General features: G+C 46.7%; 7 protein-coding genes across 23 annotated transcripts; 2 read left to right on the forward strand and 5 right to left on the reverse strand.

The window, feature by feature from the left end:
• Window positions 1-2739: 2739 nt before the first annotated feature.
• On the reverse strand, window positions 2740-21087 carry LOC116981388 (kinesin family binding protein). The gene is made up of 7 exons (XM_033034423.1): window positions 20719-21087; window positions 17297-17395; window positions 13833-13912; window positions 12105-12288; window positions 6707-6800; window positions 5753-5865; window positions 2740-4034 (listed from the first exon to the last, which is right to left on the reverse strand). The coding sequence occupies exons 1-7, from the start codon at window positions 21067-21069 to the stop codon at window positions 3153-3155; spliced, it is 1803 nt and encodes a 600-aa protein (XP_032890314.1). The 5' UTR covers window positions 21070-21087; the 3' UTR covers window positions 2740-3152.
• A 4477-nt stretch (window positions 21088-25564) lies between these two features.
• ddx21 (DExD-box helicase 21) lies at window positions 25565-51321 on the reverse strand. Its single transcript, XM_033034424.1, has 15 exons — window positions 51103-51321; window positions 48079-48366; window positions 46080-46155; window positions 44496-44674; window positions 43911-44028; window positions 42474-42659; window positions 41831-41976; window positions 40059-40208; window positions 37814-37975; window positions 36084-36203; window positions 34581-34654; window positions 32007-32166; window positions 28964-29098; window positions 27281-27325; window positions 25565-25947 (listed from the first exon to the last, which is right to left on the reverse strand). Exons 1-15 carry the CDS (start codon window positions 51190-51192, stop codon window positions 25780-25782), a joined length of 2097 nt encoding a protein of 698 aa, XP_032890315.1. The 5' UTR covers window positions 51193-51321; the 3' UTR covers window positions 25565-25779.
• A 7576-nt stretch (window positions 51322-58897) lies between these two features.
• Window positions 58898-93784, reverse strand: stox1 (storkhead box 1). Of its 4 annotated transcripts, none has more exons than XM_033034425.1 (4): window positions 93259-93781; window positions 69771-69923; window positions 65911-68047; window positions 58898-59321 (listed from the first exon to the last, which is right to left on the reverse strand). In XM_033034425.1, the coding sequence occupies exons 1-4, from the start codon at window positions 93623-93625 to the stop codon at window positions 59165-59167; spliced, it is 2814 nt and encodes a 937-aa protein (XP_032890316.1). In that variant the 5' UTR covers window positions 93626-93781; the 3' UTR covers window positions 58898-59164. The 4 variants fall into 4 exon arrangements, with proteins under 4 accessions (XP_032890316.1, XP_032890320.1, XP_032890318.1 ...); XM_033034429.1 differs by lacking the exon at window positions 93259-93781 and adding an exon at window positions 87622-87794; XM_033034427.1 differs by lacking the exon at window positions 93259-93781 and adding an exon at window positions 75536-75682.
• Window positions 93785-96388: 2604 nt separating this feature from the next.
• On the reverse strand, window positions 96389-134369 carry ccar1 (cell division cycle and apoptosis regulator 1). Of its 7 annotated transcripts, none has more exons than XM_033034431.1 (26): window positions 134235-134369; window positions 132871-132989; window positions 128549-128718; window positions 124892-124936; window positions 123395-123457; window positions 123222-123254; window positions 121944-122131; window positions 120910-121024; window positions 119959-120127; window positions 118942-119071; window positions 116991-117143; window positions 115035-115260; window positions 114022-114135; window positions 112292-112458; window positions 111264-111474; window positions 110148-110231; window positions 109170-109358; window positions 108457-108648; window positions 105777-106031; window positions 104897-105035; window positions 103382-103464; window positions 102568-102708; window positions 101202-101328; window positions 99534-99719; window positions 97732-97937; window positions 96389-96755 (listed from the first exon to the last, which is right to left on the reverse strand). In XM_033034431.1, exons 2-26 carry the CDS (start codon window positions 132938-132940, stop codon window positions 96696-96698), a joined length of 3516 nt encoding a protein of 1171 aa, XP_032890322.1. In that variant the 5' UTR covers window positions 132941-132989; window positions 134235-134369; the 3' UTR covers window positions 96389-96695. The 7 variants fall into 7 exon arrangements, with proteins under 7 accessions (XP_032890322.1, XP_032890323.1, XP_032890321.1 ...); XM_033034432.1 differs by having other exon boundaries at window positions 109173-109358; window positions 116991-117146; XM_033034430.1 differs by having other exon boundaries at window positions 116991-117146.
• A 6674-nt stretch (window positions 134370-141043) lies between these two features.
• On the reverse strand, window positions 141044-196318 carry LOC116981393. Of its 3 annotated transcripts, XM_033034437.1 has the most exons (8): window positions 195460-196317; window positions 181306-182063; window positions 167892-168053; window positions 162322-162475; window positions 152815-152954; window positions 148482-148600; window positions 147161-147274; window positions 141669-141804 (listed from the first exon to the last, which is right to left on the reverse strand). In XM_033034437.1, exons 1-7 carry the CDS (start codon window positions 195509-195511, stop codon window positions 147178-147180), a joined length of 1482 nt encoding a protein of 493 aa, XP_032890328.1. In that variant the 5' UTR covers window positions 195512-196317; the 3' UTR covers window positions 141669-141804; window positions 147161-147177. The 3 variants fall into 3 exon arrangements, with proteins under 3 accessions (XP_032890331.1, XP_032890328.1, XP_032890330.1); XM_033034440.1 differs by lacking the exon at window positions 147161-147274 and having other exon boundaries at window positions 141044-141804; window positions 195460-196318; XM_033034439.1 differs by lacking the exons at window positions 141669-141804; window positions 147161-147274 and adding an exon at window positions 147934-148016 and having other exon boundaries at window positions 195460-196318.
• Window positions 196319-223436: 27118 nt separating this feature from the next.
• On the forward strand, window positions 223437-268643 carry hells (helicase, lymphoid specific). 5 transcript variants are annotated; one of them, XM_033034444.1, is made up of 22 exons: window positions 223437-223551; window positions 226680-226947; window positions 228167-228289; window positions 229654-229698; window positions 232715-232754; window positions 235645-235712; window positions 237505-237543; window positions 239074-239313; window positions 242383-242565; window positions 244079-244222; window positions 244372-244568; window positions 247608-247704; window positions 248027-248185; window positions 249186-249331; window positions 250601-250739; window positions 256599-256682; window positions 257635-257754; window positions 259401-259517; window positions 262035-262194; window positions 264661-264757; window positions 266643-266719; window positions 267063-268643. In XM_033034444.1, exons 2-22 carry the CDS (start codon window positions 226690-226692, stop codon window positions 267167-267169), a joined length of 2640 nt encoding a protein of 879 aa, XP_032890335.1. In that variant the 5' UTR covers window positions 223437-223551; window positions 226680-226689; the 3' UTR covers window positions 267170-268643. The 5 variants fall into 5 exon arrangements, with proteins under 5 accessions (XP_032890335.1, XP_032890332.1, XP_032890336.1 ...); XM_033034441.1 differs by lacking the exon at window positions 223437-223551 and adding an exon at window positions 223633-223972; XM_033034445.1 differs by lacking the exon at window positions 223437-223551 and adding an exon at window positions 223633-223972 and having other exon boundaries at window positions 239080-239313.
• Window positions 268644-270393: 1750 nt separating this feature from the next.
• Window positions 270394-273335, forward strand: LOC116981395 (neuropeptide Y receptor type 4-2-like). 2 transcript variants are annotated; one of them, XM_033034447.1, is made up of 2 exons: window positions 270394-270515; window positions 271704-273335. In XM_033034447.1, exon 2 carries the CDS (start codon window positions 271824-271826, stop codon window positions 272940-272942), a length of 1119 nt encoding a protein of 372 aa, XP_032890338.1. In that variant the 5' UTR covers window positions 270394-270515; window positions 271704-271823; the 3' UTR covers window positions 272943-273335. The 2 variants fall into 2 exon arrangements, with proteins under 2 accessions (XP_032890338.1, XP_032890337.1); XM_033034446.1 differs by lacking the exon at window positions 270394-270515 and adding an exon at window positions 270712-270762.
• Window positions 273336-288358: the final 15023 nt, after the last annotated feature.

A 288358-nucleotide genomic window follows, 5' to 3' on the forward strand; every position in this document is an offset into this window, starting at 1 on the left:
ATCGAGCCCCTTCTTCACACCGGCCTGAAACGTCACCCTTCCTTTTCGTCCAGAGATGCTGCCTGACCCGCTGAGTTACTCCAGCACTTTGTGCCCATTTTCGGTGTAAACATGCATTTCTGCAGTTCATTTCTACACACTGGTTGTACTGATAGAGTTTCACAATGATCAATAGGTTGCACCATTGTGCTCCAATTTACATTGGTAAGGAAGGAAATTGGTGCCGTGCGAATCAAGGCACTATTTGGCACGTGGTTAATACTGGAAAATCATGGGTGGATGCGCTAGTGGCTGGTTGAATTTTCCAATGATTGGGTCTCATGTGGAAACGGTTATTCATGAGGCTTAAACCAAGATAGAAGTTTTACTGTTGGGCAACTTTTAGGCTCAGAATTTTCAAAAAGCCTATGTGAAGGAAGTGAACACATATAGGCTGTGGGGTGGGCGGTGAGGAGATCGTGGTTAGGAGGAAGCTGCTGTTAGTAACTGTGTGAAAAACAACTGCGGACGCTGGTATGTAGTGAAGATGGACACAAAGCGCTGGAGTAACTCAGCGGGTCAGGCAGCGTCTCTCAAGAGATCGACCTAATTTACCTAACAACCTAATTCATGACTCATACTCGCAGCATGGCTGTCACAAGGTTCGTAGGTCATAGCAGGCTATGATGCTAGTCGTAGGTACTTGTGGCATCAAGTAGGTCGGGGGGGTTTTCTAGCATGAGGAAAAATGTCCATGAGTAAAAAAGGTTGTGAATTAGGTCGTGAAAGTGGAACAGATGAGCAGGTAAGGGTGGATTATTGGCTAAGGAAGAGGTGACAATGATGAGGTACAAGGATGCGAACAGTGGAACTAGTAGTGTGACTAGGGTGGGTGGGGGGAGATGTAACTACTCTGATGAGGCCCATTCCACCTTCTCCTCCCCCGAGCAGTTCCACTGAAGGTGACAAAGTAGCCAAGCCCCAGCTATTTCCCTATGTGGGCCTGGGTGCCGCCCAAAAGCATGGCCCTTCCCACACCTTCCAGCAGTAGTGTGGAAGCAGGTGAAAGAAAGTACATGCGATGTTATTAAAGCTGCCATCAGGATAGAGTTCCACAAGACGGAACCAGGAACTTCAGCCCAATTCATCCGCGCCAACCTCGGCGCCTACCTGGGGTCGTCCCATTTGTTGTTCGGTTTAGTTTAGAGATACAGCCGGGAAACATGCCCTTCGGCCCACTGAGTCCACGCCGACCAATAATCACCCTGAATACTAGCACTATCCTACACACTAGGCAATTAACAATTTTTACCAAAGTCTATCAACCTGTGCGTCTTCGGAGGAAACCGGAGCAGAGGGCGGCGAAGGCCGGTTCTCTGAATACTTTCGAGAGCTAGATAGGGCTCTTAAAGATAGTGGAATCCAGGGATATGGGGAGAAGGCAGGAACGGGGTACTGATTGTGGATGATCAGCCATGATCACATTGAATGGCGGTGTTGGCTCGAACGGCTGAATGGCCTACTCCTGCACCTATTGTCTATTGAATAGTAGAATTAGGCCATTCGGCCCATCAAGTTTACTCCGCCATTCAATCATGGCTGATCTATCTTTCCCTATTCTTCTAACTCAATTCTCCTGCCTTCTCCCCATAACTTCTGACACCTGTACTAATCAAGAATCTCTCTATCTCTGCCTTAAAAATATTCACTGACTTGCCCTCCACAGCTTTCTGTGGCAATGAATTCCATAGATTCACCGCCCTGACTAAAGAAAGGTGAATTCGGGAAGAACGGACAAACTCCGTACGGACAGCACCCGTAGTCATGATTGAACCCTGGCCCCTGGCACTGAGGGCCAGTAATCGGGCACTGCGTCGCCGTACTGCCCCAGTTGTTTAGCCCGTATCTCAAAATCAAAGTCAAGTTTAGCTTGGAGATACAGCGTGGAAACAGGCACTTCAGCCCACCGCGTCCATGCCGACCGGCAATCACCCGTTCACACTAGTTCAATTCTATCCCACTTCCTACACACGAGGGGCGATTTTACAGAGGCCAATTAACCAAGAAACCCGCACGTCTTTGGGATGTGGGAGGAAGCTGGAATGCCCCACCTCTTTTCCATTTTCTGCCCCCTGCTGATGGATGTTGCTGTCACTTTGGCAAAAACAAGAGTGACTAAAATTCTTCGGGATTTCCCATGACGTCAGGAGGAAGATGGGGGGAGGGGGGTTGTGAAGGGAAAGGATGACAGAAGACCAAAACACTTTTGCTGAGCTCACTGGATATGTTTATTACACAAGAACGTACATCTATCCAATTCTTTGGGGAACCGGGTCGCTTGACGTCAGGTCATCAGAGGCCATCTCCCCTGGGTCACTGGATGCTTCAGGTCACTGGGACCCCTGCCCCCACAGCTCATGAAGAAGCCACCCCCCCCCTCCCCCCCATCTCATTGGGACACATCCACCACGCTCACGGGGAACCCCATCCCCCCCCAACGAACCTTATCGGGACCCCCACAAGCTCAACGGCTCCGGTCTCCCAGCGCACGGGACATCCCCCAGACTGGGTCCTCCAATCTCACAGGAAACCCCCTCCAGCTCACCGGAACGTCACACCAGCCTCACTGGGACCCCGCCCAGCTCACCAGGACACCCCTTCCCTGCCCCAATGGACCTCTGAGCATCACCAGAACCCATGTTCACCAGGATCTCCCCCTTCCCCCCCCAAACTGACTGATTCCCCCCCCCCCCCCCCCCCCCCCCGCGGCTCTCTGGGACCCCTCTGCCCCCAAACTCGCTGGGTCCCCAACCCCTGGCCCAATGGGCCGAGTCTCGCCGGGACCACCCAGTTTACCAGGACCCCTTCAGCCTCACTGGGACCCCCCCCCCCCCCCCCCCCGGCTCATTGGGGTCCCCCTGCCCCCAGCTACCCAGCTCACAGGGACTCCTCTCAGGCTCATTGGAAACTCCACCTGCAGACTCACTGCAACCCCTACCCTCAGGCTCACTGCGACCCCCCACCCCCAGACTCACTGTGACCGTCACACTCAGCTCACTGCGACCCTCACCCCCAGACTCACTGCGACCCCCACCCCCAGACTCACCGGGTCCCCTTCGCCCCCAGTTTCACGGGGACTCCCCCCTTTCCCTGAGGCTGCGGGGGGCGGAGCATCACTCGTTGAAGGCGACCATCTTGGTACGCATCGCCTTCATCCTGGTGGGCAGGAGGGCGGCCATCTCCACGCACAGCTCCAGCTCGGGCTCCATGGCGGTGGCTGCCTCGGGGTGTCCGGCGCAGTAGTCGGCCACGAAGCTGTAGCAGTCCTGGGAGAGCTGCAGGTTGTCCAGCTGCTGCTGGGGGTCCGAGGTGATCACCTTGCCGTGCAGCCACCCCACGCGGAACTTGGCCACCAGCGCCGGCCTCAGCACGTCGCTCTCCAGCGTGGCGGGGAACTTCCTCTCCGAGTCCCGCAGCGAGTCGAGGAACAGGGTGTAGTGGGCGATCGCCGCCTGGGCCAGGAGGTTGATTTTCTTCACGTTGTGGCTGTCCAGCTCGTCCAGCTGGTTGGCGATGGAGACCTTCAGCTCCATCATCTCGTAGAACGTGTCCCCCATCTCAAACTGAAGCTGCCTGCAGACCAGCAGGTAGTACTGAGGGTTCAGCTCCGTGTAGACGGCGCTCAGCATGTCCACCCGTCGCTTGTGCATCTTGCAGCGCCTCTCCAAGTTCTCCTCAAAGAAGGCCAGGGCCTTGAAGAGCGAGCTGTGGTCCTGCACCACCTCGATGTGGTCCGTCACGTGGTCGTCCAGCTGGAAGAACTCCTTGGCGTCTTGCACGTAGCCCTGCCCGACCAGGAACACGGCGCGCGCTCTGGTGAAGTCCGCCGCGTACGTGCAGCTCACCTTCTCCTCGACCGACTGGATCAGGTCGAAGGTGTCGCTAGATCCGAACAGCACCGCGCTCTTCCTCCCCTGCTCCTTCTCCTCCTCCTCCTTCTTCAGCTGGCTTTTCAACTCTTCCTGCCGGTCCCAGTCTAGTTCGCCTATGTCGTTCTGCGGGAGGACAATGGGCACGGCAGGCAGAGGTCAGTTTTAGTTTTGGAGCTGGAGCGCGGAAACAGGCCCTTCGGCCGGCCGACCGGCGAATTGCATTTACACCAAGCCAATTAATCTCCAAATCTGTACACCTTTAGAGTGTGGGAGGGAACAGAAGAAGAGCTTGGAGAAAGCCCACGCAGGTCTCGGGGAGAACATGCAAACTCCTTACAGACAGCACCCGTAGTCAGGATGGAACCAAGGTCTCTGCGGCCGTAAGGCAGTAGCTCTACCGCTGCGCCACCGTGTCACCCGAGAGTGCTCGTAAGGTCATTAAGTCTTAGGAGCAGAATTGGGCCATTCAGCCCATCGAGTGCCAGGGCGGCAAGGTGGCGCAGTTGTAGAGTTGCAGCCTTACAGCGCCAGAGACATGGGTTCAATCCGGACTACGGGTGCTGTATGTACGGAGTTTGTACGTTCTCCCCGTTACATACGTGGGTTTTCTCCAGGTGCTCCAGTTTCCTCCCACACTCCAAAGACGTACCGGTTTGCAGATAAATAGGCTGCGGTAAAAAATGTAAATTATCCCTAGTATGTAGGGTAGTGCTAGTGTATGGGATCGCTAGCTGGAGCGGACTCGGTGGGCCGAAGGGCCTGTTTCAAATGGTATCTCTAAACTAAACTAAGTCTACTCGCCATTCAATCATGGCTGATCTATCTTTCCCTCTCAACCCCATTCTCCTGCCTTCTCCCCATAACTCCTAACACCCTTATTAATCAAGAATTTGTCAATAAATGTAAAGAAATTCCTTTTCATCGCCTTTCTTAAGGTGCGTCCTTTTATTCTGAGGCTATGGCCTCTGGTCACTAGACTCTCCCACTAGTGCAAACATCCCCTCCACATCCACTTTATCCCGCAGGCCTTTCACTAATCGGTAAGTTTCAATGAGGTACCCCCTCATCCTTCAAAACTCCAGCGAGTACAGGCCCAGTGCCGTCAAACGCTCATCTTATGTTAACCCAACCATTCTCGTAAACCTCCTCCAGACCACCTGTCAGCCTCAGTCTGAAGGGTTTTGGCCTGAAACGTTGCCTATTTCCTTCCGTCCATAGATGCTGCCGCACCCGCTGAGTTTCTCCAGCGATTTTGTCTACCTTCGATTCTCCAGCATCTGCAGTTCCTTCTTGAACACTACTAACTTCCACCCCCTGACTCTCTCGAATTTCAGGCACGTTGCTGGTGTTTTCCACTGTGAAGACTTGATGCAAAAAATGTATTCAATTCCTCTGCTTTGTCTTTATTCCCCATTAGCACATCTCCAGTATAATTTACCAGCGGTCCAATGTCCACTCTTGCCTCTTTCTTTCTCTCAAGTCATAGTCATCGAGTGATACAGTGTGGAAACTTGCCCTCACCGGCCAACATGTCCCAGCTACACTCGACCCACCACTGGTCCATATCCCTCCAAACCTGCCCTATCCATGTACCTGTCTGTTTCTTAAATGTTGGGATAGTCCCTGCCTCAACTACCACCTCCTCTGGCAGCTCGTTACATACACCCACCACCCTTTGTGTGAAGGGTGTGACGGTCTCTTTGTATAGCTGAAGAAACTTTTGCTATCTGCTTTTATATTATTGGCCAGCTTACTTTCATATTTCATCTTTTCTCCCAGTATTGCCTTTTTAGTTACCTTACGCGCAGGGTATCAAACAAGCCCAAATCCACTTCAGGTACCTCAAGCAGCTTGCGTGAGTCCTGCAGCAGGTTGAGACAGTACTTTATCCAACACCGTGCTATTTCTGCCTTCTTCTGCTGGAGCTGGTCGCGGCGATCCCTCTCCTCTTCGCCTGCGTTGAAGAAAAGTTACTGGGTGGGAGCTTCCAATTAAACGCAACGCAAGCAGCATCATCAAGGTTGGGTCGCACACTGGCCACTCCCCCTTCTCCCCTCTCCCATCAAGCAAAAGGTACAGAAGTGTGAAAACGCACACCACCAGATTCAGGGCCGGTTCCTTCCAAGCTGTTATCAGGCGACTGAATCATCCTACCACAACCTGAGAGCAGTGCTCTCAACCAGGTTCAGGAATAGCTACTTCCCCACAGCCATCAGGCTATTAAACCTGGCTCGGCCAAAACTCTGATTATTAATAATCAATTATCTGTTATTTGCACTTGATCATTTTATTTATTCATGTGTGTATATATTTATATTATGGTATATGGACACATTAATCTGTTTTGTAGTAAATGCTTACTATGTTCTGTGTGCTGAAGCAAAGCAAGAATTTCATTGTACTATCAGGGACACATGACAATAAACTCACTTGAACTTGAACTTGCTAAACTACTCTCTACATCTTTGGTGACCCTCGGACTATCCTTGATCGGACTTTGCGGGCTTTACCTTGCACTAAACGTTATTCCCTTATCACGTATCTATACACTGTAAGCGGCCAAATTGTAACCATGTATTGTCTTTCCGCTGACTGGACAACAGGCAGCAAAAGCTTTTCACTGAACCTCGGTACACGTGACAATAAACTAAACTGTAAACTGTAGAATAACTAACTCCCTTATTCCAGGAAACAGTGCCGCACCAGCTCCGAGTTCAATCTAACAAGGCTCTCAATATACAAACACACAATGCGACTGAGCGACACTGTAAAAGATACAAGACAGTCACACTTACTTTCCTCTGCTGCAGATTCTGATGACACTGCTCCCGCCTGGTTGAAGATCACGTTGGAAGCAGCAAGACATAGGCGTCCCTCCATGTAACGCTTCTGCTCGAGAGACAACAAATTATTGGTTTGGGGAGAGGCCGAGTTCAGTTTTAGCCATGAAGATAAGACACAAAATGTCGGGTCAGGCAGCATCTCTGGAGAAAAGGAATAGGTGACGTTTCGGGCTGAGACCCTTCGTCAGACTGAGAGTCAGGGGCGAGGGAAACTAGAGGTATGAATCAAATTCAGAGTCGGCACCAATGACCAAGGAAAGGTGGAACCCACAATGGTCCATTGTTGGCTGCGGAGATGATAATGAGGGGATACAAACAGTGAAACTGGCAGGGTGACTAGAGAAATCAATATTAATACCTCTGGGTTGTAAGCTGCCCAAGTGAAATATGAGGTATTGGACCTTCACTTTGTGTGTGGCCTCACTGACAATGGAGGAGTCCCAGGACACAAAGGTGAGTGTGGGAAAGGGAAAGGGAGTTAAAACGTTTGGCTTCTGGGAGATTGCATGGGCCAAGGCAGACCGAGCGGAGGTGTTCAGCGAAAAGATCGCCCAGTCTGCGCTTGGTCTCGCTGATATACAGGAGTCCACACCGAGAACTACGGAGAGAATAGATGAGATTGGAGGAGGTGCAAGAGAATGTCGGACTCAGCTGAACGAACAGTCAGAGTCAGTCCCTGAATGGAGTCGAGGGAAGGAGATATAATTATTACCCCTGGAATTTTCTGTGGAATTCTCTGCCACAGAAGGCAGTGGAGGCCAACTCACTGGATGTTTTCAAGAGAGAGTTACATTTTGCTCTTAGGGCTAACGGAATCAAGGGATATGGGACCAATGTCTGGGATTCTGACTCGTACCGTAAGTGTAACTTGCACGCAGCCTGTCTTATCCATTGAAGACCAGAGACCAGTGTACACACAGTGTGTCAAATCTTCATGCAGTGTAGGAAGGAACTGCAGATGCTGGTTTACACCAAAGATAGACACAGTATGCTGAAGCGACTCAGTGGAACAGGCAGCATCTCTGGATAGAAGGAATGGTGATGTTTCGGGTCAGGTCTGAAGAAGGGTCTCGACCCGAAACTTCATCCATTCCTTCTATCCAGAGATGCTGCCTCACCTGCTGAGTTACTCCAGCATTTTGTGTCTACCTTCAGTCCACATTCAGTGCTGTGAGTGTGGTGTCGTATCTTGCTGTTATGTGGCTCTGCTGCCCCCTCCTGGTGGCCAAGAGCCCGACCTGCAGGCTTCTTGCACCCTGACCAGTCCAGCCTTTCTTCCAGTCAGAGCCTTGGCTGGATCGGATTATCAATTCCTAAAGCACAGGAAATAACCATGGCAGACTTTCACAAGGGCGAAGACCATAAACTCATTACAGACCAAGGGGGGTCATCCTGCCTGGGTGCTTTTGTATCAGGAATAAAATTGTTGCATTTAATTGTCACCACTGCCTATCAAAGAAAGGTCGGCACAGTGGGAGCAGCTTCCTCTCATCGCCAGAGGTCCAGGTTCGATCCTGACCTCGGATGTGGAGTTTGCACGTTCTCCCTGTGACCTGGCAGGTTTCCTCTGCTTGCTCCGGTTTCTTCCTACACGCCAAAGACGTGCGAGTTAATTGACCCCTTCAAATTGCCTGCTAGTGTGTCGGGAGTGGATGAGGAAGTTGGATAACGCAGGACTAGTTTGAACGGGGGATCGATGGTCGGCGTGGAGTCAGTGGGCTGAAGGGGCATTTCCATGTTGTATCTCTCAACTCGGGCGAGACCTTTCTTCAGAAAAGGAATAGGTGACGTTTCCGGTCGAAACCTTTCTTCAGAAAAGAGGCTCGACCCAAAACGTCACCTATTCCTTTTCACCAGAGATGTTGCCTGTTCCACTGAGTTACTCCAGATTATTGTGTCTATCTTCGGTGTAAACCAGCGTCTGCAGTTTCATAGAACTACGGCTGCGGATCACCACACACAGACGGATCGCCGACTGCAACGCCATGGTCTTCACCGAAACATGGCTCAACGACAACATCCCGGACAACGGCATCGAGCTGGAGGGGCGCACTGTCTTCAGGGCCGACAGAACAGCGGAGGACTCCGGTAAGACCAAGGGCGGCGGACTGTGCATTTATGTGAACAACTTATGGTGTACGGACGTTGTTAGGATTGGTAGTCACTGCTCTGCTGACCTGGAATACCTGATGATAAAGTGCAGGCCCTTCTATCTGCCCAGAGAATTCACATCGACTGTTATCACTGCAGTCTATGTACCCCCGGACGCTAATGCCAGGCTAGCAATGGAAGAGCTGCAAGCTGCTATCAGCAAACAACTAACTGCACACCCAGAGGGGGCATTTATTGTTGCGGGTGATTTTAACCACTCCAACCATAAAACTGTACTCCCCAGATTCCACCAGCATGTCTCCTGCCCAACCAGAGGAAACAATATTCTGGACTTAGTATATACTAATATTACTGAAGCCTACAAAGCCCTCCCCCTCCCCCACCTTGGACAGTCTGACCACCTCTCTTTGTTCCTGCTCCCCAAATACACACCTCTGATCAGACGTGTGAAACCTACCGTGAGGACAGTGAAGGTTTGGCCTGAGGGGGCTGTCTCTGTTTTACAGGAACAGTTTCAGCAAACAGACTGGAGTCTGTTTGCCACCCAGGCCACCTTTAACTCCCAAGTGGACATCAACTCATACACCTCAGAAGGTACACAAAATTGCTGGGGGAACTCAGCGGGTGCAGCAGCATCTATGGAGCGAAGGAAATAGGCGACGTTTCGGGCCGAAACCCTTCTTCAGTCTGAAGAAGGGTTTCGGCCCGAAACGTCGCCTATTTCCTTCGCTCCATAGATGCTGCTGCACCCGCTGAGTTCCCCCAGCAATTTTGTGTACCTTCGATATTCCAGCATCTGCAGTTCCCGTTTGAACAACTCATACACCTCAACAGTTTTGGACTATATAAAATACTGCACTGACAACGTCACTACCCACAAAGAGATAAAGACCTTCCCTAACCAGAAGCCGTGGATGAGCAGGGAGGTCAGACTCCTGCTGAAGGCTCGCGATGCCGCTTTCAGATCTGGCAACGCTGAGGGATACAGCTCATCCAGGGCCAATCTGAAAAAGGGAATTAGGAATGCTAAACTCAATCACAAACGGCAGATTGAGGAGCATTTCCAAAAGAACTCCGACCCCAGGCGCATGTGGCAAGGAATCAAATCCATTGCCGATTACCATAAAGTTAACACCCCCCCCCCCCCCCAGACGACGCCTCCCTTCCTGACGAGCTAAACCATTTCTATGCTCGCTTTGACCGGGACAACAAAACTCCTGCCATCAAAGTTGCTCCACCCCCGAATGAACAACCCCTCAGTTTCTCCACCTCTGCTGTACAAGATGCACTGAGCAAGGTGAATGAGCATAAAGCTGCCGGCCCCGATGGCATCCCCGGGCGGCTGCTCAGGGCATGTGCTGGACAACTATCCCTGGTCTTCACTGACATTTTCAATCTGTCACTGGCCCACTTGCCTCAAGACATCAACCATTGTGCCAGTGCCCAAACAATCAGCTACAGGGAGTCTCAACGATTTCCGCCCAGTGGCACTCACCCCTGTCATTGCAGAGTGCTTTGAGCGGCTGATCTTGGCTCACCTCAAAGCCAGCCTCCCCCCCACACTGGACCCCCATCAGTTTGCCTACCGGACCAACAGGTCTACAGAGGACGCCATATCGGCGGCCCTACACTCTGCCCTGACCCACCTGGACAGCAATAACACCTACATCAGGTTGCTGTTCATTGATTTCAGCTCTGCCTTTAACACTGTCATCCCCGCTAGCTTGATCACCAAACTCAGCGGACTTGGCATCTCCACCTCCCTCTGCAATTGGACACTGGATTTCCTCACCAACAGACCACAGTCTGTTAGGGTCAACAACCTCACCTCCTCCACTATAACACTGAACACCGGCGTGCCACAGGGCTGTGTGCTCAGCCCTCTCCTCTACTCCCTCTTCACCCATGACTGCATCCCTAAGAATGGCTCCAACGCCATCATTAAATTTGCCGACGACACCACGGTGGTAGGACTGATCAGTGACAACGACGAGTCAGCCTACAGGGAGGAGGTCCCGCACCTGACAACCTGGTGTGCCAACAATAACCTCGTCCTCAACTCCAAGAAGACGAAGGAAATTATTGTTGACTTCAGGAAGAACAGAGGGGGCAGACATACCCCCATCCATATAAACGGGACTGAGGTGGACGCGTCTCCAACCACAAATTCCTTGGGGTACATATCTCGGAGGATCTGTCCTGGTCCCTCAACACCTCCAAGCTAATCAAAAAGGCGCAGCAGCGCCTTTACTTCCTGAGGAGGCTCAAGAAAGCTCACCTGTCCCCCCAGATCCTGACCAACTTTTACCGCTGTACCATCGAAAGCATCCTGACCACCTGCTTCACGGTATGGTACAGCAGTTGCACCGTAGCGGACAGGAAGGCACTACAACGGGTGGTGAAAACCGCTCAGTACATCATCAGTGACCCGCTCCCTGCCATGGATGCACTCCACCGAAAACGGTGTCTGAGACGGGCCGGGAAGATCATCAAAGACCCCTCCCACCCTAACCATGGACTGTTTGCCCTCCTCCCATCAGGGAGGCGGTACAGGAGCCTCAGGTCTCGTACTAGTAGGATGAGGAACAGCTTCTACAACAACACTATCACATTGCTGAACTCGGAGTCCCGCCGATAGATTTCTCCAGTCTCTCCGTCCACATTGTTTGCTTATTCTGTATTTTTATTTCTATATTGCACTATTACTACGGACTGATGCTAAACTGCATTTCGTTGTCCCCATACTTGTATCTGTGCAATGACAATAAAGTTGAATTGAATTGAGTAGAAACATAGAAAATAGGTGCAAGAGTGAGCCATTCGGCCCTTCGAGCCTGCACCGCCATTCAATATGATCATGGCTGATCATCCAACTCAGTATCCTGTACCTGCCTTCTCTCCATACCCCCTGATCCCTTTAGCCACAAGGGCCACATCTAACTCCCTCTTAAATATAGCCAATGAACTGGCCTCAACTACCATCTGTGGCAGAGAATTCCAGAGATTCACCACTCTCTGTGTGAAAGTACTACACAGTACTACATCACCACTCTCTGTTTCGTCCTACAACATACGATACGATAGAACTTTATTCATCCCAGGGGGGAATTTGATCAAATTCCATCTATACTACCCATGACAAACAGTGCAAAGCTCAGATGCCCAGGGGAAAGCTTCCCATTGAAGGATGACAGATTTGAATGACCAGTGCCGACACACAGGGGGCGGGGAGGCTTACCTCGGTGATGTAATACTGTGACAGGGTGGCAGCGTTGATCGCCCACTCCACGGGGTTGTAGTGGGTGAACTGCAGCTGGCGTTGCAGGGTGGTGTGACAGTACCAGGCCGCCTTCTCAATCATATCCAAGTGTTTGTAGACTTGTGCCAGATAATACAAAGTGTGAGTGTACACCTTCTCAAACCTGCCCAATCCAAACAGATAGAGCAGCATTAAAAAAAACAGTCACAACCGGGGTTGGGCAGCACCGTGGCGCAGCGTAGAATTGCTGCCATCCAGCGCCAGAGACCCGCGTTCGATCCTGACTACGGGAGCTTGTCTGTACGTTCTCCCCAAGACCTGTGTGGGTTTTCTCCGGGATCACCAGTTTCCTCCCACGCTCCACAGACGTACAAGTGTGTAGGTTAATTAGCTTGGTATAATTGTGTGTACAGATAGCGTTAGTGTGGGGACTGTTGGTCGGCGTGGACTCAGTGGGCCTGTTAACGCGCTGTCTCTCTAAATTAAACAAAAATAGCGATTGATCAGTAATACACGTTATTTTATCATTCATTTACAGGAGGAGGGTGGCAGAGTTTACTGCGAAGCATGGTTACCTGTCCAAAGATTTGTTCTTGACATGTTCAGGATAATGGGGGTTGGAGGGAAGATAGATCATCCATGATTGAATGGTGTAGACTTGATGGGCCAAACGGCCTAATTCTGCTTCTGAACGCCTTCTGCAATGCAGAAGGGCACAGCAGTGGAACTGCTGCCGAACAGCTCCAAAAACCTGGGTGCCATCCTGACTATGGGTGCTGTCTATGCGGAGTTCTCCCAGTGACTGGGTTTTTGTCTGGGTTTTCCACTTTCCTCCCACTTTCCCAAGATGTGCGGGTTTATAGGGAGTGGATGCGGAATTGGGATAAGATGGAACTAATGTGAATGGGTAATCGTTGGTTGCCGTGGGCCGAAGGGCCTGTTGCCACGCTGTATCTCTAAACTGAACTAAAGAAAATGGTGGAAGAGGTGAACTATGTATCATGGAATTCCCAACTTCCCTGACCTCGAGTTTAGCTGATTGTCACGTGGTACAGTGAAAAGCTTTTGTTGCATGCTAACCAGTCAGCGTAACAACAATACTTGATTATAATCGAGCCATCCACAGTGCACAGATAAGATACATAATAAAGGGAACAAAGTGAATAACGTTTAGTGCAAGATAAAGTCGGTACGTCCCATCAAAGGGTCAGAGGGTCTCCAATGAGGTAGATAGCTGTCCAGGAATGTTCTCTAGTTGTTGGTAGGATGGCTCAGTTGCCTGATAACAGCTGGGAAGAAACTGTCCCAGAATATGGAGGCGTGCGTTTTCACATCTGTGACGTTTGGTCGATGGGAGAGGGGGGGAAGATGGGGTGGGCTGGGTGCGACTCAGGGTCCTAATCTTTAACCCATAGTGTAAGCGTGGGAGAAGGCAGGAGAATGGGGTTGTGAGGGAAGATAAATCGGCCATGATTGAATGGTGGAGTAGATTCGATAGGCCGAACGGCCTAATTTTGCTTCTATGGACGTACGGTCCCGATTCGAAATGTCACCTATCCATGTTCCCCAGGGATGTTACTCCAGCACTTGGCGTCTTTTTTTTGTAAACCAGCATCTGTAGTTCCTTGTTTCTACATTCTGACCTATCCAAACTGTCTTACACATCAGGTAAATGTCACGATATTTGCAGGTTTAGAACCACATTACCTTTTCTGCCTCTCCTGTTCACTTAGTCTATCCTCTTCTGCCAAGAAGTGTTCGTGAGTATCCCATGGTGGTGTTCCGATCTAAACAACAAGTAGCACAAGGGTTTTACATTTAACTAAAATACTTAATTCATCAATTAATGTCCAGTGTCCCTTCTTTTATTCCGATCCCATTCCTACACTGAAAGCACAAAGTACGAGGATGTTGCCAGGGCCTGAGGGTCTGAGCTAAAGGGAGAGGTTGGGCAGTCTAGGACTTTACTCGCAGGAGGCTGAGGGGTGATCTTATAAAATTATGTGCGGAATAGATAGAGTAGGTTTAGGGTAGATACAGAGTCTTTTACCAAGACTAGAAGAATGAAGAACCAGAGGACATAGGTTTAAGGTGAGAGGGGAAAGAATTAATGGGAGCCTGAGAGGGGCCGGAGGAGGTAGTTGAGGCAGATACTGTAAAAACATTTAAAAGACATTTGGACAGGTACATGGATAGTGAAGGTTTAGAGGAATATGGGGCAAACGCAGGTAGGTGGGACTAATTTCCTCTGGTTGCACATAGAATGGTAAAGGTGAAGGTATGTGGAAGTATAGATGGGTCACCTTGGTCGGCATGGGCAAGTTGGGCAGAAGGGCCTGTTTCCGTGCTGTATGACTCGATGGCAAATATCCAAGTCAGTGTCACCTGCGATGTACCCTTGTGCCTATTTTGTCAGGCACTGGCATAACCATCCACATGGACAGAATTTCACAGCTCGCCTTCCTTCCCCACCCATTTATCGTCGTACACACAGCAGGCTTTCCCCACCCCCCATCAGTCTGAAGAAGGGTTTCGGCCCGAAACGTCGCCTATTTCCTTCGCTCCATAGATGCTGCTGCACCCGCTGAGTTTCCCCAGCAATTGTGTGTACCAGCAGGCATTTTAGTTTAGGTTGGTTTAAAGATGCAGCGCAGAAACAAGCCCTTCGGCCCGAGTCCACGCTGACCAGCTGACGATCCCCGTACACCACCACCATCCTGTACACGAGGGACAATTTATAATTGTTACCAAAGCCATTCAACCTACAAACCTGCGCATTTTTGGAGTGTGGGAGGAAACTGGAGCACCCGAAGAAAACCCGAAGCGGTCACGGGGAGAACGTACAAACTGTGTACAGACAGCATCCATATTCTGGATCGAACCTGGGTCTCTGGCGCTGTAAGGTAGCAACTCTACTGCTGCACCATCGTGCCGCCTTAAACGATAGGATTCAAAATTGGCATGGAAGAGAGTGTAATGGTGGTGGGGTGGTTCGCTGACTGGAATTGTGTGACCAATGGTGTTCAGCAAGGATTGAGACCTCTGATGTTTGCTGTTTGTACAAATAATAGGATTTTGACATAAATACATAAGTGTTGGCGGGCTTATTGGTAAGTTTTCAAACGAGTGGTGGATAGTGAAGAAGGTTACCAGAGGATACAGTGGAGTATGGAATTGGAAGAGTTTGCAGATACGGGTAGACAAATAGCAGATGGAGTTTAATCCAGACCAGTGTGAGGTGTTGCACTTTGAGAACGTCAAATGTAAGGGGGGAGGTTTACAGTAAATGGCAAGATCTTAAGGAGCACTGTAGAGGGATCTAGGTTGCAAGTCCACAACTCCCCTGAATGTGACAACATAAGCAGAGCAGGTGGTAAAGAAGGCATTCAAAATACTTGCTTTCATCTATCAAGGCAATGGGCATAATTGTCAGGAAGTCATGTTGCAGTGTATAAAACTTTGGTTTGGCCACATTTGGAGAGTGGTGTGCCATCCTGGTCACCGTGTCAGTTTTGGAGAGGGTGCAGAGGAGCTTCAACAGGATGTGCTGTGATTAGAGAGGAGAGCTTGGACAAACTTGAAGATAGACACAAAATGCTGGAGTAACTCAGCGGGACAGGCAGCATCTCTGGATAGTAGGAATGGGCGACGTTTCGGGTCAAGACCCTGCTTCAGTCTCTTGGAATAGGGAGTGATGTGCAGGGCTAATGTTTTTGGTAAACTTCAGGGAGTGGTAGATGCCTGGAATGCGCTGCGAGGAGTGCAACATTTATGAGGCATTTGGACAGCCACATGAAGGGGTCAAGGAAAGAGCGTTCACGTCGCAGCCCTGTTTCCAAGAATCTTTCCACCACCACGCACAAGAAGCGACAAAAACATCAGCTCTGGCTGAACAACTTCTAATCTTGTGTGTGGACTCGATAAGAAGCCACATGAACAGGCAGAAAATGGAGGGATACTGACCAAGTGCAAGCAAATGTGCAGTTTCAATTGGCTACATGGACGTCGTTAAGATGATGGGCCAAACAGCTCGTTCCTGTGCTGTACTGTTCTATGAAACATAAAATAGGAAGTATGAAATTATCACGTCAGATTTCTCTGAACTACATCGACTTGGGGGCATTGGCTTTGTCTTTTTGCACTATTATTGTTTATTTTTTGTCTGTGTGCGCGTGTGCGCGCATGTATACACACACACACATAAATATATTTAAATATGTGTGTGTGTATATATATATATATACACACACACACACACACACATACATACATACATACATACATATATACACACACACACACACACACATATGTGTGTGTGTGTCTATATACGTGTGTGTTTACTTGGTAAAAAAATCCATTAAATAAAAATTCAGTGTGTATGTGTATATATATTATTTTTCTCGTTTATTATGTTGTTTCCAGAGCACTATGTCCATATATTCTGTTGTGTTGCTGCAAGTAAGAATTTCCTTGTTCTGTTTGGCACATTTGACAATAAAACACTCTTGTCTAAGCAAAACAAAATTCTGAAGGCACGATAAAGTATCCAAAGCATGGGAGTTAAGAAGATCTTCTCGCCGAAGAATCAGACATCGAGGAACCGTCGAGGAAAGAGTTCAAAGTCATATTGAATGTGAAAATTCTTTAGACATGATGGATACCAAGGATTATGCGTGAGGCGAGTAAGATAAAAGGAGAAAGGGTCATAAGTGAAAGGAGCAGAATTAGCCCATTCAGCCCATCAAGTAAACTCTGGCATTCATTTATGGCTGATCTATATCTCCCTCCCAACCCTATTCTCCTGCCATCTCCCCATAACCCTTGACATCCGTCAAGAATCTATCTATCTCTGCCTTAAAAATATCCACTGACTTGGCCTCAATAGCCCTCTGTCACAAAAAATTCCAGATTCACTACCCTCTGACTAAAGAAACTCCTTCCTAAAGGAACGTCCTTTAATTCTGAGGCTATGACCTCTAGTCCTAGATTCTCCCACTAGTGGAAACATCCTCTCCACATCCACTCTATCCAATCCGTGCACTATTCTGTACGTTTCAATGAAGCCCCCCTCATTCTTCTAAACTCCAGCAAGTACAGGCCCAGTGCTGTCAAACGGTGGATCAGAGAAGGATACAGCAAATGTTCCTGTTCAATTGGCTCTACTTTACCTCTTTTGTGTACTGGTTGTAAAGTGCTTCAGCATCTTCGAGATAGGTCTTGGCCTTTTCCATTTCTTCCAGTCCTGCCCACAGAATGCCCAACTGATTCTGAAAGCAACAGAGCACAGAACGCTTTAGTTGCTCTTGAAAGTTATTTGGTAATATGACATTTTAATGGGATGGCAAACAGTTAGCGTCAGATTGGCCAAGGTTGATGATACAAACACTTCTTCACCTTCTTCAGCCTGAAACATAAACATTGAAACATGGAAAATAGGTGCAGGAGTAGGCCATTCGGCCCTTCGAGCCAGCACCACCATTCAATATGATCATGGTTGATCATCCAAAATAAGTACCCCGTTCCTGTTTTCTCCTTGATTCCATTCGCCCTAAGAGCTATATCTAACTATCTCTTGAATACATCTTGGCCCTTGAGGGGCCCAGTTCCGAAATGTCACCTAAACATGTTCTCCAGAGATGCTGCATGACCCGCTAAGTTACTCCAGCACTTTGTGTAAAACAGCATCTGCAGTTCCTTATTTCTTCACCCACGTGCACGCCAATATCTTCCCCCGTCATTCCTTTCCTCCCCTTCATACATTCATCTCCTATCCCCGTTTCTCATTGCCCTTTTGCTCTCCCCCCCCCCCCCCCCCCCCCCCCCTCTGTTCCACCTATATCCCTCCTTCAGGCTTTACATTTCACTCATACTCTCCCCATACATTACAGCATTTTGTCTCCTATGATACACACAAAATGCTGGAGTAACTCAGCGGGGACAGGCAGCATCTCTCGATAGAAGGTCCCTTGCAGTCAGAAACAGGCGAATTGATCATGGGGAACAAGGACATGGCAGACCAATTGAATAACTACGTTGGTTCTGTCTTCACTAAGGAAGACATAAACAATCTGCCGGAAATAGCAAGGGACCGGGGGTTAAATGAGATGGAGGAACTGAGTGAAATCCAGGTTAGCCGGGAAGTAGTGTTAGGTAAATTGAATGGATTCAAGGCCGATAAATCCCCAGGGCCAGATAAGTTGCATCCCAGAGTACTTAAGGAAGTAGCCGCAGAAATAGTGGATGCATTAGTGACAATTTTTCAAAACTTTTTAGATTCTGGAGTAGTTCCTGAGGACTGGAGGGTAGCTAATGTAACCCCACTTTTTAAAAAGGGAGGGAGAGAGAAAACGGGGAATTACAGACCAGTTAGTCTAACATCGGTGGTGGGGAAAATTCTGGAGTCAGTTATTAAAGATGGGATAGCAGCACATTTGGAAAGTGGTGAATTCATTGGACAAAGTCAGCATGGATTTATGAAACGTAAATCATGTCTGACGAACCTTATAATTTTTCGAGGATGTAACTAGTAGAGTGGATAAGGGAGAACCAGTGGATGTGTTATATCTGGACTTTCAGAAGGCTTTCGACAAGGTCCCACATAAGAGATTAGTATACAAACTTAAAGCACATGGTATTGGGGGTTCAGTATTGATGTGGATAGAGAACTGGCTGGCAGACAGGAAGCAAAGAGTGGGAGTAAACGGGTCCTTTTCAGAATGGCAGGCAGTGACTAGTGGGGTACCGCAGGCTCAGTGCTGGGACCCCAGCTATTTACAATATATATTAATGATCTGGATGAGGGAATTGAGTTCAACATCTCCAAGTTTGCGGATGACACGAAGCTGGGGGGCAGTGTTAGCTGTGAGGAGGATGCTAGGAGGCTGCAAGGTGACTTGGATAGGTTGGGTGAGTGGGCAAATGCATGGCAGATGCAGTATAATGTGGATAAATGTGAGGTTATCCACTTTGGTGGCAAAAACAGGAAAGTAGACTATTATCTGAATGGTGGCCGATTAGGAAAAGGGGAGATGCAACAAGACCTGGGTGTCATGGTACAGCAGTCATTGAAAGTAGGAATGCAGGTGCAGCAGGCAGTGAAGAAAGCAAATGGTGTGTTACCATTCGTAGCAAAAGGATTTGAGTATAAGAGCAGGGAGGTTCTACTGCAGTTGTACAGGGTCTTGGTGAGACCACACCTGGAGTATTGCGTACAGTTTTGGTCTCCTAATCTGAGGAAAGACATTCTTGCCATAGAGGGAGTACAGAGAAGGTTCACCAGACTGATTCCTGGGATGGCAGGACTTTCATATGAAGAAAGACTGGATAGACTCGGCTTGTACACGCTGGAATTCAGAAGATTGAGGGGGGATCTTATAGAAACTCACAAAATTCTTAAGGGGTTGGACAGGCTAGATGCAGGAAGATTATTCCCGATGTTGGAGAAGTCCAGAACTAGGGGTCACAGTTTAAGGATAAGAGGGAAGTCTTTTAGGACCGAGATGAGAAAATCATTTTTTACACAGAGAGTGGTGAATCTGTGGAATTCTCTGCCACAGAAGGTAGCTGAGGCCAGTTCATTGGCTATATTTAAGAGGGAGTTAGATGTGGCCCTTGTGGCTAAAGGGATCAGGGGGTATGGAGAGAAGGCAGGGATGGGATACAGAGTTGGATGATCAGCCATGATCATATCGAAAGGCAGTGCAGGCTCGAAGGGCCGAATGGCCTACTCCTGCACCTATTTTCTATGTTTCTATAGAAGAAATGGGTGACGTTTCAGGTCTCGACCCGGTCCGAAGAAGGGTCTCCACCCGAAACATCACCCATTCCTTCTATCCAGAGATGCTGCCTGTCCTGCTGAGCGACTCCATCCAGCATTTTGTGTCTGTCTTCGGAGTAAACCATCATCTGCAGTTCCTTCCTGTACCTTTTTGTCTCCTTTTCACTTCCAGCCTTTGACTTACTCCATCCATCTGCCAACCCAACTGTAATCAACTATCCCTTGCCAGGCTTTGTCCTGCCCCCAGATCTCTTTTCCAGCTTTCGCCACTCGTCATGTCTCTGATCAGTCTGAACAAGGGTCCCGACTCGAAACGTCACCAACCCCCCTCATACCCCCCCATCCATCCCACCCCTCCCCTACCCTCAAACCTCCACTCCATCCCAACTTCTCCACCCCACCCTCCAGCCCCCACACCCCCTCCATCCCATCCAAGCCCTCCGAACCTCCACCCCCACCCCACACCACCCTCCCCTCCATCCCATCCTAACTAACAACTTCTCCACCGCACCCTCCAACCCCCTCCATCCCAACCTCCACCCGCACCCTCCATCCCACCCCATCCTCCCCTCCATCCCATCCTGACTCTCCCAACTTCTCCGCCCCACCCTCCAACCCCCTCCATCCCATCCAAGCCCTCCCAACCTCCAACCCACCCCACCCCTCCACCCCACCCCACCCCTCCACCCCCACCCCACCTCACCCCTCCATCCCACCCCACCCTCCAACCCCCACCCCACTCCAGCCCATCCAAGCCCTCCCAACCTCCACCCCCACCCCTCCATCCCACACCCCGGCCGCCAGTGCCGCTACCTCGGCCTGAATGAAGACGGACACGGTCTCGGGGCAGAGTTTGAAGGCCTCCAGGAGCCGCACGCACTTGGCCAGGTGCTCCTCGCCGGCCGACAGCTCCTCGGTCTCGGCGTGGTTGAGGCCGAGCTGCAGCTCCAACACCCCGAGCCTCTGCAGCCAGAGGCCGTCGGCGCCGCACTCCTCGTCGGCCGGCGCCCGCTGCCCCGCCTTCATCTCCTTCAGCAGCTCCCGGGCCGCGTACTTGGAGCGGTAGGGCTCGTTCTCCGGGTCGCGCTTGGACTCCACCTCGGACAGGTTGACGGCCAGCGAGTACTTGAGCCGCAGCTCCGCCCCGTCCTCCAGCTCCGCCATCTTGCTCCGCACTGGCCCGGCCGGGGACGGACAGACAGACAGACAGCGCCGCCTGGCGCAAGGAGGAGGTACTGCAGCGATCCTGCCCGCCACCGACACCTGGTGGTGGGGAGGAAACATAGAAAAATAGGTGCAGGAGTAGGCCATTCAGCCCTTCGAGCTAGCAGATTCAGATTCAACTTTAATTGTCATTGTCAGTGTACAGTACAGAGACAACGAAATGCAGTTAGCATCTCCCTGGAAGAGCGACATAGAATATCATTTCAATAAATAAAACTATTTACATGCATACAGTCATAGTGTTTTTCCTGTGGGAGGAGTGTCCAGGGGGGGGGGGGGGGAGATTGGCAGTCACCGAGATACATTGTTGAATAGTGTGACAGCCGCAGGGAAGAAGCTGTTCCTGGACCTGCTGGAGACCTGTAGCGCCTCCCGGATGGTAGGAGGGTAAACAATCCATGGTTGGGGTGAGAGCAGTCCTTGGCTTGGTGAATAGCAACGCCATTCAATACGATCATCTAAAATCAGTACCCCGTTCCTGCTTTTCCCACATATCTCTTGATTTCTTTAGCCCTAAGAAGAGCTAAAGCCAACTCTCTCTTGAAAACATCCAGTGGCAGAGAATTCCACAGGTCCACAGCTCTCTGGGTGAATTTTGTTTTCCTCATCTCAGTCCTAAATGGCCTACCCCTTATTCTTAAACTGTGACACCTGGTTCTGGACTCCCCCAACATCGGGAACATTTTTCCTGCATCTAGCCTGTGCAATCCTTTTAAGAATTGCATATGTTTCTATAAGATTCCTTCTCATCCTTCTAAATTCCTGTGAATACAAGCCCAGTCGACCTATTCTTTCATTATGTCAGTCCCGCCATCCCAGGAATAAACCTGGTGAAACTATGCTGCACTCCCTCAATAGCAATAATGTCCTTCCTCAAATTAGGACACCAAATTTGTACACAATACTCCAGTTGGTCTCACCAGGGCCCTGTACAACTTCCTTGCTCCTAAACTCAAATCCTCTCGCAATGAAGGCCAACATGCCATTAGGTTTCTTCACTGCCTGCTGTACCTGCGTGCTTACTTTCAGTGACTGATGTACAAGCACACCCAGTTCTCGTTGCACCTCCCCTTTTCCTAATCTGACACCATTCTGATAATCTGCCTTCCTGTTCTTGCCACCAAAGTGGATAACCTCACATTTATCCACATTATACTGCATCTGCCCACTCACCCAACCTATCCAAGTCACCCTGCAGCCTCATTGCAGCTCACTTTGCCACCCAGCTTTGTGTCATCTGCAAACTTGGAGATGACACATTTAATTCCCTCGTCTAAATCGTTAATATTTTGTAAATAACTGGAGTCCCAGCACCGAGCTTTGCGGCACCCCACTTATAATAATAATAATAATAATAAATTTTATTTATGGGCGCCTTTCAAGAGTCTCAAGGACACCTTACAAAAATTTAGCAGGTTGAGGAAAAACATGTAAGGGGAATGAAATAAATAGTAGAGACATGACTAGTACACAAAGTAAAGACAGAATTCAATACAAAACACAATATGAGGCAATTAATGCACAGATGAAAAGGGAGGGGGACGTGGGGCTAAGGATAGGCAGAGGTGAAGAGATGGGTCTTGAGGCGGGACTGGAAGATGGTGAGGGACACGGAATTGCGGATCAGTTGGGGGAGGGAGTTCCAGAGCCTGGGAGCTGCCCTGGAGAAGGCTCTGTCCCCAAAACTGCGGAGGTTGGACTTGTGCATGGAGAGGAGACCGGCTGATGTGGATCTGAGGGACCGTGAGGGTTGGTAGGGGGAGAGGAAGTCAGTGAGATATGGGGGGGCCAGATGGTGGAGGGCTTTGTAGGTGAGGATCAGGATTTTGTAGTTGATCCGGTGGGAGATGGGAAGCCAGTGAAGTTGTTTGAGGACTGGAGTGATGTGATGCCAGGATTTGGTGTGGGTGATGAGTCGGGTGGCTGCGTTCTGGACCAGTTGGAGTCGGTTGATGTAGGTGGAGCTGATGCCAAGGAGAAGTGAGTTGCAGTAGTCCAGTCGGGAGGAGATGAAGGCATGGATGAGTCTTTCAGCAGCGGGAGGTGTGAGAGAGGGTCTGAGTTTGGCGATGTTGCGGAGATGAAAGAAGGAGGTTTTAATGACATGGCGGATGTGAGGCTCAAGGGAGAGGGTGGAATCAAAGATCACGCCAAGGTTGCGGGCCTGGGGAGATGGGGAGACAGTGGTGCCGTCGATGGTGAGAGTGGGGTTATTGATTTTGCTGAGTGTGGCTTTGGAGCCTATGAGGAGGAATTCTGTCTTATCGCTGTTGAGTTTGAGGAAATTATGTTGCATCCAGGTTTTTATAGCTGACAAACAGGAGTTGAAATGGGAGAGGGGGGGGGGGGTTGTGGGGGGATTTGGTGCCGAGGTAGATCTGGGTGTCATCAGCGCAACAGTGGAAGTCCAGGTTGAAGTGGCGGAGTATCTGATCAAGGGGGAGGATGTAGATGATGAAGAGGAGGGGGCCGAGTACGGAGCCTTGGGGAATGCCTTGAGCGACTGTGGCTGTAGCAGAGGTGTGGTTGTGGAGAGAGATGAAGTGGGATCTGTTGGAAAGGTAATAATGGAGCCAGCTGAGTGCAGAGCCTTCAATGCCGAGGTCTTTGAGTCTGGTGAGCAGGATGTTATGGTTCACTGTATCGAAGGCTGCGCTCAGGTCGAGGAGGATGAGGATGTTGAGGGAACCAGTGTCAGCAGAGGTGAGGAGGTTGTTGAGGACTTTGAGGAGAGCAGTTTCTGTGCTATGGAGGGGGCGAAAGCCAGATTGGAGGGGTTCAAGTAGGTTATACGAAAGGAGGTGGGAATGAAGTTGTGACGCAACGATACGCTCCAGGGTTTTTGAAAGAAAGGGGAGGTTTGAGATTGGGCGGTAGTTAATGAGAGAGGAGGGATCAAGACCAGGTTTCTTTAAGATTGATGTAACAGCAGCAGTTTTGAAAGCGGAGGGGACAATTCCTTGGGACAATGAGGAGTTGAAGAGATTAGTGAGGTAGGGGCAGAGAACGGGGAGGCAGGACTTCAGCTGGGGAGTGGGGAGAGGGTCGAGGGAGCAGTTAGTGGGTTTGGAAGAGCTGATGAGTTTGGAGATTTCAATAGGGGTGACCAGGTCAAACTGGGATAGGAAGCAGTGTGGAGGAGGGGTAAGGAGGTCAGTGGAGCTGTTGAAAGGAGGAGCCTTGGTAGGTGGTGGAGTAGATGCTGGGGAGCCGGGTACAGGGGATAAAGATTGATAGATGGTGCTGATTTTATCAGCGAAAAAGTGGAGGAATGAGTTGCAGAGATCGGTAGGGAGAGTGTTGGCTCGAGGCTTGAGGAGGTTGCCCACTGTGGAGAAGAGGCACTTGTCACTGCCTGCCACTCTGAAAAGGACCCGAAAAGGATCTCCATTATCCATTCTACTCGTTACATCCTCAAAAAATTCCCGATTAGTCAAGCATGATTTCCCCTTCATAAATTTATGCTGACTTTGACCAATGCTGTCACTGTTTTCCAGATGCACTGGAGCTCCAGGAGCCACTGCAGGGACACCCGTCACTGATCGGCAGGAAGAAATTATTGAATTGTATGCAAAAATGTCACATTCCCTATGTATACATGACAACAGGGGTACCACTGAATCATCTTCAATCTTGCAAAATATAAATTTAAGACCAATATCAGGTGGTTAAAATACTGAATTAATTCATTCATGAGGCAGGATTTAAAAGCAATGAGGATATTTTTCAGTGTGCGTGGGATGGAGCAAACCGTGTTTGGTTGAATATCCAAGTAAAAATAATATTTAGGGAAAAGTTGGTTGTGGAACCTCCAAAGAAAATAACTAGAACAGCACGGCACTGCAACTGGCCCTTCGGCCCACAATATCTGTGCTGAACATAATGCCAAAGTGAACTAATCTCGTCTGCCTGCACATGATCCATATCCCTCCATGCCCATGTGTTTATCAAAAAGCTTATTAAATGCCACTATTGTTTCTGCCTCCTCCACCATCTTCCTACAGGCAGCGTGTTCCAGGCACCCGTCTATGTAAAAAAAACATGCTCCAGGTGTTTCGAGGGGAAGGTGTGAGTCCAGGCAGGACACAGGGGAGGGGGATAGAAAATGGCAGTGTTAGGGGGAGAAAGGGGTGGGAAGAAATAGGTGCAAGTCCAGATGGGTCACAGGGGAGGGAGAGGGAGGGATGCGTGTGGGAGAAATGGGAGGGAGAAGTGGTAGTTAACAAAATTGAAGAAATCAATGTTCATACTGTTGGGTCAAAAGCTGCCCAAGCAGAATATGAGCTCCAGTGCACCCCGGCTCTCCCGTGGCGAGTACAGACACGATGCTGGAGAAATTATCCTTCAGCGATAATTTCCAGGGGTGCAGACATCAGACGCGAGGGCAATCCTTAGCTGCTGCTGCTGCTTTAATGAAGACACACAACTTCCAAAGTTAAAGGAACACTTTTTAATATCTTTATAACCTAGCATCCCGGTAATTGACCCTCATATCTACCACATAGCTGTTATCCAACAATTTCTGCCAATGTCCCGTGAATTCAAAGGTCCTTGGGCCCAGCAGAGCTCGGCACGGCACGATGCATCCAAGGTGTCGTTGCAAGGAGTTATTTAAAAGCATTCGGTCTGGGACTAGGCGCCTGGCCTCCATCACCACGCCCTGTATGTGTTGTTGTAACTCTTCTTCATGCCTCTGCCGTTTTGACTCCAATTGGCGTGCCTCCTGAAGTTGCCTTCCTGCTCCCTCCGGTCATTCTCCAGCTCGGGCAGCTCGTCCGCCACGCTGAGCGTCCATCGGCGGCTGTCCTGCCAGCTTCCCTGCAGGAGAGAGGTTTCAATGTCGTCAGTGCGGAGTAGACTCACCTTGCAGGAGACTATGACGCAGAGCAGATCCAGGCCATCAAAAGACACCAGAGCAGAATTAGGCCATTCGGCCCATCGAGTCTGCTCTGCCATTCGACCATGGCTGATCTATTTCTCCCTCAACCCCATTCTCCTGCCTTCTCCCCGTAAACTGACTCCCTTACAAAGCGTGTCGGCAAAGTGGCACAGCGGTAGTAAAGCAAAAACTCTATAGTAATCCTTGGTTCTTGGGTCCTCCAAAATATTCAAACTGGAATTTAAACTGGAGGTGGTGAAGGGAGGGATTAAGCCAGAAATGGTATAAAGAACACACACTATAGAATTTAACATAAAACATCCCCACACAGCAGAATCAAAGTTTCCCACTGGGGGCAGCAAAGTTGCTGCCTTACAGCACTAGAGACCCGTGTTTGATCCTGAACACAGGTGCCGCCTGTAGAGTGTTTGTACATCCACCTTGGGACCGTGTGGGTTTTCTCCGGGTGCTCCGGTTTCCTCCAATACTCTAAAGATGTGCAGGTTTGTAGGTTAATTGGCTGCAAATTGTTCATAGAATGCACGGGGTGATCGCTGGTTGGTTAGGGCACGGTGGGCACAAAGGCCTGTTTCCACGCTGTATCTCTAAAGTCTAAAGGAGACCCCAGCACAGAGAATGAGGCCCATCAGCCCACCGACCACTCGTTCACTCTAGTTCTGTGTTATCCCACTACACACCAGGGGCAATTTGCAGAGGCCAATTAACCTACAAACCCGCACATCTTTGGAATGAGGCAGGAAACTAGAGCACCCAGAGGAATCCCACGTGGGCACAGAGAGAACGTGCAAATTCCACACACAGACAGCACCCGAGGTCAGGATCGAACCCGGGTCTCTGGCGTTGAGACAGCTCTACCAGCAGTGCCACAGTGCCGCTGTTTCAGAATTCCAGCGTGTGCATCATCTTCCTTTTAGTTAAAGTTCAGCAGGGTTCAGTTCTGAATAGATATCTATTTTCTATGGTACACAAAAAAGCTGGAGAAACTCAGCGGGTGCAGCAGCATCTATAGAGCGAAAGAAATAGGCAACGTTTCGGCCCGAAACGTTGCCTATTTCGCTCCATAGATGCTGCTGCACCTGCTGAGTTTCTCCAGCTTTTTTGTGTACCTTCGATTTTCCAGCATCTGCAGTTCCTTCTTGAAAACTCTATTTTCTATACTTAGGTTTGAAAGGAAATATTTTTCATTGAAGTGCTTTAAACGATGAACTCTTTCATCTGATCAAGCTCTACAAACGGAACAGCAAAATGTACCTTCAAAGATTCCACAGCATCTTCAGGGACATCAAAGCACACTCCCTAAAATAAAAAAGTAATGTAGTGTTAGTCAAATACATCTGCTCCTTATGGATGACATTCCACCAAGGAACGACAAAGACATTATAAACCACTGTTTCTGGTAATGATCCACATCAGCAGTGCTTATATTTATGAAATGTGGTTTATTTTAACAAACAAGTATAGAAGTTGGGAGGTCATGTTGCAGTTACATAAAACGTGGGTGAGGCCGCATTTAGAGTCTTGTGTGTTCAGTTCTGGGCACCATGTTTTATAGCAAATATGTTATCAAGCTAGAAAGGGTGCAGAGATATACGAGGATGTTGCCAGGATTTGAGGGTCTGAGCAATAGGGAGAGGTTGAGTAGACTACCTTGGAGCGCAGGAGGACGAGGAGTGATCTTATAGACGTGTATAAAATCATGAGAGGAATAGATTGGGTAGAATTGCCCAGAGTAGGGGAATTGAGGACCACGGGAGATAGGTTTTAAGGTGAAGGGGAAAAGATTTAATAGGAACCTGAGAGGTATCTTTTTCACATAAAGGGTGGTGGGGGTTTGTAACAAGCTGCTAGAGGAGGTAGATGAGGCAGGGACTATCCCAACGTTTAAGAAACAGTTAGAAGGGTACATGGACAGGATAGGTTTGGAGGGAAACGGGCCGAACGTGGGCAGGTGGGACTCGTGTAGCTGGGACATATTGGCCGGTGTGGGCAAGTTTGAAGGGCCTGTTTCCCCTACTGTATGACTCAATGACCCCCTCTATGACTCAAAAGTAAAGTTACATTAAGGAGATGCACATTTTTAAAAAAAATTAAAAATTCCTAATTTACTACAAAAAAACGACCTGCTTTGAAGATGTGTTTTCAGTCTGTCTTTATATTATTTTAAAAATGGAGGTTGATGGGTAATTGAATAGTAACGGTGTCAAAGGTCACAGGAGGAAGGCAGGAGAATGGGGTTGAGAGGGAAATATAGATCAGCCATGACCGAATGGCGGAGCACACGATGGGCCGTATGGCCTAGTTCTGCTCCTATGTCTTAGTCTTATCAATGGCATGCTGATGGCTCGCGAGCAGGAAGGACAGGCTGGATTGACTATTATGCACCATAGTCCCAGACCTCTGAATGCGATCTATCAATGCAGTAGAACTAATCCACAAATCCCCAGATATCCTCTCAAATGGATGACTAGTGAATCATTGAAAAAAGAACCGTACGGCTTTCAGCAATGTTTGCAGAATCCCGAGCTGATTACAATAAGCTTAAAGCTATTAGTTTGGGCAAGGCCAGAATGATTTGTAAGATTAAAAGGCGTGCGGCACGGTGGCGTAGCGGTAGAGTTGCTGCCTTTACAGCGCCAGAGATCCGGGTTTGATCCCGACCACAGGTGCGGATTGTACAGAGTTTGTACGTTCTTCCCGTGACCTGCGTGGGTTTCCTCCGGGTTTCCTGCCACACTCCAAAGGCGTACAGGTTTGTAGGCTAACTGGCTTGGCGATATTGCAAGTTGTCCCCAGTGTGTGTAGGATTGTGTTAGGGTGCGGGGGTCGCTGATCGGCAGGTGGGCCGAAGGACCGTTTCCGTGCCGCATCTCTAAACTAAACAATGTAGCTTCAAAAGTATAACGCTGTCAATGTGACAGAACATTGCCAATGTACCATTTTGCCCTTCAGGAACTGCATCCTCTTCACTTGATTTTCCACTGTCTCTCCCAGCTGCTCCTTCAGTCCTCTCCATGCAAAGCCAATGTTGTGCATCTCTATTGAACACACCAGCATCATGGTTGTAAACCCCTGAGACAAGAACATACGTTACTATTCAATTCACTGAAGCCACACAAACAGACAGACATTCAATGAGCACAATTTTACTTATTCGTTATGAAAAATATATTTGACGCAGGAAATGTTATCCAAGTTATTCATCCTGGAAACAAAGAACTGCAGATGCTGGTTAATACATAAAAGGACATAAAGTGCTGGAGTAACTCAGCAGGGCAGACTGCATCTCTGGAGGACGCGGATAGATGATGTTTCGAGTTGAGACAAAGTGCTGTAATTACTCAGCGGGTCAGGCAACATCTCTGGAGTACACAGATAAATTATGTTTCAGGTCGGACCCGTCCAACACAACGTGCTGGAATAACTCAGCAGGTCAAGCAGCATCTCTGGAGAACATGGATAGGTGACGTTTTGGGTCAAGAGCCCGTCTTACACCAAGTGCTGGAGTAACTCAGCAACAGAAGCTGCATCGTGGAGAACATGGAAAGGTGGCGTTTCGGGTCGGGACCCATCTTACACAAAGTGCTGGAGTAACTCTGCAGGACTTTTAATGAAAGAACTTGACTAGGTGCCGTGTACAAGGCACAATTAAGAAGAACATGAGAGTCAGGTAATATGTAACGGGCAGGGCCGATAAACTGACCGAAACACAGAATAAAAGTAACTCAAACTGTGGAGGGTGATCAGTGAAGTTCCTGAAAAGTAGATGCTGTATCAGCCAACAAGATTCAGCATCACTAATTGACAATCTGAAGATTTTGGGAATATTTAAAACAAAATGAGGCCATATGTGAACTTGCAAAATCAATGTAATAGCAAATTAACAGCAATATGGTCAATGATAAAATGGTGCGCTTTGACAGGCAAACTGCAAACAGAATTTATAAAATATACAAGACGATAGACACAAAGTGATGAAGCAACTCAATGGGTCAGGCGGCATCGCCGGAGAAGGGGGACAAGTGACTGAAGAAGGGTTCTGATCCCAAACGTCACCTGTTCCTTTTCTCCACAGATGCTGCCTGACCCGCTGAGTTACTCCAGCATTCGGTGTCTGTTTTCAGTATAAACCAGCATCTGCAGTTGCTTCCTACACTTGTTAAATAAACAATCTTGGTTAGATTCTGGAAAGACTGGAAAATATATCAAAAATGGAGCCCCTTTGTTCAAAACAAAAGAGGGATTTAAGAAACTGGAAAATGCAGACCACTCAAAATTTATCATCGATAAATTAACATCATTAAACAATTTAACATAGTTTCTGGGCAAATTGTTGGAAAATGTTGTTAAAGATATCATTGAGCACCTAGAAAAATCAGACAAATTCAACATAGTTGAACATGGAACAGTTCAGCACAGGAACAGGCCCTTCGGCCCACAACCTCTGTGCCAAACATGACAACAAGTTAAAAGAATCTCCTCTGCCTGCATGTTATACATACCGCTCCTTTCTTTGTATATCCATGTGCTGGTCTAAAAGCCTCTTAAATGCAACTATCATATTGTGGCAGGAAAATAATGTTGGATTAATTTACAGAAGTTCCTTCAAGCAGTAACATGTGCTGTGGATGAAGAGGAACCAGTGGATGGATCCTGAATGCATTTGATAAGGTGCCATATCGAAAATCATTGTGGAAAATGAAAGCACATGACATAATAGGGAACATGTTATCATGAGTAGAAGATTGGCTGGTTGACTGTAAACACCAGACATAAATAGGCCCTTATCTCCTCAGCCAGATGCAACCAAGGGTGTGTCAAGGACATAAAAATATCTTGAACAAAGACACCGAAGGTACAATTTCCAACTTTGCTGAAGACACAAAGATCGGCATCAAGCAAACTGTGAAGCGGCCATTTGAAGGTACACACAAAATGTTGGAGTAACTCAGTGGGCCAGGCAGCATCTCTGTGGGTTCCACCTTTCATGGGTGGCGGCTCTAATCTGTTCAGTCCTTTCCCACTCTATGTACCAGAGTTCCACTCTCCCAGACTCAGTCTGAAGAAGGGTCTCGACCTGAAACGCCACCTTTTATCCAGATACTGCCTGATCCGCTGAGGTACTCCAGCATTTTGTGTATTTTTCTTCAGTGTAAACCAGCACCTGCAGTTCCTTCCTACAAAAGCGGCCATTTGAGGTCCACCGAGGGATGTCGATGATTGAATGAGATCTCAGCAATCTGACAAATGTAATGAAATGTGCAAAAATGTGCAATTGTCCAGTTTGAAAGGAATAAGAATTTAAAAGAATATTTGGTTAATGTCAATCTGTGGAACTAGTGCATGATTTACAAAAGGCTGGTAGCCAAGGACAGCATATAATTAGTAAAGGTCATCCAGCCAAGTACAGCATGTAATTACAAACAAAACATTGTGGCTTCTTGCAAGGGGAAATCAAATACATGAGTAGAGAAGTCGTGCCTCAATAATAAAGTGCATTGATTTGGGCCAATTTTAAGAACTAGGTAAAGTATTGGTATCCTTATTTAAGGAAAGGTTAACGTTCAAGCAGTTCAGAGATGTTTTAAACTAATAGCTGGAATGGGCGGCTTATTTCCGCAAGCTTTTATATAAAAATGAGCTGGGGATTGAAACATACAAGATCCATGGAGAGACACATATTCCTGGAATAACTCAGTGAGTCAAGCAGCATCTCTGCGGGACATGGATAGGTGATGTTTCTGGTTTGCGCCTTTCTTCAGACGTCTGTTCTCTTCTGAGCGCGAGGGTTTCCTCTGGATTCTACAGTTTCCTCCCCCATCCCAAAGACATGTGGGTTTGTAGGTTAAAGGCAGATAAGTGGGCCTAGTGCAGCTGGGACACGTTGGTTGCTGTGGGCAAATTGGGCCGAAGGGTCTGTTTCCACACTGCATCACTAACCGATTCACAAAGAACTTTGTGAAGATGCAGCAATACTTACTTTTTCAGAGTTAAGGAGAGAACGTTGATCGAGACTCTTTGCTCCTGAAATGTGCGCCAGAGCAGCAGCCAAGGCCTCCAGCGCTCCTCGCTTCTCGATCAGGGTTTCAGCCGCGGCGTGGAAATGTTCGCTCACGGACGCTGGAACGGAATCCAAGGACCTTTCAACCCCAAAGCGTGAAAAGAAGTCAGGCACCAGAATGAAGGTTTTCTCCCACTCGACTTGCCATTCGCTTACTAGATCTCCCACACCGGCACAAGGGCGGCACGCCAGAGACCCGGGTTCCATCCTGACCTCGGGTGCTGTCAGTGTGGCGTTTGCACGTTCACTCTGTGAGCGTGTGGGTCTCTTCCAACATCCCAAAGATGATTGTCAGTTAATTGGGCTCTGTAAATTGCCCCGAGTGTGTAGGGAGTGGATGCGAAAGTAAGATAATGTAGAAACAGGGTGAGTGGGTGATCACAAAACCATGACAAAAGAGAGGAATTAGGCCATTCAACCCATCGAGTCTATTCCACACAGCTGATCTATTTTTCCCTCTCCACCCCATCTCCTTACCGCTTGGCATGGATTCGGTGGGCCAAAGGGCCAACTTCCATGCTGTATCTTTTAAATCAACCAACCAATCCTATACGGCATTCCAATAATGCATGGTTGAACATGCATCGGTGCAAATGTTGCAAGCTGAATCTTAACATTAAGCTGGAAAAGGGTGCAGGAAAGATTTACGAGGACGCTGCCAGGACTTGAGCTATAGGGAATGGTTATCCCAGGAGAGTTAAGATTTAATAGGAAGATCAACACAAAATGCTGGAGTAACTCAGGGGGTCAGGCAGCATCTATGGAGAAAAGGAATAGGTGCCATTTCGGATCGGAACACTTTAGCAGACTCTTTTAATAGAAGGCTTAATAGGAACTTGAGGGGCAGCTTTCTCACCTATAGGGTGGAGGGTATGTGGAACGTGCTGCCAGAGGAAGCAGTTGAGGTAGGTAGAGTATCAGTATTTAAGACACTTGAACAGGTACATGGATAGGAAATGTTTAGGGGGATGTGGATAAAAGTCCCATTTGTCTGTGGGATCTTGGTTTGATGGGGAATCTTGGTCATGGACTCCTTGGGATGAAGGGCCTGTTTCAGTGCTATATGACTGCGATTCTATTCAGACCTGGAGGCTAATAGACCATCATTGTCAACCCTGTTCTCAGTTAAGGATAGAGGGCCATCACACCAAATGTGTATAAATCTATAAATCTAGTCAAACGTATATAAATCTAGTCAAACATGCACGTATGCCACGCTTCATTACTCTCCTGGCTGGTGTGTCATGGAGACTTGGTTCTCTCTGCGAACCTGAAATTCTCTTCAACCGTACGTGGGTTGGATGGGTATGTGTGACGTTGTTTCATGTAGCGTGTTGGTGCGGTCAAAATGCAGGCTGTTCAGCCCAGCTATCATAGAATCACACAGCTTGGAAACAGGCCCTTCGACCCAACTTGCCAATGCCGACCAAGATGCCCCATCTACGCTAGTCCCACCTGCCTGTATTTGGCCCATATCCCACTAAAACTTTCCATATCTATGTATATGTTCAAATGTCATTGTCAGGACCGCACGGTGGCGCAACAGTAGAGTTGCTGCCTTACGGCGCCAGAGACCCGGGTTCGACCCTGACTATTGTGCTCTGTACGGAGTTTGTACATTTTCCCCGCGACCGCATGGGTTTTCCCCGAGTGTTCCGGTTTCCTCCCACACTCCAGACGTACAGCTTGCAGGTTAATTTGGCTTGGGTAAAAATTGTAGTGTCCCAGTGTGTAGGATAGTGCTAGTGTATGGGGATCGCTGGTCGGCGCGGACACGATGGGCCTCTATTTTATGCTGTATCTTTAAACTAAAGCTAAAATGTTGTTATAGAACCTGCCTGAACAACCCCCTCTGGCAGCTCGTTTATAAACCCACCACCCTCTCTTCTCAAGGAACTGCAGATGCTGGTTTATACCAAAGACAGACACAAAATAGTAGCTCAGCAGGTCAGGCAGCATCTCTGGAGAGAACGGTGAAGTGTCGGGGTCGGGACTTCATTCTTTCCACTCCAACCTCTAATGCTCAAACCCTCCAGTACTTGGATCTATTCACCTTGTTGGGCCCCAGTGCTTTTTTCCAACACAAACATTCAATGCAAGTATCTTTCCCATCCCAAAGGTTTGCCGCCTTCAATCCTTCCCGTCAGTTCCCATCATCAGCGGCACAGAGTTGCTGCCTTAAAGCGGCGGAGACCTGGGTTCGATCCCGACTACGGGTGCTGTCTGTACGGAGTTTGTACGTTCTCCCCGTGGGTTTTTTCCGAGATCTTCAGTTTCCTCCCACACTCCAAAGACATACAGGCATGCAGGTAAATTGGCTTGGTATGAATGTAAATTGTTCCTAGTTTGTGCAGGGTAGTGTTAGTGTGCGGGGGATCGCTGGTCGGTGCGGACTCGGTCCAAGTCATCTAAAAATTGCCAGTTCTATGCCGGTGTTGGCAGCCACGATTCAGGAAATCTTCAAATATCAATTAATCCGAAAGTTTAGCTCACCTGATGGCATCTTTGCAGGAAGCTTTGATGATGTCGGAGGTCGTTGGAACTCCCACACGCTTGAACTTCAAACCCTTTGGGACAGAGCAGAGATCAGAGAAGTCTGTGAAACGGCAAACTCAAGTGCTGCACTTTCCTTTGCTGAATTAAGACTCCTCCACCACCCCCCCCCCCCCCCCATGCCAGATCCCCTTCCCCACCAAAGCCACGAATTACTAAGGAGAAGGTACGTGGGTATAGAGGAAGGTCACTGGAATGCTGCCTGGATTTGAAGGTTTCAGCTAGAGAGAGGTTGGATAAACCTGGGATTGTTTTCTCTGGAACATTCGGAGGTTGAGACTTGATAGAAGTATGTAAAATGAGAGGCATAGATAGGGTAGATAGTCAGAACCTCCCCCCACCCTCCAAGTGAAAATGTCCAACACTAGAGAGCATGGCTATAAGGTGGGAGGGTTACATTTTAATGGCGGTGTATGGGGCAAGTTTTTATTTTTTAATATAAACACAGAGTGGTGGGGGTGCCTGGAATGCACTGCCTGGGGTGGTAGATATGATAGTGGCGTTAAAGGGTCCTGTAGATATGCGCATGGAAGGGCAGGGAATGGAGGGAGATGGATCGTGTGCAGGCAGATGAGATCATGTTGGGTGCAAACATTGTGGGCTGAAGGGCCCGTTTCTGTGGAGCACGGTTCTAAGTTCTTAAGTAGGTTTGAAGCAATCTTGGTTTCTTAAATATTTGAGAGGAGGGATGAGTGGGTGGGTTAGACGGCAGAAAAAGGTAGAGGGGACGTGGGGTAGACACCACCCTCTCGAACATGATGACCAAGCTTAATTTAGGCCGGCTTCATCCAGTGACGAGTTGTTCTGCAGGCTGTGGGTGCGGCACAGGATGACTAGATCATCCTAACCTGGCTCTTGCATGGCGTTGCACAGAACTGCCCTGATTCAACAAAATATAGCGATGGTATTGAGCAGAGGGGAAGCAGGCGGACTGGAAGGGTAGGGGGTTGAGGTGAACCAGGGCCGCTGAAGCCAACCACAGACCATAACTCTCAGCAGCGGCAGCTTGACGATTTCTGCAAGATCAGCGATCGACTTGAGATATGCAAGAAAGAGAGATTCAGATATCACAGGGTCAAGCGCTGGGAGACAAAATCAAGCACAGAAGCTCCATAACATAAATAAGAGCTTTGATGCCATGTTAAAAATAACCGCTTTGGAGACACAGCAGATACTGGAATCTTGAACAGGGCACAAAGTGGTGGAGTAACCCAGCGGGCCAGGCAGCGTCTCTGGAGAAAAAGGATGGATGACGTTGCGGGTCGATGGATGACGTTACCCCTCTTCAGAATTTGTTCCGACGAGCCTGAAGAAGGTCCCGAACCGAAAGGCCATCCATCCTTTTTCTCCAGAGATGCAGCTTGACTCGCTGAGTTGCTTCACTACTTTGTGTCTATACTTTCCTATGTCCTTCATACAATACACTTGACATTAAACACTTACAGCTTTCACCTCTACGGTTCTCAGAGAGGTCTCCTCCTTGCGCTGATACAGGCAGATGCAGACCCCAGTTCGCCCGGCCCTACCAGTACGCCCGGAACGATGAATGTACGAGTCCACGTCCTTAATCAGGGGATGGAAAAGTTTTGTTTTAGTTTAGAGATATACATCTATACCAAGCCAATGAACATACGAGCCTGTACGTCTTTGGAGTGTGGGAGGAAATCGAAGAACTCGTAGAAAACCCACAGGGTCACGGGGAGAAGGTGCAAACTCCGTACAGACAAGCACCCGTAATCAGAATCGAACCAGGGTCTCTGGCGCTGTAAGGCAGCAACTCTATCGCTGCGCTACCCAGTTAGAAGAAAGAAAATCTCCATCCAAAAAAAATGATACAAAGGAACTGAATCACCTCAAAAACATTGTTGCAGAAGTCAACTGAGGAAATGCTCAACACTCGTGGGCAGCACGGTGGAGCAGCGGTAGAGTTGCTGCCTTCCAGCGCCAGAGCTCCGGGTTCAATCCTGACAATGGGTGCTGTCTGTACAGTGCTTGTACGTTCCCCTCGTGACCGCATGGGCTTTCTTCGGGTGCTCCGGTTTCCTTCCACACTCCACAGACGTGTAGGTTTGAATGTTAATTTGCATAGGTAAAATTGTAAATAGTCCTGAGTGTGTAGGATGGCGCCAGTGTCGGGGTGATCGCTGGTCTGTGCAGGTACAGTGGGCCGAAGGGCCTGTTTCGGCGCTGTATCTCTAAACTTCACTCATGAAACCAAAATGGTCCTAGCTTAATTAACCCAGCCACTCATGTGTGCTATATCAGGATTCAAACTTGTTACAGAAACATAAATCATTATGTTCCCCGCTTAAGTCCAAGTGGACCACAGCCTGAATGGTAGATACTGGGGCCAGTGCGTCGATCAATCAAATGGATCAACACTAATTGAGAATAGCAATATTTCGTGAATTGGGAATTAATAAGGAAAATAAACAAGGCAAAATGTGAACTTGTGACATTTATGCAGTTGGAAATTAACACCAATTCGGTCAACTTGAGACACAAGGAACTGCAGATGCTGGAATCTTGAGCAAAACACGATGTGTTGGAGGATTGCAGCAGATCAGGCAGCATCTGTGCAGGGAATGGATAGGCAATATTTTGATTGGAGACCTTTTTTCAGATTGGTCGTAGTAGGTGGGGGAAGAGAAGGCTGGAGAAGAGATGAGGGTGGGACAAAGCTTGGCGAGATGAAAAGGAGCCAAAGAGGGTGTCAGATTGGGGAAAGAAATGGAGTGAAACATAAAGTCAGAGGAGAGAATATAGGTGGAAAGAGATGGGGTCAGGGGCGATCGCCAGGAATGACATTCAATAATGCTTGCAGAAATCAAAATAATTCGTAATCTAATATTTCACCAGCAGAAGTGAATGAATTATTTAGAATGTAGAAATACAGCATGGAAACGGGCTCTTCAGCCCACAGACCTGAGGCGACCATCAGTCACCCGCTCACACTGCATTTGTCTCACGTTCTCATCCACTCCCTGGGGGGAATTTTACAAAGACCCAAATAACCTACAAACCCTCATGTCTTTGGGATGTGGTCACAGAGAGAAGGTGTAAACTCCACACGGACGGTACCCGAGGTCGGAATCGAACCCAGGTCTCTGGCACTGAGGCAGCAGCTCTACCCGCTGGGCCACCCTTTCTCCCCGATCAGCTGCGCCACTCACCTTCGGCGGGCAGTTCTGGATGACCAGATCGACTTCAGGAATGTCCAGGCCACGGGCGGCCACGTTGGTGGCGAACAGGACCTCGAAGCTGCCGTCCCGGAACCCCTTCAACGTGATCTCCCTCTGCTTCTGTGGAATGTCCCCGTGCAGGCACTGAGCTTCCTGGAGAAAACAGCACAAGCGTGGTTGGAGGGGGAGGAAGAAAGGTGAGGTTGTAACATGCTGAGTAGCGACTGCTTGGATGGAGAGTTCGAGTTTAGTTTATTGTCACGTGCACCGAGGTGCAGAGAAAAGATTTTGTTGCCTGCTGACAAGTCCACAGTGTGCAGATACATGATGTAGGGAATAATGTTCAGTGCAAGTTAAAGCCAGTAAAGTCCGATTACTGCTCTCCTCTGGTGGTTGGTAGGATGGTTCAGTTTCCCCGACCGCGGGAGAAAAGGAGGGAAGATAATACGTTATTGCCTTCCATCACAGTGCGCTGTGGTGGATGTTTATATTAATTTTTATGTAGTTGTGTGGCTTGGTGCTTTTTTGGTATGACTGTATGGCAAATCAAATTCCTTGCATGTTTTTACATACTTGGTTAATAAATTAATTGCAATGAATTACAATTACAATAACAGCTGGGAAGCTAAAGGGATAGCATAGGAAATAGAGGGCAGCTAGAGAACGGCCACGGAACTACAGTTTAATTACCCAGAAGGACGGGGAGCATTCGATGGTAACTTTGAGTGAATATCCTGTAGCAAAGTGGTGTAATTGCATTTTGCTATGACGTGATGTAATTGTTAACTGTGAAATGAGGCAGATCAGGAAGGGGAGGCATGGCCCTTGTGCGGCTGAACTCAAGACCCGGAGCGGCGGATTGCAGCTTCAGGGGGAGCTGCTTCGTCAGCTCGATGGACCCTGGACGGGGGAGCCCGCAGAACCTGCCCCAACGCATCCCCCCCCAAAAGACCAGAAGGAGGGAGTCAATGACGATGGAGGAGGAGCGATGCCGGTGGGGAGAGGAGACGGAACGGTGGTCTGGCCTACCACACCCTCAAGGTCGGCTGCGGGAGGCACCCCCAGGGAACAAAGGTGGACGTACGAGGAGAGGGACACACCGTCCAAAGATGGTGGCTGGACAGCCACAACAGCCTGGGATTTTCCTGGAACACGCACCACTCGTAAGAACTGGACTTTTAAAAATGCACAAAAGCATGTCGTCTCTTGCGTGCGGGTTCAGTGGACTATTTCTGCACACTTGCTAATTGACGATTAGGTAATGGCAATACACTACTGGACGGTTTGTCAGAAAAGGAATTCCACTCCACTGGTGTACGCACTTCGTACGCGTGACAATAAAAGCACCATTGATGCATTGAACTTAGCCCTCGGATCACTCGGTCGTTGGGATTTGGCCCTCGGACTGGGTCGTGACCGGTGCCGAGAGTAAACCGCCAGCTGGGCTGTGGTCGGAGCCGCCTGCCACACTGAGTGGGGGTCTATCGGGTGTTGTTAACTACAAGCTGCTTATAGATGCTGTCTCCACAATAAAGCCTGCATCGATTAACACCTTGTTTGAGTGGTTCCCCAATACCAAATATTCACAGTCAAAACGCCGAGAGCAAGTGGTGCTTGTTGCTCTACATTGCACCAACTGCTGTGTGAGCACAAGCAGCAGGGGAACTGCCAAGCTTCAAGCTGGAATAAGAATCGGACAATTTCTCACTAGTTTTTCCTCCACTCCTGCAGTCGGCAAGTTCCACATATCGCCATGGAAAGGCCATTCTGCCCAGTGCGTCTATTCCAGCTCTACGTGCAAGAAATTCCCCTCCAGGGTCGTGTGAACAACAGTGGAGTTTTTTGCTACGCAACACTGCAATATAGATCTGTAGACCTTCGTGGAAGCAGGCCCTCCGGCCCACTGATCAGCCCTACACCACTTCTGTCCTACACACTGGGGACAATTTACAGGAGCCAATTAACCTACAAACCCGGGGGTGGGGGGAGATTTGCTCGATGTAGAACAAGCACCACGTGCTCTCAGTGTTTTCACTGTGAATATTTGGTTTCGGTATTGGAGACCACTCAAACAAGATGTTAATCAATGCAGGCTTTATTGTGGAGAAAGCATCTATACACAACGTGCACTCTTGTAGTTTTGTCCAGATTAAAGGAGGTGCCGGATCACCAGTTGCTGGAAAATCGCTGGTGGCCCTGCATAACGCCCTGCCTCAGTGAGGATAATATATGGTACCTGCTTTATACAGTTGTTTATCGCCAGCTCGTTTACTTCCTTCTTTGTCTCACAGAAGACAATAGTCCGCCCGTGACTGCCGCTGTACACCTGGATGACGTCACCGATGACCGATGGCCGCTGTGACCAATGGCATGTAATGGCCAGATGCTAGCAGGGAGAGACAAGTGGGGATTTGAGGCAAGGCTAATGATAAACAGACAAAACGTCACTCCGTATCACAGAGCAGTAAGCACGGCACACACAAGCAGGTGCGGATGTACCTGTAGAAACGAGGAGCTGCAGATGCCGGTTTACACAAAAGGGCAGAGTGCTGGGGTAACTCAGCAGGTCAGGTAGCGTCTCTGGAGAACATGGAAGGGTGAGGATTAAGATGCGGACTCTTCTTCACACTCTCGATCTGAAGAAGGGTCAGTGCAAAGAAGTGTCCTGATCTGAAACCTCATCTATCCATGTTCTCCAGAGATGCTGCCTTATCCACTGAGTTACTCCAGGACTGTGTCTTTTTTTGTTTTTTAAAACAATACCTCTTGGGTTTCAGTACCATGTTGAAGTTCTTCCAATGAAAAGTAGAATTTTACAGGTTGCATATAATTCAACTTTAAAAGCTTACTTAAAAAAAAAATAATCATGTTCTCCAAAGATATTGCATGACCGACTGAGTTCCTCCAGCATTTTGTATCTTTTTTTTGCCTTTCATAGTCCCTGCAATATAGGTGAATGAATGGAAGAATTCTAAGCGCTTGGACAAAGGGTTTGCTTGAAGATCTCGAGTTGTTCCTCAATGGAAGTTTATTAACGTTGTATAAATTAGCTAAATATCTACCTGATCATGGGTGCTTTCTGTTGAATTTTAAAGAGAAGTGGAATACTATAAATTGCATTGCACTATCTCTATGGTAACTTCCAAAAATATCTGAATATTTTTGCACGATTATTCAAAAATATATGAATAATCATGCAGCAAATATCCGAACTTTAAAAAGTACTTCAGCAACTAAATGTTCATGTATTTTTCTTTCAAATTATCTGTTAAGAGGTGTATTATTTTGTTAAACCCTTACTATCATCTGCGCAACCAGTTCAGCCTGAAAGCAAGGAATGCTTAAGCCTCCCAGCCATGTTGGATGTAGAGGTTACATATTTGTAGAGGAGAACAGGCCGCAATTGGAATATTGCCAGCAATTTGGGGCACCATATCTGAGGATGTGCTGGCTCTGGAGAGGATCCAGAGCAGGTTTACAAGAATGATCCCAGGAATGAGCAGGATAACCTATGATGAGCGTTTGTCGGCACCGATACTCGCTGGAATTTAGAAGAATGAGGGGGAGGGGGGGATCCTCGTTGAAACACACAGAATAGTGAAAGGCTTGGTTAGAGTGGATGTGGAGGATGTTCCCACTAGCGGGAGTTTAAGACTAGAGGTCATAGCCTCAGAATGAAAGGACGTTCCATTAGGAAGGAGATGAGGCAAAATTTCTTTAGTCAGAGGAAGTTGAATATGTGGAATTACGGGGGTCAGAGGTTATGGGGAGAAGGCAGGAGAATGTGGTTAGGAGGGAGAGATAGATCAGCCATGATTTAATGGCGGAGTAGACTTGATGCGCCTAATGGCCTAATTATACCCCTATCACTAATCGCCTTCTGAACAAATTGTGCAGTTATTCCAGAGATGAGAATACAGATTTGAAAACCACCGAAATTCATCACAAATCATCCCATAACTACAAACAGCTTGGTTGCTAAGGTTCACTTATTAGGTTGAAACTTACTTCTACGGTTGTCGCTGCCCTTTGAGTCCGTTTGCCAATAAGGTCGACCTGTTTGAAATGACTGTTCATGTACTTCTTTGCAACTTCATAAACCCAGGAAGGACAGGTCGCAGAGAAGAGGAGTGTTTGAGGATTGTCTTTGGAATCTTATTGAAAGGGAAAAAAAAAAATCAAACATTTCATTTCATTAGGGAATCTTACATGTCACATACAAAGGAAGAAAAGTATTTGGAAGTGATAAAATAATTACAGGCAGAATGCTGATAAAAACAATGTTTCTATTTTCATCCACCAGAATAGGAATCAGATTCCGGAGGCCACAGTGGCGCATCGGGGGATATGCTGTCTTACAGCGCCAGAGACCCCGGTTCAATTCTGACTGTGGGTGCTGTCTGTATGGAGTTTTGCAAGTTCTCCCTGTGACTGCGTGGGTTTCATCCCACACTCCATAGACGTACAGGTTTGTAGGTTAACTGGCTTCCGTAAAATTGTAAAGTGTCCCTAGTGTGTAGGATAGTGCTAGCGTACGGGGCGATCGCTGGTTGGCGCGGACACGGTGGGCCGTAAGGCCAGTTTCAGCACTGCATCTCGTAAGTCTAAAGATCAGAGGGAAGTGTGGCTTGTGGAACGTGCAGAGACCCACCTTTCTTGTATGCGGTGCCCAAAATGTCCTCCACCTGCTCGGAAAAACCCATGTCAAGCATTTGGTCCACTTCGTCCAGAACCACGTGCTTTAGTTTGGATAAGTCGATCTTCATGTTTTGTAAATGGTCCCTGATCCGGCCAGGTGTCCCCACCAGAATGTCGATGCCGTTGCGAATGCTGTCCACTGAAAACGTAAAACTCAATCTGAGCTCGGCCTAGACACCCCTTTCTCATCCAGGGAGGCAGGAACAGGACGATGCAAACGGCAACTTCAAATTCCACCCACCACATGCCAGGCTTTGTCCTGCCCCCACATCTCCTTTCCAGCTTTCTCCTCCCCTCCTACAATCATGTCTGAAAAAGGGTCCCAACCCGAAACTTCGCCTGTCCATTCCCTCGACTGATGCTGCCTGACCAGCTGAGTGACTCCAAGCACCGTTTCCCCCTCAAATTCAATGACCTGTGATTTGTGAACTGATCTGTGACCAGCACAGTGCTTTACAACAACCACCATTCGCCTCCTTACAGATAAACAATTGAGTCCCATTATAATGAAGCAATTTTGAAATGTTCACCCCAACACAAACACATCATCTAGAAATTTGGTGTTGTATAACCTCCAAAGACGCTGGTATAACAGTTAACAACACTAGCAATTAAATTATCCATATACAAGCTACGGGCAGCGCAGTGGCTTTGCTGCTGCAGATGCTCCTCCTAGCACCAGAGACCTGTGTTTGATCCTGACCTCGGGTGCTGTCTGTGCGGAGTTTGCACATTCTCATTGCAACCGTGTGGGTTTCCAAAAAGACACAAAGTACTGAAGTAATTCAGTGGGTCAGGCAGTATCACTGGAGAACATGGATAGGTGATGTTTTGGGACGGGAACTTCTTCAGACTGATCATTATGGAAGAGGGGGGTGTGGGGGGAGGGAGGAAGCAGGAAGAGTGGAGGGGCAGGAAAAATGTAGAAACAAGGAATTGCAGATGCTGCTTAATACACAAAAGGACACAAAGTGCTGGAGTAACTCAGGAGGTCAGGCAGGATCACTAGAAAACATGGACAGGAGACGTTTCAGGTCAGGACCATCTTCAGACTGAATATAAGGGGGGGGAAAGGGGATGAGAGAAAATAAATATAAAAGACTCGTTCCTTCCCATCACGTCCAATTTATGATCCCAGTTGGAATGACAGCGGCAAGGAGAATCTCAGGAAGTTTGGATATTCCCCATTCGCAGGAGTTGCAGTCAGAAATAAAACCAGGATTGCAATCCAGGCCCTTCCCACAAAACGCAGTGCACTACCACTGTAAGAGATACTGTCAGGACCTCGGTACCCCAAACGACTGGCAAGGTTAGACCAGAGACACGCACCTCATTATCTGCTTAGACAAGAGAACAAGCACTGTCAGTATGTTGAATTGCGAGCACTCACTTTGGCCATTGTACGCTGTTCCACCGTAAAAGCAAGGGACAGAAAGTTTTCTGGTGATATCCTTGATATCTCTCGCCACCTGAATCGCCAGCTCTCTTGTCGGGGTAAGTATTAGAACCTGGGAAGAAAAACAGAAAGAGAAAAGAATCAGCAAAATCTCTACAGAAATCAGTGGGGGCGGCACAGTGGTAAAGCTGCGCCTTACAGCGCCAGAGACCAGAGTTCAATCCCGACTACGGGTGCTGACTGTACGGAGTTGGTACGTTCTCCATGTGACTCCGGGAGCTCGGGTGTCCTCCCACACTCCAAAGATGTACAAGTTTGCACGTAAATTTTGGCTTCGACAAAATTGTCCCCAGTGTGTGTAGGATAGTGTTAGTGTGTGGAGATTGCTGGTCGGCACGGAACCGGTGCGCCGATGGCCCCGTTTCCAGCTCTGTATCTCGAAACTAAACCAAACGGGAAAATCCGAACCCAGTGTGTTCCCATGCCACGCTCAGCACGTTACCAGACAGAGAATGTTTTCCCTGGGCAAATTATTAAAAAGACAATCTTTTATAACAGGTGCAAGTTGTTTACGTTTACCTTTGGAGGCCGTCCCCTCTTTTGGTCGGTCATCTCCAGCTGCAGCTTTTCTACCAATGGGATGGCGAAGGAAAAGGTTTTGCCCGTGCCTGTTCTGGCCTGTGCCACGCAGTCACTCCCGTCATAGATATGGTTGAAGGTCTGGGATTGTATCGGAAATAGGTGGGTCACCCCTCGGCCTGTGGGAATTGCAAAGAAGACATGCGACGGGTTAAAAAAAATATCTTCGGCTAAACGCACACTTTAAAAAAAATCTATATAAACTTTATTCAGAATAATAAATATATACAAAACAAGAAATGTGGAAAATTCCTCCATCATTCACCACGTCTATACATACATTAGTGTTAGATTTGGTAGTGTTCCCAAAAAACATAATTATACCCAGTACCCTTGACTCTCATGCGACCCCTTGGGGTGATATCCCTTCCCTTGTTTTAGGGACATCTCCAACACACCCATTCCCCAATGTGCAGCAGCAGATGGACCCTAGACTGTAGTTGCCCCCACCCCCACAGCCTTGGCGTTGACTGCATCAAGCTTCAGTGCGTCCCTCAGCACGTACGCCTGCAGCCTGAGCAGGGAATGTTTCAAGTTAAAAGCTAGGAGCAACTTAGTTAACAAAGAACACTGGAAGCAACTCAACAGCAATATAGGTCAATGATGGTCCGGTGCCTCTTTTAATCCACACAAATTATGAGAGCGCACTTGAAACCCCGCCTGGAAGTTTCCCCGGGAAAAAAAGAGGCCAGGTGATGCAGCCAATCTCTTCCTCAGCGGGACTTCCATGGCTGGACTTTCAATTGGCAGGTTGAATTTACTACCTGTGGCTGGGCTCTGGATATCCGGCCCAAATGCAGACAAATGGGACTAACGTAGACGGGGCACCTTGGTCGGCCTGGATGAGTTGGGCCGAAGGTCCCATTTCCATGCTGTATGACTGTATATATTGTATATGTGGATAGAAGGGGTTTAGAAGGATATGGGCCAAATGCAGGCAAATGGGACTAGCCAATAATGCCAACTTGGAGGTTATCACAAGTTGGATCGAAGCCACTGTAGCCTTGCAGCATAGCTTTTAGACTTTAGACATACAGCGCGGAAACAGACCCTTCGGCTCACCGAATCCAGGCTGACCAGCAATCACCCTGCACATTAACACTATCCTACACACTAGGGACAATTTACTGAAGCTAATTAACATACAAACCTGTACATATTTGGAGTGTGGGAAGAAACCGGAGCACCCGGGGACAACCCATGCAGTAACAGGGAGAATGTACAAACTCCGTACAGACAGCATCTGTAGTCAGGATCGAACCCCGAACTCTGGCGCTGTGAGACAGCAACTCTACCGCAGCGCCACCGCGCCGCCCTAGTTCTGTGACAAGCTGCTTTTCTGATTTCAATCATCGCACGGAAACACTGCTCTCACCACATTCTTTCGCAAAGAGCAAAGTAAAAGCACGAGATGCACGATATCCATTGTTTAACAGAGGTGGAATTGAAAATCATACATGGAACTGAGATCACAGTGGCACTCCGCAAGTGAAAGAAAGCAATTGTACAAAGTGAAACACATACCCTTGAGCAGTTTAATAGTCTCTGGAGAAATTCTGAAGTTTGAGAAGGCTCCTTCCCTCTGTTCAGGTGTAAGCTCCTGAAAAAATAGATGTTGTAAATGGCTCACAAATGTCATCGCAAGCAACATATAACAAGGAATTGCAGATGCTGGTTCATGCCAAAGAAAGACATGCAGTGATGCAGTAACTCAGCGGTTCAGGCAGTATCTTTGGAGAATATATAACACGGGCAAATGTAAAACAAACCGCTTGATCCAAAATCGGATGATTGCTGTTGACAGTCCATAAACCAGAAGTTACAACAGTGGTCACGAACAACTAAGACACTCCCTGTTCGTCCACACAGTTATTTCACCCCTGCCATCGGGAAGAAGAAATAGGAGCCTGAAAACCGGGGCACCCGAGTTCAGGAACAGCGTCTTCCCTACAGCCATAAGGATAGTAAACTCCAAATAAGCTTTGAACTACATAGACGTGGGAGTGTGTGTGTAAACTCTCAACTACATGGACATGTGTGTGTGTGTGTATGTATGGGAGGGCAGAGGGGTGGGGGACAAATGGGAAATATATAGAGATGGGAAATGAGAGTACAGAGGAGGAGAAAGGAACAAGGTGACTAAGGTGATGGGAGATGAAGCGAGAAATAGCAAGGCACAGTAAGGGAAGTACTAATAAATTTAGTTTTGTTTAGTTTAAAGACACAGCATGGAAACAGGCTCTTTGGCCCACCGAGTACGCACCGACCAGCGATCCCAGCACATTAACACTACCCTACACACACTCGGGACAATTTTATACCAAGCCAATCAACCTACAAACCTGTACCGTCTTTGGAATGAGATCACGGGGAGAACGTACAAACTCTATTCAGACGAGCATCCCTAGTCGGGATCGAACCAGGGTCTCTGGCGCTGTAAACACTGCAAGGCCTCAACTCTACCGCTGCGCCACCGTGCCATTTATCCCGAGTATACTTGATGGGCAGCTTAGACTCGTGGGGGGACACAAAATGCTGGTGTAATTCATCGGGTCAGACAGCATCTCTGGAGAACATGGACAGCTGGCGCTTCTGGTCGGGACCCTTCTTCAGGGACTCCTGGGGGAACCTGTTTTAGTGCAAAATGATTCATTGAGGACATTGTGCGGTGTTGCATTTTGGGATGTCTAACCTAGGCAGAACCTACACAGTGAATGGTAGGGCTCTGGGGAGTGTTGTAGAAGGGGTATCTAGGAGTGCAGGTGCATGATTCCTAGAAAGTGGCGTCACAGGTAGTTAGAGTGGTCAAAAAGGCCTTCATCAGTCAGAGTATTGAAGTTGGGAGATCATGTTGCAGTTATATAAGATGTTGGTGAGGCCGCATTTATAGTATTGTGTTCAGTTCTGGCCACCGTGTTATAGGAAAGATGTTGTCAAGTTGGAAAGGGTACAGAGAAGTTTTACAAGGATGTTGCCAAGACTAGAGCGTCTGAGCTATAGGGAGAGGTTGAGCAGGCTGGGTCTCTATTCCTTGGAGCGCAGGAGGATGAGGGGTGATCTTATGGAGGTGTACAAAATCATGAGAGGAATAGATCGGGTAGATGCTCAGAGTCTCTTGCCAGGAGTCGGTGAATCGAGGACCAGAGGATATGGGTTTAAGGTGAAGGGGAAAAGATTTAATAGGAATCTGAGGAGTAACTTTTTTCACACAAAGGGTGGTGGGTGTATGGAACAAGCTGCCAGAGGAGGTAGTTGAGGCTGGGGCTATCACAATTTTTTTTGAAACAGTTAGACATGAATAGGACAGGTTTGGGGGGGGGATATGGACCAAACGCAAGCAGGTGGGATTAATGTAGCTGGGACATGTTGGCTGGCGTGGGTAGGTTGGGACGAAGGGCCTGTTTCCACACTGTATCACTCTATGAGGGACCAGTTTGGGAATGAAAAGTATTAAAATACTGAAGCTTAGCTCAGGTTTAGTTCCGAGTTTAATTTCCTACAAGAAATAGACCGGGGTGCTCACCTCCTCAATTTCACCCTCTGAACACTGTCTGGAGTCATCACTGGAACTTGGAACGGCTTCAGATTTTAATTCTATTACAAGCCCATTTTTTTCTTCCCGTTTGCGTTTTCTTTCAGCTTTTCCGTCTTTGTCATCCTTGGCTAACTTGTGTTTTTTTGCTTTGGGGGGCTTCAGGTCACTTTCATCTGATGACTGCCGCTGCTCATCGAGCACGCCATTTTCTTTGTGCTTAGACCTTTTTTCAGAAATGATGTTCTCTTCCAAGTGTTTTCTCTTCTCTTTATCTTTCTGTAATGAACAGAGTCATGGTTAAAGTGTCAGCAATTCACACACCTTTGTAGAAGTGGTTCTGCTATAACTCATGCTTACGTATCGCAAATTTAATATTGAGACACAAAATGCTGGAGTAACATAGAAACATAGAAAATAGGTGCAGGAGTAGGCCATTCGGCCCTTCGAGCCTGCACCGCCATTCAATATGATCATGGCTGATCATCCAACTTAGTATCCTGTACCTGCCTTCTCTCCATACCCCCCCCCCCCCCCCCGATCCCTTTAGCCACAAGGGCCACATCTAACTCCCTCTTAAATGTAGCCAATGAACTGGCCTCAACTAATCTCTGTGGCAGAGAATTCCACAGATTCACCACTCTCTGTGTGAAAAAAATGTTTCTCATCTTGGTCCTAAAAGACTTCCCCCTTATCCTTAAACTGTGACCCCTTGTTCTGGACTTCCCCAACATCGGGAACAATCTTCCTGCATCTAGCCTGTCCAACCCCTTAAGAATTTTGTACGTTTCTATAAGATTCCCCCTCAATCTTCTAAGCGGATCAGGCAGGGTCTCTGGAGAAAAGGAATAGGTGATGTTTGGGGTACTTGACCCGCTGAGTTACTCCAGCATTTTGTCGCGGTCTTCGTTGTAAACCAGCATCTGCAATTCCTTCCTACGTGAATTGAATATTGTTATATTCAACCGACAAATTTGGGAATACTATTTGTAGTAGGTAGGCTGAACCCAGCACACTGATGCAATTATAAAGAAAGCCCATCAACACCTCTACTTCCTGATAAGATTACGGAGATTCTGTATAGGGTGATTTCACGAAAGGTCACTGGATCATAGAGCCTCACCCACGTGACCGCAAAATTTAACTGGGGTACAAACGTCACTTCCAGTACATGTTATTGATGCTAGAAACGCGAACTTTCACACCCGTTAAAAACCGCGAAAACGGCCCGTTTTTGAGCTGTAAATAACTGTGCCAGTCGGGGTGACCGTGAGACACAACTATCTTACTTTAGAGTCCAGAAGATAAAGAAAAACGAAGGTAAAGACAAGAGAGCGCTGAAGGGAAAATAACAGCGGAAGTTGTTGGCTGTGCAGATATAAAGATCGAAAATATCGTGAATTATCGCGTTTGCTCACTGCATTTCATCAAAACTAAGGCATTATTGATGTTTTGATGAAATGCAGTGAGCAAACGCGATAAAATCCCGATATTTTCGATCTTTATAACTGCACGGCCAACAACTTCTGCTGTTATTTTCCCTTCAGCGCTCTCTTGTCTTTACCTTCGTTTTTCTTTATCTTCTGGACTCTAAAGTAGGATAGCTGTGTCTCACGGTCACCCCGACTGGCACAGTTATTTACAGCTCAAAAACGGGCCGTTTTCGCGGTTTTTAACAGGTTTGAAAGTTCGCGTTTCTAGCATCAAGAAACATGTACAGGAAGTGACGTTTGTACCCCAGTTAAATTTTGCGGTCACGTGGGTGAGGATCTATGATCCTGTGACCTTTCCTGAAATCACCCTATACCAGAGAAGATTATCTTGAACTTCTATAGGTGTACAGTAGAGAGCATATTGACTGGTTGCATCACGGCCTGGTTTGGCAAATTGAATGCCCAGGAGCGAAGAAGACTACAAAAAGTTGTAAACACTGCCCAGTCCATTACGGTTTCTGACTTCCCCACCAGTGAAGGGATTTACCGGATTCACTGCCTCAAAAAGGCAGCCAGCATCATCAGACACCTACACCATCCTGCCCACACACTCATTTCACCCGTCATCCGGAATGTTTTTGTTCTATCTGGGACATATGACAACAAAACACCCGTGACTCGGTTTTAATGAGAATTTTGATTGAGAACTAAAGAACCACTTAAAAATTAGGTTGAAAATTGACAAGTAGACAAAAAAAGCTCTTAGGAAATAACCTCCCCACAGCAATCACACATCATCGTCCTTTATGAACATAGACTGTCAGTTTCACTACAACGAGCAAGAAATTGCTTCTATTGACACCTTGTGGAATGATTCTCTATTCATGCAAGTACAGATGGCAGTAACAAAAATAAACTCGTAGCCACTAAAAAGTCATAAAAGACCACTGACCCCCTTTTCTCCATTGACGTTTTATAACACAATGTTCCACAACGCGAGGATTCATAAAACATAACACAATTGTCGTGTTATGACATGATCTCAGCCTCAGCCCACTCCTACTTTAAGCTCTGTAATACTTCCTCTCCACACTCGAAACCCTTATGTTTCCCCATGTCGCACTCTAAATGTTCTCTCTCCTTTTAAATCCCTCGCCTCCACCTTCAGTCTCCCTCACCAGTGTCTCCAGTTCCCTGCAACTCCTCGCATACTTTCTCATCCACCTCTTACACACATTAGGGGCAATTAACCTACAAACACGAACATTTTGTGGGTGGGGGAAGGAAACAGGAGCACTCTGAGGAAACGCACGCGGTCCACGGGGAGAACATGCAAACTCCACACAGACAGCCGTTTCTCTGGCGATGAAAGGGCTGCGAGTCTACAAGCCGGATATGTTCACCGGGGCTTTCCCTTCGCTCCCAATGCCACGTTACACAGACGACGTGTCCCCTCGCCGCTGGTGAACGGGCCGGCCCGGCCCCGGTGTGCGACAAGTTGCTGGGACCGCCGCTCACCCCAGTCCCCGGCTTCCGCCTCCACACCGGGCCTCCGCCCCCTCCCCTCCCCAGCCGCCCTCACCTTGCTCTTCTTGTGCATCTTCGGGTTCACGGGCTCCGCCTCCATAGCGGGCTGCGGCTCCTCGGGCTGGCAGCTGAGTCTCGCCGGCATTTCTCGACAATGCCACGGGGACACGAGGCTCAACGCGGCCGAGAAGCGCTGGGGCCGGGCGGAAAGAGGCAGCGGCCCGGTCCGCTCGCCCGCCGGCGACCCCGCCGCCCGCCCAGCCCCGGCCGGCGCCGGTACTGCAGATCAGTCCCGTCGGGTAACTCCCCATCGCTCCCTAACATTGGACCTGCTGGGACACAAGGAACTGCAGATGCTGGAGTTGGTTCAAAAGAGATAGGAGCAGAATTAGGCCATTCGTCGCAATGAGTCCATTCGATTATGGCTGATCTATCTTTCTCTCTCAACCCCATTCTCCTGCCTTTTCCCCGTAATAATAATCAAGAATCTACCAATCTCCACATCTACCAAAATACACAATGACTTTTCCTCCACCCACGCGTCTTTGACAATGAATTCCACAGGTTCTCCACCCTCTGGCAAAAGAAATTCTGATATATTCCCATTCTCAAGATACACCCTTTTATTCTGAGGCTTTTACAATAAAAGTGCTGGAGTAATTCAGCGGGTCATGCAGCATCTCTGGAGGACAGATGAAAGTATATCAAACAGGGCATAGACAGGGTAGACAGTCAACACCAGAGTGCATAGCTGTAAGGTGAGAAGGGAAATGTTTAATGGAGATGTGCGGGACAAAGTTTATTTACACAGAGGGTGGTGGGGGCTTGCAACGCATTGCCAAGGGTAGTGGCGGAGGCAGATACGATAGTAGCGTTTAAGAGGGTTTTAGGTAGGCACATGGATATACAGGGAATCGAGGGATATGGATGAAGTACAAGCAGATAAAGGTTGGTCTTGGCATTGTGGGCCAAGGGACCCGTTCCTGTGTTGTACCAATCCATGTTCTACATTCCCACAGCGTCATACACCGGGGTTCAATCCTGATGCTGCCTATGTGGAGTTTGCTCGTTCTCCCTGTGACCGCATGTGTTTCCTCCGGCTGCTCTGGTTTCCACCCATATCCCAAAGACGCACTTGTCTGTCTGTTAATTGGCCTCTGTAAAACTGCCCCGAGTGTGTAGGGAGCGGATGCGAAAGTGGGGTAACAGAAAACTAGTGTGAATGGGTAATCGATGGGCAGCGTGAACTCTGTGGGCAGAAGGTCCACGCTGTATTTTTCAATCAAGCAAATCACTGGTGTTATGCTCAACGTCTTTGCTTGTGGAGAAGCCCGAACTGATCATGGTTGCATTTCTGTCCTCGGAAAACATCAGTCCACTCATGAGGAACCATTGTCTTCTGCAAGAACACAGGCAATGAATTTCACTTTGCATCTTGCAATCAATCAATCTGTGGATGGGAAAGAACGGTCTACGTTTCAGGTCGAAACCCTGCAGTCAGACTGATGCTGGTTCTGATGCGGGGGATTTGACCCGAAATGTGTACCCTCCCTCCCCTCCACCCCCAGAAGCTGCCTGATCTGCCGAATTATGTCATAAGATCATAAGTGATAGGAGCAGAATTAGGGCATTCGTCCCATAAAGTCTACTCCGCCATTTAATAAATGCTGTTCTATCTCTCCCTCCCAACCCCATTCTCCTGCTTTCTCGCCATAACCCCTGACACTCGTACTGATTAAGAATGTATCTATCTCTGCCTTAAAAACATCCATTGACTTGGCCTCCACAGCCTTCTGTGGCAGTTAATTCCACAGATTCACCACCCTCTAACTATAGAAATTCCTCCTCATCTTCCTAAAGGAACATCCTTTAATTCTGAGGCTATGACCTCTAGTCCTAGACTATCCCACCAGTGGAAACACCCTTTCCACATCCACTCTATCCAAGCCTTTCACTGTTTGAATTCCTCCAGCATTTTGTTTGTAGCTCCAGATTCCATCATCTGTGATCTCTTGTGGCTCCCCGTGGGAGCAGTGTTTGGGAGTCACAGGACACCAAGCTGTTTCTGCAGTTCACTCCCGGGAATTCCAGCTGTGCCAAATATTCCCAAGACATCTCTCAGCGTCTTATTTCCATCCTTCTCTTTCTCCTTCTTGCCCCTCTCACTCATTATCCCTTCAACATTTCACCCACACCGCAACTCCATCCACTCCTCGACTCCTTCCCCTCCACACAGGGCCACCAAGTCCAATCAACCCCCCCTCTCCCCACATTCCCTTCACTGACACCCATCATCTGTCACACCCCCTTCTGTCCACTGGCACAACATCTGTCAAAGCCCCTCCCCTCCACTGGCAGCTAACATCTGTCAAGTATCCTCCCCACCACTGGCACTCAACATCTGTCAAATCCCCTGCCATCCTCTGGCACCCAACATCTATCGAGTACTAACGGAATCAAGGGATATGGGGAGAAAGCAGGAACGGGGTACTGATTCTGGATGATCAGCCATGATCATATTGAATGGCGGTGCTGGCTCGAAGGGCCGAATGGCCTACTCTTGCACCTATTTTCTATGTTTCTGCATTCCCCTCCACTGGCACAGCATCTGTAAAATCCAGACCCAGTTCACTTCAGCCTCTGTCTGGACCACAGCCACTGACTGCATTCATTTATGGTATATCTAATCGGCTTGGATAGTATGCAAATCAAAAGCTTTCACGGTACCTCGGTACATATGACAACAATAAAGCAAAGCCTAAAGAGTTTAGGTTCCTCTTCCCAACAACCATCAGGCACTAACACTGCACAACACAGCCCCCGTGCAATGAACTTCGATGGAGTGTGTTTAGTTGTACTAATGACTTTGTTTTTGTTTTGCACTCGTTTTGTCAAGAGTGTTAAGAGTTAAGAGTCAAGTGTGTTTAATTGTCATATCTACCGAAACGGAACAATTAAATTATTTATTGTAGCTTCACAACAGCTTTGTAAACACGTTTTAACAGGGTCATTAATTTATTGACTTTGTTTTCCATATTGCATTTGTTTTGTCAAGAGTGTTAAGAATTACGTGAGTGTTTAATTGTCATATCAAGCAAAATGGAACAATGAAATTCTTACTTGCAGTGGCACAACAGGTTTTAATTTTAATTAATTTTAGTTTCAATAGACAATAAGTGCAGGAGTAGGCCATTCGGCCCATCGAGCCAGCACCGCCATTCAATGTGATCATGGCTGATCATCCCCAATCAGTACCCAGTTCCTGCCTTCTCCCCATATCCCCTGATTTCAATTCAAATTATAACTAAAAGTTTTAATTATTGTCTTTGTGTTTGTTATCTATTATCTAACGTATTGTGTTTGCAGCCAGTGTTTAGCAAGAAAGAATTTCATAGTCGGTATACACAACAATTAAACACCCTTGTGTAGGAAGGAAGTGCGGATGCTGGTTTAAATCGAAGATAGGCACAAAATGCTGGAGTAACTCAGGCAGCGGGACAGGCAGCGTCTCTGGAGAAAAGGAATGAGTGACGTATCAAGACCCTTCTTCAGACATGTCAGGGGAGTGGTAGGTACATAGATAAGGAAGTGTATAGATAAGGAAGTGTAAGGTGTGAAAACAGGACGAGGGAACGTGGATCAAGGAAATGTAGAATAGATGATTGTTAGTTGGGAGAAGGTAACAACAAAGCAAACAGAGATAAAATGTAGTCAGAGACAGTAGGAATGGTCGGAGAACTGGGAAGGGGAGGGGTTGGAGAGCAAGGGAAAGCAAGAGTTACTTGAAGTTGGAGGTCAATGTTCATACCGCTGGAGTGTAAGCTGCCCAAGTGAAATATGAGGTGCTGTTCCTCCAATTTGCGATAGGACTCACTCTGACAATGGAGGAGGCCCAGAACAGACAGGTCAGTGTGGGAATGGGAAGTTAAAGTGTTTAGCAACTGGGAGATCAGGTATGTTTAGGCGGATTGAGTGGAGGTGTTCAGCAAAACGATCACCGAGCCTGCGCTTGGTGTCGCCAATATAAAGGAGTCCACACCTGGAACAGCCGATGCATTGGATGAGGTTGGAGGAGGGGCAAGGGAACCTCTACCTTACTTGAAAAGACTGTCGGGGTTCTTGGACGGAGTCGAGGTGGAACACCCTTGGCCGTCAAATCCACGCCGACCAGACATCACCCCTGTACACTAGCACTATCCTACACACTGGAGACAATTTACAATTTACAGAAGCCAATTAACCTACATTCCTGTAGGTTTTTGAAGTGTGGAGGGAAACTGGAGCACCCGGAAAAAACACTTGGTAGAACGGACAAACTCCGTGCAGACAGCACCTGTAGTAAGGATCGAACGTGGGTCACTGGTGCTGTAAGGCAGAAACTCTACCGCTGCGCTACCCCAGTTACTGATTACATTCATGTATGGTATAGGGTGATTTCACAAAAGGTCACTGGAGCGTAAATCCCCACTCACGTGACCGAAATTTTAAACTGGGGGACAAGCGTCACTTCCGGTACATGTTAGTGAATGGGAAAACACGCACTTTCACACCCGTTAAAAACATCGAAAACGGCCAGGTTTTGAGCTGCAATTAACTGTACCAGTCGGGGTGACCGTGAGGAACAGCTACCTAAATTTACAGTCCAAAAAAAAGATAGAAACTAAGGTAAATACAAGAGGGAGCTGAAGGGGCCGAAAAGGCGGAAGTTGATAGCGGACATTTTTCGTGGAGATTTAAAGAGCCAAAATATCGGGAATTATCGCGTTTGCTCGCTGCATTTCATCAAAAGTGGCATTATTGGCTTTGTTATCTTTATTCATTTGTTAGATGAAAAGTATTAAAAGTTAAAAATCCTTCAGTAAAATTGCAAAATGGTTCTCAGGTGGGTTTTAACATGCAAAATGAAAACGCTTCTGAAGCTCCATTTACCATTTAAATAATCGTAAACTCTCAATGCGTTTTGAAATAAATTTTACTCAGATGTTAAATGAGTAAAATTGATTTCCAAACGCATTGAGAGTTTACTCTTTCTTACAGTTTGGCTTTCTTCCCAACCAATTGTTCAAGCGCTTTGATTGCAACATGCGCCTTAATTTAGTTCAACAAAGAAACTGACAAGTTACTAAAGAACTACGATGTTTAATTGTCAGATGTACCGAAACGAAACAATGACATTTGTTCTTGCAGTGGCACAACAGGTTTGTAACAGGGTCATTAATTAATTGGATATGTGTTTATGATCTGTGTAGGAAAGAACTGCAGATAGACATAAAATGCTGGAGTACATACATAAAATGCTGGAGTAACTCAGCAGGACAGGCAGCATCTCTTTGGAGAGAAGTCTGAAGATGGGCCTCGACCCGAAACGTCACCTATTCCATCTCTCCAGAGATGTTGCCCAAAGATCAGAGAGCAGAGCTATGATTTTTTGATGCTGCCTGACCCGCTGAGTTACCCCACCCAGCATTCTGTGTCTATCTTGTGTTTATTATCTAATGTGTGTTGTGTTTGCAGCCTGATAATCCCTTGCAAGAAAGAATTTCATGGTCGGTGCATACGACAATCCAAAACTCTCTTGAGTGGATAAATGGTGACAGGGTCTGAGACCCAGAATGTGAAGCTTGCATCTCCCTCCACAGATGCTGCCCGACCTGCTGCGTATCTGCCCGGACCACGGACATTAATGGACCGGTGCCGGGGATATCCTCTCCTTCCCTCCCCAGTCCAGCCGCACTCACCTTGCTCTTCTTGTGCATCTTCGGGTTCACGGGCTCCGCCTCCATAGCGGGCTGCGGCTCCTCGGGCTGGCAGCTGAGTCTCGCCGGCATTTCTCGACAACGCCACGGGGACACGAGGATCAACGCAGCCGAGAAGCGCTGGGGCCGGGCGGAAAGAGGCAGCGGCCCGGTCCGCACCGCCCGCCGGCGACCCCGCCGCCCGCCCAGCCCCGGCCGGCGCCGGTACTGCAGCTCAGTCCGCGAGTCGTCGTCGTCGCCCCCCCCCCCCCCCCCATCGCTGCGCCGCCCCGGGTCAGCGCCGGTACTGCAGCTCGGAGGTACACAAAAAAGCTGGAGAAACTCAGCGGGTGCAGCAGCATCTATGGAGCGAAGGAAATAGGCAACGTTTCGAGCCGAAACCCTTCTTCAGACTACCAGCCGACAAGGGAGGTGCCGTGGTAGTCTGGCACGTCGATCTCGACAAAGCTGAGGCCACGCGCCAACTCTCGGACACCTCCTCCTACTTACCCCTGGACCATGACCCCACTGACGGGCACCAGGCCACCATCTCGAGCACCATCACCGACTTCATCAACGCCCTGCCCGACCGAGCCTCCAACCTCATCGTTCCCCAGCCCCGCATTTACCTTCTCCCCAAAATCCACAAACCTGACTGTCCCGGCAGACCCATTGCCCCACCAAACTTATCTCCACATACCTTGACTCCATCCTATCCCCCTTGGTTAAATCCCTTCCCACCTATGTTCAAGACACCTCAGATACTCTCCGCCGCCTCCGCGCATTACCCCCCTGCCCTGCAGCTCGGTCCGCCTGTCTTGTCCATTCCTGTAATAGACACAAAATGCTGGAGTAACTCAGTGGGACAGGCAGCATCTCTGCATAGAAGGAATGTGTGGCCTTTCGGGTCGAGACCCTTCTTCATACTGAAACTAAAGAAGGGTCTCGACCTGAAACATCACCCATTCCTTCTACCCAGTGACGCTGCTTGTGAGTTACTCCAGCATTTTGTGCCTAACTTCGGTGTAAACCGGAATCTGCAGTTCCTTCCTACACATTTCGTACTTGTATATATTGGCGAGACCAAGCGCAGGCTCGGCGATTGTTTCGCTGACCACCTTCGTTCGGTCTGCCTTGGCCTACGCGTTCTCCCGGTTGCCAAATACTTTTAACTCCCCCTCCCATTCCCACACTGACCTTTCTGTCCTGGGCCTCATCCATTGTCAGAGTGAGGCCCAATGCAAATTGGAGGAACAGCACCTCATATTTTGCTTGGGCAGCTTACACCCCAGCGGTATGAATATTGATTTCTCTAATTTCAAGTAACCCTTGCTTTCCCTCTCTCCGTCCCTCCCACACCCTAGTTCTCCGACTAGTTTCACTGTCCTCCCGATTCATTTTACTGATATTTTACTGGTTGTATGCCTCGTATCACCTTTCCCTCAGCTAACAATGTACAATTCTACTCTTAATCATCGTCTGCTTTGATCTGTCGTTTTTACACCTTATACTCCATATCTCTAGTCCTTCCCTCCGCTGATGCAGAGGGTGTCTGCAATACACTGCCAGGGGTGGTGGTGGTGGAGGCAGATACGTCAGTGCCTTTTAAGAGACTTTCAGATAGATGCATGAAGGAATGGAGGGCAATGGATCATGTGCAGATTAGTTGATATTGGCAGCATGTTCAGCACGATCATTGTGGGCAAGGGGCCTGTTACTACATACATACACAGATTCAGCGTGGAAATAGGCTCGTTGGCCCATGCCGACCATCGATCACTTACACACTACTTTCCCATCCTACGCACTAGGGGAAATTTCCAGGAGCCAATTAACCTGCAAAGCTGCACGTCTCTGGCATGTGGGCGGAAACTGGAGCACTCAGGGAAAATCCACGCGGTCACAGGGAGAACGTACAAATTCCACACAGACAGCACCTGCAGTCGGGATCAAACCTGGGTCTCCTGGCGCTGTGAGGCAGCAGCTCTACCACTACGCCACTGTACTGTACTTTCCCATGAGTGTTTCTATCTCAGTTAAGAACCTTTCAATCTCTCATCCAGACTGAAAAGTCCAAATTTGCACGACCAATTTAAAAAAAATGATTGGTGCGAATTATTTTTTGTTTGAAGGAAAGTATTTATTCTGAACTACTTTAGAAGTACCTTTGTGCAAACATTTCATCTTATAACTTGTAAAAATACACAGTAGTTTTTGTCTGCCGTTACTCAAACGGAAATGTTTTTAAGGCCACTCGTGTTGAATTCTAGAAGTTGTGTAAAGCTGAAGGGATTCCCCAGCAAGCAGAGCTTAAGGCACAGGTCGGGGCCCGAGGTTTATCTTGTACTTTATGCGCGTTGACTGGGGAAGCGGGTCTGTGGATCACACGTTCATCACCGGCGTGAGTTGGAGCAAGGGGTGCGGAGACAAGACACCACTTCGTCCACCGCTGCTCAGCGGCCCGTAGCTCTGCATCAGGCTCTGCCTCTTCAGGCTGCCCAAGACAATGGAGTTGTTTGATGCCAGACTTGCCCTGGTCCTGGAAAAAAGAAACTCAAATAAAACGAGCGATCGTTTCTACAGCATGCAACTAAAGGAAGGTCTGGTCATAATTGATAAGAGCAGAATCATAAGATCACAAGTGATTGGAGTAGAATTAGGCCATTCAGCCCATCAAGTCTGCTCCGCCATCCAATCATGGCTGATCCATCTCTCCCTCCCAACACCATTCTCCTGCCTTCTCCCCATAACCTGACATCCGTACTAATCGAGAATCTATCTATCTCTGCCTTAAATACATCCACTGACTTTGCCTCCACAGCCTTCTGTGGCAAAGAATTCCAGACTCACCACCCTCTGACTAAAGAAATGTTTCCTCATCTCCTTCCTAAATCAACGTCCTTTAATTCTGAGGCTATAACCTCTAGACCTAACCTCTCCCACTAGCGGAAACATCCTCTCCACATCCACTCTATCCAAGCCTTTCACTATTCTGTACACTTCAATGAGGTACTCCCTCATTCTTCTAAACCCCAACGAGTACAGGCCCAGTGCCATCAAACGCAAAATTAGGCCATTCGGTCCAACTAGTTTACTCCGCCATTAAATCATGGCTGATCTATATCTCCCTTTAGGTCATTAGATCGAACAAGTTTACTTTGTCTGATAAAACTATTTTAAATGTTTCCCAAACTCTTGCTCTATACCTGGCTCCGTTAAAAAAAAAGTTACGTTTCAGGTATCCACCTGGATGCACATACTATTGACCGACATCTACTACAAACCTACTGACTCCCACAGCTACCTAGACTACACTTCTTCCCACCCTGCTTCCGGTAAAGACTCTATCCCGTACTCCAAATTCCTCCGTCTACGCCGCCAGGATAAGGTGTTCCATATCAGGGCATCGGAGATGTCCTCATTCTTTAGGAAATGGGGGTTCCCCTCATCCATTATAGATGAGGCTCCCACTACTGGCCATATCTTCCCATCTCCACCCCGTTCTGCTTTCTACAGAGACCTTTCCCTCCGTAACTCCCTGGTCAACTCGTCCCTTCCCACCCGAATCATCCCCTCCCCAGGTACTTTCCACTGCAACCGCAGGATATACAACACCTGCCCCTTTGCCTCCCCCTTCTACTGCATCCAAGGACCCAAACAGTCTTTCCATGTGAGGCAGAGTTTCACTTGCACCTCCACCAACCTCATCTACTGCATCCGTTGTTCCAGGTGTCAACTTCTCTACATCGGCGAGACCAAGCGCAGGCTCGGCGATCATTTCGCTGAACACCTCCGCTCAGTCCGTCTTAACTTACCTGATTCCCCTCCCATTCCCAATCTGGCCTTTCTGTCCTGGGCCTCCTCCATTGTCAGAGTGAGGCCCAGGGCAAATTGGAGGAACAGCACCTCATATTTCGCATTGGCAGTTTACACCCCAGTGGTATGAACATTGACTTCTCTAATTTAAAATAGCCCTTGCTATCCCTCTCTCTTCTTCTCCTCCCCCTTCCCAGTTCTCCCACTAGTCTTACTGTCTCCGACTACATTCTATCTTTGTCCCGCCCACTCCCGACATCAGGCTGCAGAAGGATCTCGGCCCAAAACGTCACCCATTCCTTCTCTCCAGAGATGCTGCCTGTCCCGCTGAATTACTCCAGCATTTTGTGTTTGCTTTCGATGTAAACCTGCATCTGCAGGTCTTTCTTACACATAGATATTTTAGATACTTTACTTTAGAGATACAGCATGGAAACAGGCCCTTTGGTCCTCTGGGTCCGCGCCGGCAAGCGATCACTCAGTACACTATCCTACAAATACTAGGGACAATTTTACAACTTGCTGAATTAATCTGCAAGCCTGTACATCATTTGGAGTGTCGGAGGAAACCTAATGCACTTGGAGAAAACGCATGAGGTCACAGGGAGAACGTACATACTCTGTACAGACAGCATCCCGTTGTCAGGATCGAACCCGGGTCTGTGACGCTGTAAGGCTGCAACTCTGCCGCTGTGTCACCATTCTGCCACACATTTTGATATAGAACAGTAAACATAGAACAGTGCAGCACCTCGGCCCACAATGTCTATGCCGAATATGATGCCAAGATAAGTAATTACCTCTGCCTGCCCATGATCCATACCCACAAACCCGCATGCCTGTGTCATCGATAACCCATTCACACTAGTTCTGTGTTATCCCAGTTCCTCCTCCTCTCCCAACACATTGGGGGCAATGTTGCAGAGGCCAATTAACCTGCAAATCCGCATGTCTTTGGGATGTGGGAGGAAACCCGCGTGGTCACAGGGAGAACTTGCAGACTCCACACTGACAGCACCAGAGGTCAGGATCAAATGCAGGTCGCTGGAGCTGTGAGATAGCAGCACTACCAGCTGCTTCACTAGGCTGCCCTAATGTTGGTCCAGAACGCCTTTTGACCCAAGGTTTCCTTCTCACAAAGACTTGCATCTATATAGCACATTTCATAAATTAGGATGTCCCTTTACGGACATTGCAGCGATTTTGAAGTGTGGTTACTATAGAAATATCGAAAAACAGTTACTGTTAACCAGAAGATGCTATGATTTTTCCTTGAAAGTGGTGTTACAGAAAGTGGTGTTACAGGGGGTCAAGAAGGCTCATTGCCACAGAAGACTGGAGGCCAAGTCAATGGATATTTTTAAAGGCAGAGATAGACAAATTCTTGATTAGAACGGTGTCAAGGCTTACGGAGAGAATGAAAATTGGGACTAGGAGGCAGAGATCAGCCATGAATGGCAGACTGGGCACGATGGGCCAAATGGCCTAATTCTACTCCTATAACTTGCGACTAGTGTAGATGGGACATGTTGGGCAGCGTGGGGAAGTTGGGCCGCAGGGCCTGTTTCTATACTGGAACTGGATCTTGTATAATTTGGGCAGGAAACGCACTCGCCACAAGGGTTCAGTGTGTGTTCACGAATTCCACCCAGTCTTTGCTCAATCCACATTTTCCTATTCCATTAGAATGATTTAATGTCCCTGATATTATAAAAGTTGTCGTATCTTTCAGCAATTGGATTGCAACATTGCTCTGAAGAAGGGTCCCGACCTGAAACATCACCTGTCCATGTTCAACAGAAACGTTGCCTAACGCGCCAAATTACCCCAGCCATTTGCGTCTTTTTTCGTAAACCAGCATCTGCAGTTCTTTGCTTCTCTGGATAGGTGGCGTTCCAGGTCGAGATCCTTCTTCAGAGTCTGATGATGGGTCCTGACCCAAACTACACCTCCAGAGAGGCTGCCTCACCTGCTGAGTTACTCCAGCACTTTATGTGCTTTTGAGGGATTTTTTTGATAGCTAGATGTTTGGACAAAGGCCAGTGATGAAAAGTCAGAAGGTGTGAGATGAAAGGATTCAAGGGTTTTGAATAGTGAAGCCAGAGGAAGGAATGTGGGTGGAGGGGAGAAATAGGCGCCAGAGACTGGGGTTTGATCCTGACCTCGATGTTGTCTGTGGGGAAATTGTATGTTCTCCCTGTTGACCGTGTGGGTTTCCTCCATGTGTTCCAGCTTCCTCCCACACCCCAAAGATATACAGGTTTGTAGGTTGATTGCCTCTGTAAAATTGCCCCTCATGTGTAGAGAGTGAATGAGAAAGTGGGGTCATGTGGATCTTGTGTGAAAGGGTCATCAATGGTCCATTGGCTCAGTGAACGGTTTCCATGCTGTATCTCTAAATTAAACATCAGACCCCTGGGCAGATCTCTCCAACTTTCACCCTTTAATGGTGTCAAGTTGGGAAAAGGGGAAGTACAACGGGATCTGGGGGTCCTTATTCATCAGTCACTGAAAGTAAGCATGCAGGTACAGCAGACAGTGAAGAAAGCGAATGGCAGGTTGGCCTTCATAACAAGAGGAGTTGAGTACAGGAGCCAAGAGGTCCTCCTGCAGTTGTACAGGGCCCTAGTGAGACCACACCTGGAGTATTGTGTGCAGTTTTGGTCTCCAAACTTGAGGAAGGTCATTCTTGCTATTGAGGGAATGCAGCGTAGGTTCATGAGGTTAATTCCCGGGATGGCGGGACTGTCATATGTTGATAGATTGGAGCGGCTGTGCTTGTATAATCTGGAATTTAGAAGGATGAGAGGATATCTTAATGAAACATATAAGATTATTATGGGTTTGGACATGCTAGAGGCAGGAAACGTTCCCAATGTTGGGGGAGTCCAGAACCAGGGGCCATAGTTTAAGAATAAGTGGTAAGCCATTTAGAACGGAGATGAGAAAAAACATTTTCACACAGAGAGTTGTGAGTGTGTGGAATTCTCTGCCTCAGAGGCTGGTTCTCTGGATGCTTCAAAGAGAGAGTTAGATAGAGCTCTTAGAGATATCGGAGTTAAGAGATATGGAGAGAAGGCAGGAACGGGGTACTGATTGTAGATGATCAGCCATGATCACATAGAATGGCGGTGCTGGCTCGAAGGGCAGAATGGCCTACTCCTGTGCCTATTGTCTATTGTTTATAGTAGGACCTTTCATAACGTGAGTAACTCCTCCGAGCCCAAGCCCAGTGAACACACACACACACAATGAATTGCAGATGCAGGAATCCTAAGCAAAACACAAAGTGCTGGAGGAACTCAGCGGGTCATGCAGCACTTGTAGAGGGAAATGGACAGATGGCATTTTGGACTGGGACCCATCTTCAGGTGATCGGTCAATCTGTTTTGGGTCGGGACCCATCGGTCAGAAGATGGTCCAATTCCCTCCCCAAATGCTGCCTGACCTGCTGAGTAAGAGTGGTAAAGGCGGCGTATGGTGCGCATGCATTCGTTGCTCAGGACATGGAGCAGAAGTGTCAGGAAGTCATGATGCAGCTACACAAGACTTTGGTTAGGCTGCATTTTGAGTATTGTGTACATTTCTGGCACTCATTTCCCTTCCATGAAGGATGAGGAGGCTTTGGGGAGAGTACAGAAGAGGTTTACCAAAATGATGCCTGGATTAGAGAAGAGGTTGAACAAACTTGAATTGTTTTCTCTGGAACACTGGAGGTTGAGGGGAGACCTGTTAGATGTGTATAACATTTTGAGAGGCATAGTTGCATATGAGTGGACTAAACATGCAGGAAGAAACTGCAGAAACAAAATGCTGGAGTAACTCAGCGGGTCAGGCAGCATCTCTGGAGAAAGGAACAGGTTAACTTTCAGGTCAGACCCCTTTTTTAAACCGAAAGATAAAGAAGGCCAGAACAAAATAGGACCAGCAACAGATGACCCCAGGAAGGGTGGAGTCCATAATGGCCCATTGTTGACTGAGGAAGATGTAACAACGACAGGGTTACAAGGATACTTACAGTGGAACTAGTAGGATGGGGGGGCTGCATAAGTTACTTGAAATTAGGAAATCATCGTTCATACCGCTGGGTTATTAACTGCCCAAGAATACAACCCAGTGGAATGAACATTGATTTCTCTAATCTCAATTATCTCACCATTCCTCTCCCCTCAAACCATATAACAATTACAGCACGGAAACAGGCCATCTTGGCCGAACACTTACTCTCACCTAGTCCCATCTACCTGCACTCAGACCATAACCCTCCATTCCTTTCCCGTCCATATACCTATCCAATTTATTTTTAAATTATAAAATTGAACCTGCCTCCACCACCTTAACACCCTTTGTATCGTTGATTGACACTATCCTACACACACCGGGGACATTTTTTACATTTACCAAGCCAATTAACTTACAAACCTGTACGGCTTTGGAGAGTGGGAGGATACCAAATCGGAGAAACCCCACGTAGGTCACCGAGAGAAGGTACAAATTTATAACCATATAACCATATAACAATTACAGCACGGAAACAGGCCATCTCGACCCTTCTAGTCCGTGCCGAACACGTATTCTCCCCTAGTCCCATATACCTGCGCTCAGACCATAACCCTCCATTCCTTTCCCGTCCATATAACTATCCAATTTATTTTTAAATGATAAAAACGAACCTGCCTCCACCACCTTCACTGGAAGCTCATTCCACACAGCTACCACTCTCTGAGTAAAGAAGTTCCCCCTCATGTTACCCCCAAAACATTTGTCCCTTAATTCTCAAATCATGTCTTGTTTGAATCTTCCCTACTCTCAATGGAAAAAGCCTATCCATGTGAACTCTGTCTATCCCCCTCATAATTTTAAAGACCTCTATCAGGTTCCCCCCCCCCCCCCCTTAACCTTCTGCGCTCCAAAGAAGCCTAGACATCCTAGTTCCACTGTTCGGATCCTTGTATCCCTGTCGTGAGCACATGTTCCGCAGCCAACAAAGGGCCATTATGAATTCCACCCCGTTAGTGGGAGTTTAAGAGGCTTTTAGATTGTCTGAAGAATGGTTTCGGCCCGAAACGTTGCCTTTTTCCTTCGTTCCATAGATGCTGCTGCACCCGCTGAGTTTCTCCAGCTTTTTTGTGGACCTTTTAGATTGGCATATGGATATGCGGGGAATGGAGGGGTATCAAGTGTAGGCAGAGGAGATTAGTTTAATTTGGCATGTTCGGCACGGACATGGCGGGCTGAATGGCATGTACTTATGCATGTTCCTGCAGCATTTGTTGGATTTTTTGCCCACTGAGGACTCCTTGGATACTGACCGAGGTGAATCGATGCCACTGTCGCCGGTGATGCTGTGGTTCTCCAGCTGACTGTGCTCCTCCTGACTGGTCTGTGACAAGCCGCCGTCGTGCGAGTGGCGACCAAATGGCAGCTCAGTGCCCAGCTGAGCCTTCGTCCCCCGGTGAACCGCCCGGAGCTTGCGGCCGGCCGCCGGCCCTCTGTACCCGTCGTCTTTCGGCTGCTCTTCGGAGTCCGTGGCGGCGGCGGCGCCTGCGATGTGGCGGCAAGTGAAGGCCTTGTCTGTCGCTTCTCTGCAGCCGGCCGGCCGCTCCTCTCCCTCGGGGTGGGGGTAGGGGTAGCCCGGCCGCGGCGATGCTGCTGCTGCTGCTGCCGCCGCCGCCACCCGCTGGGGCTCGTTGTCCGACCACGCCTCGGACGGGGCCAGACTCTCGCTGTCCGCCCCTTGCTCCTCCATTATGAGGACGCTGCCCAGGGCCCAGTTCTCGCTGCACGACCCCGTCTCCAACCCCCCCTCGAAGCCGGTGCGCTGCCAGTCGGTGTGAGCCGCCAGGCCTGGGGCCGAGGGCAACGCCATGTCGGCGTCGTCGAGGTAAAGGGAGCTGCAGGCGTCGTCTTCCTCCAGCTCTCTCTGGTACAGAGTCTCGTCGCCTTCGCTCCTCTCCCCCTCCTCCTCCTCCTCCTCGTCCCCTTCGCCGCCTTGCCCTCGGCACACCGACGGCGTGCTGGAGCGGCCGGGATGGGTCAGGAGCCTCTCCAGGCTCCCCGGAGGAGGCAGGTCGACGGTCGGGTCCTGTTCCCCGTGCCGCCATCTTAGTAAGCGGTCATCTTGCGGCCCACTCGCCTCCTTCTTATGCTCGCTCTCCGGGTGGGCTGACCCCGCATGGTGGGCCGAATGGCGGCGGAGGTCCCCCGGGCGACCAGGGGTAAGGAGGCCGGCCTGCCCGCGTCCCGTCCCCCCAGCGCCGCTCTCCGGGCGGCCTGGCGCCTGGTTGTCTTCGGCCGATGGAAGATGGTGGCCGCCGAGTCTGATGATGGTCTCCTCCACACCCTCCCCCGCCAAGTGGGGACCTTGTGCGGCCACCGGGGACTCAGGGCACCGAGCTGCCCGGCCACGCCGCTCGGCCCTGGCCTTCTCCGGCCTGGTGGTCTGAGAGCCGCGGCGTCTGCCCGAAGGCAGCTCCCCGGCAGGCAGCTTGGAGAAAGGGTTGGCGATCCTCCTCTTGTGGACTTGGGTGGGCGGAGTGCCATTGCCCAGGTATTGGGCCATTCGGGCCTCGGGCTGCTCTCCCTCGCCCCTTCTGCCCTTGCCCTCCCTGGGGCCTCCCTCAGGCCTGGCCCCTGCCTCCAGGGAGTGGGCCTGCAGCGAGCCCCCGCGCCTCGGTTTCTCCCTGGCCGCCCGCGTCCTGTGCTGGCGCCGGGCCCTGGGTGGCCCCTTCTGCGGGCTGCCTCTGGGCCGGTGCCTCGGCTTGCCGATTGGCAGCTCCTGGGCTCCTCCGCCGTTCTCCAGGGCCAGCTTCTTCATCAGCAGGGTGTGCCTGACCAGGTTGTCCACCGTCAGGCCGGGATTGACCCGCCGGATGATCTGCAGCTCCACCTCCCGAGGAATGTCCCCTGGGCCTGACTCGTTGAGGAAGGGCCACTCCTCCGGAGGGAACTGGGCCGAGAAGGTCCCGTACTGCCGCTTGGGGCCCTCCTTCTTGGCACCGCGCCGGAACAGGCCCAGCCGGAACTTGCGGACATGGTTCTCCTTCTCCTTGGCCCTGCCAGGCTCAGTATCCTGTTGGCCCGTCGCTGTAGAGGTGGCCCGGTGCTGAACCGAGGGCCTGGGCTCTTTGGAGCCGCCCTTGCCTTGGAGGCCTGGCTCCTGCTGGTCGAAGCAGCAGCAGGATTTGCAGTGCGCCATCCCAGGGCTGCCCTTATCTCTCGGCGTGTCCTCACCGCTCTCCACGCTCACCAGATAGGTAACAGGAGGCAGCGACGCATCCCGCTCTTCACCCAACACCCATGAGCGGCCCTGCTTCCCTGCGTTTCCAGTAATGAAGTAGGTGTGCGAGGTGACGATGAAATAGCCTTCTTCGGTGTGGTAAACCTTCCTGCCCCGGATCAGAGTGCTCAGGGCATTATGCAGGATCTCTTGAGAAGGTGATGCTATCCCTGCAACAAGAAGAATGAATTTATACATTGTTTGTGGTACATCGGGAGTGTTGAATTGTTATATGTACCGACAATGGAACAATGAAATTCCTACTTGTAGTGGCATAACAGACCCGTAAACGCAACAACACACAGATAATATATACAGTAACAAACAAAAAATCCAAGTGCACATAACACCAAAGTTCGTAGTGGAACCAAAACAGTCCACAGAAGTACGTGGCAAAAACAGCAAACACGCATCAAGTGCTGGTGTTACTCTCCAGAGGGTCAGGCAGCATCCCTGGAGGACATGCCCAGTCTGAGGGACTGTCCCGACCCAAAATGTCACTTAATGATGTCCTCCAGAGATGCTGGCTGATCTGCAGAGTTACGCCAGTACTTTTTTTTTGCAAATTTGCAAACCAGCATCTGCAATCCCTTGTTTCTCCATAGAAGTTCATTGCTGCTGAAATTAGTGGTGTGTAATGTCGAAGCCTTTGATTGTTTGGGGGAAAAAACTTTTTGAAATTGGAGGTCATGGTTTTCAAACTCCTATACCTTCTTCCTGATGGGAGAAATGAGAGCCTGGCCTGGGTCTTTGATGTTACTGGGCCGCCTTTTATGAGGCAGAGCCTCCTGCCGATTCTTTCGATGGTGGGGAGGTCAGTACCTGTGATGGACAACAGCTGAGGGGAGGCAGACTGGTGGGCAAGGAGGAGCGGTGAGGATCTGTAAGGTGAAGAAGTGGAACAAAGGAGGATCTAAAAAAGCAGGAGAAGGGACGCCAAGGGAGGGGAGGGGGGTGGGAGGCTCCAGTTTCCTCCCACATTCCAAAGTTTTGCAGGTTTGTCAGTTAATTGACCTGTAAATTTCCCTAGTGTGTGGGATGCAAAAGTGGGATGACATAGAATGAATGTGAACGTGTGATCAATGGTAGGCGTGGACTCGGTGGGGTGAAGATAACCCGTTTCCACGATGTTATCTCTGAAACTAAAAGGCAAGTCACCCCTCAGATAGAACAGCGGGGTTGAGGTTTGAAAGAAGAGGTAGAACTTCAGATTAGAAGGTGAAAGATTAATCATGTCATGTGGGCAAGAGCGACTGATATCATCTGCTGATGCAATTTGAGATTGTGTTGCATAACAGGGATATTATGCTGAGGCTTTATAAGGCACTAGTCAGATTGCATTTGGAGTATTGTGAGCGGTTTTGGGTCCCATATCTGAGGAAGGATGTGCTGGCATTGGAGTTCAGAGGAGGTTTACAAAAATGATCCCAGGAATGCCTGGGTTAATATATCATGAATGTTTGACAGCACTGGACCTGTACTCGCTGGAGTTTAGAATGATGAGGGGCGACCTTATTGAAGCTTATCGAATAGTAAAAGGCCTGGATGGAGTGGATGTGGAGAGGATGTTTCCACTAGTGGGAGAGTCTGGGACCAGAGGTCACAGCCTCAGAATAAAAGGATGTACCATTTGAAAAGAAATGAGGAGCAATTTATTTAGTCAGAGGTTGGTGAATCTCTGGAATCCATTGCCACAGAAGGCAGCAGAGGCCAAGTCAATGGACATTTTTGAGGCAGAGATTGACAGATTATTGATTAGTAAGAGTGTCAGGGGTTATGGGGAGAAGGCAGGAGAATAGTTGAGAGAGATAGATCAGTCATGAATGAATGGCGGAGTAGATGATGGGCTGAATGGCCTAATTATGCTCCTATCATTTATGAACAACAAATTACCTGGATAGCATTTGACCAAATAATCCATCAGGGCTTCCTGGGTGACTGTAATGTGACTGTCGTTCATCTCAGAGATGACACAGCAAAGAACTTCAGTCAGTGGAACAAACGGAGACTGGGCAATCGGCATCATTGCTATTGGAGACACGTCACCTGCAACACAAGGTTAGAGTTCAAACCAGTTTATTTCCATTTATTCAAAGGCAGGATTTTCCTTCCTGGCCCGAAGGCTGCGATACAATGGAATCATAGCAAATGTAACCACATCATAGGAGGTTGCTTGGTCCGTTGTGGTTGGTCTCTAATGTCAGCAGTGGGGAAAGGTTCACGGAAAACATTCCACGGGGCAGGATTAATTCATACTTTGAAAAGCAGGGATTCATCGGAATGGCCTAATTCTGCTCCTATGTCCTATGATGAAGACAAGGACTTTAGTTAGGCTTTCAACAAGGTATGACATGGAAGGTTGATCCTCAAATATTGGACATTTAGCATGGATTAATGGTCATGATCATGACGAGTGTTTTTTTAAAGTAACAAAATATATGAAAGGCCGAGATAGAAGGGATGTGGAGAGGATGTTTCCAGCAGTGGGAGGGTATAGGAGTAAAGGGCACAGCCTCAAAATAAAAGGACATACCTGTAGAATGGAGATGAGCAGAAATTTCTTTAGCGAGAGGGTGGTGTATCAGTGGAATTCATTGCCACAGACGGCTGTGGAGGCCAAGTCATTCAAGCAGAGAGTAGTGATAGATTCTTGATTAGTAAGAGCATCAGCGGGCATGAGAATGGGGTTGAGAGGGAAAAATTGATCGCCCATGATCGAATGACGGAGCAGACTCGATGGGCGGAATAACTTAATTCTACTCGTATGTCTTTTGATCTTGATGTGGACCACACGGACCTCTGTTAGGCTTTTAACAAGGTATGACATGAAAAATTGGTCCGAAAAGGTTGTAGGCCAATGGGGTCCAATGCAAATTTGGATGGTGGCGCAGCGGTAGAGTTGCTGCCTTGCAGCGCCAGAGACCCAGGTTCAATTCCGACTACGGGTGCTGTCTATACAGAGTTTGTAAGTTCTCCCTGTGATCTGCGTGGTCCCTGTGATTCTCGGACATCTTCGGTTTCCTCCGACACTCCAAAGATGTACAGGTTTGTAAGTTAATTGGCATAATAAGTGTAAATTGTCCCTAGTGTGTTTAGGGTAGTGTTAATGTGCGAGGATCACTGGTCGGCGCGGACTCGGTGGGCCGACGGGCCTGTTTCCGCACTGTATCTCTAAATGAAACTAAAATAAATTGGATTCAAAGTTGATGTAGCAATAAAACTCGGAGAGTGATGGCGGAGTGCTGTTTTGGGGATTTCAAGCCTATGACCAACGGGGTGTCACAAGGTAGGCACCAAATGCTGGAGTAACTCAGCGGGACAGGCAGCATCTCAGGAGAGAAAGGATGACTGCCTGTCCCGCTGAGTTACTCCAGCATTTTGTGTCTATCTTCGATTTAAACCAGCGTCTGCGTTTCCTTCCTACATGGTGCTGATACTCTTGCTCTTTGCCACGTGCATTAATGATTTGGATATGAATTCGGGAGATATGATTAATATATTTGCATATAACATTTATGGCATTGGTGATGGTGAGGAAGAGAGTCTTGTGTTACAGAACAACATCGATCAGCTGGTAAATTGGGCGGGGCAATAGCAGATTAATTTAATTCAGGTAGGTCTGAGGTGATGCATTTTGAGAGGTCTAATAAGACCATGGTATACACAAAGAATTGTCGTCCCTATTGTTGAGGAACAGGGGGAACTTGGTTAGGAATGTCAAGGTGACAGCACAGATGGATAAGGTGGTGAAGAAGACACACTGCTTCATTTAATGTAGGAGCACCCAATTAAAATGGCTTCTTACATAGAGTGACATTATTTAGCAGTTTAGACACAAATATATTTTTTTATTTGGTGTTCATACCTTAAGATTAGGATTTACTAAACTAAATCCCAAAGCAGAATGCAAAAATAGCAAATTAAAAGAAAGGCCACACACTATCTTCCAGGAAGTTTACTGTTCGAAAACTATTGATTTCTCGGTTTCCAGACCAGTGCTTCAGTCGAAGCAGATGAAATCTGAGAACCACTTACTCAGTTCCTCCTTTCAAAGCTGCAGTGTGGGAAAAGCAGACTTTCAGACTGGTCCCGGTGCTGGCATTGTTTGCAATCAATAGTCACCTGTCTCCTAGAAGTGAAATGAGCTCAGAAGCCGTGTTTGAAAAGAAAGGAGTGGTTGGGCTTAATAAACAATTCAGAAAGATTCTCCCGTCCAAATTCCAAGCCTATTGTTCCTGTGGCTTTCTAAGCTTTTCCAATGAAGCTATGGGTTCCTGACAACAGGCAACTTAAATCTAGCCCTTTCAAGGAGTCGGGTTAGCAGATTGGTAGAGTTGCTGCCTTACAGTGCCGTGGACCCGACGATCCTGATACGGGTGCTGTCTGTGCGGAGTTTGTACGTTTTCCTTGTGCCGTGCAGATTTTCTCCTGGTGCTCCGGTTTCCTCCCACACTCCAAGAGGTAAAGGGTTTGTAGGTCCAATTGGCTCAGTAAAAAAAAAAAAATTGTCCCTAGTGTGTAGGATAGTGCTAGTGTACGGGGTGCTCGCTCATCGGCATGGACTCGGTGGGCCGAAGGGCCTGTTTCTGCGCTGTATCTTTAAAGTCCAAACAATATTACCCTTGCATGCCACATTAGTATTGGAGCACTTTCATGTTACACATGGAATCAGGAAATAAACAGAATGGATGAATTGCAATCTGTCCAGCATGTTTTTGTTGTATAGATAGGATTACAATGTTCTTTAGCTGTTGAGGAAGTTCTCCTGCATTGCGTGTCCTTTTATCTTTATTGTTATGATATTTTGCATAACATTACTGCAAAATCGAATCATTCTTTCATTTCAGAGAAAGGCAACAAATTGATCTCACAGTGAAAATCTCACTTGTATCATCAAGGACCAGCAGAGTAAAGGAATGCAGGATTAACTCTGAAATACTGAAGTGCTGCAAGTGTCTGCATCTGGCTTGTGTTAGATAATAATCCCAGTTGCCCTTTTGACTTTGTTTTAATGGCTGCTTGCAGTCTCCAGTGCTGCTGCAATGAGCACCTTTTGCAAGTACTCCATTCCAGTCTCTGCTCAAATGGCTCCTTTAAGCTGAGAAATATAAGAATTGCAAGTCTCTTTAGGGCTGCACGGTGGCGCAGCGGTAGAGCTACTGCCTTACGGGTTCGATCCTGACTACGGGTGCTCTTCTGTACCCTGAATGGGTTTTAATGCTCAAAGTGTCCATCGTCTGACTCTCATCAGTCAGAGTATTGAATGAGGAGGTTGGGAGGTCATGTTGCGGTGAAATATAAGACTTTGGTGAGGTCCTTTATTAGAGTATTATGTTCAGTGCTGGGCACCAGGTTATAGGACAGATGTTGTCAAGCTGGAAAGGGTGCAGAGAAGCTTTACGAGGATGTTGCGGAGATTTACGAGGATGAATTGTTAGAGGAATAGATGGGCTGGACAGAGTCTCTTGCCCAGAGTAGGGGAATCGAGAAGCAGAGGACATAGGTGTAAGGTGAGGGGGAAAAGATTTAATAGGTGCTTGAGGGGTCTTTTTCACACGCGGTGGTGGGTGTATGGAACAAGCTGCCTGAGGAGGTAGTTGAGGCAGGTACTATCGTAACGTGTAAGAAACAGACAGGTACATGGATAGGACAGGTTAAGAGGGATATGGGCCAAGGCAGGCAGGTGAGATTAGCAGATGGGTCATGTTGGGCGGTGTGGGCAATTTGGGCTGAAGGTCTGTATACTTTCCACGCTGTATGACTATGATTGCGTGGATATAATAGACGTGCCTGTGATTGCCAGCACTGTGCCCTCTACAACAGGTCTCTTAAAAGCCTCGCGGCCACGTCTCTGGTATTCCTTCCTTCAGTGCTGGAAATAATCTAAAGCAGACAGTATAGTTCAGTGCATTAGCCCACTAGGAGTGGAACTGAAAGCTAACCCCCCCCCCCCAACCCCCAACCCCCTTCCCTGCTGGTGCCAACATTTTACAAACCTCACAATAATGAGAGGAAACAGTAAACGGTCCCCAAGCATTTCACTCTTAGCCAGTGGACTGTGAGAAGTATAATTGTGACTGGATAATACGCAATGGTGATTTATGGGTGGCACGGTGGCATAGTTGCTGCCGTACAGCGGCAGAGACCCGGGTTCGATCCTGACTACGGGTGCTGACAGTACAGTTTGTACATTCTCCCCGTGACCTGTGTGGGTTTTCTCCGAGATCTTCGGTTTCCTCCCACACTCCAAAGGCGTACAGGTTTGCAGGTTAATTGGCTTGGTGTAAAATGTAAAATTGTTCCTAGTGTGTGTAAGACAGTGTTAATATGTGGGGATCGCTCGTCGGTGCGGACTCGGTGGGCCGAAGGGCCCGTTTCCGCGCTGAATCTCTAAACTAAACAATGCTCATCTCCGACAGCAGCGTTTACAGCAGTGACAGAGGAGATAGAGCTGCCTCTTAAAGCGGAAAAAAACCCCAAAGTGCTGGAGGAACTCTGTGGAAATAGAACCCTATGGAAATAGACAGACAACGTTTTGGTTTGGGACCCTTCTTCAGTCTGATGGAGATGGGGGGGGGGGGGGAAGAAAGCTGGAAAAGAAAGGTGGGATTAGAGAAAAACCTGGCATGTGATCGGTGGATACAGGGGAGGGTGGGATAGTGACAGAGGGCTGAGGTTAGTGACAAAGGCCAGAGGTGAAAAGGCAAAAGGCACCTAACACCTGTCAGGCTTTATTTTAGTTTAGAGATTTAGTTTAGAGATACAGCACAGAAACAGGCCCTTCGGCCCACCAAGTCCGTGTCGACCAGCTATCCCTGCACCGTAACACTATCCTGCACACACTAGGGACACATTACAATGTGACCAAGCCAATTAACCTTCAAACCTATGTGTTCAAAAGGGAACTGCAGATGCTGGAATATCGAAGGTACACAAAATTGCTGGGGAAACTCAGCGGGTGCAGCAGCATCTATGGAGCGAAGGAAATAGGCGACGTTTCAGGCCGAAACCCTTCTTCAGACTCCCTTCAAACCTAATCTTGCAGCCTCCCACATTCCAAAGACATGCAGGTTTGTACATTCATCGGCTTCTGTAAATTGTCCCTGGTCTCTAGAGTTTAGAGATACAGCTTGGAAACATGCCCTTCCGCTCACCATTCCGAGCCGACCAGCGATCATCTCGTACACTGGTACTATCCTACACTGGGTAACATTTACAATTTTACAGAAGCCAATTAACCTACAAACCTGCACGTCTTTGGAATGTGGGGGGAAACCGGAGCACCAAACCAAGTGACAATGTGAGTGGTAACTCTTCCATTCCTTAGGTGTTACCAAATCTTCGCAAAGTCCAGGGAAATACATGTTATGAGCTGTTATCAAAAGCTAGCGAAGAGACATGACGAAGGGTCGTGACCCGAAACGTCACCTGTCCATGTTCTCAAGAGACGCTGCCTGACCCGCTGGGTTATTCCAGCACTTTGTTTCCCTTTGTGTATTGCAGCACCTGCAGTTCCTTGTTTCTACGAACAGACCTGCCCTTATCCTCAGCGATGAAAACTCAAGTCTCTCGCTCACAGCCATTTATTTAAAACAAGACGTGACGTCAGTTTAAGCGTTTAATGTTTTACCCGCTTCCCGTGGAAAATAAAGAGTTACCTTTGTGATGAGAGGTCAGCAATAAAAGCAGCACCATGGCAACCATGAGCAAACTCTTCGTGCCGACCAGGAGCTCCATTCAAATGCAAGGAGCACTGGGCAGGAAATCCTGCGTCTCTGGCATTGTAAGTGTGCAATCAACCTCCGCAGCCTGCTAGACAGGTTTACGGGAGCCCAGAGGTCCCCCTGTATAAGACTGGAATCTATTGCTTTGAGTTCTCAGAAGAGCTAATGGAATCGCGGTTTCAGACTCACATGTGTTCCCCATTTCCCCGCAGCCAGGGTTGAGCAGGAAGAGGGAGCCGTTTACTGAATGCTACTTGTTCACAGTAAATTCCATCAAAGTGCATGAATGCAGCAAAGGGATGGCCCCTGCAGAGATTACCACTGACTTTATCATGTATCTGTACACTGTGGACGGCTCGATTGTAATCATGTATTGTCTTTCCGCTGACTGGTTATCACACAACAAAAGCTTTTCACTGTACCTCGGTACACGTGACAATAAACTGAAGGGTACTGAAGATAACTTCCTCATCCTTTTGACTCTCAACCAAATAACATCAAGGGCAATGTAAAGCACACATTCGTTTCCAAATTAAAGGCACCAAAATACTTTGGAAATGTCATCACGGTGAAGCAACGGTAGAGTTGCCGCCTCACAGCGCCAGAGACCCAAGTTCAATCCTGACTACGGGTGCTGTCTGTACGGAGTTTGTACGTTTTCCATGTGACTGCACGAGTTGACTCCTGTTGCTCCGGTTTCCTCCCACACTCCAAAGACGTACAGGTTTGTAGGTTAATTGGCTTCAGTTTTTAAAAAAAAGTAAAATGTCCCAAGTGTGCACGATAGTGCTCGTGGCTGGTCGGCGTGGACTCGGTGGGCCGAAGGGTCTGTTTCCGCGCTGTATATCTCTATAAAGTCTAAAATCCAAAAGCTGCTGCCTCGCAGTGTCAGAGACCCTGGTTCGAGTCTAATCCCGGGTGCTGTCTGTGTCGAGTTTGCACACTCGCTCCGTAATTGCGTGGGTTTCCTCCGGGAGGCTCCGGGTTTCCTCCCACATTCCAAAGACGTGCGGGTTTGTAGGTTAATAGACAATAGGTGCAGGAGTAGGCCATTCTGCCCTTCGAGCCAGCAGCGCCATTCAATGTGATCATGGCTGATCATCCCCCAATCAGTACCCCGTTCCTGCCTTTTCCCCATATCCCCTGACTCAGCTATCTTTAAGAGCCCTATCAAGCTCTCTCTTGAAAGTATCCAGAGAACCGGCCTCCACCGCCCTCTGAGACAGAGAATGCCACAGACTCACAACTCTCTATGTGAATAAAGTCAGTGCAACTAGTCTCTGTAAATTTCCCCCAGTGGATGAGAAGGAGGAATAGAATAGAATTTGTGTGAATGGGTGATCATTGGGTGGAGGATGAAAGGCTTGTTTCCATGCTGTATCTCTAAACTAAAACTGAACTGTGCATATTGATCACCTCCCAACGCTGTCTGCCTATCCAGTTGGGCGGAGGGAAAGAAAACACAGGCAGCGGATGGAAATCTGGGAATTCAAGCCGACTGGGATCAAATTGTTATTTCTGGAAAAATGCAGGCAGTCTTGGAAAGGCAGCTGCCAATGCTCTAAAACAAAAAGGCTGGCCACTTCCAGTACAGGGCTCAGCATCCCAGCAACTGAACACATATCCTCAGGAGAGAAGATAGACGCAGAATGCTGGAGTAACTCAGCGGGTCAGGCAGCACATCTGTGCGAGGACATGGATGAGTTCTCCTCCGACGACGACAACGATCGTTCTGCTCCCTCGCTGCTCACATCATCCTCTATATCTTTAAGAAGGAACTGCAGATGCTGGAAAAATCGAAGGTAGATAAAAATGCTGGAGAAACTCAGCGGGTGAGGCAGCATCTATGGAGCGATGGAATAGGTGACGTTTCGGGTCGAGACTCTTCTTCAGACTATATCTATTTCGTCTATATCTCTCGTTTTCCTCATCCCTAACCAGTCTGAAGAAGGGTCTCGACCTGAAATGTCACCCATTCCTTCTCTCCAGAGATACTGCCTGACCCGCTGAATTACTCCAGCTTTTTGTGTCTATCTTCGGTTTAAACCAGCATCTGCAGTTGCTTCTTACACGTGGATAGGTGACGTTTCTGGTCAGGACCCTTCTTCAGACAGATTGTGGGGGAAGGGGAGGGTAAAGAAAGCTTAGAGGGAGAGGAGGGGCAGGACAGAGCAGGGCCAGTAACAGGAGAACACAGGGCAAGGGGGTTAATGGATGGACAAAAGCCAGAGATGAAAAGACAGGTGTGAGCCCAAAAGGATAGGGAGTTGCGAACCGGGAAACCCGTGGGTTTAAAGGTTGTGGATTTAGTTTCCATTGTAAACGGAACAAGAGGAGTTGGGTGGGGGCGAGAGAGGGGAGAAACTAATACATGGTCAGCCAGCTTTCAGGCAGGGGTGGTAGGGGGAGAGGGGAGGTGCAGCAAGTGAGGGGTTCTGGGGAAGGAAGGAGTGGGGGAAGGAGGATGTAGTGGGTTAGTTGCTTAAAACTGCAAGGACCACAAAGCGAGCGGGCAAGATCATCTCTGACCCCTCTCACCCTGGCCACAAACTATTTGAATCACTTCCCTCTGGAAGGCGACTCCGGACTGTCAAAGCTGCCACAGCCAGACATAAAAACAGTTTTTTACCCACGAGTAGTTGCTCTACTCAACAGCCAAAAATCTGTAGCCTCCCTTTGATCTGGTATTTTGTAGGTTCACATGCTTGATCAATGGTGTTTTATCATTAATGTTTTATTATTATGAATGTTTAGTGTTTTCTGAGTCATTCGTAACTGTCACTGTATGTCATGTTGTCACTTGTGGGTGGAGCACCAAGGCAAATTCCTTGTATGTGAATACTTGGCCATAAACGTACTTACTTAAAATGGGAAAATTCAATGCTCATACCGTTGGGTTGTAAGCTACCCAAGCGGAATATGAGTTACTCATACGGAATACGAGTATCATAGGGCCATACAGCGTGGAAGCTGGCCCTTTGGCCCAACTTGCCCATGCCAATCAAGTCGCTACTCTACACTATCTACATTAGTCTACACTATCTACACTAGTCTACACTATCTACACTAGTCCCACCTGCCTGGGTTTGGCCCATATCTCTCTGAACCCACCAAATCTGTGTACCTGTCTAAATGTTTCTTAGAAGTTGTGATAGTACCTGCCTCAACTACCTCCTCCGGCAGCTTGTATTCCATACGCCCATCACCCTTTGTAGAAAAAAAAGTCGCCCCTCTCTAGGTCCTATCAAATCTTTCTCCCCTCACTTTAAACCTATGTCCTCTGGTTCTCGATTCCCCTAGTCTGGGCAGGAGACTCTGTGCGTTTACCCGATCTATTCCTCAAATGGATCGGGTCAAATTGTCGGATCTAGTGTCGGAAGGAACTGCAGATGCTGGTTTACACTGAGGACAGACACAAAATGCTGGAGTAACTCAGCGGAACAGGCAGCATCTCTGGATGGAAGGAATGGGTGACGTTTCGGGTCAGAAGAAGGGTCTCGACCCAAAACGCCACCCATTGATCAATCCAGAGATGGTGCCTGTTCCACTGGGTATAAAATCTATTTGGTTATTCTGCCGTGGTTATTACGTTTATCATAGAAACATAGAAAATAGATGCAGTAGCAGGCCATAAGGCCCTTCGAGCCAGCACCATCATTCAATATGATCATGGATGATCATCCAAAATCAGTACCCCGTTCCTGCTTTTTCCCCCATATCCCTTGATTCCGTTAGCCCAAAGAGCTAAATCTATATCTTTCTTGAAAACATCCAGTGAATTGGCCTCCACTGCCTTCTGTGATAGAGAATTTCACAGATTCACAACTCTCTGGGTGAAAAGGTTTTTCCTCATCTCAGTCCTAAATGGCCTACCCCTTATTCTTAAACTGTGACCCCTGGTTCTGGACTCCCCCAACATGGGGAACATTTTTCCTGCATCTAGCCTGTCCAATCCTTTAAGAATTGTATATGTTTCCTTCCATTCCTTCTAAATTCCAGTGAATACAAGCCCAGTCGACCCATTCTTTCATCGTATATCAGTCCCGCCTGGATGTCAATGAACCTACGCTGCACACCCTCAATAGCAATATCCTTTGGAAATACCTGACCCTACCTGGCTGACACAAAGACAAAATGCTCCGTGTTAAATAACCCTCATAATACACTCGGAGGGAGAAAAAACCCTTCTAATTCAATGAAAGGCACCAGGCCTCCAAGAGAAACATCACTAATAGTGACCCTGAAGGCGGGTCACTAATTGATACAAAGCAGAGGTCCCTCTCGTAACTGCTATTAAAAAGCGTATCCTGCCAGGGTGCTGCTTTAAAGTGTGCGGCTTGTGTCTTAAGTAAGGGAGTGATTGAAGTTAATGGCCAAAACGGCAATAAAAAAAGGGCCCTGAGGCCTCTGGTGTAGCAGGAGCAGTGACATAATGAGCCAGAATTTCCAGCAGATCAACTTCAACCTTGATCTGGACTGGATCACAAGTGATTTGTTTGTCAGTCACCGTGATAGATTTGGTGGGCTGTCTTCACACCTTCCATTTCAGGCCCCAGGGTCAGATGCGGAGCAGATCCAACATCCAGCAATACACATTCTCGCTCAGATTAACTGTTTGCCTCAGTTCCAAAGCTGCTGACTCTTGGTGGGTACATTCTGCGAGTTTCTGATACTTGGCCTCATGGCGGGTGTCTTACCTGCTAGGCTTTGTCCTTCTCTATTCCAGCTTCCTTCACACCCCCCTCCCCCCCACCCCTACGATCAGTCTAAAGAAGGATTCTGACCCAAAAGATCGTCTAGCCATGGTCTCTTTAGATTTTAGAGATACAGTGCGGAAACAGGCCCTTCGGCCCTCCGAGTCCGCGCCGATCCCGTACACTAGCACTATCCTGCACAGGAGAGATGGTTTACAAATGCTTTAAACCAAAGCAAATTCACCTACAAACCTGTACCACTTTGTAGTGAGGGAGGAGACCGGAGCTGCACCACTTGTACTGCCTCACCACTGTACACTGTGCTAGCTGCACCACTATACTGTTGCATCACTGTATACTGCACCACTGTGCCAGCTGCACCCAATGCACTACTGCATCAGCTGCACCACTGTACTGTGCCAGCTGCACCACTGTACTGTTGCACCACTGTATACTGCACCACTGTGCCAGCTGCACCCGATGCACCACTGTACACTGCCAGCTGCATCACTATACTGTTGCACCTCTGTATACTGCACCACTGTGCCTGCTGCACCCGATGCACCAGCTGCACTACTGTACACTGCCAGCTGCACCAATGTACTGTTGCACCACTGTAAGCTGCACTAGCTACACCACTGTACTGTTGCGCCGCAGTATGCTGCACCCGCTGCGCCACTGCCAGCTGCAGCAGTGAATCCGATACGCCACTGCACCAGCTGCCCCGTTGCACCCGCTGCTTTAGGACTCCGGGTAAACTCCATTGCTTAAAAAAAACACCCAGTCTGAACATGAAGATACAAAAAGAAAAAGAAACTCACTTTGCCCATCCCTGCTACTACACAGTCCATGGATAATCCGTGCAGCTATTTCCTCTCGCAGTGAATTAACGTACAAAAGGTAACAGGCTCGCCATTGTCCTCATCCTGCAGCTTTCTGGACTGTCTGTCACAGATGACATTCTCTGCTGTACCAAGACAGGAAGCATTGTTTCCAATACCTTGTCCCTGCCATTACGAGAATCTGATCTGAAAAACTAGCTTCACCTTTTGTGTGCGAGAACCTTCTTTTCAAATTTCTAATCCAAAGGCAATAGCTGATGATGAGAGCGGATATCTCTCCAGCTCCAGTTTCCTCCCATCTCTTTTGTGTGCAGATCACACAGCGAGGCAAGACATTTGGCCCTGCAGTTCACAGGTCAATCTTCTCTGCTGGAAGCTTAATGGGTCAAGTTTCACTTTGGAGACCCCCCCGCAGAAATCTATCACCACATTGCAGTACAATATTGAGGAAAGACCGATGTTGATCAGATCAAATGTTATCTTCTCTTGGATGATATGAAGATGCCATAACCTTATTCGAAGAGTAAGGCTCCTCCCTGTTATTCAGGCCAACATTTACCCATCAACTATATCTGAGCTACGGGGAGAGGTTGAGTAGACTGGGCCTCTATTCCTTGGAGCACAGGAGGATGAAGGATCATCTTATTGAGGTGTATGAATTCATGAGTGGAATAGATCAGATAGATGAATAGAATCTCTTGGCCAGAGAAGGGGAATCGAGGACCAGAGGATCAAGGTGAAGGGGAAAAGATTTAAAAGGAAACTGAGGGGTAACTTTTGCACACAAAGGGCGGTGGGTGTATGGAACGAGCTGCCAGAGGAGGTAGTTGAGGCTGGGACAATCCCAAAGTTTAAGAAACAGTTAGACAGGCACATACATGCATAGGACAGGTTTGGAGGGATATGGACGAAATGCAGGCAAGTGGGATTAGTGTAGCTGGGACATGTTGGCCGGTGTGGGCAAGTTGGGTCGAAGGGCCTGTTTCCACACTGTATCACTCCATGACTCTAACTAAACTGACCATCATGTTTAGGGTAACTTGCTGTGTGGAACATAAAAGAGTACGGCCCATGAATAGGTATTTCAGACCACAGTGGGGCAGCGGTAGAGTTGCTGCCCCACAGCGCCAGAGACCCAGGTTCAATCCTGACTACGGGTGCTGTCTGTACGGAGTTTGTACCTTCTCCGTTTTGACCATGTGGGTCTTTCCCAGACGCTCCGCTTTCCTCCCACACTATAAAGACGGTCAGGTTTGTAGGTTAATTTGGCTTCTGTAAATTGTCCCTAGTGTGTAGGATAGTGCAAGTGTACGGGGATTGCAGGTGGGCTGAAGGGCCTGTTTCTGCACTGTATCTCTAAACTAAACATTTTCAACGTGACAAAAAACTAAACTAAATGTAGAAACAAGGAACTGCAGGTGTGTAGGATGGAACTGCGGGTGCCGGTTTACACCGAAGATAGACACAAAATGCTGGAGTAAGTCAGCGGGTCAGGAGAGCATGGAGAGGTGACGTTTCATGGTGTGTATGCTCAGTAGTTGGTCACCATGGTGAGAAACCAAAAAATGTACCAGCTGTCCCAGAATTATCAGCCGACAGTGGCTTCAGAAAACAAGCGTGGCAGAGGATGAAAGGAGCCCTCAGTGGTTAACAGCATTGGTTTGGATGGAAAGGACTGCCAAAGACTAACAAAATAAACAACCAGAACAGCTCGAACACACGAGAATTGTGTCAGCCAACGTCAGTGCATTCAGTTGCTCAGCAGGGGTGAAGAGAGAGCTGGATTCAGATGGAAGTTACTGCTTTGAAACATAGAAAATAGGGCCATTTGGCCCTGCGAGCCAGCACCGCCATTCAATATGATCGTGGCTGAACCCCGTTCTTACTTTCTCCTCATATCCCTTGATTCCGTTAGCCCCAAGAGCTGTTATATCTAACTTGGGGTTGCTGAACATCCCGCGGTCTAGGCATAAGCTCAGGGGCGACCGCGCCTTTGTGGTTGCAGCTCCTAGTCTGTGGAACAGCATCCCTCTTCCCATCAGAACTGCCCCCTCCATCGACTCCTTTAAGTCGAGACTTAAAACTCATCTCTACTCCTAAGCCTTTCTTGACGTCCTCTGAGCAAGGGCTACGTGTATGTAGTGATGTATGTACTTAATCTATGAACCACTGTTGTTTGTTATACTATTCTTATACCAATGTAAAGCACTTTGGCCAACGAGAGTTGTTTTTTAAATGTGCTATATAAATAAAAGTGACTTGACTTGACTTGAACTCTCTCTTGAACATATCCAGTGAAATGGCCTCCACTGTCTTCTGTGTCAGAGAATTCCACTTGAGACGGGGGGGGGGTCCGACATATTCCATCCCGACAGCTCTGCGATGGGCAGCAACAGAGCTGAAGAATCTGTGGAAGTCACAGCCACAGACGGCCGTGGAGGCCAAGACTATGGACCTTTTTATGGTGGAGATTGTCAGATTCTTGATGAGTAAGAGTTCATTGGTTCATTATTCTCACCTATGCACTGCACAGTGAAATTCTTACACCGTATTTTGCCGCCATTTACAAAAGAAAAGGAGAAATGAAAAGAGTGCGGCACAGTGGCGCAGCGGTAGAGTTGCTGCCTTACAGCGCCAGAGACCCAGGTTCGATCCTGACTCAGGGTGCCATCTGTACAGGGTTTGTACATCTCCCCGTGACTTGCATGGGTTTTTCCCGGGATCACTGGTTTCCTCCCACACTCCAAAGACGTACAGGTTTGTAGGTTAATTGGCTTGGTATCATTGTAAATTGTCCCTGGTGTGTGTGGATCGCGTCAGTGTGCGGGGATCGCTGGTCGGCGCCCTCTCAGTGGGCCGAAGGGCCTGTTTCCGCGCTGTATCTCTAAACTAAACTGAAACCAAACTAATCTGAAGTGCAAAGTCTGGAGAGGCCCCCTGATCCAGGTGATCCCCATGCTCCAGCAGGACCTCCTCCATCGCTATCGACCGGCTCGGCCCATGAAACGACGTCCCCCTCCTCACCCGGACGCCTCCGTGTCCGGGTTGGGGGGGACGGGGACAACTCCTGTGGCCGTCCTTGAAGATCCTATTCTGCCGGCCCGCTCCTTTCGCCCGTTGTCGTCAGGGGCTTCCTCCTCAATTCTCCAGTCTTCGGGCCGGGTGTCAGGGGTTATGGGGAGAAGGCAGGAGAACAGTGTTGAGAGGGAAAGATAGATCAGCCATGATTGAATGGCGGAGTAGACTTAATAATAATAATAATAATAAATTTTATTTATGGGCGCCTTTCAAGAGTCTCAAGGACACCTTACAAAAATTTAGCAGGTAGAGGAAAAACATGTAAGGGGAATGAAATAAATAGTAGAGACATGACTAGTACACAAATTAAAGACAGAATTCAATTCAAAACACAATATGAGGCAATTAATGCACAGATGAAAAGGGAGGGGGACATGGGGCTAAGGATAGGCAGAGGTGAAGAGATGGGTCTTGAGGCGGGACTGGAAGATGGTGAGGGACACGGAATTGCGGATCAGTTGGGGGAGGGAGTTCCAGAGCCTGGGAGCTGCCCTGGAGAAGGCTCTGTCCCCAAAACTGCGGAGGTTGGACTTGTGGATGGAGAGGAGACCGGCTGATGTGGATCTGAGGGACCGTGAGGGTTGGTAGGGGGAGAGGAGGTCAGTGAGATATGGGGGCGGGGGCAGATGGTGGAGGGCTTTGTAGGTGAGGATCAGGATTTTGTAGGTGATCCGGTGGGAGATGGGAAGCCAGTGAAGTTGTTTGAGGACTGGAGTGATGTGATGCCAGGATTTGGTGTGGGTGATGAGTCGGGCGGCTGTGTTCTGGACCAGTTGGAGTCGGTTGATGTAGGTGGAGCTGATGCCAAGGAGAAGTGAGTTGCAATAGTCCAGTCGGGAGGAGATGAAGGCCTGGATGAGTCTTTCAGCAGCGGGAGGTGTGAGAGAGGGTCTGAGTTTGGCGATGTTGCGGAGATGAAAGAAGGAGGTTGCGCCAAGGTTGCGGGCCTGGGGAGATGGGGAGACAGTGGTGCCGTCGATGGTGAGAGTGGGGTTATTGATTTTGCTGAGTGTGGCTTTGGAGCCTATGAGGAGGAATTCTGTCTTATCGCTGTTGAGTTTGAGGAAGTTATGTTGCATCCAGGTTTTTATAGCTGACAAACAGGAGTTGATATGGGAGAGGGGGGGGGGGGTTGTGGGGGGATTTGGTGCCGAGGTAGATCTGGGTGTCATCGGCGTAACAGTGGAAGTCCAGGTTGAAGTGGCGGAGTATCTGACCAAGGGGGAGGATGTAGATGATGAAGAGGAGGGGGCCGAATACGGAGCCTTGGGGAACGCCTTGAGTGACTGTGGCTGTAGCCGAGGTGTGGTTGTGGAGAGAGATGAAGTGGGATCTGTTGGAAAGGTAGGAACGGAGCCAGCTGAGTGCAGAGCCTTCAATGCCGAGGTCTTTGAGTCTGGTGAGCAAGATGTTATGGTTCACTGTATCGAAGGCTGCGCTCAGGCAGAGGAGGATGAGGATGTTGAGGGAACCAGTGTCAGCAGAGGTGAGGAGGTCGTTGAGGACTTTGAGGCGAGCAGTTTCTGTGCTATGGAGGGGGCGAAAGCCAGATTGGAGGGGTTCAAGTAGGTTATACGCAAGGAGGTGGGAATGAAGTTGCGACGCAACGATACGCTCCAGGGTTTTTGAAAGAAAGGGGAGGTTTGAGATTGAGCGGTAGTTAATGAGAGAGGAGGGATCAAGACCAGATTTCTTTAAGATTGGTGTGACAGCAGCAGTTTTGAAAGTGGAGGGGACAATTCCTTGGGACAATGAGGAGTTGAAGAGATTAGTGAGGTAGGGGCAGAGAACGGGGAGGCAGGACTTCAGCAGGGGAGTGGGGAGAGGGTCGAGGGAGCAGGTAGTGGGTTAATGGGCCAAATGGCCTAATTCTTCTCCTAGAACTTATGACACGGGGAAATCTCTTTCAGCAAGGTTTTGAGGTGTCTATAGTCATATACAGTCATACAACGTGGAAACAGGCCCTTGCCCACACCGACCACATGTCCCAGCTACACTAGTCCCATCTGCCTGCATTTGGTCCATATCCCTCCAAACCTATCCTATCCATGTACCTGTCTAACTGTTTCTTAGACGGTTCGATAGTCCCAGCCTCAACCCCCTCCTCTAGCAGTTTGTTCCATACCTCCACCACCCTTTGTGTGAAGAAGTTACCCCTCAGATTCCTATAAAATGTCTCCCCCCCCCTAAACCCATGTCCTCTGGTTCTCGATTCCCCTACTCTGGGCAAGAGACTCCGTGCGTCTACCCGATCCATTCCTCGTATGATTTTATACATTATGTATAAGGAATGGATGCAGAGCTGCCACAATAAAACACTTTTTTTTTTTTAAAGCAGGCTCCACAGTTAATGCACGATCCCTGAGGGAGAGGAGGGAGGAAGGAGATGTTTTTACAAGCAAAACTGCCTCCTGGTGTGCTTGTCAAAAAGGTGGGAGCAGAGAAATGACAGAACATTTGGTTCTCACATAATTTGCTAACCCTTAATTTAGAGTTTCATCAGATCTTTTTTCAGACTTGCTGGAAGGAAAATAGAGAAAATCGGCTTAGTGCTGCGCTAGCTCTGCCTCAGCGCACCAGAGACCCGCATTCAATCCTGACTATGAGTGTGTCTGCGTGGGGTTTGTATGTCCTCCCCGTAACCTGCGTGGGTTTTCTCCAGGAGCTCCGGTTTCGTCCCACACTCCAAAGACGTACAAGTTTGCAGGTTGATTGGACCAATGTTCAGCTTGGTCGAGATAGAAACATACAAAATAGGTGCAGGAGTAGGCCATTCGGCCCTTCAATATGATCATGGCTGATCATCCAACTCAGTATCCTGTACCTGCCTTCTCTCCATACCCCCTGATCCCTTTAGCCACAAGGGCCACATCTAACTCCCTCTTAAATATAGCCAATGAACTGGCCTCAACTACCTTCTGTGGCAAAGAATTCCAGAGATTCACCACTCTGTGTGAAAAAGGTTTTTCTCATCTCGGTCCTAAAAGATTTCCCCCTTATCCTTAAACGGTGACCCCTTGTTCTGGACTTCCCCAACATCGGGAACAATCTTCCTGCATCTAGCCTGTCCGACCCCTTAAGAATTTTGTACGTTTCTATAAGATCCCCCCTCCATCTTCTAAATTCTAGCGAGTACAAGCCGAGTCTATCCAGTCTTTCTTCATATGAAAGTCCTGACATCCCAGGAATCAGTCTGGTGAACCTTCTCTGTACTCCGAAAGATGCTTTTCTTCAACCATTTGCAAGCAGCCTGATTAAAATCTAACTGCAGGCAGTCTCGAAAAAACTTAAGTCAGCAGAAACATTTTAACTTTTAGCAGATTCTCTACGAGTGTGAGGAGGAACAGGACGGTTTTACACACACGCTCGCACACGCACACACACAATCGGTTCTTTGTTCACTTACACATCTGGCAGGCGGCTACCTCCATTGTGGCCGACAACTGTACATATCCAGGAAACTTTGGTCACGGTTCTGGGGAATATTTATGCGGTCGCTGTTACTGTGGTCGGTTTGGAATTTGGAGAAGATACAGCAACATTTTATGCATTTACAGGGGAAATAGCCCAAAGCCAAGCCAGGGAGGTGGCATAGAAAAAAATCCGACACAGAGCTGGAGATTTAAAAAAAGATAAGTTGATAAATGATAGGAGCAGAATTAGGCCATTCGGCCCATTCAATCGTGGTTGATCTATCTTTCCCGCGTTGGGCGTCAAGGTGGCGCGGGGGTAAAGTTGCCGTCTTACAGCACTTGCAACGCCGGAGGCCCGGGTTCGATCCCGACTACGGGTGTCTGTTCGGAGTTTGTACGTTCTCCCCGTGACCCATCTTATCCGAGATCTTCAGTTTCCTCCCACACGCCAAAGACGAACAGGTTTGTAGGTTAATTGGCTTGGTGTATGTGTAAAACTGTCCCTAGTGTGTGCAGGATAGTGTTAATGTGCGGGGTGATCGCTGGTCGTTGCAGATGGGCCGAAGGGCCTGTTTCCTCGCTGCATCTCGAAACTAAACTAAACCCCATTCTCCTGCCTTCGCCCCCCTATAAGTGATTATAAGCTGGTTTAAACCGAAGCATCTCTGAAGAAGGGTCTCGACCCAAAACGTCAGCCATTCCTTCTCTCCAGAGATGCTGCCTGTCCCGGTGAGTTGCTACAGCTTTTTGTGTCTATTTTTTCTATCTGTGAAGACAGCTACCAATTGCATCATTATCTGAACTCCCCAAATATTGGTGCATTTCATTCTCATAGCAGCTGTAAATTTGACTTCTCAGACCAGAGGCAATAGTGGGTCAGGTTTTCCCCAAATGATTTCAAAACAAGCTGGTCAAATTTCAAAAGGTGTTTTTTTGAGTGGAAACCTGGCCAAGGGGAAATAAATAGCATACATACAAGTTAATAAAGGAACACATGTTTCCCTTTCTTTGAACAATCTTTGTTTGCTTTAAGGTTTGTTCCAGCAATTACACTATTTTTAAAGATCCAGCAGGCACGATTTATTATGCACCTGCCAGTAATCAGAAACCATAGCTAATTTGGGACAGAAATTTTAATTACCTTTTTCTAGACTCTTTTGTTAAAGAGTGCACTGGACCTGAATACCAGCCCTCTCCTCATGCTTTTACTGCTACATGCTCCCTCACTCTCTGCAAAAACTTGCCAGTCCTGCTTGTTAAAATATTAAGTAAACCGTACAGCAATGCAGACACCAGCAGTTCTCAAGTATTGTGTGGCTGTGGAACTGTATCCGCTGACTCAGCATCGACAGTCCAGGTGGGGATGAAGTAGGGAGTTTAATGTTCTGTAATTAAAATAATATGCAGCAAACAAATGAAAAGGGTGTTATGGTGGCGCAGCGGGAAGATTTGCTGCCTTACAGCGCCAGAGACCCGGGTTTAATCCAGACTACGGGTGCTGTCTGTACCGAACTTGCGCATTCTCCCTGTGACCCTCGTGGGTTTTCTCCGGGTGCTCCGGTCTCCTCCCACATTCCAAAGATGCGTAGGTTAGTAGAAACAAAGGAACTGCAGATGCTGCTTATACCCAAGTTGGACGCAAAGTGCTGGAGTAACTCAGCGGGTCAGGCAGCATCTCTGGGGAAAACAGATGGGCGACGTTTCGGGTTGGGAAGAAGGGTCCCGTGGGATAGGAAACTAGGCAGATAAACTACTTGCCACTTACTTCATTTGTTTTAGTTTTTGGGGAGAGAGCGTAGAAACAGGCCCTTCGACCGACCAGCAATCAGGGAAGAAGGGTCCCAACCCAAAACGTCACCCATCCTTTTTCTCCAGAGATGCTGCCTGACCTGCTGAGTTGCTCCAGCATTTTGTGTCTAGTTTTGGACGTTAATTGGCCTCTGTAAATTGTCCTTGTGTGTAGGGATAGAACTAGTGTATGGGAGATTGCTGTTCGCCGCAGACTCTGTGGGCCGAAGGGCCTGTTTCCATACTGTATCTCTAATTCAAAAACAAATAAGGTAAGAGGCAAGTAGTTCATCTGCATAGTTTCCTATCCCACGCCAAATACAGTCAGATGAAATCCTTTCACAAGTCACATTGCTGAGCTATCCTTACAATATTCCACTGTGTGGAACACTGGCCACACTATCAGCATGGCAAAAATGGGTCACTCGTAACTGATATCAAGGAAATGCATTCAAGGATTGTTGGTACAATAGCCGATCCTACCCACAATATCTCTATTCGCCAAATCACGTACACAAGTTGGTGATTCCTAAATTGCAAGCGCTATAAATTATTCTGCCATCTTTACTTCAGACAAACGACGCAGAAACAGGCCCCTCGGCCCAGTGAGTCTGCACCGGCCAGGGCGGTGAATCTGTGGAATTCATTGTTACAGAAGGCTGGATGGATATTTTTAAGGCAGAGATAGATAGATTCTTGATTAGTACGGGTGCCAGGGTTATGCAGAGAAGGCAGGAGAATGGGGTCAGGAGGGAGAGATAGATCAGCCATAATAGAAAACATAGAAACATAGAAAATAGGTGCAGGAGTAGGCCATTCGGCCCTTCGTGCCTGCACCGCCATTCAATATGATCATGGCTGATCATCCAACTCAGTATCCTGAACCTGCCTTCTCTCCATACCCCCTGATCCCTTTAGCCACAAGGGCCACATCTAACTCCCTCTTAAATATAGCCAATAAACTGGCCTCAACTACCTTCTGTGGCAGAGAATTCCAGAGATTCACCACTCTCTGTGTGAAAAATGTTTTCCTCATCTTGGACCTAAAAGATTTCCCCTTTATCCTTAAACTGTGACCCTTTGTTCTGGACTTCCCCAATATCGGGAACAATCTTCCTGCATCTAGCCTGTCCAACCCCTTAAGAATTTTGTAAGTTTCTATAAGATCTTCTGACAGAGTAGACCTGATGGGCCGAATGGCCTAATTTCTGCTCCTGTTACTTTGTTCTGACCAGCGATCACCCCGCCCACTAGCTCTATCCCAGTGCCAGGGGCCATTTACAATTTTACTGAAGCTCATTAATCTGCAACGTCTTTGGAGCGTGGGCGGAAACAGGAGCACCCGGAGAAAACCCACGGGGTCACAGGATGGACGTACAAACTCTGTACAGACAGCACTCGTTGTCAGGATCGAACCCGGAGCTCTGATGCTGTAATGCAGCAGCTCTACCGCTGCGCCACCGTGTCGCCCTTTCTACGGAGGCAATGTTCTACAAGTACTGCGGCACACACTGAAATAACACAGAAGTTGCTTTCACATGATAAATAGCCCAAGGACTCAACTCGTTTTCTCTCTGACCAGCCCTGAGGTTGACGAAATTGAGAGTAACCAACCCATAACCTGTGCGATGGAGTAGAGTTGGAATGGGACAACTGAGAGAGAGAGAGCTATTTGTTCTGTTTCTAACCTGGTGTCATTTTACATCGTGTCTGATGGGTTATTATCATTAGAGGCACTATTATTCCGCCACGATTCGATGAAGTTTCAAAGAATACTGAGCCCTATTGTGCATCGCAGGGTTCAGAATCACAGTCTGCCTGGAATATCACGAGCCTGACCGTTCACAGAAGAAACATAGAAACATAGACAATAGGTGCAGGAGTAGGCCATTCGGCCCTTCGAGGCAGCACCATCATTCAATATGATCATAGCTGATCAGAAAAATCAGTACCCCATTCCTGCTTTTCCCCCCATATCCCTTGAATCCGTTAGCCCCAAGAGCTAAATCTAACCCTATTATTCCTGGTTTCACAAATTCACAAGTTATCGGAGTAGAATTAGGCCATTCGGCCCATCGAGTCGACCCCGACATTCAATCATGGCTGATCTCTGACACCTAATCCCATTGGCCTGCCTTCTCCCCTCAACACCCGATCTAAACAAGAACTTCCCTATCTCTGCCTTAAAAACATCCAGTGGATTGGCCTCCACTGCCTTCTGTGGCAGAGAATTCCACAGATGCACAACTCTCCGGGTGCAAACCAGAAGCTCGGCCAGATCAAGAATTAAGGGGTCTTCGGGAAAATGGAGGCACAAGAAATTGCATATGCTGATATATTGGGTAGAACACAACGTGCTGGAGTAACTCGTTTGGTCAGGCGGCATTTCCGGAGGACTCGCTGAGTTACTCCAGCACTTTGTGTTCTAATTCAGGAGGCTTAGATACTGATTGCAATCAAAGTGAAACCAGTACTAAATGCTAATCACTGAGAACGCTATTCGTGTTATCCCCCTTCCTTGCACTAAACATTATTCACGTTATTCCCCGTTTGCACTAAACGGTCACGGTTCCGACCCGGAAGGTCGCCTGTCCATGTCCTCCACAGATGCTGCCTGACCTGCTGAGTTGCGCCAGCACTTTGTGCTTTGCCCAAGATTCCAGCCTTGTACGTTCCTCCTGTGACCCCGGGGGGGTTTTCCGGGTGCTCCTGTTTCCGTCCACACGCCAAAGATGTTGCAGGTTGTAGGTTAATTGGCTTCGGTAAAATTGTAAATTTCCCCTGTCAGTAGGATAGAGCTAGTGGACTGGTCGGCGCGGACTCGGCGGGCCGAAGGGCCTGTTTCCGCGCTGTATCTATGTCGTCTAAACTGTCACTATGAGGGTCTCAATCCAAAACGCCACCAATCCGTGTTCTCGACCGACCCGCTGAGTGACTCCAGCACTCCTTTTGTGTATTGACCAGGATTTGCAGTTCCTTGTTTCTACATTCATTGCAAACACCTCACGGCTTGAAAGCCCCAGTCACGTTTACTCTGCAACTTAGTAATTACGTACAGAGTGATGCGCTCAATGTATCCACATTTGCACCCACCTCTCCTGTCAGAAACATCCTCTGAAGATACCCCACTGTTGATTCTGCACAGACACAATTTCTACAACCAATTTCTCCTGTGGTTTTAATTATAATATACATTCTAATAAACTACCCCCTGTACATTCTCTTCCCCCTTCCACAACTATCCTTACCTAAACTACCCCCTCTCCCCTTCTACCCCATCTCACCTTCTCCCACTTCACCGTCCCCTAGTCCCTCTCCTCTTCCTTCTGCCATCTCAACCCACCCTTACCCCTTCTACCATCTCAACTACCCCTCTACTCTCCTTCCCCGACTATCCTCTGCTCCCCCCCAACGACCCCCTAATCCCTATGCTCCTCCAACCACCCCCTATTATCCATCCCCTTCTCCCACCCCCTATCCCCTCTCCCCCTTCACCCACCCTCACTATCCCCTCCCCTCTCCCTTCTCCCACTTCAACTATCCCCCAGCTACCCCTAATCTCATCCTTCTCCGCTTCCAACTATCCCCCAGCTACCCCTGATCACATCTCCCATTCCCCCAGCCAACTATCTCCTCTCATCCCCCTGTTCCCACCCCAACTATTCCCTATCTCTTCTCCTCCCCTTTCTCCCACCACCACGGCCCCCTCTCCCATGCCCACTATCATCTCTCAGCCTCCCCCCAGCCCCATTTACGCTCCACCACTCTTCTCCAACCCGCACCTTTACCCTCTATCTCCACCCCCCCCCCCCCCCCCCCCCCCCCCCCCCCCCGACACCCACCTACTGCTCTGATGCGGAGTCCGGGTGGAGGTCTGAGCGCTCTCCGGATCCAGGCTTCCCTCAGCACCTCCAGGTGCGAGGCTCGGCCGCCCAGCAGCAGCACCTCGCCGCCGCCGCCGCCTCCTCCACCGCCCAGGCAGCCGAGCAGCCGAAGCTGCGACACGGCTTGCACCAGGCGCCCGTTCCACACGCTGCGCCCGTTCTCCGCCTTCAGCTCGGCCAGAAGCTGCCGCCCGTCCCGGGACTTCTCCGGCTCCGGCTTCGGCTTCGGCTTCGGCTCCGGGTCTGGGTGTGGGTCGGGCACCGTCTTCGAGGCCCCGGCGCCCAGCACCAGCGCCAGCGAGCAGCGGCTCAGCTCCACCAACATGGTGCTCGCCCAGTCGCCTCCCTCGCCCTCTCTGCATGCAGCCCGCCGACGCTGCTGCCAGGCAACCAGCCCCGGGGCCCCGTCACTCACACAGCCACTGGGCGGGAAGGCCGCCGTCCATCCACTGCACCGACCTGTGCAAGATCACTCCTTTTCCTTATCCGCGTCTCATTGAAACATAGAACATAGGTGCAGGAGGAGGCCATTTGGCCCTTCGAGCCTGCACCGCCATTCATTGTGATCATGGCTGATCAACCACATTCAGTAACCCGTGCCTGCCTTCTCCCCAAATCCCTTGATTCCGCTAGCCCCTAGAGCTCTATCTATCTAACTCTCTTTTAAATTCATCCAGAGAATTGGCCTCCACTGGCAGAAAATTCCACAAATTCACAACTTTTAAGTGCGATGCTCCGGTATTCCCTGGGAAACGTCTTCTCATTTTGCACTGTACTGTTGCTTTGCAAGATGACAATAAAGGTTGATTGATTGAACTCTCTGGGTGAAAAAGTTTTTCTAATCTCATTTTTAAATGGCCTCCCCATTATTCTTAGACTGTAGCCTCTGGTTCTGGACTCCCCTAACGTTGGGATTTTTTTTCCTGCACTAGCATGTCCAGTCCTTTTATAATTTTATACGTTTCTACAAGATATCCTCTCATCCTTCTAAATTCCAATGAATACAAGCCCAGTCTTTCCAATCTTTCCTCGTAGGACAGTCTTGCCATCCCGGGGATTAATCCCGTGAACCTACACTGCACTAACTCAATAGCAAGGATGTCCTTCCTCAATTAGGAGACCAAAACTGTACACAATACTCCAGGTGTGGTCTCACCAGGGCCCTGTACAACTGCAGAAGGGCCTCTTTACTCCAACACTCAAATCCTCTCGTTATGAAGGTCAACATGCCAATAGGTTTTTTCACTGCCTGCTGTACCTGCATGCTTACTTTCATACATACAATTATACCAAGCTAAATAACCTACAAACCTGTTTGTTTTGGAGTGTGGGAGGAAATCGAAGATCCCGGAGAAAACCCACGCAGGTGAGAACGGGGAGAACGTAGACTCCATAGAGCACCCGTAGTCGGGATCAAACCCGGGTCTCAGGCTCTGTAAGGCTGCACCGCTGTGGTATCAACAAACACAAGGAACTGTTGGTGCTGGGAACCTGAACAAAAGGCAAAGTGCTGGAGGAACTCAGCGGGCCAGGCAGCATTGGTGGAGGAAATGGACAGACGTTTGGGGTCGGGATCTTCAGGTTGATCAGACAGTATTGTGTGCAGTTTTGGTCCCTTAATTTGAGGAAGGACATTCTTGCTATTCTATGGATGTTTTCAAGAGTGTCAGATAGAGCTGAAGAAGGGTTTTGGCCCGAAACGTCGCCTATTTCCTTCGCTCCATAGATGCTGCTGCACCCGCTGAGTTTCCCCGGCAATTTTGTGTACCTCAGAGCTATCCATTGTTGCTCATATATCGAATAACACAAGACCTCACTCAGCAGCATGGCTGGCGACATCAATAATGCATCTCCAATCTGCCTAATTGGGTTGTTGTGATAAGCGAATGTCATGTTTTAATACGTACAAGTGTTTTGTTACAGGAAGAGACCCCCCACCGCCCATGTCCACAGCGACCAACCAACGCAGTTATTTCCAACCAATACTTTCAGTGTTATTTACCTTCAAAACCATTCATAGTGATACAGGTCCAGCACCGATGATCCGGCAGCCTTGGTTCCACAGCCTTTCTGGATTATATGGCTTTGCCGGACAAACAGAGGCCATGGCCTCCGAGAGGAGTCCAAAGGTACCAGAACGGTCCGCCTCGGAACAAGATACCAGGCTGCAAAGTCGACCTCAGAAATCAGCCATGAGACGGATCTCATTTGCTTTCGAAAGCCATTTGCTTTCTTCACTGCCTGCTGAACCTGCATGCTTACTTTCATTGACTGATGAACAAGGACCCCAGATCCCGTTGTACTTCCCCTTTTCCCAACTTGACACCATTTAGATAATAATCTGCCTTCCTGTTTTTGCTACCAAAGTGGATAACCTCACATTTATCCACATTAAACTGCATCTGTCCACTCACCCAACCTGTCCAAGTCACACCTGCATTCTCATAGCATCCTCCTCACAGTTCACACTGCCACCCAGCTTTGTGTCATCTGCAAATTTGCTAATGTTACTTTGAATCCCTTCATCTAAACCATTGTAAATAGCTGCGGTCCCAGCACCGAGCCTTGCGGTACCCCACTCGTCACTGCCTGCATTTCTATAAGGGACCCGTTAATCCCTATTCTTTGTTTCCTGTCTGCCAACCAATTTTCTGTCCATGTCAGCACTCTACCTCCAATACCATATGCCCTAATTTTGCCCTCTAATCTTCTATGTGGGACCTTATCAAATGCTGTCTGAAAGTCCAGGTACACTACATCCACTGGCTCTCCCTTGTCCATTTTCCTAGTTACATCCTCAAAAGAATTCCAGAAGATTAGTCAAGCATGATTTCCCCTTCGTAAATCCATGCTGACAAGGACCAATCCTGTTACTGATATCCAAATGTGCCGCTATTTCATCTATTGAGGGGGTAACTTTTTCACACAAATAGTGCCGGGTGTATGGAGACCCCTCTATGACTCTCTCTCTGTGACTCTAAAATAATTTGTTTTAAATCATTTAATCATTTAAATGATTAGGTATTTAGCAATGGAGACCAGTAACCCTCACCATTCAGCTTGGAACACAATGTGACCGACTAAATTGTCTGGTTTCTTGTACTTTATTAACATAAAAAGTTAATGTTCTTCTAAAAACACTGAGCAATGCAAGGGTACCTTCAGTTGAGTAACTAGCAAATCTCTGAAGCAGTTAGGAACGCCACCTTTTGCAAAGATTGTTTTGTTTTTAATAGATCACGGTTATTCAGAACTTTGTACATCTTTTTTTTTCTACAAACACACCCTGAAACTACAAAAAATCCATTACACATGCAGCGCTTCAGCCAACTGCAACTTAATAAAATCATTTTTATAACAACATGTTCGACTACCCAGGGACCCACACCACCACTTCATGCAGGAGCTCCGTTTTCTTTTGACTTTTGACTTTTGTCTTCATCGGAATTTTCTCCCTGTTTTGAAACAAAGTTAAGAGAAGACAATCAATTGACCAGGAAATCAATTGAACCAGATATTCAGAGACACCTAAAGCAAAGGATGCTGCTGTATACATTTAAGCACGCATGATTCAGGTTCAAAACTGCCCACTGTACGGAGTTTGTACATTCTCCCTGTGAACGCCTGGGTTTTCTTAGGGCGCTTCGGCTTAATAAGATCAGAAGTAATAGGAGCAGAATTGGGTAATTTGGCCCATCAAGTCTATTCCGCCATTCAATCATGGCTGATCTATCTCTCCCTCCTAACCCCATTCTCCTGCCTTTCCCCCCATAACCCCTGACACTCACACTAATCAAGAATCTATCTATCTCTGCCTCAAAGATATCCGTTACCGGCCTCCACAGCTTTCTGTGGCAAAGAATTCCGCTGATTCACCACCCTCTGACTGAAGAAACTCCTCCTCATCTCCTTTCTAAAGGAACGTCCTGTAATACTGAGGCTATGACTCTCCCACTAGTGGAAACATCCTTTCCACATCCACTCTATCCAAACCTTTCACTATTCGGTAAATTTCAATGAGGGTGTCCCCCCCCCCCCCCCCCCCCCCCCCCCCCAATCCCTCTAAACTCCAGCGAATACAGGCCCAGTGCCTTCAAACAATCATCATATGTTAACCCATTCATTCCTGGGATCATTTTTCTAAACCTCCTCCGGACCCTCTTCAGAGCATGCACATCCTTCCTCAGATTTGGTGCCCAAAATTGCTCACAGTTCTCCAAATGCGGCCTAACCAGCACTGTATAGAGACTCAGTTTCCTCCCACACTCCAAGGACGTACAGATTTGTAGGTTGATTGACTTCATAAATTACCCCTGTAGAACAGCCAATGTACGATCGCTGGTCGGAGCAGTATTGATAGGCCGAAGGGCCTATTCCCACACTGTAGCTCTGAGGTCTAACAGTAACATGGGGGCAAAACGCCATATTTACCTTCTTAAGGACACTGTGAATTTCCTCCATAACTGACGTGAGTTTCTTGTTGGTGTTAATCAGCTGTTGTTCAAAACGCAGCTTTGCTTCCTCAAACACTTTCATATTTTCCTCAGCTCTGGCGAGATATTTCTTGTTCTCTTTCAATTCTGTAGACATGGTTTTGGTTGCATTTTCCATAGTAGATATATGCTTTTTCCCTTCCTCTGTACAAAGTAAGATTGAAATTATCGTTTCATTTAATAAAATCATTTTTTAAAATCACAATTATGCCTGGGTTGGAGGCTATTAGCTAGAAAGAGTAGTTAGACAAATGTGGATTGTTTTCTTTGGAGCGAGGGAGGTGATGCTTCTTCAGAGGGAAGGCAGGAGAATGAGGTTAGGGAAGATAGATTAGCCATGATTGAATGGCGGAGTAGACTTGATGGGCCGAATGGTCTAATTCTACTATTCCTTTTGACTGTGTAACTGATTGTAGTGAAGGGGGGGAAGGTACAAATAGAGGTGGAGCAGGACAGAGTATGGCAAGTAATAGAGAAACACTGCGAATCGAACAGCATTTTATTATAAAGGGCTACATAGTGGTGCAGCTGGTAGAGGAGATTTACCAGAATCATGCCAGGATTACAGAGCATTAGCTGCAGGGAGAGGCGGGACAGACTTGGATTGTTTTCTCTGGAACGCTGGAAGTTGTGGGGAGAACTAACAGAAGTATATAAAATGATCAGGGGCATAGATGGGGTAGACAGTCAGCAACCTTTCCCCAGGATGGAAAAATCAAATCAAATACTCGAGGGCTTAGCTTTAAGGTGAGAGGGGCAAAGTTTAAAGGAGATGTGTGCACAGCAAATTTAAAAAAATATAAACAGTGAGTGGCGAGTGCCTGGAACGTGCTGCTGGGTTGAGGCAGATATGATAGTAAATTGGAGATAGACACAAAAAGCTGGAGTAACTCAGCGAGGCAGGCAGCATCTCTGGAGAGATGGAGTGGGTGACGTTTCGGGTCGAGCCCCTTTCTTCAGACGTGATAGTGGATATGATAGTAGACAAAAATGCTGGAGAAACTCAGCGGGTGAGGCAGCATCTATGGTGCGAAGGAAATAGGCAACGTTATGATAGTGCCTGTTGGATGGGCAAATTGATATGCAGGGAATGGAGGATATGAATTAATAGCAGGCAGTCAAGAGTTGGCCTTGGTATCATGTTCGGCATAGACATTGTGGGCCAAAAGGCCTGTTCTTATGATGTACTATTCTATATTCTATCTACAAAGCACCCACATGAATCGTTGAACAGGCATAACCTGAAAGATAGTGGACCAAGAACCGGCAAGTTAGCATTTTGGGTCAGATTAAAAGATATTCATCCAAACACCAACACCACTCCACAGATGCTGCATGACATTTTCTGTTTTATAAGTAGTTACAATGCGCATTAACATGATGCTCCTTGGATACAATGCGACTGATGAATTGGGGGAACACTACTTGGAATTACACAGGCCGAACTAGTTGTAACACAATTTCCATGGAGAACACGAGAAGCAAAGATTATAGCATTCCGTCTCTATCTTTGGTATAAACCAGCATCTGCAGTCCCTTTTTATTGCAAAGTTCAGACCACTGGGTTGGAAGCTACCCGAGAGAAACACGAGGTGCTGTTCCTTCAATTTGGGTGTGGCCTCACTCAGCCAATTGAGGCGGCCCAGGACAAGAAGTGTCAGTGTGGGTTTGGGAGGAGCAAGATGGGGGGGGGGAGGGGGGGAAGGTGGGAGTTAAAATGGTTAGCAACCACTTTCTTACCAATCTTGATCTCCAGAGTCTGCGCCTTCAGCTCCATTTCCGCCCGAGCCTTTTCACTTTTTTGTAATTTTTGCAGCAAGTTACCCACATCCACCATGGTTCCATTATACACGATCAGATTGTTGCTCTCAGACTTCACGTTGGCTTCCGCCTTCACTATTGAATGAGGCAACAACAGTTTGTTTCCTGAAATGAAGACGAAAGAGACGTCATTCTCCAGAGTCGGGAGTCAGAATTTCATGATCAGGGCACGACGTACAGCATGGAAACGGGCCCTTCTGGTTGTGGGTTTTCATTACAGTGTGGGAAAACTATGAATATCAAAGACCACAGGGCACAGATTTAAAGGGAGGGGAGCAAAGTTCAATGGAGATGCGCGGGGCAAGTGTTTGTTAAACAGAGGGTAGTAGGTGCCAGGAACGCACTGCCAGGGGCGATGGTGGAGGCAGATAGAATAGGATAGTGGTTTTTAAGAGGCTTTTAGGTGGGTACACGGAAAAGCAGGGAATAGAGAGGTATAGATCTTGTGTTTAAGAAGGAACTGCAGATGGTGGGAAAATCAAAGGTAGACAAAAATGCTGGAAAAACTCAGTGGATGAGGCAGCTTCTACGGAGTGAAGGAATAGGTGCTTTTCGGGTCAAGACCCTTCTTCAGACTCACCTATAGATCTTGTATAGTCAGAGGAGATAAGTTTAACTTGGCATCATGTTCGGCACAGATACTGTGTTCCGAAGGGCCTGTGCTATACAATATTTAAAACTGTACTTTGCACAATGAGGCTCTTTCCCCCTTTTATTATATTGCTTACAGTGTACTATGTTTAAATATTCTGTTGTGCTGCTGCAAGAGTTTCATTGTTCTATCTGGGACATATGACAAGAAAACACTTGACTCTCGATGCAAGTTTATCATAACTTTCCCATCCTTTGGAAATGAACAGTCTAATTTTTTACCAGGCTCACTAACCTTCTTTTAGGATTTTTGCTCAACAAATCTTTTGAACGGCCATCCCATTTTGACTCAACTATCCAAGTGTCCTACTTACTTCATCCTGTGGAAGAGCAGCGTAGGTTCACCAGGTTCATTCCCGGGATTGCGGGACTGACATATGAGGAAAGAATGGATCGACTAGGCTTATATTCACTGGAATCTAGAAGGATGAGAGGGAACCTTATAGAAACATATAAAATTCTTACGGGATAGGACAGGCCAGAAAAATGTTCCCGATGTTGGGGGAGTGCAGAACCAGGGGTCACAGTTTAAGAATAAGGGGTAGGCCATTTAGGACTGAGATGAGGAAAAACTTTTTCACCCAGAGAGTTGTGAATCTATGGAATTCTCTGCCACAGAAGGCAGTGGAGTCCAATTCACTGGATGTAGATATAGCCCTTTGGGCTATCGGAATCAAGGGATATGGGGAGAAAGCGAGAATGGGGTACTGATTTTGGATGATCAGCCATGATCATACTGAATGGCGGTGCTGGCATGAATGGCCTACTCCTGCAACTATTTTCAATGTTTCTATTCTACAAAAGTTATTTTACCACCAAGGATGGCTGTATAGTCGACAAATTAATTCTATTACACGAGGCAGTGAATTCGAGCAGGAAAAATAAGGAGACCACTTTGATCATTGTGAGGGGCATTCAATAAATGTGGTACAGTACCCAGCAGATTATCCAATTCCACCTCGTTCTCTGTTACTGGCGGCTTTACTTCATCATTTGAGCCGTCTGTTAGCTTCCTGTAGGAGCAAGTCTCCCGTAGAATCACTCTATTGATTAACTTCTTAACCTGGGAACAAAAATTAAAACACTTTTGATTAGGATACGAATATTGTTCTTTTTTCAGCTAATCTTTCCTTCTGGTTAAAGGAATTCCTCCTCATCTCCATTCTAAAGGTACGTCCTTTTATTCTGAGGCCGAGTCCTCTAGTTTCGTTTAGTTTGGAGTTACAGCGCGGAGACAGGCCCTTCGGCCCACCGAGTCCGCGCCGACCAGCGATCCCCGCACACTAACACTGTCCTACACACACTAGGGACAATCTTACACATACACCAAGCCAATTAACCTTCAAACCTGTACGTCTTTGGAGTGTGGGAGGAAACCGAAGATCTCAGAGAAAACCCAGGCAGGTCACGGGGAGAACGTACAAACTCCGTACAGACAGCACCCGTAGTCGGGATCGAACCCGGGTCTCCGGCGCTGCAAGGCAGCAACTCTACCACGGCGCCACCGTGCCGCTCTAGTCCTAGACACTCCCACTATTGGGAACAACCTTGCCACAGTCACTCTATCAAGGCCTTTCATTATTCGGAAAGGTTTCAACAAGAACCACCCACCTCCTTTATCCTTTTATCTGAATATTTTCTCTCTTGTCCAAAGGCAGAGTTCAAAGGTAGCCCCAGCTGTGATAAACTTACAGTACAGAATGTAAAGATGGTGGGAATCTACTGATCTTTAAGCAGGGAATTGGGAAATCCTAATTTTCTTCCCTCCTGATCCAAGGATGTGTAATCACCAGACTTCAGACTTGAACTATACAGCGCGGAAAAAGGCACTTTGGCCCACCAAGTCTGCGCCGGTCAGCGATCACCCACATACACTAACACTATCCTACACACACTCGGGACAATTTTTACTTAAGAACAAACCTGCACCTCTTTGGAATGTGGGATGAAACCCACGCGGTCACATGGAGAACGTATAAACTCCGTACAGACAGCACCTATAGTCAGGATTGAATCTGGGTCTCTGTTGCTGTAAGATAACGACTCTACCATAGCTCCACTATGCCGCCCCTACAAGGCTGCTGCGCCACTGTGCCGTCCCTTTTACAAAGCTGAGACTACAGCATGGTTTCACCTGCACAACGGTCGAGGATCTTGGTTACGTCTCTGCCCGAGAGGTTCTACCTGGAGTGCATTTGCTAACTTGGCCGACATTCTTGTTTTTGTGGCGTCATTAGTGACATGAAGTGCACCAGCTTCCTGTTTGGCATAAATTCAACCTAATTCTAACAAAGAACTGTACCTGCGCACGTGAAAGGTGAAGTCCAAGGGTATAGACGATTTCCTCCAGATCCTTCTCCAGCAGGTAACCGCAGTAACTTTGATCAAAGTAAACAAAGGCGAGAAGAAGGTCCTTGTTGAACGTGAACAGCTGCTTCTTTTCCTTAAAGAGACAAAATGGTTACATTTTACAAAACGAGCAATTTGCTTAACTTGATCTTGACTGTCCTGGAATTATTTGCTTTTCAGGCACCTCATGTTATATGCAGGGGTTACCTGGGGGGAGTCGAATAGCAGTAAATAAAGTAAAAACACGCAAACTAAACATGGATTGATGCTTTATTATCACATGCAACATTTCAGCGTGAAATTCTTTGTTTTGCGTACCAGACACAAGGTATGCAAAGAGTCGCCACGTATAGGGCGGTGACAAAGTTACAAAGTGTTCAAGTATTCACTATAGTCCCCAATGGTGCCTCTTTGCTCTCGGCTGAGGGAGGATTCGCTGGTGAACCGCAAGAGGGGGAGAGGGGCAAGGCCAAGGAAGAGCTGCGAAGAGACCGGCCGGAAACAAGGAGGGACCCGGTGGGATGGGCTGCTGAGAACAAAGAGGGGCCCGGCGCGGGAGGGCCACCAAGAGAAGAAAAGGGAGCCCCCCACCCCCCTCCGGAGAACAAAGAGGGACCATCGCGACTCTAATTATTACTTTTGTAACTTTATTCACACAAGATATGTGCCGACTATTTGCATATAATTTGCATTGTATGTAAAACGAAAGAATTTCACTGTATCTAGCAACATGGGACAATAGAGTATCATTAAAACTGACATCATACCTTGTCTTTGGAAGTGGTATCTCTGGATCTCTGTGATCCTTCTCGCCGGTCATCCTTTAGATCTCGGTCTTCATCATCCCTATCTGTTGAGAGCAACGTTTTTAAATACAATGTTTAATGTGAAGTACTATGCAGTACTATTTTATGTACAATATATTATTTTGCTACCAGGATAGAAGTTATATTTCCTTAGTCAGATAGCTTAAAGGATGGATTGATTGTTTTAAAGATACAGCACGGATACAGGCCCTTCAGACCACCGAGTCCGCACCGTCCAGAGATCACCCCGTAATGCATGCAGTATAATGTGGATAAATGTAAGGTTATCCACTTTGGTGGCAAGAACATGAAGGCAGGTTATTATCTAAATGGTGTCAGATTAGGAAAAGGAGAAGTGCAATGACACCCGGGTGTCCATGTACATCAGTCACTGAATGTAAGCATGCACGTACAGCAGGCAGTGATGAAAGCTAATGGCATGTTGGCCTTCATAACGAGAGGATTTGAGTTTAGGAGCAAAGAGGTCCTTCTGCAGTTGTACAGGGCCCTGGTGAAACCACACCTGGATTATTGTGTGCAGTTTTGGTCTCCTAATTTGAGGAAGGACATTCTTGCTATTGAGGGAGTGCAGCGTAGGTTCACAAGATTAATTCTCAGGATAGCGGGACTGTCATACGATGAAAGGATGGAATGACTGGGCTTGTATGCACTGGAATTTAGGATGAGAGGGGTTCGTATTGAAACATATAAAATTATTACTGGATGCAGGAAACATGTTCCCGATGTTGGGGGAATCCAGAACCAGGGGCCACAGTTTAAGAATAAGAGGTAGCCCATTTAGAACTGAGATGAGGAAAAACTTTTTCACCCAGAGAGTTGTAAATTTGTGGAATTCTCTGCCACAGAAGGTAGTGGAGACCGATTCACTGGATGCATTCAAAAGAGAGTTAGATAGAACTCTTAGCACTAATGGAATCAAGGGATACGGGGAGAAGGCAGGAACGGAGTACTGATTGTGGATGATCAGCCATGATCGCATTGAATGGCGGCGCTGGCTTGAAGGGCTGAATTGCCTACTCCTGCACCTATTTTCTATGCATTTATGTACACTGGCACGATCCTACACACCAGGGACAATTTACAATTTTAACAGGGAACTTGGGTGATCAATGGTTGGTATGGACTTGGTGGGCTTCAGGACCTGTTTCCATGCTGTATCACTTCACAAGCTAGAAAAACTAAAACAAACCTTTTCCAGAAAGAAATGTTGGGAGTTACTCAGCGGGTCAGGCGGCATCTGTGGAGGACTTGGATAGGCGACATTTGGGGTCAGGACTATTCTTAAAACTGGACGTCCGAGGATAGGTCCTGACCCCAAACGTATCCATGTCCCCCAGAGATGGTGCCTGACCCACTGAGTTACTCCAGCATTTTGTGTTTGTACCATCTGCAGTTCTTTGTTTCTATATAAACGTTCTCCAGCAGGACGGATAAGTAACTTAGTCAAAACGTTACCATCTTCATCGTAATCCTCAGCGTCTTCTGCATATAGAGGATCATAGTCGTCCATATTGGCATCCTCTTCCATTTCTTCATCCTCCTTCGAATCATTCCTCTTCCTGAAATCTTTCTCCTCTCTGCCCTTCTCTTCTTTCTGCAAGGTTACCAAAACATATTATTTATTTTCTAAGTTCACAACGTTATAAAATGAGTTTGAGTTGAGTTTATTGACACCCGCATCGAGGTACAGTGAAAAGCTTTTGTTGCGTGCTACCCAGTCAGCGGAAAGACAATACATGATTACAATCGAGTCGTCCACAGTGTACAGAGATATGACAAGGGGAATAACGTGAATAGTGTATAGTCAAAGTCCAGTAAAGTCGGATCAAAGATAGTCCGGGGCTCTTCCAACACATCTGCGTGCACATGATCCATATCCCTCTACTCCCTGCACTCCCATGTGCCTATCCAAAAGCCTCTTAAACGCCACCATCATATCTGTCTCCACCACCACCCCAGGCAATGCGTTTCCCACTTCATTGCGTAAAAAATTTGCTCCATTCATCTTCATTCAGCTTTCTTCTTCTTACCTCATAACTATGCCCTCTAGTGTTGGGTAAAACGTTCCGACTGCCTCGCCTATCTATGCCTCTCTTAATTTGATATACTTCTATCAAGTCTCTCCTCAGCCTCCGACACTCTGGAGAAAAGATTCCAAGACTTAGATATCTAACCTCTCCCTGTAACTGAAACCCTCAAAGCCAGCCACCATTCAGGTAAATCTCCTCTGCACCCCCTCCAAAGCCGCCACATCTTTCCTGTGATGGGGCGACTAGAACTGCACATAATACTCCAAACGCACGCAAGATTCCAAAATTCCAAATATATTCCAAACCTTATTTCCATCTTTTTCTTCCTTCTTATCCTTCTCATCTCCGGATTTTCTTCTTTTGTTTTTTGGCTCATTGTTCTCCTCCTCCTTCTCTTCTTTTTTCTCTTTTTTCTCACCGTCTTTTTTATCATCTTTCCGCTCTTTCTTATCTTTTTCCTTCTTGTCGTCCACAGCCGGGAGAGCGACGAGCGCCTTGTATATGCGATACCCAAAGTCTCTCTGCAGCATTTCATTGAAGAGTTCAGCAAACAGAGAGACCTGCAAGGGAAAATGGGGGTGCAAATTCATTATGGTGAGGGAAGCAGACTCCATCAGCTACGATCGAATGGCGGAGGAAACTCGTTGGGCCGAATGTTGGGGATTTCATTGAAACATGTAAGATTGTTAAGGGCTTGGACACACTAGAGGCAGGAAACATGTTCCCAATGTTGGGGGCGTCCAGAACCAGGAGCCACAGTTTGAGAATAAGGAGTAAGCCATTTAGAACAGAGACGAGGAAACACTTTTTCTCACAGAGAGTGGTGAGTCTGTGGAATTCTCTGCCTCACGGGCGGTGGAGGCAGGTTCTCTGGATGCTTTCAAGAGAGAGCTAGATAGGGCTCTTAAAAATAGCAGAGTCAGGGGATATGGGGAGAAGGCAGGAACGGGGTACTGATTGGGGATGATCAGCCATGATCACATTGAATGGCGGTGCTGGCTCGAAGGGCCAAATGGCCTACTCCTGCACCTATTGTCTATTGAATGGCCTATTCTACTCCCGTGTCTTATGAACTCTCATATAAGTGGAGAGAAGCACAAAATGCTGGAGTAACTCAGCACGCCAGGCAGCATCGGTGGAGAACAGGAACAGGTGACGTTTCGGGTCAAGACCCTTCATCAGATCTATTGATGTCTGACAAAGGGTCTCGACCTGAAATGTCACCTATTCCTTTTCTCCAGAGATGTTGCCTGACCAGCTGAGTTACTCCAGCATTTTGTGTCTATCTTTGGTGTAAACCACATCTGCAGTTCTTTCTTACACACTCTTATATGTGGGTTCTGTTTTGAACAGAGATGAGGAGGCATTTATTTAGTCAGAGGGTGGTGAATCTGTGGAATTCCTTGGCACAGGTGGCTGTGGAGGCCATAGAGTATTTTTAAAGCAGAGATTGATGGGTTCCTGATCAGTAAGGGCGTCAAAGGTTATGGAGAAAAGGCAGGAGAGTGGTGTTGAGGGGCAAAAAAATAGATCAGCCATGATCGAATCATAAGGTCATAAGTGATAGGAATAGAATTAGGTCATTCGGCCTAATTACTCTACTCCGCCATTCAATCATGGCTGCTCTATCTCTCCCTCCTAACCCCATTCTCCTGCCTTCTCCCCATAACATCTGACACCCGTATTAATCAAGAATCTATCTATCTCTGCCTTAAAAATATCCACTGACTTGGCTTCCGCAGCCTTCTGTGGCAAAGAATTCCACAGATTCACCACCCTCTGACTAAAGAAATGTCTCCTCATCTCCGTCCTAAAAGAACGTCCTTTAATGCTGAGGCTATGACCTAGGTCATAGACTCTCCCACTTGAATGGCAGAGCAGAAACGATCAGCCATGATCGGATGGCGTCGGAAACTCGATGGGCCAAATGGCCTAATTCTGCTCCCATGTCTCATGAAATTCTTATATAATTGGGTTATCCACTGGCTGACATTAAGCAGTTTCAGGTTAGGACAAAATGCCGCAAAATATCCTGGGGAAGAGCTAACGAAGAGGATCAAATAGTGAATGACCCAGAGTGGAGGTGGAGAGGATATTTCCACTAGTGGGAGAGTCAAGGACCAGAGGCCATTGTCTCAAAATAAAAGGACGTACCTTTAAAAAGGAGAGGAGGTGGAATTTATTTTGCCAGAGCTGTGAAATTCATTGCCACAAACATCTGTGAAGGCCAAGTCTTTGGGTATTTTTAAGGCATAGATTGAAAGATTCTTGCTTAGTAAAGGTGTCAGGGATTATGGGGAAAAGTCAGGAGAGTGGGGTTGAGAGAGAAAGATAGATCCACTATGAATGAATGGAGGAATAGTATTGAAGGGCCAAATGGCTTAATTCTGCTCCTATAACTTACGAATCAAAGTACGAGAGAGAGGGTGAATAACCAGGAAGACACGAGTCATAGAGTGATGCAGCACGGAAACAGGCCCTTCGGCCCAATTTGCCCACACTGGCCAACATGTCCCAGCTACACTAGTCCCACCTGCCGACGTTTGGTGCCTATCCCTCCAAACCTGTCCTATCCATATACCTGCTGGAGAAACTCAGCGGGTGCAGCAGCATCTATGGAGCGAAACCCTTCTTCAGACTGCTAAAGGGTTTTGGCCCGAAACGTTGCCTATCTCCTACGCTCCATAGATGCTGCTGCACCCGCTGAGTTTCTCCAGCATTTTTGTGAACCTTCGATTTTCCAGCATCTGCAGTTCCTTCTTAAACACTATCCACATACCTAACTGTTTCTTAAATGTTGGGATTGTCCCAGCCTTAACTACATCCTCTGGCAGCCGTCCCACACACCCACCACCCATTGTGTGAAAAAGTGACCCCTCGGATTCCTATTAAATCTTTTCCCCTTCTCCTTAAACCTACGTCCTCTAGTCCTTGATTCACCAAAGAGACACTGTGCATCTACTCCGTGCATGAGCAGGCACTTACTTCAAAAGAATGTTCTTTGTTATCTTCCAGTCGATAATCAAGAAGCACACTGAGAGACATGACACTGCAGTCAAACTTGCCGCCTTTGGCAGTCCAGTTGGGATGAACGATAATGGAAGACTCATCCGGGAGTACGTAGTGTCTCTCCCGCCGCTGACGCTCGGCTTCATCTTGCCGTTTCTTCTCGTCCTCCTGAAAGCGAAAAGCAAGCCTAAGCCTACAGCTTTGTAAACACGGAATTGAGTTTAGTTTAGAGATAGATCGCGGAGAAAGGCCCTTCTGGTCTACTGAGTCCACCCCGACCAGAGACTCCTGTGCACTCGCAATATCCTGCACAGCAAGGACAATTTACAATTTTTACCAAAGCCATTTAACCTACAAACCTGCAAGTCTTTGGAGTGTTGCAGGAAACCGGAGCACCCGGAGAAAAACCCACGAGGTCACGCAAAGTCCGTACATACAGTACCCGTAGTCAGGATCGAACCCGGGTCTCTGGCGCTGTGGGGCAACAACTCCACCGCTGCGCCATCATGCCGCCCCTTTGTAAGTGGTGTCACTTACCACAACCAAAATCTCACTGCTGGACGGACCAGGTGCATCCAGATGTATTAGACAGCATCTGGAGCACCAGCTTCAATCTGCACACACGTTGCAATATACACCAATGACCCCATTCTCAGCACAAAACTAAATGCAGAATGAGCAGACCGTACCACCTCTTTATCGTCCTCAGATCTTTTTTCTTCCTCCTCCTCATCCTCCCTTTCCGATTTCTCCGACTCCTTCTGCTCTTCTCTCTCGGCCTCGGTTTTGAGCTGTTTCGTTAGCCGAGCTATGAGCTGGGATTTCAACCCCTTGGAGCTTTGATTCCTACTTTCCAATTCTTTTCGCAGGTCATTGACCTGATTAAATGAAAAGAAAAAGTAAGTTGACTTCAATTTGAGACCATTGTCTTTGACTTTCAGGCTGGATGCGAATCTGGTCACTCCACCCGTAACACTACCAGGGTTAAGTTTAAACAGCAACGTTTAAGAAACATTTAGATAGGTACGTGGACAAGGTTAAAGGGATATGGGCCAAATGCCGGCCAGGTGGGACTAGTCTAAATTGGACATGTTGGTCGTTGTGGGCAAGTTGGGCTGAAGGGCCTGTTTCCATGCTGTATGACTCAATTATAAACCTAGGAGCCATTTTATACTTGTTCATTGATAGTTACTGAGTAGATTTCGACCAAGTTCAAATGTACCTCTGGTTCTGGACTGTAGCTGGTGCAATTCTCATGCATCTAGCTCACTGCCTGGATAGATTGAATGTGGAAAGGTCATTTCCGCCAGTGGGATAGTCTAGGACCAGAGGCCATAGCCTCATTAAAAGGACGTACCTTTAGAAAGGAGAGGGAGGAATTTCTTTAGTCAGAGGGTGGTGAATCTGTGGAATTCATTGCCACAGACGGCGGTGGAGGCCAAGTCAATGGGTATTTTTAAGATGAAGATTGACAGATTCTTGATTCGTACGAGTGTCAGGTGTTATGGGGAGAAGGCAGGAGAATGGGGTTGAGAGGGATAGATCAGCCATCATTTAATGACAGTGTAGACTTAATGGGCCGAATGGCCTTAATTCTGCTCATGGAACTAATGCACATGAAACAGCGATATTTAGCCAATTTTAAGAGATTCAAGCAAATAAATTACCTTCATTGACTTTGGGTCAAGTTTTGACCAGTGTGTGGGAGTAGAGATTTCTTTACTCTCTCCATCATCCTTCTCTTCCTCCTCCTGTTCAATTAAACAAGTTAACAGGAATAATCAGCAAAGTCTTTCTGATACTGGAGAGCGTACTTACTCATTTTTTTTTTTTTTTTTTGAAACAAGAGTTGCCGTTCCGTGCAAGTAGCAAAGGTCACAACCGCCCCTCAGAATGAACTCCTCCTTAATGTTACTTAAATAAAACAGTTCACTGCTACATGAAAGACATACACACACACACACTTTAACTGATCACATGCCACTCATCAGCCAATCTAAGCCAGATCTGTGGAACACAAAAGAGTGATCAATGACATCAAACGAAAGGACTCGGGAGGGGGAGGGGGGGTGGGGGGTTTCACAGACACTGCTGACCCGTGGCGGCCAACGCAGTGTGTGCTTCCCATCCCCTCGGAATAGGTTCCAAGCCCCCCCAAACTAGCCAAGTGTCTGCTCCACACACCCCACTGCACGGAACTGTGGCTCAACCAACTGACCTGCAAATCAAATGCTCCTGAGAGGGTTTGTGTGCACCCAATGATTGTGTAGGCAAGCGTTAACGCACTAAGAGTTAAAAAAGAAAGGAGAAAGGGGATACGGAAAAATTTGGAAAAGTGGTAGAAAAATGTCCGTAACCAACTAGCGTCACCTGCCCAACTCAGCAACTGGTGATAAGCTGCCAGCATTCATTTTTCTCTCTTTTGGGGTACAAAGTAACCAAATTTTAATACGCAATTACCATTTGGCAAAATGAAAATTCAGTTTTTCAATCGTACTACCTTCCTTACTCTTTTATTTTGGATTAATTGAGAGATGAGAGTATTTAAGACTGAACAAAAAGGACTTAAAGAGCTGGCAGCTGTATGACCAGTCACTGTAGCTTTGCACCTATGTCATGTTGAATGCGTGTAATGCTCGTAAACAAGAGCAGGTTACTTGGTGTGTGTGTGTGCGTGTGCGTGCGTGTGTGTGTGTGCGCGCGCTGCGCTTGTTTTTTTGTTTTTGTGGTTGTGTCCCTGTGCCTGTGAGAAGCGGAAATGGAAGAGGATTAGCGTTCAGTGCCTGTTCTCCATCAGCCTCCTTGTGTTCAGCCTGGAGCTTCTCAGCCAGCTGCTGCTTGTATCCACGGGAGAGAGCTTCCCACTCTGAGCGGGTGGGAAGGCAATGCCAAACATCCGGAAGAAATATAACCACGGCCTCCACATGGGCTGGAACCGTTCGCCCCTTGTGGTGCTCCTCGGGGCGATGGTAACGGATCTCTGCAAAACGGTACCTGTTGCAAGGGAAGAAGTGTATTGGAGAGGAAAATTCTATCAGATATCACATAGACCCTAAACGACTCGCAGGACATCAAGCTAGAGAAAACCGCCTTTTACACAGTTCAACGTCACTTAACTGCAAGTGCAGGAAAATCAAACGGGCAACAGTCGGCTCTCTCCGTTTATCAGAACAGGAGCCCCAGTATATATCGTCATCAGCGATTAGTTAAAAACTTTTAACTGGATAATTTTTATTTTTTTTAAAATATGTGTAAATGTTCGTTTAATGCCTTGCAGATAAATGACACCAGCTGTACAGTTCAGAAGAGCTTGCATGGCACCACTTAGAATTTATTTATAAATATATATATAAAAAAAGGTGGAAAAACAATTCTACAATCAACCGAACAGCGAAAATATTAATCCCAGTGACGACTGCCGCTCCACGCGTGACTTTTCTTCAAGGCATATAACGTACAAGCACAACACATTGATGTAAAGTATTAATGCAGATTTACAGAATTTAAGCACGTCTACTGATATAAATGCCAAACAGTGAACCTACAGTGTTTAAGAACATAATGCGTCTCCAATGTCATTGTCATAAGGTAATGACATCTCTCGCGCTATACAAGGCATGCACTGCCACATAACGGGTGCCATAATCGCAGAACTAGCGGAAGGACGTCGTGTTTTTACCTGGAACATGACTGGCTGCTAAGCAAGAAAATAATGACTCAAAATATTAAGACATATTTAAGAAAAGAAAACAGAAGTCTCAAGTGCTTACAGGCAGAGGGGGTTCTGCCCCGCTGCTGGCTTGCTACTTACCACTGCGTGCAACCACTCAAGTCAATGCTTGTCAGGGCCTTACAACAACGGATAGCTGTCCTAATCAGGACTGAAGGGTCAGTGTCAGGGTTCGGACCGTCCAGCGAGGGAGACCAGTGTCCTCCAATCGCCATGGCTTCATCTTTGCCCTTCATACCCACCAAGAACTGCAACACAGGGCAAACAAAATAAATCACAGAAAAATTCACAGAGCCACCCACCTCTTCTTCAGCTTTCTCCTCCCTCAGCCTGAAGAAGGGTTTTGACCCAAAATGTCACTTATCCATGTTCCCCAGAGATATCTGAAGAAGGGCCCCAACCCAAAACGTCACCTGTCCATGTCCTTCAGAGATGTCATTAGGGATAGGAAAATTAGGCCATTCGGCCCATCACGTCTAATCCGCCATTCAATCATGGCTGATCTATCTCTCCCTCCTTATCCCATTCTCCGCCCTTCTCCCCATAACCTCTAACACCTGTACTAGTCAAGAATCTATCCATCTCTTCCTTAGAAATATCCACTGACGGCCCCCACAGCCTTCTTTGGCAAAGAATTCCACAGATTCACCACCCTCTGACTAAATACATTTCTCATCTCCTTCCTAAACGAACATCTTTTAATTCTGAGGCTATGACCTCTAGTCCTAGACTCTCCCGCTAGTGGAAACTTCTTCTCCACATCCACTCCTTCCAAGCCTTTCACTATTCTGTATGTTTCAATAAGTTGCCCCCTCATTGTCTGATGTCTGAAGAAGATCCCCGACCTGAAAAATCACCTAACCATATCCTCCAGGGATGTCTGAAGAAGGGCCCCCGACCTGGAATATCACCCATCCATGTCCCCCAGAGACGCTGCCTGACTCGCTGAGTTACTCCTGCACTTTGTGTAAGAAGGGACCATTTGCGTCCTTTGATGTAAACCAGCATCTGCATTTCTGGGTTCCACCAGAGATACTGCCTGAATCCGAGTTACTCCAGCACCGTGTCTTGTTTTGCAAACTACCCTCTGCAGTTCCTTGCGTTCACATGAATATTAAGGCAGCCACAAAATTATTAATGATTTGAGATACAGCTTGGAAACAGGCCCTTCGGCCCACCGAGTCAGCGCCGTCCAACGATCACCTGTACACGCGCACTATCCTCCACGCTATGGATAATTTACAATTTAACTGAAACCATTTAACCTACAAAACTGCACAACTCGAGTGTGGGAGATAACTGGAGCACCGGGAAAAAACAGTTTGAGAAAAAAGGGGCAAGTCATTTAGAACGGAGATGAGGAAACACTTTTTCACACAGAGAGTTGTGAGTCTGTGGAATTCTCTGCCTCAGAGGGTGGTGGAGGCCGGATCTCTGGATACTTTCAAGAGAGAGCTAGATAGGGCTCTTGAAGATAGCAGAGTCAGGGGATATGGGGAGAAGGCAGGAATGGGGTACTGATTGTGGATGATCAGCCACATTGAATGGCTTGAAGGGCTGAATGGCCTACTCCTGCATCTACTGTCTATCTCTGCTCAATTGCGACAATAATCCTCTGTCTACACTCCCAGCAGTCTTGCAATAAAGGCCAATGTGCCTCGCTGACTACCAAAATCCTGCTTTTCTTTCGATGGTCCACATAGATGGCCTTTGAATTGCCAGATCTGTTGTGGCGACCCCATTTTGGAACTACATGCTACAATTAAAAAAAAGGAATCCACCCTGTGCAATCTCTTCTTGAAACAATTTACCTTGATCAGCCTTGCAGGATGCTGGAATCCCTCTCGTACCTCCTGCGAGTCGTCAGCAAGGGCACAAGATTTGTGGAAGAGTTCGTCCATACCGGGACTTGCCAGCAGCATAACCTTGAAGAATAAGATAGTACATTTACTCCAATTAAGAATTAAGAAAAAAATTATTAAAAACCAAGATTGACACAAAAAGCTGGAGTATCTCTGGAGAGAAGGAAGGTGACATTTCGGGTCCCTAGGTCGGACAAACCTGTATGCCTTTGGAGCATGGGAGAAAACCGGAGATCCCGGAGAAAACCCACGCAGGTTATGGGGAGAACATACAGACAGCACCCGTGTTCAGGATCGAACCTGTGTTACTGGCGCTGTGAGGCAGCAACTCTGGCACTGTGAGGCAGCAACTCTGGCGCTGTGAGGCAGCAACTCTACCGCTTCGCCACCACCTCTCACATTCCGCATTAATTGCTATCCCTCCTTTGTACCTATCTAGATTCCAATATCTGCACATCCAAGTAATTGCAGATGCTGGTTAAGCACAAAAGGACACAAAATGCTGGAGTAACTCAGCAATTCAAGCAGCATTCCTGGAGAACATAAATAGGTGATGTTTGGGGTCACCTTTCTACGGAGTGATTGCAGTGGGGGAGGGAAAGTAAACTGAAAAATGCATCTGTTCCCTTTTCCAGCTCCCACGCACTCCCACCCCCATCGGGCCAAGTCGGAGAACCCGCGTGTGACGCCGCCGAGAATAAAGATGGACCCGACATGGGGTCGTCAAGAACAAAGAGGGAACCAGCCTGCGGGGTGGGGGAGTCGCTGAGAACAGAGGGACCGACATGACTCTAATGAGGGCATTTGTAACTTTATTGGAACCCGACAACGCGGCAACTCTTTTGTGTATTTTTGTGCATTGTATGAATTTCATTGTACTTCTGACAATAGAGTATCAATGAATTGAAAGCGACAGAGAATGCTTCAAAAACAAATGCTGGGTCCAGCAAAAAGACACAGACCTTTGCGCTGTACGTATGGTCCGCATCTGGTGGGTCAAGCACTGCAGTGAGTTTCTCCATTGGCTCCACCTCCTTGTGCATGATGTGGAAGTTGCATTGGTTTCCAAGCTGAAACGGTCTGTTCAGAAGAAACGCATCGACCCACGTGAACTGCGTATCAAAGAAGTCGCTTGGGATGTAAAGATTCTGGTATCGGCGGCGAAGCTCCATCATGTCACAAGACAGACTGTGGAGAAAAAGAGGTGACATCAAAACAGTTACTGCAGCAACTGGGACTTTGTGACATGAAAAGCCATTAACCTTAAACATTAACTCTGTCGATAGACACAAATGCTGAAGAAGGGTCTCTTCACTCCCTTGAAGAGTACTCTGAAGAGTATCAACCCAAAACAAACCTTATCGACCGATAAGGGGGAAGAAGTCTTTTAGGACCGAAATGAGAAAATAATTTTTCACACAGAGAGTGGTGAATCTGTGGAATTCTCTGCCACAGAAGGTAGTTGAGGCCAGTTCATTGGCTATATTTAAGAGGGAGTTAGATGTGGCCTTGTGGCTAAAGGGATCAGGGGGTATGGAGAGAAGGCAGGTACAGGATACTGAGTTGGATGATCAGCCATGATCATATTGAATGGCGGTGCAGGCTCGAAGGGCCGAATGGCCTACTCCTGCACCTATTTTCTATGTTTCTATGTTTCTCAAGGGATCAGGGGGTATGGAGAGAAGGCAGGTACAGGATACTGAGTTGGATGATCAGCCATGATCATATTGAATGGCGGTGCAGGCTCGAAGGGCCGAATGGCCTACTCCTGCACCTATTTTCTATGTTTCTAAACATCACGTTTCTTTTCTCCAGAGATGCCATGTGATCCGCTGAGTTACCCCAGCATTTTGTGTCCATCTTCAGTGTAAACCGGCACCTGCAGTTCCTTCCTACACATCTGCAGTTCCTTCCGACACATTAACTGTTATCTCACCAAAGATGCTCTGAATATTTCCAGCAATTTCTGTTTTGTTTCAGTATTTCCAGCAGCTAGTTTTAAATGTTGTATTCTATTTTATAACTCAATTTTCTTCTCGTATCATCTGACCTAGACAATTTGGGAACAGCTCCATCCAAGATTGCAAGAAATCGCAGAGAATTCTTCAGGTGGCTCACACCATCACACAAACCAGCCTCCCTTCCATTAACCCCATCTGCACCTCGTGCTGCCTAGGCAAGGTCAGCAACATAAACAAGGATCAGTCTCCCGTCAGGCAAGCTGCACAGAAGTTTGAAAACGCATACCCCCACATTCAGGGACTGTTTCTTCCCAGCTGAACAGTCCTCTCATTAGTTAGAGTGCGGTCCTGATCTCCTATCTATTTCATTGAAGAGCTTTGAACTATCTTTAATTGAACTTCAATAGTACATCTTGTCAATAAATGCTTTATCCTTTATCTGTGTACTGTGGATGACTTGATTGAGCTATGGTACAGTCTTGTCCTTGACTGGATGGCATGCAAACAAAAGTTTTTCACTGTAATGGCCTCAACTCAATTCTTTGCATTCTCAGCATAAGCAATTAACAGATTTTTCGACATCGGGGTTTCTGATTTGCACTGAATGGGTATTGGTCAAACTTTATAATAGAAAATAGATACTAATTATTTGTCTCCATTAAGGAAATGATATCCAACACACGTCAAATATTCTGAATTTATCTAGTCTGGTTTATACATATGTATTGCAGATGTGCAGACTTGGCTACATGCAGGATATGCCACACCAACAGGGAGAGAACTATTCTGCAAACACCAACATTTCTCGCCTCAAGGAATCCAAAAATGTCCTTCAACACCAGTTTCCCTTTTCATAGTTATTGAAGTTAAACTTTGTTCGGAAACACAAAGTAACAAGACAAATAAGTGGGACGAAATGCGATCACCACTGCTATCTTAGTCAGGCTTTGCACGTACCAATCCAAGGAAAACTTAGAGAATTGCACAGTGTAGCGAGAAGTGGTTCGCCTCTGCCTTCGTGGAGACCTGTCCCTCTCTCGACGCGGCGATCGTTCTCGGGAACGTTTGCGCTGGGGTGACCGGTCACGCGAACGCCTTCTTTCCCGGTCTCTGCTAGAGGTAAAATAAGATAGAAGAAAATGTAACTTCTACATTCCGGTGTCTTTGTCACGTGTACCAGGCACAGTGACATACATTTTCTTTTTGCACACAGCTCAGCAAGACTATCCCTGTCCATGTGCATTAGCACATGTGAAAGAGGCGGTCACGGTAGAGCTGCTGCCTTACAGCACTGGAGACCCGGGTTCGATCCCGATTACTGGTGCTGTCTGTACGGAGTTTGTTCCTTCTCCCCGTGACCGCGTGGGTTTTCGCTGAGATCTTTGGTTTCCTCCCGCACTCCAAAGACGTACAGGTATGCAAGTAAATTGGCTTGGTGTATGTGTAAATTGTCCCTAGTGTGTGGAGGATAGTGTTAATGTGCAGGGATCGCCGGTCAGTACGGACCTGATGGGCTGAAGGGCCTGTTTCGCACTGTATCTCTAAAAAGGCGCCATTTTAAAGTTCCAGCTGGCCACAAAGTCAAATCTAGTACAGACTAAGCAGCACACTGTGTATGTCCAGGGCATTCCTTTTGGGCATTATTATACTGTACAGAACACAGATATTTGCATTAACATTTTAGGAACATTCATGAAATAAAAAGAAAATGTTTCCAAAATGTGTTTGAAATATTTAGAAAATTAACTAGATTTATCCTTGCATGTAAAAATGTGGCTGAGTGTAGAGAGTGAAACTATTCTCAACCACCCTTTCCCAAATGGGCCCCAGTCCCCACACTGCCTCTCCAAGGCCCCGGTTCCCACATTCTCTTGCACTCTTCAGAGTCCTGTCTCCCCCGTTCCCAGACACCATCTGGGGCAGTGGTTCCACTCTCTGGCAACCTGGTTTTAGTTTAGTTTAGAGATACAGCTCGGAAACAGGCCCTTTCAGCCGACCGAGTCCGCGCCGACCAGCATTCCCTGCACATTAACACAAGCCTACACACACTAAAATTAAATTAAATTTAAATTTCTTTATTTATATAGCACATTTTTAGTCAACTTGCATTGACCCCAAAGTGCTTCACATAATTACATCCACACACACAGGCAAAGGTGGGTGAAGTGTCTTGCCCAAGGACACACACAGGCAAAGGTGGGTGAAGTGTCTTGCCCAAGGACACAACGACAGTATGCACTCCAAGCGGGATTCGAACCAGCTACCTTCCGGTTGCCAGCCGAACACTTAGCCCATTGTGCCATCCACTAGGGACAATTTACACTTATACCAAGCCAAATAACCTACAAACCTGTACGTCTTTGGAGTATGGGAGGATACCGAAGATCTCGGAGAAAACCCACGCAGCCATGGGTACATACTCCGTACAGACAGCACCAGTGGTCGGGATCAAACCCGGGTCTCTGGCGCTGCAAGCGCTGTTAGGCAGCAACTCTACCGCTGCGCCACCGTGCCATGGTTGTTGCTCCTTTGAAACTTTCCTTGTTCTATTTCTCACATTTCCCAGAAACCTACTGGGGCTTTGTTTCTCCTGTTTGCTTTGAATTCATTCCATTCATTAAAAATTTATTCTATGAAACATTTTTTTTTTTAAATTGCAAATGAAAACAGATTTGAATGAGTTTGGCAAAAATTGTAAATTGGCCCGAATGTGTAGGATAGTGTGTAGGGCAGTGATAGTGCACGGGGAACATTAGTTGGCATGGACTTGGTGGGCCGAATGGCCTGCGTCCATTCTCTAAACTAAATGAACTAGACTATTAACAGAACAATGTCCAATATTCTGGAAACCACCGAAGCTCCATGCATGATTTAATCACGGAGTATTATTGTGGATTACTTGTTGTACCTTCTTTCATCTTTCCTGGTTAGTGATATTTCCAATCTCTCGTGCCGGGCGATGAAACGAGACGGTGGCTCAATCCTCCTCATGGCCTGCGGCTGTGGCATTACTCGCACCGGAGGTTGCAGCAACCCAGCTGCAAAAGGACACAGAAGATAGACAGTGTGTAGGAAGGAACTGCAGATGCTAGTTTATACCGAAGATAGACACAAAATACCGGAGTTGCTCAGCGGGACCGGCAGCCTCGCCGGATAGAAGGAATGGGCGATGTTTCAGGTTGAGACCCTTCTTCAGACTGAGCGTCAGTTACAGAGATAAGGAAGTGTAAGAGATCAAAAGCGATGAGGATCATGGAAAATGTAGAATGAACCATTGTTAGCTCGGAGAAGGGGCTATGCAAAAGAACACACCCTGGTCAGCACGGACAAGTTGGACCAAAGAGGCCGTTTCCGTGCTGCATAACTTTTTGGTAGCAAACCGTCTTTGCTGAATCCTCCATATCGACTGGCAACACAAGTGAACCAATGTCAGTGTGCTCTCCCACACCAACATCCCAACGTTTGGGCTCCATTTACACTCAAGTCACATCTGATGAGTGGACCGTATGGACCATTATTATGACCCGAAGCGTCACCTATCCACGTTCTCCAGTGATGCTGCCTGAACCGCTGAGTTACCCTGTCAAGCACCTCCCGCCCACCCGTGCCACGCTCAGTTGGTCTGAAATTAGCCGCATCGGTAATCTCAGAAACCAAAGAATTGGATTAGAAGGAAGCATCTCTGGAGAACATGGATAGGTAACGTTTCAGCTCAGGACTTTCATCAGACTTAATATACATCTTTCAACTTTAATGGCCAATAATTGCAACATGGATAGGAAAGATTTAGATGGGTATGGGTCAAATGGGACTGGTGTAGATGGGGCATCTTATTTGGCATGGAGAGGTTGGGCCGAAGGGCCTGTGCCCCGTGCTGCATGACTATGGCACTAAAGTAAATGTGGATCAGCGACGGGTGACTTACGTTTCTGTTGTGGTTGCTGGAGCAGAGGCTGGGGCTGTGATCCCAGCAAAGGAGTGAGCGGAGCAGCTGCCATGGATGCCTGCATGTGAGACTGGGCCTGTACTTGTGGGGGGACACCGTATGGCTGCATAACCGACGGCGGCGTCTTGATCAATGGCTGGGTCTGACTCTGGGAAGTCAATGGAAAAATAATTAATTACAACCTTTGAGAGACAAAAAATATGAAAGGCCTTACCTTGCAATTTGGTATACTGCACATATTTACACATCCATATTTATGCTGCTGGGTTTTAGAAGATGCAGAGGAGGCAAGAACTCAAAAATTCAACAGATTTTGAACAACGTGGCCCAGAGTTCACACTGACCGTTGATTACCTATTCAAGCTACCATGTCATCCCACTTTATCATCCACCTCCTGTACACAAGGGGCTATTTACAGAGTCCAATTTGGGGTGGCACGGTGGTGCGGCGGGATAGTTGCTGCCTTACAGCACAAGGGACCCAGGTACGATCCTGACTATGGACGCTGCATGTAGGGAGTTTGTACGTTCTCCCTGTGACCGCGTGGGTTTTCTCCGGAAGCTCCGGTTTCCCCCCCCCCCCCCCACATTCCAAAAGCATATAGGTTTGCAGATTAATCTGCTTCGGTAAAATTGTAAATTGTTCCCCGTCGCTCGACAGGGCTGTTTTGAGGACTCGATGGGCCAAAGGGCCTGTTTCTGCGCCATATCTCAAAACATTAAATAAAAACATTCAAAACTAAACTATTAACAGCGCAACGTTCGATAAGCTGAAAACCATCGAAGTTCAATACAAGAGCGATGAACCGAGTTTTGCTGTCGACTGTGATCTGCTGTTGTACCTTCTTTCATCTTACCTGGTTTCCGTGCTCTCTAAACAAAACTTAACAAGTGAACTACCTTGAGCAAGCTTCAGGGAGTAAAACTTACTTGATTGGGCAGTGTCTGTATCCGTTGTGCGTTCCACTTGAAAGGCATGTTTGGATTGTAAGCAGCTTCCACCAGGACCCTATCTCCTACTTGGGGGGCTTTGCCTTTCACAGCGCTGGGGTACACATGGAACACATTGTCAAGGTATTAAACCAGCACAAGGATTTAACATGCACACAATTGATCAAGAAAATTACCTTTTCATAAGCTTATTATACAAACAGAATTCGGCCATTGTTTCACAGAACACCCCCGCTCAGTCTGCCTTAACCTACGTGATCTCCCGGTTGCTCAGCACTTTAACTCCCCCTCCCATTCTGAGCTTTCTGTCCTGGGCCTCCCCCATTGTCAGAGTGAGGCCCAGCGTAAATTCGAAGAAAAGCACCTCATATTTTGCCTGGGTAGCTTACACCCCAGCAGTATGAACATTGACTTCTCTAACTTCAAATAGCCCTTGCTTTCCCTCTATCTCCATCCCCTTCCCCTTCCCAGTTCTTCCACCAGTCTTACTGTCTCCGACTAAATTCTATCTCTGTCCCGATATCAGTCTGAAGCAGGGTCTCAACCCGAAACACAGACCATTCTTTCCCTCCAGAGATGCTGCCTGTCCCGCTGAGTTACTCCAGCATGTTGTGTCTACCTGCGGTATGAATATAGATTTCTCTAACTGGAACCTCAGCATTCCCTCTCCCTCTATCCCATCCCCAACCAAGTCTCACCAGCTTCTCGTTTCCACACAACAAACAGCTACCAATGTCCTGTTTTCTTTATCATCGTTACTTTTTATGCATACCTTTCCTTCATTGATCTGTATCTCTCCACATCAGTGTCTATATCTCTCATTTCCTTTTTCCCTGACTAGTCTGAAGGAGTCTCGACCCGTAACATCACCCATCCCTTCCCTCCAGAGATGCTGCCTGCCCCGCTGAGTTACTCCAGCTCTGAGTCTATCTTCGGTTTAAACCAGCATCTGCAGTTCTTTCCTGTTCTGTTCCTCTCTCGTTTAAGGTTAAAGATTAAAAAGGAACACATACCTCAGCTGAAAAAACACATCCTCATCCACAAATCCAAACGTATCATGAAGTTTGGTTACAACCCCGGTGAAGACGCGCTGCTTCTGGGGCTGGTTTTGTTTCTGGGCGGAGCGCGGCGTTGGGTAAGAGACGGTGATCTGTGCCGTCGTCTGCGGAGCATTGAGGTTCATTGGCATAGCCACTGAGGGCTAGAAAAATAAAACACTCAATTACATATCCCCCAAGGTGAATGAGAAGTCACAAACATCTCACAAAAGATAAGACACAAAAAGCTGGGGCAACTCAGCGGGACGGGCAGCGTCTCTGGAGGGAAGGAATGGGTGATGTTTCAGGTCAAGACCCTTCTTCGGAAGAAAACCTCACCCATTCCTTCCCTCCAGAGACGCTGCCTGCCTCGTTGAGTTACTCCAGCTTTGCCTGGGAATTGTCTGTGGAATTCTCTGCCTCAGAGGGCGGTGGAGGCGGGTTCTCTGGATGCTTTCAAGAGAGAGCTAGATAGGGCTCTTAAAAATAGTGGAGTCAGGGGATATGGGGAGAGGGCAGGAACGGGGTACTGATTGGGGATGATCAGCCATGATCACATTGAATGGCGGTGCTGGCTCGAGGGGCCTAATGGCCTACTCCTGCACCTGTTGTCTATTGTGTGTCTATCTTCGATTTAATTCAACACTGATTCCTGGGATGGCAGGACGTTCATATGAAGAAAGACTGGATAGACTCGGCTTGTACACGCTAGAATTTAGAAGATTGAGGGGGGAATCTTATAGAAACGTACAAAATTCTTGGGGGGTTGGACAGGCTAGATGCAGGAAGATTATTCCCGATGTTGGGGAAGTCCAGAACAAGGGGTCACAGTTTAAGGATAAGAGGGAAGTCTTTTAGGACCGATAATGAGAAAATCATTTTTTACACAGAGAGTGGTGAATCTGTGGAATTCTCTGCCACAGAAGGTAGTCGAGGCCAGTTCATTGGCTATATTTAAGAGGGAGTTAGATGTGGCCCTTGTGGCTAAAGGGATCAGGGGGTATGGAGAGGCAGGTACAGGATACCGAGTTGGATGATCAGCCATGATCATATTGAATGGCGGTGCAGGCTCGAAGGGCCAAATGGCCTACTCCTGCACCTATTTTCTATGTTTCTATGTCTATGTTTAAATCAGCATCTGCAGTTCCTTCCTCAACAAGTCACTAAGTTGTGGAGCAAACATATGTTGGTTTGAAGAGTTTGGGTTTCTGCAAACTTAATTCCATAATAGTATGAAAACAAAATAAACTTTACCTGTGAAAGCAAGGGTTGCTGTGGCTGCTGCATCTGAAGAGAAAGGAGAAAGTCAACATTTGCACCTAGTTCCTTAATGATCCAAATTTTCAAAATGATCAACAGGATTCGTCAGGCTCTGATCCTTTAAATCCCTCCACTACTAAATTGGTGGACACAAAGTGCTGGAGTACCTCAGCAGATTCAGAAGAATGGTCCCGAGCCGAAGCATTGCCTATCCACGTTCTCCAGAGAGGCTGAAAAAAAGAACAGTAGATGCTGGTTTACCAAGGAAAGACAGAAAATGCCGGAAGAACTCAGTAGGCCAGGCAGGCAGCGACCCTGGAGAATGGGTCGGGGCCCGGATTGTCACCTATCTGTTCGCCAGGGATGCTGCCTGCCTGGCTAAGTTACTCCAGCACTTGTCGTTTTTTGTAAACCAGCACCTGCAGTTCCTTGTGTCTTAATTCTTATAAACCAGCAACTGCAGTTCCTTGTCTTGAGCATTGATTTTCCTCCCAACTTCACATAGACACCAAAATTCAGGACTTAGTAATCAGACGTAGTAATTAAACCCTGAGCACAACCAGATCCTATCTTGGCTCAATAAAATTTCACTCAGATGTGATAGAATCTAACATAAATATCTCAACAGATCTCCCTTACAACTGGAACTAAGTCAGAGCAAGATGCTTTTTTGTTTTTGGTGGAGAATATATCTGCATCTCCCAAAATAATCAAAACCCAGCTGTCACCCACCATTCTTTATTGGAACTGGTATTACATTAAATCCCCATCTTGCAAGTAAAGAGGTAGTTTCAAACGCAGCATACATTGTTTTATTGAGGAACTTAACTGTCATAGTGTCATACAATGTGGAAACAGACCCTTCGGCCCAACTTGACCACATTTTGACCAACACACCCCATCTGCACGAGTCCAACCTGCCTGCGTTCATAATGTCACAAGGAATGGGAGCAGAATTAGGTCCTTCGGCCCATCAAGTCCACTCTGCCATTCAATCATGGCTGATCTATATCTCCCTCCTAACCTCCTTCTCCTGCCTTCTCACCATAACCTCTGACACTTGTACTAATCAAGATATATTTGACCCATATCCCTCTACACCTATCCTATCCACGTACGTGTCTAAATGGTTCTTAAACATTGCGATAGTACCTGGCTCAACCACCTTCTCTGGCAACTCCTTCCACACACCCACCACTCTCTGTGTAAAATAAGTTACCCCTCTCTCTCCCCCACTCCTCCCCCCCCCCCCCCCCCTTCACCTTAAACCTATGTCGCTGGTTCTCAATTCCCCTACCTGGGGCATTTAATTGATCTCATGACTTTGTACACCTCTATAAGATCACGCCTCATCCGCCTGCGATCCAAGGTATAAAGTCCTATCATCAACCTCTCCCAAAAGCTCAGTGCTGGCAACATCCTCGTAAATATCATCTGCCCCCTTTCCAGCTTGACCACATCTTTCCGACAAGATGGTGACCAAAACTGAACACAAAACTGTCCACAAAATATCTATCTTTATGAACCACTGCTAAAAATGATCAGGTGGAATGTTAAAGGTAAAATGTTATTTGGCCCTTTACAGAAAACAGCGATAAGTTACAGTGTTAACATCTGCCAACTGCTTCACTCATGCAAGACTTCCAAGAATGTTTTACACATACCTGCTGCTGGACACTGTAGATGGTTTGTTGGGGCTGCTGATATTGCTGAAAATCAAACAGACAGCATCGTGAAAAGATTGAAAAGAGCAAAATTCCCTACCACCGTCACACGTACTCCATTACATCATGCAACTAAACTCTCAGCAATATCTCCTCTATCACATTTATCACTGAGGAGAAAAATAAGAGATTCTGGAAATTGCTTTCACAGGACTGTCCACACTCACAACGGTGTTTCTGGTGTCTCTATCCCATTGAGGGCTCTACACAGTCAAAGTTTATATTTAATTTAACCTTGCGGTCTCAAGAAATGAGTCAGGCAACAAAGACTGAGGCAAAGCCATAGGAAAGTTAAGTGGCAAAAAGGAAGCCAGCCCACACTCACCACACACAATCAGAGGCCCACACTCTCATTTCACTCCTGCAGTGGGGAAGAATGTATAGGAGCCTGAAAACTGTAATGTTCAGGTTCAGGAACATAGACACATAGAAAATAGGTGCAGGAGTAGGCCATTCGGCCCTGCACCGCCATTCAATATGATCATGGCTGATCATCCAACTCAGTATCCCGTACCTGCCTTCTCTCCATACCGCCTGATCCCTTTAGCCGCAAGGGCCACATCTAACTCCCTCTTAAATATAGCCAATGAACTGGCCTCAACTACCCTCTGTGGCAGAGAGTTCCAGAGATTCACCACTCTCTGTGTGAAAAATGTTTTTCTCATCTCGGTCTTAAAGGATTTCCCCCTTATCCTTAAGCTGTGACCCCTTGTCCTGGACTTCCCCAACATCGGGAACAATCTTCCTGCATCTAGCCTGTCCAACCCCTTAAGAATTTTGTAAGTTTCTATAAGATCCCCCCTCAATCTCCTAAATTCTAGCGAGTATAAGCCGAGTCTATCCAGTCTTTCTTCATATGAAAGTCCTGACATCCCAGGAATCAGTCTGAACAGTTTCTTCCCTTCAGTCATCAGGCTATTGAACACTACAACCTCCAAATAAGCTCCGAACTATATCGACGTTTGTACGTGTGTGTGTGTGCGTGATGTGTGTGTGACGTGCGTGTGTGTGTAAAATAAACAAAAAAAGTGCAAATAAAGCTGTTGTAACTCAGCGGGTCAGGCAGCATCTCTGGAGAAAAGGAATAGGTTACTTTTTGCGTAGAGACCCTTCTTCAGACTCACTCTAATAAAGTTGAATAGATGTGTAAATGGGTGGTTGATAACCACTGTGCATCAGGTGGGTCAATGGGCCAGTTGTCATGCCGTATCTCTCCCCCTCTCTCCAATTACCTTCTGTTAAATCCCCCACAGTTCTTTGGCTTGTTTTTCTTTCAAAAACAGACATTGCCACATTTGTCACAAATGACACAATTTCCCCCTCTCCTCCCATTGTCCAGTGGCTTTGGATTAGTCCTTGTTGCCCAGGGAGGACTAATTAGATGGTGAATATGATTGCCTAGATCGTGAAGCTGGTTATCAAAGATGACAGCAGGATCTTGATCGGTTGGGCAGCTGGGCTGAGGAAAGGTTAATGGAATTGAATACAGAGAAATGTGAGGTGTGGTATTTTGGGAAGTCTAACAAAGGCAGGGCCTTTGGGAAGTGTTGTGGGGCAGAGGGATCTAGGAGTGCAGGAGTGTAGGTTCCTCGATGGTCAAGAAGGCTTTTGACACATTGGCCTTCATCAGGCAGAATATTGAGCACAGCCATTGGGAGGTCATGTTATAGTTATACAAGACATTGGTGAGGCCACATTGAAAGCATCACTCATCCTGCTGCTCTCTAGTTCAGGGTTCTCTTCCCTCGGCACTACCTCGGGGGGTTGGAAGGTCAAATTATGCAGTTGCCCGGCTGCCTTTTATTTCCTCTGTAATTCAAGGTGCAAATGCAAGAAAATCACATGAGGTCGTCAAAGGATTTTCACACGCAGGCTTGACATTGCTTGTTAATAAATAGTTGGAACATCTCTTTGAGCAATAAATCAGCAAATGCTCCTGCCATGTGAGGCAGCATCTGTGGAAAGAGACAGTAAATATTTCAGATAAATAGATTTGTCTCCCCAGACTGATCATTTACTGCACCCTGTTCTGATTTCAAATAGCTGGCCAATACAATATTTAACATTTGAATCAAGGCAGCCAGAGGAAGAAAACATTTCCAGTGGCAAAAATCCCCCATAAATGTATTTTACGCAGCACTCAATGGCACAGACTTGCTGCAATGCTGTCGTTTTCAATTATTTATTCCGCCTCACATCTTCTGTGTATTCTGTCTCTGTGACTGGTCCTCCGTCATGCATTCCCTTGATTCAGAGGTTAAAGCAAATCAAATGTGCAACATCCTCAACTGTTGTACGTGTAGCAGTGCTAACCTATTGGAATTATGATTTTACAACAGGGGTAACATACATTTTCTCGTTCTTATGCATAATTTACTACACCGTGCAAAACAGCATCTGTCCCCAAGATGTCTTCAAGCTTGAATCAGACCACAATACGATGTGTTCTGGGCCCCAGCATTGAATTAAATACGTTAGACCTTCAGGACTTAGTGACATATATCTTTGCATCCTTTGACTATAAAGATCCGAAGGCATAGGAGCAGAATTAGGCAGTTTACGAGAATGATCCCGTGGATGATTGGATTAACATATGATGAGCATTTGATTGATCTGGGACTGTACTGATTGGATGAGGGGGGAGGGGGGGGGGGGGGGGGGAAGAACACCTTAACGAATAGTGAAAGGTTTGGATAGAGTTAACGTGGCAAGGATGTTTTCAGCAGTGGGAGAGTCTAGGACCAGAGGGCACAGCCTCAGAAAAAATGACTACCTTTAAAAGGAGATGAGGAGGGATTGCTTTAGCCACATGGTGGTAAATCTATGTAATTCAATGCCATAGATGGCTGTGGAGCCAAGTCATTGGGTATTTTTAAGGCAGAGATTGATAGGTTCTTGATTCGAAAGGGCATCAAAGGTTACAGGGAGAAGGCAGGAGAATGGGGTTCAGAGGGAAAATAGATCAGCCATGATTGTGGTGATCACAATCAATCAACAATGGTGATGTTGACTCAATGGGACAATTGGCCCAATTCTGCTCCTATAACATGCATTTATGAACATTATCACTCATTTTGAGGGAACTAGGATATCAAAGCAAGGGTGTAATGCTGAGGCTTTATCAGGAGCTGTCAAGACCATATTTGGAATATTGTGGGTTGACAAAAAAGCTGGAGAAACTCAGCGGGTGAGGCAGCATCTATGGAGCGAAGGGAATAGGCAACGTTTCGGGCCAAAACCCTTCTTCAGAGCCGTTTTGGGCTCTATATCTGAGGAACGACGTGCAGGTTTTGTAGAGATTCCAGAAGAGGTTTACAAGCTATTTTTAAGACGGAAATGGGTAGGTTCTTGATTAGAAAGGGGGTCAAAGGTTGCGAGGAGAAGGTAGAATGGGTCGAGGGGATAAAATACATGGAATGATGGAGGAGACACGATGGGCTGAACGGCCTAACTCTGCTCCTAGGTCTTATGGTCTTCATTCACACGACGGAGCGACTGCAGAAGTCGAAACATGTGCAGTGCTGCACCGATCGAATTGGCGAGTATGGATTTCTCAGCAATGCTGTTGGAAACAGGAGAGAACCTCTGCAACCCCACCTGCTGCATTGCCACGGCTGCAGCCGCTGCCTGCTGTTGAAGGGCCGCTGACTGGGAGAGCTGATAGCCCGAAGCCGCCTGGGAGCTCAGGCCTGCTGCTGCCAAGGCCGTCTGTTGCGAGTACATTGCCGGCGAAGCCCCCAGCAGTGAGGGCTGAACACTGAGGCCACCTGGCGGAAAACAACACATTTAAACATTGGAGAATCGCGTCGCGGCCACCGAGATCGGCTCATCTTCAGGCTTAACGACAGGAACCACGGCAGAGACATCAGAAACAGCAAATGCTGACGGACATGGCCTCAAAATTAAAGGGCGTTCTTTTAGGAAGGAGACGAGGAGAAATTTATTTAGTCAGAGGGTGGTGAATCTGTGAAATTCTTTGCCACAGAAAGTTGTGGAGGTCAAATCAGTGAATATTTTTAAGGCAGAGATTGATAGATTCTTGATTAGTGCAGGTGTCTTAGGTTATTTGGAGAAGGCAGGAGAATGGGGTTAGGAGGGAGGGATAGATCAGCCATGACTGAATGGCAGAGTAGACTTGATGAGTCGAATGGCCTAATTCTACTATTCCTTATGAGCGTATGCTGGAATTTTGAGTCCTGGGGGATATCTGATCCACTGGATCGTACTCATTAAGGCACACGACCTTATTTGTGAAAGGTTCACTTTATCCATGCTTTGGATCTTGACATGGTCTTGTACATCTGAATAAAGTCACACAGCCTTCCACGCTCCCATGTAAAAAGTCCCAAACAATTCAAGCTCTCCTGATAATTGAAGTCTGCCAGCCCAGGTAACATCCTGATGGATTCTGAAGAAGGGTCTCGAACCCGAAACGTCACACATATACCTTCTATCCAGAGATGCTGCCCTACTCCAGCATTTAGTGTCTATCTAACATCCTGGTGAATCTCATTTGTACCTTTTCCAACTCAATGACATCCTTCGTACATGGACAATATCAGCGGACTGAAGAGGAACGTTGTCTGTCCATTCCCTTCATGGATGCTGCCTGACCCAGAGTTCTTCTAGCAGTTTTGTTTTTTCACACATCAGGAACCATCTCTTTTCAACAAGTCTAGTAGGGGGGGGGGGTATCATGAAAACCTACCAGATAATGAAAGGCCTATAAAGTGTGGATGTGGAAAGGATGCTTCCCGTAATGGGAGAAACTAGAACCAGAGGGCACAGCCTCAGGATAAAAGCACGTACCTTTAGAATAGAGATGAGATGGAATTTATTTTGCCAGAGGGTGGTGAATCTGTGGAATTCATGGCCACAAAAGGCTTTGGAGGACAAGACATTGGGTATTTTGAAAGCACAGACTGATAGGCTCTTGATTAGGATGGGCGTCAAGTCTTATGGGGAGAAGGCAGGAGAATGGGGCTTTGAGGGAAAAATAGATCAGCCATGTTTGAATGGCGGAGTAGACTAGGTGGGCTGAATGGCCTAATTCTGCTTCTTTGTCTTCTGGTCTTATTTCAGCTAATTCTCTGGTTGTTAGCAGAGATCCCTCAGGACCATTAGCTGTTGTCTATTTTAGTCCCACAGACATCACCTTTTAAGATTATGTAGCGAGAACAGGAGTGGGCCTGTCAACCCTTCAAACCTGCTCCGTCATTCAACCTGCTCCGTCATGGCTGATCAGTCGGACACCCCATTGTCCATTTTGCTGCTCTCTCTGACCCCCCCCCCCAATACCTTAAATATACTCAAGTACTCCCATGCCACACGTCGTGATAGCAAGGTGCCCCAAATACTCTTAACACTCAGAGAAGAAGTTTTTCATTTAATTCTTAGATGAGCGCCCACCTTTTTCTGAAACTACGCCCTCCGATTCTGGGCTCTAACATCACAAGTAAACATCGTCTCAACATCAAAGATAGACACAAAATTCTGGAGCAACTCAGCGGGACAGGCAACATCTCTGGATAGAAGGAATGGGTGACGTTTTGGGTCAAGACAATTCTTCAGACCTACAAGTATCGTCTCAACCTTTAGTTGTGCACAAAGATTCTTTAGTGTTTTAACAGGATTACATCTCATTCTTCTGCGCCTCAGTGAGCAGCAGTGCCACTGAAGTCTACTTAACCTTTCCTCATTTGGATAACTGCAGGGCTGCGTAGCAGTTGTGAACTGGGCATGTAACCTATAACTTGAAGGTGGAGAGTTAAAATCACACTCAATACAAAATAAAATAGGGGAGACGGGCTGTGTTTGCAATTAATGAATTTTCTAAGGGGACAACACAACACAGTGGCGCAGCGGTAGCATTGTTACCGTAAAGAGCCAGAGACCTGGGTTCGATAGTTTATGGGCCATCGCTGGTCGGCAAGGACAAGGGCCTGTTTCCACACTGTATCTCTAAACTAAACTAACTAACATTTTCCTATTCTATATGCCAACTTTACAACCACTTTATAAACCAGCATCTGCAATTCTTTGTTTTATGAGGAAACCGGGGGCAAGGAAATGGCTAAACGGGAGCGACTGTGGTGTTTCATCTTCATTGGCAATGCTGTTTAGCCTGATTTAGAAGGTTCGGGAACCCTGAACCACTCCTGGATTTAAATTCAGAACCTAGGCTGACATTACAATAGTGCTTCAGATTAGTTACAAGTATCTCACAATAAACCCACGTGAGTGATTTTAACCTCACACTTAAGGGATCAAATCACACAAATTAAAGAGCAGGGAAAATCACCCCCTTCTTGTTAACTACCAGAGTAGATTCATGTGCATGAAGGAACTGCAGATGCTGGTTTAAACCGACAATAGACACAAAATGCTGGAGCAACTCGGTGGGGCAGGCAGCATCTCTGGAGAGAAGGAATGCGTGATGTTTCGGGTCGAGACCCTTCTTCAGACTCAGAGGAGAGGGAAATACATAGATAAAGAAGTGTGAAGGTGTGAAAACAGGGCCAAAGGAATGGAGTTCAAGGAAAATGTAGAATAGATCATTGTTACCTGGGAGATGGTAAGAACAAAGGAAACAGAGATAAAATGTTGTCGGGAGTCAGGAAGATTGGTCGTAGAACTGGGAAAGGGGAGGGATGGAGAGAGAAGGTTACTTAAAGTTAGGGAAATTAGAGATTAATTCCGCATTCTTCCTCTCGGCTCTTTATCGGATCTTGCTACTTAGAAATATATTACCTCATTCACAAGTACTTCACTGAAGTGTTGATGAAAAATACTATATAAATAGCAAGCACCTTCTTTCCCACTTCATTCCAATTAAATGCTTGGCGTAACAGCTTAATTTAGTTTAGAAACATAGAAAATAGGTGCAGGAGTAGGCCATTCGGCCCTTCGAGCCTGCACCGCCATTCAATATGATCATGGCTGATCATCCAACTCAGTATCCTGTACCTGCCTTCTCTCCATACTCCCTGATCCCTTTAGCCACAAGGGCCACATCTAACTCCCTCTTAAATATAGCCAATGAACTGGCCGCAACTACCTTCTGTGGCAGAGAATTCCAGAGATTCACCACTCTCTGTGTGAAAAATGTTTTTCTCATCTCGGTCCTAAAAGATTTCCCCCTTATCCTTAAACTGTTTAAGAGATACAGCATGGAAACAGGCCCTTCAGCTCAGCGAGTCCACGGCAACCATCAATTATCCGTTCACACTAGTTGTACGTTATCCCACTTTCTCACCCGTGCCCTACACACCAAGGGCAATTTACAGAAACCAATTAACCTACAAACGCTTCACGTCTTTGGGGATGTGGGAGGAGCACCCGGAGGGAACCCACACCGTCACAAGGAGAACGTGCAAACTCCACACGGCGGCACCTATGTTTCTACTCGTGGTGTGGATCAAACTCGGGTACCTGACTCTGTGAGGCAGCAGATCTACCACCCTGGTCGCCATTAAGTGTCGAACAGGGAGAGCATCCAAATGTTCACTAGCACTGAGAGGGCAGCAGCTCTGCCAGCTGCGCCACTGTGCCAACAGATTTGAGGCTGTTTTACTGTGTCCAATTTGTCCTCTATCTGCTTGTGGAATGTTTACAGCTGCCACCGAGTGCCTCAACTGCAAACACGTGACAGCATGCCTCACCACGGCGCACAATGAAAGGGTTCAAACACTGACTCAAACATTGTGTCACTGAAATAATGTTGAAACCCCTGTTATCAAACGGTCCCCCCTGCTGGATAGAATATAAATCATGTTAATCATGGCAGGATCTGAAGGTGACCCGATGTACTGTTGACAAAGCGGTACACTTGTTGAGACTGAACACACGCTGCCGGGATTTGTGGAGAAGTGGATGAAGAGATATGGACACAATAAACAACATTACGGAGTCACACTGACCTGGCTGTGTAACTGCAGCAGAGAACTGGGTGGTCCATGGGGGATTCTTCTGACCTCCATACTGAGCCATACTCGGGAAGCAAGCAAACCACCTTTATTCCCTTTATTGTTCAGTTATTCTAGGAGTTGAAAACAGCTATCGGGATTCTGGCATGCCAAATTTCAACATGCAAACAGTAATAATATCAAAGACAGACACAAAACATTGGAGTAACTCAGTGGGACTTAATGTGTTGAATGCCCCATTTCTGCTCCTATCACTTAGGACCTTATGAGCACACCAATGTACAGGGAAAATACCATCCAGTGCTCAGCAAAAATGCCCCCAGCACACCATTACATGGGAAAATACAGCATTGCACAGGGTACACAAAACACCAGCACACCTTTGTACAGAGAAAATACCCCCAGCACACCAATTGAGCAGAGAAAATACAGTCAACACAACATTGTACAGGAATATACCCCGAGCACAGCATTATATTGGGAATATACTCCTAACACACCATAACACAGGGAAAATCTCCCTAACAGATCATAATACTGGGGAAATCCCCCTAGCACACAACAGCACAGAGAAGATGGCGCTGCACACTGAGCAAATGGCCCAACAGTGCCTGGGGGTATACCACTTGTGCACCAATCCCCAGGATGAATATCCATCCATTAAAAAATACCAGAATAATGCCCCAACCACACTTCGCTAAGGGTAAATACCCCCTCCACACTACAGAATAGGAAGAAAAGGCAGGCGGGTCAAATACAGGCCGCCACCGGCGCCCAAGGTAAACACCCGAGGGGATATCAGAGCCAAGGGTAAGAATAAGAGCCGCAGTTTAAGAATAAGCGGTAGGCCATTTAGGGCTGAGATGAGGAAAAAACCTCTTCACCCAGAGAGTTGAGAATCTGTGGACTTCTCTGCCACAGAAGGCAGTGGAGGCCAATTCACTGGATGTTTTCAAGAGAGAGTCAGATTTAGTTCTTAGGGGTAACAGAATCGAGGAATGTGGGGGGAAAGCAGGAACGGGGTACTGATTGTTGATGATCAGCCATGATCTCATTGAATGGTGGTACTGGCTCGAAGGGCCGAATGGCCTACTCCTGCACCGGTTTTTCTATGTTTCCATGTAAATACAGTGCTTCGCCGTGCTGGGGAAGGGGCTCAGGGAGCCGCGCTCAAGGCCGGCCTCGCCTCACCCGCCCGCCCGCCCGCCCGTCTCTGTTGTTGGGTCCCGGCGCTGTACGGGAGGAGGCGAGATTGCCCGACGCGACGCACAGGACGCGTCTCGTCCTCCCGCCGTGCGGCCCGCGGCCAGGCCAGGGTCCGGGAGGGACCTCAGGCCGACGCCTCGAGTAAAACTCACCGCGGCCTCCATCAACCGAGGGCAGCCTCAGCACCCACTCGTCGACGCGCACGTCATGACGCAAGCGCGCACCGTCACGTCAGCAGGCCAGCACACTCAGACCGACGTCAGCACGTTCACATTGACGTCACCGCGTTCACACCGACGTCGGCACGTTCACACCGACGTCAGCACGTTCACACCGACGGCAGCTCTCTTCGGCCGGCGGTGGACAAAAAATGCTGGAGTAACTCAGTGGGTGAGGCAGCATCTATGGAGAGAAGGAACTGGCGACGTTTCGGGACGAGGCCCTTCTTCAGACTAGACACTGTCTATCTTCGATTTTTCCAGCATCTGCAGTTCTTTCTCAAACTCTGAGGCCGACGTCAGCACGCTCATTCGAACGTCATCGCGCTCAGGTGGACCAGCACCCTCAGGCTGACGTCAGCACGCTCAGGCCGGCCGAGGACGAACGGCGGAACGTCATCACGGCGTTCGGCAGCACCGTCACAGGCCATTCGGTCCGACCTGTCCCTGCCGGCCAGGATGCCCTATTGGCCCCATGTTTGGCCTTTATCAATCTAAACCTTTCTTAATCATTTCCACGCTGCTCTTTCCTGTGCCCCATCCCATGTGTGCATCAATTTCTCCCCCGATCCAGCACCCTTTCAGAAGATAAACACAAAATGCTAAAATAGTGAAAGGTTTGGATAGAATGGAGAGTCTAGTGGGAGAGTCTAGGACCTGGAATAAAATGACGTACCTTTAGAAAGGCGATGAGGAGGAATTTCTTTAATGAGAGGGCGGTGAATCTGCAGAATTAATTGCCACAGACGGCTGTGGAGCCCGTCAATGGATATTTTTAAGATGGAGATTGATAGATTCTCGATTTCTACGCATGTCAACGGCTATGGAGAGAAGGCAGGAGAATGGGGTTGAAAGGAAAAGATAGATTAGCCACGAATGAACAGCGGTGTAGACTTGATAGGCAGAATGATAACTATAGCTAACTATAGCTCCTATAACTTATGAATATGAATTCAATTCAATTCAATTCAACTTTAATGTCATTGCACAAATACTGAGTATGGGTACAACGAAATGCAGTTTTGCGTCAGTCCGTAGTAGTGCAATATAGAAATTTAAAAAAAAAGAGGATACAGAATAATAAAAAATACAGAATAATTAAACAATGGGGACGGAGCAATCTATCGGCGGGACTCCGAGTTCAGCAATGCGACGGTATGATTGTAGAAGCTGTTCCTCATCCTACTGGTACGAGACCTGAGGTTCCTGTACCGCCTCCCTGATGGGAGGAGGGCAAACAGTCCATGGTTGGGGTGGGAGGGGTCTTTAATGATCTTCCCAGCCCGTTTCAGACACCGTTTTCGGTGGAGGGCATCCATGGCAGGGAGCGGGGCACCGATGATGTGCTGCGCGGTTTTCACCACCCGTTGTAGTGCCTTCCTGTCCGCAACAGTGCAGCTGCTGTACCATACCGTGAAGCAGGTGGTCAGGATGCTCTCGATGGTACACCGGTAGAAGTTGGTCAGGATCTGGGGGGACAGGTGGGCTTTCTTGAGCCTCCTCAGGAAGTAAAGGCGCTGCTGTGCCTTTTTGATCAGCTTGGAGGTGTTGAGGGACCAGGACAAATCCTCCGAGATGTGTACCCCGAGGAATTTGTAGCTGGAGACGCGCTCCACCTCAGTCCCGTTTATATGGATGGGGGTATGTCTGCCCCCTCTGACCTTCCTGAAGTCGACAATAATTTCCTTCGTCTTCTTGGAGTTGAGGACGAGGTTATTGTTGGCACACCAGGTTGTCAGGTGCTGGACCTCCTCTCTGTAGGCTGACTCATCGTTGTCACTGATCAGTCCTACCACCGTGGTGTCGTCAGCAAACTTAATGATGGCGTGCAACTTAATAATGCTGGTGCAACTCAATGGGTCAGGCAGCATCTCTGGAGAATTTTCAATTGCCCGACCCACTGTGTTACTCCAGCACTTCGTGTCTATCTTTGCTATAAACCAGCATCTGCAGTTCCTTTTTATTACCCTTTCATAAGACATACAGTAGAAGCAGAATTAGGCCATTTGGCCCATCGAGTCTGCTCCGCCATTCGATCATGGCTGAACTATTTTTTCCGCTCAACCCCATTCTTCTGTGTTCACCCCAGGCCTTACTAATTAAGGATACCGTCCCTCTCCCCTCCGTCCCCTCCGTCCCCTTCCACCTCCATCCCTCCCTCTGGCTTCACATTTCATTCTTCTACTCTCCTTACCTGACATCCTTTTGTCACCTTCCCACCTCTGGCCCATGTCCAACCATCTGCTAATCAATCCCCCCCCCCCCCCTCCCCCCCACCTGTACACACCTATTGCCGAAGAAGGGCCCCGATCCAAAACATCACTTATTCATGTTCTCCTGAGATGCTGCCTGACCTGTTGAGTTACTCCAGCACTTTGCGTCTTTTTTTGTAAACCAGTTCCTTTTACCCACCTATCACTCGCCAGACATAGACACAAAATGCTAGAGTAACTTGGCGGATCTCTGGAGAGATGGAATAGCTGAGACCCTTCTTCAGACTGAATCCAATCACTCACCAGGCCTGGTGCCGCTCTCAACTCTCCTAGGTTTCTCCCACCCTACTACAATCAGTCTGACGAAGGGACCCGACCCGAAACGTTGCCTGCCGATCCCTTCCACAGATGCTGCTTTACCGGCTGAGTTCCTCCAGCACTGTGTTTTGTGTTATAAACATCTTCTGAAGTGCCGTCTGCATAGGCAAAGTTGTTGTTGATGATGGCATGCAATTGATTCTTGCAAGGGTAGCACGGTGGCCCAGCGGTAGTGTTGCTGCCTTACAAGACCCGGGTTCGATCCTGACTACGGGTGCGGTCAATAGACAATAGGTGCAGGAGTAGGCCATTTGGCCCTTCGAGCCAGCACAGCCATTCAATGTGATCATGGCTGATCATCCCCAATCAGTACCCTGTTCCTGCCTCCTCCCCATATCCCTTGACTCCGCTATTTTTAAGAGCCCTATCTTGCTCTCTCTTGAAAGCATCCAGAGAACCTGCCTCCACCGCCCTCTGCGGCAGAGAATTCCACAGTCTCACCACTCTCTGAGAAAAAGTGTTTCCTCGTCTCCGTTCTAAATGGCCAACTCCTTATTCTTAAACTGTGGCCCCTGGTTCTGGACTCCCCCAACATCGGGAACATGTTTCCTGCTTCTAGCGTGTCCAAGCCCTTAACAATCTTATATGTTTCAATGAGATATCCTCTCATCCTTCTAAACTCCAGAGTGTACAAACCCAGCTGCTCCATTCTCTCAGCATATGACAGTCCTGCCATCCCGGGAATTAACCTTGTAAACCTACGCTGCACTCCCTCAATAGCAAGAATGTCCTTCCTCAAATTAGGGGAGCAAAACTGAACACAATACTCCAGGTGTGGTCTCGCTAGGGCTCTGTACAACTGCAGAAGGACCTCTTTGCTCCTATATTCGATTCCTCGGTCTATACGGAGTTCGTAGGTTCTCCCCGTGACCTGCGTGGGTTTTCACTGAGATGTTTGGTTTCCTCCCACATTCCAAATACGTACAGGTTTGTAGGTTAATTGGCTTGGTATATATGTAAAATTGTCCCCAGTCTGTGTAGGATAGTGTTATCGTGCGGAGATCGCTAATCGGTGCGGACTCGGTGGGCCGAAGGGCCTGTTTCCGCTCAGTATCTCTAAACTTAACTAAACAAGATCACAGAGAGGGAGGTGCAACAGAGAGTGTTGGAGGGGAACAAGGAAACAGACCACTCACAATCCGTGACTAAGGTTTATCACCATTTTTTTATGTTTGCTAGATTGCAGACAGAGTAAAGACAATATTTCCTGAAACTTCGCCTCAATTAATTTTCCAATAAATTCCATTTATATTCTCCGACCCCGCTTTCCTGAAATAACATTCCGGATTGAGCTCGCAAGAACAATTCAGCATTACTTCCTAGGTTCAGCAACCATTGTGTTGGAAGAAGGGTCCTGACCCGTAAGGTCGCTTGTCCATTTCTCCCACATGTGCCCCCTAATCTACTGAGTCCCTGCAGCACTGTTTTTCCCGATCAACCGTTGAGTCTCACTGGAAAGTTCTAACCTCTTAAACCTTTCCAAAGGCATGAGCCAGGAAGAAGAACACACCCGGCTCATCTCTTTAAACTGGAGACCAGATCCCGAGCCACATTCACCAGTTCTAAAGTTAGCACAACTTCCATTCTAAGCCACAAATGTACCAGTGCAGTTCCCCAAGTATTTCAAGAGTCAAGAGTGTTTTATTGTCAAGTGTTTTATTGTCAACAGAGGAGGATGACTGAACTTTGGTGCCTTCCCTCACAGTGGGAAACTTTTATTCCGCTGTGTGGGGATGTCTGTGCTAAAGACTATCGTGTTATGTGCTCTTTATTATTCGTATGGCTGTAGGGTGACCACAATTCTCACTGTACCAATTGGTTCATGTGACAATAAATGTCTCTGCTCTCTTGTTATCTCTTAAATGCCCCAAAATGCATCCGACAGACTTGGGCCAATTTTCAGGGGCCAGTTAACCTACAAGCGTGGACGTCTTTGGGATGTGAGAGGAAACCGGAGCACCCGGATGGAACCCGCTCGGTCACAGGGCGAACCTGTAATCACCGTGCAGACAGCACACGTGGTCAGGATTGAACGCGGGTCTCTGGCGCTGTGAGGCAGCAGCTGTACCTGCCGTGCCGCTGTGTGTGGTGCAGATATCAGAGATGACCATGGAGTGAGCAGCAATTCGACCACTGAATCAAGGAGGGGGGGAAACCACTCCTCTCTATGAAGGTGTAGTGTTCAGTCAGAGGTGCCGCTGAGAAGCTGAGGCCGGAGCCTCGTGGGTCGATGAATCCCGCGGCCACCGGTGCCTGGATCCGCCCATGAGGGTCCGGAGAGAGGACCCGTCAGCGTTAGTGGAGAGGTCGGTGTGGCGGTCGATGATGGCCATGCACCACGGACGAGGATGGACATGTGGAAGTGAGGATGCCGCTGCCGAGGGAAGGAACAAAGGAGGGGACCGCCATGAGGGGGGGGGGGGGGAAGGACAATGGGGACTGGGCGGGGGGGGTGGACTGCCGTGAGGGAGGGGGAAGAACAATGCAGTGAGATGTATGAAGGCAGAAAAATCTCCTGGGCCTGATCAGATATATCCATGGACACGGTGGGAAGCTGGAGAAGAAATGTGCAGGAGCTTGGCTGAGATATATGAATCATGGTTAGACACGAGTGAGATCATTTTAATACAGTATAATTTTGCTTATCAGAGCAATTTTTACTCTGATTTGGCCCATTGCTGTGTCTCAGAAAAATGTCTGGTTCTGGAGAGATTTCTGTTTTCCACAGTTATTTTTCTGTGATGTTTCTGAAAGAGAGGTTACTTTGCTACAGGGTTAAAAAGTGCATGTAGTACAATTACGCTCAGTGGATCAGTAATGTCCAAACTCAATTCACACAAACAAATGGAGTTCAACACTCTTGAATAATAATAATTTTTATACACTTAGATTTTGCTGATGTTTTATCTTTTATTAATATTTTATGCTAACGTATATGATACAGCAATATAGAGATATTTTACATATACTTGTGGAATTACAATTCACATTACGAAAGTTGTGATAAACAATTCCATATATAAATCACTGTGTTAATGCATATATTATTAAAACAAAATTAAAGCTTATTTCACAAATCAGTTAAAAAATCATATCGATTAGGATATTTTCTATTGATTTCATCAAATAATAGTGGTTTGGCTCTGCTTTTCAGCCAGATTTCTGCCATAGTTTGAATGATGGGTTGGCAGAAAGCCCTGAGAGTTGGCTGAGGCGTTTTAGTGGTTCTTTGGTGATGTTGCTGAATTCTTGTTCAACAAACACAGAAAATTCCCAGCATAGATTTATAGTCACAACTTGCTTATAATCTGGTGACCTGCCTTTGTTTTACCACTGATACACAAGGAAATGTGGCGCAGCGGTAGAGTTGCTGAATTACAGCCCTTGCAGCACTGGAGAACCGGCATCAATCCTGACTACGGTTGCTGTCTGTACGGAGTTTGTACGTTCAGAACCAGGGGCCACAGTCTTAGAATAAAGGGGAGGTCATTTAAGCCTGAGGTGAGAAAAAAATTTTTCACCCAGAGAGTTGTGAATTTATGGAATTCCCAGCCACAGAGGGCAGTGGAGGCCAAGTCACTGGATGGATTTAAGAGAGAGTTAGATAGAGCTCTAGAGGCTAGTGGAGTCAAGGGATATGGGGAGAAGGCAGGCACGGGTTATTGATAGGGGACGATCAGCCACGATCACAATGAATGGCGGTGCTGGCTCGAAGGGCCGAATGGCCTCCTCCTGCACCTGTTTTCTATGTTTCTATGTTCTCCCCAAGACCGTGTGGGTTTTCTCTGAGATCTTCGGTTTCCTCCCACACTCCAGGGACGTACAGGTTTGTAGGTTAATTGGCTCGGTATAAGTGTAAATTGTTCATAGTGTGTGTAGGTAAGATAGAGTTGATGTGCGGGGATCGCTGGTCGATGCGGACTCGGTGGGCCCAAGGGCCTGCTTCAGCACTGTATCTCTAAACCAAACTAAACTTAACAGCAAACTAGATGCTCCCTCAAGCTAAACTAAACTAAACTCAGAAGAAGGATCTCGACTCAAAACGTCACCCATTGCTTCTCACCAGAGAGGCTGCCTGTCCCGCTGAGTTACTCCAGCTTTTGGTGTCACACTAGTTCTGTGTTTGCCAACTTTCTCATCTACTCTCTAATAGCAGCATTTTTTACAATAAACCTACAAACCCGCATGTCTTTGGCATGTGGGAGGAAACCGGAGCACCCCCAGGAAACTATGGCAGTCACCGGAAGAACATTCAACCTCCGCACAGACAGCACCCGTAGTCAGGATTGAACCCGGGTCGCTGGCACTGTAAGGCAGTAGCTTTACCAGCTGTGCCACTGTGGCATCCTTTTTGCAAGAAAAGGAATTTATGAAACTATGAAAGCTTTTGGAATGTGCAGGAAGGAACTGCAGATGCTGGTTTAAACTGTAGACACAAAATGCTGGAGTAACTCAGTGGGACGGGCAGCATTTCTGGAGAGAAGGAATAGGTGACGTTTCGGGTCGAGACCGTCTGAAGAAAGTCCGAAGAAGGATGTCGACTCAAAACGTCACCCATTCCTTCTCACCAGAGAGGCTGCCTGTCCTGCTGAGTTACTCCTGCTTTTAGTGTCTTTCAAAGCTTTCAGAATGACTTGATGTGTGTGTTTTATTCCAGTGTTCAACACTAGACTTTGGCCCTATCTTGTGCAATTAAAAAGGTAAACAGATATAATCTCTGGTATTGCTGATCTGGCAAGTTGGAATCTTTGAAGTGATTACATTTCCAGGTTCCCAAATGATTGTCTGAAGTTGCCCTTCGAACAATACCAACTACGATCGGCTCATTACTGCAGTCCCACAACCCAGCAGCTTCCATTCATCAGTCGATGATTCATTGTTGGATTAGTCACTTCTTTGGAGAGCGTTCTTGTCTGAAACGGTACAAAGAAAATTGCAAGATCGGCAGGATTATCCCGGGACGCTCTGACATGTTATAAGCTGTTGGGAATCATTTGACGAGCAATGGCGAAATTCAATTTAGATTAGGTTAGTTTAGAGATACAGCGCGGAATCAAGCACTTTGACCCACCGAATCTGTGCTGACCAGTGATCCCCGCACACTACACTATCCTACCATACGATAGAACTTTATTTATCCCAGGAGGGAAATTGATCTGCCAACAGTCATAAAAACACAAAATACATGAAACATGAAATTAAAGTGACGAGTGGAAAGGATTGGGGGTGTGCAAAGATTGGGGAGGGGGGGCGGAGAGTCAGTCTCAGTCTATGTCCACCCCACAACAGAAGTTGTACAGTTTGATAGCCACAGGGAAGAAGGATCTCCTGTGGCGTTCTGTCCTGCATCTTGGTGGAACCAGTCTGTTGCTGAAGGCGCTCCTCAGGTTGACCAGTGTGTCATGGTGGGGGTAAGCTGTATGGTCCAGGATACTCCGCAGTTTGAGGAGCATCCTCCCCTCCAAGACCACCTTCCATGAATCCAACACACACTAGGGACAATTTACAATTTTACCAAGCCAGTTAGCCTCAAAACCTGGATGTCTTTGGAGTGTGGGAGGAAACCGGAGCGCCCAGAGAAAACCCACGCAGGTCACGGGGAGAACGTACAAACTCCGTAAAGACAGCACCGTGGTCAGGATTGAAATTGGGCTCTGGCGCTGCCAGGCAGCAACTCTATCGCGGCACTGCCCATTAAACATTTTCTTTTAATGTTTTTTTTCACCCAGCAGGGGGCGAGAAGAGGTGCTATTGGGACTATATTGAATACTTTGGCAACTTTGTCGGCACTCTATACTCTTTGCATACTTGTGTACTGTTTGCAAAATAAATAATTTCACTGTACCAAGTACACGTGACAATAAAATATCAATCAATCAAGAAATTAAGGTGAATTCCATCTCTCCCTTTGCAGTTAAGTAATAATAGACACTGAATTAATTTATCAATTCTGGGGAGTTACAGTGAAGGGACTCCTTAATAATGTCACTCATTCACTCAAATGGAAGACTCGGTTGTGAATGGAATTTATTGAACTTGAATGTTGAATGAGTGTAGAATTAATAACATCTCTAAATGGGGAGAGGGAAGAACCAGTGTATCAGCCATGTCACACTCATTGAATATCTTATGTAGGGGGTTCATTCTTATGCCACAAGCTTGGCTCAAACTCTTTATCATGGTATAAAAAGGTCATTCATTATGGAATCAGGCAATAGAGAATGGACAACATTGAATTGCAGACTCTGCCTTTCCACCTAAGCCATTAACACAGATGGTAGATAGTTAATCCTTGTCACAAGTGAGAAGGACAGTACAATGGCGCAACGGGTAGAGCCGCTGCCTCACAACGCCAGAGGCTCGGGTTCAACCATGACCTCAGATGCTGTCTGTGTGGAGCTTGCACGTCCTCCCCGTAGTCGCATGTGTTCCCTCCTGCGTCCCGAAGATGTGCGGGTTTGTAGGTAAAATTTGCCGCTGTCAAATTGAGCCAAGTGTGTAAGGAGTAGATGCGAAAGCGGCATAACGTGGAACTAGCGTACATAGGTGATCGATGGTCGGCGTGGAGTCGATGGGCTGAAAGGCCTGTTTCTCTGCTGTATCTTTCAATCGACCAAATCAATCAATCAGACATGGTCAATTTCTTAACCTTGTAACCCATCAGCCGTCGCATACAAAACATAATCTTCCGACGTTTTCGCCACCTCCAACGGGATCCCACAACTAGTCACATCTTCAAGTCTCCACCCCTTTCCACCTCCCACAATGACCGTTTCCTCCGCAACTCCCTGGTTAACTCACCCCTTCTTTGATTTCTGAGCGGCCCTATTCTCTCCAGAGTTACCCTTTTTCCTTAATACACATAAAGTCTGGCCGGTTTCTCTTGAATCTTCCCTGCTGAAGCTATCTCATGCCCCCCTTTGTCCCCCTGAATTCCTTCTACTTGTATGCTAGTACCCCCTATACACCTCTAGGGAGGCACGATCCCAGGTGCCAAAACCTGGCCCAAGCCTCCATTGACCTGACCAGAACCTTAATGTCTCTCATTATCCCTTACTTCTACCTGCCCTGTCCTCTCCAACGGGAACATGCAGACCTTGAACTTGCACTATCATATCTATCCATGCCCTGAGATCATCTGCCGTGCATGTCAAGCCTCCAGCATTGAAATAAAAGCAATTTAAATCCATCGTCCCTCACATCCTGCCACATTCCTGCTTGTCCTGTCTACTAAAGTTGTTGTCATTGATTTCTGTACCAACGTCCAGCCTCCTACCTGCCTCACTACTGCGTTGGATCCTGTCCTTTGCCAATCTGGTATAACCCTCACCCTCCTTCAAAGAAACAAGGAACTGCAGATTTTTAGTTTTGTTTAGTTTGGAGATACAGCACAGAAACAGGCCCACCAAGTCCGCACCGACCAGTGTTCCCCGCGCATTAGCACTATCCTAGGGACAATTTACATTTACACCAAGCTAATTAACTTACAAACCTGCACGTCCTTGGAGTGTGGGAGGGAACCGAAGATCTTCCCATGACCAGAGGAAACCCAAGCAGGTCACGGGGAGAACGTACAAACTCCGTACCGACAGCACCCGTAGTCAGGATCGAACCCGGGTGTCTGGCGCTGTGAGGCAGCAACTCTACCGCTATTTATTTATTGCTCATATTCTATGTCGCTCTTCTAGGGAGATGCTAACTGCATTTCGTTGTCTCTGTACTGTACACTGCACAATGACAATAACGTTTAAATCTGAATCTGCTCCACCCTGCCGAGATGCTGGTTTACAAAAAGTACACAAAAAGCTGCATAACCTCATGGGTCAGGCAGCATATCTGGAGAAAATGGAGAGGTAAATTTCAGATTGGGACCTTTCTCCAGAACTTTATCTACTGTTAGAAAGATTGAATACAAAAGTACAAGGTTATACAGGTTATTGGTGAGACCACAAACGGAGGTTTGGATGTCCATGGAAACATTACTGGATTGATATCCAGAATGTGTGGTAGGCTTATGAGAAAAGATTATGAGAAAACTTGTATCTGCTGCATTTTGCAAGAGTGAGATGCGATTTGGTTGAATAAACATTAGATCTCAAGGAGTGTGTGGGAAGGAACTGCAGATGCTGGTTGAAACCGAAGATAGACACAAAAATCTGGAGTAGCTCAGTGGGACAGGCATCATCTCTGGAGGGAAGGAATGGGTGACATTTTGGGTTGAGACCCTGCTTCAGCCTCAAGGGATTTTGTTGGAGTCCATCTAGAAAATACAGGGAATGTTGAACAAATGGGGCACAGTTTAAAACGAAGGGAGGCTCATTTAGGATTAGAAGGTGAAATGTTTTCTTTCAAAATGTTATGAGTTTTTGGAGTTCTTCCTCAAAGGGCAGGAGAAGCAAGTATTTTATTGAAGGCAGAGGTAGTTTCATAGCCTGCAGCGGCACGGAGTGGCAGAGCAGCAGTGGTGGATGTCTACAACTTTGCTTGGCCAGGCTGACCCTGCAACGCCACCAGGACAATGGACAAGGCCAATTTGTTCAGGCCAGCTGCACTTAAAGCAACTTGTACTTTTAAAATGCCGCCAAAACCTGGCGACTCTTGCATATTGTCTCAGTGGACTCTTTAAACTTTAGACTTTCACATAGAAAATAGGTGTAGGAGGAGGCCATTCGGCCCTTCGAGCCAGCACCGCCATTCATTGTGATGCTGTATCTCTTTAGAGATACAGTGTGGAAACAGGCCCACCAGGTCTGCGCTGACCAACGATCACCCCATGCACTAGCACTATCCTATACACTAAGGTCAATTTTACCGAAGCCGAATAACCTACAAACCTGCACGTCTTTGGAATGTGCGAGGAAACCGGAGCACCCGGAGGAAACAGGGAGAACGGTCAAATTCTGCACAGACAGCACCCGTAGTCGGGATCGAATCCAGGGCAGCATCTCTACTGCTGCATGATTGAGCCATCCTCTTTCTATACACTTTGTAATTCATCTGGGATGTGGTGATGTATAGTAATAGTTGACTGGACTGTATGCAACAAAAATGGCACTGTACCTCGCTACATGTGACAATGAAGAACCAATGAGCCGATTGTGGAAACAAAACTGGAGAATGATATGCGGGTAGATTGGAATGCAGAATTAAGATTACAATCAGATCAACCACAATATTATTGAATAGCAGAGGAGGCCAAGTGGCCTCTTCCTGTTGCCAATTCATACAGTATGTTCTTAGTTAATGTTGTCTGTTTCAATATTTTTAACAGCAAACCCTGTTAAGAATCCATAATCAAACTGGAATGGCTATTTGACAAAAATGTCTGGCATTTGCAAACATGCAGTATAATTTACATTTTGCATTTTTTGCTTCCCTGATAATCAACTTGAAGACCTCGGCACCTCCCGTGATGTCTTGCTCATAATTAGAAACAAAATCTGTCTGAATGTTTTCCAAAATTACATGAAGAAGATGTAGAGGAGAAGTTTCAAAAGCTGCGTCGGGTCATTCATGTGTCTGTGAGACAAATAACCTTGATAGCTTGCATGAATTATGTATAACGCCATCGAGCTATAGAGTAGGGAAGGTACCACAGAGGTGAGGATAGAATTATGGGATGGGCTAATGTAACGTTTACAGTTATTATAATGTAATTATTAAAGAATAAATTACTGCCTTTGGGTCTAGAGGTGAAGAGTTGAGGGTTGGCTCTTGACTTGAAAACATAGATCGTTTGTGTAGGATGGAACTGCAGATGCTGGTTTACTGAAGATAGACATAAAATGCTGAAGTAACTCAGTGGGTCAGGCAGCATCTCTGGAGAAAAGTCTGAAAAGTCACCTATTCCTTTTCTCCAGAAATGCTGCCTGACCTGCTGAGTTACTCCAGCATTTTGTGTCTATCTTCAACATAGATATGACATCGGGCGGCACAGTGGCCGAGCGGTAGAGTTGCTGCCTTACAGCGCGTTTCTGCCCCGGAGACACGGGTTCTATCTCTACAATGGGGGCTGTTCATACGTTCTCCCCGTGACCTGCGTGGGTTTTCTCCGAGACCTTTGGTTTCCTCCCACACTCCAAAGACATACAGGTCTACAGGTTAATTGGTTTGGTATGAATGTAAATTGTCCCTACAATGTGTAGGATAGTGTTAATGTGCAGGGATCATTGGCCGGTGCGGGCTTAGTGGGCCGAAGGGCCTGTTTCCGCGCTGTATCTCTAAACTAAACTAAATAGACAGTTCGATAGTTGCACATAATTTATTTACCAGACATCCTTGAAGACTCAGTGAGAATTGTCCCAGTCGTAATTCCTGGTGCAGCCCAATGCACTGGTGGAGTTGGTCTCCTTCATTAGTGAATTGAAGGCTCCAGCTTCTGTCCTGGATGTTCAAACAGACATGTTAAAATGAACCCTTGGTTTCTCATCCATCTGCATGGCCTCGTTACTCCACGTTAGACCCGGGCCAGCATCGCGGTGGTTGCTGGTTCCACAAATCCTGACACAAACATCACCCTGAGCACACATCCTGAATACAACTTCTTGTCGCAAATACCACTCCCGTCCTTCTTCTCGGATGCTGTAAATCCTTGTTATAATGGACCATGGAATGGCAGGGGGGAAGTTACTGTCTGTTATTGACGATTGTCGGCTATAACCGAGTAAGGGATTATAAGTATTAGACACAAAGAACTGGAGATGCTGGCTAATATACAATAGGGTGGCACATTGGCGCAGCCTTACAGCACCAGAGACCCGGGTTCGATCCTGCTACAGGTGCTGTCTGTACGGAGTTTGTGCATTCTCCGTGTGAGTTTTGTCTGGGATCCCCGATTTCCTTCCATACTCCAAAAACGGACAGGTTTGTGGGCTAATTGGCTTGGTATAATTGTAAATTGTCCCTAGTGTGTGTTGGATAGTGTAAGTGTGCGGGGATCACTGGTCGGCACGGACTTGGTGGGCCGAGGATCCTGTTTCCGCGCTGTATTTCTAAACTAAACTAAACAAAAGGATACCAAGTGCTGGAGTGGCTCAGCTGGTCAGGCAGCCACTCTGGAGAACATGGATAAAGTGACGTTCTGGGTCAGGGCCCTCCTTCAGACTCCCCCGGTCTGGAACTGAGCCTGGAATCCAGATGAATAGAGGTGAGGATCGGCGGAGTCATTGTTCACGGCCCGCGGAAGGCTGGAGTGCAGGTCCGGTTCGGCGGTAAGTGTGACACACAGACACACGCGCACACACACCCTTCAACCAACACACGTAACTTTTACCCTGCTCCAAGGCAACTATAAAGAGTCATAGAGTCACAGAGTGATACAGTGTGGAAACAGGTCCTTCGGCCCAACTTGCCCACACCGGCCATCATGTCCCAACTACACTAATCCCACCTGCCTTCACGTGTGATCCACATCCCTCCAAACCTGTCCTATCCATGTACCTGTCTAACTGTTTCTTAAACGTTGGGATAGTCCCAGCCTCAACTACATCCTCTGGCAGCTTGTTCCATACACCCACCACCTTTTGTGTGAAAAAATGTGTGTCATGTCAAATTTTTATAGGTCAAATAAAGTGCAAGGTTTGTTCTTTACCTGTAAAGCTGAGTGTAGGATCTCTTTATGCAGCTGGATATTTCACAAGCTTTGTCCTGGTTCTTTAAGCTGCAATTCCTAAGCAGTAATTTGACTTTCTCACCAGGTGGTACTTTTACCTGAGAAGCAAAGCGGAAGTTATCAGTCGTGTGTAATAACTTTTAATTTTATCAAAATGTTAGGTCCGAGGAAGTGTCTCGACCCGAAATGTCACCCATTTCTTCTCTCCAGAGACGCTGCCTGTCCTGCTGAGTTATTCAATTGAATTCAACTTTATTGTCATTGCACAGATACAAGTATAGGTAAAACGAAATGCAGTTTAGCGTCTGGTCATAGTCATAGTGCAAGATAGTAGAAGTAGAAAATAAAAATACAGAATAAGCATACAATAGAGTAAAAGAGTACTGGTTAACAATGTGTGGAATGTGGATGGATTAGAAAAAAAAAACTGGTACATAGGCAAATACTGTATACAAATGGGAGGGACTAAAGATATCTAGCGGCGGGACTCCGAGTTCAGCAGTGTAATAGTGTTATTGAAAAAGCTGTTCCTCATCCTGCTTGTGCGAGACCTGAGGCTCCTGTACCGCCTCCCTGATGGGAGGAGGGCAAACAGTCCATGGTTAGGGTGGGAAGGGTCCTTGATGATTTTCCCGGCCCATCTCAGACACCGTTTTCGGTGGAGGGCATCCATGGCAGGGAGCGGGGCACCGATGATGTGCTGAGCGGTTTTCACCACCCGTTGTAGTGCCTTCCTGTCCGCTACGGTGCAACTGCTGTACCATACCGTGAAGCAGGTGGTCAGGATGCTTTCGATGGTACAGCGGTAAAAGTTGGTCAGGATCTGGGGGGACAGGTGAGCTTTCTTGAGCCTCCTCAGGAAGTAAAGGCGCTGCTGCGCCTTTTTGATCAATTTGGTGGTATTGAGGGACCAGGACAGATCCTCCGAGATGTGTACCCCGAGGAATTTGTAGTTGGAGACGCGCTCCACCTCAGTCCCGTTTATATGGATGGGGGTATGTCTGCCACCTCTGTTCTTCCTGAAGTCAACAATAATTTCCTTTGTCTTCTTGGAGTTGAGGATGAGGTTATTGTTGGCACACCAGGCTGCCAGGTTCTGGACCTCCTCCCTGTAGGCTGACTCGTCGTTGTCACTGATCAGTCCTACCACCGTGGTGTCGTCGGCAAATTTTATGATGGCGTTGGAGCCATACTTAGGGATGCAGTCATGGGTGAAGAGGGAGTAGAGGAGAGGGCTGAGCACACAGCCCTGTGGCACGCCGGTGTTCAGTGTTATAGTGGAGGAGGTGAGGTTGTTGATCCTAACAGACCTCCAGCATTTGGTGTCTATCTTAGGTTTAAACCAGCATCTGCAGTTCCTTCCTACACAAAATGGTGGCTTTGTCTGGTTCAAGATACTAAATGGAAGGGGTGAAAATGGATTCTGATTTCACCTGGAAGGACTGTTTGGGTCATTGGGACAAAGAACAAGGGGAAGGAAAAGAAACTGCAAATGCTGCCAGAACTCCCAGGGTGGCAAGGGGCTGCAGCGGTAGAGTTGTTGCCTTACAGCGATTGCAGCACCGCAGACCCAGGTTCCATCCCGACTATGGAGTTTGTACCTTCTCCCCGTGACCGCGTGGGTTTTCTCCGAGATATTCGGTTTCCTCCCACACTCCAAAGACGTACAGGTATGTAGGTTAATTGGCTTGGTAAATGTAAAAATTGTCCCCAGTGTGTGTAGGATAATGTGAATATGCGGGGATCACTGGTCGGTGCGGGCTCGGTGTGCTGACGTTTCCGTGCTGTATCTCTGAACTAAACTAAACTAAATTCTATTCCTCCGGAGATTGCTGATCAGTTTGCACCAAAAAAAGTTGACATATTGATTGTTTGATTCGCACGTGGATGAGGAGAGTGTGGTAGTTAAGGTAATGAAAAGGTTTGTAAAGTTATGGAGGGACTCGGATAAGAGTATGGATTTACCAGTCCTGCAAGCTAAAATGAATCAGCCAAGACCATTAGCGAACACTACTCCTCAGCTATTAACAACTCTTCCCTAAATTTACTTCAGAGGTACAGCAGGAAACAGGGCCTTTGGCTCACTGCATCCACGTTCACACTAGTTCTATCTTGATACTGCTTTCTCATCCACTCCATACACAATAGGGACAATTTTGCAGAGGACAATTGATGGACAAACAAAGGACATTTATTTATTCATTATCACATACGCCAATTGGGGTAGTGAAATTTGACTTGCCATTGCAGCACAAAAATAAAGATAAGACACAACATCAAAGAATTTAACAGTAAACATAAAAACATCCCCCCACAATGGTTCCCACTGTGGAGGAAGGCATCAAAAGTCCAGTCCCGTCCCCTGTTCACCCATAGTCGGGCCTATTGAGGCCTCCGCAGTCGACGTTCCGGCAGCCCGATGCTTCAGGCCCTCTCGCCGGATGATGAAGCTCTGGCGTCGGGTGAACACTCTCAGCGGCTCGGAGTATCTTTGGGATGTGGGAGGAAACCACGGTACCCGGAGCAAACACTCACAGGCACTAGGAGAGCGTGCAAAATGCACGCACAGTTTGCACAATGCACAGCACGCAAGGTCAGGATCTAGCCCGGGTCTCTGGTCTACTGGCTGTGGAAAACCTACAATAGGAACCTGGAGGATTCTTAGAATTCTCCACAGCAGAGGACAATGGAGATTTGTATAGGCGGCACGGTGGCGCAGTGGTAGAGTTGCCAGCGCCAGAGTTCTGGGTTCGATCCTGACATTCGATGCAGTCTGTACGGAGCTTGTATGTTCTCCCTGTGATCGTTTGAGTTTCTACGGGTCTTCCAGTTTCCTCCCACGCTCCAAAGACGTACAGGTTTGGAGGTTAATTGGCTTTGGTAAGATAGTAGGCTGCCCCTAGTGTGAAGGATAGCATTAATATACAGGATGATCACTGGTCGGTGCAGACTCGGTGGGCCGATGGGCCTGTTCCTGCGCTACATCTCCAGAGACATTAGTTTAGTTCAGAGATACATCCCGGATCAGGCCCTTCGGCACATTTAGTACACACCGACCAGCGATCCCCACACATTGCCACTACCCTACACACACACGGGACAATTTACACTTATACAAAGCCAGTTAACCTACATACCTGTGCGTCTTTGGAGTGTGGGAGGAAACCGAAGATTTTGGAGAAAACCTACACAGGTCACGGTGAGAACGTACAAACTCCATACAGACAGCACCCGTAGATGGCATCGAACCCGGGTCTCTGACGCTGCAAGGCAGCAACTCTACCGCTGTGCCACCGTCGCCGCCCTTGGTCATGTACTTTATTCAAAACACAAGTAGAAGGATTTTTGGATATATGGAGTAAGGAGAGGCATGGGATTAGTGCAGGAAAATGGAGACGAGGTGGAAGATCAACCCTGATCTTTATGCATTGCAGAGCAGGGTCGAGGTGGCCACTTCTCCTCCTCTATCGCATGTGCCACGCCAATATGATAATTGGGACACAGCTACCAGCCTTGGAGGGCACCTGCAATACACGGCACCTCAGGAAGGCCGTCAGCATTCACAAAGACTCCTCACACCCTTGTAATAGTCTGATTGAACTTCTACCTTCCGGCAGACGTTACAAGACCTTCGACGCCCGCACCTCCAGACTTAGGAACAGCTTCATCCCCAGAGCTATAGCTGCTCTGAACCGGCCCGGTTGAAGAAAGACTGGATAGACTCGGCTTGTACTCTTATAGAAACGTACAAAATTTTGTTGGACAGGCTAGATGCAGGAAGATTGTTCCCGATGTTGGGAAAGTCCAGAACAAGGGGTCACAGTTTAAGGATAAGGGGGAAGTCTTTTAGGATCGAGATGAGAGTGGTGAATCTCTGGAACTCTCTGCCACAGAGGGTAGTTGAGGCCAGTTAATTGGCTATATTTAAGAGGGAGTTAGATGTGGCCCTTGTGGCTAAAGGGATCAGGGGGTATGGAGAGAAGGCAGGTACAGGATACTGAGTTGGATGATCAGCCATGATCATATTGAATGGCGGTGCAGGCTCAAAGGGCCGAATGGCCTACTCCTGCACCTAGTTTCTATGGCCCTGTTGAGTACCAACCCCCCCCCCCCCCCCCCATGAACTGTCTCCCTCGGATGGTCACGTCGCACATCGACCCGGCATAGACTTTTTTTTAAAATCTTGTTTCTGGGTGTCTAAATTTTTAGTTAATTAAGTTATTATATCGGATGGAAGCTGCATACCAAATCTCGTTGTACCTCTGTGCAATGACAATAAAAGATATTTTTATTATTATTAATACGCTCTTACCTCCTGGAATCCTTGGTGTGAGCAGTTCAGGCTCCTTGTCCCATCAAGGCCCTGCTGCACCTCAATCTCAAAAGATCTTCCCATCTCTTTGAGCGCCGACTTCCTGAGCCACACTCTTTCCACTGGGTTTGTCTCCTCACCTTGAACAGATGCACAGTCGTGAAATGGGCAGTCCCGCAAAGGGGCAACATTTTTACACAGTGGATGGTATGTGGAGCAAGCTGCCGGAGGAGGTAGTTGATGCAGGTACTATCGCAACATATAAAAAATATTTGGACAGATACATGGATAGGATAGGTATAGTGGAATATGGGCCAACCACAGGCAGGTGAGACTAGTGTTTATGGGACATGTTGATCGGCGTGGACTGTGATGAGGAAAAACTTTTTAACCCAGAGAGTTGTGAATCTGTGGAATTCTCTGCCACAGAAGGCAGTGGAGGCCAATTCACTGGATGTTTTCAAGAGAGAGTTAAATTTAGCTCTTAGGGCTAATGGAATCAAGGGAATGGGGAAAAAGTAGGAATGGGGTTCTGATTTTGGATGATCAGCCATGATCATATTGAATGGTGGTGCTGGCTTGAAGGGCCGAATGGCCTACTCCTGCACCTATTTTCTATGTTTCTATGTCGAGTAGGGCCGAAGGACCTGTTTCCACTCTGTATAACTCTATGATTACAGCCCTCAAATATTACTGCCAAATAATATCCTGCGTTTGGTCCACTTTCCTGCTGTTTCATTCAATTCTCTCGGTTTCCAAAAGGTGTCAGCCTTTCTCGAATATATCCCAGTGTTTGAACATTTACAGATTCGCAAGGTGGAGAGCTTTAATAACCGTCTCAAATTACCTCAAGAAATGTTTCCTCATCTCAATAGCTGACCCTTTACCCTGACTCCATGCTTTCCCCGATCTAGACTCTCCAACACAGGAAGCAGCTTTTCAACACCTGCACTATCCATTTCCCCCGAATATTACGTGCATCAGTCAGTCCAGCTTTCAATTTCCCACTTGGCCAAACCCCTCTTCCCATCAGTAAAATTAATTCACGTTGCACCATTTCCAAGGTCCACTCCCAAGTATCAAAACTAAACTTGCTCATCATAACTCTTAGTCTTAGAATAAAGGGGAGGTCATTTAAGACTGAGGTGAGAAAAAACTTTTTCACACAGAGAGTTGTGAATTTATGGAATTCCCTGCCACAGAGGGCAGTGGAGGCCAAATCACTGGATGGATTTAAGAGAGAGTTAGATAGAGCTCTAGGGGCTAGTGGAGTCAAGGGATATGGGGCGAAAGCAGGCACGGGTTATTGATAGGGGACGATCAGCCATGATCACAATGAATGGCGGTGCTGGCTTGAAGGGCCGAAGGGCCTCCTCCTGCACCTATTTTCTATGTTTCTATCAGTCAGTCCAGCTTTCAATTTCCTAATCTGCAGTTTTACCCATTGGCCAAACCCCTCTTCCCATCAGTAAAATTAATTCATGTTGCACCATTTCCAAGGTCCTCTCCCAGGTATTAAAACAAACCTTGCTCATCATAACATTTAACATTTACTTTCTGAATTACTAGCTGCAATTGGGTGTTCACTCTCCGTACACACAAGATGTCTGAACACCCACGTTTACAAGATTCTCATCGCTCACCACATTTTATTTGACGCAGCATGGTAAATTCATGGTAAATTCATTTCACTGCACCTTCTGGTGCATGTGACAAATAACTTTGAACTTTGAACTTTACCATTTCATACTAAACCTACCCACTTCTTGCCAACTCATTTTCCAACGACAGAGATTGATCCCTGGGATGGCGGGACTGTCATATGAGGAAAGATTGAAAAGACTAGGCTTGTATTCACTGGAGTTTCGAAGGTTGAGGAAGGAAACATATAAAATTATAAAAGGACTGGTCAAGCTAGATGCAGGAAAATGTTCCCAATGCTGGGCGAGTCCAGAACCAGGCGCCACAGTCTTAGAATAAACTTTTTCACCCAGAGAGTTGTGAATTTGTGGAATTCCCTGCCAGAGAGGGCAGTGGAGGTCAAATCACTGGATGGATTTAAGATAGAGTTAGATGGAGCTCTAGGGGCTGGTGGAATCAAGGGATATGGGGAGAAGGTTATTGATTGGGGGCGATCAGCCATGATCGCAATGAATGGCGGTGCTGGCTCGAAGCGACGAATGGCCTCCTCCTGCGCCTATTTTCTATGTTTCTATGTCTCTTTGCAGAAACTTTGCACACAACTTACGTCCTCCACAGAAGTCATTTTCCCTCCTAAATTTATGTTGTCAGCAAAATTGAATACGAGACTCTGCCTTTTGATCAAAGTCATTGATACAGATGGTAAATAGTTCATCCTTGTCGCAAGTGACAAGGGCGGCACAGTTGACACAGCTGGTAGAGCTGCTGCCTCACAGCACCAGAGTCCTCGGATTCAATCCTGACTATATGTGCACTGTCTTGCTTCCCTCCTGGGATAAATAAAGTTCTATCTGATCGTATTGTATCGTCAGTGTGGAGTTTGCATGTTCTCCCTGAGAGCGTGTGTGTTTCTTTCGGGTGCTCCGGTTTCCTTCCACTTCTTGAAGACATGCGGGTTTACAGGTTAATTGGTCTCTGTAAAATTGCCCTGAGTGTGCAGGGAGTGGATGAGAAAACGGGATCACATAGAACTAGTGTGAGCAGGTAAAATGGGATTAGGAGGCAGAGATCAGCCATGATTGAATGGCAGAGTGTACTAGATGGGCCGAATGGCCTAATACTGTTCCTAAAATTATTATTTTTTAAATCACGCAAGATTCCACAAGCTGCTCCTTGCAGCCGCTAATCCTGGCTGAACAAGCCTTGGTCATGGACGTACGGGATTTTTCTGTTCAATTTGGTTTAGGGATACAGCACAGACACTGGGCATTTGGCCCACCAAGTCCACGCCGACCATTGTTCACCCACTGACACTAGTTCTGCATAGAAATAATTAACTGCAGATGCTGGTTTACAAAAGAAAACAAAGACTGCCAGTCTGAAGAAACGTCCAGACCCGGAAAGTCCGCTTTCCAAGCTCTCCAGGAATGCTGCCAGACCTGCTGAGTTACTCTGACACTTTGTATTACACTAGTTAGATGTTATCTCACTTTCCCTTCCAGTCCGTGCACATTAATGCGCAGTTTTTTACAGAGATTAATTAACCCTGCAACCCACACGTTTTTGGGACCGCCCAGAGGAAACCCACTGGGAGAACATGCAAACACCACACAGGCAGCACCCGAGTTCGAGATCGAACCCAGGTCTCTGGCGCTGTGAGGCAGCAGCTGTAGTAGCTTTAGTTTTAGTTTACTTTAGAGATACGGCGCGGAAACAGGTTATACACCCTACTAGTCTGCGCCGTGCAGTGATCTCCAGCACTATCCTACACATGAGGGACAATTTACAATCTTTACTGAAGCCTGTACGTCTTTGGAGTGTGGGAGGAAACCGGTGTACCCGGTGAAAACCCAGGTGATCAGAGGGAGAATGTACAAACTCCGTACAGGCAGCATCCATAGTCAGGATGGAACCTGGGTCTCTGGCGCTGTAAGGCAGCAGCTCTACCGCTGCGCCACTGTGCCACACCTGCTATGCTAAAGCTTTGTGGAAAAGATGATCCTCTTTGGAGTGGAGGTACCCTCCAAGTGGACACAGGCAAATCTTAATGCCCCTGTCCCACTTAGGAAACCTGAACGGAAACCTCTGGAGACTTTGCGCCCCACCCAAGGTTCCCGTGCGGTTCCCGGAGGTTTTTGTCAGTCTCCCTACCTGCTTCCACTACCTGCAACCTCCGGCAACCACCTGCAACCTCCGGGAACCGCACGGAAACCTTGGGTGGGGCGCAAAGTCTCCAGAGGTTTCCGTTCAGGTTTCCTAAGTGGGACAGGGGCATAATAAACAGATACTTGTATCACCTGGAGCAACAATTTCAAATTTGCGAATAACTCTTGCAACATATAGAGTTACAGATTGTTTGCAACACAGAGGGAGACCGTTTGAGATTGCACCAGCTTGTTGTAAGAAGAATCCAGTAAATCTCACCATAGCATCACCCTTTCAGGAAAAGATTCCCCTCCAATTCCCGTTTAAACATTGCAGCGGAATCTGCCTCCTCTTCAGCCCCAGCGGAACATTCCAGACTCCAATCATTTGCTGTGTAAAAAATGTTTCCTCGTGTAACCTTTCATTTTTCTGCCAATTACCTTCACTTGATATCTCCTGGTTCTTAATCCTTCTGCCAGTTGGAACTGCTTCTCTGTATCTACTCTGGGTTTTTTTTTTAACATGGTTAGGTTTAGAACCATGATTCAAAACAGCTCCTTCAAATTCCCTCACAGTCCCTATCGCGGTGCAGCACGGAAACAGGCCCCTCGGCCCACCGAGCCCGCGCCGACCAGCGATCACCCCGTACACTTGCACACTTGGGGACAATTGACAGAAGCCAATGAACGTACAAACCTGTAGGTCTGTGGAGCATTGGAGCACCTGGAGAAAACCCACGCAGTCACGGGGAGAACGTGCATACTCCGTACAGACAGCACCTGAGGTCAAGATCAAACACGGATCTCTGGCGCTGTAAGGCAGCGACTCTACCACCATGGTGCTGCCTGTAACAATTCCGGCTTCCTTAGTTTATCCGTGAAGATCCTCATTCCTGGAATCATCCCAGTAAATTTCTACTGTGCCGTTTACAAAGGGCTTCATTTCCAAAATAATGTAAAGAGAAATGGACAATATACTGGCTCAATATGGCTCAATCAAATCCTCATAAAGTTTCACCATGACTTCCTTGCTCCTGCATTGCAGACTATACATCTCTTCATTTGATTTGCTTTGACAACCACTTTCAATAATCAATTCACATGCGCCCCAAGAACTCTGTTATAGAGTCACAGATTCATACAGTGTGGAAACGGGTCCTTCAGCACAACCTGCCCATGCCGACCAACATGCCCCACCTGCACTAGTCCCACCTGCCTGCATTTGACCCATATCCCTCTGAACTAGATGCAGGAAGATTGTTCCCGATGTTGGGGATGTCCAGAACAAGGGGTCACAGATTAAGGATAAGGGGGAAATCTTTTAGGACTGAGATGAGGAAAACATTTTTCACACAGAGAGTGGTGAATCTCTGGAATTCTCTGCCACAGAAGATAGTTGAGGCCAGTTCATTGGCTATATTTAAGAGGGAGTTAGATGTGGCCCTTGTGGCTAAAGGGATCAGGAGGTATGGAGAGAAGGCAGGTACAGGATACTGAGTTGGACGATCAGCCATGATCATATTGAATGGCGGTGCAGGCTCGAAGGGCCGAATGGCCCACTCCTGCACCTATTTTCTATGTTTCTATGAACCTAGTGTTTAAGAAGGAACTGCAGATGCTGGAAAATCGAAGGTACACAAAAATGCTGGAGAAACTCAGCGGGTGCAGCAGCATCTATGGAGCGAAGGAAATAGGCAACGTTTCGGCCGGAAACTTTGCCTATTTCCTTTGCTCCATAGATGCTGCTGCACCCGCTGAGTTTCTCCAGCATTTTTGTGTCCCTCTGAACCTACCCTATCCATGCTCCTGTCCAAATGTTTGTATGTTCTCCCTGTGGCCGCGTGAAAACGCAATGCGGGGGGAACTCAACGGGTCAGGCAGCATCTGGGGAGGTGACGTTGCAGGCCGGGACTCTTCTTCGGACTGACTTTGCAATTAGTGACTTTCCAGTTATGACACGGCTCTGAATCTGTGGCTGCTGCGAAGATTAAGTCTGGGCCTCTGCAACATCCTCTCTGATTTCCCTCGGCAAACTCAGATGCATCCTGTCTGGACTGGGTGACGTGACATCCACTTTATGCAGCTAGCCCAACTCGTAATCTCTTTAGAATTTAGACTTTAGGCATTAGAGATGCAGCGTGGAAACAGGCTTTTCGGCCCGCTGTGTCTGCGCCAACCAACGATCACCCCGTACATGAGCACGATCCTACACACACTGGGGACAATTTACAATTTACCAAAGCTAATTATCTTACAAACCTGGGAGGAAACTGGAGCACCTGAGGAAAACCCACACGCGGTCACAGGGAGAATGTACAAACTCCGTACAGACAGCACCTGTAGTCAGGATCGAACCAGGGTCTTTGGTGCTGTAAGGTGGCAATTTCACCGCTGCACCACTCACCAGCAAATATTAACCAATCCATTACATCTCAATCTTTGAATCTCAAGAACATCTTCTTTTGCTCATGAATATCTTCCTCCTTGGTTAAGGTTTCGTGTAGTATCTCAGTCATACCCTCTGGCCACAAGAGTAAAGGGCCGGTCCCACGAGCACGCGACTGCATGCGGCGAGTGCGACCAAACCGGAAGCGGGGGCCGCGCGGAGGTCGAGTGATACCCGTATAGGGCCGGTCCCACCAGCATGCGACTACATGCGGCGAGCGCGACCAAACCGGAAGCCGGGGCCGCGCGGAGGTCGAGTGATCCCGTACGAGTTGACGTGAAGTTCGAGTGAAGTCCGCGGGAAGTTCGCGCGTGACATACGGCGTCAAGATACTGCGTCCGGCGTCGAGATGCTGCGCACGCCCGTCGAGGTGGTGCGTACGGCCTCAATGCGGCTGCGGGCCGGCAGGCCGTTGCCGCACGGAATTTTTCAACACGGTCAGTTTTTCGGAGCCTCGCGCAATGTCGGGACCAACTCCGCACAACTCCATATGGCTCAGGCGATTCAAGTGGGACCGGCCCCGCGAGGCCGTACGGCTCAAGCGACCACGTTAGGTCGCACTTGTCGCATGCTCGTGGGACAGGCCCTTAAGTTTCCTTTTGAGGCTGTGATGAGCCCCATATCACTTCTTACAACACTTTACGTACACAGGTGAATATGTTTAGTTTCCCCTGTATGTTTACTACTAGTCTTTCTTTGTTGTTTATTATATTGTTTACTGAGAACTATGTTTAAAAAATCTTGTTGTGCTGCTGCAAATAAGAATACCATTGTTCTGTCTGGGACACATGACAATAAATCACTCTCCACCCTTGACTATTATTTTCCCATGCTCCCCCTTTACCAATCTTATTTCCTTTCTTATTTTCCCTCTGAACTTCCAGACTCTTGTTAGCAATAATGGGAGATAAACTGGCATTCGAGGAGCTTTTAGATAAGCTCACAGATAACATAGAAACATAGAAAAATAGGTGCAGGGATAGGCCATTCGGCCCTTCGAGCCAGCACCGCCATTCAATACGATCATGGCTGATCATCCAAAATCAGTACCCTGTTCCTGCTTTTTCCCCATATCCCTGGATTCCGTTAGCCCCAAGAGCTAAATCTAACTCTCTTGAATTAGCCAATTCATCCAGTGAATTGGCCTCCACTGCCTTCTGTGGCAGAGAATTCCACAGATTCACAAATCTCTGGATGAAAAGGTTTTTCCTCATCTCAGTCCTAAATGGCCCATCCCTTATTCTTAAACTGTGACCCCAGGTTCTGGACTCCCCCAACATCGGGGAACATTTTTCCTGCATCTAGCCTGTCCAATCCCTTAAGAATTTTATATGTTTCTATAAGATTCCCTCTCATCCTTCTAAATTCCAGTGAATACAAGCCCAGTTGACCCATTCTTTCATCATATGTCAGTCCCGCCATCCCGTGAATTCACCTGGTGAACCTGCGCTGCATTGCCTCAACAGCAAGAATCGGGGAATGGATATGGATCACGTGCAGTTCGAAGAGATGAGTTTAACTTGGATTCATTTTCGGCACGAACATGATGGGCCGAAGGGCCTGTTCCTCCGCTGTACTGCTCCATGTTCTAAGCGCTTCTTTTATTGTTCTGTTTTATTCGCTAGCTGTTTGATCATTCAGGAAGCTCTGGATTTAATTTTCCGAACCTTTGCTCCCATTGGAATGCACTTAGACTCGAGCTGAAACATGCCAACTTTAAAGGCCTTTCATAGTTCAATTACAGCTTTTGCCTCCTTTGATTCCAATTTACTCAGGCCAGGTTTGTTCTCATTCCATTGCAATTGGCCCTGCTCCAACTGACTATCTTTAGTTAAGACTTTAGACTTTAGAGATACAGCGTGGAAACGGGCCCACGGAGTCTGCACTAACCAGTGATCCCCGCACACTAACACTATCCTGTACAGTATGGACAATTTACAATGTTACCAAAGTCAATTAACCTGCAAACCTGTACGTATTTGGAGTGTGGGAGGAAACCAAAGATCTCGGAGTAAACCCACAATGGACACGGGGAGAACGAACAAACTCTGTATAGACAGCAACCATAGTCAGGTATGAATTCAGGTCTCTGGCGCTGTAAGGCAGCAACTCGACTGCTCCGCCACTGTCCCCCCCCCCCCCCCCCCCCCCCCCCAAAGAGTGATCTAGATCCTTTTTTACACCTATTTTAAAGGTTATGATAAAATGACTACTGTGTCTCAAATTCACTGTCCTGTTGATACTTGGTCAACTTGCCCTAGTTTGCTTCACAGAAAAATAAGCAGCAATACTCTCAGCCAAAGATTGACATAAAGTGCTGGAGTAACTCAGACGGGTCAGGCAGCATCTCTGGAGAAAATGGAAAGGTGCCATTTCAGGTCAGGAGAGGGTTTCCACCGGGTGTTCCAGTTTCCTCCCACACTCCAAAGACGTACAGGTTAGTAGATTCATTGGCGTTGCTAAAATTGTAAATGGGCCCTAGTGTATTGGATCGTGCCAGTGTACTGAGCCAGCACAGACACGATGGGCCAAAGGGCCTGTTTCCCGCATTGCATCACCAAAAGTAAAAAAGTAAAAAGTCAATTATCGTTGGGAGAATTTTAGAAGCTGCTGTTAAAGATGTAGCAAGCCAATCGCATCTTTTCAGCAATGCGATTCACCTTTCCAGCAAGGAGTAGGATGGGGGCACACAATCCCGTTTATATCAACGGGACGATGATGGAAAGGGTCAAAAACTTCAAATTACTGGGCGTGCATATTTCCGAAGATCTTTCCTGGTCCCAGCACACTGTTGCAATTATAAAGAAGGCACATCAGCGCCTCTACTTCCTGAGATTACGCAGAGTTGGGATGTCAAGGAGGATTCTCTCGAACGTCTACAGGTGCACAATAGAGAGCATACTGACCGGTTGCATCGTGGCTTGGTTCGGCAACTTGAACGTCCAGGAGCGGAAAAGACTGCAGAAAGTTGTGACCACTGCCCAGTCCATCACCGGCTCTGACCTCCCCACCATCGAAGGGATCTATCGCAGTCGCTGCCTCAAAAAGGCTGCCAACATCATCAAAGACCCACACCACCCTGGCCACACACTAATTTCACCGTTGCCATCGGGAAGAAGGTACAGGAGCCTGAAATCTGTAACATCCAGGTTCAGGAACAGCTTCTTCCCCACAGCCATCAGGCTATTGAACACACTCCCCCTCTCACCGTTGCCTGAAGTGAAACCGAAACGTCAGGTCGAACAGCAAGTTATCTGTAATGTTGTTGATACCAACCTTGGCATCTTGGGATCTGTGACGTGGACTCCAGTATAAATGAGCTTCTCTGGCAGCTGTGGGGACCGGACGAGTCGCTGTGCAGACGGGGAAGGCTGGTGAGGGTCTGATAGACATCAGCGGCCCCACAGGAACAATGGTTCAAGAAGAAATCCTGAGCAAAGGAAGGAAGAGTGTCAGCGTTGGGCAGGACATTTCAGTGAAGGAGTGTCGTGAGAACAGTCCGTGAGGTCATAAGGTCACAAGTGATGGGAGTAGAATTAGGCCATTCTGCCCATCAAGTTTCTTCCGCCTTTCAATCATGGCTGATCTATCTCTCCCTCCTAACCCCATTCTCCTGCCTTCTCCCCATAACCTCTGACACCCGCACTAATCAAGAATCTATCTATCTCTGCCTTAAAAATATCCATTGACTCGGCCTCCACAGCCTTCTGTGGAAAAGAATTCCACACATTCACCACTCTCTGACTAGAGGAATTTAGTACCATCCCGGAGTGGCGAACTGCTCCTCCCTTTCACCTCAAACACTCCTCGTAGCTCAGTTGCCAAGCCCCACTGTTTCTAACATGAGAATATTCTCAAAACAGCCGGCAAGACTGGAGCCAGACACAAAAGGCCGGAGTAACGCAGCGGGTCAGGCAGCATCTCAGGAGAAAAGGAATAGGTGACATTTCGGGTCGAGGCCCTTCTTCAGACTGAGAGTCGGGGAGGAAAGGGGAACGAGAGATATAGTCGGTACTTAGGAGAAATTAATGGGAGATATGCAATGATCAAGGAAATATGGGGCACACAATAGGCCATTGTTGGCTGTGGTATAGGTGACGAGTATACAGATAGAGGAACTCAACAGGATGAAGAAGGGTTTCGGCCCGAAACCTTGCCTGTCTCCTTCGCTCCATAGATGCTGCTGCACCTGCGAGTTTCTCCAGCATTTTTGTGTACCTAGGATGACAATAAAACTAGTAGGCCGACTAGGGTGGGGGAGGGACAGAGAGAGAGGGATTGCAAGGGTTACTTGAAGCTAGAGAAATCAATATTCATACCGCTGGGTTGTCAGCTGCCCAAGCGAAATATGAGGTGCTGTTCCTCCAATTTATGTTTGGCCTCACTCTGACAATGGAGGCGGCCCAGAGCAGAAAGGTCACTGTGGGAGTGGGGAGGGGAGTTACATAGAAACATAGAAAAATAGGTGCAGAAGTAGGCCATTCGGCCCTTCGAGCCAGCACCCGCCATTCAATAAGATCACGGCTGATCATCTAAAATCAGTTCCCCGGTCCTGCTTTTCTCCCACATTCGCCTTGATTCCTTTAACCCTAAGAGCTAAATCTACAGTAACTCTCTTGAAAAAGCATTTGGCAACCGGACTCACATAAAGTCAGGAGACAGTAGACACAGAATGTGACACAAGCAGTGTGTGGGAAGTTGTCCTGTCTTTAGAATTTATTCCAAATTAAGATCCTGGTCTCAGACTAAATTCAGGTGACCCCCTTCCATCAATGAGCGGTTGTGTTCAGCCAGTAGGGTCATTGGTGCTCCACTCCCTTTCCTGTTGGAGATCTATCAGAAGCGCAGCATCCGCAGAGCCATATCCAATATCAAGGACCCCCATCATCCATTACACCACATCTTCTCCATTCTGCCATCTGAGAAGAGGTACAGGAGCATCAGCTGCAGAACCAGCAGGATGCTACACAGCTTCTTCCCACAGGCAATAAGACTGGTTAACGGACTGTGTCCCCTCCCCATACATCATACGCCAACACATCTAACCTCGCCCATACTTTGACAGCTGGGCACCTGTCAAAGCAAACCACTGTTCGGTCTGAATGTCTGTTTTTAGCTCAATTTTTAAGTCTATTTTAGATATGTTAATTTTAAAGTTGTATTTATTCTGTTATTATTAACTGCACTGACAGGGACTGATGAGAAACATTTTTTTCTATGTAAGTACTCAGTGAAATGACATTAAAGTAAGTACTGAATACTGAATACTGTTCCTGGTAAACAGCCCGTATCATGACGTTTCTGTAAAGCAAAGCCGCTTAATAGAGCCATAGAGCATGGAAATAGGCCCTTCAGCCCAACTTGTCCATGCAGCCCAAGATATCCCATCTACACTAGTGCCACCTGCCAATGTTTGCGCCCTATCCCTGTAAACCCTTCCTCTTCATGTGCCTGCCAAATGTCTTTTAAATGTTCAATGGTTTAATGGTACTTTATCGTGATATGTACCTTGGTCCAGTGACATTGCTTTCTTTGCATACAAATTAAAGGGCGCTCTTTTAAAAAGGAGGTGAGGAGGAACTTCTGTCATCAGAGGGTAGTTAATCTGTGGAACTCATTGCCACAGAGGGCTGTGGAGGCCAAGTCAGTGGATATTTTTAAGGCAGAGATAGGCAAGTTCCTGATTAGAACGGGTGTCGAGGGTTATGGGGAGAAGGCAGGTCAATGCGATTAGGTGGCAGAGATCAGCCATGATTGAGTTGACACGATCCTGGGATGTCAGGACTTTCATATGAAGAAAGACTGGATAGACTCGGCTTGTACTCGCTAGAATTTAGAAGATTGAGGTGGGATCTTATGGAAACGTACAAAATTCTTAAGGGGTTGGACAGGCTAGATGCAGGAAGATTGTTCCCGATGTTGGGGAAGTCCAGAACAAGGGGTCACAGTTTAAGGATAAGGGGGAAGTCTTTTAGGACTGAGATGAGAAAAATAATTTTCACACAGAGTGGTGAATCTGTGGAATTCGGTGCAGGAGTAGGCCATTCGGCCCTTCGAGCCTGCACCGCCATTCAATATGATCATGGCTGATCATCCAACTCAGTATCCTGTACCTGCCTTCTCTCCATTCCCCCTGAAGTGGGCGGCGAGACCGACGTCGCAGCGGCCTCTGCAGTCTTTCTGTGTATTTTTTTTTTTTTTGTCCTGTTGAGGGTTTAGTTTGTAGCGGGTTTTTAAATGTGTATGTGTGGGGGGTGGGGGGTGGGTGGGGGAAACTTTTAAATCTCTTCCCTGCATGGAGACCCGACCTTTTACCTGTCGGGTCTCCGTTGCCGTTGGGGCCTAGCGCCGTGGAGCGGCCTCCAACCGGAACGACCTGGAGGCTCAAGTCACGGAGCCTGTGGAGCTGTGGAGCTGCGGACCTACCTCCGTGGAGCTAGCCAGCTTCGGAGCGTGGAGAGCTGCGGTGGCGCGCTGCTGCGACCCGACTCCGGTGGATGGTGACACCGGGAGCTCGCGGGTCCCCGGTGGGAGACCGCTTTGCGGGGCACCGGCAACTTATCCCGCCCGAATTGCGGGGTTGAGAGTGACCTGGAGCGGGGCCTTACAACGCCCGGCGCGGCTTTAATTTGCCGCGGACTTGCTAGTGCCCGCCGGGGGCTCCAACTCCAAGACCCGGGGCAGGGCCTTACATCGCCCGGCGTGGCTTTAAGTGGCCGCGGTCTTGCTAGCGCCCGCTGGGGGCTTTGACCTCGACTGGGAGAGGAATGGAGAGCAGGGGAGAGATAAGACTTTGCCTTCCATCACAGTGAGGAGGAGACTCACTGTGATGGATGTTTGTGTGAATTGTGTTGGTGTGTGTCTTGGTTCTTTTCTTGTATGGCTGCAGAAACCAAATTTCGTTTGAACCTCATGTGCGGTTCAAATGACAAATAAAAGGTATTGTATTGTATTGTATTGTATTGTATTGTATTGTATTGTATCCCTTTAGCCACAAGGGCCACATCTAACTCCCTCTTAAATATTGCCAATGAACTGGCCTCAACTACCTTCTGTGGCAGAGAGTTCCAGAGATTCACCACTCTCTGTGTAAAAAATGATTTTCTCATCTTGGTCCTAAAGGATTTCCCCTCTATCCTTAAACTGTGACCCCTTGTCCTGGACTTCCCCAACATCGGGAACAATCATCCTGCATCTAGCCTGTCCAACCCCTTAAGAATTTTGTAAGTTTCTATAAGATCCCCCCTCAATCTTCTAAATTCTAGCGAGTACAAGCCGAGTCTATCCAGTTTTTCTTCATATGAAAGTCCTGACATCCCAGGAATCAGTCTGGTGAACCTTCTCTGCACTCCCTCCATGGCAAGAATGTCTTTCCTCAGATTTGGAGACCAAAACTGTACGCAATACTCCAGGTGTGGTCTCACCAAGACCCTGTACAACTGCAATGTTTTGGAACAGATTTTTACCGTCTGTAATCAGGTTTCTCAATGGGCCTTACATAAGAGGGAGTACTGCTGGATTCGCCTCTACCCCATTGTGGACATTGGAACCGTTGCACTACAGTGCTTAGAACTATAATCTGTATCTTCCCCGTTGTACAGGTGTGTAGGTTAATTGATATAAATGTAAATTGTCCCTAGAAGGTAAACACAAAATGCTGGAACGCTGAAGGAATGGGTGACATTTCAGACTGAAGAAGGGTCTCGACCCGAAACGTCACCCATTCCATCTCCCCGGAGATGCTGTCTGTCCCGTTGAGTTACTCCAGCATTTTGTGGCTACCTTCGATTTAAACCAGCATCTGCAGTTCTTTCCTACATAAATTGTCCCTAATCTGTGTAGGATAGTGTTAATATATGGGGATCGGTGGTCGGTGCAGATTCGGTTGGCCGAAGGGCCTGTGCCTCTAAACCAAACTAAACTACTGTGACTGATCAGTGGGAGTAGCTGGCTGGGAGGAGTGGGGTGGCAATTGGTTAGCGATTTTGAAGCGTGGCAGAATTACAAAAATGTTGTTCCCAGTTTAAAGATTCTCAAGGTCATGTATTGAGAGAGGAAAGGCTGAGTATAACACTGGAGAAAAGGGAAGCCAGGGAATTTACACATTGTTCTCATTTAGTGGTTCCTTGGCATCCAAATCATGCTGCAAAAATTCAAAGGATTTCCTTTCTCCCTGCAGCAAAGCAGCTGAAGAAATGAGTGACACTCAGTTCAACAGGAAGCTCCAGGGGTCTTATTGCTGACTGCAGTGGATGAAGAGATCACTCCTGGCTGATAGAAACTGCACCAGAGACACTTGCAGGTGTCACACAGGGCACAGACACTGGACGAAGAGAGACAGGGGCAGAGGGGGAGAGGCAGAGGGAGGGGCAGGGAGGGTGATAGGGAGAGGGAGGGGGGAAGAGGGAGGGGGGAAGATGGAGGGGGGGGAAAGAGGGGGAAAGAGGGAGGGGGGAAAGGGGAGGGGGAGGGGAGGAGAGAGGGAGGGAGGGAGAGGGAGAGGGAGAGAGGGAGTGAGAGAGAGAGGGAGGGAGAGAGAGAGAGAGAGGGAGAGGGAGAGAGTGAGGGAGAAAGAGGGAGAGAAAGAGGGAGGGGGAGAGAGGGGGAGAGACGGGAAGAGGGAGGGGGAGGGGGAAGAGGGAGGGGGAGGGGAGAGAGAGAGGGGAAGAGAGAGATGGAGGGGAGGGTGGAGAGAGATGGGGAAGGGGAAGGGGAAGGGGAGGGGAAGGGGGAGGGGGATAGGGGAGGGGAGGGGAAGGGGAAGGGGAGGGGAAGGGGGAGGGGGGGGGGGGAAAGGTACAATGAAATGCTCTTGAATCTTGATCTATTCCATCACAGCTTCTTACCTCTTTCAACCTGTTCACCTTCAGAGTTTTCTCAACGATGCACACCTGCTTCTGGAGCTGCTTGTTCTGCTCCTGGAGTTGCCCGATGGTTTCAATCAACTGGCAGATGTGCTCCAGATATCCCAGGCCTGAACTGCGGTCGACTGTCTTCTCCTGGTTTGCCTGAAGGGAAGGTGATATTAGCTGTTACAAAATGGAGCACAGGGAGCGGCGGTTATTGTTAGAGCTCACCTTCATTATTTGATCCTGCAGTAGATGAAGGACAGATGTAGACCCTATAGATGTAATCAGTGTAAGAAGGAACTGCAGATGCTGGTTTACACCGAAGATAGACACAGGTGCTGGAGGAACTCAGCGGGTCAGGCAGCATTTCTGGAGAAAATAAAGTGATGTTTCGGGTCGAGACATTTCATCAGATCGGGACTTGAGCCGAAACGTCACCTAGTCCTTTTCTCCAGAGATGCTGCCCGACCCGCTGAGTTACTCCAGCATTTTGTGTCCATCTTCTACGGGCTTGGAGAAAGCACACTGACGCCTCTATTTCCTCAGAAGGCTCAGGAAGTTCGGCACGTCCTCAGCAACTCTCACCAACTTCTACAGATGCGCTGCAGAAAGCATTTTGTGTCACAGCCGGGGGGGGGGGATGGAGCCAGCGATGACGGGCCAGGAGTGAGGCCGGTGGGAGATGAGAGGGATCCGGGGTCTGGTCCACTGCACCCTCACAGTCGGCTGTGGGAGGTGCCCCTGGGGTACACAGGTGGACGGGCAAGGAGAGGGACGTCGCATCCTAGGCAGGCGATGGCTGGAGGCCCACAGCAGCCTGGGGCTCGCCTGGATCAGGCACTGCTCATAGGAACTAGAGCGTGGACTGGACTTTGAAAATGGCGGCAATACGTGACGCCTCCTACATGTGGGCTCAGTGAACTATATATGTAGACTTGCTAATCGGGGGTGTTAGTTTAGAGACGACACCGACCAGTGATCCCCCCCACACATTAACACTGTCCTACACACACTAGGGGCAATTTATAATTTTACAAGCCAATTAACCCACAAACTTGTATGTCTTTGGAGTGTGGGAGGAAACCGGAGCCCCCGGAGAAAATCCACGCAGGTCACGGGGAGAACGTACGGACAAGCACCCGTAGTCAGGATTGAACCCGTGTCTCTGGCGCTGTAAGGCAGCGACTCTACTGCTGCGCCAACGTGCTTTGGCATGGCAATACTCGACTGGAGTGTTTGTATCAAAGATTATAGATCCTCTATAATCTTTGGTTTGTATGAAAGGAATTTCACTGTGCGTTTGCACTTTGCACTTGACAATAAAAGCATCTCTGAACCATTGGTCCATCGATGGCCTTGGGAATCCCGAGCTTACAAATGCATTGTTGGTCGGAGAGCTCTGCACGGGATGTGATTTAACCTGAAGAGCGTGTGGGAAGTGAGCACTCGAGTCTCGGCCTCCTAGTCCACAGTGCCAAGCCCTTGTTTGAGTGCCTGGTGCATCCACAATGATGTGGCCTCCAGCACTGGCGTGTCGCCACTGATGCCACGCTTGAGGTATCCCAGCGTAGCGAAACAATCCCAGAAAGAGCCAGCATACTCACGGACTTTGGAAGAATGAATGTGCAACCAAAAGACCAGTGAAATTGCTCTATCAGGTCTCCCAATATCAGTCAAGAGCTCCTTCGATTAATAATTAAAAGCCACAAACTGGCACACCCTGTTGTTGTTCTACAGAGAATGTTCTACCTCAGCTGCAGAATTACACAACTGCAATACACACTCCACAGAATTGTGGGCACAGCCCAGACCACCGCACAATCGTACGGGAAAAAGCAGGAATGGGGTACTGATTTTAGATGATCATATTGAATGGCTCGAATGGCTCTCCTGCACCTATTTTTCTATGTTTCTAACTTCCCTTCCATTGATTCCATATGCACTTCCCCGCTGCCTCGGCAAGGACATCAGCATAATCAAGGACCAGTCTCACCCCCGGTCACTCCCTCTTCTCCCCTCTGGTGAGATGCACAGAAGTGTGAAAATGCACACCTGCAGATTCAGGGACCGTTTCTTCCAAACTGTCACCAGGCAACTGAACCATCCTATCAACAACTAGTGAGCGGTCCTGACTTACCATCTACCTCATTAGAGACCCCCAGACTATCTTTAATCATACTTTACAGCTACTAACCAGAACTGTTTGAAACAGAGAAACATAGAAAATAGGTGCAGGAGGAGGCCATTCGGCCCTTCGAGTCAGCACTGCCATTCATTGCGATCATGGCTGATCATCCCCAATCAATAACCCGTGCCTGCCTTCTCCCCATATCCCTTGATTCCACTAGCCCCTAGAGCACTATCTAACTCTCTCTTAAATCCATCCAGTGATTTTGCCTCCACTGCCCTCTGTGGCAGGGAATTCCACAAATTCGCAACTCTCTGGGTGAAAAAGTGTTATCTCACCCCAGTCTTAAATGGCCTCCCCTTTATTCTAAGACTGTGGCCCCTGGTTCTGTACTCACCCAACATTGGGAACATTTTTCCTGCATCTAGCTTGTCCAGTTCGATTTTAATTTTATATGTTTCTATAAGATCTCCCCTCATCCTTCTAAACTCCAGTGAATACAAGCCTAGTCTTTTCAATCTTTCCTCATATGACAGTCCCGCCATCCCAGGGATCAATCTCGTGAACCTGCGCTGCACCAGTGTTTGGTTTAGTTTAGTTTATTATTGTAGTTTAGGTTAGTTTATTGTCACGTGTACCAAGGTGGAGTGAAGACTTTTTGTCGAAAAGCTATCCAGTCAGCGGAAAGACTGTACATGAGACCCTCGGGGACCATTGGGTTATGTTTAGTTGGACTTTACTGAACTTTATCTTGCACTATAAGTTAATTCCTTTATCCCATATCTGTACGCTGTGTGGATGGCTCAACCACTACTGCTGCGCCCGCCACTGTACCACTGGTATCTTTTATTCTGAGACTATGACCCCTCAGATACATCCACCCTGCAATAATTCTGCTTGTTTTGAAAAGGCAACCCATGTTTCGTGTTAGAAACTGTAGATGCTGGTTTACAAACAAAGACACAAAGTGCTGCAGTAACTCAGCGGGACAGGCAGCATCTCTGGAGAACATAGAATGGAGACATTTCGGGCAGGGGCCCTTCTTCTTAATTTTTTTTTTAGGCAATTTACGTACAGGGATCCGTACAGGGAGTCTGAAGAAGGGTCCCAACTCGAATTGTTACCTATCCATGTTTTCCAGACATGCTGCCTGATCTGCTAAGTCCACGATTCCTGGCATTCCTTTGTGTCCACATTTCCTGGTGTTCATCAGTAAAGTTTGTCTGCATTGTGACATGGGTCTAGCAAGAATATTTATAGACATTGACAACACGGAAAGAGGCCCTTTGGCCCAACTCACTCATGCCGACCAAGATGCCCCATCTAAACTTGTCCCATTTGCCCATATCCCCAAAAATGTTTCCTTTCCAAATGTCAGCAAAGTCTCCTAATCTCTTAAAATGTAAAGATACAGCGTAGAAACAGGCTCTTCAGCCCACCGAGTATCTTCAGCGACCAGCGATCCCCGCACATTGACACTATCCTACACACACTAGCGACAATTGTACATTGATACCGCACCAATTATCCTACAAACCTGCATGTGTTTGGAGTGCGGGAGGGAACCGAAGATCTCGGAGAAAACCCACGCAGGTCACGGGGAGAAGAACGTACAAACTCCGCACAGACAGCACCCGTAGCCGGGATCGAACCCGGGTCACTGGCGCTGTGAGGCAGCAACTCAACCGCTGTGTCACGGACAAAGGGTCAGCATCAAAGGATCACTGCGTTTTCTGGAGGATTTCACTCAAGACCGTAACTCGATGAAAGCATTCCGAATACATGTCCACTCTGCACTTTCACCAATTGTTCTCTGTAATCTCACGACAGCTTTGCCCTCTGCTCTGTTCCATTGTTCAGACAGAACAGGAGTTCATTGGAGAATTTCCCCCGTTCCTGTACTTTCCCCACACAACCTGTACGATGCGTGCACCTGTGGGAATGGGAACTCATTGTCCTGAAAAATAAAATGTCCGAACCTCCGTCGAGCACATTCCAGGCTTTATCCAGTATCGCTATATTCCTCATCTCCTTCCCATCGCTGAACAACTCATGCCTTGTGCTCTGGGGACAGGTCATCTCCTCAACCCTCGGAAACAAACTCCGCCCAAATAAATTTCTAAATGTGGTCTCTACGGCCAGAGTTGGGATAAGACGAGATGGAACTGTTATGAGTTTTTACAAGGCCAAATGCAGAAATAGCTATTTAAAGACAACTGTTTATGGTTGATTGAAAGCATGATGCCCAAGGGATTAGGGGGAAGTCTTGTAGGACCGAGATGAGAAAAAAAAAATTCACACAGAGAGTGGTGAATCTGTGGAATTCTCTGCCACAGAAAGTAGTTGAGGCCAGTTCATTGGCTATATTTAAGAGGGAGTTAGATGTGGCCCTTGTGGCTAAAGGGATCAGGGGGTATGGAGAGAAGGCAGGTACAGGATACTGAGTTGGATGATCAGCCATGATCATATTGAATGGCGGTGCAGGCTCGAAGGGCCGAATGGCCTACTCCTGCACCTATTTTCTATGTTTCTATGAAAATAGAAAATGTTGAGGATACTCTGCTGGTTAGTCGGCAACAATGGAGGGAGAAAAAGGTCAGTTATTACTGTTCCAGTGTGTTAATCATTAGCCTGTTATCCCCAGCATTCTCATTTCTATTTCCCGATTTTGAGCATCACATTCTTGTGTTTGCCTGTCGATATTTATTTGGTGTCCGGTGTTCATTGCAAAACAGAAAGCAAAATGCCCTTTGCTTTGTAACTCTATGTTCATGATGTCTTGCTGGGGGCTGCAAGGAATGGCAGAGACATTGGCCTGAAATCATGTCATAATCTAGCTTCATAGACGAGCAGTGGTTTAGTTTAGTTTAGAGATACAGCGTGGAAACGGGGAGCTTCGTCACCGACCAGCGATCCCCGCACACCAGCACTACCCTACACACACGACAAGGGACAACTTTACATTTACACCGAGCCAATTAAACTACAAACCTGTGGGTCTTTGGAGCAAAGATCCTCCGCTATAAGATCTTTGCTTTGGAGTGTGGGAGGAAACGGAAAAACTCGGATAAAACCCACGCAGGTCACGGGGAGAACGTACGAACTCCGAGCAGACAAGGATCCGTAGTTGGGATCGAACCCGCACATCTGGAGCTGAAAGTGCTGTAAGGCAGCAACTCTACCTATCCATAGATCTGATCGTGCAGAAGATGTGACAGAACTCAAGAGAGAAAGGCAGATACATTGAGTAAGATCTCCATCAGGTAGAAGAAGTGGTCTCTGTAATAGCACCCTCATCTTGCAGCTTAAGACTGTTCCTTTCATCAGTAAGATCATAGCCAATCCTATCTAAATACATAGAACAAAGACCCGTACAACGCAGGAACAGGCCCTTCGGCCCACAATGTCTGCCAAACATGGTGTAAAGAGTCACGAGTCATTAGTGTTTATTGTCATACGTACAAGAGTACATATGGTCTGAAGAAGGAGCTCGACCCCAAACGTCACCCCTTCCTTCTATCCACAGATGCTGCCCGTCCCGCTGAGTTACTCCTGCATTTTGTCTCTATCTTTGACAACATGACAAAGAGGTTCATCTAATCTCCTCTGTCTGCACGTGATCCGTATCCCTCTACTCCCAACATGTACCTTCAGTAACCTTTAAAATCCTCTTTAAAACTTACGTCCCCCTGGGTTTTACATTGTCAGTCATCTGGAAGCATGGATCAAGCCTGCGTGCGCTCTATCATATTATGTTCAATCGCATAAAGTGTACTTTTGTACAGCTGCCTATGGTGTGGCACCTCATCCACGGTTTAGGTTAAGGTTACTGTGAAGAGCTTTGTTTTACATGCTATCAAATTGGGTCAAGTAATATACATAAATACAATCAAGTCCAACTGAAGTACAATAGGTAGAGCAAAGGGGAAGATAGAGGATGCGGAATACAGCATTGTAGCGCAGAAAATTCCATAGGTCAAGTATAATGTCCGCAGTGGGGCAGAGATGAATCACACAGTGCCTTCAGGGCCTGTCCCACGAGCATGCGACTCCATGCGGCAAGCGCGACCTAAAGGGCCTGTGCCACGAGCATGCGACTCCATGCAACAAGCGCGACCTAACGTGGTCCCTTGAGCCGTACGGCCTCGCGGGGCCGGTCCCACTTCGATCGCCGGAGCCGTATGGAGTTGTGCGGAGGTGGTCCCGACATCGCACGGGGCTCCGAAAAACTGACCGTGTTCAAAAATTCCGCGCGGCAACGGCCTGCCGGCCCGCAGCCACCTCGACGCCGTGCGTCACGCGCGAACTTCCCGCGGACTTCGCTCGAACTTCATGTCACTCACTCGACCTCCACGCGGCCCCCGCTTCTGGTTTGGTCGCGCTTGCCGCATGCAGGCGCATGCTCGTGGGACAGGCCCTTAAACTTATGGAAGGACCATTCACAAACCCGATAACAGTGGGGGGAAAAGCTGTCCCGAGGCTGGTGATGCGCACTTTCAAACCTCTGGACCTTTTCCGTCATGGGGAGCAGGGAGAAGTAGGAATGACTGGGGTGGGACAAGTCTTTGATTATGTTGGCTGCCTTCCCGAGGCAGCATGAAGTGTGGATGGAGTCAACGGTGGGGAGTCTGGTCTGTGTGGTGGGCTGGACGACATCTGGTCTTTTACAAGTCTAGATCTATTCATCTACGATGCTGTTACATTCTCAACAACAACCTCTTGATGCTTGGCGTGAGCAGAAAGGCCTTTTTCTAGGCTGCATGACTCTCAGAACCTAATATTAAATATGTTACAAGCTGCTTTTTTAAGACTCTGCTTAAACAGACGGGTTTTTATGTGTCTTGCAACGATAATAATGTATATAGCAATTGCTTAAAGACAGATTAAATAGTCTGTATTCCCTATTTTTCTCCATTTCCTGAATAGATTTACTACCTTCCAATTTACTGGAAACATTCCAGAATCTAAGGAATTTTGGATGATCATAATCACTGCATCCACTTTGACTGTAGTTTGTTAAAGGAAACTCCGACATGCAGGCCATCACTTCCAAGGGTTTCATTGGCATTTAGACCTCTTATTTTCTACAGTTGGTTAATTTTACTGACATTCATTAATTTCAGATCCTTACTGTCATTAACCACTTTGTCCTGCACCCTTTTAAATACATTATTTCACGATGAAATCAGATAAATTGCTTGTTTAACAATCATGCTACACATTCAGGGTGGTACAGTGGTAGAGCCAGTGCCTCAAAACGCCAGAGACCCGGATTAGGTCCTGACTACAGGTGCTGTCTGTACGGAGTTTGCACGTTCTCACTGTGACCACATGAGTTTCCTCCCAGTGCTCCTGTTTCCTCCCACACTCCAAAGACGTACAGGTTTGTTGGTTAATTAGCTTTTGTAAATTGTAACTTGTCCCGAGTGTGTAGCATTCGGGGTGATTGCTGAACGGCGCAGACTCGCTGGGCCAAAGAGATGTTTCCACACTGTATGTATAAAAGCTTCTTTCCCACTGTTATCAGACTACATAATATTCTTCTCTTAACTGTGGGTGTAATCCCAATCTTCCATGCTACCACATTGGACCCCTTGCACTTTTTTTAATCAGCACTTTCTCTATAAATAACTCTGTAATTTTGTGACATTATATTCTGAATTCTGGTATTTTTCACCTTTCAGTACCTATTGTACGTGTATAGCTTGATTATACTCATGTACAATATGGTTTAACTGGAGAGCAGGCAATCAAATATTTTCACTGTATTTCAGTATGTCACATTAGTAAACCAATACCAATGTAGACACAAGAGTAACTCAGTGGGACAGACAGCATCTCTGGAGAGAAGGAATGGGTGACGTTTCAGGTCAAGGCACCCTCTTCAGACTGGTCTGGGGAAATGGAAACGAGAGATGCAGAGAGATACAGATGTAATACCAATACATCCACATCTGCGCAAATGCACATTGGTTTTGGCCTCACAGGTTGGGTAGTTGTGTTGCAATGGATATGATGCCTATACTCTCTTATCTCTCTGAAGAGTATGCAAGGAATGTCAACTATTTATGGTTCTTGTGAAGAAGAAAACTGGTCAACTCCTCAGAATTCCTGAAGCTTTGGCACATTGCTTCAGGACAGCTTAGTGAAGATTTATGTGAAACCTGGCGATTATCAACAGAGTGAAACTGATGAACTCCTGGTTGCTCTTGGTTCATTAAAGCAACATTCGCTGCAAGCTCAGGACACCTTCTCACTCTTCTCTTATGCAGGGGCATTTGAGGAAACTGCAGAAACCTTTGACTCTGTATCTGCCAAACTGCTTCAGAGTCATAGAGTGATACAGTGTGGAAACAGGCCCTTTGGCCCAACTTGCTCACACCGCCAACAATGTCCCAGCTACACTAGTCCCACTTGCATGCGCTTGGTCCATATCCCTCCAAACCTGTCCAATCCATGTACCTGCCTAACTGTTTCTTAAATGATGAGATAGTCCCAGCCTCAACTACCTCCTCTGGCAGCTTGTTCCATACACCCACCACCTTTGTGTGAAAAAGTTACCCCTCGGATTCCTATTAAATCTTTTCCCCTTCACCTTGAACCTATGTCCTCTGGTCCTCGATTCCCCTACTCTGAGCAAATGACTCTGTGCATCTACCCGATCTATTCCTCTGATGATTTTGTATACCTCTATAAGATCTCTCCTCATCCTCCTGCGCTCCATGGAATAGAGACCCAGCCTACTCAACCTCTCCCTATAGCTCACACCCTCTAGCCCTGGCAACATCCTCGTAAATCTTTTCTGAACCCTTTCAAGCTTGACAATAGCTTTCCTATAATATGGTGCCCAGAACTGAACACAATATTCTAAATGCGCTCTCACCAATGTCTTATACAACTGCAACATGACCTCCAAACTCCTAAACTCAATACTTTGACTAATGAAGGCCAAAGTGGCAAAAGCCTTTTTGACCACCTTATCTACCTGCGACTCGGCCTACAAGGAACCATGCACCTGTACTCCTAGCTCCCTCTGCTCTACATCACTACCCAGAGGCTTAACATTTACTGTGTTGGTCCTGCCCAAAATGCAACACCTCACACTTCTCTGTATTAAATTCCATCAACCATGCCTCCACCCACCTGGCCAATCGATCCAGTTCCTGCTGCAATCTTTCGCAACCATCTTCACTATCCGCAAAACCACTAACTTTCGTATCATCAGCAAACTTGCTAATCTTGCCCTGTATGTTCTCATCCAAATCATTGATGTAGATGACAAACGGTAATGGGCCTAGCACCGAACCCTGAGGCACACCACTAGTCACAGGCATCCAGTCCGAGAAGCAACCTTCCACCATCACCCTCTGCTTCCTTCCATGGAGCCAATTTGCTATCCATTCAGCTATCTCTCCTTGGATCACATGCGATCTAACCTTCCAGAGCAGCCTACCATGTGGAACATTGTCGAATGTGGTCGGTGTGGACTCGGTGGGCTGATGGACCTGCTTTCACTCTGTATCTCTAAACTGATCTAAATTGTCACAGACCAAGAGGAGATGCAACAGGGGGTGGGATAGAGTGGAAGGACAGATGTGGAAAATTATGATGAGCATAGTCTTGTCACTACATTTTCATTGGCAGCAATAAGCATCAGAAGTTCTGGCTGATCATAGACCCACTCAATGAATGTTCTAAAGACAGTCACAGACTAATTCAGCGGGACAGGCAGCATCTCTGGAGAGAAAGAATGGGTGACGTTTCGTGTCGAGACCCTTCTTCAGACTGTCTGAAGAAGGGTCTCTACCCAAAACATCACCCATGCCTTCTCTCCAGAGATGCTGCCTGTCCCGCTGAGTTACTCCTGCTTTTTGTGTCTATCTTCGGTTTAAACCAGCATCTGCAGTTCCTTCCTACGCAACGTTCCAAAGACATTCAGTAAAATCTCTTTCCCAACCACAGGAACACACCCGGTTCCAAAGGTTAGCAAAGGAACAACGAATTAACTGCTATTATTTAATACACAACGTGCTGGAGTACAGGCCCACTAAAAAAAAAATCCCCTCAAAGTATGCCAACTTTGAGAGAACTCTTCTCCTCTCTCTGGCGGGAGTTCTGTAAGACCCTCTCTCCCTCTGTGATTCCTGCTGCTCCCCTGCCTTTCAATCACCAATCACTCGCTAGGCTTCGTCCCACCCACACCTCTCTTTTCTAATTTTCTCCCCCCTACTCAGATCAGTCTGAGGAAAGGTCCAGAGCCGAAATGTCACCTGTCTATTCCCATCACATAGTGCTGGAGTTACTCTCAAGCTCACAAGTTATAGGAGTAGAATGAGGCCATTTGGCCCATCGAGTCCACTCCGCCATTCAATCATGGCTGATGTCTGCCTCCTAACCCCATTTTCCTGCCTACTTCCCATAACCCTTGACACCCGTTCTAATCAACAATTTGTCTATCTCTGCCGTAAAAATCTCCACTGACTTGGCCTCCACAGCCCTCTGTGGCAATGAGTTCCACAAATTAACTAAAGAAGTTCCTCCTCACCTCCTTTCTAAAAGAGCGCCCTTTAATTCTGAGGCTTTGACATCTGGTCCCAGACTCTCCCACCAGTGGAAACATCCTTTCTACCCTATCCACTCGATCTATGCCTTTCATTATTCTGTAAGTTTCTATGAGGTTCCCCCCTCAACCGTCTAAACTCCAGCGAGTAGAGAGGCCGGTTGCAGCCAAACGCAGCGCCTCAGGCAACATCTCTGGAGGACTTGGTTTTTAGGTGACGTTTCCAGTCGGGACCTTTCTTCAGACTATGGAAATCTCCTCCACAAATGTTGCCTGACTCGCTGAGTTACTTCAGCCAGCACTTTGTGTTTTACTCAAGCTTTCAGCATCTGCACCCCTTATGGCTGCAGATACAGGAATAATGCACAAGGCCTGTCATTTTTTTAAATTGCTATGTGGTTCAATGCAAGGACAGTAATGAAGACGGCAAATGAGAGGTTAGACATGCGTAAATACTTTGTAGCAACTGCTGCAAAGTAACTTTTCTAGTTGTACTGCCAACACTTATCAGTGTTGGGGAAAGATTCAATGGCATTTAAGGGAGGAAGCATGCTGTACACACGTTGTTCTATCTGTAAGTGTGCAAAAGATACCAGGAAAACATCAGATGTGCCCAAATGAATCTCGCAGGGTGGCGGGCATTCAGAACAAGCTGTATGAGGGAGCAGGAGCTAGGAACTGCAAATGCTGGTTAACCAAAGAAGACACAATGTGCTGGAGTAGATCAGGCAGCATCCCAGTAGAGCACAGATAGATGACATTTCGAGTTGGACCCTTCTTTAGAATGACAGTAATAATGCCCCTGTCCCACTTAGGAAACCTGAACGGAAACCTCAGGAGACTTTAGAAACAAAGAAACATAGAAAATAGGTGCAGGAGTAGGCCATTCGGCCCTTCGTGCCTGCACCGCCATTCAATATGATCATGGCTGATCATCCAACTCAGTATCCCGTACCTGCCTTCTCTCCATACCCCATGATCCCTTTAGCCACAAGGGCCACATCTAACTCCCTCTTAAATATAGCCAATGAACTGGCCTCAACTACCTTCTGTGGGAGAGAGTTCCACAGATTCACCACTCTCTGTGTGAAAAATGTTTTTCTCATCTCGGTCCTAAAGGATTTCCCCCTTATCCTTAAGCTGTGACCCCTTGTCCTGGACTTCCCCAACATCGGGAACAATCTTCCTGCATCTAGCCTGTCCAACCCCTTAAGAATTTTGTAAGTTTCTATAAGATTCCCCCTCAATCTTCTAAGCGGATCAGGCAGGGTCTCTGGAGAAAAGGAATAGGTGATGTTTGGGGTACTTGACCCGCTGAGTTACTCCAGCATTTTGTGGCGGTCTTCGTTGTAAACCAGCATCTGCAATTCCTTCCTACGTGAATTAAATATTGTTATATTCAAGATATATATAAGATCCCCCCTCAATCTTCTAAATTCTAGCGAGTACAAGCCGAGTCTATCCAGTCTTTCTTCATATGAAAGTCCTGCCATCCCAGGAATCAGTCTAGTGAACCTTCTCTGTACTCCCTCTATGGCAAATAGAGGGATCCCAGACAAAACCCACATGGAGAATGCACAAACTCCATACAGACAGCACCTGTAGCAGGATCGAACCCGGGTCTCCGATGCTGCAAGGCAGCAACTCTGCCGCTGACATCCCAGACTTTGCGCCCCAAGGTTTCCGTGCGGTTCCCGGAGGTTTTTGTCAGTTTCCCTACCTGCTTCCACTGCCTGCAACCTCCGGCAACCACCTGCAACCTCCGGGAACCGCACAGAAACCTTGGGTGGGGCGCAAAGTCTCCAGAGGTTACCGTTCAGGTTTCTTAAGTGGGACAGGGCATAAGGGGCAATGTGCCCGATATTCAGTTCCACTGGTATTAACATTTTAGGTCACCAAGTCGCTGCTTCCTAATTCTCCCACCATCTTTAGAGATACAGCATGGAAACAGGCCTTTCGGCCCACCAAATCCGGGACGACCAGCAATCACTTCACACACTCGCACTACTCTGCACACTAGGAACAATTTGCAATTTGTGCGCTTTCCGGCCCGTCACCACTGTGGGTGGGTTTTCTTCAGGAGCTCCGGTTCCTCCCACACCCCAAAGACGTACAGGTTTGTAGGTCAATTTGCTTGGTAAAATTGTGAATTGTCCCTCGTGTGTGTAGGATAGTGTTATTAGTGGTGAATCTGTGGAATTCTCTGCCACAGAAGGTAGTTGAGGCCAGTTCATTGGCTATATTTAAGAGGGCTTTAGACGTAGCCCTTGTAGATAAAGGGATCAGGGGGTATGGAGAGAAGGCAGGTACAGGATACTGAGTTGGATGATCAGCCATGATCAAATTGAATGGCGGTACAGGCTCGAAGGGCCGAATGGCCTCCTCCTGCACCTATTTTCTATGTTTCTATGTTTCTAGTGTGCGGGGATCGCTGGTCAATCGACAATAGACAATAGGTGCAGGAGTAGGCAATTCGGCCCTTTGAGCCAGCACCACCATTCACTGTGATCATCCACACACAGTACCCCGTTCCTGCCTTTTCCCCATATTCCATGACTCTGTGCCTGGTCGGCACAGACTCGGCGGGCCGAAGGGCCTGTGTCCGCCCTGTATCTCTAAACTAAAGTAAACCTCCTTGAGAAACATCCCAGGGTTCCATTAAATCACCAAAGTGTGAATCTGGGATTAAACTGTAAATGCTAAAACATTTTATGATCTCTTACCTCGCTTAATCTGCAGCACTTCTCCATGTATTTATCCAGACTTTCGTTTGATTGCCTCCTTTTCAATGGTTCGTGATCTAACTGAGCCACTAGATCTCGATGTTCCATTCCACCATTTGACACTGGGAGAGAACTGGTGTCGGCAATGACTATTTCAACGAGCGATACACGCCTGGACCGCTTCGTTCTTTCGTCCGCGGGTGGAGGACTCGGACTGAAGTGACTGCTGGACCTGTGGTCCTCTCTCCAATTCGTAGACGCCGCCGGCTGTTCCCCGACCTCTGCCGCGGCATCTTGGTCTTCCCGATCTTCTTTGATGCACGCCGCACCAGAGTTGGCGCAGGGGCTTGCTAGAGGTAAATGTTGAACTGCAGGGGACGTGGAAGTGATGCTCAGCGCCATCCCGGAGTCACAGGATGAAACTCTTCGGTGTATAACAAGGCTTTGCTCGGAGCCCGAGGGAGTCAATGGAGAATTAGCGCCGCTTGGAAATTCGGCACCAGAGTCCTCCGATTCGGATTTGTACAACTTCAGGACGGTGCAGTTTGCCGATCCCTTTCTGCCGGCGAGCCCCGAGAATACGTTGTGGTACCCGGACTTGCCGAGATCAGCGCCGCCGTTCGTTATTGGTGTTGGGTTGTTGTTGCCGGTGATGGCTGCCGTTGGATGGGGCGTACTGTGCTCACACTCGGAGCCATTTCTCAGGGCTGTCACCTTGGTCAACACCACGTTCTTCTTGGATGATTCCTGTTTCGCCACTTCCGAGACAAAAGCAAAACACCAACATTGTTAGGTCCAGTGACTTGAACAGCGGAAGTCACCTGTTGAGTTTTTTTTGCAGTTAAGTTGCAAGAGTATTGCGTACAGTTTCCTAATCTGAGGAAAGACATTCTTGCCATAGAGGGAGTACAGAGAAGGTTCACCAGACTGATTCCTGGGTTGTCAGGACTTTCATATGAAGAAAGACTGGATAGACTCGGCTTGTACTCGCTAGAATTTAGAAGATTGAGGGGGGATCTTATAGAAACTTACAAAATTCTTAGGGGGTTGGGCAGGCTAGATGCAGGAAGATTGTTCCCGATGTTGGGGAAGTCCAGAACAAGGGGTCACAGTTTAAGGATAAGGGGGAAATCTTTTAGGACCGAGATGAGGAAAACATTTTTCACAGAGAGTGGTGAATCTCTGGAATTCTCTGCCACAGAAGGTAGTTGAGGCCAGTTCATTGGCTATATTTAAGAGGGAGTTAGATGTGGCCCTTGTGGCTAAAGGGACCAGGGGTTATGGAGAGAAGGCAGGTACAGGATACTGAGTTGGATGATCAGCCATGATCATATTGAATGGCGGTGCAGGCTCGAAGGGCCGAATGGCCTACTCCTGCACCTATTTTCTATGTTTCTATGTTAAGAAGCCAAACACCTCTGTCAGAGCTACATTCCAGAAAACAGATCCAAAGGGGAATTCACAAAAAGCTGGTCGACAAAACTGCTGGAGAAACTCAGCGGATGAGGCAGCATCTATGGAGCGAAGGAAGAAGGGTCTTGACCCAAAACATTGCCAATTTCCTTCAATCCATTGATGCTGCCTCACCCGCTGAGTTTCTCCAGCATTTTTGTCTACCTTCGATTTTCCAGCATCTGCAGTTCCTTCTTACACAAAAAGCTGGAGTAACTCCCACAGAAGGGCTTGGGCAGGTTAGGAGGTTAGTGGGCAGAGAAGTGGCAGATGAGATTCACTACAGAAAATTGCAGAGTCATGCATTTTGTTAATAAGAATAAAGGCAAAGATTATTTTCTAAATGGAGAGGGAATCCAGAAATCGGATGTGCAAAGGGACTTGGGAGTGCTGGTGCTGGTGCAGAACACACGAAAAGTAAATTTGCGAGTTGAATCGGTAGTAAGGAAGGCAAATTCAAATGCTAGCATTTATATCAAGAGGACTGGAATACAAAAAAACAGAGGTGCAATGCTGAGGCTATCAGGCAGCATTTGGAGTACTATGAGCAAAGATGGCCCCCATATCTGAGGAAGGATGTGCTGACTCTGGAGAGAGTCCAGAGGAGGTTTACAAGAATAATTCCAGGAATGAGTGGGTTAGCATATGATGAGTGTTTGACAGCGCTGGGCCTCTATTTGCTGGAGTTTAGAAAGTTGAGGGGGGGACCTCGTTGACACTTACAGAATAATGAAAGTCTTAGAGAGAGTGGATGTGGAGAGGATGTTTCCACTGGTGGGAGAGTCTAGGACTAGAGGTCATAGCCTCAGAACTAAAGGCCATTCTGTTCGGAAGGAGATAAGGAGGAGTTTCTTTAGTCAGAGGGTGGTGAATCTGTGGAATTCTTTGCCACAGAAGGCTGTGGATGCCAAGTCAGTGGATATATTTAAAGCAGAGGTAGATAGATTCTTGATTAATACGGCTGTCAGAGGTTATGGGGTGAAGGCAGGAGAATGGAGTGAGGGAGGAGAGATAGATCAGCCATGATTGAATGGCGGAGTAGACTTGATGGGCCGAATGGCATAATTCTGCTCCTATCACATGATCTTATGATAGGACAAATGAATGCAAGATATGCAAGAATCAACGATGGTCATATTTGTGGGAGGCCACAAATGACCTTAGGCAGGGCAGTACCTGGCAGGAACATGTGTTTTGTCTTCTCCAGCTCTTCACCTCTCCCCTCATCCCCTACGTTTTTTTGACTGAAGAAGGACCCTGACCTGAAATGGCACACATCCTTTTCCTTCATAGATGCTGCTTACCCACTGAGTTACTCCAGAATTGTGTGTCTATCTTTGGTATAAACCAGCATCTGCAGTTCTTTGTTTCCACTGTGAAATCCTAATGGATGTGCTTTTGGCTCCTTTGGTTCTGTTTCCTGCCCCTCCCGTCTTAGAAAGACACCATTTCCTGCCCCCCTTTTAAACTGCACGGGGCTCCATTTTCTGCCTTCACACCAAACTCAGCAGGGCTCCATTTCCTGCACCCCCTTTAAACCGGGTAGGACCCCACGTTGTGCACCCCCTTTAAACGTCCGCGAACCCCGTTTCCACACTTACTCACTGGGGCCCGGTTTCTGTGCTCCTTTTAAAGTTGATGGGAGACACGAAATGCTGGAGTAACTCAGCGGGACAGGCAGCATCTCTGGAGAGAAGGAATGGGTGACGTTAAGGGTCTCACCCATTGCTTCTCTCCTGAGATGCTGCCTGTCCCGCTGAGTTACTCCAGCATTTTGTGTCTACCTTCGATTTAAACCAACATCTGCACTTCTTTCCAACTCCTTTTAAATTTGCTTAGTTCACTACAAATTTTATTATGCCACTGTATGACTTCTGAAAATTGAGTTAAAGGTATGTTGGGAGTATGAAATGGAATAATATCAATTGTCTGAAAAAAAACTGCCAACTGGGACTTTATTGTAAGGCAATATTATTTTCACTTTTACAATGCCCACTTTGTTTTTCTTTCAGGTTGGTATGGTATGTGTCTGGAAACAAGAGGATATGCCTGCAGGCTTGGCAACTCTACTGCTCCATGCTTCCAGGAGTTTTATTTGTGTAGAAAGGAATGGCAGATGTTGGTTTATACTGAAGATAGACAAAAAGGCGCTGGAGTAACTCAGCGGGCCAGGCAGCATCTCTGGAAAAAAAGGATGGGTGAAAGTTTTGGGTGGGGACCCTTCTTCAGACTGACTCGCTGCCTGACCCGCTGAGTTACTCCAGCACTTTGCGTCTATCATCAGGAGTTTTGTTTTCCTGTATTTTACTCTTAAAACTTCCGGTTTTGGCATTTTCTTTTGCTCTGTGTTTTGCAATGATCTCCGGTAGCCTTGACTAAGGAATGGGAGCAAAGAGAACAGCCAACGATTCCATTCCTGACCTCTCTCCCACACTGGCACAGATGGGAGGTCTCAACAATCTCATGCATGGTAAGACGAAATGTGTGTGAAGGAAATGGAGATGCTGGTTAAGGTTTAAACTGAAGACAGACAAAAAATGCTGGAGTAACTCAGCGGGTCAGGCAGCGTCTCTGGGGGGGAAGGAATGGGTGATGTTTCGGGTTGAGACCCTCATTTGCATATTTTTCATTAATTTGTTCTATATCTCTCTGCATCTGTCTATGTCTCTAGTTTCCCTCTCCCCTGACTAGTCTGAAGAAGGGTCTCAACTCAAAACGTTACCTATTCCTTCTCTCCAGAGATGCGGCCTGTCCCGCTGAGTTACTCCAGCATTTTGTGTCTGTCTCATGAAGAGTAAATTGTCTAATTTAACCCATCTTGAAAAGCCTGGTGAGGGCATCCAGAAATGTCCAACGGTATGTACAATGAAGTCTCCAATTTTAGGTAACTAATCTACAAATACCCTCCCACACGTTTACCCCCTATCTTCCCTGGGTCATCCATTTCTCCCTTTCTCCTTCCCCATTCTCTTTCATCTACTTTGCTTCCTCTGGCTTCACATTTTGTGCCTCTCTTATGCTCATCTCATGCTCTTTGCCATTTCAACTCTGGCCTTTGTGCAACAACCTGCTAATTGAACCCCTCACCTGTATCCAGCTATCACATCCCAGACTACCCCCACCTCTCCTCCAGCTGTCCCCACCCCCACTGATTGCAGGGCGGAGGGAGGCGGGAAGGTTAGCTGGAAAAGAGATGGGGCAGGACAGAGAACTCCCCCTGCAATCAGTCTGAAGAACGGTTCCAACCCTGGAGTTATCCACAAATAACTGTTTGCTCTCACAATCTTCACTTTGATTATGAAGTCCTCAAGGCACTTGAGTTGATGGACTGTCCCTCCCTATTTAGTCCTAAGTGCTTACAATTTTCCAGAGCCCTGTTATCAAGCTGCAGAGCCCCAACTCTGCATTGTTTGTGGTGCATCCCTGGGAGTTTCTATTTTTGCTTCAGTCAAACCTATCTCCCCAATGTTCTAAACGTTATTCCCTTTGTCCCTTTATTCCCTTTATCATGTACCAGTACGCGGTGGACGGCTCGATTGTGTCATAAAAACATAGAAACATAGAAAATAGGTGCAGGAGGCCATTCGGCCCTTCAAACCAGCACCGGCATTCATTGTGATCATGGCTGATCGTCCCCTATCAATAACCCGTGCCTGTCTTCTCCCCATATCCCTTGACTCCACTAGCCCCAAGAGCTCTATCTAACTCTCTCTTAAATCCATCCAGTGATTTTTCCTCCACAGCCCTCTGTGGCAGGGAATTCCATAAATTCACAACTCTCTGGGTGAAAAAGTTTTTTCTCACCTCAGTCTTAAATGACCTCCCCTTTATTCTAAGACTGTGGCGCCTGGTTCTGGACTCGCCCAACATTGGGAACATTTTTCCTGCATCTAGCTTGTCCAGTCCTTTTATAATTTTTATATGTTTCTATAAGAATCCCCCTCATCCTTCTAAACTCCAGTGAGTACAAGCCTAGTCTTTTCAATCTTTCCTCATATGACAGTCCCGCCATCCCAGGGATCAATCTCGTGAACCTACGCTGCACTGCCTCAATCACAAGGAAGTCCTTCCTCAAATTAGGAGACCAAAACTGTACACAATACTCTAGATGTGGTCTTACCAGAACTCTATACAACTGCAGAAGAACCTCTTTACTCCTATACTGAAATCCTCTTGTTATGAAGGCCAACATTCCATTAGCTTTCTTCACTGTCCGATGGATTGTCCCTCTCTATTTAGTCCTAAGTGCTTACAATTTTCCAGAGCCCTGTTATCAAGCTGCAGAGCCCCAACTCTGCATTGTTTGTGGTGCATCCCTGGGGATTTCTATTTTTGCTTCAGTCAAACCTATCTCCCCAATGTTCTAAACGTTATTTCCTTTGTCCCTTCATCATGTACCAGTACGCGGTGGACGGCTCGATTGTGTCAAGTGCAGTCTTTCTGCTGACTGGACAATACACAACAACAGCTGTTCACTGTATCTCGGTCCACGTGACAATAAGCTAAACTAAACTAATGTTCCTTCCAAAATAACACCTGTTCCTCTGATACGGGGCACCCTCATCAATTGTGACCACACATGATCTGTGCTGTGGTCCGAGCTGAGTAACCACTAACTTTTGTGAGGATTGTTTACTCATAGCCTGGGTATAACCGCAAGCCATCTTGAGTGCCGAGTTCCCCTCTCACAGGGCAATATGGCCTGAGGCTCCTGAAGCCCATCCAAATCCTTCTTAGAAACATAGAAAATAGGTGCAGGTTATTTGGCCATTCGTGCCAGCACCGCCATTCTATATGATCATGGCTGATCATCCAAAATCAGTAACCCGTTCCTGCTCTCTCCCCATATCCATTGATTCCGTTAGCCCTAAGAGCTATATCTAACTCTCTCGAGTTGGCCTCCACTGCCTTCTGTGGCTGACAATTCCACAGATTCACAACTCTCTGGGTGAAAAAGTTTTTCCTCATCTCAGTCCTAAATGGCCGACCCCTGGTTCTGGACTCCCGCAACATCAGGAACATTTTTCATGCATCTAGCCTGCCCATCCCTTAAGAATTTTATATGTTTCTATAAGATTCCCTCTCATCCTAAATTCCAGTGAATATATGCCCATTCTTTCATCATATGACAGTCCCGCCATTCCGGGAAAGAACCTGGTGAACCTATGCTGCACTCGCTCAATGGCAATAATGTCCTTCCTCAAATCAGGTGACCAAAATTGCACGCTATACTCCATGTGCGGTCTCACCAGGGCCCTGTATAACTGCAGTGGGACCTCCTTGCTCCTGTACTCAAATCCTCTCACTATGACGCCCAACATGCCATTTGTTTTCTTCATTGCCTGCTGTACCTGCATGCTTCTTTCTTCAATGGAGTCTCAGACTGCTCTATTATCTGTACTGTTGAAACAATGGGCTATCAGTGCAGGCTCACTGCATGTACAGGTCGGGAGGTTTTAACGAACTGTACAATCTGGATCAAAAAGAAAGCACTCAGGCAGCATCTGCAGTTTGTGCATTACTAAAGATTTCAGCATCTGCAGATCCTGGTGTCTTGCACTCAAGCACAAAGGGCGGCGTGCTTGCATAGCAGTAAGGTTGTTGCTTTACAGCGACAGAGACCCGGGTTCAATCCTGACTGCAGGTGCTGTCTGTAGAGAGTGCGTACCTTCTCCCTCTGACCAGCCTTAAGGGGGTTCTCCGGGTGATCTACACACCAAAGATGTGCAGGTTTGTAGGTTAACTGGTAAAATTGTACATTGTCTCTGGAGTGTAGGGGGTGATCGCTAGTGTGTACGGGGTGATCACTGGTTGGAATGGACTGGGTGGGCTGAAGGGCCTGTCTCCGTGCTGTATCTCTGAACTAAACCAAGCACTTTGTGGAGCCCAGGGCCTGTCTGGTCCCAGGATATCCAGTGGCATTGTTAATTATGAAATGATGAAAATAATGGGACCAGCATTCTCCTGAGAGGAATGAATCGGGTAGATGCACAGAATCTGTTGCCCAGAGTAGGGGAATCGAGGTCCGGAGGACATAGGTTCAAGATGAAGGGGAAATTATTTAATAGGAATCTGAGGGGTAATTTTTTCATACAAATGGTGGTAGGTGTATGGACCAAGCTGCCAGAGCAGGTAGCTGAGGCTGGGACTATCCCAACATTTAAGGAACAGTTAGACATGTACATGGATAGGACAAGTTCGGAGGGATATGGACCAAACGCAAGCAGGTGGGACGAGTGTAGCTGGGACATGTTGGCCGGTGTGGGCAAGTTGGGCCGAAGGGCCTGTTTCCCCACACTGTTTCATTCTATGACCCCAATTTCTAATGGTCCTCACAAAAGAAAAACTAAAGACTGATTAGTTGATATCAATGTACTGTATGTAGTTAGTGAGTTTCCTTTATGGCTTCTGTTTTAACATTATTGTTACTTAAAATAATCGTTCCTACATCTGGATTTCACTTAAAAGTGCAGATGAGGTGCCCATGGAGGCTTCTGACAGATGAGGTAATTCACACTCAAAAGGGCTTTTGGTGGTCATCTGTGTTATGCGGCTTTTACACGGGGCGACTTGACGCAAGAGTTAACCAGAGTTCAACATCGTGGGAACCTCGTGCGATAACAGTGCGGCATTCGTGGACCACCGTGGACCACCGTAGCGCTAACGGCAGGTCATCGTGTAACTTGGTCACTCGGGAGAAAATTCAAGAAAATTGGAATTTCTCCAAGAGTGACTTGTACACTTGTGGTTGAGTATTGCAACATTATATGAACGTAGTGGCCAGTGCGATATCCGTGCGATATCCGTAATAACTCTTGCGGGTACCGTGGGAACTCCTGCGAACGGTGAACCCGGAAGCTGGACAGAGGGGACAGAAGGTGATTAAAAAAGGTGGTCTCAAAAGGACACATGGGAACATGTGTCCTTCGAGGACGTCCCACCTAATTGTCATTGTTGGATAATCTTTTTAACAGGAACACTTGCAGAGATGGCTCCCAGAAAATCTCAAAGGAAGGGGGAAAAGCGGGTCAGAGATGTTTTTGCCATGCAGGAGAATGAGGAGGAGACGCAGCAAGAGAGACAGGTGGAGAGGCAACAGGAGATGCCACAGATAACACTGCCTGTGGGCTCCTTGGAGCAGGGAGAGGGTGAGCAAGGTGCAATTCAGATTGCCTCCCCAGTAGCCGTTGTAGGAATAGCCTCTACAGACGCTTATGTAAAGGGAAGATGGCAGAAGGTAAAGCCATATAACTTCACCAGGGAACAAGAGGGGGAACTTGTAGAATGGTTCCAATTTAACGAGATTCTGTACGATAAATCCAGAGAGGATTATAGAAACAGGGAGAGGAAAAGGAACCTGCTGGAGACGAAGGCTGCCGAGTTTCCCGAGTGCTCATGTGAGTTTATATAACGATATATAAGTTCATCAAGAGGAGAACCATTTAATGTTATCCAAGATTTTAAAACATACATTGCTATTGATGTAAAAGTTCTGTGTTTGCAGTAAACTTAAACTTCTCTTATAAGTCTGTCTGTCTGCCCTGCAGCTGCAAAGTAAAAAAGTCGCAGACAGCTTTTACACCCTCTGTGTTTGAAGTTTAAAGAGCCATAAAAAGAATTATGCATGAGGGCAGGCAATTCTCACTTGTAATGCTTGCCTTTAAAAAGGCCATCTGTATTTACCAACTTGTGCTCAGGTATCCAAGAAGCACAAGAAATAGCACATTAAATGCGGAGGGCAGGCTCTATTTACTGTTCAGAACTTTTAATATAACGGAATACATCTAATGCTTGAAGTTCTATTTAATTCCACCACTCTACTGTAATGCAGATGACCAACTCATGCAATGGTTCACTAATCAGAGGACCGTCTATGGAAAGGTCACCGCACTTGGGACCAAAACAGGGTCAGCTGTCAGTCTTCTTCAGCAGAGGTCCCAAATTATTCTTTAACTCATTAAAGAGCTCGGGTGAAATTCTGACAACGTTTTTGAATGCACTTGTATCCTCTTCGCACAGCACATTAAGCAGTTGCTCATATTGTCCAAATTGAGCTCTCCGTTGAAAGATGGGCTTCACCCAGTGAGACTTCCTCTTAATTCTCTTTTTAATTAATTTCTCCCTTCTGCCTTCAAGCAAACGTTTTCGATGCACATAGTGGGCAGCTGCATGCAGCGCGACAATGAAAAAAACCAACATCCTGTACTCGAAATTATTTCGTAAAGGCATGTCTCCAAATGAGCCGATTCAACCAAGGGAGGATATATATAGTGTGTGAAAAAAAAAGTTACATCATTTGTGTCACGTGTAGTTCACGATGTTCATTCAAGATTTAACGCGACTGCTCGGGAAACGGCCAAGTAACTCGCACGAATAACATAAATGCCGAGTACCGTGGGAACTCTTTATCTACTGCCGTTATATCGTGCGAGACTCGTGCTGGACCACGACCTCTTCACTCTGGTGACATCTTGCGTCAACTCGCCCCGTGAAAAGGGGGTTTTACCACCATCATTGGTCGTGACACTTTGTTACTCTCTTTGCAAATTCCTGAGGCAGCTTGCAATTTTTCTTCAGCGAAGAGATAGAAACATTGAAGGGGGAATTTCAGTGATCTGGTCTGTGTGCCAAAAATAAACAGTGTAGCGGAGATTAGCGCTGCCAGGCACTTACACTGTGTGATTCTCCGAGTCCGTGCAATGTCCTCCTGCCCTTTATCCTATTGCAGGTCACGTCATTCATGACACTCAGAGGAAGCATGTGCTGCACGATCTTCCTACGGCCGACCCATTAATGAGGCACATGCAGGATTGGAATGCAGATAAACCAACTGATGAACAGATTATAGAATCACTGCGGCACGGTGGCGCAGTGGCAGAGTTGTTGCCTCACAGTGCCAGAGACCTGGCTTCGATCCAGACGTCTCCAGGTGCTGTCGTGCGGAGTTTGTACACTCTCCCCCTGACCACACGGGTTTCCCCGGTGTACGTCAGTTTCCTCCCACCCTCCAAAGTCAAGCAGGTTTGGAGGTTAGTTGGCTTCAGTAAGATTGTAAATTATCACTCTTGTGTCGGGTAGTGGTGGTGTATGGGGTGATCACTGGCTGGCATGAACTCAGTGGGCCGAAGGGCCCATTTCCACGCTGTATCCCTAAATTCCAGAGAATCATAGAGATGCAGCACGGAAACAGGCCCTGCAGCCCAACTTGTCCATGCCGACCAAGATGTTCCATCGACGCTAGTACCACCTGCCCATATCATTCTAAACCTTTCAAAATCCAAATTAGACCAAGAAGTACAAGGGGTTCAGGCAGGAACAGGGCGCTGCAGCCAAAAATCAGACTGAATAATTAGGTTGAGGGCGAGATGGCCAACATTCTTGGTCAAGTCTTGGCATTCGAGATGCGGAATCTATGGTCAAGTATTTGTGAGTCAGACAGGCTTCCAGTAGCGAGAGACCAGCAATTGCATGGATATTATTGTCTTCTCAGATGTGCAGGCTTAAGGGCCTGTCCCACTTGGGAGTCATTTGCGCGTCATTTGAGCGACATCCTAAAAATTGGTTGGCACGTGGTGACTCGCACGTGGGGGCGTATGCAGTGACGCGTGGTAATGCGCGGTGCTTCCCAATCGCCCCAGGATTTTGGAATGTTCAAAATCCTCGCGCACCACCTGAGTGACATATCTCTTGCGCACACTGGCGTACTGATGGCGTACGTGTAGCGCGTGGTGCCGCATCGTTATGCACGGTGCGCACGAACATTGCCTATGCTAATTCATTATGCGTCACCGTGCGTCAACGTCCATAACCATGCATCGCTGCGCGCCGCCTATACGCCATTTGCGCGTCATTTGAGCGCCACACCACGTGATCACCCGGGTATATAGCGCGCCGAGTTTTGAAACATTTTCACTGGGAAAATCCTTGCCACGGAGACTGGCGCTACTTGGCGCGCGACTGTCGTACCGCTAGACGATTTTCGCACGACTGTCCCACGTCAGTCACTGCCGGCCTGTCGCGTAAATGACGTGCAAATGACGCCCAAGTGGGACAGGCCCTTAAGGCCCTTCTCTGTAAAGTGAAGCCATCGGAACAGAGAAAAGTAGGAGCAATCCTGCTCCCCCATCTCAAAGTAATTTCCCCACACCACGCCTCAAGTTTTAGAGAAACAGACCCTTCGGCCCACAGAGTCTGCTTAGGACCTTAGGGCTATCCAACACACACTAGGTACATTTACACGTTTTTGGAGTGTGGGAATCTCTAAGCAAACCTACGCAGGTCACGGGGAGAACGTACAAACTCCGTACAGACACGCACCCGTAGTCGGGATCGAACCCGGGTCTCCAACGCTGCAAGCTCTGTAAGGCAGCAACTCTACCGCTGCGCCACCGTGCCGCCCAAATGGGTGAGAGTATTGTGTTCCTAGGTATAAATATTACCAATCTGTCCTGGTTCAGCCACACTGAGGCCACAGCCAAAAATATCACATCAACGCCTTTATTTCCTCCGGAGACTGGTGCATCATAGAAGGCATACTATCTAGGCCACAATACTGAGAAACTACTGTATAATTATGCATTCTGGTATGAATTACTGATCATGATACAAGTCTGAATCCCACCCTGGCAGCAAGGGAATATAAATTCACGAAATGAAAAATATCTGGACTTTGTTATAAGAGAGAAAAAAAAACAAGTGTTAAAAGTAACAGGAAGCATGACACGACTGGATTGTTGCACAAACTTTTCATCAATATTCTCCGCAGAAGTAAATCAGTTTCATTTCCCGGAGTGGACTCTGCGGGACTCCAGACACACAAAATGAGGTCTTCCCTGCCACTCAGTGGAGGGGCAATTAGAGAAGGGAAATAAATGCCGGCATCAGCAGCTGAAGTCCACATCCTGCTGTTGTACCCCGCACCTCCCTGTTCAGGATCTCATTTCTGAGCAGCTTAATCAACTTGCCCTGTTTTTAATCATGCTTCTGGGTCGCTGCACCTCGACTCCTTTTAGTTCCGCCGTTTAAAGGACTTGTCCTCAGTTTATTGATCTCTGGCCTCGGGGCGAGGTTCGCGAGGGTGGTGTGGGGTGGGGTGTGCAGAGGTTGGAACCAGTAGCACTTTCACCACGGGTTTTCTCTGACCCAAACCCTTGGCTGTCTGCGACTTTGGTCATAAATCCAAACCTGATGGTTTTGAAAGGTTCAGTCAGGCCTCTCGGAATAGCACCGTGCTCAGTCAGCACCACGGCAGGGCTGCCCAACTGATTTATAGGCAGGATTAAGTCAGAGGGCACTCAACAGGTCAACTCTGTTCTAATCCTGACTCTGTGACCTGCACGGTTCCACTGGACAGGGGGATGGGATTGAAAAGACATAATTTGGAAGATTGAGGGGGATCTGATAGAAACGTACAAAATTCTTAAGGGGTTGGACAGGCTAGATGCAGGAAGATTGTTCCCGATGTTGGGGAAGTCCAGAACAAGGGGGTCACAGTTTAAGGATCGAGACCTGGGTGTCATGGTACACCAGTCATTGAAAGTAGGCACGCAGGTGCAGCAGGCCGTGCAGAAAGCATTCATAGCAAAAGGATTTGAGTATAGGAGCAGGGAGGTTCTACTGCAGTTGTACAGGGTCTTGGTGAGACCACACCTGGAGTATTGCGTACAGTTTTGGGCTCCTAATCTGAGGAAGGACATTCTTGACATAGAGGGAGCACAGAGAAGGTTCACCAGACTGATTCCTGGGATGTCAGGACTTTCATATGAAGAAAGACTGGATAGACTCGGCTTGTACTCGCTAAAATTTAGAAGATTGAGGGGGGATCTTATAGAAACGCACAACATTCTTAAGGGGTTGGACAGGCTAGATGCAGGAAGATTGTTCCCGATGTTGGGGAAGTCCAGAACAAGGGGGTCACAGTTTAAGGATAAGGGGGAAGTCTTTTAGGACCGAGATGAGAAAAACATTTTTCACACAGAGAGTGGTGAATCTGTGGAATTCTCTGCCACAGAAGGTAGTTGGGGCCAGTTCATTGGCTATATTTAAGAGAGAGTTAGATGTGGCCCTTGTGGCTAAAGGGGTTAGGGGTTATGGAGAGAAAGCAGGTACAGGATGTTTAAGAACGAACTGCAGATGCTGGAAAATCGAAGGTACACAAAAATGCTGGAGAAACTCAGCGGGTGCAGCAGCGCCTATGGAGCGAAGGAAATAGGCAACGTTTCGGGCCGAAACCATTCTTGGCAGGTACAGGATACTGAGTTGGAAGATCAGCCATGATCATATTGAATGGCGGTGCAGGCTCGAAGGGCCGACTGGTCTACTCCTGCACCTATTTTCTATGTTTCTATAACAGCTAGATGTGTCGGAAGGAACTGCAGATGCTGTTTTAAACCGAAGACAGACACAAAAAGCTGGAGTAAAACTCAGTGGGACAGGCAGCATCTCGGGAGAGAAGGAATGGGTGATGTTTCGGGTCGAGACCCTTTCTTCAGACTTTCAGTCCGAAGAAGGGTCTCGACCCGAGAGGCCGCCCATTCCTTCTCTCCCGAGATGCTGCTTGTCCCGCTGAGTTACTCCAGCTGTTTTGTGTCCATCTGACAGCTAGATGCGGCAGGTTTAGAATGTGTTTCGGTGCAACTCACTAAAAACTGGATGCGTTGAGAACAGTTACACCAGCCAACATACGACGATTCTAATCCTTACCTTTTTTCCAGGAGCTTCCTATTCCGAAGATGCTGTTTCTGCCAAACATCATCGCTCCGTTGTGTTGGAAATGGGAGCTCCTGCTGCTGTTCGGCTTCAGTATCCAGCTCTCTCCGTGCTTACAGCCATGTACGCTGGCAACATGCTTGACTGAGGGTTTTATTTTTTAAACAAGCGGAGATGTATTCCAGTCACGCTCTGCCTGGATGAATCTTGCAGCGAAGGAAGGAAGCTGGGTGTGAGCAAAGCTGGGTCACTGGCTGTACTTCCCACTGCTCAAGGCAGACATCCAGCAATCACTTACTGGAGGGAAGAGCTCCTTTCCTGATAAAGTTAAAGAGGGGGGGGGAGGAGGAGGAGGAGGAGAGCACAGGCAGCTCAGCTAATCAGCACCTACTCACGCCAGCCACAGTAAAGGAGAGGCTCCAGCAATCACTCACAATCCTGCCTACGGTGGGGTGCTATGAAACAAGGTTGAAAGACAGAAGATGTGATCATTTGGCGAAACCCCAAAATAAATAAAAACACCCCATTTTTCACCGCGGCGTATCTCTTTGGACAGGAACGTTGCTTTTTCTGGCCTGCGAGGCACATCTGTATCCTTTTTGGTTGTTTTTTAGCTCTTGTCCGAAGGCAGGTGGGGTGAGGAAGGTCCCGTTCAAGCCCCCTGTGTTCCTTTCCTCCTCCAGTTTCTTGGCAGGCGTTAAAAGTCTTCTGTTGCACCTTTTGATATCACAGATAATGAGCACATATTTCAACCACCACGCAGCCAGCCCTTAGTGAGCGAACAGCGAGCGCTGAGAGAGCTGGAAAGGAATGCACTTCTATCAGGCTGCAGAGAGGGCTGCCCACTGGTATGCGATGTTTGTTGAATACTTCACAAAATGTTTTTATGACATGTCTTGTGCAAGAGCTTGCAGTGAAGTCAAGCCTTTTCAAGCAGCTATACTGGAAAAGTCAGTTTTTTTTAAATCACTGATCTATCTGGCGGCTTCCAGAACTCCCGAGTCTGACTAAATATAAGAAAGAGAAGCAGGTTGTAGGCCATTTGTCAAAGATACACACAGAAATGCTGGAGCAATTCAGCGGGTCAAACACCATCTGAGGAAAAAAAGGATAGTTGAAGTTTCGGGTCGAGACCCATTTGGGCCCTGACGCCTGCTTCACCATTCAGTAAAATCACTGTTAATTTTTTACTTTCCTGCACTAAATCCATAACCCTTCATTCCCTTCGTATCTAAAAGTTTCTGCCTTGAATACATGAGATGACAGCGGTGTTTAAGAGGCTTTTGGATGGGCATATGGTTTTACAGGGAACTGAGATATGTGCAGGCAAGAGGAGATGAGTTTAATTTGGCCCTCCAGTTGTTCGGCACCGACATTATGGGCCCAAAGGCCTGTTCTTGTGATGTACTGTTCTATGCTGAGCATGTCAGAAATGAAGCCTCTTGGGCACTGAATTCCTAAGATTCGCCACCTTCTTCTCATTCTGTCCTGACTGCCCATCCCTTATTTTGCAACAGTGACTAGTGTTTCGAATCAATCTCAACATCTACCTGTCAAACCCTGTAAGAATTTTGCAGGTTTCAATGAGATCACCTCTCATTTTTATAAACTCAAAGCCCATTTTGTATAACTTTTGATTGTGCAACAAACATGACAGTCCAGGAATAAATCTGGTGAACCTTCGTTGAATTCTCTCCGTCGCAAGTACATCCTTCCTTGGGTAGTAAGTCCAGCCCTACACCACAGCCAACAACAGGCCATTGTTGCTCCACCTTCCCTTGATCATCGTTGCTGGCTTTGATTTGTCCTTTTACATACCTTTCATTCATTTGTTCTTTGTACCTCTTCATATCTCTAGTTTACCTCTCCCCTGACTCTCAGTCTGAAAAAGTGTCTCGACACGAAACATCACCGATTCCTTTTCTCCAGAGATGATGCCTCACCCGTTGAGTTACTCCATCATTTTGTTTCTATCCTTGGTGTAAACCAGCATCTGCAATCCCTTCGTATACACACGATTTTCCAGATGTGGTTTCATCAGGGTTCTATAGAAATTGGAGAATCTTTACCTTTGCACTCAAATCTTCTTACCATGAATACCAACATACCATTTCTTATCTACTGAACCTGTACATCAGTATTCGGTGCTTTATGTAGAAGGATACTTAGATCCCTCTGAACATTAGCTCATCTCAATTTTCTAACATTAATGAAACACTCTGCCTTCCTATTTCATTCTACCAAATTATATATCATTTGACTTTTTTTTTTTGCATTCTCTTGATATGCTTTTCTCTCCAGGAAACTGCCTGCATCCTCCTCGCATCTCAAACTGCCATTCCTGATTTGTATCATCAGCAAATGTGGATATATTATTTTAAAAAAGACACAACGTTCTGGAATAATTCAATGAGTCAGGCAGCATCTCTGGAGAATATCAATAGCCAAATATGGAACATGAACCCTTGAAGAAACCTGACCTGAAACGTCGCATATCCATGTCTCCAGAGATGCTGCCTGACCCATTAAGTTATACCAGCACTGTGCAAGCCAGCATCTGCAATTCCTTGTGTCTACATCTTAGATATATTATACTTGTTGTCTCATCCAAATCGTGAGTATCAACTGTGATCAGCTGGCAATCCAGGATTGATATCCTGGACACCAAATCATCACCTACTAATAATCACTAACTTATCCATACTCCATCCATCAACAAATTCAATGCAAGCTAGTATTTTATCCCTGAATATTTTGTCAATAATCTGGTGTAGCACCTTATCATAGGCTTTTGGAAACTCAAAGTACATACCTGCTGCAACCCACGACTGGGTGGGTTTTCTCAGAGATCTTCGGTTTTCTCCCACACTCCAAAGATGTATCCTCCCTAGCCTCCCTCCCTGTAGGATAGTGTTAATAAAACTAACAGATTTGTTGAAAAAAAAAAGACACGACCCGAAATGGTGTCTATTCGTGTCCTCCAGAGATACTGCCTGACCCGGAGATTTACTCTAGCACTTTGCGTCTTTTGTTTTGTAAACCTGCATCTGCAGTTCCTTGTGTCAACAGATTTGTTGAGCTTGATCTCCTTTTATGGATTCATGTTGACATGGCCTAATCCTGGGGCTAAATTCAAGGTGATGTAATTTTTGTGCAATGTGAGAATGTAATGCTCTCACACTTCTTTTTTGCCTCAAGCCAAAGTTTGACAGTCCCAGTTGACCTGATGTTGGAGATCTTATGATAAGAACTTCTATTTCCATTGACTTCATTCATTTGCACAACCATTTTGTCCACCACTCCAATTATAATGGACAAAATGTATTTAAATTGTATTTTTATACTTATATTCCTGTGCAGCTGGAGGACTGCTCCAACAGAATTTCGTTGTCTTGTACAATGACAATAAAGATTATCTTCTTCTTCAAAATGTTCAAAGAATTTCGAAACAACACACAATTTTGCTTGAGGTCATCTGTTGAAGGTCCTGATTTGTCCTGGTCCTTCCACCCCCCCCGCCCCCCCACACACCGCTTAATTTCAATCTGAAAAAGGGTCCCGACCCAAAACTTCACCTCTCCTTTATCTCCGGAGAGGCTGTAGGATCTGCTGAGTTGCACGAGCACTTTGTGTTTCTCTTTGGTATAAGCGGGCATCTGCAGTTCTTTGGAGAAAAGGAATAGGTGACATTTCGTGTGGAGACCCTTCTTCAGTCTGAAGAACGGTCTTGATCCGAAACTTCACCTATTCCTTTTCTCCAGAGATACTGCCTGTCCCACTGAGCTTACTCCAGCTTTTTGTGTCAATATAGCAATAAACAATGGCAGGCATTTTTCCAGTATCTGCAGGCATAAGGTACTGCAGATGCTGGAATCTTGAGTAAAACACATAGAAAATAGGTGCAGGAGTAGGCCATTCGGCCCTTCGAGCCTGCACCGCCATTCGATATGATCATGGCTGATCATCCAACTCAGTATCCCATCCATGCCTTCTCTCCATACCCCCTGATCCCTTTAGCCACAAGGGCCACATCTAACTCCCTCTTAAATATAGCCAATGAACTGGCCTCAACTACCTTCTGTGGCAGAGAATTCCACAGATTCACCACTCTCTGTGTAAAAAATGATTTTCTCATCTCGGTCCTAAAAGACTTCCCTCTTATCCTTAAACTGTGACCCCTAGTTCTGGACTTCCCCAATATCGGGAATAATCTTCCTGCATCTAGCCTGTCCAACCCCTTAAGAATTTTGTACGTTTCTATAAGATCCCCCCTCAATCTTCTGAATTCCAGCGTGTACAAGCCAAGTCTATCCAGCCTTTCTTCATATGAAAGTCCTGCCATCCCAGGAATCAGTCTGGTTGAAAACACTAAATACTTGAGTCACTCGGCAAGTCAGGCAACATTTGTGGAGTAGATTTGTGTCTATCCGGTTTAGACCAGCAAATCTGCAGTTCCTTCCTACTAATCTGCAGTTCATCCGACTGAAGAAGGTACTCGACCCGAAACATCACCCATTCCTTCTCTCCAGAGATGCTGCCTGTCTCGCTGAGTTACTACAAAATTGTGTCTATCTTCAGTTTAAACCAGCATCTGCAGTTCCTTCCTACACACGATTTTAAAATATCCTACTATTTTTTTTTCTTGGGTTACCTTTAGCATTGTTCACATTGATATGTAATTTTGGAAAGTTTCCAACGCTGGCACTAATTCTTGCTGTATACAGTTTCAACTGGACTCTGACCTTTAGCCTGGATCCCTCTGGCTAAATTCAAGCAGACCTCCTCCAAGCGTTGATCAGCCTGTGTGATGTTATCTCATCACGGCACACCTGCTACTTGTTCTGCTGATCCCTGAGATGTGTTGAAAAGGGGCTGATTCAGCCAACATTGATAATGATTCACAGTTCCTCCTGCTCTCCCTATTACCCCCCCACCTCATAACCCAGTATCTTTCAAATAAAACTGGCACAAAGTGGAAAGATTTGACCCGATCCCTCAACAGACGCTGGAAATCTGGAAAAGAAAAGTCCAGACCAGGCTAGAAATACTTAGCAGGTCAAAGGCACCTGGGTATACATAGTCATATAGCACAAAAACAGGCCCTTCAGCCCAACTTGCCCATGCCAATCAAGATTCCCCATCTGCATTGGTCCCACCTGAACACATTTGGCCCATATCCCTCTCAACCTTTCTTACCCATGTACCTCTCCAAATATCTTTTAATGTGGGGGTACTATCGAGTAGCATTAGGAAACAATATCTTACTCTTAACCTTCATCTAAAGATTGGCCTAATGTCAGCGGAAGAATAAAATCTTTGTAACAGAGGCTGCGGTGTTATCTCTTCATGTATGTCCTGTTTTTTTGCCAGATTGTGCCCCAACTTAGCACTTTAGGATGTTTAGACATCGAGCTGCAGTCTGAAGAAGGGTCTCGACCCGAAACGTCGCCAATTCCTTCTCTCAAGTCAAGTCGTCAAGTCACATTTATTTATATAGCACATTTAAACAACTCTCGTTGACCAAAGTGCTTTACATTGGTATAAGAATAGTATAACAGTGGTTCATAGATTAAATACTCTCCATAGATGCTGCCTCGCCCACTGAGTTCCTCCAGCATTTTGTGTCTACCTTCAATTTTACCAGCATCTGCAGTTCTTTCTTAAACTTCAGGATGCTTACCTGCCTTAAAAGGATATAGAGTTAATGTTTCAGGTTAATGGCCCTTCATCAATAATCTCAGGCAGCAGGATTAGTTAAATCAGTCTCGGGTTCAATCCTGACCTCGGGAGCTCTCTATGTGGGTTTTATTACGTTCTCCTTGTGACCGCGTGGCTTTCCTTCAGGTGCTCCGATTTACTCCCACATTCCAAAGACGTATGGGTTTGTAGGTTAATTAGCCTCTGTAAATTGCCCCCTAGTGTGTAGGGAGTGCGTACAAAAGTGCATACGAAACATAGAACTAGTCTGAATGGGTGATCAATGGTCAGTGTGGATTTGGTGGGCCAAAGGGTCTATTTCCATGCTCTCACTCTAAACAATAACTGAAATAAGCACCAGGTGTTGTTGTTACTTGCTGCTAGATCAGAATAAAGTACACACCCTTAGTTTAAATCTGCTGGTGTCCAGGAAGCACTATTGTTGTTCGAGTTTACCTGCACTCCCAGCATAGGCCAAAGCATATTCCAAAATACCTTGCAAAAGGCAACAATGTTTTCAATGCAAATCAGGTCCGGCAAGAAAATTAATTTATAAAATACTGTGAATCGCCATTGCACCTCCAAAGGATCGTTCCTACATCACGTATCTATTCCTGAACCTGAATGGTGTGGGACGTCAGGCTTCTGTACCTCCTGCCAAATAATAGCAGTAAGAAGAGGGCATAGGCCAAATGGTGGGGATCCTTGATGATAGATGCTGCCTTCTTGAGGCAGCGTCTAGTGTAGATGCTCTTCGACAGAGGGGAGCGTTGCGTCCGTGATGAACAGGACTGAGTCCACCACTTTTGTTTTTTAGTTTAGAGATACAGCGTGGAAAGAGACCCTTCCACCCACCACCTCTGCACCGACCAGCAATCCCCACACTAACGTTATCCTACACACAATAGGGACAATTTACATTTATACCAAGCCAATTAACCTACAATCCTGTACGTCTTCAGAGTATGGGAAGGAACTGAAGATCTCAGAGAAAATCCATGCAGTCACAGGAAGAATGTACAAACTCCGTACAGACGCCATCTGTAGTCGGGCTCGAACCCGGGTCTCTGGTGCTGTAAGTGCTGTAAGGCAGTAAATCTACTGCTGTGCTCAGTAGCCTCTTGTACTTCTGTGCATTGCAATTGCCATACCAGGCCATGATGCAACCAGTCAGTAAGTATATTTTCTAAAGTACATCTGCAAAACGTTGCTGCAGTATTTGGTGGCATGCTGAATCACTTTAAGAGAGTAGAGGTGGTGTCACACCTTCTTTGTTACTCGATCAATGTGCTGGGGTACAAGTACATAATTGCCAGAAATGTAGGAATAAAGGTAGATGGCGAAGAAGGCAGATGGCACTCTTGTCTTCACCCGCCATGGCACTGAGTACGAGTTGTGATGTCATGTTACAGTTGTATCATTTGCCCTAATTTGACCGCACCAGGAGTATTGTGCGCAGTTCTGATTACCAGGCTTGAGGAAGGATGTGATTAAGCCAGAGAGGATGCAGAAAAGATCCACAGGAATGTTGCCTGAACTGGAGAGCTCCAGTCGCAAGGAGAAACTCGATAGGCTGGGATTGTTTTCCCTGGAGCAGAGGAGGCTGAAGGGTGACTTTAAAGAGTTTATGAAATTATGAGGGCCAATAGTAAATGCTGTCATCGTACGAGGCTTAACTACCTCCTCTGGCAGCTTATTCTGTGTGAAACAAAGTTGCCCCTCAGGTTCCTGTAAAATCTTTCCCCTCTCATCTTAAACTATGCCCTCTGGTTCTTGATTTGAGTTGAGTTTACTTTATTGTCATGTGTACTGAGGTACAGCGAAAAGTAACAGCGGTTCCGTTCCATATACACAATATTTTGAACATTCTCCCTGTGACCACATAGGATTTCTCCTGTTGCTCCGGTTTCCTCCCACACTCGAAAGACGTACAGGTTGGTAAGTTAATTGGCTTCCACAAAATGGTAAATTGTCCCCAGTGTGTAGGATAGTGCTAGTGTACGGGGTATTCGCTGATCGGAGCGGATTCGGTGGGACGAAAGGCCTGTTTCCGCGCTGTAACATTAAAGTCTAAAGTGGCCATTCATCCATTGAAATTATGCTGGATCTTCACCCCATGCATTCCCGTCAGTTATTTCCTGGCAAACTACTCTCTCTCACATGCTCATCTACTCCACTCTGATACCCCGACCCCAGAGGTAATTTACAGTAGCCATTAACCTTTGGGATATGGGAAGAAATCGGAGTACCTGGGGAAAATCCGTGAGGCCACAGAGAAAACCTGCAAACTCCATGCAGGTAGCACGAGAAATCGGAATAAAAACTGTTTTACTAGAGCTGAGAGGCATTAGCTGCTGCACCATTGTGCCACACTTTTGGAATATCGGAGGGCATAAAAGGTAATGTATGTCATCCTTTCTTTTTAACATCTGCCCCCTCCATCGACTCCTTTAAGTCGAGACTAAAAACTTATCTATACTCCCAAGCCTTTCCTGATGTCCACTGAGCGAGGGCTATATGTATATATGTATGTAGTTTGTTTGTTTATACTATTCTTATAACAAATGTAAAGCACTTTGGCCAACGAGAGTTGTTTTTTTAAATGTGCTATATAAATAAATGTGACTTGACTTGACTTGTGACATATATTACCTGCTCTGAACACAATGCGCTGCAATTACTCAGAGGGTCAGGCAGCATCTCTGGCGGACATTGAGGTGACTTTTCGGGTTGGGATCCTTCTTCAGACTGATTGTAGTGGGGGAGAGAAAGCTGGAGAAGAGGTGGGAGTGGGACAAAGTCTGGCAAGTGATAGGTAGTACAGTTGGAGGTATAGGTGGTACCAACAACGAGAGAGCAGCCCTGAGCTACTATCTACCTCATTGGAGACCCTCAGACTATCTTTAAACTGATTTTACTGGACTTTACATTGCACTAAACATTATTCACATTGTTTCCTTTACCATTTATCTGTACACTGTAGATGGCTCGATTGTAATCATGTATTGTTTTTCCGCTGACTTGTTAGCACGCAACTAAATTTTTTCAATGTACCTCGGTACACGTGACAATAAATAGTTGAGGAAATGTGTAGGAAGGAAGTGCAGATGCTGGTTTAAACCGGAGATAGACACAAAATGCTGGTGTAACTCAGCGGGACAGGCAGCATCTCCAGAGAGAAGGAATGGGTGACGTTTCGGGTCGAGACCCTTCTTCAGATGAGAGTCAGTGGAAAAGGAAAAGTTGATATCGGTATTACCCGCTACAAGATCATTGTCAGGTGAGCTTTACTTTCAACTCAAACCCATGTTCTTCTTCATGCGGTAAAACAGAATGATCTCAATTGAGGAAAAAAATGAGTGTGGACATGTGGAGGAAAAACGGAGGTACTTTGTGTCAATCACTGTGAGAAGTAAAAAGAATGGCTTGTACGTTTGGAACATTGTGATAAGATTACAGAGGAAGTCACTTGAGCACACTTTTAAAACACAATCCTGTCCCGAAATTGAAACATTCAGTAATCAGTAGCTCTGTGCCAGGATGTAATGTATAAAATCAGAGTCATACAATTGTTACAGGAAGAAGCAAGCCTCGCATCCCACCAAATCTAGGCTGGCGTCTTGCAGAGTAGACAATGTTTCATTGCCCCTGCTTTCTCCCCATAACCCTGCAATTTATTTTTTTACTTTCAGACTTCCAAATTCCTTTCCGTACTTTGAATTCCATTATTGAAACGACATCCAGCCCACAGCTAACAAAGGCCTTTCCTTTATCATCATTACTTTTTTGCATATCAATCAATAATTTGTTCCATATCTCTCCATATCACTGTTTATATCTCTCGTTTCCCTTTCCCCTGATTATCTGAAGAAGGATCTCGACCCGAAACATTACCTGTTCCTTTTTCTCCAGAGATGCTGTCTGACTGGTTGAGTTACTCCAGCTTTTTGTGTCTATCTACAATTTAGTCTTGTTTGATTTAGTTTGGAGATGCAGCGTGGAAACAGACCCTTCGTCCCACCGTGTCTGCACCGACCAACGATCACCCATACACTAGTTCTACCCTACACGCACTAGGGACAATTTGCAGAAGCCAATTAACCTACAAACCTGCACGTCCTTGGAATGTGGGAGGAAACCGGAGCACCCGGAGAAACCCACGTGGTCACTGGGAGAATGTAAAACTCTGTATAGACAGCACCTGTGGTCAGGATCAAACCCGGGTCTCTGTTGCTGTAAGGCAGCAACTCTACCGCTGTGCCCATTTCAGGCAATGTATTACAGATCTTAACAGCAGATCATAACCGGCCCTTGGATCTTTAATTAAGAAGTAAGAGGACTCACTGATTAAAGTCTACAAGCAAAAATTCCAAAATAAACAGTTAAAAGGAAACATCAACTGCCCATGTTCTCCAGAGATGTTGTATTTTGAACACTTTGTGTCGATTTTTGTCGATTGTGTCGATCCTTGTTTCTTCATTTAGAAGGGTTTGGTAGTCCTGATTATAAATGCATCCTTGGGTATATCTTTCATTTAGCAATTTTGGTAAAGAACGCAAACTGTATCCAGGAATGGCACCTTGGATAATTTTTAAGTCTCGCCTTTCCTCAATTTTGTATTTGAAGGATGTGTCTTCTCCCAGTCTACTGCTGCATAGATATCAATGGGCTTAGAATATATTCCTGGTCTTGCAAGTACTCCTTTGCCCAACTATTGTGCTTGAGTTTGACTTAATTATATAAGTGCATAGTATTATTTGATCTGTTTGGATAGCATGCAAACAAAGCGTTTCACTGTAGGATACAAAGTGCTGTCGTAACTCAGCGGGTCAGGCAGCATCTCTGGAGAACATGGATAGTTGATGTTTCGGGTCAGGACACTTCCTCAGACTGTGTGTGTGTGTGTGTGTGTGTGTGTGTGTGTGTGTGTGTGTGTGTGTGTGTGTGTGTGTGTGTGTGTGTGTGTGTGTGTGTGTGTGTGTGTGTGTGTGTGTGTGTGTCTGGGGGGGGGGGGGGGAGTCTCATTGAAACATACCAGATGGCGGGGACGTGGGAAGGATGTTTCCAGTAATAGAAGAGTCTAAAACTAGAGGATCCAGTCTCAGAATAAAGGGATGTACCTTCATAATAGAGATGGGGAGGAATTTCTTTAACCAAAGGGTGGAGAATCTGTGGAATTCATTGCCGTAGACGGCTGTGATGGCCAAGTCATTGGGTATTTTTATGGCAGAGATTGATAGGAACTATTTTTCCTTCTCAACCCCAGTCTCCTGCCCGTAAACTTGCCTTTACTGATCAAGAACCTATCAATCTGCTTTTAAAACACCTAATGGCCTCCTATGGCAATGAATTTCACAGATTCACCACCCTTTGGCTAAAGAAATTCCTCTTCATCTGCATTCTAAAGGTGTGTCCTTCTATTCTAAGGCTGTGCCCTCCGGTCTTAGACTCTCCCACTACTGCAAACATCCTCTCCAGTTAATATGGATGTGACAGAGAAAAGGGTACATGTTAAAAGGTGGGAGAACGTTTCTGATGAGAGGGCTCCAAGAGCCTGCATTGATTTAATGTCTATGCTGAAAGAGGAGATACAGGGTTTTTTTTTCTGGTATTGTACTGACATTGTTAAATCTTTTAATTTTTAAACATCTACAGAAACTCTTCTTATCCGTTTTTAGAAGATTCTAGATTTCTCGCTGGCTTTATTCCATACTTTCATTTTTCCTTCCTCATTCTTTGCTTGTATTGTATTCTGTCCAATTGCTTGATGCCCATGTCTTTGTGTAATTACATGCTTTAGAGGCCAGTCCTGTGACAATTCACAGCCACTATGTGACACGAGGCAGCATAAACAGCAATTTTACAATCCATTCTTGACATTTTAGTTAACTACTGATGGTGGGTCACCTGGAATTATTCTTTCACATTGGAATGTATCCATTGTATGTGTTCCAAGCAATAATTTTAATCATCTGCCCCAGCATCCAAATTGACCAGTGCCTTAACCTCCAGACACAAAGAACTGCAGATGCTGGTGTATGAAAAGGAAACACAAAGTGCTGGAGTAACTCGGCAGATCAGGCAGTATCTCTGGAGGACATGGTTAGGTGGCATTTCGGGTCAGAGAGCCCCTGCATTGGATGGCACAGTGGCGCAGCAGTACAGCTGCTGCCTTATAGCGCCAGAGACCTGGGTTCTGTCCTGACTATGGGTGCTGTGTGTTTGGAGTTTACACGTTCTCCCTGTGACTGCATGGGAATTCTCCATGTGCTCCGGTTTTCTCCCACATTCCAAAAACGTGCCGTTTCGTAGGTTTATTGGCTTCTGTAAATCACCCAGAGTGTGCAGGATAGGGTTGGGGTGATCGTTGGTCAGTGGGCCTGTTCCCACGCTGTATCTCCAAACTAAACTGAAAATAAAGTAATCAAACCATTTTTTCCCCTCTATTTTGGGTCACCTATTGATGTCTGGAGTAGGGTCCCGATCCAAAACGTTGCCCATCGATATTCTCCAGAGATGCCGCCTAACACGCTGAGTTAATGCCCAAACCTAATTCATGTTAGCTAGCACAGCTTTCATGCCCTTGTCATTGCCCATATTTAAGTTTCAAATACTGATTCTTCTCTCCACAAACTGCATGTAAAATTCAATCATATAATAACTGACAATAGACAATAGGTGCAGGAGTAGGCCATTCGGCCCTTCGAGCCAGCACCGCCAATCCATGTGATCATGGCTGATCATCCACAATCAATACCCAGTTCCTGCCTTCTCCCCATATCCCCTGACTCCGCTATCTTTAAGAGCCCTATCTAACTGCTGCTACTCTGGAACACCATGTCACTAATTAATGTCATCCCACTTCACAACACCAGTTTATCCTGCTCTCTGAATGGCTCAAGAACATGCTGTTCTAAGCAACTATCTTTTAACTCCCATCAAAGCATGAAATGTATCAATTTTTAAAATGTTGTTATTGTTAAATTAGATGTTAGTGAATATTGTTAAACAATCCGTAAAACAGTAACAGTCCGTTCAACATCACCCATGCATGCAGTGAATTACTTCACCTTTTCGTTCCATTGCCAGAGGCCACATGCAAACTGGAAGAACAGCATCTCATATTCTGCTTAATGGTATGAATGTTGAATTCTCCAATTTTAGGTACTTCTAACAACCCCCCCTCCCGTGTCCCACATGGACTGGCACCTGTTTCTCCACTCCTACATTCCTTCCTCTGGCTTCACAATTTGCAACTTCTTCAATCCTTTTGTCTCATATTCAATTTTTTCCTCTGGTCTTTGTCCAACCATCTGCCTATCAACCATATGCTTATCAACCCCCCCCCCCCCCCCCCCTTGCCTGTGTTCATCTATTATCTGCCATGCTTTGTCCTGCCCACCTCCCTACATTCAGTCTGAAGATGGGGCACAACCCAAAACATCAGCTGTCCATGTCCTCCAGAGATGCTGTCTGACTGACTTGCGTGGAGGATAATGAGATCAGTGTGGGCTATACTAATATGCAAGGGTCGTCTGAGATCAAGACGGAGGTGGGTGTTGGGTCTATTGAAAAGCATTAAGGTGGACAAGTCCCCAGGCCTAATGTGATATCCCATTATTGTCAAGAGAGGAGATTACCAGGGCCTTGTTAAAGATCTTTGTATCATTTCTAGCCACAAGGACTGGAGAGTAGCCAACGATTTCCTTTATTAAAAAAAAAAGGATATTCCATGAAATTTTCGGCTGGTGAGTCTCACATCAATGATAGGGAAGCTAAGGGAGAGGATCCTTCGGGGTAGGATGTATTTACATTTTGAAGAGAACAGGCTGATTCGGAACTGTTCGCAAAGCTTTGTCTGGGGTAGGTCATTCTTAAAACCTTGATTCCGTTTTTTGAGGAGGTGACAAAAGTGAAGAGTGTTGGGTCGTGGATGTGTCCATGGACTTCATAAGCGATAGGAGCAAAAATTAGGCCATTCGGCCCATCAAGTCTACCCTGGCATTCAATCATGGCTGATCTATCTTTCCCTCCCCACCACATTCTCATGCCTTCTCCACATAACCGTGCCACTCGACACTAATCCAGAATCTATCTATCTCTGCCTTACAAATATCCATTGACTTGGCCGCCACAGCCATCTGCGGCAATGTTTCCACAGATTCACCACAATCTATTTGTTCCAATGCTGAAATAACTCAGCTCAACAGGATCTCGTCAAATTGTCTGATTTCCTGGCTGGTGCAAGACAGGGTAAAACTTATTGCAGTACCATACCCTAAAAAGCTTTTCACTGTACCTTGGCACACATGACAATAATAAACTAAACTAAACAGTGACTAAATCAAACAACAATTACAAAACGCAGGACACAAGAAACTTCTGTCAGGCATGAGAAAGGGATTTCACAAGGTCCCTCATGGTGGCTAATCCAGAAGATTAAGAGGCATGGGACCCCCGGTGACGTAGCATTTTGCATTCTGAACTGGCTTACCTATCAAAGACAGAAGGTGGTGGTGGTGGAAGGGGGTCATTCAGGTTGCAAGTCTGAGACCACTGATGTTCTTCAGGGATCGGTATTGGGATGGCTGCTATGTAGATGGGTTTGTTGGGAATTTTGCAGATAACACAAAAATGGGTGGAGCTGCAGGCAGTGAAGGCGGCTGTCAATGGATACTGCAGGATACAGGTCAATTGCAGATTTGGGTGAAGAAATCACAGATGGGGTTTAATCTGGACAAGTGCGAGGTGTTGGACTTTGGTGGCCAAATGCACGGGGAAACATATACAGTTAATGGCATCACCCTGACAGGGCTTGCGCTGACCAGCTGACAGGAGTATTTACATTTCACTTGCACTTTATGTGCAATGTGACGAATAAAACTGATTGATTGATAAATCTTTAAACTCTCCCTACGTCATTCTGAGGTTCCCACCTGCTTTAAGGAGGCCACTATTATTCCAGTGCCAAAGAAGAGCAAGGTAGTGCATCTAAATGGCTACTATCCAGCAGCTTTGATGTCCACCATCAAGAAGTGCTTCGAAAGGCTGGTCATGGCTCACATTAACTCGTCTCCCAGATAGAATGGATGTATTGTGGTTTGCCTACTAACTTGACAGCTTGATTTTGATGCCCACAGACTTCCAATGAAAATCAAATGCTTCAGTAAATGCATTCTCCGGAGTTATCTTGCATTCTGCTTGATGTTCCCGATGTTGGGGAAGTCCAGAACAAGGGGTCACAGATAAAAGGATAAGGGGGAAATCTTTTAGGACAGAGATGAGAAAAACATTTTTCACACAGCGAGTGGTGAATCTCTGGAATTCTCTGCCACAGAATGTAGTTGAGGCCAGTTCATTGGCTATATTTAAGAGGGAGTTAGATGTGGCCCTATTGGCTAAAGGGATCAGGGGGTATGGAGATAAGGCAGGTACAGGATACTGAATTGGATGATCAGCCATGATCATATTGAATGGCGGTGCAGGCTCGAAGGGCTGAATGGCCTACTCCTGCACCTATTTTCTATGTTTCTATGTATGTGTCCTTTACTTTGCTAATCCTGACCCCAGTTTCCAATTTATGTACTAATGTGAGCGAGCATTTGTTCATTCCGACATAACCTTTCAGGATTATCTCTCCCCGAGTAAAAAACAATTTGTATTTAATGTATTTGTATTTACCACTGTTCATGTGGTAAAATCCCCAAGGCACCGCATGAGAGTCTGACCAAACAAAATTTGACATCGAACCACGCAAAGTATTATTGAGGCCAAAACCTTGATCAAAGAGGGCACTGCATCTGTAAAAAGAAGGGAAAAGGTTTTTTTGTAGTAGGAAATTCCAGCTGGTGATTTTGTGTTCATGTGTTCCTGTCTGGCCAGAATTTAACATATCAACATTGTGTTTTTGCAGCCTGTGTCAGGGAGCGTCAGGGAATTAACATTTGACCTCTGGGCTGTTTGCTTTTGTATAATCCAGTACCACTTGAAACAATTGTAACTCTTGACTATCTTTTTCTATAGATTTAATCACAATTTGCTTCAATATGAAGACTCCTCGATACAATTTTTATTTCAAAGTTTTGCTTTATCTTTTAACTGATATGCTTATCGGAGCAGTTGACCTTCCAGGAATGTGATATTTTCTTTAAATATTTATGGTATACATTATTTGCTACTAATGTAATAATCAGCACAAAGTCTGATACGGGTTTCATTATAAAACAAAATTAATTGGCAGTAATCTCATAAAACAGGACAGTGTTGCAGCTGGTAGAGCTGCTGCCTCATAGCGCCAGAGACCCTGGTTCGATCCTGACCTCTGATGTTCTCTGGATGGAATCTGCACATTCTCAACTGTGACCGTGTGGGTTTCCTCCGGGTGCTTCGGTTTCCTCTCACATCTCAAAGATGTGCGGGTTTGTCGGTTAATTGGCTTCTGTAAATTGTCCCAACGTCCAAAATACTGGAGGAGCACCCGATCCAGGTAAGCCTCAGCTGGTAGAAGTTGCTGGCTCACAGGGCCAGAGACCCAGTGCAATCCTGACCTCAGGTGCTGTCTGTGCGGAGTTTGTACATTCTCCCTATGACCGCCAGGGTTTCCTCTGAGTGTTCCGGTTTCCTCCAACATAATAAAAGCATGCGGGTTATTTAATTAATTGGCCTCTGTAAATTGCGTAGAAAGTGGATACAAAAGTGGGATAACGTAGAACTAGTGTAAACGGGTCATCCGATGGTTGGCGTGGACTCGGTATCTCTAAGACCAAAACATTGAAGTAACAAAAGATATCTGCCTTTCCTCTCACAACACCTACCACAGAGTCCTGTAGTGGCCTTCAGAATACCTCTCCGCCCACTGAGTGTTTACATAGTTGCCTTGAAACAGAATACTTGCCACTCTCACTCAGAATTCTTATTGCATCAACAGTGAAACAGGGTTTCAGTCTACATTTCTAGCTGCTTGATCATCTTCATCCATCACACAGCCAGAACACATCTGTTAACACATTCCAGAATCCCAAATAGTTTGTCTGATTCACCTCCAGTGGGAACCAATGGAAAAGTGCAGTAACATTGAGCCCATTGGGCCTTCAAAGAATAAATCCAGGCAGTAAAGAAGACAGATTGAGGCTGGTGTGATAAGCAGACCCTGCATTCAGTCACTATTGCCCAGTCACTTTAGAATTTACTGCACAAAGTATAGAACACAGAACACTACAGCACAGGAACACTGGACTCATTGGTCCACAATGTCTATACTGGTCACGATGCCAATTTAAACTAATCCCATTCCCACAACACAGAAACAAGCCCTTTGACTCAGCTTGTCCATGCCGATCAAGATGCCTCGTATACACTGGAACCGCTTGTCTGCGTTTGGCCCATATCCCTCTAAATATTTCCTATCCATTTCCCCAAACATGGATTATCCCACTTGTTTCGGGAGCGCATGGTCAATCTGTGGATTTTATTACCACTGACGGCTGTGGATGTCAGGTCAATGGATATTTTTAAAACGGAGATTGACAGATACTTCATTAGCAAGGGTGGTAAGGGTTGTGGGGAGAAGGCAGGAGAATGAGAAAGGAAGATAGATCAGCCATTATTGAATGGTGGAGTAGATTTGCTGGGCAGAATGGCCTATTTCTGCTCCTATAACTTATGAACCATCGCCTGCCTGTCTCACACGTGTCTATCGTATCTGCTTCCACCACCTCCCCAGGCAACGCATTCCAGGACCCCTCATCCTCTGCGTAAAAAAAAACTTGCCTTGTGAATCTCCTTAACATTTTCCCCATAAAGCCATGCTCTCTCATATTTGACATTTTGGCAAAAGACTGCTATATGCTTCTCATCATTTTATATACTTCTATCAGGTTACATCTGAGCCTCCAATGCTCCAGAGAAAACAATTTAAGTTTATTTAACCTCTCAGAAGGATGTTGAAGGTTTGGATAGGTGCAGAAACAATTAGGCAGGTGCATGGATTGACAGGTTTAGATGGCTATGGGCCAAATGCAGGCAGGAGGTACTAGTGTAGATGGGATGTGTTGGTCGGTGTGCACAAGTTGGGGGGAAGGGCCTGATTCCACACTTTATGACTCTCCTTATAGCTAATTTGGGCATATCCTCGTGAGCCTTTTCTATACCTCTCCAAACCATCAACACCCTTTCTATAATGGGACATCCAAAACTGCACACAATACTCCAAATGCAGGCTAACAAAAGTTTTATACAGCTGCAATGCTACCTATTACACTCAATGTAATTTTGACCTCCAGTTCATACTAATGTTGAAATGGTATTCTGCTTTGTGTCATCCCAAAAATAGACTCTGCTCCCAAAGTAATTTACCTATCACTAAGTACCTGCTCCCGAGAAAGCAATAAAAGTCCTAAATCAGGCAGAATTACCATACGTTAGAACATTAACTTGCTAGTGATTCAACAACTCCTTACTCTGATGTCCAGACTAACACCTCACACATTTTAGTCCAGATCACCAGACAGATTTGGATCCTGTTGCATGGTTTGCTGCATCCCACTGTGTTCAGGTGCCATAGATCTGCTTTGTTTAAGGAGAAGCTACGACTCATTTTTGAGCAGAGACCAGCTAGCACCAAGCTCTTGTAGAGGTACAGGCCTTTTGTCCCACAATTTCTATGTTGCTTTTGATGCTAAATTAATCGAATCTCCTCTGCAAATGATCCATCTCCTTCCATATTCATTGCCTATCCAAACGTCTCTTTAAACCCCACAACTGTATCTGCCTCCACCACCATCCATGGTGGTGTATTCCTGCCACCCACCACTCTCTGCGTTAAAAAAAACTTGCCTGTACAACTCCTCTTCTCCCCACCACCTCCCATCAGTCTGAACAAGGGTTTCGGCCCGAAACGTTGCCTATTTCCTTCGCTCCATAGATGCTGCTGCACTCGCTGAGTTTCTCCAGCATTTTTGTGCACCAACTCCTTTAAACTTTGGCTTTCTCATGTTAAAATCATACCCTCTAGTCTTTGCCATCCATATCAATTCTTTTCACAGTGGTGAATTGAACTCAGGTGTCCCTCATTTCGGGCTAACGAGGCACTGCATCAAGTTGGAGTGTTATCTCAAGTATCCTGGTCAATACTTAATCACACAATCAAGATTTTCTGAATCAGCTTAGTTTACTTGCTCATTATAACATTGTTGTCTGTGGAAGTTTGTAGAGCTGAATTTCAATTCCATTTCATCCACCACAATAAATGATCAGAAGGCACTTTATTATCTGTGAAGTGCTTTAGGATGTATATAATGCAAATCAGTGGGAAACCAGCATTCCCCAATCCCAATGTTGTGGTGAGTGGTGCAAATTACAATGACTTTACTGTCTGCTAGTGGTTCCAGATTAGCACTGCAGCCTCACGCACAATGTGATACTTAATGTAACAAAATTTCTGTCGAGAAGGGGGTGTTAGATTATGGTTGTGTGGTGTATGGGTCCGCATCAAGTACTTCTCTTAAGAAAATAGACAACATTCAATATCAGGCATTGAGAATATGTACAGGTGCAATAAAAACAACTCCAACAGCAGCATTACAGGTTGAAATGGGGGAGATGCCTCTAGAGATGAGAAGGATACAGCTTTCATTGAATTACTGGATTAACCTACAGGGCCACAGTCAAGAACACCCAGCACAAGTTACCAAAGATCATAGAGGAGCTCCTCTATGATCTTTGCAAGTTACTGTCGAACCATGCTGGGAAAAGGAGAGAAGGGAAACAAAAAGTTTTGGATGGACAGTGACCCAGAGAGCATATCAAATCAGCATAGCACAATTAAATGTGGTTCCAACGGTTCCATTACCTTCAATTCCACCTTGGATACTTCCAGATGCAACAGTAGACTTTACAATATTAGAACAGAAAAACAAGGATAAACAACGTATGTATAATTCATTCATCATACAGGAATACATTGACAGATACTACAGCTTTGTCCAAATTTATACAGATGCATCAAAAGATTCAGTAGATAAAGTAGGAGTAGCATTTATTGTACCAGAATTTCACATCAAAGTAGGGAAGAGGATCAATAATGAGGTATACACAGGTGAAATGATTGCAATATTGTTAGCGGTACAGTGGGTCGAGGATACCAGGCCTTTAAGGACAGTTATTTGTTCAGATTCAAGTTTAGCAATAAAGAGTTTACAGCACAGCCATTCAGACAGTAGACCAGACATTTTGATTGAAATACAACAAACACTATTCAGAATTCAAATGATGGAACTTAGTCATATTTATATGGGTACCAGCACACATTGGCATTAGAGGAAACGAAATGGCAGATAAGGTGGCAAAAGAGGTAACAAAAAGAAGTAAGATTGATTTAAGTATTAACATAGGTAAAACTGAAATCAAAGACATTATTAAGCAAAGACTGAAGGAAAGATGGCAAAAGCAATGGGAGGAAGAGCGGAAAGGACGGTGGTTCTACAGAGTCCAGAGGAAAGTGGGAGAAATGAGATGTGCAGGAAAAAACAGAAAAGAGGAGACAGTAATTTCAAGAATCAGATTTGGACACACTGGTCTGAACAGTACACTTTTTATAATAGGCAAGCATAATACAGGCAGATGTGAATACTGTGGGCAAGAAGAGACAATAGAGCATGTCATTATACACTGTGAGAGGTATGAGGAAGAAAGAAGACAAATGAGTGAACGATTCAGAAAAGAAAAAGTACAATTTGATTTAATAGATATTTTACAAAAGAATTCATATAAGTGCTATCAAATCCTATTGCTTTTTCTCAGGGTAACCAAATTGTTCAGAATGATATAGGTTATTAGTATATAAGTTATAATGTTATTTGATCCACACTCCATACCAGTTGGTGGCGGTAATGCACTAAAAAGTTGTTTGCCAACCGCCAAAAAAAACTACATAGAGGAAGTAGAAGTCGAGAAGGGGGAGTAGCTCAGTGGGTAACGCAGCATCTTTGGGGAATTTGGATAGGTGATGTTTCCAGTCTGGAGCCTTCTTTAGACATTGGGGAGGTTTGAGGGGAGGGAGAAAAGTTGGAAGAGATGAGATATAGGACAAAGCTTGGCTCTCTTCTCTCCCAACTTTATCTGCCCCCACCCACCACAATCAGTCTGAAGAAGAGTCCTGACCCGAAACGTCACCTATCCATGTTCTCCAGAGATGTTGCATGACCCGCTGAGCTATTCCTGCACTTTGTGTCCTTTTGCAGTTTGCATCTGCAGTTCCTTGTTTCAACATTTCTGTCAATTTGGTGACAGCAACAGCTATCATTGGTGTATATTTACCACTAGCAGATAGCTAACTGCAACAGGAACAACAATGAATTAAGATTCCACCTTATTTTCTTTCGCAATCATATATTCCATTCGATACCTTCGATATATTCCAGCATGATCCAATGTTCATAACGACCAGACATTCAAACATTAAATTAGAAAATAAAAGGAAACCAATTAAAAAATTTAATTGGAACACAAACTGCTGGAGGTACTCAGTGGGTCAGGCAGTGTCTCTGGAGGTGATGCTTCGTGTCAGAACCCATCTTCAGACTGATTATTATAGGAGGGAGAAAGCTACAAAAGAGATGTGGGGGCGGGACAAGGCCTGGCAAATGATAAGTAGTTATAAGCAGGGCCGGCCTTAGGGGGTGCGGGGCCCAATTGGGAACAATTTTGGTGAACCCCAGATTCCCAGCCAAGGTCTGTCAGCCCAGTTATTTAGTTTATATTATGAAATTGTACACTAGGTGCTATGGATTCTACACTGTGTGAATCTCTCCCGTTTGACTGTCAGTAGCTCCGCTGGCTTCCAACCTTTACCGTAGCAGCTACTTTCCATTAAACTGCAATTTGTGATTGGACACAATGCCCTTGGAGACAGCGGCTGATTGGACGGGAGGAGACCTATTTGTTGATTGGACGGGAATTTTAAGGCAAGCTGGTTGTTGATTGGATGCGACCCCCTTAGAGACAGCGTTTGATTGACCGCCAAATAAAATTATCAAATAGGAAAACAAAAATCGCTGGTCGGTGCGAACTCAGTGGACTCTCTGGTTGTATCTCCAAACTAATCAGTATAACATGCAGGTACATTCATTTAAAATTAAATTCAGTGATAATTTCACATGATTTCTCACTGTGTAAAGCTCAATATCTGACCAATTTCTGTTTAACACGTTTGGTCTGCCGTGAGCATTTTTCTCTCCCAAAACAGTTCATATCTAGCAAACCGATCAACGAACCAGACAGCAGTTGGACGCAGTCATAGAAACATAGAAAATAGGTGCATGAGTAGGCCATTCGGCCCTTCGAGCCTGCACCACATTCAATATGATCATGGCTGATCATCCAACTCAGTATCCCACCCCTGCCTTCTCTCCATACCCCCTGATTCCTTTAGCCACAAGGGCCACATCTAACTCCCTCTTAAATATAGCCAATGAACTGGCCTTAACTACATTCTGTGGCAGAGAATTCCACAGATTCACCACTCTCTGTGTAAAAAATGTTTTTTCTCATCTCAGTCCTAAAAGATTTCCCCTTTATCCTTAAACTGTGACCCCTTGTTCTGGACTTCCCCAACATCGGGAACAATCTTCCTGCATCTAGCCTGTCCAACCCCTTAAGAATGTTGTGCGTTTCTATAAGATCCCCCCTCAATCTTCTAAATTTTAGCGAGTACAAGCCGAGTCTATCCAGTCTTTCTTCATATGAAAGTCCTGACATCCCAGGAATCAGTCTGGTGAACCTTCTCTGTGCTCCCTCTATGGCAAGAATGTCCTTCCTCAGATTAGGAGCCCAAAACTGTACGCAATACTCCAGGTGTGGTCACACCAAGACCCTGTACAACTGCAGTAGAACCTCCCTGCTCCTATACTCAAATCCTTTTGCTATGAATGCTTTCTTCACGGCCTGCTGCATCTGCGTGCCTACTTTCAATGACTGGTGTACCATGACACCCAGGTCTCGTTGCATCTCCCCTTTTCCTAATCGGCCACCATTCAGATATTAGTCTACTTCCCTGTTTTTGCCACTAAAGTGGGTAACTTCACATTTATCCACATTATACTGCTTCTGCCATGCATTTGCCCACTCACCCAGCCTATCCAAGTCACCTTGTAGCCTCCTAGTTTAGAGGGGTTTAAACGGTTTAGAGATGTTTAGAGGGCTTCAGATGGGTTTAGAAGTGTTCAGAAGTGTTATAGAGGGAAATAGGAGGGAATTGAGGGGGGTTAGAGGTATTCAGAGGGTCCCAGGGGGGTTTAGAGACGTTATAAGTTACCCGTGAGAAATTGTATTCCTCTGATATTGAAGATAGACATAAAGCTGGAATAACTCAGCAGGCCAGGCAGCGCAGCGACTCTGGAGAGAAGACCCTTCTTCAGATTGATTTGAACTCTCGTCGGTGAGAGTACTTGTGATTGTCTGAAGAAGGGTCTCGACCAGAAACGCAACCCTCTCCCCAGAGCCCATGCCCGTCCCGCTGAGCCACCTTCAACTTCAGAGCCAAACAAAAAACACAGTGCTGGAGGAACTCAGCGGGCAAGGCGGCTGCCTCACCCGCTGGGTTTCTCCAGCATTTTTGTCTACCGCTAAACGTCAATGAGTCCAGGAATGCTGAGGCAACAGGGTGATAGAGAGGGAGTGGGAGAGCTAGAGGGAGACGAGATGGGGAGCGGGAGAGAGAGAGAGAGCAAAACACAGAGACACAACGTGGGTCGGTAGGTGAATGACTAACCTGCACACCAAGAAGCCCCTTCTCGCGGTCCGGGGCCCTCACTCATGATGGTGAGTTTAAAGAAGTTCTCAATGTGTCATCGATCTACATACCTCTGTAAATGTAATTGTGTTTTAAACAATTATTATTGACGCCGCGTGAATTTTATTCAAAGGAACATGGCGACATTAATACTCATTCAAAACACAATAACATTTACTGAGGAATGTGGATGGATGCAGATTGATGACGTTGTATAACAACTTGTTAACCACTTCATGTTATGAAGTGCTAACTACGAGTTAACAAATCGTTTGTGTCTGATGGCCGTGCAGCGGTTGTTATACATGTTCGTTTAAAAAAAATCCAGATGGCGAATTAAAAAAAAAAATCTTTATTTAACAAAGAGAATTCGTATTTCCGTACGAAATACGGAACATTAGTGCGGGGCTCCCATTAGGCGTGGGGCCCAATTGGGAGCAATCGGTCAAATCGGCTTAAGGCCGGCCCTGGTTATAAGTGGGCGGAGGGGTTGGTTGGTAGTACATGGGTGAACGAAGGCTAGAAATGGAAAGGTGACAAAAGGGTATCAAACATAATCCCCTCTCCATGGTTGTGAACCATATAGGTTCATAACATATAGGAGCAGAATTAGGCCATCAAGTCTATTCCGCCATTCAATCATGCCTGATCCATCTTTTCCTCCCAACTATTCTCCTGTTTTCTCCCCCTAGCCACTGACACTCGTACTACTATCCCTCCATTCCCTGAATATCTATGTGCCTATAAAAAACTGTATTTGTAACTTATAGCTATACACCCTGGTGGTGAGTAATTTGATTTTGGTAATACTAAGATACATATTTGCAGGTTTCTGTTTTCTATTGTGTGTTCCTGTCCATCACAGGTACTGACCTCCCTACCATCAAATGGAGGAACAAAAGACATGAAGTGCTGGAGTAACGTAGTAGGTCAGGCAGCATCTCTGGAGAACATGGGTAGGTGAAGTTTCAGGTCATGATCTTTCTAGAGACTCATGGAGACATATTGGATCAAAAAGAAGTGCTGCTTCAAGAAGGCTGTCAATATCATCAAAGACATACCACCCTGGCTCTGCTTCCACTTCACTTATACCATCAGGAAGAAGGCATAGTGTCTGAAAACCGTATCCACCTGGTTCAAGAACAGCTTCTTCCCAATAACCACCAGGATCTTGAACTGCACAACACTTACCTCAACTATGAATTTCCATGGACTGTCTTTGATTGCACAAACGGGAATAGGAATAACAGATGACGTTTCTTGTTGCTTCTTCAGACTAATTGTTGTAGGGGGAAGAAAGCTGGAAATGAGCTGGGGGTGGACAAAGCCAGGCAAGTGATAGGTGTATTGAGGTGAGGTGGGGGGTGGGGGTTGGGGGTTGGTTGGCACATGCGTGGACGAAGGCCAGAGATGAAATGGAGACACGCCCAATACGGAGCGAAGAGGAGTGAAATGTAAAGCCGGAGGGTGGGATGCAAGTGGGAGGGGAAAGGGAGCGAGGGAGGGGACAAAGTAGAAATTAGGGATTCAGTGATGGGAAATGTATGTCCGAAAGAGGGGAAAGGAATAGAGTTCTGGTGGGAGGGAGGGTTGGGAGATTGTGGGAGAACTGGATGCACATTGGGATGGGTAGGGCACAGGAAAGCGAGATGGTGGAAATTTGAAGCTAGAGAAGGGGATATAGGTGTAAGGGGGCTGTTCTGCTCTAGTGCTCCTACCACTATTGTATATGACCATCTTAACATCCAGGGATGTTACCTGACCCCGCTGTCATCAGGCAACTGAATCACCCTAACACCAATTAGATAGTGGTCCTGAGCTACCATCAGCCTCATTGGAGACCCTCGGACTATCTTTAATCAAACCTTACTGGAGTTTACCTTGCACTAAACGTTATTACCTTACTGGAGTTTACCTTGCACTAAACGTTATTCCCTTCATCCTGTGTCTGTACACTGTGGACGGCCTAATTTTAATCACTTACAGTCTTTCTGCTGACTGGGCTAGCATGCAACAAAAATACTTTTCACTGTATGTTGGTCCACATAATAAATTAAATAACTGGACCACTGAATTACTCCAGCACTTTGTGTCCTTTTGTGCATTAACCATGATCTGCATTACTTTATTTCAATGCTGACCTGAGACAAACTTTGACAGATGATCCAAATCATTTGTGTCTGTCTTTGTGTGCGTGTGTCTGTGTATGCATGTGTCTGTGTGTGTGCGCGCCTGTTAGTCTGAGTGCCTGCCTGTCTGTGTGTGCGCGCGCCTCTATCTGTGTGCCTGTATTTGTGTGTGTGCGCCTTGTCTGTGTGTGCCTGTCTGTGAGTGTGCCTCTGTCTGTGTGTGCCTCTGCATGCCTGTCTGTGTGTGTGTGCGCCTCTGTGTGTGTGTGCGCCTCTGTGTGTGTGTGTGTGCCTCTGTGTGTGTGTGTGTGTGCCTCTGTCTGTGTGTGTGCCTCTGTGTGTGTGCCTCTGTGTGTGTGTGTGCCTGTCTGTGTGTGTGCCTCTGTGTGTGTGTGTGCGCCTCTGCCTCTGTGTGTGCCTCTGTCTGTCTGTGTCTGTGTGTGTGCGCCTGTGTGCCTCTGTGTGAGTGTGTGCGCCTCTATTTGTGTGCCTGTGCCTGTATTTGTGTGTGTACCTCTATCTGTGTGTGTGTGTACCTCTCTGTGTGTGTGTGTGTTTGTGTCTGTGTGTGTGCTTCTGTCTGTGTGTTTGTGTGTGTGTGTTTGTCTGTGTGCCTGTCTGTGTGTGTGTATTTGTTTGTTTGTGTGTGTTTGTGTCTGTGTGTGTCTGTCTGTGTGTGTGCCTCTGTCTGTGTGTGTGTCTGTCACTCTGTGTGTGTGTCTGTCACTCTGTGTGTGTGTGTCTGTCTGTGTGTGTGCCTCTGTCTGTGTGTGCGCCTCTGCCTCTGTGTGTGTCTGTCTGTCTGTGTCTCTGTGTGTGCGTCTGTGTGTGTGTGCCTCTGTGTGCGCCTGTGTGAGTGTGTGCGCCTCTATTTTTGTGCCTGTGCCTGTATTTGTGTGTGTGTACCTCTATCTGTGTTTGTGTGTACCTCTGTGTGTGTGTGTGTGTACCTCTCTGTGTGTGTGTGTGTCTGTGTGTGTTCAAGTTCAAGTGAGTTTATTGTCATGTGTCCCTGTATAGGACAATGAAATTCTTGCTTTGCTTAAGCACACAGAAAATAGTAGGCATTTACTACAAAACAGATAAATGTGTCCATATACCATGATATAAATATATACACACATGAATAAATAAACTGGTAGTGCAAATAACAGAAAGTGGTTGCTAATAATCAGAGTTTTGTCCGAGCCAGGTTTAATAACCTGATGGCTGAGGGGAAGTAGCTATTCCTGAACCTGGTTGTTGCAGTCTTCAGGCTCCTGTACCTTCTACCTGAAGGTAGCAGGGAGATCAGTGTGTGGCCAGGATGGTGTGGGTCTTTGATGATACTGCCAGCCTTTTTGAGGCAGCGACTGCGATAAAGCCCCTCGATGGAAGGAAGGTCAGAGCCGATGATGGACTGGGCAGTGTTTACTACTTTTTGTAATCTTTTCCTCTCCAGGGCGCTCAAATTTCCGAACCAAGCCACGATGCAACCGGTCAGCATGCTCTCGACTGTGCACCTGTAGAAGTTAGAGAGAGTCTTCCTTGACAATCCGACTCTCCGTAATCTTCTCAGGAAGTAGAGGCGCTGATCAGCTTTTTTGATAATTGCGTTCGTGTTCTCGGACCAGGAAAGATCTTCAGAGATGTGCACCCCCAGGAATTTGAAGTTCTTGACACTTTCAACCATCGACCCGTTGATATAAATGGGGCTGTGGGTCCCCCTCCTACTCCTTCCAAAGTGCACAATCAGTTCCTTGGTTTTGCTGGTGTTCAGGGCCAGGTTATTGCGCTGGCACCATATGGACAGTTGCTCGATCTCTCTTCTGTACTCTCCCCCGTGTGTGCCTCTGTCTGTGTGTTTGTGTGTGTGTGTGTTTGTGTCTGTGTGTGTGTTTGTGTCTGTGTGTGTGTTTGTGTCTGTGTGTGCCTCTGTCTGTGTGTGTGTGTCTGTCACTGTGTGTGTGTCTGTGTGTGTCTCTGTCTGTGTGTGCCTCTGTCTGTGTGTGTGTGTGTGTGTGTCTGTCTGTCACTCTGTGTGTGTGTCTCTGTATCTGTTCCTACCTTCGCATAGCCTCCCCCATTACTTTTTTAGCTTTGCGCGGGCACGGCGACCGCTCACCCCAGATTATAGGGCAGACTCTGCTCCAAAGTTTGCTCTGCTCTATAATCCTTGGCACGCCCCCCACCCCCCCCCCCCCCCCCGCGGGCGCACGTGCCACCAACCGCCGCGCTCGCTCGCATTTCCATATCGTCCACACCACGTGCGTCCCGGATTCCGCGCTCTCTCCCCCGCGCGCGCGCCTCCCCACCCAACCGCCCGGTGCCTGGATCGCGCGCCTCCCCATCCAACCGCCCGGTGCCTGGATCGCGCGCGCCCGCCCGCCCGCCACCGGTGCAACGCGGAGGAGTTTCCATTCGCAACTCACAGACGGGGAAGGTTCAGAATACCTAGCTGATTTGCAGTATCGGAGGAACACACTGAGTCAGGTATAGGATTTGAATATTAGTTTTGCACCCCATTGTCGTTGTTTCAATGCACGCAACAAGTGAGGGTGAACTTCAGATTGAAGTTCAAAAAAGCAGAAGCGGCCGCAAGTGCCCTCCCCCCCTCCCCTCGGTTGCACCGTTGGACTCGCCGGTAAATGGCGCGAAAACTGAGAACGGCGCGAGTGCAAAGCTGGGACTAACGCCGGGTGCAGGGTCGAGAGCGGGAAGTACAACGCCGGGAATAACGCCGGGTACGGGGAGTGCATCGCTGCCAAGAACGCTGGTGCGGGGAGTATAACGCCGGGTACGGGCAAGTGCAACGGGGGTAACTTCTGGTGCCCAGTGGGTGCAACGCCGGCAATAACTTCAGGTGCCGAGAGGGTGCGAGTAGTTGCAGCGCCGGCAGTAAAGCTGAGTGTTGGTGGGTGTAGCGCCGGGAGTAACGTCGGGTGTGTGTGGGTGCAATGCCAGGTGCGAGTGGGTGCAGTGCCGGGAGTAACGTTGAGTGTGTGTGGGTGCAATGCCAGGTGCAGTGCGGGGAGTAACGTTGAGTGTGTGTGGGTGCAGTGCGGGGAGTAACGCGGGATGCCGGTGAATGCAACGTCGGGAGTAAACTGGGTGTGTGTGGGTGCAACACTGGGTGTATGGGTGCAACGCCGGGCACCGAGTGGGTACAGCACCGGGTGTGGGGTGGGCACAGTGTTGCTGGGGAGAGGATGATGTGGGCGGGAGGCTTGGAGCACATTTGGGGCGAGAATGACTGATATGTAAAGGGAGGAGAGATGTCCAAAAGGCTGAAACACTGGACTCGGCAGGGTGGTCCGAGTGGACATTTGTGAGCTTGTCTTCGAGGGCATCAGGGCCGGAGACAGAAATAACTTTAGTTGTTTGAATCTTGTGCAAAACAAAATGTTGGAGGAACAGAGCGGGCCAGGGAACATTTGTGGAGGGAATAGATGGGCAACGTTTCGGGTTGGATCCTTCTTTCAGATTCAGACCTAACCCGCTGAGTTACTCCAGCACTTTGTGTTTTGACCTCGTGGGTTCATTGGTTTCTGTGATTTGCACTTTAGTCGGGGTAAATGACAAGCAAAAACAATAGAAGTTGATTGTCAACAAGAGTGAGTAAGGAGTGGTCGAAGACTGACGTGGGCGATCTGTTGGGAGCTGGCATGAGTCCTATGGGCCGAATGGCCTACTTTGTTTCAAAGTAAGTAAATAAAAAAGAAGGGTTTCGGCCCGAAACGTCGCCTATTTCCTTCGCTCCATAGATGCTGCTGCACCCGCTGAGTTTCCCCAGCAATTTTGTGTACCTTAAATAAATATAAAGATGTGCACCATGTTTGTGCAGTGGGAGTTTGTGTTTTGCATTTGGGCATATTGTGAGGTTGATGTTGTGAGAAAGGATGAGATATTGGATGGCTAGTTTTGTTTTGGGGATTACGCAGTGCCCTCCATAATGTTTGGGACAACGATTATTTATTTGCCTCTGTACTCCACAATTTGAGATTGTTAATAGAAAAAAACACATGTAGTTAAAGTGCACTTTGTCAAATTTTAATAAAGGTAATTTTTATACATTTTATTTTCACCATGTAGAAATTACAGAAGTAATTACATAGTCCCCCATTTCAGGGCACCATAATGTTTGGGACACAGCAATGTAATTTAAATGAAAGTAGTCATGTTTAGTATTTTGTTGCATATCCTTTGCATGCACTGACTGCTTGAAGTCTGCGATTCATGGACATCACCAGTTGCTGGTTTTTTTCTCTGGTGATGCTCTGCCAGGCCTGTATTGCAGCCATCTTTAGCTTATGCTTGTTTTGGGGGCTAGTCCCCTTCAGTTTTCTTCAGCATATAAAAGGCATGCTCAATCGGATTCAGATTGGGTGATTGACTTGACCACTCAAGAATTGACCATTTAAAAAAAAAAAACCCTTTGTTACTTTAGCAGTATGTTTGGGATCATTGTCTTGCTGTAGAATGAAATGCTGGCCAATGAGTTTTCAGGCATTTGTTTGAACTTGAGCAGATTGGATGTGACTATACACCAACTGCTTAGAATTCATCAGCAGTTGTATCATCAATGAAGATAAGTGAGCCAGTACATTCAGCAGCCACACATGCCCACGCCATAACATCCCCATCACCGTGTTTCACAGATGCGGTGGAATGCTTCGGATCTTGGGCAGTTCCTTCTCTCCTCCATGCTTTGCTCTTGCCATCACTCTGATATAAGTTAATCTTTGCCTCATCTGTCCACAAGACCTTTTTCCAGAACTGTGGTTGATCTTTTAAGTACTTCTTGGCAAACTAACCTGGCCATCCTAATTTTGCGGCTAACCAGTGGTTTGCACCTTGCAGTGCAGCCTCTGTATTTCTGTTCATGAAATCTTCTGCGGACAGTGGTCATTGACAAATCCACACCCGACTCCTGAAGTGTTTCTGATGTGTCGGACAAGTGTTTGGAGGTTTTTCTTTATTAGAGAGAATTCTTCTGAGATCAGCTGTGAAGGTCTTCCTTGGCCTGCCTCTTTCCCCTTTTACCCCCCCCCCCCCCCCCCAATCTTTACACATCCTCAATCCTTTCCACTCGTTACTTTAATTTAACGTTCCATGTATTTTGTGTATAATGACTGGTGGCAGATCAATTTCCCTCCTGGGATAAAGTTATATTGTATCGTATTGCACCGTGTAGCTGTGAGAGTTGATCGCAGAAGGCATTGCAGTTTGCTGTAAAGGTTGGAGGTTGGGGCTGATTGACTCATTTCCCGAGGTCTCAATAGGCTCCACTTGTTCTGCTTTGAGATATACATTGTCGGTCATTTATCACTGTCGTCTTGCCATCTCCCTGACTCGGCTGAAGGGAAATGAGTTTTTGCAAATTCGGTACTCGTTTTTCAAAAGTTAGTCAGGTGCAGCGAGTTGTGGAAATCATAGTCATCCATTATTTACAGTCGGCTGGTTACAATGTGATTCCCTTCCTAGCCTGAGGCCACAACTTAAGATCAAAAGAGGGATAATTTGCTGGAATGATCAACAAAGATTATTTTACTGAGCAATCGGGTTCATTTGCAGCAGTCCATATGAACTTCCTGCCTGATGTGTTTTCCTGTAAATTCCAGGGACGGAGAGATGGCCGAGACCAGGAACAATGAGGTGGCGGCGCCCAGGATGGCCGGGCTCAGGAATGGTGACATGTCCGGGCACAGGAATGGTGACATGGCCGGGCTGAGGAATGGTGAGGCCACCGGGCCAAGGAACGGTGAGATGGCCGGAGCCAGGAACGGTGAAATGCATGACCTGAATGAGCTCATTACAGCCAGCATGCTGGAGGAGGAGAGGCAGCTGGAAGAGGAAGGTCAGGAAGAAGTGAAGAAGCTGATGGAACAGGTATGGAGACACAAGATCATAAGTGATAGGAGCAGAATTAGGTATTCGGCCCATCAAGTCTACTCCGCCATTCAATCATGGCTGATCTATATCTCCCTCCTAACCCCATTCCCATACTAATGAAGAATCTATCTCTGCCTTAAAAAATATCCGCCGACTTGGCCACCACAGCCTTCTGTGGCATAGTCACCACCCGCTGACTAAAGAAATATCTCCTTCCTAAAAGAACTTCCTTTAATTCTGAGGCTATGACGTCTAGTCCTAGACTTCCACTAGTGAAAACATCCTCTTCATATTCAATGGACAGCAGATGCTGGAATACTGAGCAAGTGCTAGAGGAAGTTAGCAGGTCAGGCAGCATCTGTGGACAAAGTAGCCAGATGGCGTTTCGGGTTAGAATCCCCCTTCAGACTGATGAAGTGCGAAGAAAGTTGGAAACGAAAGGAAGAGGTGGAGCAAAGACTAGCAAGTGGTTGGTGGATATGGGTGGGGAGCGGAGGGGTGATGGGCAAATGGATGGAGATAATGACAAAGACTAGAGGTGCAATGGAAAGAAAAAAACAATGCAGTAAAGTGTACAGCTGGAGGGAGGGGTGAAAGGGAAATGGGGATGAAGTGGGTGGGGATGGGAGATGAGCAGGAGGGGCGGGGAAGTACAGGGTGATGAGCAGTGGGAGAAATTTGTGCATGATGGGGATGGGAGTGGATGGTAGATGGTGGATTGGTTTACTTGGGTAATTCAGTGTTCACATCGTTGGGTTGTAGATTACCCAAGTAGACTATGATGGAACAGTTAGTTTAAGTTGTAATGTTATCTACACTTCCAGCTGCTGCAAAACATGGGTGATTTGGCCCATCATTCCTTTAATGGAAACTTGCAGCACTTTCAACCATGTTCATTAGACAGGATTTGGTGCTACGAAGATGCAAGTAACTGTTGATGTTGGGATCTTAAGCAAAACGCAAAGTGCTGGTGACTGGTCACTGAGAACTGGGATTAAATGACCTGCTGAGTCATTTCAGCAATTTGTGTTTTGCTCGAGATTTGGTGGTAGCTCCGATCTGCGGAAAGATTCATGTATAAAAAGAGTCGTATATTCATAAATTAATCATGTGACTCAATTACTGTTTTAGCGATGAGTAAAGCTAGAAATGATTCAATGCATTGCCGTATTTATCTTGTTTTTTATCTTGAATCTCCTGCTGACACTATTTTCAGGCCAAAATGTTTTGGGAAAAAGATTCGCGGGAAATGCGTTATAAGCGATTGCAGCATTTGCTGGAGAAGAGCAATGTTTACTCCAAGTTCTTGCTGATGAAGATGGAGCAGCAGCAGCTGCAGGTAAGAATTCTTGTTTTATTTTATCAGCCTTCAGGGCACATTGCCACTAGGGAGGAACATGAAGTGAAATGTTCAATAATAAGTGGTTTGTCCTAAACTGAAATGCCCTAGATCACACCTGAATGGTTAGCCTATGCGTACCTTATAACAGGTCAAGTGATGCTTCCAATGTTTCCATATCCTACAGTTTGACTCATTTGTTAGTTTAGGGATACAGCACGGAAACAGGCCCTTCGGCCCACTGAGTCCATGCTGTCCAGCGATCCCCACACACTAGCACTATCCTACACACACACTAGGGACAGTTTACAATTTTACCAAGCCAATTAACTTACAGACCTGTATGTCTTTGAGGTGTGGGAGGAAAGTGGAGCACCCGGTGCAAATCCACGCAGGTCACGGGGGAAAGGTACAAACTCCGTATTGACAGAGCCTGTAGTTGGGATCGAACCCGGATCTCTGGCATTGTAAGGCAGCAATACCATTGCGCTACCGTGGCACACTTATTGATGTTGTTTTCATCAACATGAATTATGTGAATTAAATGGAAGGCTAGAGAACATGGTGAGAATATGTGTACGCAGACTGAAGGAGCAGATTGAAGGGACAAAGCAGCCTGTTTAATGGAGACGCAAGATGCTGTAATCTTGAGCTGAATACCAAGTGCTGGAGTAAATTGGTTCTGAGTTCTGCTGACTCGGGTCTAAAGAAGGGTCCCGACTGGAAACATCGTCCTTCCATAGATGCCATCTTACCCGCTAAGGTGCTCCAGCACTTCATATTTTGCTCAAGCAGCCTGTTCATGTCTGTGCACACCTACATTGAAGGCATCATTGTGCACCCCTCACAGGTGTCCGATAACTACTTTAATTTTGTCGTTAGGTGGAATAATTTGCTGTTTCAGGACTCCTTATCTTTATTTTGTCTAATCCATCTGGCCTTTTTGCATTTGCTAGCTAATAAGCATTGTGGCGCCAAGCTTATGCAGAATTGGGTCGTTAGCTAGTTCTGTACTGTTTGAATAGACCGAGAAACATTTAACCAGGCCCCTATTTCTGTTTAATGTACAGTGCCCTCACTTGAAAACTGTGTTTAAAGCAGAGCCAAGTAGTGCTTTCTTTCTACTCTTACGGTATGTACATGAGAATCAGCATTCAAAGGGAATTTCTTTGAAGCTTTGGGTGTGGACTTCAGAAGGAGATCAATTGTTTTAGCCTGAGAAGAGTCACGTGTTGTTGCTCCTTCCTTTGTTGACGGGGCGTTTTAAATGATTTTAAAAAAAAATACACCGAGGTATTTAAAAAGATTAAAATAATCCTGTCATATTCAATTACTGGAACGATTGTTCCTTTTTTGTTAAACAGGAACAGAAAAGGAAAGAGAAGCTTGAAAAAAAGAAAAAGTTGCTGGTAAGGGTTCAAGAAATATGTACATGCAATGTGAAGCTGGGGCATTATTTATCTCTATTCAATAAAGTTGGAGTCAGAGTCTTACTGCACAGAAACGAGCTCTTCGGCCTACCGAATACGTGCTAACCAGCAACGGTCTATCTACGCTCATCCTACATTTAACTCTGCCCCCACCCTTCTCCACAACTCGTATTGCCTATTGGAATATGGGCCAAATGCAGGCGGGTGGGACTGCTGTAGAAGGGGCATGTTGGTTGGTGTGGGCAAGTTGGGCCGAAGGGGCTGTTCCCATGCTGTATGACGATAACTCTTCAGATTCTACCTCTTTCCACACAATGGGCGGGGGGGGCAAATTAACCTACAAACCTGCATGTTTTGGGGGCGTGGGTGATAACAGGAGCACCTGGAGAAAACTCGTGTTCACAGGAAGAAAGTAAACTTCTTACCGACAGCACCTGTAGTTAAGGTCGAATCTGGGTCTCTGGCCCTGTAAGGCAGCTACTCTACCGCTGCGCCACTGTGCCGCCCTAAGGTGTCGCCTTGAATTGCTGCGGTCCCTGTGATGAAGCTGGAACAGTGCAGTGTGGTTGTATACCTGTGGGAAGGAACTGCAGATGCGGGTTTAAACCGAAAATAGATACAAAATGCTGGAGTAACTCAGCGGGACAGGCAGCATCTCTGGAGAGAAGTAATGGGTTACGTTTCGGAAGGGTCTCAACCCGAAACGTCACCTATTCCTTCTCTCCAGAGATGCTGCCTTTTCTGCTGAGTTACTCCAGCATTTTGTGTCTATCTGTGGCTTTATACCTGATTGCGCAAAAATACAAACAGGAATGTCACTGGGTCATGTCAGGGTTAATTGCGAGTCGACCACATTGCTGTGGTTCTGAAGATGCTATCGTTTGGACTAATTAACTATTTCCTTCCCTAAAGCCACGTAGTGTCTCAGCGAATTAGACTATTTTGATGATATTTTAACCGCGAAGCCCAAGCTGTCACTTTGGATTGTTCCATGCAGCATTGCTGTTGAAGTTATTATCAAAGTAAAAGTACTATCTCCAGGAACTTAACATCATATTCAGATTTTGCGATTTTTCATTAATGTGGTCGTGCCCAACGTTCCTCCTTGTTTCTTCCAGAATTTAACAGAAACCTGTAACTCGCATCAGGTTTAGTTTAGAGATACAGCGCAGAAACAGGCCCTTCGGCCAGCGATCCCCGCACACTGACACTATCCTACATGCACTAGGGACAGTTTACGATTTTACCAAGCCTACAAACCTGTAGGTCTTTGGCCTTTCTCAGAATTTCCCAATTTTTTTCATTGTGCACCTGGTTTTTAAACTTTTTAGCTTAAGTGGGGATCTGTATGTTTTCGATAATGAAGACGTAGCTTATTATGGTGTTAGATTGTTTTCATAAAATTGCATAACACAGAAACGACCCTTTTAGCCCATCGTGTCCACACCACAGTTTTTGCCCATCTAAATCCCATTGGATCAAATCAGGACTATCCTTCTGTGTCTTGCCTATTGCAAACGTGTGTCTCGATGCCTCTTAAACATATTATTGTATATGGCTCCAACACCACCTCTGGCTGCAAATTTCAGATGTCAACTGTGCTCTCTCTATAAATATATATATATATATAAATAAAATTACCTCAACTATCCCTTTTTTTATCTCCCACCTCTCGCCTTAAAACTGTCCTTATGATTTGAATACCGTGGGAAGCAAATTTTGCCTACCCTTTCTATGTCTCAATCTATCACTCTAAGAGGAAAACTTGACTGAAATCTCTATGAACTATGTGGTTGAATGAACTGGAATTGTGCAGGGTGGTGAAGACCATTGTGATTGCTGATCTGCTGCATAAACGTTCAGTTGTGCCCAAGCAGTCGGTATGCATTTGAGCATTTCGCCTTTTCTTTGTTCTGGGGCAAGTGTGCTGCCAAACCCTTCTCTCTTGAGGTTGAGTTTGGGAGATTAATGACCATTTGACCCAGAATTTATTGGAGGTGAGTTGGAAATCTGAAATGGGAGTTTGATTCGGTATATTTTGTGCAGGATGATAGACGCAATCGATTGATTTTTATTGGAGGGGGGAGGGGGTGTGGTGGTGTGGAGTAGGGGTGTTGGTTTGCTGGGAATGGTTGTAGGTGAAAGATTGATAATGTGGAAAGAAGCCTGTAGAATTGAACACTTGTCCAGAATTTATTGAGGGATCGGGTGGAAATCTGAAGCAGTTGATCCAGTAGAGTTTATGCAAGATGAAATCGGAACAAAACTGTTTTTGGAGGAGGGTACACAAAAATGCTGGAGAAGCTCAGCGGGTGCAGCAGTATCTATGGAGCGAAGGAAATAGGCGACGTTTCGGGCCGAAACCCTTCTTCAGACTGATAGGTGGGGGGGAGAAGGAAGGAAAAAGGGAGGAGGAGGAGCCCGAGGGCGGGGGGATGGGAGGAGACAGCTCGAGGGTTAAGGAAGAGGAGGAGACAGCAAGGGCTAGCAAAACTGGGAGAATTCAACGTTCATGCCATCCGGACGCAAGCAACCCAGGCGGAATATGAGGTGCTGTTCCTCCAATTTCCGGTGTTGCTCACTCTGGCAATGGAGGAGACCCAGGACAGAGAGGTCGGATTGGGAATGGGAGGGGCAGTTGAAATGCTGAGCCACCGGGAGTTCAGGTAGGTTATTGCGGACTGAGCGGAGGTGTTCGGCGAAACGATCGCCCAACCTCCGCTTAGTCTCCCCGATGTAAATCAGCTGACATCTAGAGCAGCGGATGCAGTAGATGAGGTTGGTGGAGATACAGGTGAACCTTTGTCGCACCTGGAACGACTGCTTGGGTCCTTGAATGGGAGTCGAGGGGGGAGGTGAAGTTCCTTCTTGAACACATGTTTTTGGAGGAGAGTGGGGGGGAGAGGGAAGTGTTGCTGGAAAGGATTGGAAGTGAAAGATTGACGATGTGGGTGTCAAAGCTGCAGATTTGACGACTCGTTTTGTATGTTTAAAGGTGCAGGGAAAAAACTTGTCACTAGAAGACACAAAAACAGGTATGTATGTGTTTTAAATACTACATCGATCTTGTTGAATAGTTTGCTCTTGGGAACACCTTTTAGTTGAGTCCAGATAATTTAGTTTAGTTATACAGCACTGAAACAGGCCCTTCGGCCCACCGAATCTGCACCGACCAGTGATCCCCGCACCTTAGCACTATCATACACACTAGGGACAATTTACACTTATACCAATCCAACTATCCTACAAATATGTACGTCTTTGGAGGGTGGGAGTAAACTGAAGATCTCAAAGAAATCCCACGCAGTCACGGGGAGAACTTACAAACTCTGTACAGACAGCACCCGTAGTCAGAATCGAACCCGGGTCTCCTGCGCTGCAAGGCAACAACTCTATCCCTGCGCCAACATGTCGCCCTGGGTTAGTCATATTAACCCAGGTAAAAGTGTGAATCGTTTGTTGTGATACACCAATGTTCTTGATTTTAAAAAAATAATAGGTTTACTTCCTGTTTCCGATTTAATAAGTTCACCGTTATAATGGTATTGATAATTAGTGCCCTAAAGCTGGAGGAGTTTGGTTACATCTAATTGGATCTCATTATTTGATACCAATTGTTTGAAACATCCCAAATGAGTTTTTAACCAGCTTATTGACTGATACCTCTACCTTTAAGGATGTGTGTGTGTGTGTGTGTACACTGCAAGTCTCTTTCAATTCTTCCACACCACTCAATATCCTGCCATTTACTATATGTTCTCTTGCCTTGTTGAACTTCCTCAAGAACATTACTTTGTATTTCTCTGGATTAAATTCCACTCGTCACTTTGCAACCAGTACATCTGCATCCTCTTATAGTCAAAGCTTTCAATCGTACGAACAAACTTTGTTTCATCTGAACACTTCTTCATTATCCCCTGCATTATGGTTAAAATGAGTGAACTGGTACAGAAAGGAAAGTTGGCGATCTCAGGACTTGCTGCATCTTCTGCCGAGTGAATCCAAGATGCAAATTCAGAATTGTTTTCAGTTTAAGGAAAAATAATTACTTTGCAGTCTTTAAGTATTTTTTTCTGGAAAGACCATCTGCATTCTTTATTTGAGGGAGAAGGGTCTCAACCCAAAACGTCGCCCATTCCTTCTCTCCACAGATGCTGCCAGTCCCACTGAGTTACTCCAGCATTTTGTTTCTACCTGCAATCTTGTTAACTTGGCCTGGCATTGCTCGGGTTAACAAATGTCGTGCTTGCCTTTTCTCATTTGCTGTGACAAGATGTGAATGCTTTTCCATTCCCTTGATCCTGGATGCAAATAATGTTGTTTTTTTTGTTTTGTTTTTTAATTCATTCTTTATTTCGAACAGAATAAAAGAATAAAAAGCAAGTGTGAAACAGCATACAAAAAACAAAACAAGAATATTTATAAAGTGCCATAAACAATATCTATAAATAAATGAAATCGTATGTGTCCGAAAAGGAGCAGGAAGAAGCCAAAGCTTATTAATTCCCACCCCTTATTCAACTGCTTATAACTATCTCAAGTTCAAGTTCAAGTGAGTTTATTGTCATGTGTCCCTGTATAGGACAATGAAATTCTTGCTTTGCTTAAGCACACAGAAAATAGTAGGCATTTACTACAAAACAGATAAATGTGTCCATATACCATGATATAAATATATACACACATGAATAAATAAACTGGTAAAGTGCAAATAACAGAAAGTGGTTATTAATAATCAGAGTTTTGTCCGAGCAAGGTTTAATAGCCTGATGGCTGTGGGGAAGTAGCTATTCCTGAACCTGGTTGTTGCAGTCTTCAGGCTCCTGTACCTTCTACCTGAAGGTAGCAGGGAGATGAGTGTGTGGCCAGGATGGTGTGGGTCTTTGATGATACTGCCAGCCTTTTTGAGGCAGCGACTGCGATAAATCCCCTCGATGGAAGGAAGGTCAGAGCCGATGATGGACTGGGCAGTGTTTACTACTTTTTGTAGTCTTTTCTTATACAAATATAGCAGCTATATGTACACCATATGTACACCAGTAGCTATATGTACACCAAATTATTTACATTTATACACTAATCAAATATTTACAAAGCCATACAAAAAAGAGAGAGAAAAATAAAAAAGAAAAGAAAAAACCCTCATATACTATACAGTATCTTAGTCATATATGTACGGCTGGCGACCGGAAGGTAGCCGGTTCGAATCCCGCTTGGAGTGCATACTGTCGTTGTGTCCTTGGGCAAGACACTTCACCCACCTTTGCCTGTGTGTGAGTGATTGGTGGTGGTCGGAGGGGCCGTAGGCGCAGATTAGCAGCCATGCTTCCGTCAGTCTGCCCCAGGGCAGCTGTGGCTACAGAAGTAGCTCACCACCACCGAGTGTGACTGAGGAGTGAATGAATAATGCGATGTAAAGCGCCTTGAGTATTCTAGAAAGGTGCTATATAAATCCCATCCATTATATATGCAACCCATCACCCTATAATCACCCTTCCCAATACAATCAGTATAACAAATATCCCACTCACAATCACCGATCCTCATCCCAATATCCTTTTAAACATGTTTTTGTACATCTTTTTAAACTGAATTGTGTTTGTGCTAAGTTTTATCTCCTGTTCCAGACCATTCCACAAATTCACACCACAGATTGCTATGCACATACTTTTAAGAGTTGTTCTGACATTGAGTTTTTTAAAATTATGTTCCCCTCTCAAATTATACCCACCATGTCTTTCCATAAACAGTTTTTGTATATTTGAATTTTGTATGTTTGAAGATTCAGTGGGCATTACATGAAATCCCTCTGCCTTATTTTGATCTTATCGGGTTTGGGGTGTTTTTTTCGTGTCGTAGAGCATGCTCACTATTCCAAGATCCTGGCGGGTAAATAAGTTTCTACCTGATTTTTTTTTTTTTAAGATTTAGCATCCAAGAAAAGAGGAAGAGAAGACGAAACATACAGTATTTCAGATTACATCTCAAAGGAGGTAAAGAGTTTGTTCTACTTAACGTGCCATGATGTCTCTAGTCCCGGATGTTATGCTCAGTGAAGAGGCCTCTAAAACCCTCACGTTGTGTGCTGCTTGTGTTTTCTCGTATTTCGCCACTTCAAGTCGCGTATGTCACTGTAAAATCTCTCACTGCAATTGTTCTGCGTTATTAATTGCGAATTATAGAAATGCAGTACTGTGTCATTCTTGGGCTGGCTCCAATTATTTATCAATAAGCCTTTTACTTTGATGCCATTTGTTACACGGTTTCACATTTTTTTAAATGCCTGATTTAATTTCATTTCATTGTTTCGTGGACAATTGTTAATACTATTAGATGTCCATGAGACTGCAGATGCTGGAATCTGGAGCCTAAACAAGCTGCTGGAGGAACCAAGTAGTGGAGAACCAATCTGTGGAGGAAAATGGAGAAAATACATTTTGGGTCTGACTGGTGAAGAGTCTTGACTATCCATTTCCCTCTGAAGATGCAGCTTGACTTCCTCCCTTCTTAGACTAATATGGAGTTGGTTGTCTCTTCCCTGCTCTTGCTGAGATCTAAGAAGTGCTTTGAGTTGTGGCGTGCAGTCTGGACCTTTAATGAAGACGATGTGCCATGCTGTTGGGTTGAAATTCCAGAGTAGTTATGAGTGACTCCTGCCCGAATTACAGGTCCACCAATGATTTTCTGCTAACTGGTGGTTTACCACCTCCTTCAATCCGGACAAAATGACGAGAGCGCACTTGAAATCCCATCCAGAAGTCCCCCATGAAAACATGGCGCCCCGGTCAGGTGAGGCAGCCGATCTCTACCTCATCGGGACTTCCGCGCTGATCGGCGGTCAAATTTTTCCCCTGCGGCCAATGCTCTGGTAATTTGGCCCGGCAGATCCGTTCGCATAGCTGACATCCGCAGCTGACTTTGTGGGCCGGTATCTCAGCTCCTTTGTGGCCTAGGCGGTCTGTTTTGGTACCGTTGGACTACTCTCAGAGTTGGTCTGGCAAAACGAATAATCCAGAAGGGTTCTGGAATCAAGTTTGCTGGTAAATTGATGGTAGACTTGTATTATGGCTTGTTCATGTTCCACCCCTGCTTAAATGGTCATGTGTGATAAAGTAATTCTTGGTTGCTTAAAATTTGAGCTCATTTTTTTTGTGCTTCATTAGCCCCAACAAAAGTCATTAGCTCCGTTTTCATAGTTAGTGATAACGCTATAGTGGAAGCTGCCCTCTGCGCTCTTATGTCTGTGGCGACCATCAATCATGCATAGCACAAATTATATATCAATCCCCATTTTATATTTCCCCCACATTCTCTTGAGCAACCCCCCACCCTCCCCTCTCGCACTGGCTTCCGATTCCATTACGCATCTTCACACTGAGCCAGTTTCTCTACAAATCTGTACGCCTTTGGGATGTGGAGGGAAACCAGAGCACCCGGAGGTGACCCACTTATTCACTTCAAGAATAATGTACGGACTCCGCAGCAACAATTTTGAAACATTATTGAAAGTCCTTGACTTAACATTCAGATGCGCAATCATTTGCCGAACTAAAATTACTGTGACTCAACATTGGAATCCAGGCAGGAGAATTTTCCTTTCAAGCCACAGTGCATTTCTCCCACATTGTAATTCCTTTAATGCTGAAGCTGGAAAGAGTGGGAAATGTGTGCACATTCTCCTGCGTTTATTTTGTCTATTCGCAAAGTCTATACTCAAAAAGATAATTCAACTGTTTCTTAATCTCCATTTGATCCATGAAAATTTATGTTTTCTCTTATTTCTAGGATATTTTGTCAAGAGTCAAAAAGGCTAAAACGGATGAAGTAAGTCAATAAAACAGGAATTGTTAACACTGTGTTGCAAATCAAGAAGTTGAAGCATAGGCGCTTAAGTCTTGGCATAGTTGTATAAGAAAGAATAGGCTTCATGTACAAGAACCAGAGGACATAAGTTTAACTTGAGGGGGAAAAGATTTAGACAATAGGTGCAGGAGTAGGCCATTCGGCCCTTTGAGGCCCTTTAGTAGGAACCTGTGGGGTAACTTTTTCCACACAGAATGGGGGTGGGTGTATGGAACGAGCTGTCGGAGGAAGTGGTTGAGGCAGACAGTATTGTAACGTTTAAGAAAAATTTGGACAGGTTTAGAAGGATATAAAATTTCACTGAGAGATCGGCGTACCTTTGGCATTTTTCCACCTCATGGAACAAGGAGGCTCTGTCATTTTGTTCAAAATCGATCATTGGTTTTGTAGGAGTAATGGGAATTGAGAGATGCAAGGATAGTGCAGGAAAATGGGGAGACAATGAACTGCAGATGCTGGAATCTTGAGGAAAACACTCCGTGTTGGAGTGAATCAGCGAGGCAGGCAACGTCTGGAGGAGATGGATAGGCAATGTTTTGGGTCGGGGCCTTTTGGTTCTGAGGTACATGATCAACCAAGATCTTGAAAAATGTCAGAGCAGATTTGAAAAGTCAAATTGCATGCTGCTATCTCTTATGAGCTTGTGTGTCCCTCTTGCCCCTTGTTGTACATGCTTCTCAATCCATTTGGTTGCAATCGCTTCTGATAAATTGCTGTTGTGAACGTTTGGGGATTTGTCTTAAATTCCATCAAGTGCAAGTTTTCTTGAGTATCTTTAGGAATTTTCTAAACTGAAAGTTTATATTTTTGAGCTGTGAAGAAAGAAAAGCTATGAGGAAAGTATGTCCCTTGTGGCACAGGTTGTTTACTGACTCTAGGCACAAGGAACTATAGGTGTTGGTTTACAAACAAAAAGACACACAGAGCCAGAGTAACTCAGCAGGTCTGGCAGCATCTGGAACATGGATAGGTGACGTTTTGGGTCGGGACACTTCTTCAGACTGATTGTCGGGGGAAGTCAGCTGGAAAAGAGGGGATGAGACAAAGCATTGCAAGTGATCGGTGGATACAGGCGAGAGGGTTTTTTTAATGGTCGATGGTTGGAGAACGGACAGAGATGAAAAGAATAAAGTGTGAGATCAGGTTAGAAGAAAGGGGAGGGAGGTGTCGGATTCGAGGTGAATTTGAGGGCAGGGTCTTTACTGGCAATGTAAAGTTAGCCGGTGCAGCCTGTATCTTGGTTAGCCAGATGGCCACCACATCTTCTCTAAAGCATACTTCTGCAATAAGCATTTGGAAGGCAGATGGGACGGGGGAAGGAAAGAGCACCACGGTTCCGTACAGGTGACAATGCTCCAATTTGCCATTCCTCTGTTGCTGTCCGTCCAATCCCTCTGGAGTAGTTTCAGGGTAAATTCACCTAATCAGTCAATTGTAGGCTATGTGCAGATTTCAATGGCTGTATCTGTAAATTGGGGTCATAATTTTCATCCACAGAATCTTGACACCACGTACACTGAGATAAGACTCGAGACTGAAGATACGGAGAAGGACCAGGACTCCAATTCTGTTATCAAGGACAGGTTGACCCAAACGGTTCGCCACTACTCCCAGCATCTCTGGGACCCAGTCAGACGGGTGGACGGCCAACCGGTTCCATACCAACAACCCAAACTCTTCACAAATGGAGTGATGAGGTTGTACCAAGTGGAGGGCATGGAGTGGCTAAGGGTGAGTTTATAATGGTCATCTGTTTCAGTCTGATGGGGTGGGGGACCAATCTCCTGACCAATATCTTGTGTTGGGATGAACAACAAAGATTGGTTCTTGGGCTAAATTCTTGATAAAAAACATAATTTCTCGCAACATAATTTTCTCAAAGTGGCGCAGCTGCAGAGCTCTAGCCTTGCAGCGCCAGAGACCAGGGTTCGACCCTGACTACCGGAGCTGTCTGTGGAGTTTCTAAGTTGATCGCGTGGGTATTCTCCGGGTGCTACGGTTTCATCCCACGTTCCAAAGACGGGCAGGTTTGTAGGTTAATTGGTTTCTGTAAATTGTCCGTAGTGTGTAGGATAGAACTAGTGTATGGATAATCGATGGACTCGGTGGGCTGAATCCAGTTTCCAGGCTGAATCTAAACATAAATAGATAGAAAATAGAGCAATACAGCAAGGCAACAGTTTTAGTTTGGAGATACAGCGCAGGCCAGAACAGGCCCTTGGACCCTGGGTCCGTGCCGACCTGCGATCCCTGTACATTGCACTATCCTACACACTAGGGAGTATATACAGTTTTTTGTTTTTTTTCAACTAGAGCCAAATTAACCTACAAACCTGTACAGCTTTGGAATGTGGGAGGAAACCGGAGCATTCGGGGAAAACCCAAGTAGTCATGGGGAGAACGTACAAACTCTGTACAGACAGCACCCACTATCAGATGCTGGCTACCTTTTTGAGGCAGTGTCTCCTGGCCCTTTGGCCCACCAAGTCTGTTCCGATCAGCGATCCCAGCACATTAACACGACCACACGCGCACACACACAGAGACACAGACACAGATTTTACATTTGCACCAAGCCAATTAACCTACAAACCTGAATGTCTTTGGAGTGTGGGAGGCAACCAAAGATCTAGGAAAAAACCCATGCTGGTCACTGGGAGAATGTACAACCTCCATACAGCCAAGCACACGTAGTCAGGATCGAATCCGGGTCTCTGGCGGTGCAAGGAGGTAGCTCTGCCGCTGCATCACCGTGTCGCCTGGGGGGTGTGGAATCTGAATGGAAAAAGTGAACAGAACCGATTGCTGGAGCTGCCTAAGACTACATTGCACCTGAGACTACATTATGTGTGAATGTAAAATGTTCCAAAGTACTTCTATCTTGCCAGTTATTTTCTGGCTTCCGCTGTAGATGAGATGCAGTGCAATCTGGTGGTGTCAGGAAGTGCTTGCAATCACTCTTACAATGTTTTAAACTTGACAAGTTAATCAGCAATCGTTGGCAGCTATTCAGCCTGAATGATTTTTTAACGTACTTTCTGCAGTGGGCAATAGGTCATGACCAGAATTGGACGCTTTGGTGGCCATAAGTGATAGTAGAATTAGATTGTTTGGCCCATCAAGTCTACTCCACCGTTCAATCATGGCTGATCTATCTCTCCCACCTCACCCCATTCTCCTGCCTTCTCCCCATATCCTCTTGACACTCTTACTAATCAAGAATCTATCTATCTCTGCCTTAAAAATATCCACTGACTTGTCCTCAACCACCTTCTGTGGCAAAGAATTCCACAGATTCACCATCCACTGACTAAACAAATCCCCCTTTGTCTAAAGGAACGTCCTTTAATTCTGAGGCTGTGACCTCTAGTCCTAGACTCTCCCACTAGTGAAAACATCCTCTCCACATCTACCCTCTCCAAGCCTTTCACTATTCTATATGTTTCAATGAGCCCCCCCACTCATTTTTCTAAACTCCAGCGAGTACAGGCCCAGTACCCAGATCATTCTTGTAAGTCTCCTCTTGACCCTCTCCAGGGCCAGCACATCCTTCCTCGGATATGGTGCCTCCTTGATCAGAGTTACTAGAACTTCCACTGACTGATTCTGGAAGAGCCGCTGCCTCACAGCTGGGAGAGCCACTTCCTCACAGCGCCAGAGACCCCAGTTCGATCCTGACCTCGGGTGCTGTCTGCGTGGAGTTTGCACGTTCTCTCTGTGACCACGTGGGTTCCCCCTGGGTGCTCCGATTTCCTCACGCATCCCAAAGACGTGCGGATTTGCATGCTAATTGGCCTGTGTAAAATTGCCCCTGACGTGGATGCAAAAGTGAAATTACATAGAACAAGTGTGAATGCATGATCAGTGGTTGGCGTGGACTAGGCCGGCCGAGTGGACTGTTCACGCTGTATCTTAATATAAACTGTTAAGCCTGAATATTTTCTTGTGTGCTTTCTGCAGGGGCCAATAGGTTATAAAATCAGAATTGGAAACTTTGATGGCCCCTTCATGTTCAGGGTTTGTGCTCCACTGCAACGTCTATTGACTTAAACTTCTATTGATAGTGCAGACAGCTGCTGAACACCTGTATTTTATTTTTAGCCAATATAGTTTGTATCCATTTGGAAGATGTAGAGGCATTGTACTGCAGATAGACATTGTACTGCAGATAAAAGCTGGAGTAACTCAGTAAGCATGCTGCATGCTGGCTTCCAAAAAAGTGCTGGAGTAACTCAGTAACATGGATAAGTGATATTTCCAGTTGGGACCCTACTTCCAGAGGTCCCGAGATGTCACCTTTCCACGTTCTCCAGAGATGCTGCCTGTCCAGCTGAGTTACTCCAGCGCTTTGCATCTGCACTTGGAAGAGGTTCACAATGGATTTTGAAGGTGAAAATCCACCATCTCCCTTCTCTATCAGGCAATTGGTACTGAAGTGTGAAAACCTCCACACCTTCAGATTCAGGGACAATTTATTTTCAATTCTTATCGGGCAACCGAACTGTCCTATCACAAACTAGAAAGTGGTCCTGAACTACTATCTACCTCATTGGAGACCCTCGGACTATCTTTAATCGGACTTTACTGGACTTTATCTTTCATTACACATTATTCCCTTTATCATGTATCTGTAAATTGTGGATGGCTCAATTGTAATCATGCATAGTATTTCCACTGACTTGATGGCACACAACAAAAAGCTTTTTACTGTACTCTAAAACTAAACTGAAAAAGATTTGAGGTGGGTTTGTCTGGGCGTCTTCAGCTGCTCCTGATGCTGTTTGTATTTTTCCCGGACAGATGCTGTGGGAAAATGGCATCAATGGGATTCTGGCAGACGAGATGGGCCTGGGGAAGACTGTGCAGTGCATTGCCATGATCGCCTTGATGGTGGACCGAGGGGTCCCGGGGCCGTTCTTCGTCTGCGGTCCTCTGTCTACGCTACCAAACTGGGTGTCCGAGTTCAAGAGATTCACCCCGAAGGTGAGACTGGGGGGGTAATCCCGAAGGTGAGACTGGGGGGGGGTTTGATCCAACTTCAGAACTAACTCATAGAATATGCAAACAGGCCCTGCAGCCCAACTTGCCCACATCGGCCAACATGTCCCATTTACACTAGCCCCACTTGCCTGCGTTTGGCCCATATCCCTCCAAACCTGTTCTATCCATGTACCTGTCTAAATGTCTCTTTAAACCCCCCCCCCCCCCCCCCCCCCCCTTTGTGACAAATGTCATTCTCAAGAAGCCACCCATACTTTTGTACTATGTACAAAATAGAAATTTTTTGGACGGACGTTTTTAAATGTTACCTCTAAAACATTGAAAATTCCACTGGAACCAGACCCAAAACTGATAATACTGGGAATATCAGAAGCATGTGTCAAACAAACGGTATTTCAAAAACACTTTCTTAATTATGGTCTAATATCAGCAAATAAACTTATACTTAAATTTTGGAAAAAGACAACAGTTCCCTCAGTGAAGATGTGGATTACGGAAATGACAGAGACACTACATCTAGAAAAAATTAAGTTTGTCTTGACTGACAAACCAGATCAATTTTTAAAAATATGGTCTTTTATTGAATTCCTTGAACAATACAATGTTTGAACACTGATTGTTAAGCTGGGTGAGTGGGCGCAGGGGTGGGGTGAACGGATATATCTCCTTTTTTTTCTTTCTTTTCATCTTTCTCTTTTCTTTCTTTTTTCTTATTTCAATTCAATATTCTGTTTGTAAAATGTTAAAAATGAAGCTGTGCTAGAGTTATAGAACTGTTATGTCATTCTTTTTTGTGCAATTGCTCTCTCTCTCTCTCTCTCTCTCTCTCTCTCTCTCTCTCTCTCTCTCTCTCTCTCTCTCTCTCTCTCTCTCTCTCTCTCTCTCTCATCTCTCTCTCTCTCTCCCTCTCACTCTCCCTCTCTCTCACTCTCTCTCGCCCCCTCTCCCCCCCTCTCCCCCCTCTCCCCCCCTCTCCCCCCCTCTCCCCCCCTCTCCCCCCCTCTCCTCCCCCCCTCTCCCTCCCTCTCCCCTCTCCCCTCCCTCTCCCTCCCCTCTCCCTCTCCCTCTCCTCTCCCCTCTCCCCCTCTCCCTCTCCCTCTCCCTCTCCCTCTCCCTCTCCCTCTCCCTCTCCCTCTCCCCTCCCCTCCCCCCTCTCCTCTCCCTCCCCCCTCGTCCCCTCCCCTCTCCCCCTCCCCTCTCCCCTCTCCCCCTCTCCCTCCCTCTCCCCCTCTCCCCCTCCCCCTCCCCTCCCCCTCCCCTCCCCCTCTCCCCCTCCCCCTCTCCCCTCTCCCCCTCTCCCCCTCTCCCCCTCTCCCCTCTCCCCCTCTCCCCCTCTCCCCCTCTCCCCCTCTCCCCCTCTCCCTCTCTCCCTCCCCCCCCAATGTGGTGAATTACTGCAACATGGCCTCGGAGCTTGTACTCTCACTACCCATAAAGAGAAGGTCCATTTTGGCACATGGATTTCCGATGCCATTTTGTTGTCTTTTACATTTAGATTCCTGTGCTGCTCTATCATGGGAACCAAAAAGACCGCCTTGAAAAGCTACGCAAAATTCGAAAGTGTCAGGGGTCCCTGCAAATCATGCCTGTGATCATCACTTCTTACGAAATTGCAATGAGGGACCGCAGGTATTTCCAGGTAAATCAGACAGATATTTAGTTTAAACTTTGGGAGACTGCACTCCTGCAACAATTGGAGGAGAAGTGAAGGGACTGTTGCCTCCAAGTCCTGCAGTGCCTATCAGCTGTGATCGCCAAATATAATGTCGTGCATTTTCCCCAAAATAGAAATTTCACTGGAAATATCTAATTGTGGACGAAGGCCACAGAATCAAGAACTTGAACTGCCGCCTGATTCAAGAACTAAAAAGATTCAACACTGACAACAAGCTGCTGTTGACTGGAACCCCCCTACAGAATAACTTGGCGGAGCTCTGGTCTCTGCTCAACTTCCTACTGCCTGATGTGTTTGACGACTTGAAAAGGTACCATTTTGAAGGGATTTTTAAACTGCAATTTATTAAAGGATCTAGCTTGAGCAATGGTTTTGGTTGCATTTGGCATTCTTGATTTATTGTTTTTGGCTGAGTTTGTTGTGCAGTTGTTGCAATTAACATTTTGTGCTTCAAGACTAGAAAGTGTAAAATAAGCCAGAGTTGTTCGGTTAGATCTCAAACAAGAGATGTCAGGAAGGACATTGGCTTGGATACTCTGGTGTATTGCTTAACAAACATTAGAGCATATAGTGATACAGCGTGGGTACAGGCCTTTCAGCCTAACTTGCTCACACTGACCAACATGTCCCATCTGCTCCAGTCTCACCTGCCTGTGTTTGGCCCATATCACTCTAAACCTTTCCTATCCACATACCTGTCTAAATGTTTCTTAAACATTGCGGCAGTACTTGCCTCGACTACCTCGTCTAGCAGCTCGTTCCGTGCGCCCACCACCCTTTGTAAAAAAAAAAAAAAGTCACCCCTCGGGTTCCTATAAAATCTTTACCCCCCTCACCTTAAACCTATGTTCTATGGTTCTCGATTCCCCAATTGTGGGTAAGAGACTCTGTGCGTTTACCTGATCTATTCCTCTCATGATTTTGTACACCTCGGTAAGATCACCCCTCATCGTCCTCCGCTCCAGGGGAATAGAGTCCAAGCCTGCTCAACCGCTTCCTACAGCTCAGACCCTCGAGTCCTGGCAACATCCTCATTAATCTTCTCTGCATTCTTTCCAGCTTGACGCCATCTTTCCTATAACATGGTGCTCCAAACTGAACACAAGACTCTAGATATGGCCCTATTAAAGTGTATTTGGTGCCCAAAAAAGTCCATTCGTTTTTAATTTTGCGTTCCGTCCACCCAGGATAGTTTTGTGAAGTTTATTCCACGGATGCGGAAGATAATTTGTTTGCAACCTAATGTGGTGAATTTAAGTGGAATCTTTGTCTGTAAATGACAAGTCCAAATTATAAAATGACCTAACTGTAAAAATGTGACAGCCAAGGATATAATGACCATTTATTATGTGAAATTAATGAGGTGGAAAACATTCCTATGGCTCTTGAACACTGATACCGTAATTAAATAAATGGCCTGTTGGAATGCTATAATTTCTGCCTAACCCATATTTAGACAGGTGGAAATTCTCTGTCATGTTAAATGAAGTTGAAGCAGCCACATGACAATAAAGGTATTCAATTCAATTCAATTTGGCAAAAATCATTTGTTAGTACTCGCTTTGGTATGTGGAGACAAAGAGAGGTTTTCTGCATCTGCCTTCAACTCTTATCATTCCTTTTAAACTACTTTTGGACTATTTTCTACCCATAATGATTCCTGCCCTTTTCCTTAATAATGCAGAGTTTTTTTTCTTCTTTCTAATCATTAAGTGTGAGTCTACCGTCAGAAGTTTTGTTGTTCTGGTTCTTATTATTTAAAGAAAATCTGATTTTTTTTTTTAAAGTGTTCAAAGTTGTAATATAATTCGTTGGTATGTTGAATGCTAAATTTTCAAGTTTAAAATATCTGGGGATTTAAAAACTACCCCCCAAAATAAACACTTTCATGGGGGGATGGGAATCAATTGGGCTTGATGGGGCTTGACTGTAATCAGTCTTTCCACTGACTAGTTAGCACGCCTCAAATGCTTTTCACTGTGCCTGGTGCGTGACAATAAACTAAACTAATCTAAAGAGCTCAGATAGCATTATAATTTGTGCTAGGGTGCTAAGAGCTGGAAAGAAATTGCACAAGTTTGAGATGTCCACTTAGTTCATTGACCAGGATTTCATTTTGCATGATTAGCGTTGTGTGCCTTTGTTAAAGGATTAAAAAAAGAAGATAAAACGTAGAAGATAACACTGATTCGCTACATTGTCAAAACGTGTTGCCTTCCATAGATGGTCTGCATATTAAGCTCACTTCCAGGTTAACATATAAAAGCAAATCATTGGGCTAGTTGGCAGATCGATTTAACCAATTCAGGGGTGAAGCATAGAAACATAGAAATTAGTTGCAGGAGTAGGCCATTCGGCCCGTCGAGCCTGTACCGCCATTCAATCTTACCATGGCTGATCATCCAACTCAGTACCTGCCTTCTCTCCATACCCTCTGATCCCCTTAGCCACAAGGGCCACATCTAACGCCCTCTTAAATATAGCCAATGAACTGGCCTCAACTACCCTCTGTGGCAGAGAGTTCCAGAGATTCACCACTCTCTGTGAAAAAAGTTTTTCTCATCTCGGTTTTAAAGGATTTCCCCCTTATCCTTAAGCTGTGACCCCTTGTCCTGGACTTCCCCAACATCGGGAACAATCGTCCAACCCCTTAAGAATTTTGTACGTTTCTATAAGATCCCCTCTCAATCTCCTAAATTCTAGAGAGTATAAACCAAGTCTATCCAGTCTTTCTTCATAAGACAGTCCTGACATCCCAGGAATCAGTCTGGTGAACATTCTCTGCACTCCCTCTATGGCAATAATGTCCTTCCTCAGATTTGGAGACCAAAACTGTACGCAATACTCCAGGTGTGGTCTCACCAAGACCCTTCAGTGCAGGATCTGTAGCAAAGACGTTACCCATTCCTTCTCTCCAGAGATGCTGCCTGTCATGCTGAATTACTGCTTTTTGTGTCGATCTTCAATTTAGACCCCGAATCGCAATCTTTACAGCAGAAATACAAATCATATTGAAAGGTGATTGGAACATTAGTAAATGTGTTTCTACCTGCAGAATGTACTTATTGTGTTTCTGCCATGAACTTGGTATGTTAGTAAAGGTGTTTATATCCTGAAGAAAGGCCAGGATTGAAACAAAGTCATCTGTCCATGTTCTCCGCGGATGCTGCCTGACCCGCTCCAGCACTTTAGCCATACCAAGATATTTCTATAGCTTGGATTGATTTGGCTGGTGGAGGTCAGACCTTATTGTCAAGAGGCTAAACCTAAAAATATGAAGTTAAATGTTAATTGAACTGTGGCGTGATAAATTATTTTGTTTAATATAAAATATTCTTTGTTTCCCCAGTTTTGAATCCTGGTTTGACATTTCGAGCGTCACAGAAAATGTTGAAGATATAGTTGCCAGTGAACAGGAACAAAGTGTTCTGCACATGCTTCACCAGGTAATTACTTTATAAAAATGAAGGCTGCTCCTTAACATTGATATTTAACTTGATTTCCCACTTGTATCCCCCACATCGTTTCAGTCTCCAATTATATAGGTTCCTCTATTGTTTAGTTTTGTTTGGAAGCTGTTGTTTTCATTGAACAGATTTAATTGTTTCAAGTAATTGAAAAATATTTTCCACATGTGATGAAAAGGAACTACAGGTGCTGGTTTATACCAAGCTGGTCAGTGTTTATGGAATCCAACTGGTGCACTGGAGAAAGCCTCAAGCAGTACCTCGTTGTTAAATTCTCTGTGGTTTGCTTTGGCCGTTGCAGATCCTGACTCCATTCTTGCTTAGAAGGTTGAAGTCGGACGTCACTCTGGATATTCCTCCAAAGCGGGAGGTTGTGGTTTATGCACCTCTGAGCAAGAAGCAGGAGTCGTTCTACACGGCCATAGTTAACAAGACCATCTCAACGTTGCTAGGACAGGAGGTATGTGTGTGCTCCTGCTATCAAGTAGTGGTAAACCACATCATTAAATTGCTTAAAAAACCCCCAAAGAGCTGGAAATACGCGGCGGATCAGGCAGCATCTGTGGAGGGAATGGACAGAGGACATTTTCGGGTTGGGGCCTTCTTCAGACTGATTGAGCAATCGTTAATAGTGCTTTATTTGTCGCATATGAAACTGCACAGTGAAATTAATTTTGCACATTTTACACAGGAGGGTGCCGACATTATTAGCACCTTAATTCAAAGTCCAGTCTGCACACGCGCTCAGAGTACTGGAACAGTTCCCGCGAACCGACATACCTCATTTCTCCTTGACCGGGATTGCAGTGAGGGGGAGATACCACAAAGGAATTGGGGATGTAGCAATGCCTGGCCAGTGATAGATGGATACAGGTTGGAAGGAGGGAGCATTTGATCAGCAGATAAGTGGAGTAAAAGTTAAAGGCTGGAGGTGAAAAGGAGACAAAAGGGTGTCGGATAAAGCAGGGAGTGGAATATAAAGCCGGAGGGAGGGTGGAAGGGGAGAGGAGAGGGTATATGAAAAAGAAATGATAGACTTAGGGATGGCAGATAAGTGTAGGAAGGATGGAAAAAGAAGATGAGTTACTCGAGGAGAGGGGTGGAAATTTGTGGGAGAAATGGGTGCGCATCAGGGTGGAGAGGGGGCACGGAAGAGAGGGAGGGGGAAGGGAGGCATTGCTGAAAATGGTTAACATTGCGTTGTAAACTACCCAAGAGCATTAAGTTGTTCTTTGTAGAAACAAGGAACTGCAGATGCTGGTTTACCAAGGAAAGACACAAAATGCTGGAGTTACTCGGCGGGTCAGGCAGCATCCCTGGAGAACATGGATAGGTGACATTTATGGTTGTGACAATTCTTCAGACTGCACAGGATCCAAAGAAGGGTCCCTCTCCAGGGATGCTGCCTGACCCGCTGAGTCACTCCAGCACTTTGTTAATTCTCTCCTCTTCCCAAACAGCCTGAACAGGAGAAGCCACAACTAACCTCATCGGGTCGGCCAAAACGGCGAAGCAGGAAGGAAATGAATTATACTGAGAGTTGCGATGATGCTGACTTGGAGAAAATAATTGCAGAGATAGAGCAGCAGAATAGCTGTGAACAGAGGTAGGTGATGGGGTGAAAACTGCCCTCAACTTTATATCAATCCATTACACCTAGCTTTGATATGCAGCAAGGTAACAGGCCCTTCAGCCCACCGAGTCCACACCAACAATGATCGCCTGTAAACTTGTTCTATCCGACACACTAGGCAATTTACAGACGACAATTAACCTTCAAACCTGCACTTCTTTGGAATGTGAGAGGAAACCGGAGCACACGGAGAAAACCCACGTGGTCACAGGAAGATCGTGTAAACTCTGCACAGACAGCACCAGCAGTCGGGTACACAAAAAAGCTGGAGAAACTCAGCGGGTGCAGCAGCATCTATGGAGCGAAGGAAATAGGCAATGTTTCGGGCCGAAACCCTTCTTAGATCTCCATAGATGCTGCTGCACCCGCTGAGTTTCTCCAGCTTTTTTGTGTACCTTCGATTTTCCAGCATCTGCAGTTCCTTCTTAAGCACCTGCAGTCAGGATTGAACCCGGGGCCCCGGCACTGTAAGACAGCAACGCTACCGTTGCGCCACTGTGCTGCCCTCATGGTGCATGGTTAATGACCAGTTTGTTTATTCAGTAACAACTATTTGCTTGAAATCTTGCCACAATATCTTTTTATTCTGCCTAAGGGTTAGCATTTCAAAGACTGCGCCTCTGGCAGAATAGCACTCCCTCGTAAGCTACAAGATTCTTGGACAGGTACGTAGTTAGGAAGGGTTTGGAGGGATATGGGCTGAACGTGGGTAGGTGGGACTAGTGGCGATGGGGCATCTTGGTCAGCATGCGCAAGTTGGGCCGAATGGCCTGTTTCCATGCGGGTTTTGGGGCGGCACGGTGGTGCAGCGGTAGAGTTGCTGCCTCACAGCGCCAGAGACTCGGGTTCGATCCTGACTACAGAAGATGTCTCCATGGAGTTTATACGTTTTTCCCGTGACTGCGTTTCTCTGGTTTCCTCCCATACATACAGGTTTGTAGGTTAATTGAGTGGTAACACTAAAAATTGTTCCTAGTGTGTAGGTTAGTGCTAGTGTATGGGGTGATCGCTGGTCGATGCAGTCGGTGGGCCGAAGGGCCTGTATCGCAAGGCGCATCTAAATTAAAATGTCCTGTATGACTCTGGATTTGCATTGAATTGTCAACATAAGCCGAATGTTGTGCAACAGGGCTTGTACCTTGAATGTATTTATAGAATGCCATTGAATTCAAGCTGATATCATTAAATGTTTGCTCTTACCTAACTTCCCTTAAAGTAACTTGGCTTGAAATTTCTCACCAGGCCTGTGTTGGATGTATATGTTAAACAAGATAAAGAAGTCCACTTGAAATTGCAAAATGTGTTGATGTTACTCAGGAAGTGCTGCAACCATCCTTATCTAATAGAGTACCCTTTGGATCGCAGAACCCAGCAGTTTCAGGTGATAACAAAAAATAGAATCTCTTGGATTATGTTTTTAGTTTTTGTTTTAATTCTTTTGTTCAAAAGTCTTCTGTTAAAACTCTTTTGTTTTAGTTTTTAGTCTTAGTTTATTGTCACGTGTACTGAGGTACAGTGAAAAGCTTTTGTTGCGTGCTAACCAGCGGAAAGACAATACATGATTACAATCAAGCCATTCACTGTGTTCAGATACATGATAAGGGAATAACGTTTAGTGCAAGATAAAGCCAGTAAAATCTGATCAGAGATAGTCCGAGGGTTGTCGATAAGGTAGATGGTAGTTCATGACTGCTCTCTGGTTGCAGTTGAATGGTTGAGTCGCCTGATAACAGCTGGGAAGAAACTGTCCCTGAACCTGGAGGTGTGCGTTTTAACACTTCTATACCTTTTGTCCGATGGGAGAGTGGAGAAAAGGAAGTGGCCAGGGTGCGACTTGTCCTTGATTATGCTGCTGGCCTTGCCGAGGCAGGATGAGGTATAAATGGAAGGGAGGCTGGACTATCAAATTGATTTTTTTTTTTAAACATTCTTGCATTAATTGCCATCTATACCCATTTGAAGGCGCTCAACCTCTGGAAGTGATGATCTGTGCCGATGCAGGATTCAGGTATTTGACTGTTGGGAGAAATGACAGAACCTGGACAGCACACTGACGCAGCTGGTAGAGCTGCTGCCTCACAGCGCCGAGGCCCTGGTTCGATACTGACCTCCACTGTGTGGAGTTTGCATGTACTCTCTGAGACTGCGTGGGTTTCTTCCAACGTCCCAAAGACGTGGTGGGTTTGTAGGTTAATAGGCCTCTGCATGTGTAAAATAAATTTGCGCCTAATGTGTAGGGAGTGGATGAGAAAGTTGGATTAAATGGAACTAGTGTGAACGGGTAATTGATGGTCAGCAGTGACTCCATCACAGGAGACAGACTATTGACCAATATCTACGACAAACCTACTGACTCCTCCCATAGATATCTGACTACACTTCTTCCCACCCTGCGTCCTGTAAAGACTATCCCAATTCCTCCGTCTACGACGCATCTGTGCCCAGGATGAGGTTTTCCATACTAGATCATTGGAAATGTCCTCATTCTTCAGGAAACGGGGGTTCCCCTCTTCCATTATAGATGTGGCTCTCACTAGGGTCTCCTTGACATCCCGCAGCTCCGCTCTTGCTCCTCCTACCACCATTCGCAACAAGGACAGTCCCCCTTGTCCTCGCCTTCCACCCCATCAGCCGTCGCATAGAGCATATAATCCTCCAACACTTTCGCCACCTTCGACTGGATCCCACTACTGGCCACACTTCCCATCTCCACCCCTTTCTGCTTTCCGCAGAGACCGTTCCCTCTGCAACTCCCTGGTCAAGTCGCCCCTTCCCACTCAAACCACCCCCTCCCCAGGTACTTTCCCCTACAACCGCGGGAGATGTAACACCTGTCCCTTTACCTCCCCCCTCGACTCCATCCAAGGACCCCGACAGTCTTTTCAGGTGAGGCAGAGGTTCACTTGCACCTCCTCCAACCTCATCTACTGCATCAGCTATTCCAGGTGACAATGTCTGTACTTCAGCGAGACCAGGTGCAGGCTCGGCGATCGTTTTGCTGAACATCTCTGCTCAGTCCGCCTTAACCTACTAGATCTCCAGGTTGCTCAGCACTTTAACTCTCCCTCCATTCCCAATCTGACCTTTCTGTCCTGGGCCTCCTCCATTGTCAGTGAGGCCCAGCGCAAATTGGAGGAACAGCACCTCCTATTTCGCTTGGGCAGCTTACATCCCAGCGGTATGAACATTGACTTCTCTAACTTCAAATTGCCCTTTCTTTCCCTCTCTCTCCATCCCCTCCCCCTTCCCAGTTCTCCCACCAGTCTTACTGTCTCTGACTACATTCTATCTCTGTCTCGCCCACTCCCCTGGACATCAGTCTGAAGAAGGGTCTCGACCATCAAACGTTATCTTGTTAAGTGCCGATGACTTGCATGCAAAGGCATCCAGGTTGCTCTGAACGCTGAAATCATACCAACAACTAGAGGGCAGACCTGAGCTATCTACTACATTGGAGATCCTCCAACTGTCATTAATCGGACTTTACTGGACTTCCCTTTCACTAAACATTATACCCTTTACCATGTATCTGTGTACAGGATGGCTCGATTGTAATCATGTACTGTCTTTCCGTTGACTGGTTAGCACGCACCAAAAACTTTTCACTGTACCTCAGTACGTGACGATAAACTAAACTAACACCTAAAACATAGAAAAACAGGTGCAGGAGTTGGCCATTCAGCCTTCGAGCCAGCACCGCCATTCAATATGATCATGGCTGATCATCTAAAATCAGTACCCCGTTCCTGCTTTTTCCCCCCATATCTCCTGATTCCTTAAGGCCTAAGAGCTAAATCTAACTCTTGAAGACGTCCAGTGAATTGGTCTCCACTGCCTTCTGTGGCAGAGAATTCCACACACAACCCTCTGGGTGAAGAAGTTTTTCATCATCTCAGTCCTAAATGGCCTACCCCTTATTCTTAAACTGTGACCTCTGGTTCTGGACACCCGCAACATCGGGAACATTTTTCCTGCATCTAGCCTGTCCAATCCTTTAAGAATTTTATGTTTCCATAACACCCCCTCTCAACCTTCTAAATTCCAACGAATACAAGCCCATTTGACCCATTCTTTCATCATATGTCGGTCCTGCCATCCCGGGAATTAACCTGGTGAACTTGCGGTGCACTCCCTCAATAGCAATAATGTCCTTTCTCAAATTAGGAGACCAAAATTGCACATGATGCTTCAGGTGCGATCTCACCAGGGCCCTGCACAACTGCAGTAGGACCTCCTTGATCCTAAACTCAAATCCTCTCACAATGAAGGCCAACATGCCATGTGCTTTCTTCACTGTCTGCTGTACCTGCATGCTTACTTTCAGTGACTGATGTACAAGCACACCCAGGACACGTTGCATAATCAGACACCATTCAGATAATAATCTGCCTTCCTATTCTTGCCACCAAAGTGGATAACCTCACATTTATCGACGTTATACTGCATCTGCCCACACATCCAATCTATCCAAGTCGCCCTGCAGCCTCATGGCATCCTCATCGCACCTCACACTGCCACTCAGCTTTTTGTCATCTGCAAACTTGGAGATGTCTCATTTAATTCCTTCATCAATTCGTTAATTTATATTGTAAATAACTGTGGTACCAGCACTGAGCCGTGAGGCACCCCACTAGTCACTGCCTGCCATGCTGAAAAGGACCTGTTAATTCCTACTCTGCTTCCTGTCTGCCAACCAGTTTTCTATCCATGTCAACACCCTACCCCCAATACCATGTGCTGTAATATTGCACACTAATCTCTTGTGTGGAACCTTGTCAAAGGCTTTTTGAAAGTCTAGATATACAACATCCACTGGCTCCCCCTTAACCATTCTACTTGTTACATCCTCAAAAAATTGAGGGGGGGGGGGGCGGCCAAACCGGCCTTCTGGACCCCCGGCCATTACTTCCTCTTTTTTTTTCTGGAGGTGAATATCATGCCTGTCAGGCATGATTTCCCCATCATAAATCCATGCTGACTTTGACAGATCCTGTCACTGCTTTCCAAATGCGCTGCTATAACATCTTTTAACAATTGACTCAAGCATCTTTCTACTACCGACGTAAGACTAATTGACCTATAATTCCATGTTTTCTCTCTCCCTCGTTTCTTAAGAAGTTGGGTTACATTGGCTACCCTCCAGTGCACAGGAACTGATCCAGCGAGAACATTGATCGAGAGAATATTGGAAAATGATCACCAATGCATCCTTGATTTCTAGGGCCACCTTCTTGAGTACTCTGGGATGCAGACCATCAGGCCCTGGGGATTAATCTGCCTTCAGTTCCAACAGTTTACCTAACGCCATTTCCTGACTAATGTAGATTCCCTTCAGTTCCTCCCTCCCACTAGATCCTCAGTCCTCCAGTATTTCTGAGAGATTGTTTGTGTCTTCCTTAGTGAAAATTGAGAGATTGTTTGTGTCTTCCTCAGTAAAGACAGAACCAAAGTACTCGTTTAACTGTTCTTCCATTTCCTTGTTTCCCTATTATAAATTCACTTGTCTCTGATTGTAAGGGACCTATATTTGTCTTCACTAATCTTTTCCTTTTTGCATATCTGAAGAAGCTATTAGAGTCAGTTTTATATTCCTCACAAGCTTTCTTTCATGCTCTTTTTTCCCCTTCTTAATTAACCACTTTGTCCTGTGTTCAGTTCTAAATTTCTCCCAGTCCTCCGGTTTGCTGCTTTCTCTGGCCAATTTATATGCCGCTTCCTTGGATTTAACACTATCCTTGATTTCCATCGTTAGCCACAGTAGAGCCACATTTTTTTTTCACCAGACTGGGTTGAACTATTTCTGGAGTTCATCCATGCAGTCTTTAACTCTTTGCCATTGCATCTCCACCGTCACCCTTTAAGTATTATTTGCCAGCCTATCCTAGCCAATTCCCATCTCATACCTTTAAAGTCTCCTTTCCTTGCGTTCAGGACCCTAGTCTCTGAATTATCGTGTCACTCTCCATCCTAATGCAGAATTCCACCATATTATAGTCAGTGTTGTCCAAGGGGCTTTGCACAACAAGTTCTTTCTAAAGGTCGGCCCTTTTATTCTGCAAACAAGTATGCCTACTTTGAAGAAGTTCCCCTCCTCTCTCCGGAGACAGTTTCACAACCTCCTCTCTAACTGCCCCCTTTCTGTGACCTCTCTGTCCTGGGTCTCCTCCATGGCCAGAGTGAGCAACACGGGAAATTGGAGGAACAGCACCTCATATTGGGGAGTCTGCATCCTGTGGGCATGAACATTGAATTTTCCCAATTTTGTTAGCCCTTGTTGTCTCATCCCCTTCCTCAGCCCTTGGGCTGTCTCCTCCCAGCCCTCAGCCCTCGGACTCCTCCTCCTTTTTCCTTTCTTCTCCCCGCCACCCCCCATCAGTCTGAAGAAGGGTTTCAGCCCGAAACGTTGCCTATTTCCTTCGCTCCATAGATGCTGCTGCACCCGCTGAGTTTCTCCAGCATTTTTGTGTAAAATCGCTAACTAATCCTTCCTCATTACACAATGCCCAGTCTACAATGGCCTGTCCTCTAGTCGGTTCTTCTCCATATTGGTTTAAAAAACTGTCCCGTAGACATTCCAAGCAATCCTCCTCCTCAGCGCTGTCACCAATTTGGTTGGCCCAATCTATATGTAGATTAAAGTCACCCATGATAACTGCTGTACCTTTGCTACACGCATCCATAATTTCCTGCTTGATGCTATCCCCAACCTCCCTACTGCTGCTTGGTGGCCTGTTTGGTGTTTGGTGACCTTTCCGTCATTCTCTATTTAAGAGACTACTTGTCCTTTATTTTTCATCTTCTGATTTTATCATTGTTTTGTAATCTTAAATTAATACCGCTTTTTAACGCGCTACCTCTTGTGTTTATTCTTCCACTTTTAGTGACCTTCATAAGCCTAAACATTGCTCTGAAACGTTTCATGTTCTATTTGAACAGTCCCCTTCCTCCTTTTGTTTTTAATTCAGGGTATTATCTGCCTTTTACCTTTGGGTTTTAAGGCTTTGAAAAAGAACATGTTCATGTTATTAGACTATCAAATGATATGGATATATTTAGAATTATCTTTTTTAAACTCCAAATATAATTGTGTGACTAAAGGCCTTTCAATTCGCCTCATGATCAACATTTTCCTCTTTTTTAAGTTTGTATATTTTAGTTGCTTAATCTCTGCAGAATTGTGTTTAACTTGCACATTCTTCCCGTATTTATGTGATGTGTTTTTTATTTAAATGTTTTACAGATAGACGAAGAGTTGGTGAAAAGTTCAGGAAAATTTCTCATTTTGGATCGAATGTTGCCAGAACTCAGCAAAAGGGGGCACAAGGTGATCCTCTACATTCGTCACTCACTTTACGAACAACGGCAAATCAAACAAGAAATAAAACCAGTAAAGCCAGCAATAATATTGTTTATTTTGGATTCAGCATGTCTACAAACCACTCTGCTTGAAATATGGACATTTGTTCCGAGGTTTTAGTTGGATGTCAGTTCATATCCAACCTCTGATGCTGTCTGTGTGGAGTTTGCACATTCTCCCTGTGACCACGTGGGTTTCCTCCAGGCGCTCCAGTTTCCTCCCAATCCCAAAGGGTTTGTAGGTTAATTGGCCTCTGTAAATTTCCCCCAGTGTGCAAGGAGTGGATGAGAAAGTGGGATATCATAGAACTAGTGAGAATGGGTGATTGAGGGTTGGCTTGGACACGGTGGGCCGAAGGGCCTGTTTCCAGGCTACATCTCTAAACTAAACAAACTTTAGTCAACCCTATGTGTCTTTCCACAAGATTTGAGTACTGATGCTTTTATTTTGGTTTCTCAGGGTTCTTGAGTTAACTTTATGCTTGATGAGCAAGTGTAGATTTATAAAATCTTAAGATTGTTATGCCACGTGGTGCAAATGGTTATTTGACCTTTTGGAGCAAAGAGCTCCCGCCTACCTTTTGCTGCTGGAAGATGCCACTGGTGTCTTTCAAAAATAAAACCAGGAAACTCTTAGGTAACTAGTGCAGTGTTAATTCCAGTTGTGTGCTGCATTCTGTCATAGAGTAATACAGTGTGGAAACGGGCCCTTCGGCCCAACCTGCCAACACCAGCCAACATGTCCCTGCTACACTAATCCCACCTGCCTGCATTTGGTCCATGTCCTTCCAAACCGGTCTTGTTCATAAAAGCTGCGTTTCCCTGACCGGGAATCGAACCTGTGTCACGGCAGTGAGCGCGCTGAATCCTAACCTCGAGACCACCAGGCAAGCTGATGGAGAACTTTTTATTTTGAACAGGTGCTACTATTTTCTCAAATGACCTCGATGCTGGACATCTTGATGGACTACTGCTACCTGAGAGACTACAAGTACAGTCGGTTAGACGGATCCATGCCTTACACTCTGCGTGAGGAAAATGTATGTTCTCCTGCGAGTCTGCGCCCTAAATCTACTTTCTTGTATTGAAGCCAGTTGAAAAGCATTTTATGCATTCTTTTGCCGTTCCACTTTGAACAAACAAAGAATATCCTTTCAAGTAATGTGCATCAGAAACTGAATTTTAAGATTGAGGAGTGCCTTCGTTATTCAAAGAAAGTTAGACGTTTCATGCTGCATCAGAGATTATTGAATTGGGGGTAAATCTGGATAGAGTGGATGTGGAGTGGATGTTTCCACTAGTGGGAGAGTCTAGGACCAGAAGCCATAGCCGCAGAATAAAAGGACCGACCTTTAGAAAGAAGATGGGGAGTCGTTTATTTCGTCAGAGGGTGGTGAATCTGTGGAATTTATTGCCATAGAAGGCTGTGTAGGCCAAGTCAATGGATATTTTTACAGCAGAGATTAACAGATTCTTGATTAGTACAGGTGTCGGGGGTGATAGGCAGAAGGCAGCAGAATGAGATTGAGAAAGAAAGATAGATCAACTGTGATTGAATGGCGGAATAGACTCGATGGGCCGAATGGCCTAATTCTCCTTCCTTATGAACGGCGTGGTACAGTAGATAATATTGTCATGGATGGAAGATTAGCCAGCTGACCGGAAAGTAGGATTAGACATGAATGTTTTTTACATTGAACATGATGAAACAAGGGGTGTACCATAGGAGCAGAATTCGACCATTTGGCCCAACAAGTCTACTCCGCCATTCATTCATGGCTGATCTCTCTCTCTTAACCCCATTCTCCTGCCTTCTCCCCATAACCTCTGATAAAGCCAATCCGTAAAAGCTAATCTTGCCTTGCAACCAAGTGGTTGAATGCAAATCCCATTTAATAAATTATAAACCGTCTTTCCAGTAATTTTGAATGGCCGGTCTGGCACAGAAATTGTCAGGGAAGGGAACGTATCTCTCCCCTTCTGGCCTCTGAAGCTGCCAATATCTTTCCCCAGTGTACCCTCTAAACCTACCACTCCTGTGTTCTCTTCCCTCACAGTCTGAACTATGAGCATTCTCCCCTTGCCCAGAAGCTGAAGCCTACATGTGAACTTGTCAACATGTGAAATCGGGCCATTAAATCCACACTGTATATTTATCACAGTAGTGTTGTCCACTTTGGGGGAAAAAGGAACACATCTTTTTTGGGAGCATCAGGATGGTGTAGATGATAGAGCTGCTGCCATTCAGCGCCAAAGAAACTGTCTGTGTGGAGTTTGCACGTTCTCCCCGTGATTGCATGAGTTTCCTCCGGGTGCCCTAGGGTTTCCTCCCACAGTGCAAGAACGTGTGGGCTTGTTGGTTAATTGGCCTCTGTAAATTGCCCCTCGTGTGATGAGAAAATGGGATAACTTAGAACCAGCGTGATCAGGTGATCGATGATCAGAAGGAACTTGGCGGGCTGAAGGGCTTGTTTCCTCGCTGTATCTTTCAGTTCAATCAATTAAGCTTAAGCTTGTCGCAGCTTAAGAGGCCCTGGGAGATGTGGCATTCTTCTGTTCTTATTTCATATGCTCAGTTATTAGTTTCCAGTTGCATTGAATTAACACTGCCATGCGGATTATATTTTTGGGGTTTAATGGAATACATTACAAGACTATGTTCTATAATGGGTTTTTTCATCTCCAGATAAACAATTTCAACAACGATCCCGAAGTCTTCATCTTTTTACTGAGCACTCGAGCTGGTGGTTTGGGCATTAACCTGACGGCAGCAGACACTGTCATTATCTACGACAGTGACTGGGTGAGTACTGTTTCCAAACAATCCTCCCAGGATCTGGATAGTGCTGGTTGAGCCAGATTTAGATCATAAAGGATAGTTGAATTAGGCCATTCGGCCCATCAAGTCTATACCACTATTCAATCATGGCTGATCTATCTCTCCTAGCCCCATTCTCCTGTCTTTTCCCCATAACCTCTGATACCCGAACTAATCAAATAATCTATCTATCTCTGCCTTAAATATATCCACTGACTTTGCCTCCACAGCCTTCTGTGGGCAGAGAATTCCACAGATTCACCACTCTCTGACTAAAATTCCTCCACCTTCTTCCTGAACGAACGTCCTTTAATTCTGAGGCTATGACCTCTAGTCCTAGACTCTCACGAGTCCACATCCACGCTATCCAAGCCTTTCATAGGCACTTTGAAGCACTTGTATAAGTACTTAAACCAGTGTTTGATTTTGAGCAATGTGTTTATTTTTTCATGGGGCAGCACAGTGGAATAACTGGTAGAGCAGCAGTTTCACAGCACCAGAGACACCGATTCAATCCTGACCATGGGTGCTGTCTGTGTGGAGTTTGCATATTCTCCATGTGACCGCATGGGTTTCCTCCAGGTGCTCCGGTTCCTTCCCATATCCCAAAGACGTGCGGATTTGTAGTTTAACTGGCCTCTGTAAAATTGTCTGGAGGAAAACTCAAATCGGGCAGCGTCTGTGGAGAGAATGGACAGGCACTATTTGGGTTACGAGCTTTTTTCAGACGATGGGTGAATGCAGTGGAGGAGGGGATGATTGGCGGACGGGATGTGTAGGAAGGAACTACAGATCCTGGTCTGAAGAAGGGTCTCGACCCGAAACATCACCCATTCCTTCTCTCCAGAGATGCTGCCTGAGTTAATCCCGCTTTTTGTGTCTATTAGCAGATGGGAGTCAGGTCTTGGAGGGAAGGGTGGAGATGGCGACAGGTTAGAAGGGGTAAAGAACCTTTGATTTGTCTCTGCGGGCTGAATGGAAGTGCTCCGCGATGCTGTAGGGTTGTCCTAACATAATATTAAATTATTTTTTTGCTCTCTCCTCGAGGACTGGCTAATCTGATGTGTATTCGCAGCATTCTCCTTTTCTAAGTGACACTTCTGACCCTCATTTACACAATTTAAAACATGTCCCTATTGCTTCCTCTATTCCTTCAGCCTGAGTTAACTTAAACCATATGGAGACAAAACATACTGCAGATTCTGGAATCTTGAACAATAAACAAAGTTCTGGAGGAATTCAGTGGGTTGGGCAGCATCTGAAAGGGTCCCAATTTGAGACATCGTCTATCCGGGTGGGGGGGGGGCCTGATGGAAGTATTTAAGATTAAGAGAGGCATAGGTTGGGTAGACAGTCTGAACTTTTCTCGCAGGATAGAAAGGTCAAAGACTAGAGGGCATAGGTTTAAGGTGAGATAGGAAAATTTTAAAGAGATGTGTGGGGCAAGTTACTTTAAGGAGTCGTGGTGTACGCTGATACGATAATTGCATTTAAAAGGCTTTTAGTTATGAATATGGAGGGATATGGATCACATGTGGGCAGGGGAGATTTGTTGAAATTAGCATCGTTCGACATGGACCTTGTGGGCCGAATGGCCTGTTCCTGTGCTGCACTGTTCCATCTTCTGTTGTATCCAATTGCAGACGTGACCTCAATCTGTGGAGTGCCCATACCAGGGTCTGTTCTCAGGATTGCCTGTTTCCCTTTGCATTGGATGGAGTTTCTGAATTTGGACTCACATATTCAAGTGAAATATCGTAAATTTGATTTATTTGAGATGGACTAAACTGCACATTACAAAGTGTGGCACAGTGGTGCCCCGGTAGAGTTGTTGCCTTGCAGCACCAGGGATCCCTGTTCGATCCTGACTATGGGTGCTGTCTGCACGGAGTTTGCATGTTCTACCTGTGACGATGTGGGTTGTTTTTTACTCTGGTGCTTCGGTTCCCTCCCACTCTCCAAAGACGTGCAGGTTTGTTGGTTAATTGGCTTTGGTAAATTTGTAAATTGACCCCTAGTGTGTAGAATAGTGTTAGGGTATGGGGTAATTGATGGTCAGTGCAAACCCGGTGGGCCAAAGGGCTGGTGTGGGAAGGAACTGCAGATGCTGGTTTAAACCGAAGATAGACACAAAAAGCTGGAGTAACTCAGGCAGCATCTCTGGAGAAAAGGAATGGGTGACGTTTCGGTTTGAGACCATTCTTCAGGGGAGAGAGGGGGGGGGGACACACAGATATAAAGAATGTAAGGTGTGACCTGAAACGTCACCCATTCCTTCTCTCCAGAGATGCTGCCTGTCCCGCTGATATACTCCAGCATTTTATGACTATCTTCGGTCTGAAGAGCTTGTAGCGGCGCTGTATCTCGAACATAAAGCAGTTCCTGTTTCTGTGCTGTACTGTTCAGTGCCCCAGCATCTGGTGTTTTGATTTGCATCCATCCATTTCCAGTACTTGATAGGCAATAATTGTTGAAATTCCTCATCTCTCAATTGTTTTCCAGAATCCCCAGGCTGATCTTCAAGCTCAGGACCGATGTCATCGGATTGGCCAGACCAAACCAGTCGTGGTGTATCGCCTGGTAACAGCCAATACCATAGACGAGAAGATCGTGGAGAAAGCCACGGCCAAGAGGCGGCTTGAAAAGATGGTCATCCATAAAAGTGGGCGGTTTAAGTGTGGGATTTTCTCGGCAGGGAGGTTGGGAGGAATTTCACGTGTGGGAATGAACTGCAGTTTACACCGAAGATAGACGCAAAATGCTGGTGCAAGTCAGCGGGTCAGGCTGCATCTCTGGAGAAAAGGAAATATTCACTATTACCGAATAGTGAACAGCTGGGATAGAGTGGATGTGGAGAGGATGGTTTCACTAGTGGGAGAGTCTAGGACTTGAGGTCATTGCCTCAGAATTAAAGGACGTTCCTTTAGGAATGAGATGAAGAGGGATTTGTTTAGTCAGAGGATAGTGAATCTGTGGAATACTTTGCCACAGAAGGCTGTGGAGGCCAAGTCAATAAAGAATGGTTTTGACCCGAAACATCACCCATTCCTTCTCTCCAGAGATGCTACCTGTCCAACTGAGATACTCCAGCATTTTGGGTCTACCAGGGCAATGGATATATTTAAGGCAGAGATGAATAGATTTTTGATTAGTGTGGGTGTCAGTGGTTAAGGGAAGAAGGCAGGAGAATGGGATGAGGAGGGAGAGATAGATCAGCCATGATTGAATGGCGGAGCAGACCTGATGGGCCGAATGGCCTAATTCTTCTATCACTTATGACCTTATGAAAAGGTGACGTTTGAGTCGATGCCCTTCCTCAGCGTGAGGAAGAGTGTCGACCCGAAACATCACCTATTCCATTTCTTCAGATATGCTGCCTGACCTGCGGAGTTGCTCCAGTATTTTGTGTCTGTTGTGAAAAGAACTTGATTTGGTTGCTCAGATTGCCCCTGTTTGCAAGTTGAGATTTGTCACTGAAAGGAAAGCATTTAATTTTATTTTGGAATAGAATTTTTTCTATATAGAATCATGGAGTCATATAGTGTGCAAACAGGCCCTTCCGCCCAACTTGCCAACACCGACCCTTAAAAAATAATGGAGTCCGGGGATATGGGGAGAAGGCAGGAACGGGGTACTGATTGGGGATGATCAGCCATGATCACATTGAATGGCGGTGCTGGCTCGAAGGGCCAAATGGCCGACTCCTGCACCTATTGTCTATTGACCAGCATGTCCCATCTATACTCGTCCCACCTGCCAGCCTTCGGCCTATTTCGCTTTAAACCTATCCTATCCATGTACCTGTCTAAATGTTTCTTAAATTTTGTGATAGTACCTGCTTCAACTACCTCCTCTGGAGGTGCCCACCACCCATTGTATTTTTAACAAAAAGGTTGCCCCTCAGATTTTGTTATTGAATGTTTACCCCCTCACCGTAAACCTATGTCACCTGGTTCTGAATTTCCCAACTCGGGGGGGAAAAGACTCTTCATGCACCTGATCTATTCTTCTCTTGTACAACACTATATGATCACCCCTCATCCTCCTGCGCTCCAAGGAGTACAGTCTTTAAGCTCTTGTTGTTTGCATTAACCAGTGAGCTGTGGATAGGATGGGGGGGGCTGGGGAAATGGAGTGCAACATTACAGAGGATTGGATTGTGGTCCTGGGTATCTGAGCCAAAACCCAAGACAAACTGAGCAAAAAGCTCGGCTGTCTGCAATGCTTTCTTACAAAATGAACTTGCTGAGTGTGAAGTAACAAGGAACTGCAGATGCCGGTTTTATATAAACAAAAAAGACAGTGCGGGTGTAAGTCAGCAGGTCTTCTGAACAATGGCCTGCCCCAAAATGCCACCTATTCATGTCCTTTGTAATCTGCTGAGTTCTCCCATCGTTTTGTCTTTTTTTTGCTGTGTGAATCGGCGTCTACTACTATTTCTCATCCCTCCCCCTCTCCTTCTACCTGGCTTCATAATTCGCACCTCTGCTCTTACCTGCACCTTTTGTCTTTTCATCTCTGGCCTTTGCCCTATCCACGTCCTCCATTGATTCTGCCTGACCTACTGAGTTACTCCAGCACTGTGTTCTACGCAAGATTCCAGCATCTGCCCATCATGATGCAAGGGAAATGTTCATGATGCTGGGGGCGTCCAGTATCAGCGGTCACAGTTTAAGAATATGGGGTAGGCCATTTAGGACTGAGATGAGGAAAAATGTTTTCACCCAGAGAGTTGTGAATCTGGAATTCTCTGCCACAGAAGGCAATAGAGGCCAGTTCACAGGATGTTTTCAAGAGAGAGTTAGATACAGCACAGGGCTAACGGAATCAAGGGATATGGGGAGAAAGCAGGAACGGGGTACTGATTCTGGATGATCAGCCATGATCATATTGAATGGCGGTGCTGGCTCAAAGGGCTGAATGGCCGACTCCTGCACCTATTGTCTATGTTTTCTCTGTCTCTGTTTCCTTATGTCTCCAAGGAGACGTTATACTGTTGTCGTCGGCATTTCCACCAAGAGACAATAACATAAATTCTTTAAGCAATTGCACTTTCAAGACTTATAAACCTTGTCTCTCTTGTCTGATTCAGAATTCTCAATATTTGTTTTTCTCGATGTCGATTTAGATAAATTCAAAGGGGGCAAGTCAGGCTTGAACCAGTCTCGGAACAGTCTGGATTCTACTGAACTGATGGAGTTGCTGAAATCTCGGGATCATGAAAGGTAAACCAGGATGTGTGACTCACCCTTTTGCTGATTTGTCATCATCCCCCCCCACCATGCCTAGTTAATTAAGTTTTAATTTATAAATACATTTTAGTTTGATTGCCTGATGCAGCCATAATCCCTCCTGCAGCTGTCACTATTCTTTCATCTGAAGCTGCAAAGTGTAGCTAAATAATTTGTCGTCTGTCCCAGCTATGTGAAGTTTTGATTCAAAATATGTTTTGCGGTCTCTGTTTAGTTGAGAAACTGAATGTTGCGCCATTTTGCACCTCTCGTACAAGGGCAAGCATCACCTTCACCCTGTCATATGTTCGTTTGGGATATATAAGCCTGTTAATATTAGACACTTCTCGCCAGTTGTTACCCAAGTTCTATTAGCGTGTACAAACAGAGTTCAGGTTGGCTGCATTGACTAGAATATTTCCATCGTAGTTGCATTGTCTCGGGTATACCTTTCACATCCAGATTTCCAATAAATATGGTGCTTTAATGCTGGGAATGACCTGGTGGAGAGGATGATACAGGTCTACCACCGATTTTCCAGCATCCTTTGTTCCAGAGTCTGGATTATCCATTTTGCTGGACCAACAGAGGTCCCGGCCTTGAGAGGAGTTGAGGGGTACTGGAATGGTCCGCCCTGGCAGTCAAGGAGCCGAGATACACGCTGCAAAGACAGCCTCAGAAGTCGCCTATGGGAACTTTTTTTTTTTTTTTTAAATAGGTGCAGGAGTAGGCCATTCGGCCCTTCGAGCCTGCACCGCCATTCAATATGATGATGGCTGATCATCCAACTCAGTATCCTGTACCTGCCTTCTCTCCATACCCCCTGATACCTTTAGCCACAAGGGCCACATCTAACTCCCTCTTAAATATAGCCAATGAACTGGCCTCAACTACATTCTGTGGCAGAGAATTCCAGAGATTCACCACTCTCTGTGTACTAAATGTTTTTCTCATCTCGGTCCTAAAAGACTTCCCCCTTATCCTTAAACTGTGACCCCTTGTTCTGGACTTCCCCAACATCGGGAACAATCTTCCTGCATCTAGCCTGTCCAACCCCTTAAGAATTTTGCACGTTTCTATAAGATCCCCCCTCAATCTTCTCTATTCTAGCGAGTACAAGCCAAGTCTATCCAGTCTTTCTTCATATGAAAGTCCTGACATCCCAGGAACGGTTCTGCCGGCTCCGGCCTGGCTGCAATTCCAGAGCATGGCTGCCCGGAGTAAATTTGACCTGCCGATCGGTTACGGAGATTGGCTATGGGAACAGACCTGCCGACTCCAGCCGGGCCGGCGTTCCAGAACCCCAGGGGGGCAAATTCGACCTGCCAATCGGTGAGGAAGTCCCGATGCGGTGTAGATCGGCTACCTCACCCGGCCTAGGTGCCACATTTTCGTGGGGGACGCCTATCGACTCACCGCTAATCACTATTCTTTCATCTGAAGCTGCAAAGTGCAGCTAAATAATTTGTCGTCTGTCCCAGCTACGTGAAGTTTTGATTCAAAATATGTTTTGCGGTCTCATGTTTTCCACCGTGAATCTATTTTGTCGAGAAACTGAATGTTGCGCAATTTTGCACCTCTCGTACAAGGGCAAGCATCAGCTTCGCCCTGTCATATGTTCGTTTGGGATATATAAGCCTGTTAATATTAAACACTTCTCGCCAGTTGTTAGCCAAGTTCTATTAGCGCGGATTAAAGGAGGTGCTGGACCACCAGTTGCCGGAAAGTCGGTGGTGGACCTGTATTTCCAAACAGAAGAAAATACTGGTCTCGGATTCATCCTTGTGAGCGGTTGATTGATTTTCAGGCTACTAGTTTAACTATACAGTAAATCAAATTCCCAACTTAACATCTTCAAAATTCCCTCCCCCTCCCACAGAATTGTGAACGGATCCAGTGAAAAAGTGATCAGTGATGCGGAACTGCGGGTACTCCTGGATCGCAGTGATCTAATCAGTAAGTGGATCGAGGCGTTGACTACAAACTTTACACGCTATCTTTCCACGTTCCATACTTGCAGTCGTCAGTGTGAGGAAATTGCTCCTGACCCTATATTCAGCTTGATTTATTTTGTAGTCAAGTGTACCGAGGTACAGTGAAAAGCTTTTTGTGGTGTGTTAACCAGTCAGTGGAAAGACTATATATGATTGCAATCGAGCAGCCCACAGTGTACAGATACAGGATAAAGGGAATGACATTTAGTGCAAGTTAACCTCCAGTAAAGTCCGTTTAAAGATATGTCAAGTCTTCAGCTTCGGTGAGCATTCGCTAACGCGATTTGTGTTTTGCTTCCTTGCAGAGCAAGCAAAGAAACAGAAGTCGGAAATCGATAGCCAGACAGATAAAGTTTTCAAAGTACTTAACGACGATGAGGCGAATGGGGAAATCCAGCTGTGTGGCCTGTGAGCATTGCTCAACCACACCTCTGCAGGCAGGAGATGGTTACTACTCCTACCCTGCAGGGAATGGGTCAATGTGAGGTGCTTTCTGAACTGCATTCTTGGTCTTATTGATCTAACACGATTCCCTGTTTCGAAGGTTTTTTTGAAATAAGGGGCTTTTTTTTTTTGTTTCATTTAACGTGGTTTTGTTTTGCACAGTGGGTTATACAGGTGACAATTTTTTGTTGTTTAATTTTTGAGATTTAATACTACCTGATATCCTTGAGGAAGGTTGGTTCCTAATTCTTTGGGAGAATAAAGAGTAGTTTTGTTTTCTTGCTTTGTTCACCTGTACAGTTTTTTGTTTAGTCCATAAGTACATGGGGTTCATGCTTGCCAGGATATTTGCACATTTATTGCCATGGCAGAGGCCCTGAGACAGGATTTTGAACACCAGGAATGCGTGTGAGCCTTCCTGATGCATTTAGCACCAGTCGGTCGGACTGTGTATTTGTCAATGTGTGTTTCTGTGAGTCGTGTTGTCTTCCTTGCCTTCAAAGGAGAAATGGTAAACACCAATTTTACCTTGTTTTAAAAGTAAATTGGCACTGAGGATGGCGTTGTTAGGTCTGGTTTCTCTCTTTTCCCCCTCCCCCTGACCTTTTTGACTCTGACTTGAAAATCACAGAGTGCAATTTTCTTTCTCTTTGTCCTGGGTTAATGATGGTGAAATTTGAGAAATTGATGGCTGCAGATTTTTTTTTTCCTCTAGGGTTTTCCTCCCTCTTTTCCAAACCCCTCTGGGCGATTTGTCGCTTTGAGTCGAAACCGCTATTTGTTTAATTTGCTCGCTTCTGTGAGGTGAATCTTGTCACATCCCCGGGCTCCTTCAGCTCCGACGGCTGGAGATGGCAGTTGCGATGGAAACGTTAACGAGCGCTACACACTCCTGCACCTGCTCTGCGTTGCATGCTGTTGTGGGGGGGGGGGGGGGGGGGGGGGGGGGCTGGTGTTAAATGCTGCCTCCTGCAACTACTCAGGATCATGAAGCCCAATTTTTGGAGCAGTTTTGTGTTTTTTTTTTCCTACTTTGCCGATGGTAGTGCAGTTCTGTTAGAACTGAAGAGAATGAATGAAAGGGTGGGTGTGTGTGGATTTTGTACTTAAAATTAAGTCGCACACCTGAAATTTGTTTCCTCGGGCATCTTTGTTTTCATGTTGGGTAATTGCACGGGGATTAAACGGATACTTGGTGAAGATGTTTGCAACACTTGTACACTGCATTTCCAGTTGGTTGCTTGGTGTAGCTTCGTGCTAATCACCAAAGGTACAAGACTGGCCCTGCTATATATTTTTAACGAAAATAGTTGTCAGGACTCGTAACGATTCAGCCTTGTGGGAAACATTCTTCCAACTTCACTCCCCATTGTGTTGAATGCTCTTGTATAAACTGTACAAAAATGTTTTTATTAGAAATAAAGGTTTAACATTGTTCATTACACTGGTATTTTTCCTTGTCTCCAAAACGTACAACTCGGGAACGGGCCCACAATGTCTGTGCCCAACATGATGCCAAATTAAGCTCAATGCCTCTGCTTGCATGGATCTATATCCCTCCATTCCCTGCATATCCACATTCCCATCCAAAAGCCACTTAAATACCTCTATCTCGATCACCAACCCTGGAAGCACGATCCAGGCACGCACCACTCTAAGTAGAAAGAAAATGCAGAGGTGGAGAAAAAAGGGATGGGCTTTGTGATGAAGATATGATGGTGATATATAGAATGAGCTGCCATATGAGGTAGTTTTAGGTGTTTTAGTGGCGCCAGAGACCTGGATTCGATCCTGACTACGGGTGGTGTGTGTATGTATGTAGTTTGTACCTTTTCTCCGTGACTGCCTGAGTTTTCTCCGGGTGCTAGGGTTTCCATCCACACTCCAAAGACATACAGACATTGGCGTTTGTAAATTGTTCCTCGTGTATTGGGTGATCACTGGTCGGCGCTTTCAACTTTCCTCTCCTTTCACTACTCCCCACGCACAACAAAACCCCAGCTGTAACCCCCATTACCAATGAGGACCCATCATTACAGACGACTCCAGCGGCCAACACACCTTAACATAAAAAATAGCGGAGGAACTCCGTGGGTCGGGTAACATCTGTGGCTGGAGTGGACCAAAGCTCCTCTATAATCTTTGGAGTGGACAGACGACATTTCGTGTCGGGACCCTTCAGCCTGAACGTTGTCTGTCTATTCCCTCCACATATGCTGCTTGTGCAGTTGAGTTCCTGCGGCACTTTGTGTTTTAATCAAGATTCCAACGTCTGCCCAAAAAGACAGTGCTGGAGTAACTCAGCAGCTGCGGCAGCATCACTGGAGAACATGGTTAGGTGACGTTCCGGGTCGGGATCCTTCTCCAACATCTGCTGTAGGAATGGACTGCAGATGCTGGTTTATACCGAAGATAGACACAAAATGCTGGAGTAATTCAGCGAGTTAGGCAGCATCTCTGGAGATAAGGAACAGGCGACGTTTCGGGTCGGAACAGAAGTCCGGAGAAGGGTACCGACTCAAAACGTCACCTATTAATTCTCTCCAGAGATGCTGCCTGACCCGCTGAGTTCCTCCAGCACTTTGTATCTATCTGCAGTTCCTCGTGACTGCATCTTAACTCGGTTTGATCCGAGCGAGATACGTTTGGGTTCTTAAATAAGTAGTTCGGCGTTTATGCCCTATTAAATGACGAGGACTTCATTTTCTGTGTTTTTCTAAGTGTAATAGAAACATAGACATAGAAAATAGGTGCAGGAGTAGGCTATTCGGCCCTTCGAGCCTGCACCGCCATTCAATATGATCATGGCTGATCATCCAACTCAGTATCCTGTACCTGCCTTCTCTCCATACCCCCTGACCCCTTTAGCCACAAGGGTCACATCTAACTCCCTCTTAAATATAGCCAATGAACTGGCCTCAACTACCTTCTGTGGCAGAGATCTCCACAGGTTCACCACTCTCTGTGTGAAAAATGTTTTTCTCATCTCGGTCCTAAAAGACTTCCCCCTTATCCTTAAACTGTGACCCTTTGTAATGGAAATTAAAATTGCGATGAGGGGCTGGTTTAAATATATGGGAAGGATTGATTCGACAAATCGTTCTGTGTATATTTGCGTCTCGGCAGAGGGCGATCGCGCTTCCCGCTGATCCAACCAGGGCGGTCTGGTGAAGAGTATTTAAACAGCGTTCTTCCAGCATCGAATAACCCAGCCCTGCACATCTCGCTTTGTCAGGCACCTTAGAAATATTAGGAGCTTCGCATCCTTAAGTGGACCAAGAGCATCATCGGACCAGTAACTGTGGGCTGTGCAGGTAAGCGAAATGATCGGTAGCAAATAAGATGCAAAAACGCATCAGGAACCACGCCGCCACTGTTTTAAAAAAAAATATTGCCTCGGAAGGAACTGCAGATGCTGGTTTACACCGAAGATAGACACAAAATGCTGGAGTATCTCAACGGGACAGGCAGCATCTCTGGAGAGAAAGAATGATTGACGTTTCGGGTCGAGAACCTTCAGACTGACAGTCAGGGGAGAGGGATAGACGAGAGATAGGAAAGGTAAGGTGTGGAAACGAGACATCAAAGGCGTTAGTGTAATGCCGACATGGGAGAGGTGGATTCACTGCATTACTGACTGGATGAAGTAGGTTTCATATATGACCAACACCGGGATGGGCACATTCACTTATTTATCAATGATGTTGCCAGGACTAGAGGGTCTGATCTATAGGGAGAGGTTGAGCAGGCTGAGATTCTATTTCTTGGAGCGCAGGAGGGTGAGGGGCGATCTCATTGAGGTATTTAAAATCATGAGACGAATAGATCGGGTAGATGCACAGTCTCTTGCCCGGAGTAGGTGAACCAGGGGACATAGGTTTAAGGTGAAGGAGAAAAGATTTAATAGGAATCTGAGGGGTAACTCGTTTTCACACAAAGGGTGGTGGTTGTATGGAACAAGCTGACAGAGGGGGTAGTTGAGGCAGGGACTATCTCAACATTTAAGAAACAGTTAGGCAGGTGGATGGATAGGACAGGTTTGGAGGGATATGGACCAAACGCGGCCAGGTGGGATTAGTGTAGCTGGGACATGTTGGCCGGTGTGGGCAAGTTGGGCCGAAGGACCTGTTTCCATGCTGTATCACTGTGACTCTATGATGGGAGAGATGAGTTCACTGTATTACCAGCACTACTTGAGATGCGTTTACTGCTAGAGGTGGTGTTACACAGAACTGCAGATGTTGGTTTGCAACAAAAAAAAAGACAAAAAGTGCCGGAGTAACTCAGCCGTTCAGGCAGCATCTCTGGAGAACATCGATAGGTGATGTTCTTGGTTGGGGGAGTCGTCCAGTCTGAGGAAGTGTGCCAGGCAGGTGGGACTAGTGTAAATGGGGCATGTTGGTCAGTGTGGGCAAGTCGGGCCCAAGGGCCTATTTCCATTCTATGATTCTGTGACCATGGCTATGTCTTAATGGCTTCAATCTTGTGTTTCTCGCCCACAGATCGTTGTTGTGCTCCACTTTCTCATTGATTTGAGGATGGAATTGAGTCGCAGATGGACATATTACTCCCTGTGCGCTTGTGAGCCAATGTGACTGCGGGCTGAGGCCGGTACGCCCTCCATGGATGATGGTCCCATTCTCCGCTCTAATAACTGTTCCCCTCCCTTCAACGCGTCCTGCTGGGGGTTCGCCGACTTCGGGAACCCTTGCCCGGCCTCGGCGGCGCTCACCGGTTTCCTGGTGGCTTCCTACTGCGCCGTCCTGGTCTTTGGGCTGCTGGGGAACATCTGCCTGATCTGCGTGATCGCCAAGCAGAAGGGCAAAAGGAACGTGACCAACACGCTGATCGCCAACCTGTCATTCGCGGACATCATGATCGACGTCTTCTGCCTGCCCTTCACGATAGTCTACACGCTGATGGACTATTGGGTCTTCGGCCAGCTTTTGTGCAAGGCGGTTCCCTTCGTCCAGTGCCTGTCCGTGACTGTGTCCATTCTCTCTCTGGTGGTCATCGCCTTGGAAAGGTATCAGCTCATTATCAACCCCACGGGCTGGAAGCCAAGCGTGCCCCAGGCTTATCTGAGCATGGTGGCCATCTGGGCGGTGGGGTGCCTCGTTTCCCTGCCTTTCCTGATATTCCACGTGTTGACAGATGAGCCTTTGGCGGACATCGGGGATCCCATCGCGCCCTCGTTCACTCAGCCAATCTGCATGGAATCGTGGCCCAGCAGGCAGCAGAAGCTGATCTACACGACTTGGCTCTTCGCCTTTCAGTACTGCGCGCCGCTCGCCTTCATTGCCGTGTGCTACGGATGGATATACGCCAGGCTGAGGACCAGGAAGGACTTGCTGGGCAAAGCCGGCGAAGTCCGAAGACCCAGGGCGTCGAAGGTCAGGAAGGTAACCGCGATACTGGGCCTGCTGGTCCTCGGATTCGGACTTTGCTGGCTGCCGCTGAACGTGTTCAATCTCATCGCGGACTGGGACCTGGAGGCGGTGATGACCTGTGACCACAATCTCATCTTCTCCCTGTGCCACCTGGCCGGGATGGCTTCCACCTGCATCAACCCTGTGGTCTACGGCTTCCTCAACAATAACTTCAAGAAGGAGCTGTGGGCCATCATCGTCCATTGCGACTGGGGGAGGCATGAAGACTGCGAACACTTTCCGCTGTCCACCTTGAACACCGAACTCTCCAAGACCTCGCTGCGACTGAGTTGCACGAGTAACGTGCCATGATTAGGCGCTGGTTGCCATCTCTGTTTGACAGGCAAAGGCATGCTGCCTCGCAAAGAGAGCTCGCACACTTTGGCCGTTTTCACAGACAAACATCGAGCTTGGAGCTACCGCATGTAAACAGGCTTTTACCGAATGCATCACCGATCGATCACCCGTTACCACTGGTTTAAGGGTTATCCCACTTTCTCATCCGCTCCCCAAGCATTAGGGACCGTTTTACCGAGGCAAATTCGCCCTTAAACCCGCACATCTTCGAGATGTGGCAAGCAAGACATTGGTAAGGCCGCGCTGGGAGCATTATGTTCTTCTTTAGTCCGAGGGTGGTGAATCTGTGGAATTCTTTGCCACAGACGGCTGTGGAGGCCAAGTCAGTGGAAATGTTAAGGCGCAAATAGATAGATTCTCGATTAGTGCGTGAGAGAGAGGGAGGTTATGGGGAGAAGGCAGGAGAACGGGGTTAGGAGGGAGAGATAGATCAGTGGCGTTAGGAGTGGCGTTAGTGGCAGAGGGGTTAGGAGGGAGAGATAGATTGAATGGCGGAGTAAACTTGATGGGCCGAATGGCCTAATTCTATTCCTATTCCTTATGAGCTCATGATCTTATGACCTTATGTTCAGATTCGATCACCTTGCTCCAGGAAAGATGCCATTAAGCTGGAAAAGGCGTTGAAAATATTTACGTGGATGTTACCAGGATGTTACAACCTGAGCTATAGGGAGAGGAGGGGTGGTCTAAAAAATAAGACTTTATTCCTTGGGGCACAGGAGGCTGGGGGAGGGAGGGGGGTGGAAATATAGAGATGTGTAAAATCGCGAGAGGAATAGATAGGTGAACACATAGTTATTTTCTCATGGATGGAGAATCGAGAACTGGAAGCCATCAGTTTAAAGTGCGGGGGGGCTTTTTCCAACGGAGGATGCTGGTATGGAACGAGCTGTCACAGGAAATAGTTGAGGCAGGTAGAACACCAACATCTAAAAGGCATTTGGACAGGTAGGTGGATTGGACAGGTTCAACGAGATATGGGCCAAACGTGGAGCAGTGGCCGAACAGCCTGTATCCGTGCTGTATGACTCGATGACTCGAATCACTCTCTCATTCCAGCCCTAACAATTCAAATTCAATTCTCTCCCGTGTCTAAAATATGTCTTAAATATGTATGATAGTCACTCAAACAATTTGGATTACATTACAAATAAGCAATGGCGAGTTAATGATCTTGCTGGTGAATATACGTAATTTAGGATCAAATTTACATGAGTCAAAATTTTGGTGATGAGCTTCTCCGCTATTTCGTTCCTAAACTAGTTTGCTGTTTTCTCTTTAAAACAATATTCTTTACACATGGTTCAAACATATTGGTCTTAATGTATTAAGAGATATATACTCCATGAAACTCACTAAATGAAAAGCAAGTCGTGTATTCTATCAATAGATACGCTGTTTATCGTTGCTGTGTTTTGTGTTGGTTTTATTATGTCACGTTAAAGAGAAATAAAAAAATAGCTGCTTTGACTGAAGTTGGTTGGTGTAATTGAACGTGAGTCGCTTGTCAGTTTCCAATGCATTGCAATAAGCTATATTGTACACCTTCGTGATGGATTGACTTTGACTCACAAGTTCACAAGTTCTAGGAATAGAATAGACAATGGATAATAGACAATAGGTGCACGAGTAGGCCATTCGGCCCTTCTATCCAGCACCACCATTTACTGTGATCATGGATGATCATCCACATTCAGTACCCCGTTCCTGCCTTCTCACCATATCCCCTGACCGCTATCTTTAACTATCTCCTGAAAGCATCCCGAGAATTGGCCTCCACTGCCTTCTGAGGCAGATAATTCCACAGATTTACAACTCTCTGGGTGAAGAAGTTCTCATCTCCGTTCTTGGTGAGACCTCACCTGGAGTATTGCATACAGTTTTGGTCTCCTTATCTGAGGAAAAACATTCTTGCCATAGAGAAGGTTCACCAGACTAATTCCTGGGATGTCAGGACTTTCATATGAAGAAAGACTGGAAAGACTCGGCTTGTACTCGCTAGAATTTAAAAGATTGAGGGGGGATCTTATAGATACTTACAAAATTCTTAAGGGGTTGGACAGGCTAGATGCAGGAAGATTGTTCCCGATGTTGGGGAAGTCCAGAACAAGGGGTCACAGTTTAAGGATAAGGGGGGAAATCTTTTAGGACCGAGATGAGAAAAACATTCTTCACACAGAGAGTGGTGAATCTCTGGAATTCTCTGCCACAGAAGGTAGTTGAGGCCAGTTCATTGGCTATGTTTAAGAGGGAGTTAGATGTGGCCCTTGTGGCTAAAGATATCAGGGGGTATGGAGAGAAGGCAGGTACAGGATACTGAGTTGGATGATCAGCCATGATCATATTGAATGGCGGTGCAGGCTCGAAGGGCTGAATGGCCTACTCCTGCACCTATTTTCTATGTTTCTATGTCATTGTGTTAACCAGTAGAAGAGGCAAGATTTCACCCACCGAGGGGGGAAGCAAGCTAAATGATTGAATTACTAAGTCAGTGACATGATGGAGGTTGGTGGAGGGACATTAAGGACCCATGTGTGATAAACACTTCACTACCGTTCACCCACAGCACACACAGCGACACTTGGAATATCCTATGTGGAAGAAATACATCGGATGCCAAGAGTTTCAGAGTTCAATCAACGATTTATTGGGCTCTCGAGGAAGGATATGGCTGTATTGTGTATTTTAGTCAATTTAAAACATATTTCACATTACTATGTGAGGACGAATTCATCGACTCTATTGAATGCAAAGAGCCTGGGAACAGACCTTGGTATGGGTGCGCCACTGATTTTCGTATCTGCAATTACGTAGAACATAGATATGATACAATACGATAAAACATTATTCATCCCCGCAGGGAAATTGTTCTGCCAACAGACACCAAGGTACAAGAAAACTAGAAAACTAGAAAACAAAGAGAAGCAACTGTTGTATGGCCGTTGTGTGCCCACAGCCTTCACTGGAACGAATGAACAAACAAACACCAACTTATACCCTGGGCAGAGGATTCTAAACTAGAGTGTCTACCTGCACATGATCCATATCCCTCCATCCCCTGAATATCCATGTTCCATCCAAAAGCCGCTATGGTATCTGCCTCCTCCACCACCCTTGGCAGCACGTTCCAGGCACCCACAATTTTGTGTAAAGATTTACCCCTTGCATCTCGTTTAATCTTTGCCCCTCTCACCTTAAAGTTATGCCCACTACCCTTTGATATTTCCACTCTGGGAGAAAGGTTGTGACTGTCTACCCAATCTATGCTTCTCATAATGATATTAGGTTCAGGTTCCTCCTCAGCCTCTCACCCTCCAGAGAAAGTAATCCAAGTTTGTCCAATCTCTCCTTATAGCGAACACCTTCTAATCCTGGTAGCATTCAGGTAAACCTCTTCTGCACCCTCTGCTAAACCACTTCCACCTAGAATAGTGTTTCCACCAGTGGGAGTGTCTAGGACTAGAGGTCATAGCCTCAGAATTAAAGGATGTGCCTTTAGGAAGGAGATGAGGAGAAATTTCTTTAGTCAGAGGGTGGTGAACCTGTAGAATTCATTGCCACACAAGGCTGTGGAGGCCGTCAATGGATATTTTTAAGACAGGGATAGATCGATTCTTGATTAGTACGGGTGTCAGGGGTTATGGGGAGAAGGCAGGAGAATGGGGTTAAGAGAGAAAGATAGATCAGCCATGATTGAATAGTGGAGTAGACTTGAAAGGTTTAATTCTGCTCCTATCACTTATGACCTTATGACCTAATGATAATGGGGGCAACCAAAATTGCTCTCAATAACCGAAATATGGCCTAAAGCTACAATATGACTTTCTGACGCATTCAATGCTCCAAGCATTACTTATGCCTTCTTGTAACTTGTGTTACACTTTCAGGGAGCTATGGACCAGAACCCCAAGATCTCTCTGTGTATCAATGTTCTATCTGCTCTCTCCTCAGTGTAAATGATCCCTATTATATCGTCTGTATAAAATAAGTTGTAAACAAGGACCTTTACATTAAGTGTAGGACTGAACTGCAGATGGCGGTTGACAACGAAGATACAGTAGATACAAAATGTTGGAGTAACTCATTGGGTCAGGCAGCATCTCTAGAGAAAGGAATAGGTGGTGTTTCAGCTATTTCTCTCTCTCTCTCTCTCTCTCTCTCTCTCTCTCTCTCTCTCTCTCTCTCTCTCTCTCTCTCTCTCTCTCTCTCTCTCTCTCTCTCTCTCTCTCTCTATCTCTATCTCTATCTCTATCTCTATCTCTATCTCTATCTCTATCTCTATCTCTATCTCTATCTCTATCTCTATCTCTCTCCATCTCTCTTTTTTAAAGAACTGGATAAAAATGGAAAGTTGATTGAAACAATAACAACCAAGGAGGGAAGAAATACAAAAGTGCTGAGTAACTCAGCGGATCAGGCAGCATCTCTGGAAAACATGGATAGACAACTTTTCAGGATGGGACCCTTCTTCAGTGTCGTCCCCTAAACGTCACCTATCCATAGGATCTGCACCTTACCCCCTGGCTTAATTGCTGCAACTTCTCACCAGCCACCGAGCTTAACGCTCCAACCCCTTCACTGGTCCCATGCTGATTGCCTTGACCTGACTCTCTAGGTCCTGGTGGCTCTACTGACACCCCAATCTCTCCCTTTCTCTGTTCTGGAGCCTCGTGTTCTCCTGCCACTGGACATGTGATGTATCAGTTTGTGAGCTCCCCCAGTGTGAGGAAGGGTCCCGACTGGAAATGTCACACGTCCTTGTTCTCCAGGGATGCTGCCTGATCCGGTCAGTTACTCTGGGACAGTTGCACAGTTGGTGGAGCCACTGCCTCACAGCACCAGAGACCAGCGTTCAATCCCGATTTTGGATGCTGTCTTCGGGAAGTTTGTACGTTCTCACTGCGACCCATGGATTTCCTCCAGATGTCCTCCCTGGTCACCAAAGACATGCGGGTTAGGTCATAAGGGACAGGAGTGGACTTAGGCCCTTCAGCCCATCTAGTCTACTCCGCCATTCAATCATGGCTGATCTATCTCCCCTAACCCCATTCTCTGCCTTCTCCCCATAACCTCAGACTAATCCTACTAATCAAGAATCTATCTATCTCTGCCTTAAAAATATCCACTGACTTGTCCTCCACAGCTTTCAGTGGCAAAGAATTCCACAGATTCACTACCATCTGTCTAAAGGAATTTCTCCTCATCTCCTTCCTAAAAGGAACGTCCTTTAATTCTGAGGCTATGACCTCTAGTCCTACTAGTTCCACTAGTGGAAACATCCTCTCCACATCCATTCTACTGAGGTCTTTCACTATTTGGTAGGTTTCAATGAGGTCCCTCCTCGTTCTTCTAAACTCCAGCGAGTACAGGCCCAGTGACGACAAAAGTTCATCATAGGTTAACCTACTCATTCCTGGGATCATTCTTGTATACCTCCTCTGGACCCTCTCCAGAGCCAGTACATCCTTCTGCAGATATGGTGCCCAGAATTGCTTACAATATTCCAAATGTGGCCTTACCAGCGCCTCATAGAGCCTTGACAGTTAACTGGCCTCTGTAAATTGCCCCTAGTGTGTTGGGGGTGGATGTGATAGTGGGATAACATAGAACTAGTGTGAACAGGTAATCAATGGTCAGAGTGAAGTCAGAGGGCCAATCGGTCACTTTCCATGCTGCATCTCTAAACTCTGCATACTGTGTCTTTTTTTTCTCGTAAAGCCGCACTTGCAGTTCCTTGTTTCTACACTATGATCTCTCCTTCTTGGTTTAGTGGCAGGAGAATGACTTTAAGCAAACCAAGTGTGCAAGGCCAGATCTATTAGTGAACCATTACACTGTTGTGCAAATGAAAATGTTAGAACAGTGAGCTCGAGAACTCACAAGTTCACAAGTTATAGGAGTTGAAATTAGGCCATTCGGCCCATCGAAGCTACTCCCCCATTCAATCATGACTGATCTCTGCCTCCTAATCCAGTTTTCCTGCCTTCTCCCCATATCCCTTGACACCCGTTCTAATCAAGAATCTGTCTATCTCTGCCTTAAAAATCTCCACTGACTTGGCCTCCACATCCCCCCTGTGGCAGTGATTTGGTAAGTAGTAAGATGAATTTGTTTTCCAAAATGCCACAGCATCTTGAAGACAATTTATCAGATTGATGACTTTTAGTCAGCTATGTTTTTGTTTTAGATTTCCAGAGCCTGCAGCAGTTCATTTCCACGATTAATCTGAATTTGATGTTAGTTGCTTGTTTTGGCTCAGAAACACATGACTAATTGAGGTTAAAAACAAATTTCCAAATTTCAAACATTTCCATTTCTGAAATATTCAGGAATGGGACTTAAATGAAGCTTAAATCATCTCATCCATAACTATATTACTCTACAAGGTGTGAAAATCCTTCCCTTGTTGTTAATTATTAACCTTGATAGTGGGACCATTCTTGGATAATGTGACCCACCATTTTGCTAGGAGGTATAACTTGGTGCTGCATATGAAGATGTAGGAAACTGCAGATGCTGGAATCTCGAGCAAAGCACAAAGTGCTGGAGGAACTCAACAGGTCAGGCAGCATCTGTGGAGGGAATGGACAACCTGAAGAAGGCTCCTGATCCAAAACATCGCCTGTCCATTTCCTTCCACGGACTGGCTGAGTTTCTCCAGTACTATGTGTTTTGCTCAGGATTGCAGCATCTGCAGTTCCTTGTATCTCCATGTCAAAATATCCACAGAATCACAGCATAAGATAGCATATACCCTAATAGAAGGCTGAGGAAGATCGGCATGTCCCCAACAACTCTCCCCAACTTCTACAGATGCACCGAAGAAAGCATTTTTTCTGAATGCATTGCAGCATGGTTTGTGAACAGCTCCATCCTAGACCGCCAGAAATTGCAGAGAGTTGTGGACCTAGCGCAGACCATCACGCAAACTATCCTTCCTTCCATTGACTCCATCCAACTTCACCCTGCCTCGGCAAGCTCACTAGCACTAGCATAATTAAGAACCAGTCACTCCCTCTTGGATAGGCTGGATAGACTCGGCTTGTACTCGCTAGAATTTAGAAGATTGAGGGGGGATCTTATAGAAACTTACAAAATTCTTAAGGGGTTGAACAGGCTAGATGCAGGAAGATTATTCCCGATGTTGGGGAAGTCCAGAAAAAGGGGTCACAGTTTAAGGATAAGGGGGTAATCTTTTTGGACCGAGATGAGAAAAACTTTTTTACACAGTGAATCTGTGGAATTCTCTGCCACAGAAGGTAGTTGAGGCCAGTTCATTGGCTATATTTAAGAGGGAGTTAGATGTGGCCCTTGTGGCTAAAGGGATCAGGGGGTATGGAGAGAAGGCAGGTACAGGATACTGAGGTGGATGATCAGCCATGATCATATTGAATGGCAGTGCAGGTTCGAAGGGCCGAATGGCCTACTCCTGCACCTATTTTCTATGTTTCAATGTTTCTATGTTTCTTCTCTCCTCACCCATCAGGCAAGAGGTACAGAAGTGTGAAAATGCACACCTCCCGATTCAGGGACAGTTTCTTCCCAGCTGTTATCAGGCAACTGAACCGTCCTCTCACCAGCTGGACTGCAGCTCTGACTTCCCATATATCTCATTGGACTTTAATAGGATGTTATCTTGTACTAAATATTGTACCCTTTATCCTAAATCTGTACACTGTGGAAGGCTAGATTGTAATCATGTATAATATTTTTATTTGACTGGATAGCACGCAACAAAAAAGCTTTATACGGGGAGACTATGCGTAGGTTGGGCGATCGTTTCGCCGAACACCTCCGCTCAGTCCGCAATAACCTACCTGAACTCCCGGTGGCTCAGCACTTCAACTCCCCCTCCCATTCCCAATCCGACCTCTCTGTCCTGGGTCTCCTCCATGGCCAGAGTGAGCAACAGCGGAAATTGGAGGAACAGCACCTCATATTCCGTCTGGGGACCTTGCGTCCGGATGGCATTAACATTGAATTCTCCCAATTTTGCTAGCCCTTGCTGTCTCCTCCCCTTCCTTAACCCTCTAGCTGTCTCCTCCCACCCTCCCATCCGCCCGCCCTCAGGCTCCTCCTCCTCCTCCCCTTTTCCTCCCTTCTCCCCCCCCCCACCCCCCATCAGTCTGAAGAAGGGTTTCGGCCCGAAACGTCGCCTATTTCCTTCGCTCCATAAATGCTGCTGCACCCGCTGAGTTTCCCCAGCAATTTTGTGTACCTTCGATCTTCCAGCATCTGCAGTTCCTTTTTGAAAGCTTTACACATTACCTTGGTAGACGTAACATAGAATCATAGAAAGTAGATGCAAGAGTAGGCCATTCAGCCCTTTGAGCCAGCACAGCTATTCAATATGAACATGGCTGATCCTCCAGAATCAGTACCCTGTTCCTGCTTTTTCCCCCATATCCCTTGATTCTGTTAGCCCGAAGAGCTATATCTAGCTTTCTGTTGAATGCATCCAGTGAATTGGCCTCCACTGCCTTCTATGGCAGAGGATTCCACAGATTCACAACTCTGGGTGGAAAGGTTTTTCCTCATCTCAGTCCTAAATGGCCGACCCCTTATTCTTAAACTGTGCTCCCTGGTTCTGGACTCCCCCAACTTTGGGAACATTCTTGCCTGTTCAATCCCTTAAGAATTTTAAATGTTTCTATAAGATCTTCTCTCATCCTTCTAAATTCCAGTGAATATAAGCCCAGTCGATCCACGTGACGATAATAAACTAACCTGAACGAAACTCTTCCACATTTTGACGCAGACTAATAGCTCGATCCACCAGACAGAGCCAAGAGTGATATTGATGTGAACTGAACCCAGGCTCGGATCATAAATAATGAATTTAATCTTGGCACAAATGACCGTGCTAGTTATCAGCTCGCTGCCTGACTTGATTTGAAAATGTCTTGCGACGAACCCAGATCTAATCTGGGAATACTTTACCACAGGAAATCCTTCTCCCTTGATTCGTAGATTGCAGAGTTGAATCACACTTAAGGTTTCATTGGGAGCTGGAGCGAGGCCAGGCAGGGCATGGTCAGGGATGCAAGGCCAATTCATCTTTTTCAGAGTATTATGAGTTTATTATTGTCTTAGTTGCTCTTGGTTTGGTATTAATGCGGTTGTTAGGTTTGGGCAGTGAAGTACTTTGGTCACAATGCTGAGATGTTATGGTCCATTAAAGTTTAGTTTAATATTGTGGAAACAAACCCTTCGGCCCACCATGTCCGTGCCGACCAGCGATCCCAGCACACTAGCACTATCCTACACACAAGGGCCAATTTACAATCTTAATGCCTCTGTCCCACTTAGGAAACCTGAACGGAAAGCTCTGGAGACTTTGCGCCCCACCCAAGGTTTCCGTGCGGTTCCCGGAGGTTTTTGTCAGTCTCCCTACCTGCTTCCACTACCTGCAACCTCCGGCAACCACCTGCAACCTCCGGGAACTGCACGGAAACCTTGGGTGGGGCGCAGAGGTTTCCGTTCAGGTTTCCTAAGTGGGACAGGGGCATTACTGAAGCCAATTAACCAAGAAACCTGTACGTCTTTGGAGTGTGGGAGGAAACTGGAGCACCTAGAGAAAACCCATAGGATCACAGGGAGAGCATGCAAACTCTGTACAGACAGCACCCGTAAACAGGATCGAAGCTGTGTCTCTGTCGCTGTAAGACAGCAACTCTACCACAGGTCCTCCAACACCAACAAAGCTGAATATGCCATAGTCATAGGGTCGTAGAGTCATAGAGTGATACAGTGTGGAAACAGGCCCTTTGGCCCAACTTGCCCACACTGGCCAACATGTCCCATTTTACACGAGACCCACCTCGCTGTGTTTGATCCATATCCCTCCAAACTTGTATTATCCATGTACCTGTCTAACTGTTTCTTTAAGAAGGATCTGCAGATGCTGGAAAATCAAAGGTGCACAAAAATGCCAGAGAAACTCAGCGGGCGTAGCAGCATCTATGGATCGAAGGAAATAGGCAAAGTTTCGGGCCGAAACCTCTGAAGAAGGGTTTCGGCCCGAAACGTTGCCTATTTCCTTCGCTCCATAGATGCTGCTGCACCTGCTGAGTTTCTCCAGCATTTTTGTGTACCTAACTGTTTCTTTAACGTTGGGATAGTACCAGCCTCCATCACCTCCTCTGGCAGCTTGTCCCATACATCCACAACCCTTTGTGTGAAAATGTTACCCCTCGGATTCCGACTAAATTTTTTCCCCTTCACCTTAAACCTCTGGTCCTCGATTCATCTACTCTGGGCAAGAGACACTGTCAAACCTAAAGTTGGAACAGAATTTAACTGAGAGGTTGCTGTCTGTTCATCTGTCTAACGTGAGAGCAGTTTGTTTTGTTTAGAGAAACAGCATGAAAACAGGCCCTTCGGCCCACCGGGTCCATGCCGACCATTGATCACCCATTCACACTTGTTCTATGTTATCCTGCGTTCTCATCCACTCCCTACACTTTAGGGGGGATTTAATGGTTCAATGGTTTCTTTGTTGTCACGTGTATCAAGGTACAGTGAAAAACTTTTTCTTTGCATACAGATCAGCAAGACTATCCCCATACATGAGCACAATCCCCGGGTTAGTACAGAATGCACAGAACAGCCCACTGAGTCTATGTACGAGGCACCATTTTGCGCCATTTTACAGTCCCAGCTGCAGGGACCATTGCAGCCGTTGCCTCCATTCCGGACGTCCCGTGCGTCTTTGGGATGTGGGAGGAAACCGGAGCACCCGGAGAAAACCCACAAGGTCACAGGGAGAACGGAGAATAAGTATCAAAGGTGAAAGGGCTTATATTCACTGGAATTTAGAATGATGAGAGGAGTCATGGAAACATATAAAATTCTTAAAGGATTGGACAGGCTAGATGCAGGAAAAATGTTCCCGATGTTAGAAACATAGAAAATAGGTGCAGGAGGAGGCCATTCAGCCAGCACCGCCATTCATTGTGATCATGGCTGATCGTCCCCAATCAGTACCCCGTTCCTGCCTTCTCCCCATATCTCTTGATTCCACTAGCCCCTAGAGCTCTATCTAACGCTCTCTTAAATCCATCCAGTGACTTGGCCTCCACTGCCCTCTGTGACCAGGGGGTCACAGTTTAAGAATAAGTGGTAGGCGATCTAGCACTGAGATGAGGGGGAAATGTTTTCACCCAGAGAGTTGTGAATCTGTGGAATTCTCTGCCACAGAAGGCAGTGGAGGCCAATTCACTGGATGTTTTCAAGAGAGAGTTAGATTTAGCTCTTAGGGCTAAAGGAATAATGGGATATGGGGAAAAAGCAGGACCAGGGTAATGAGATGATGTCCTTTTAGATGATCATTTTGAATGGCGGTGCTGGCTCGAAGGGCCGAATGGCCTACTGCACCTATTTTCTATGTCTTTCTATGTGGGGTGAGAAGGGTGATTAGGGTGCTTGGCATTTTTAAATAAAGTTTCAACATAAGTTACCTGTCTTTGTACTCTGTGCCTCCACTTATAAATCCCAGGATCACATACACACTTTGCTAACCAGTTTCACAACATACACTGCCAATTATACATGTACAACTTCATTCTATTGTTCCTGTGCACCCTTTAGAATTGTGCCATTTAATCTAAATTTTCTCTCAAACTTCCCTGTATTAAGTTTCATCTGTGACTTGCCTGCCCATTATCATAAGATCTTACGACATAGGAGCAGAATTAGGCTATTCGGCCCATCGTGTCTGCTCCACCGTGCTATTTTTCCCTCTCAGCCCCATTCTCTTGCCTTCTCCCCATAGCCTTTGACACCCTTACTAAACAAGAACTTATCATAGAGATAAAGTGCTGGAGTTACTCAGCGGGTTAGGCAGCATCTCTGGAGAAGAAGGATGGGGGATATTTCGAATTGGGATCCTTCTTCAGACTTATCATCTGATTGTTAAGAACTTATCAATCCCCACTGTAAAAATACTCAATGACTTGGCCTCACAGCCATTTTCGTTTAGAGTTTAGAGATACTGTGCTGAAATAGGCCCTTCAGCACACCGAGTCCGTGCCGACCAGCGATCTCCGTACACTAGCACTATCCTACACACTAGGGATAATTTACAATGTTACCAAAGCCAATTAACCTGCAAAGCTCTACGTCCTTGGAGTGTGGGAGGAAACCCGGAGCCCCTGGTGAAAACCCACGAGGTCACGGGGTGAATGTACAAACTCCATACAGACAGCATCTGTAGTCTGGATCGAACCCGGTTATCTGGTGCTGTAAGGCAGCAACTCTACTGCTGTGCCACCGTGCAGCCCAACTGTGCCAATGAATTCCACTGATTCACCACCTTCTGGCTAAAGAAATTCCTCCTCATCTCCATTGTAAAGGACTAGCAAGTTATTCCGGCAACTTATCTATGTCCTTCTGCCATCTATCGCAAAGACTGTTAATCACACTTTCAAACCGTATCCCATCGACAAGTTTGGAAGTTTCGCTTTGACGCCACGTCTAAGTTATTAAGGTGCGTCAGAAAAAAATAAATTGTTCTAGTGAACTATCTCGTGAAAACCACCATTGTAAAACTAAAAACGTGAAAGGAGCAGAATTAGGTCATTAGGCCCATCAAGTCTACTCCGCCATTCAATCATGGTTGATCCAGCTTTCCCTCTTAACCCCATTCTCCAGCCTTCTCCCCCTAACCCCTGGCACCAGTACTAATCAAGAATATATCTATCTCTGCCTTAAAAATATCCATTGACTTGGACTCCATAGCATTTTGTGGCAAAGAATTCCACAGATTCACCACCCTCTGACTAAAGAAATTCCTCGTCATCTCCTTCGTAAAGGAGTGTCCTTTAATTCTGAGGCTATGACCTCCTAGTCCTAGAATCTCCCACTAGTGGAAACATCCTCTCCACATCCACCCTATCCAGGCCTTTCACTATTCGGTAAGTTTCCAAGAGGTCCCCCTCATCCAACTAAACTCCGGCAAGAAGAGGCCCAGTGCCGTCAAATGTTCCTCATATGTTAACCACCATTTACTACCACCATTTTCTCTCTGTGAACCCATTTCAGATCCTGTAATTCTAAACACCCTAAATGTGTTCGCCTTTTGCGTTGGACTTTGCCAAGACTGACAATTCACGTATTTGAAAACTCCGCTAATCCAGCACAGTTGGGACTTTGATGGTGTTGAACTTGGAGATTTCGACCTCAGTTTAGCACGGAAACAGGCACTTCAGTCCAAATCATCCATGATGACCAAGATGCCCGATCTAAGCTGGTCCCATTTACCCATGTTTGATCCCTATCCTTATAAACCTTTCTGTCCATGTATAGAAACATAGAAACATAGAAATTAGGTGCAGGAGTAGACCATTCGGCCCTTCGAGCCTGCACCACCATTCAATATGATCATGGCTGTTCATCCAACTCAGTATCCTGTACCTGCCTTCTCTCCATACCGCCTGATCCATTTAGCCACAAGGGCCACATCTAACTCCCTCTTAAATATAGCCAATGAACTGGCCTCAACTACCTTCTGTGGCAGAGAATTCCAGAGATTCACCACTCTGTGTGAAAAATGTTTTTCTCATCTCGGTCCCAAAAGATTTCCCACTTAACCTTAAACTGTGACCCCTTGGTCTGTCTAAGTGTCTTTTAAATGCTGTTGTGGTACCTGCCTCAACCATGTCTTCTGGCAGCTGGTTCCATATAACCATCACACTCTTGGTGACAAAATTGGCCTTCAGATTCCTAGTAAATCTTGCTCCTCTAACCTTAAACCTCTGGTTCGTGATTCCCCAGCTCCGGCTTTTCTGGATTATTGTATGTTTTTCAATTAATGCTCCAACACATAATTCATTCACATTTTTCTTTCAATGTTCCATGGTTGAATGATGAATGCTCTTAGAGGGAGCTCGGGAAATAAGGCTCAATTAATCTTAAAAGGAGCGTGAGAAGCAGAACCAATTAAGTTTCAAGGGAAGACAGCCAAGAGAACCAAGTGATGTTAAAGACAGCGAGAGAACTACATTTAAAAGGCATTTGGACAGGTACATGGATAAAAACATAGAAAATAGGTGCAGGAGTAGGCCATTCGGCCCTTCGAGCCTGAACCGCCATTCAATATGATCATGGCTGATCATCCAACTCAGTATCCTGTACCTGCCTTCTCTCCATACCCCCTGATCACTTTAGCCACAAGGGCCACATCTAACTCCCTCTTAAATATAGCCAATGAACTGGCCTCAACTACCTTCTGTGGCAGAGAATTCCAGAGATTCACCACTCTCTGTGTGAAAAATGTTTTTCTCATCTCGTTCCTAAAAGACTTCCCCCTTATCCTTAAACTGTGACCCCTTGTTCTGGTCTTCCCCAACATCGGGAACAATCTTCCTGCATCTAGCCTGTCCAACCCCTTGAGAATTTTGTAAGTTTCTTTAAGATCCCCCCTCAATCTTCTAAATTCTAGCGAGATAGGAAAGGTTTAGAGTGGTACTGGTTCAGCATAGGGAAATGAGACGAGCTTAGATGGGTGTTCTGGACACTTTTGGCAAGATGGGCCGAAGGGCCTGTTTCTGTGCTAAATGACTCGATGACTCTATAACTGGGAGGGTGGCAAACATCACCTCATGAGCCAACTGCTGAACTATCAGAGTTATCGGGACTGTCCAAATCACTGAAGCTCACAAATCTCCCAAGCTCGTTTCATCAACATTTCCTGTTACCTCCTCAAAGCTTTCTCAGCTTAGTAAAAGGCAATTCTCCTTTAACAAAGCCATACCAGGTCTCCTTTATCGACTCAAATTTCTTCGGGCGCCCACTCACGATGTTCCTGTAACTCTATCGTTATCTTGATGAGTATTCCCACAGCTGAGGTTAATCTGACCACAGTGAGAAATAGTTGGCAGGAGAGGATCAGTGTGTTGAGAAGCATTGGTGGAGTGGGAGGTGGGGGGTGGGGGTTATGGAGAGGAATTGTCAACACTTCGGGTCCAGATCCTGTATCCGAACTGAAAGTTGTGAGGGAGGACAGCTGGTATAAAGAGTCGTAGAGCCAAACAGCAAGAAAACATGTATTTGCACTAAAGGTTATTCCCTTATAGAAACATAGATAGAAACATAGAAAATAGGTGCAGGAGGAGGCCGTTCAGCCCTTCGAGCCAGCACCGCCATTCATTGAGTTCATGGCTGATCGTCCCCAATAAATAACCCATGCCTGCCTTCTCCCCATATCCCTTGACTCCACTAGTCCCTAGAGCTATATCTAACTCTCTCTTAAATCCATCCAGTGACTTGGCCTCTGTGGCAGGGAATTCCATAAATTCACAACTCTCTGGGTGAAAAAGTTTTTTCTCACCTCAGTCTTAAATGACCTCCCCTTTATTCTAAGACTGTGTGGC

Source organism: Amblyraja radiata, chromosome 15, assembly GCF_010909765.2.
Source record: "Amblyraja radiata isolate CabotCenter1 chromosome 15, sAmbRad1.1.pri, whole genome shotgun sequence".
NCBI lineage: Eukaryota > Metazoa > Chordata > Chondrichthyes > Rajiformes > Rajidae > Amblyraja > Amblyraja radiata.

What these genes read in the sequence shown, in the direction of transcription:
- stox1 (XM_033034425.1), bottom strand. Translation starts at nt 93,625, where the DNA reads ATGTTGGTGGAGCTGAGCCGCTGCTCGCTGGCGCTGGTGCTGGGCGCC. An exon ending in ACTCCGCATCAGAGCAGTAG is followed by an intron (nt 69,924 to 93,258) that starts GTGGGTGTCGGG and finishes CTTGTGTTGCAG; the next exon opens with GTGACGTGTCTCCAATAGCA. An exon ending in AGTGGCATCGATTCACCTCG is followed by an intron (nt 59,322 to 65,910) that starts GTCAGTATCCAA and finishes TCTTTTTTCCAG; the next exon opens with GACCAGGGCAAGTCTGGCAT.
- ccar1 (XM_033034430.1), bottom strand. Translation starts at nt 132,940, where the DNA reads ATGGCTCAGTATGGAGGTCAGAAGAATCCCCCATGGACCACCCAGTTC. An exon ending in AGCAACCCTTGCTTTCACAG is followed by an intron (nt 122,132 to 123,221) that starts GTAAAGTTTATT and finishes TTATTTTTCTAG; the next exon opens with CCCTCAGTGGCTATGCCAAT. An exon ending in ACCATACGTACAGCGCAAAG is followed by an intron (nt 114,136 to 115,034) that starts GTCTGTGTCTTT and finishes TTATTCTTCAAG; the next exon opens with GTTATGCTGCTGGCAAGTCC.
- ddx21 (XM_033034424.1), bottom strand. Translation starts at nt 51,192, where the DNA reads ATGCCGGCGAGACTCAGCTGCCAGCCCGAGGAGCCGCAGCCCGCTATG. An exon ending in GAACCGTAGAGGTGAAAGCT is followed by an intron (nt 34,655 to 36,083) that starts GTAAGTGTTTAA and finishes TCTGTCCCAAAG; the next exon opens with GGTTTGAAGTTCAAGCGTGT. An exon ending in TCCTGCAAAGATGCCATCAG is followed by an intron (nt 32,167 to 34,580) that starts GTGAGCTAAACT and finishes TGGGGTTGAAAG; the next exon opens with GTCCTTGGATTCCGTTCCAG.
- LOC116981395 (XM_033034447.1), top strand. Translation starts at nt 271,824, where the DNA reads ATGGATGATGGTCCCATTCTCCGCTCTAATAACTGTTCCCCTCCCTTC.
- hells (XM_033034444.1), top strand. Translation starts at nt 226,690, where the DNA reads ATGGCCGAGACCAGGAACAATGAGGTGGCGGCGCCCAGGATGGCCGGG. An exon ending in GGGACCGCAGGTATTTCCAG is followed by an intron (nt 244,223 to 244,371) that starts GTAAATCAGACA and finishes TCCCCAAAATAG; the next exon opens with AAATTTCACTGGAAATATCT. An exon ending in TCAGCAAAAGGGGGCACAAG is followed by an intron (nt 256,683 to 257,634) that starts GTGATCCTCTAC and finishes TATTTTGAACAG; the next exon opens with GTGCTACTATTTTCTCAAAT.
- LOC116981388 (XM_033034423.1), bottom strand. Translation starts at nt 21,069, where the DNA reads ATGGCGGAGCTGGAGGACGGGGCGGAGCTGCGGCTCAAGTACTCGCTG. An exon ending in GAACAGGAGAGGCAGAAAAG is followed by an intron (nt 12,289 to 13,832) that starts GTAATGTGGTTC and finishes TGGATTGGGCAG; the next exon opens with GTTTGAGAAGGTGTACACTC. An exon ending in CACAGTATTACATCACCGAG is followed by an intron (nt 6,801 to 12,104) that starts GTAAGCCTCCCC and finishes TCTCTCGAGCAG; the next exon opens with AAGCGTTACATGGAGGGACG.
- LOC116981393 (XM_033034437.1), bottom strand. Translation starts at nt 195,511, where the DNA reads ATGATGTTTGGCAGAAACAGCATCTTCGGAATAGGAAGCTCCTGGAAA. An exon ending in AGGAAGCTCCTGGAAAAAAG is followed by an intron (nt 182,064 to 195,459) that starts GTAAGGATTAGA and finishes TTGTCTCGGAAG; the next exon opens with TGGCGAAACAGGAATCATCC. An exon ending in ACAGATCCCAAGATGCCAAG is followed by an intron (nt 152,955 to 162,321) that starts GTTGGTATCAAC and finishes CATCTGTTCAAG; the next exon opens with GTGAGGAGACAAACCCAGTG.